The sequence below is a fragment of the Oryza glaberrima genome, chromosome 2 (genome assembly GCF_000147395.1).
Source record: "Oryza glaberrima chromosome 2, OglaRS2, whole genome shotgun sequence".
Taxonomy (NCBI): Eukaryota; Viridiplantae; Streptophyta; class Magnoliopsida; order Poales; family Poaceae; genus Oryza; species Oryza glaberrima.
The window spans coordinates 27,652,630-27,925,344 of NC_068327.1; the positions used below are offsets into that span (position 1 = coordinate 27,652,630).

General features: G+C 44.1%; 30 protein-coding genes and 2 pseudogenes across 45 annotated transcripts in view; 21 read left to right on the plus strand and 11 right to left on the minus strand.

Moving 5' to 3' along the window:
- Window positions 1-13,739, plus strand: part of LOC127762133 (lysine-specific demethylase JMJ706-like) — a 14,427-nt gene extending 688 nt beyond the window's left edge. Inside the window, exons 2-13 of one of the 3 annotated variants that reach the window (XR_008015385.1) lie at window positions 1-62; window positions 965-1,323; window positions 1,688-1,844; window positions 1,928-2,147; window positions 2,950-3,003; window positions 3,072-3,151; window positions 3,672-3,949; window positions 4,070-4,474; window positions 4,554-4,906; window positions 4,992-5,237; window positions 5,556-7,769; window positions 13,326-13,739. The exon at window positions 1-62 is cut by the window's left edge and continues 115 nt beyond it. Coding sequence is in view for 1 of the 3 variants with exons in the window: in XM_052286509.1 (XP_052142469.1) it covers window positions 1,068-1,323; window positions 1,688-1,844; window positions 1,928-2,147; window positions 2,950-3,003; window positions 3,072-3,151; window positions 3,672-3,949; window positions 4,070-4,474; window positions 4,554-4,906; window positions 4,992-5,237; window positions 5,556-5,930 (2,424 nt within the window). In the remaining 2 variants the exon portion in view is untranslated. Of the gene's footprint in view, window positions 63-964; window positions 1,324-1,687; window positions 1,845-1,927; window positions 2,148-2,949; window positions 3,004-3,071; window positions 3,152-3,671; window positions 3,950-4,069; window positions 4,475-4,553; window positions 4,907-4,991; window positions 5,238-5,555; window positions 10,747-13,325 lie in introns of those variants that run through there. The other 2 variants (XR_008015384.1, XM_052286509.1) reach the window with 2 other exon arrangements.
- Window positions 13,740-16,280: 2,541 nt separating this feature from the next.
- On the plus strand, window positions 16,281-22,360 carry LOC127761078 (probable transcription factor KAN2). Its single transcript, XM_052285297.1, has 6 exons — window positions 16,281-17,295; window positions 17,441-17,517; window positions 18,817-18,868; window positions 18,989-19,142; window positions 20,860-20,923; window positions 21,268-22,360. Exons 1-6 carry the CDS (start codon window positions 16,638-16,640, stop codon window positions 21,391-21,393), a joined length of 1,131 nt encoding a protein of 376 aa, XP_052141257.1. The 5' UTR covers window positions 16,281-16,637; the 3' UTR covers window positions 21,394-22,360.
- A 14,056-nt stretch (window positions 22,361-36,416) lies between these two features.
- Window positions 36,417-39,752, plus strand: LOC127762053 (uncharacterized). The gene is made up of 6 exons (XM_052286403.1): window positions 36,417-36,559; window positions 37,011-37,123; window positions 37,814-38,319; window positions 38,431-38,604; window positions 38,840-38,969; window positions 39,368-39,752. Exons 1-6 carry the CDS (start codon window positions 36,485-36,487, stop codon window positions 39,408-39,410), a joined length of 1,041 nt encoding a protein of 346 aa, XP_052142363.1. The 5' UTR covers window positions 36,417-36,484; the 3' UTR covers window positions 39,411-39,752.
- A 578-nt stretch (window positions 39,753-40,330) lies between these two features.
- LOC127762052 (TOM1-like protein 1) lies at window positions 40,331-44,138 on the plus strand. Its single transcript, XM_052286402.1, has 5 exons — window positions 40,331-40,582; window positions 40,668-40,757; window positions 41,129-41,660; window positions 42,467-42,712; window positions 43,535-44,138. The coding sequence occupies exons 3-5, from the start codon at window positions 41,142-41,144 to the stop codon at window positions 43,946-43,948; spliced, it is 1,179 nt and encodes a 392-aa protein (XP_052142362.1). The 5' UTR covers window positions 40,331-40,582; window positions 40,668-40,757; window positions 41,129-41,141; the 3' UTR covers window positions 43,949-44,138.
- A 117-nt stretch (window positions 44,139-44,255) lies between these two features.
- On the minus strand, window positions 44,256-48,195 carry LOC127762635 (4-coumarate--CoA ligase 2). Its single transcript, XM_052287113.1, has 7 exons — window positions 48,139-48,195; window positions 46,966-48,066; window positions 45,984-46,182; window positions 45,469-45,614; window positions 45,330-45,397; window positions 45,132-45,234; window positions 44,256-45,040 (listed from the first exon to the last, which is right to left on the minus strand). Exons 1-7 carry the CDS (start codon window positions 48,193-48,195, stop codon window positions 44,930-44,932), a joined length of 1,785 nt encoding a protein of 594 aa, XP_052143073.1. The 3' UTR covers window positions 44,256-44,929.
- An 897-nt stretch (window positions 48,196-49,092) lies between these two features.
- LOC127761102 (pentatricopeptide repeat-containing protein At1g31920) lies at window positions 49,093-51,342 on the minus strand. The gene is made up of 2 exons (XM_052285324.1): window positions 50,763-51,342; window positions 49,093-50,662 (listed from the first exon to the last, which is right to left on the minus strand). Exons 1-2 carry the CDS (start codon window positions 51,237-51,239, stop codon window positions 49,298-49,300), a joined length of 1,842 nt encoding a protein of 613 aa, XP_052141284.1. The 5' UTR covers window positions 51,240-51,342; the 3' UTR covers window positions 49,093-49,297.
- Window positions 51,343-56,876: 5,534 nt separating this feature from the next.
- Window positions 56,877-61,452, plus strand: LOC127763002 (uncharacterized). The gene is made up of 7 exons (XM_052287558.1): window positions 56,877-57,266; window positions 57,353-57,448; window positions 57,906-58,326; window positions 58,927-59,017; window positions 59,359-59,695; window positions 59,781-59,929; window positions 60,658-61,452. The coding sequence occupies exons 1-7, from the start codon at window positions 56,952-56,954 to the stop codon at window positions 61,169-61,171; spliced, it is 1,923 nt and encodes a 640-aa protein (XP_052143518.1). The 5' UTR covers window positions 56,877-56,951; the 3' UTR covers window positions 61,172-61,452.
- A 622-nt stretch (window positions 61,453-62,074) lies between these two features.
- On the minus strand, window positions 62,075-63,812 carry LOC127763006 (uncharacterized). The gene is made up of 3 exons (XM_052287562.1): window positions 63,639-63,812; window positions 62,814-62,996; window positions 62,075-62,553 (listed from the first exon to the last, which is right to left on the minus strand). The coding sequence occupies exons 1-3, from the start codon at window positions 63,696-63,698 to the stop codon at window positions 62,326-62,328; spliced, it is 471 nt and encodes a 156-aa protein (XP_052143522.1). The 5' UTR covers window positions 63,699-63,812; the 3' UTR covers window positions 62,075-62,325.
- Window positions 63,813-64,025: 213 nt separating this feature from the next.
- LOC127763005 (secretory carrier-associated membrane protein 5) lies at window positions 64,026-67,750 on the plus strand. Its single transcript, XM_052287561.1, has 12 exons — window positions 64,026-64,249; window positions 64,402-64,569; window positions 64,699-64,761; window positions 64,880-64,913; window positions 65,049-65,171; window positions 65,292-65,354; window positions 65,547-65,640; window positions 65,941-65,986; window positions 66,072-66,139; window positions 66,252-66,300; window positions 66,485-66,550; window positions 67,471-67,750. Exons 1-12 carry the CDS (start codon window positions 64,196-64,198, stop codon window positions 67,501-67,503), a joined length of 861 nt encoding a protein of 286 aa, XP_052143521.1. The 5' UTR covers window positions 64,026-64,195; the 3' UTR covers window positions 67,504-67,750.
- A 1,446-nt stretch (window positions 67,751-69,196) lies between these two features.
- On the plus strand, window positions 69,197-71,636 carry LOC127763003 (phosphoribulokinase, chloroplastic). The gene is made up of 5 exons (XM_052287559.1): window positions 69,197-69,907; window positions 70,201-70,285; window positions 70,375-70,459; window positions 70,626-70,870; window positions 71,101-71,636. Exons 1-5 carry the CDS (start codon window positions 69,363-69,365, stop codon window positions 71,350-71,352), a joined length of 1,212 nt encoding a protein of 403 aa, XP_052143519.1. The 5' UTR covers window positions 69,197-69,362; the 3' UTR covers window positions 71,353-71,636.
- On the minus strand, window positions 71,275-73,710 carry LOC127763004 (uncharacterized). Its single transcript, XM_052287560.1, has 2 exons — window positions 72,373-73,710; window positions 71,275-71,794 (listed from the first exon to the last, which is right to left on the minus strand). Exon 1 carries the CDS (start codon window positions 73,528-73,530, stop codon window positions 72,382-72,384), a length of 1,149 nt encoding a protein of 382 aa, XP_052143520.1. The 5' UTR covers window positions 73,531-73,710; the 3' UTR covers window positions 71,275-71,794; window positions 72,373-72,381.
- A 471-nt stretch (window positions 73,711-74,181) lies between these two features.
- LOC127762636 (benzyl alcohol O-benzoyltransferase-like) lies at window positions 74,182-76,390 on the plus strand. Its single transcript, XM_052287114.1, is given in 6 exon segments — window positions 74,182-74,457; window positions 74,593-74,711; window positions 74,713-74,923; window positions 75,089-75,256; window positions 76,139-76,172; window positions 76,308-76,390. Coding segments are annotated over 6 exon segments (891 nt in total).
- A 9,777-nt stretch (window positions 76,391-86,167) lies between these two features.
- Window positions 86,168-90,830, plus strand: LOC127761123 (probable WRKY transcription factor 14). The gene is made up of 3 exons (XM_052285347.1): window positions 86,168-87,069; window positions 87,701-87,841; window positions 89,723-90,830. The coding sequence occupies exons 1-3, from the start codon at window positions 86,426-86,428 to the stop codon at window positions 90,474-90,476; spliced, it is 1,539 nt and encodes a 512-aa protein (XP_052141307.1). The 5' UTR covers window positions 86,168-86,425; the 3' UTR covers window positions 90,477-90,830.
- Window positions 90,831-108,989: 18,159 nt separating this feature from the next.
- LOC127761728 (protein NRT1/ PTR FAMILY 8.3-like) lies at window positions 108,990-112,508 on the plus strand. Its single transcript, XM_052286058.1, has 3 exons — window positions 108,990-109,174; window positions 110,319-110,412; window positions 110,533-112,508. Exons 1-3 carry the CDS (start codon window positions 109,121-109,123, stop codon window positions 112,107-112,109), a joined length of 1,725 nt encoding a protein of 574 aa, XP_052142018.1. The 5' UTR covers window positions 108,990-109,120; the 3' UTR covers window positions 112,110-112,508.
- A 5,658-nt stretch (window positions 112,509-118,166) lies between these two features.
- LOC127761253 (uncharacterized) lies at window positions 118,167-118,761 on the plus strand (annotated as a pseudogene).
- Window positions 118,762-119,521: 760 nt separating this feature from the next.
- LOC127762143 (uncharacterized) lies at window positions 119,522-122,903 on the plus strand. 3 transcript variants are annotated; one of them, XM_052286526.1, is made up of 7 exons: window positions 119,522-119,762; window positions 119,882-119,972; window positions 120,352-120,467; window positions 121,464-121,523; window positions 121,604-121,669; window positions 122,332-122,541; window positions 122,648-122,903. In XM_052286526.1, exons 1-6 carry the CDS (start codon window positions 119,706-119,708, stop codon window positions 122,524-122,526), a joined length of 585 nt encoding a protein of 194 aa, XP_052142486.1. In that variant the 5' UTR covers window positions 119,522-119,705; the 3' UTR covers window positions 122,527-122,541; window positions 122,648-122,903. The 3 variants fall into 3 exon arrangements, with proteins under 3 accessions (XP_052142486.1, XP_052142488.1, XP_052142485.1); XM_052286528.1 differs by having other exon boundaries at window positions 122,332-122,533; XM_052286525.1 differs by having other exon boundaries at window positions 119,523-119,762; window positions 122,332-122,903.
- A 1,220-nt stretch (window positions 122,904-124,123) lies between these two features.
- Window positions 124,124-131,671, plus strand: LOC127762142 (uncharacterized). The gene is made up of 18 exons (XM_052286524.1): window positions 124,124-124,576; window positions 125,015-125,073; window positions 125,166-125,297; window positions 125,387-125,527; window positions 125,988-126,044; window positions 126,234-126,328; window positions 126,624-126,756; window positions 127,397-127,576; window positions 127,808-128,001; window positions 128,118-128,184; window positions 128,364-128,497; window positions 128,794-128,860; window positions 129,152-129,214; window positions 129,621-129,859; window positions 129,949-130,078; window positions 130,157-130,249; window positions 130,499-130,702; window positions 130,889-131,671. Exons 1-18 carry the CDS (start codon window positions 124,219-124,221, stop codon window positions 131,171-131,173), a joined length of 2,631 nt encoding a protein of 876 aa, XP_052142484.1. The 5' UTR covers window positions 124,124-124,218; the 3' UTR covers window positions 131,174-131,671.
- A 1,360-nt stretch (window positions 131,672-133,031) lies between these two features.
- LOC127764806 (uncharacterized) lies at window positions 133,032-136,375 on the plus strand. The gene is made up of 6 exons (XM_052289727.1): window positions 133,032-133,273; window positions 133,435-133,981; window positions 134,074-134,169; window positions 134,309-134,422; window positions 134,745-135,838; window positions 135,929-136,375. The coding sequence occupies exons 1-6, from the start codon at window positions 133,130-133,132 to the stop codon at window positions 135,998-136,000; spliced, it is 2,067 nt and encodes a 688-aa protein (XP_052145687.1). The 5' UTR covers window positions 133,032-133,129; the 3' UTR covers window positions 136,001-136,375.
- Window positions 136,376-137,229: 854 nt separating this feature from the next.
- On the plus strand, window positions 137,230-138,425 carry LOC127764656 (60S ribosomal protein L12-1). Its single transcript, XM_052289560.1, has 2 exons — window positions 137,230-137,838; window positions 138,183-138,425. The coding sequence occupies exon 1, from the start codon at window positions 137,334-137,336 to the stop codon at window positions 137,832-137,834; it is 501 nt and encodes a 166-aa protein (XP_052145520.1). The 5' UTR covers window positions 137,230-137,333; the 3' UTR covers window positions 137,835-137,838; window positions 138,183-138,425.
- A 3,235-nt stretch (window positions 138,426-141,660) lies between these two features.
- Window positions 141,661-148,865, minus strand: LOC127762459 (DNA topoisomerase 2). The gene is made up of 22 exons (XM_052286984.1): window positions 148,212-148,865; window positions 147,431-147,729; window positions 147,267-147,333; window positions 146,921-147,191; window positions 146,636-146,835; window positions 146,339-146,548; window positions 146,149-146,262; window positions 145,860-145,976; window positions 145,584-145,748; window positions 145,320-145,505; window positions 145,077-145,232; window positions 144,830-144,963; window positions 144,571-144,739; window positions 144,212-144,466; window positions 143,949-144,135; window positions 143,827-143,876; window positions 143,328-143,747; window positions 143,103-143,244; window positions 142,960-143,021; window positions 142,797-142,880; window positions 142,616-142,712; window positions 141,661-142,529 (listed from the first exon to the last, which is right to left on the minus strand). Exons 1-22 carry the CDS (start codon window positions 148,776-148,778, stop codon window positions 141,907-141,909), a joined length of 4,575 nt encoding a protein of 1,524 aa, XP_052142944.1. The 5' UTR covers window positions 148,779-148,865; the 3' UTR covers window positions 141,661-141,906.
- Window positions 148,866-153,215: 4,350 nt separating this feature from the next.
- On the plus strand, window positions 153,216-156,797 carry LOC127762637 (wall-associated receptor kinase-like 1; annotated as a pseudogene).
- A 1,563-nt stretch (window positions 156,798-158,360) lies between these two features.
- On the plus strand, window positions 158,361-159,587 carry LOC127761799 (transcription initiation factor TFIID subunit 8-like). Its single transcript, XM_052286130.1, has one exon. It carries the CDS (start codon window positions 158,454-158,456, stop codon window positions 159,336-159,338), a length of 885 nt encoding a protein of 294 aa, XP_052142090.1. The 5' UTR covers window positions 158,361-158,453; the 3' UTR covers window positions 159,339-159,587.
- A 251-nt stretch (window positions 159,588-159,838) lies between these two features.
- On the minus strand, window positions 159,839-164,985 carry LOC127761798 (uncharacterized protein At1g51745-like). The gene is made up of 4 exons (XM_052286129.1): window positions 164,292-164,985; window positions 163,308-163,528; window positions 162,503-163,189; window positions 159,839-161,869 (listed from the first exon to the last, which is right to left on the minus strand). Exons 1-4 carry the CDS (start codon window positions 164,504-164,506, stop codon window positions 160,509-160,511), a joined length of 2,484 nt encoding a protein of 827 aa, XP_052142089.1. The 5' UTR covers window positions 164,507-164,985; the 3' UTR covers window positions 159,839-160,508.
- Window positions 164,986-167,024: 2,039 nt separating this feature from the next.
- Window positions 167,025-169,962, plus strand: LOC127764246 (cell division cycle 20.2, cofactor of APC complex-like). 2 transcript variants are annotated; one of them, XM_052289100.1, is made up of 7 exons: window positions 167,025-167,544; window positions 167,634-167,900; window positions 167,989-168,258; window positions 168,346-168,936; window positions 169,026-169,238; window positions 169,349-169,426; window positions 169,509-169,962. In XM_052289100.1, exons 1-5 carry the CDS (start codon window positions 167,407-167,409, stop codon window positions 169,167-169,169), a joined length of 1,410 nt encoding a protein of 469 aa, XP_052145060.1. In that variant the 5' UTR covers window positions 167,025-167,406; the 3' UTR covers window positions 169,170-169,238; window positions 169,349-169,426; window positions 169,509-169,962. The 2 variants fall into 2 exon arrangements, with proteins under 2 accessions (XP_052145060.1, XP_052145059.1); XM_052289099.1 differs by having other exon boundaries at window positions 167,026-167,544; window positions 169,026-169,180.
- A 3,192-nt stretch (window positions 169,963-173,154) lies between these two features.
- On the plus strand, window positions 173,155-176,206 carry LOC127761854 (myb family transcription factor PHL11-like). Its single transcript, XM_052286185.1, has 6 exons — window positions 173,155-173,702; window positions 174,146-174,222; window positions 174,335-174,392; window positions 174,527-174,602; window positions 175,361-175,430; window positions 175,530-176,206. The coding sequence occupies exons 1-6, from the start codon at window positions 173,537-173,539 to the stop codon at window positions 175,947-175,949; spliced, it is 867 nt and encodes a 288-aa protein (XP_052142145.1). The 5' UTR covers window positions 173,155-173,536; the 3' UTR covers window positions 175,950-176,206.
- Window positions 176,207-176,528: 322 nt separating this feature from the next.
- Window positions 176,529-178,353, minus strand: LOC127761759 (ubiquinol oxidase 1c, mitochondrial). Its single transcript, XM_052286086.1, has 4 exons — window positions 177,881-178,353; window positions 177,626-177,754; window positions 177,047-177,535; window positions 176,529-176,956 (listed from the first exon to the last, which is right to left on the minus strand). Exons 1-4 carry the CDS (start codon window positions 178,238-178,240, stop codon window positions 176,897-176,899), a joined length of 1,038 nt encoding a protein of 345 aa, XP_052142046.1. The 5' UTR covers window positions 178,241-178,353; the 3' UTR covers window positions 176,529-176,896.
- Window positions 178,354-179,722: 1,369 nt separating this feature from the next.
- LOC127761168 (polyamine transporter PUT1) lies at window positions 179,723-182,941 on the minus strand. 4 transcript variants are annotated; one of them, XM_052285410.1, is made up of 2 exons: window positions 182,655-182,941; window positions 179,723-181,539 (listed from the first exon to the last, which is right to left on the minus strand). In XM_052285410.1, exons 1-2 carry the CDS (start codon window positions 182,874-182,876, stop codon window positions 180,067-180,069), a joined length of 1,695 nt encoding a protein of 564 aa, XP_052141370.1. In that variant the 5' UTR covers window positions 182,877-182,941; the 3' UTR covers window positions 179,723-180,066. The 4 variants fall into 4 exon arrangements, with proteins under 4 accessions (XP_052141370.1, XP_052141373.1, XP_052141371.1 ...); XM_052285413.1 differs by having other exon boundaries at window positions 179,723-182,323; window positions 182,655-182,764; XM_052285411.1 differs by having other exon boundaries at window positions 179,723-182,369; window positions 182,655-182,745.
- A 2,031-nt stretch (window positions 182,942-184,972) lies between these two features.
- Window positions 184,973-190,733, plus strand: LOC127761626 (cyclin-dependent kinase F-4). Of its 3 annotated transcripts, none has more exons than XM_052285942.1 (18): window positions 184,973-185,307; window positions 186,414-186,673; window positions 186,761-186,816; window positions 186,923-187,240; window positions 187,307-187,385; window positions 187,497-187,565; window positions 187,636-187,725; window positions 187,803-187,941; window positions 188,194-188,296; window positions 188,379-188,431; window positions 188,520-188,586; window positions 188,758-188,866; window positions 189,259-189,324; window positions 189,411-189,479; window positions 189,563-189,629; window positions 189,708-189,824; window positions 189,906-190,016; window positions 190,103-190,733. In XM_052285942.1, exons 4-18 carry the CDS (start codon window positions 187,233-187,235, stop codon window positions 190,333-190,335), a joined length of 1,380 nt encoding a protein of 459 aa, XP_052141902.1. In that variant the 5' UTR covers window positions 184,973-185,307; window positions 186,414-186,673; window positions 186,761-186,816; window positions 186,923-187,232; the 3' UTR covers window positions 190,336-190,733. The 3 variants fall into 3 exon arrangements, with proteins under 3 accessions (XP_052141902.1, XP_052141904.1, XP_052141903.1); XM_052285944.1 differs by having other exon boundaries at window positions 184,973-185,302; XM_052285943.1 differs by lacking the exon at window positions 184,973-185,307 and adding an exon at window positions 185,339-185,497.
- A 208-nt stretch (window positions 190,734-190,941) lies between these two features.
- Window positions 190,942-198,026, minus strand: LOC127761627 (protein Brevis radix-like 2). Of its 2 annotated transcripts, XM_052285945.1 has the most exons (8): window positions 197,646-198,026; window positions 197,037-197,164; window positions 195,662-195,733; window positions 195,323-195,466; window positions 192,167-192,648; window positions 191,933-192,074; window positions 191,421-191,860; window positions 190,942-191,290 (listed from the first exon to the last, which is right to left on the minus strand). In XM_052285945.1, the coding sequence occupies exons 4-8, from the start codon at window positions 195,419-195,421 to the stop codon at window positions 191,212-191,214; spliced, it is 1,242 nt and encodes a 413-aa protein (XP_052141905.1). In that variant the 5' UTR covers window positions 195,422-195,466; window positions 195,662-195,733; window positions 197,037-197,164; window positions 197,646-198,026; the 3' UTR covers window positions 190,942-191,211. The 2 variants fall into 2 exon arrangements, with proteins under 2 accessions (XP_052141905.1, XP_052141906.1); XM_052285946.1 differs by lacking the exon at window positions 195,662-195,733.
- A 28,778-nt stretch (window positions 198,027-226,804) lies between these two features.
- Window positions 226,805-230,600, minus strand: LOC127761061 (growth-regulating factor 4). The gene is made up of 5 exons (XM_052285271.1): window positions 230,335-230,600; window positions 230,008-230,237; window positions 228,995-229,406; window positions 227,171-227,595; window positions 226,805-227,066 (listed from the first exon to the last, which is right to left on the minus strand). The coding sequence occupies exons 1-5, from the start codon at window positions 230,442-230,444 to the stop codon at window positions 227,059-227,061; spliced, it is 1,185 nt and encodes a 394-aa protein (XP_052141231.1). The 5' UTR covers window positions 230,445-230,600; the 3' UTR covers window positions 226,805-227,058.
- Window positions 230,601-256,609: 26,009 nt separating this feature from the next.
- Window positions 256,610-260,050, plus strand: LOC127764584 (probable tocopherol O-methyltransferase, chloroplastic). Its single transcript, XM_052289477.1, has 6 exons — window positions 256,610-257,095; window positions 258,254-258,423; window positions 258,584-258,688; window positions 259,180-259,383; window positions 259,525-259,627; window positions 259,728-260,050. Exons 1-6 carry the CDS (start codon window positions 256,702-256,704, stop codon window positions 259,838-259,840), a joined length of 1,089 nt encoding a protein of 362 aa, XP_052145437.1. The 5' UTR covers window positions 256,610-256,701; the 3' UTR covers window positions 259,841-260,050.
- Window positions 260,051-261,176: 1,126 nt separating this feature from the next.
- Window positions 261,177-263,578, minus strand: LOC127764509 (V-type proton ATPase subunit G1-like). 5 transcript variants are annotated; one of them, XM_052289391.1, is made up of 4 exons: window positions 263,428-263,578; window positions 262,403-262,497; window positions 261,605-261,705; window positions 261,177-261,529 (listed from the first exon to the last, which is right to left on the minus strand). In XM_052289391.1, the coding sequence occupies exons 2-4, from the start codon at window positions 262,488-262,490 to the stop codon at window positions 261,386-261,388; spliced, it is 333 nt and encodes a 110-aa protein (XP_052145351.1). In that variant the 5' UTR covers window positions 262,491-262,497; window positions 263,428-263,578; the 3' UTR covers window positions 261,177-261,385. The 5 variants fall into 5 exon arrangements, with proteins under 5 accessions (XP_052145351.1, XP_052145352.1, XP_052145353.1 ...); XM_052289392.1 differs by having other exon boundaries at window positions 262,403-262,500; window positions 263,428-263,561; XM_052289393.1 differs by having other exon boundaries at window positions 262,403-262,517; window positions 263,428-263,549.
- Between the last annotated feature and the right edge of the window lie 9,137 nt (window positions 263,579-272,715).

Below are 272,715 nucleotides of genomic sequence, written 5' to 3' on the forward strand. Positions count from 1 at the left end.
CCGAATTGTGGCTATTCTAACTGTTTGATTAACTGAGATGGAGTTGCTGGTGGTTCTAGAAGGTAATTTCGCAATTCTCCGCGCGCTCTGAGTTCAGGTGTTTTTTGACCAGTTCAATTCAGGGTATTAATTTGGTTTTCGCGTGATTCTCCTGGTGCCTGTATTTTTAACTTTTGGGGAGAATAGTGTCTTAATTTGAGTACAGTGGGTTAATTCGACTGACATGTCTTTTTTGGGGAATTTGGGCTGTATTTAGTGTCTGAACTGTGCTTAATATGGTAGAAATTTCATGCTAGCTCTCGAGCCTGAGATATTTCTAAATTCAACTGTTTGGTAGATTTGACCGAAATTTTTCTGGAGGGAAATAGATTTGGCCACCTGTGCATGCTATATTTGCTCATGTCTTTGTTGTGGTTTCCTGCTATACTACGTGAATTTGTGGGTTCCTGCTATACTATGTACGTGAATTTGTGGGGTATAACTCTAGGTGCTAAATTTGGCCTCCTTACATGAACTGATCCGGAGGGAGTTGGAAAGGAATTTTGACCTGTATGAATTGATTTGACCCAATTATGGTGTTTTGTGATTGAGATGGTACGTAGCTGTTGGGTTCCCCCGAATAGGATCAACAGGAGGGTGTGACTTGTTAGCATCCTACTCCATGTATTTAGGGGGATTGGTACCTTACTGGCTACAGTGGTTTTCATGGTGTGAACAATCCCAGTAATTGCTCACCTTTTGTAGAATTCGGTGTGGCATTTATGTATATAGACCGCCGTGGAAAAGGAGCAGTGCAATATTCCATTTACACGAGTTCACATGAGATGAACCTTTTAACCCTGTCCATTTCACTTTAGTTAGGCATATTCATTTCAGTAGGCCACCTCTAGCTATATTTTAGTAATATGAATATAAGTGCATTACTCAGGAGGATAATCACTTAGTTATTTTTCTTTGTATGCAGTTCGAGTGGATGCCCATTTTGTTGAGGTGGAGATACAAAGCATGGGTACCTTCAGCTAGTGAGCTCAGGTGGTGTAGATCAAGGTACTGATGTCTGCAGGAGAATGGCGGGGAATGATGAAGTTGCCCTGAAACCTGTTTCATGCGGGGCAAGATTACGGAGGAGTTGTGATGCATCATTGAGGTTTGGAGGGTCCATGAGAGACCCTTTTTTGAAGCACAAAGTGAAGAAGTTTGATCTATCTAGCCTAGATTGGATTGATGAGATTCCGGAATGTCCTGTGTTTTCTCCATCAATAGAGGAGTTTGAGGATCCACTTGTTTATCTCAATAAAATTGCCCCTATCGCTGCAAAATATGGTACAGTTTCTTCTTTTTGTTCTTTCGCGATATTTTTCTCAGTTGCAAGGTCAAGGGTGTAGCAGTGATTTTAGTCAGGGCATTGATAATTTGGCAAAGGTGGTATTATGATTTTTTGAAATCAAGGTATTGGCAAACGCAAAAGCCTCTTCAATTGCAAGTCACAAGTGCAATATAGTACAGTTAATTACTGAGTTTTGTGTGACCTCCTGGAAATAGATGAGCCACGCATGGAAAACTGCATTGCCTAAGAAAATCTTTTTGTCAGTGGTGGAAGTCTCTAGCCTAGATTTTTTCACTTATTTATTGTCTTCACTCAGGTTTCTGTGGTTATTATATTGCTGAGACTATTTAAATTTACCAGGTATATGTAAGATTGTTTCACCTCTCTGCGCTTCTGTACCTATTGGGCCTGTACTTATGAAGGAACAAGGTGGACTTAAATTTACTACCAGGGTGCAACCTCTCCGCCTTGCTGAATGGTCCAAGGATGACAAGTTTGCTTTCTTCATGAGTGGAAAGTCTGTTAGTCTATTATTACTGCATTGCTGTTTAATAAGTGTTTTTATTTATATTTGGATGTCATGTGAATATGTATCATCAGAAAGTATACATTTCGAGATTTCGAGAAGATGGCGAATAAAGAATTTGTTCGAAGATACTCAAGTACTGCTTGTCTTCCACCAAGATATATGGAAGAAGAATTCTGGCATGAAATAGCCTTTGGCAAGATGCAGTCTGTTGAGTATGCATGTGATATTGATGGTAGTGCATTCTCTTCTTCTCCTAATGATCAACTGGGCACAAGCAAATGGAACTTGAAGGTATTTCCATGTTTCTTTTCACAAGGCCTATATTTTTTTTCTCTATTTGCAAAATACAAGAGTTGCAAGTGAATATATTGACTCTTTTGCCTGTTTTCCCACAATTATTACATAATCTCTCCTGCATTTATAAGAAGAATCTCACTAACCATCTCCTTGCCTATTTCCAAGGTGCTCCCTCCTTCCCAAAACATAGGAGTGTTTTTGATGAATTAAGGATTTTGGTGAAAGGTTTAAATGGCTCACTAATACATGGTGGGGTGATGGCCATTAATAATAGTATTGGGTTGGGTGTGGGATGGTGGGGTCCACTATGGGTAAAATTCACCTTTTACATGTCCTAGGTAGCTATATTTGGGACAATATTTGAACTAAAGGTAATATTTTTGGACGGAGGGGGTATTTAAGTATGGGTAGCATGGTCATTTTAACAATTTAACTCATGTACTCTTAGGTTTGAACCTTCCTTAATCATTGTGCCCACTCAAAATAAGCCTTATATTTTGAAATGGAGGGAGTAGTTCTTTTGTTTACCAGTTTGGGAGACATATTTGAGTAATGAAACGACTGCACTCTGTGCTTCCCAAGTTCTGTGCTATTTTTCTGCGTGGCAGCATTTGGCATGAGCGTTCACATAACCAACTGCACACTTGCAATATCCTCACTCTTGCAATTAAATCTTACCCAAGTATAAGTGTCCATATCCTGCTATGGTAATTTGCATCATTAGAGGATCCTATCTATCACATTTGCTATATTGAACTATTGGCATGTTAAAAAGTTAATTCTTGCTTTGATCCAGAGACTTTCTCGGTTGCCGAAATCAACACTGCGTCTCCTCAGAGCAGCAATTCCAGTAAGTGGACTGTATTGATGATTTCCCATTACTTTTTATACCTTTATTTATCTTCTGTGTTTTTTTAGGGAATAACGGATCCAATGCTGTATATTGGGATGCTCTTTAGTATGTTTGCATGGCACGTGGAAGATCATTACTTATACAGGTGCATGATTAATATTTGCATCATATTTCTGCGGGAATGGATTTTAATCCCTTGAGGGGATGTTCCCTCGTACACCTTTTTCTCTCAAATTCAATGCAAATGGTTGTGAAAAAAATCTAGAAAAATTTGACAAATGTAGAGCATAGTGACATCTATCATTCCACCAAAAAATCAAGTTAAAACTCGATCTACACATTGAGAAACAAAAAGGACAAATTCAGGTGTGAATAGTGCCAATACTGTTCATACGCTGGATTTTCTTTTTAAATATCGATGTGTGAGTTGCGTTTAGACCTAAGATTTTGTGGAATAGTGTATATAGATATATATTGTATGAATGTTGTCATTTTTTTTTTTTGAGATTTTTCCATAACTATTTGGATGGTGTTTGAACAAATGAGGGACATACCCTTGAGGGGCTAAAAGAGTTTCCCATATTTCTGCTACCTATTCTTTTCGCAGTGCTGCACATTAAATTGAAATTTTCTATTTGTTATAATGTGAGTAAATGTTTTGCCAGCATTAACTATCATCACTGTGGGGCTTCAAAAACGTGGTATGGCATTCCAGGCAAAGCTGCTCCGGATTTTGAGAAAGTGGTATGTGAGCATGTGTACGATCATGAAATTTTATCAGGTGAAGGGGAAAATGCAGCATTTGATGTCATTTTGGGAAAGACTACAATGTTTCCTCCAAATATTCTGTTGCGTCATCATGTTCCTGTCTACAGAGCTATACAGAAACCTGGAGAGTTTGTTATTACGTTTCCCCGAGCTTATCATTCAGGTTTCAGCCATGGTGAGGTTTCGTTACATCTACAATTCTAAATGCTGTCAGTGATATCTTTATTTAACTGTTGGATATCTCAATATTATATTTCATTTAATGAACATTGTAAAATGCAAAAACAACTACCAGGTTTTAATTGTGGCGAGGCAGTGAATTTCGCTATTGGAGAATGGTTTCCTCTGGGAGCACTTGCTAGTCAACGTTATGCACTTTTAAAGAGGACACCATTACTACCTTACGAGGAACTTCTTTGTAAAGAGGCGGCACTTCTTGATCATGAATTTTCTACCTGTGATTATAAAGATACAACAACATTAGCTGGAGAAACACACAGTCAACGCTGTATGAAAGTTCCTTTTGTTCAGTTGATGAGAGTCCAACATCGTATCCGTTGGTCCCTTATGAAAATGGGTGCTCGCACGCATTATAAAGCAGATATTGATGCCACAGTTCTGTGTGGAATATGTAGACGCGACTGCTACGTAGCCCACATTATGTGTAACTGCAGAATTGATGCGATTTGCCTTTGCCATGGTAAGATTGTAGTAACACCAAGTGTTGATATTGGCTTTATTTGAGTTCATCATTTTTACTTGTTTACCTTGTTTTGAAGAGGAAGAGATTAGGAGATGCCCTTGCAGTTGTGATCGTGTTGTATTTGTGAGGAAAGACATATTTGAACTGGAGACATTATCAAAGAAGTTCGAGGAGGAAAGTGGAATACTGGATGCAGTCAAAAAGCAAATGGCTCGACGTGATGGCGCTAGTCAGCATTCTAACTTTTTCGATTGTACTGATCATGAAGCTGAGTACTACCCATACTGCAATATTCACATAGATCCATCCCCAGAAATATATAGCATTTCAGAGACAAATTTTGTTGGGTATGACTTGAACAATCCACATCCTGCTGCATCAACAGTAACATTTTCTTTTGTACCCCATGAGTATTCTACACAAAGTGATGTAAGTCTCATTCCTGTGCTTATTCTAATGTTTATTTACTGTTTTTAGCAACTAAAAAGAAACTGATATTATTTTATATGTGCAGGAGTGTACAAGTTCTAACAGAAGAGCCTTGTCTAGCTCTTGTCTCGAGAATACAATTACCCCTGAAAATGCAATTAGTAATGCTTGCCAGTTATCTACTCCTGATCAAACATGTCTGTCTGACAAATTGGCTGCACATGATACTGATGATTCTGACTGTGAGATATTTAGAGTAAAGAGAAGATCTGGCCTAACTCCTGAGAAAAGACACATGGAAGATGGAACAACAAATTTCACTGGGAATCAGGTACAGATATTTCTGTGGGTGCTTCTCATAAGATGATTAAAAATGCTTACTCTCCTAAAAGTAGATGTGGTATAGTATGTTTGCAGTTAGTGTGTACTTGCGAAAATTCAACAGTCTATACTAACGTTTCATGTCTCTTTACCTTCTCCAAAGAAATACAAATGTGACTGAAGTGCTGAACTTCATTCCAGAAAGTGCTTAGAAATTGGTTACTTAATCTTACAAACTAGATCAAGGTGAATTCGCAGGGGCATGATTGAGGTGAACTGAAAAGTGCTTACAAGATGCTTCTGATAGACACCTTGTTCCTTGTGGCAGGTATTGAAACGGCTGAAGAAAATTAATGCACATGACAGACAAGAACATAAGTTACCTGAACTATCCTGTGGTGCAAGGAGTGAACCTGTCCATACTGATGATTGTATACATTGTGTTGACTTCATTTCTGAAAATGGAGACGACTTCATAGCTCCAACCAAATTGAAGATGATACATCAACTAGATGCAAATATTGTTGAGGATGAAGTTGCTTCCAGCCAGAAATATAATAGTTGCAACTACCAATCTCCATCTATAGAGCTTGGGCCAAAACGCTTGAAAATTCGTGGCCCATCTTTTCCCAGCAGGATTTCTGAGCTGGAGGTATCTTGTAGATTCCAGGACAATGACTTGGGCAGCCAGCATGCTCGATGACGACTGCTAGGCCATTGGTTCTAACACTACGTAAGTTAACAAACAGCATCCCTAACTTCTGGAAGCTGAAAGCTCCTACCAGCCAAGGTTTCCAAATTGTTGGTTGGTCAGCTGGTAACAGATGGCTCAGATTTAATTCTTCTGCGGGCCTCCAATAGAGGCATTGACATGGGTTCATGGCTGGATTCTTGATTTTATTGCTGGGCCACATTTGTGGTAGGGGGCTGAAAGCAGTAGGCAGACAATTCTGATGTTTTTCTACTGTACATCTTCACATACATCTCCTTTCACCTTTCTCGTAGGTTTTTCACTGTGAAGAGGTTAGTCTACTACCTTACCAATTTCTTTCATTCTTTTTGCACACATACACATGTACCTAGAATGCTTAATCAGATGCAAATATGAAATTGATACTGTAGATCCCATATTGAGTCAGTTATTCAACTTTCTACTGGTCTTTGATCTCTTCATGTAATCTCAAATGATCAAATTTTCTTGTCATTATTGGTACCGGTACATTTGTCTCCAGATGTGTTGATAACTTGATTTGTTAATAAATCGATTGATGCTGACAGGAAATCACTAGCACTGATTGTCATGTTGCATATGCAACAAAGTAGATGCTTTGTGATAATGTATAATGAAGAAGCCCATGTAAATGCTCGAATCAATCATATTCTATTGAAAGTGGGTGTAACAGAAGGAATAAAGGAGCTAATTCAGTGAGGAAATCAAAATCTGCACCTAATTGCATATGCCCATATGTTGGTCACGTTCATTACTTCATTTTTCCAACTAGAAAAAAATTCAGCTCCTAGTTGTTTGATCTTGATATACTAAAAATCTACAGTTAGCTGGAGATTAACCAAAAGGTTGAGATGAACAGGTCGAAAATTTACTTATAAATAATACAAATCTGAATTATCCATTGTTTGTAGTGACATATTATACGTTACGATATGTATGAAAGGCCATCTTTAAGGTGGTAACCAACAACTATTTATTCCGTAAATAGCTTCGATTTGTGGAATGAATCTAATGCTAATTCCCAGCAAGACTTCAGGTACTCCAGGGAGAACGACTTGCATGTCTTTTCTATATGATGCTTTGACAAAATTCTGCAAATTAGGCATAGGCCCTGTTTAGATTCCAACTTTTTTTCTTTAGACTTTTAACTTTTCCGTCACATCGATCTTTCCTACACACATAAACTTTCAATTTTTCCGTCACATCATTCCAATTTATTCAAACTTCCAATTTTAACGTGGAACTAAATACAGCCATAGTAATAAATTACTATGTTGTCATGATAGGACAAGCACACTAGCCCGTCGCACGATTATTTGCTTTCACTTACCCATCTCACCATCATGTTGCTCCACCTGCTGAGTTACTAAAGCCACGAGGACTTATAGGAGCCATTAACTTGACAGTTTGGTATGATTTTGCACGACTATTATGGCTTTACGTCGGTAAAGCGGCTATTCCTTCATGGAAAGCTCATGATGGGTTCATGAGGAAAGATTTGATATCTTTTCTAACTTTGCCTATTCTCTTTTCATTCTTTTGTTGGATGTTCTCAAAAATACATGTCATCAAATCATCTCATGTCTTTAAAGAAGTTAAAAAAGAAGGATTCTCTTTGCTGCCACTCTTTGGTGTCCCTGATGATTAACTGCTGAGTGCTGACTGAAGCTTTGTCAAGACCAAAGAAACACTTGTGCCTGCCCGTCCTCTTTTCTATTCGGCCATTATGTCAACGTCATCCCAGTGATAAAGATCCAATTTCTTGATTTGCAAGGGCTCGGCATTAAGGCGAAGATATGCATCATATAAAATGTAAGTGCGCCCAAAATGCCTTCAGATTCATTTTACCTAGCTTCTTGTTTATGAATATTGTTCAAAGATAAATGTTCCTTGTCTTAATTAGGAAAAGACTGTGGGTTCCAATGTGTATTCTAATTGAAGAATGATCTTAAAAGAATCCTGCAATTACATAATATTTGCATACCTTTAAAAAAAATAATGTTTGTTTATCGGAAATTGCTGTATCCAACTAACTTGGTTGAAAATCCGTTCCAAATGATTCTTTTCCGCAGTTCATTACTTGATTCCATGGTCATTGTCTAAAATGTCTCGAGACTTTAAGGACAGAGCATACAACCCACACTTCTATCATTTTCTTATTGTCCAACATGCTAGTAACTAGTACTCCTTCCGTCCATAAAAAAAATCTAATCCTAACAACGAATTTGGATACATACGTGTTCAGATTTGTAGCTATAGAATTTGCCTCTTTTTGTTAGATTAGTAGTACTCCTCCGTCTAAAAAAAATAACCTATGAGGGGATGTGACCCCTCTAAGTATAAGGAATATCTCACATCTCCTTTGAGGTTTTTTTTTTTTGATGGAGGGAGTAACTGATTAGGCATGCCTACACGGTTTTCTTCAGGTATTAGCCTACTCCCTCCGTCCTAAAAAAAGGCAAACCCTGTGTTTCTGTGTCCAACTTTGACTGTTCGTCTTATATGAAATTTTTTATAATTCTTATTTTCATTGTTGTTAGATGATAAAACATGATTAATATTTTATGCGTGACTTGTCTTTTTAATTTCTTTCATAATTTTTTCAAATAAGATAAACGGTTAAACGTTGGACACGGAAACTAGCGTTTGTCTTTTTTTTTTGACGGAGGGAGTACGTCTGATCAAGTGACTAGCATGCTGCTATGATTAAATTGGGCGAGCCTGTCGAGTCAAATCTTGTTCCTGCAGCTTCCACCTTCCCCTTGCATCTTGCATATGTACATCAGCTCATATGAAGTGCATGGCAGAATAGCTGGACTGCCAACATGGGGTCACCATAGGCCCATGGCTGTGCCATGCAAGTAATGGACACTGGTGCGTACCTTTGCGAATAATTGCATGCCCTCTGCCTCTGCCTGGCCATGAATGGCTATCAAAATCCTCAACAAGATGTGACCACACTCTGAACGGGGACAAACCATTAAAGTCCACAAAGTTCAAGGACTTATATCTTGAACTACATGCTCACAACTCGGAAGTACTATGGATCAAATCCATATGTGCAGTTGTGCACTTGACGCTTCAAGTAATACATCCCCCTTTTTTATTATAGATATTCCAAGTTGGACTATCAGTATGTTTGAAACTACTATCATCATTCAATTTTGACTATCTACTTTTCTATAATGTTGATTTCAATCTGTAAAAGTCGCCATGGATATAACTGAGACCATAAAGACGACTATGGAAAATCAATCCTGCTTTATCAATAGACAAGGCAAATTTCTTGTCTTTTCCAAAAAAAAAAAGACTATGGAAATTAAATAACATAGACACAGAAAATATTAATAAACTCTTTGGTCGCAAAGTGTTTGTAGTTAGTCTTCGACTATAAATATCTTTCTAAATATTTAGATTAGATGCATGAAAACCATACAGATACTTCCATAATATGATCTTATAAATATCACAGCTAATTAAAATTAACGTTGAAGGTTGCATTTAATCAGAAAGACCATTTTATGCCAAAAAGGCATTGCTTGTTGTATCACAGATTAATACTCTCGTATGATGAGGACATATCTGGTGAAAACGAGCTAAGTGTTGGAAACTCGTGAAAATCATACCTAAAAGTTTTTAAAATTTATGAAAAAAAAACTAGAGATATGCAATACATTCTCACCAAATCTCAACTCCAAACTCAACTTCGTTTAAGAGAAACAAAAAAGACAAATTTCAGGTGAATAGTTTGTCTTTTTTTAACTCCTAAATGAAGTTGAGTTTGAACTTGAGATTTGGTGAGAATATATTTCATATCTACACATATCTCTAGTATCTATCTATTATATTATTAAAACAGCTTTGAAAGGAGGCACCACGTTCGCTGTGGGGGCTAGAAATTCCCACATTAATCGGAGAAAAAGAAAAAAAAAAGGAGAGTTCAAGTAGAAATACAATCTAAAAATAGCTGAAACTAGAAATTCCCACATTAATCGGAGAAAAAGAAAAAAAAAATAAAAGGAGAGTTCAAGTAGAAATACAATCTAAAAATAGCTGAAATTTGGAATTAAAAATAAGCAATATTGAAAGAAGTTTCCATATAAGAACCAATACGAGATTAATCAAATTTCGAAATAAAAATAAAATAAAATCCAAAATTAGAAAAAAAGTCCAAGTAGAAATACAATTTTAAAAAATCTGAAATTCGGAATTAAAAATAAGCAATATTGAAAGAAATTTCCATATAAGAACCCAATACGAGATTAATCAAAATTAAAAACAAAAATAAAATAAAATCCAAAATTAGAAAAGAAAAGGATAGTCCAAGTAGGAATACAATTGTAAAATAGCTGAAATTCGAAATTAAAAATAAGGAATATTAAAAGAAGAGTCCATATAAGAACCCAATATGAGATTAACTAAAATTGGGAATAAAAATAAAAATAAAATCCGAAATTGGAAAAAAAAGAATAGTTCAAGTAGGAATATAATTTAAAAATAGCTGAAATTTGGAATTAAAAATAAGTAATATTGAAAGAAGTTTCCATATAATAACCAAATACGAGATTAATCAAAATTTGAAATAAAAATAAAATAAAATCCAAAATTAGAAAAGAAAAGGATAGTCCAACGAGAGTCCAAGTAGAAATACAATCTAAAAATAGCTGAAATTCGGAATTAAAAATAAGCAATATTGAAAGAAGTTTCCATATAAGAATCCAATTCGAGATTAATCAAAATTTGAAATAAAAATAAAATAAAATCCAAAATTAGAAAAAAAAAAGAGTCCAAGTAGAAATACAATTATAAAAAAGCTGAAATTCGAAATTAAAAATAAGCAATATTGAAAGAAATTTCCATATAAGAACCCAATACGAGATTAATCAAAATTAAAAATAAAAATAAAATAAAATCCAAAATTAGAAAAGAAAAGGTTAGTCCAAGTAGGAATACAATTGTAAAATAGCTGAAATTCGGAATTAAAAATAAGGAATATTAAAAGAAGAGTCCATATAAGAACCTAATATGAGATTAATTAAAATTGGAATAAAAATAAAAATAAAATCCAAAATTAGCAAAAAAAAAGAAGAGTTCAAATAGGAATACAATTTAAAATTAGCTGAAATTAGGAATTAAAAATAAGCAATATTGAAAGAAGAATCCATAGAAGAACCCAATACGAGATTAATTAAAAATCAAAATAAAAAAATAATATCCAAAATTAGAAAAATTAAAAGAGAGTTCAAGTAGGAATACAAGTTTGAAACAACTAAAATTAAAAATAAAAAATAAAAATATTAAATAACACAATACGATATTAATTAAAATTTGAAAAAAATTCTGAAATTAGAAAAAGAAAAATAAGATTTCAATTAGGAATACAATTTATAAATAACTAAAATTTGTGATAAAAATAAAGACTATTGAAAGAAAAGACCATCTAAAACACATGACGAGATAAATTAAGTAATAGGCCTGTAAAAGAGTAGAGTGGTGGCGGTTGATACGACATATAAAAACTGTTAATAAAACACCAAATAGAATCGTAATGACGATTAAAAGGAGGGACGACAGGTAGGCCGTGAAGCAAACGAGCAAGTCGATTGCCGGGACTTCTAGGAAGTAAAAATATTCGATGTTTAAAATCTCAATGACAATAAAAAGGAAAAGCAGCGGGCGGGGTGTATAGGAGTATAGTTGCATAGCAGCCGACGGTTGACGGGACTTCTAGAAAATAAAAAATGAATTCCAACGATATTTATGTTCGATTTTTAGAATCACAATGACAATAAAGAGTAGGCGGCGGATGGGCCGTAGAGGAGCATAGTGGCATTGTTTGACGAGACTTCTAAAAATATAAAAAATAAAACCCAACAAGACAATAAACTCTAAAAACTATAAAGTTCAATTTTTAAAGGTTCGGAACTTCTAGAAAGTAAAAAAAAAATAATAATAATCATGTTCGTTTTTAAAATCTCAATGACAATAAAGAAGGGAGGCAACGGGCGAGCCGTAGAGAAGTATAGTGGCAAAGCCGCTTACAGTTTGGTGGGACTTCTAGAAAGTAAAAAATGAACCCAAATGATACTTATGTTCGATTTTTAAAATCTCAATGACAATAAAGAGAAAAGACAGTGGATGGGCCATAAATATAATGGCAACGTTTGACGGGACGTCTAGAAATTATAAAAACGAATCCCAACATGACAATAAATTCTAAAACTAAAAGATCCAATTTTTAAAGGTTCCAAAGTGAATGAATAGAAATAGTGGTAAATCGAACAAGCAAATAAAGAAGGAGATGACATAGAGGGTAGCAACTGGTGTGACTTTTAAAACTATATAATTAGAAACACGGGGATGATAAGGTTTGGTCTTTCAAACTCTTAAGACAATGAGATAGCTATTTAATAAATTTTAAGTAAAATCATACTAAAAAAATATATGATTTTGTTTGGGTGCTAGCCGCGCAATTGCGCGGGCCACCCAGCTAGTTTTTTTATAAATTTATAAAACTTTTAGGTATGACTTTAAGAAGTTTTTAATACTTAACTCGTTTTCACCGGATATGTCCCCTCGTATGATTCCTGGACTTTGAAGTTTTAACCTGTTACTGTTAGTCTGCTACTGTAGGTACTGCTGAACTAGGGGAGGATCCTTCTAAATAGTAGAAGTTCACATGGCTTGTGTCTGGAGTAGTCTGAAACTGCAAAGTCGAGTAGCATGAAAAAACCTTCTCTTTGAACTGATATAATTTACTGCATGCAGCTTTGTTGACTGTGGCATCTCTATTAGCCAGTCCATATGAAAAAGCAACGATTAGTTCTTTGATCTTCTCCGGGCTATTAACACCAACAATATATGCATTGCTTAATCATCCATATCCTCATTAAACTAAGCCTCTAGTACTGACCTAAGTAAATCAGGCCTGATAATATAATCATTATACAATCATATTCCTTGTCGGCATCATGATATCTTATTCCTGCTTATAACTAGCTATAGATCAAATCAAATTTGTTCTGTAGTGGCTTCTATTGTCAGTCTTGTCAATTGCTCAATCCAGTAATTTATACCCTGAGCATTATTTTTGATCCTTTGACCTGTCAGTCATTTCTCTATGTCCACATCATTTATTAAGAAATCATCCTGTCTGTACATGGAATCTGGTGTTCAGATTATCAAACCCACGATACTGATATACTAGATGCCCTAGGTATGAGAGTGTGCTACAGTCAGCACAAGATAAGAACAGGCAGGCTACCACAGTGCTGTACTGTACTGCCATTAGTGTATCACTCCTCTACTCTTACCACTAAGAAATTCAAGGAGGATTGGTTGCTAATATGATGGTCAATTTGTGAGCAGGTTGCAATTTTGACTGTCGGTAGTTGGACCATGGCACGGTTTAGTGGGGGCCACGCAGCGGGGAGCCGTATGATAGGTGGGTCCAAGCGGCCATGACCGGATGGCCCCCATCGATCCATGCTCAGGGTGGTGGGCACTTGGTACAATCCATGCAGATAACCCGCTCCTTGGGCATTATGTGCCTCCACTTCTCATTTACAACTCCGTCCGAGGCCGGCCGGGTCGGTCTCGCTGATGTCCCCGTCCGCGCACATGGAGTGATGTTGGAGATTGTTCCTCTAGGTTTAGTAAACACAGGTTTACTAGCTTTATGCTGCTCTCCCTTTCTTCTCCTCTGGAACTCAACAGGTATACACTCTATGCTTCGGTGAGACAACGGCAATTGATGCTTTGCACGCATGTATGTCTCCTACACTTCGGTGATTCAATGCATGTGTGCGTGTCCTATTCTTTTCTCTTCCTGTAAAGCTTATTAATTTTCAGATGTGTCACACGAAAAGCATCTAGTTGATGATTTGATAGGATTATTACCACTAGTTGAATGTCCTGAAAGGGGTGAGCATTTTTGGTTTCGGAGGGAGATGTGTGCCTGCAACGTCAATTTTTGGTCGAGCAAGGCAACAATCCCCCTGTATATATGCTCAAAACCCAGGGACCATGCATGCATGTCTGTTTCCTGTCCAAATATAACAAGCTCACAGGAATAATAGTCTTACAGAAAGTCAGAAATAAACGGACACCCCACCTTATTATTTGTCCATGTCTGGATCCTATCGATCTGACTATAGGTGTGTGTGCAAGGCGCGAGCGCGCGCTGCAGTTTCTTCCACATCTGCCAGATATATACCGGCATAAACAAAAGGGGCGATGGGCCGCCTGACCGATCGGGTTATTAATTAGGTGACTGTTCTCCCTATTATGAGATCGATCTGGTCGTCATCGCATCCCACCACTGCTGCGTCTGCAGTCTTTGCGCGTGTGCAATCGCCTTCATGTGCATAGTACGCGTACCCCCTCCTCCCTTCTCACGTTACTGCTTCCGCGACGCCAGCCGCCAGGTCGATCCATCGATTCATCCTGTCATGCGCGCGGTCACGCGCCAATTACGCGGAGAGAATGTTGTCGCGCTCGCCGTCCCATGCACACGCTCGATCGGTCTCACGCGCCGGCCTGGTATCTATCTGGAGTCATCGATCGGGCATGCAGTTTGCGGAGGGCCTTCTGATCAGTGGATCGCCGTGCGCTGCGCGCGCGGCATGTGGGGACGCGCGACGACGACGCGAGGCGCGCGGGGACGACCACACCGACAGGCCGGCGACAGCAAGCTGCTACGTACGCCGCGGCCGCGCGCGCGCGTATCGCGTCGTACCGTACGTGCAGAAATCCCGGGGGGGAGCGAGGGGGGCGCGAGATCTTCGATCGATCCGTTCCTTCCTCCCCTCGCGCGCGCGGCAGCGGCCGTGACCGCGAGCTAAGCGAACTGATCTGACACACGCGCGGTCGCTCGCTTCCGCCGCGCCTGCCATGCCGGCCGCCTGCCGTGCTCAGCCATGATTCCACGACAATTAATCTCGTGTTCAGCGTGAGTTCGAGGCAGGAGGAGCAGCTACCGACTTTAATTAATTGGAGAGAAAGTACTAGTACCAGTACCACCACCGATTTTTGGGACGCAGCTCATTCCATCTAAGCTATAGCTACCTACACGAGGGCTATTAACTGATTCCAAAAAGCTCGTTCTCTGTACACGAGCAAAGGAGGTAGTAGTAGTGGGAGTGCACTGATCAGCAGCACCAGCTAACGGGTAGTATGGGTGCTTAATTAATCTCGCGCGTACAGCTACAGCTAACGGCTTCGATTTTGTCGTGCCTGCCGCGTAAGTATATTTCAGCGGCTGGTGGGTAATTTGGTGTTTAAGCCAGGCCCGGCGTACTTGGCGTTTGGGAGAACATGCTGCATATCTCACCTATATATCGCAGGTAGATGCCATGGAGGTTCGCACGGAATCATGGAGTACATCAAAAACAAATACTATCTCCGTTCTTTAATCTAATGCTGTTGACTTTTTATCGACGTTTGACTATTCGTCTTTTCTCAATATAAAAATATTTAAATCTTGCTTAAAAATATTTGATAATAAATCAAATCATAATAAAAAATAAATAATTATTATATTATTTTTTAAATAAAACGAATAATTAAACATATCTCAGAGAGTTAATGACCGACATACATTAAAAAAACGGAGGGAGGGAGTAGTATGTGTGTACGGGTATTGCATAAAGGCTAAATATAGTTTATTAAAATGTCAAACGCATGGAGCTGTACTGCTAGGTTTCATCAAAGAGGGACAGATAGAAGTGAACAGCTTTGGTCGATCGTGGGGGGCTTCAAAACCACAAGAGAGATTATTGCGCTGTAGTGTACTGTATGATATATACTCCATATATAGACTGAACCAACATTTATTAGGTAGCTAGGGAGATCATCAGTTTCAAACGTCTCGGTAGATCTTGTTTTTCATAAAGATCTTGACAACAGCCTTCTTAAAATTCACACACTGTTAGTACAGGTAGTTAGCATGAACGCTACATGACTATAATAAGATCAAGCTCTGCATGGATTGTATAGCACTTGGTCACCAACAAATGAACAAGAAAAGCATATATGCATATATAGCCTGAAAAGGGAATGATACCACCACACACCTATAACATTCCCTTCCCTTCCCTTCCTTCCCACACACAGCATATATCCATCCATCCTAATCAAGTGTCATTTTCTCCCACAGCTATCTGTCCCCAAACACATCTAATTAAAAGAGTACTATGTGTGAGAGAGAAGGGATTGATAGAGAGAAAAGAAGAGAGCAGGGGCAACCCCCCCCCCCCCCCCCCCCCACAAAAAAAAAAGAAAGTTGGAAAAGAAAGTAAAAGGAGGTGCATGGTGTGGAAGAAAAGACCAATCTATATCTTCCATCCTAGGCCACCTCCAAGCAACAAGTTACACCCCCTCTTTTTCACACAAACACACTGCGCATACAAACACACACTCCTGTCCTTTCCATTCCATCTCTCTCTCTCTCTCTCTCCTCCCTCTCAGCTCGTCTCCTACCTTTCATCCCCCTCTCTCCTCCATCTTCCAAGCAAGAACTCCTCTCTCTTCTCTTCTCTTCTTTTTCCTCATCAATCTCAATTCCCAACAAGATCAAGAGCAAGTACTTGTTCAGCCAGCTGCGCATAAATATATATTTTTTGTGACCTCTCTCAAGAAGTGGAGTTCTTGAGTCATCGCAAGGACAAGAAGAGATCATCAATGGAGCTGTTCCCGGCACACCCTGACCTGCAGCTCCAGATCAGCCCTCCTCCTGCCACCAAGTCAATGGACTTAGGGTTTTGGAAACGAGCTCTTGAAACCTCCACGACCACCACCACGGCGGCGGCGGCGGCAAGTACAGGTCCTTCCGTCGCTACTTCCTCCTCGCCGCCGGTAGCGAGTGGCGGGGTTGGCGGCGGTGCCGGCGGCTTCTACCAGCAGGCGGCCGTCGCGCCTGCAGCTAACGGCCACGGCCATGGCCATGGCCATCACCACCACCACCACCAACATCACCAGCTCGGCGGCGCACTCCAGTTCTTGCACCGCACCCAGCCCATCCCGCCGCAGGACGCGGCCGCCGCCGGCGGCCTGCAGGACCTGGCGTTCGCGCGGCCCATCCGGGGAATCCCCGTGTACAACACCTCGCGGCCGCTGCCCTTCCTCCAGAGCCACCACCTCCAGCACCACCAGCATTGCTACGCCGACGCGATCGGCGTCGCGCCGGGGGCCGGGCCGAGGTCCCCCAGCAAGCAGGCGGCGGCGCTGCGGCTCGCCGCGGCGCCCGCCAAGCGTGGCGCCCGCGCGCCGCGGATGCGGTGGACGACGTCGCTGCACGCGCGGTTCGTCCATGCCGTCGAGCTTCTCGGAGGCCACGAGAGTACGGAAACCTGCTTGCTGTTTTTTTTTCTTTTTTTTGCATCTTCCAAACTTCTTCATGTTAGCTAAACAAGAATTGAACCACATATGCTACGCAGTGTTCCTGAATTTTTTTTCACTAATTTTCTCCAATTTTGGTTTTGCAGGAGCTACACCCAAGTCAGTTCTTGAGCTAATGGACGTGAAGGACCTGACCTTAGCTCATGTCAAGTCTCACTTGCAGGTGAGTATATCATCTAATCCTTCAAGACCGGTTAATTGGTTAATCTGATATATATCCGGCTGAATTAAGCTTTCTATCCCTCTCTCAGAAATTAAACCATTCGAGTACTTCCTTTTCTAATAAAAAGTCGTACCAGCGTAGATGTACATCTACTCCTAATTAACAATTTATATCCACACCAAGGAGTACTGTACAAAATACAAATACGTGACTGGTATATATGTGGAAGACATTCATATTATACACTATTCCTTTCCTTTATCTGAGGACAAAAAGTTAATTACGTTCGATCCTTTCTCACACACAGTAGCTCATGCATGGAATAGTCATTTCTCAGTTCACTTGCCGGCTGGGCAGTAAAAACCTCTCTCTCTCTACAAGTTTCACTCCCCACATGCATGTCCTTGGCTAGATAGATAGAGAGAGAGAGAGAGAGAGACAGAGAGAAGAGAGAAAAGAGGTGTAAGCTTAGCTTTTGCAACACGGGGGGAGCAGCTTTTCAATAAAAACTCCGAGATGAGCAGTTGGGGCACAAAGCTATAGCAGCAGCACATATGCAAACGCAGCGTCAGTGCAGCGTGTTGTTTGGCCATTAAAAGCTAGCCACGGCCCGGAGACGAGACGACATGCATGCACGCACCGCGCGGAGGATGGATGGATAGATGCGTTTCTCTCGCTCGCTCGATCGATCGATCGATCTCGCACGCACGAAGAGGGGATCGAAAGGGCATTGATATGCATGCTGCCCAAGAGCAGATCATGGGCAAGTACAACCACGGCATCATTTCTCAATAATTAAGCTTCAACGCACACACACCCCGGCCTCTGCCTGCTTTGAGCTGCATGCTGCACGCTGCACAGTCGTAGTGGTAGCAGCAGCAGCAGCAGCTGCTGATCGAGCCATCAATGCCTCCGTTTGTGCTGTGTGCATGCAGGCGAAAAATTTATGGTCACTTCTCTCTCTCCTTGTACTACTCCTACCACTACTGCTCCTTTAGTTTTTTTTTTTTGTTTTTCTTTTCTTTTTTGAAGATTGTTACGGAGTAGTAGTCCTTAGGAGTACTAATTTGACTTCATTTATACCAGCTCTCCATCCATGAAATGCATGTTATGCATTTGGAAAAAAGAAACGTACTATATTCCTCATATAAAAAAAATCCTATGTATTCCTGAAGAATATTGGTTACCCCAACTTCATGTAAGTACATATATATATATATATATATATATATATATATATATATATATATATATATATATATATATATATATCAATGATATAGCTAATTCTCCTTGCAGATGTACCGGACCATCAAGACCACTGACCACAAACAACCTGCTCCACCATATGGTATGTGTGTATATATAACACTAATCACACACACACAAAAAAAAAGGGAAGAAGCATCATACCGATCGATGGTGTATTTGATCAATACTGAAACGTTGCAAAAATATGTTGGATTTGTAGGGCAAACTAAGACTATCATAGAGATCCCAGACGACAATCTGTTTGACATCAACAACACTAGTGGGTCAGAGTCTTCTGTTCAGCAACAATCCAATCTTGACGGCAATGAACAAGGATCCAGCATGTGTGCTCTACGGAGCAACAACTCCTCAAGGTGACATACATGCAAACAGAAATTTTAAAGCCATTATTTCTTATAAAACTAATTGCTAAACTTTAGTAGTTCCTATGTTTGCTTCCTAATGCTACTCCTATATCATATGAGAGCCTGCTCCTATTCCATTTGATCTCATCACTCTGGTGACATTGGTCTTAATATCAAGCTCTAGTAGTAGTAGCTAGTGTACTGAACCTGAAGCTAGTGCTTCTTGGGCCCTAGTATTCGATGACAAACTAAATGTTCCTAATTAATGTAGCTATTACTGGAGTAGTTAACAGCAGCTAGCACTGTAGAAGTACTCCAAGCCGAAGGCGAATTAACACAGAAAGCAGCTATATATAGTCAGCTAGCTACTTATGTCTGGAGGTCAAGGCTGCTTCTGGTTACATGTAGCTAGAGACTGCTATATTATGTACATGTAGCCAATAAGTACCACGCATAGATACACAGAAATTAAATACATGTACAGTACATTAGTACTCCTTTGGCGCTTTCACTAGCTATATATATTTGCCTTTGCATCTTTTTTTTTCTTTAAAAAAAACAATGTTCAGAATTCATGTATCCATGAAAAAATTACTAGCAGTTTACTCACAGCGCAATATTTCCACTGTATATATATCTTGATTTGGTTGGTCTTTCATGCATGGGAGTCGTGCTGGCTAGCTTGGCATTACCTGCATCAAACGTTTGGTTGGACTTCAAACTAAATATTCCTCAAAATCAACTGTTACATTAAGAATACATTAAGAACCAGCTAATGCAAGGCTTCAGATATTCTTTTGGACTGATTAAACCAGTCGTATGCTCCTACTTTAGGCGAAACAATATATTCCTGTCTCATTTTCTTTGTGACTACTGCACTACCATATCATCAACCACCTCCGAGTGCTCACAAAAAGCACCAGGGCTCATACCTTTGTTCCATCTGCTCCCCATGATGGTGCAATCATCTCCCAAATTATAATATTAAGCTAGCTCCGAGATTGATTAGTATATATGCTAATTAAGCTATAGCAAAGGGGACATATTCCCCCCCCCCCCCCCCCCCACTACAAGAGACAATAGAGTTCTCCACTAGCAGAATCTTGAGAAACTACATGAGAAACAGCATCCATATCTATAGCCTCTCCTGATTATATTTTTTGTTCTCTCTCTTTTTTTACATGATGTGCGATGGAATCTTTTAGACCGTGGAATATAATCTCAATAAGAAATGAAAAACCGTACCAAACTAAGAATGCACTCGGGCATGCATTCATATAGGCACACTATACATATAGCTAGATCAGTACTTGTGGTGTCTTGTGGACTGTGTGCTCAGTACTGTATGTGGTCAGTACATGAACCTTCCTGGCAGCTACATGTGTGAGCAATATATATGCACAGATATGAAGGCATTGTTCACCGTGCCAGATCACATGGGAGGAGCACGTAGTCTAAGCATGCATGCACAGCTTTTACCTTGGATTAGCCACCCTCTTATAAAGTTAGCTTGTCATTTACAGCATCTTATAACGGTGAAATTAAAGTAGGGTGTTAGCTTTGTTCCCTGCCTTTTGTTTTCTCTCATCTCTAGCAATGGACTCCCACTGAGATGAAAAAGAGATATACATAGATATATAGGCATTTGATTCTCTCAGTCCATGATACGCTTTTTCTCTCCAGGGTAATTTAATTAATTCATTCATTTCTCTCTTTGCTTAAGCAGTAGAGGGGCCTGGTTCCATGACAAATCAAGAGATGCTACCCCTGGAGACATCAAATCCTTCGAGGTACCCACTTTGCAAGCCAAGTTTCATCATTGTCTCCAATACCTCTAGCTCACTAATGGCCATGATGCTACATGCTAGAGTTAGTGCAATGGCGATCATTCCTTTGTTTGATCACCCCTCTCGATTGATTCATTCTTTCTTTCATGCATCTTTCGACACAGCTTCCTTGCTGAGCTTTGATCAATGCATATTGTCGGCAGGCTCTAACTTTAGCTTATATGGGGGGCCATCATATCATCAGTTTCTGCACAGTTATCACATCTCATCATCGTCATCGCAATCTTTTGTTCTTTTTATCCCTGCATGCACTCATCAAACCGAGATCGTACTACATTATATTGCAGGACGTGCAGTCACAGAGCCCTGAAGACGACGACGCCTCCGACCTGAACTCGCCGCCGTTCCAAATACCGGAGACGACTGTCAGCGCCATGAAACCCAACCTCGACTTCACCTTGGGAAGAATGTAATTTAACCATCCATCGATCGTCGACGACATTTCGATCGATCGATCGATCGAGATCGCATCGGAGATTGGATGAAGAGGGCTAGCTAGATAGCTAGTACATACATGATACATCATGTGTCAAAACTAAGTAGGGCAGAATATGAGAATGAAGTGAAGATCAGATGCACAAACACACACACGCATGTGTGCCCCATTTGCACTACGAAGCTGAGGATCAGAGAGGAGATCGACCAAAGCTAGCTAGAGAGAAGAAATTAAAGCAAAAAAGATAACTGAGGCTGAGGAATAAGATAACACTGCAACCGTTGATCCAGGAACAAAGTGCAAAAGGGGGGGGGGGGGGGGGGGGGGGGATATCGATCTAGGGACATGGGCTCGTGCGTGCGTGTGTGTGTATGTTCTTTGTGCGTGCGTGCATGGTAGATATAGAGAGAGATATATACACCGCTAGATCATAGGCTTTATCAAAGGCAGGGCAAGAGCAAGAAGATGGGTGCCTTGCTTGCCTGCCTGCTGCTTGCTTGCTTAAAAGCTAGGGCACATATGCGCATTGCTTTGTTGCTTCTGGTTTACTACTACTACTACTAAACACATGAAGAGAGCTAAGCTAGCTAGCTAGCTATATATATACACTGGTGGAGAAATGCTTTTTAGTCACGGTTCACAACCCCCTGTAGTCCCGGTTTTCAAACCAGGACTACCAATCCGGGACTAAAGATCGCTATCTTTAGTCCCGGTTCAAATACCTGGGACTAAAAATAGATCTTTAGTCCCGGTTAGTAACACCAACCGGGACTAAAGAGAGGGGATACCAACCGGGACTAAAGAGAGGGTTGCGGCAGTGAGATGATCCCCTTTTTCTTTTTTTTTCTTTTTTATTTTCTCCCAAATCACATGGGATACATATCCCAAATCAAACCCCCAATCCATAAATCGAAGTAACATCTCAAATCTACATCACAAATCAAATCAAAGTTACTTATACACACAAATAAATACATCACAATATCCTAAGAAATTACTCAAATACATCACAGATCTAAACAATGAATCACAAATTTGTAACTTCTCAGTCAAATACATCTCACTGAATCATCACAAATGAAAAAAAAAAAGAATGCCGCTGCCGTCGCCGGTCGCCACGAACGACGGGCGCGGCCCCACCGGCCGCCGGGCGCCGGCCGCCGGGCGCGGCCCCGCTGCCCGCCACGCCCGCCGGCGCGCGCGGCGCCACCGCCCGCCGCCCTCCGCCGAGCGCAACCCTGCCGGGCGCTGCCCCGCCGCCCGCCGCCGGCCGGCCTGCCGGATGGGAAGGGGAGGCCGGCCGGGAAGGGGAGGAGGAAGGGGATAGAAGGGGGAGGAGAGGAGGAAGGGGAGGAGTTGGAGAAGAGAGTTAGAGAGGATAGATCTGAGGAGAGGGGGTGAGATTCGATCTGTTAAGTTGTAACTGTGGAGGAGAGGATAAGGGATAGGGATTATATACTACGTGTTTAATTTTAGTCCCGGTTGGTACTATCAACCGGGACTTAAAGATCATCTTGATCTTTAGTCCCGGTTGGTAGTACCAACCGTGATTAAAGTGGTGATCTTTAGTCCCGGTTGGTGTTACCAATCGGGACTAAAGATCCTCGGCCCCCTGACATACATCTGACAGGGGATGAACCGGGAGTAAAGATCATCTTTAGTCCCGGTTGGTGTTACCAACCGGGACTAAAGATCAAAATTTTTACAACCGGGACTATTGTGGATTTTGCCGGACCGATCAAAAATGGTTTCACCACCAGTGATATATATATATATATATATATATATATATATATATATATATATATATATATATATATATATATATATATATATATATATATATATATATATATATATATATATATATGGAGAGAGAGAGAGAGGACGAAATGGATATGATGCATGGTTTGTACGTTGTGTATGAGATGTATACCTAGCTGGGGGCCAAGCGTTAAGAGAAAGATTTCATCTTTTGTTATGCCAAAAAAAAAAAAGTGTAAAGAGAGCGCATATATGTGTTGTGTATATGTGGGTGTGGACCATGCATGTATATGGAGTCTGATTGCTCTGCTCGGTCTGTCTCTTTAGCTAGAAATAGATTCCTAGCTTCACTGTAGTATTTACTATGCATGTCATATATAGGTACGAGTGTACGACCCTGATTGGATTTGTAGTTCATGAGCGACAAAAAAAGTGATGAATAAAGAAAAGGTCGAGAATATGGTTCGATCTCTTGAAAGTAACTAATTAATAAGTCATTCGTTTCGGATTGACTGAGCTCATTTAAGAAAATTTTAGTATATTGCAAGGTTTCCATTTGATTTGGTATGTATGGATATATGTCGCGAGATAAATCAAGCCAAATCTCTATGAGAAAGGGAAAGACGAATCAATATCGAATCATAACCGATCGTACCCCTCTATCTCTAGCTATATACTCCCTCCGTTTCGAAATGGTTGACGCCGTTGACTTTTTAGCACATGTTTAACCATTCGTCTTATTCAAAAAATTTATGTAATTATTAATTCTTTTTCTATCATTTGATTCATCGTTAAATATATTTTTATGTAGGCATATAATTTTACATATTTCACAAAAGTTTTTGAATAAGACGAACGGTCAAACATGTGCTAAAAAGTCAACGGTGTCAAATATTTCGAAACTGAGGGAGTATATGTCCATATATGACAGTACAAGGTAGTGACAGCGAGCGAATGTCGCCCTCCATCCTCTAGCTATCAGAATTTCAACTTGAGAATGCAAACATTTAGCCATGTCGAAATTGTGCCCACTTGCGCAAACCGACACCTGAGAATTTTCCAATACACGAATTGTAATGCTCTGGATCGCGACCGTGAATCCCATACTACCCCCTTGAAATTATTTTTGTTGAAAATCTAGGCCAAAGTCCGAACTTGATCTCGGGAACCATATAACTTTGGTCTTAGGCACCGAGTAAGATATGTCAGCGCGTTGTGAGTATATATGTTTATTAAAAAAAAAAGCCTGAATGAGACCGAAGGAGTTCGATCACCAAGATCATCGGTACTACAGTAGTACATTTTTATGGTCCTCACTTGGTTAATTCCGATCCTCAACCCTGTCATACCAACCTCAACTCCAAAATTAACTGTTACTACTACATCAATCTGAATATATGATCGAATAGTAGTAATTCAGAGGCCCGTTCATTCATACTCCGTCCAAAAAAACCAAATTCTGAGAATGTACTTGGACACATGCTTGTCCAGATTTATCTCCAGAAATTGATTTTTTATGGGATGAATGGTATAGGCCCGACAGTGAAATCAATTTACTACAGACGCCGGCCGGCCGATATACCAAGAACATGCATGTATATGAATGCATTACGGCTGTAACTTGCAACAGCAGATTTGTCAATTTGGGGAACAACCCTAGCTATGGCTATGGCCGCCGTGCATGTGTACGCATGCATGCAATTGTCTGCGTCAATCACTCACTCACTCAGCCCCATGCACGCACAAAGAAGAGGTTGAAAAAAATAGGCCGCGTTTAGATTCCATTTTTTTAAAAAAAAACTTCTAACTTTTCTGTCACATTAAATATTTGGACACATGTATGGAGCACTAAATGTAGAAAAAAAATAATTACACAGTATGTCCGACTGTAAATTGTAAGACGAATCTTTTGAGTCTAATTATGTCATGATTTAACAATGTGATGCTACAGTAAACATTTACTAATGATGGATTAATTAGGCTTAATAAATCCGTCTCGCGGTTTACAGGCGAAATCTGTAATTTATTTTATTATTAGTCTACGTTTAATACTTTAAATGTGTGTCTGTATACTTAAAAAAATTTTGGCACACGAACTAAACTTACAACCATAGTAAGAAGAAGGATTAAGAAGAGGACGAGGACACGGACCAGGAAGAAGAAGGAATTGAAGTCAAATCTTTTCAGGAATGACCGTGTGTGCGTCGGGTTGGGTGGACGGTAAGATCGACGACGTCCAGCATGTGATGGACGGACGATGTGAGGCTTGAGGTGACCTCTCTTGGAAAGCCTTGATCCAACAACCATGCAAGCTGCTATAGCTAGTACTACTAGCGTTTACCTCTCTCCTCTCTAATCGATCCATCACTAGACCTGCCGATTTTTGTTTTGGGGCGTTTTCTGCCCCCGGGAACGCATGCATGCATGCATGCAATGCAGTGCAATGCATATGCATACGGAAGTGGCTCTGTGCATATCGTTTAAATATTTTTTAAAAAATTAAATTAAAAGAATATTAAGACAGATCAATATATGATATAAATCCTTCCACAAATATGTAAGTTGAAATTGACTTATACAATTCGAAACAAAAATACTTCCTCCGTTTTATAATTTAAGTCATTTTAGCATTTCCCACGTTTATATTGATGCTAATGAATCTAGACATATATATCTATCTAGATTCACTAACATCAATATGAATATAGAAAATGCTAAAATAACTTATATTATAAAACGGATGAAAGTAACAAATTTGATCGCAAGTTACATGTTATATTCATCTTCAAGTTTATTATTTTTGTTGTTGAATTTGAATATGCATGCTTGTGGAGTGGCTTAAATATAACATATCGATATATTTTACTATTTTTTTAAAAAATGATGATATTTTAAGTGATATGCAGAAATAAGGGGACACCCCTTAATGTATGAATAGAGAGTTTGACATGCATATGCGTGGATATCCGAGCAAAAAGCTCATCTAGCTTGTACAGCTTTCCAAAAACTTCTGCGAGCCTGAACAGGCTACTGATCGACCTGACCCCTCTTGGATTGGATTGGTGCTCTTGGCTAGCTCCCCCTCACACCAATTTCCAGGGCTTGTTTGGATTTTACAGGAAAAGTGGCACAGCTAGCAACTCCTATCCCAAAATAAATTTCAAACATCTCTCAAGAAAAATTTAATATATAGAGAGAAAAGACCATAGCGCCACACGTTAACAACAAAGTAATATTGATAGATGAGTATGTAAGTGTTATTAAAAGATAAACTTCTTGATTTGTGAAGCAAAGAGATACAAAGTGATCGAGGTAAAGAGAGAGAGATGGGAGAACTGACGTGTGGACGTGTGGCACTAGGGGTATTTCTAAAACTTCATAATTTTTTCTCTTATTTAATTGACAGTAAATGAATATTCTAATTGATGTGGTGTCTAGCACTCCATCTATTTCAGGTTATAAGACGTTTTGACTTTGGTTAAAGTTAAACTGCTTTAAATTTGACCAAGTTTATAGAAAAAATAGTAACATTTTTAACCCAAAATAAATTTATTATGAAAATATCTTCAATTATTGATTTGATGACACTAATTTAGTATTACAAATATCACTAATTTATCTATAAACTTAGTTAAACTTGAAACAGTTTGACTTTGACTAAAGTCAAAAATGTCTTATAACCTAAAACGGAGAGAGTAACAAATAGCCACATTTTGAGATTTTCTTCTCCAAAAGATTTACTTTTGCCATAACCAGTAGCTAAAACCATGTAGCGCCCGTTCCGTCGTGGCGCCTAGCGGGAAAACTAACTCTTAAAAATCCTAATTGCGAAATCTGTTTCTTTGCTTGTTGTCTAGTGCCCGTGCCATCCCAGATCTCAAATCCCTGATCTATCGTCGAGTTCAATCCCGAATCCAAATCCTTCCCAAATCAAATCCCTCCGCAAAAGTCTATTTTGCCTCCCTCGGGTTCGATGGGCCGAATCCCTCTTGGCCCATCTCCCCCTCCCTCCCCGGCTCTCTCTCTCTCTCTCTCTCTCTCCCCGCTCTGCCGTGAGCCGCGCCGAGCCCTCCCTCCCGCTCTCGCTGCCATTCCTGCCGATGCCGCCCAAATCGCCGCGCCGCCCGCGCGCGCGCGCGCGCCGTGGTGGCCGACCGGCCAGTCGCCGCCGCCGTCAACGCTTGCCGCGCCTGCCCCGCGTCTGCCGCCCGTGTCGCCGCTCCACTCCAAACCGGTCCGCCGTCATCGCCGTCGTCATCAACCCGGCCCCGCCACCGCCGCGCGCTGGCTTCCAAGGGACGGAGGCTGAGCTCCCCGCCTCTGCCGCGTCGCCCTCTCTCCCTCCTCCTTTTCCCGAAATGGCAAGGAGGCAAGCCCCCTTTCCCTCTTCTTTTCTTCTTTTTCCTCTCATCGCCGGCGTCACCTCCTGTCACCGTTTTGGCCGCGAGCGCCGAGCGCCAGCTCGCTCCCTGGACCGCCCAAGGTCGGTTCCAAACCAACATCGCCGCCCTATAAACCTAAGCGCCTCCCTTCCTCTTTCCCCTCCCAAATCTTCCCCGTTTTCGCCCGCGCCATTGCCGTCCCTCTGTCTCTCTCGCTGACCGCCGCCGTCGCGTGTGCCGGAGGAGCCGGTGCGTGCTAGGACGCGGAAGGGGACTCCGGGCGCTCGTCTTCTTCCTCTTCCCCGGCCCGAGGCCGGAGAGATCACTCCCGTGCCATCGGTTTCTCGTCACTGCGCCCCTTCCCCGCACGGTAGTGCCTCCCCCCGTTCTCCCTCCTCGATCCATCCCTTCCCCTTAGTTTTCGGTAGTAGCATGTGTAGCCTCCCCGTAGCTAGCCGGCGGCGCCCCGACTGCTGCCGTCGCTCGCCGTGTGCTCGCCGCCGTCGCCGCCCGAGCTCGGAAGCGCCTCTCGTCGCCGGCCTCCCTCGATGCGATCCCGCCCAATCCGACGCTAGCAACGAATTCCTGTAGCCGCGTAGATGCTCTCACCGCCGGGAATCGACCCCTCGTGACCTCATCGCCGTTTCCCCCTTCCCTCGCCGCTAGTTGCCGCCGCCGCAATCCGCCGCCGTCGAGCATCCCCGGGCGAATCCGAGCCGTTGGCTCGTCTCCCCTCGTCCTGTGCAACATCCCGGTGTGCTCGCCTTCGCCTGTATCGCCATGGTTCGCTCCGCCGCTCGCCGCTGTCGTCCGCCGTCCATTCCGGCCGGCGTCGTCGTCTACCTCCCGTCGGCCCGCGTGGCAGCCACGTAGGCACCATGTCGGCGCCACCTCGGCCGCGACCGGGTCAAGCAGACCCTGGTCCGCCGCTTCCCTCCGCCCCCTCGCGCGCGCGGTCCACCGCGAGCCGTGAGGCTGCGCGTGGGCCCGCCGCACCGCGTCCTCCGCGAACCGCGCGCATGCGCCGCGCCTCCCTCCCCAAACCCTAGCACGCCCCGCGTGCACGTCGCTCACGGTGAGCCGAGTCACCGACAAGCGGGTCCCACTCGGGACCACGCGGGATGGACCCGGCCCACCGGCTCTCTCTCTCTCCCCTCCCCGTCCGTGCGCGCCTTGGGCCGCCTTCTTGGGCCGGCCGGCCCATTAAGCTCGGCCGAGCCGCCCCTTTCTCTCGGGCCGCGCCCTAGCCGCCCGAGGGAAGTCTAATTCCCTCCCTCCTTCTTTTCTTTTCTTTTCTTTTTCAAAAAGGATTTAAATAAATCCTTTTCCTTTAGACCAAAAATCCAATAATCTTAGAAATTCAATATCTTCCCAACCGTAAGTCCGTTTGACTCTGTTCAACTTCCAAAATTCCTCAAGTCTCGAGATCTATCTAATGGCAAGCTTAGAGGTCAATAATAGGGCTTTATTTTCGCCGTTTTCTGAGTTGTCCCGTTTCGCGTGTAGTTTCGGAGCCCGAAGACCCGCAGTGCGAGGTTTTCGAGGATCAAGCTCAAGATCTCGAGCAAGGCAAGCCACCTTTGAACATCTTGAGCCTATATTTGAACTTAATTAAGTTGCTTGAAAAATATTATGCATTGATAGGATTGCACTTAATCTGTTTGCACCGTCTGCAAGGCAGACCGATGTGCCTACCTAACTTGTTGCATCTGATCCTTCCATTGTTAATTGTTATACCATGTTCCCTTGTAACCATTTAGTTGCGTCTCGGTAATCGTGCACTCTGCACGAGTATCGACGGTCGCCTTCAAACTTAAAATCCGAGAAACATCTTGGGTAAAACATGGGTTTTACAAAAGACTTGGAAAACCCGACACTTGGGTCGGTGCTTGCGAACCTAAATGAATTTCCAAAATCGCGGACCGGGGAACGTGCCGGGTGTACGATTTCCCGCTCTTGCACTTAAGGACCGTTTCCTTGGAATTTCATCCGAACATAAGACAAGTACGACCACATGGGTGGAATGGGACACCCCTGGCTGAGTAATTAGCTAATCAGGGGAGCCTTGATGGCAAGAGACATGTGGATTCGCCGGGGTGGTGTCGGGGAGGACCCCTGGGCTTCCTGGCACAGTATGGTCTGGGACCTAATCTGGTGTTGGTCTGGAACCCCTCTCGTTGGCATATGGTGAACCTGTGTCAGCTTTCGAAATGCCTTGTCATGAAAGCCTTAAGGTCTCTAGTCGTGGCCGTTCTGCACGGGCTGGATGATCCGGGTTAGTAATATCGTGTGGGTAAAGTGTACCCCCTCTACAGAGGTTATTAAACTGTTCGAACAGCCGTGCCCACGGTCATGGGCGGATGTGAGGTGATTCCTAGCGTAGTTTTGTTTGACTACTGCCTTGTGAAATTTGCTGTTGTGGAATGGGTTTGATGTTTGGAAAATCTGCGGCTGATGGGATCAGCCAGGCCCGGGTGGCCGTTTGAAAGCTGTTGGCCAGGTGCCAATCTTGATCAATTCAAAAGACTGATACATTGCACATACTCCGACCGGATGAGACGCAGTGTCTCATCCGTGTCGTTTGAGAAGCACTCACTTAGTTGTTTCAGAAAAGAGTTCAAATAAAATCAATTGCAAAAACAACAGCCTTTCCTTGAAGCCTGCATTAAACACTTCTTTCCCATGGCTTGCTGAGTACTCCCGTACTCACCCTTGCTCTATATAAATAATCCCCCCCCAGTTGCTGAAGAAGATGAAGCGGATCCCGCTGACAAGGAGTTCTTCCAGGAGCAAGCCGGCAACGATGAGTTTTAGGGTTTTGGCCTAGTTCCCAAGTTGCGCCTGTGATGTTTGGTCCAAGTCTTGGCTTCCGCTTCCTTTTTGTAATGCAGTTGTGAGCTCGGGATCTGTCCGCAGCCTAACATGACTGTACTCCTACTCTATAATAAAGAGACCTCTGTTGCTGTGATATTCTGTCTTCCTGTGATACCAGCACTGTTTCCTGGGACTGGTATCGATTAACAGGTTAATTTGGAGCGTCACGGGCTAGTTCCGCTCGGGACTAGTTCGGGGCGTGATAAACCACCAGTTTGCGACGCCTACGGTAAAATTTGCCTAAAATTTATTGCTATAACATATAGGTCAAAAGCTGACATATCACTTGAGCTAATGAGAAGAGAGGGAAGACTTAGGTTGCATTTGGAGGTATCGGTTGAGAACTTCATCTCCCAGCACCTAAAACGGAATGATCCATTAGCGCATGATTGATCATGAACAAAATAAACATGAAAAATTGATTAATTTAATATTTTAAAACAAATTTTCTTAGAATCTTTTCTCCAAAACACATCGTTTAACAGTTTCAAAAGCATAAGCGTGCGCAAAAAAAAACAAAGAAGTAGAAGTTAGGAAGATGTGGTAAAGAATACACAGTTAGGGTGCGTCCATTTGAGGCATGGGAGGGAGAAAAGTCCCTCGTTTTTCTCACGCATGTTCTCCCAAACTGCCAAACGGTTTCTTTTTGAAGAAGTTTATATAGAAAAGATACTATAAAAATCATATTGATCTATTTTTTAATTTTAGAATAATTAATATTCAATTAATCATACGTTAATGACTTATCTCGTTTATGTATGTTCTTGATATTCTCCTTTTTCTCCTCTCAAACACATCCTTAGGTCAGATGCAGGAGTTAGCTCATGTGCAAAAAGTCCAGGATTGTTAATTGGACCCAACCAAAAAATACAATAACTCGATCAATGCAATAAGGTATATATGCTAACAGTGTCCTTGTCATAAACTCAAGTGCAAAAATATTGTGGTCCGTGTACAGATATTTATCGCTCTTCTTCCTTTAATTATGCACCTGTATATATGCTTATTATATTGTGGAGATTGATGGATACTCTGTCCATTTGAATCAAAGGAGATTTTCAGTTTTTCTCTCTTCTAACTACGCTACCTGAAGACTCTGTCCATTCGAATCAATAAGGATTTTTTTTTTTGCAGCGTTCTCGGAAAAGGGAATCAATAAGGATTTAACTGGTGGCACTACACTGCATCATGTCATCTGCGACGGGCGCAAACCCTCACCTTTGATGGATGTGGCCCTGGTCAGTTAGTGGTCACTCATGACTCTGAGTCACCTGAGACGGTTAAAGACCCGTCAGAGGTAAGAGTTACCTTTGACGGACTGCAATTAAAATCCATCACAGGTAACCTTCATCTGTGATAGGTAAATAGTTTAACTCGTTAGTGGCGATCTTTATTTGTGATGGATCCTAATTGAGAGCCATCACATACCTGAAAAATAGGGCAAAAAAATATATATAATGATGTGAGCCTAGCTAACAGACCTTCATTAGGCATTCACAAATCACAGAAGTACTCAACATTCACAATCACAATCATTTGGGCACAAAACAGAATCACAAAAACCATCACAATCACATTCATCTGGCCAAAGAGCAAAATGACATTAACATTCACAACTACACAAAACAGAATCACAAAAATCAAATTCACAAGCATAATGGATCAACTCCCATGTCGTTGGACTTCACAGAATTGCTATATATGTCACTGCCGCCGCCCTCATAGTCGCTGTAGCCATAACCATACTCGCTATAGACATCACCGTGGGCACTGACGTTGTCGTCTCCATCGTAGCCTCTGACCTCGAAGAGGCCAGATCTGGCGGCCCTGAGAGGTGGCGGTGATGGATCTGAAGGGGAAGGGGGGGTAAAGATCCAGCGATTGGGGCCCAGATCCACTCTCCAGGCAGTCGAGGGCATTCAGATCTGGAGGCCGACGCCCGCGAGCTCCAGAATGGCTCGACCCGACAAAGGTCAGCCCTCGTGGTGGAGAAGCCAACCTCTGGCTTGCTTGGGCCGACGGAGGTGGAGGCGGTGGCGGAGGCGGCAGATAGCCCATGGGCAAAGGCGGAGGCGGAGGTGGCGACTAGACCATGGGCGGAGGCGGTTCCCAACGCGCTAGAGCCAATAGAGGTGGAGGCGATCAGATCCGACCGCAGCGAGGTCAGGTGTGGTCAGATCCAGTGAACCCGACCTTAGGTAGGCCAGACCTAGAGGCGGAGGACGGACGACGTTGGGACCTCAAGAGGCGGCCTCCACTGCCGAGCTCCTACTGGCGTCCACGCGGCCTCCTTTCCCGATCTCCCACCTCCTCCACCTTTGCCTCCAACCAGCGTCGACACCGGTGCCGCGCCTCCACCTTTGGTACCCGCAGCCGCTGGTGACGCCTCCACCTCCGGGCCACGCACCCGCATTCGCCGCCTCCACCTCCGGTCCCCACACCAGCTGATGAACTGAGAGGAAGAGAGAAAGGGTTGAGAGGGAGAGAGAGAGGGAGATTGAGAGAGATAAGTTGGAGAAAGAGATTAAAAACGATTTGGCTGTCGGTGGCCTGCAGTAGTGACGGCATAAAAAAAAAACCCGTTAGAGATGCCTTTTCGTCTTTAACGGGCTATGCTGTTGCACCCGTCACATGTAAGGGATCACCTTTGATGGGCCTCTATGTGGGTCCGTCAAAGGTGTGGTCTGTCGGGTTCATATATAGGCCCGTCACAGATAACTATTTACTCATGAAGGACCGCCGTCTCATATCCTCATATTGAACGGACTCTAGTTAAACTTATCACAGATGAGGTCATCGATCTGTGACGAAGCACTTTGGCTCGTCACTGATAGGCCGTTGCAGATGGGCAGATCTGGTGTATTGTGGAAACCAACAGCAAAACAAATTATATTATTGCATAAACAGCACTAGATAAAAAAAAATGTCTGTGTCATTTCCCCCTTCATGTTGGCTGCCAAAAACTGGAAGAGCCAAACACTAGGCAACACATCCAGCTACAGTAAATCAATAAGGACAAGCAACACCACACAGCGCGCAAAATGAGAGATATATCGTTTGATTGAACGTATGGGGACGAAGACCAAAATTCTTGCTTTGCGCGATTCGCGCGGGTTCCATGCAATATTATTGCGTATATATAGATGGCCCACCTGCATACAGACATGCATACTATACAGTGCATGCATAGCTAAGCTAGCTAGGATGCATCTATCTCTGCAACTCTCTCTGCTGACTTCTCTGATGAGCTCTCTCGGTCGACATGCATGCATGCATGCCGCGGCTGACTGAGCCACACCACACCACTTGCTTGCTTTGGTCGATTGCATGCCTTGTTTTACTTGCATTCGAATTTGCACTCACTTTGAAGCAGCAACACATGTTACATTATTTTTTTTCTTCACTATTTTCAGTTTGGAGCATGCTAGAACGTACGGGTGATTTTTTTTTCCTGCTCTTGATGAGATATTGGTAGGTAGTACAAATTTTCGTATTAATTTGTGATACTTTCTGGTATCTCATGAATATATAAGATATCATAAGATATTAAGTTTTACATGAAAAGTATTACCCCCATTTGAAAATCCAAAAAAAAAGTTTGTATGTTCTTTAAAATGTACCATGATATCCCTGTATCGGGGTAGTACATTTTAGAAAATACACAAAAACAATTATACTACTATTTTAGAATGGAGGTAATAGTCTATAGATCGATGCATTAGATTTTTTTTTCAATATTTAGCCTCCACACTCTCCAAAACTGTTATGTTGGTTGGATGATGCATGGATCCAGTGGTGAGGTCAAGGTAGGGCTCATGCATGGATACAGCAGGAGTACTACATGCACGCACTCCTCTCTTTTCCCCCTCAAAATACCACTCACATATGCTCCCTCCACCTCATAAAAAAATCAACATAATATTAGATGTGATATATCATAATATTATGAATTTGAACCGACCTCTCTTCAGATTCTTATCACATCCAGTATTAGGTTGATGTTTTATGGAACTAGATGAGTAAGGTCGTGTTTAGTTGTTTTGGCAAAAAAAATGACGTATACGGATACATATTTGAAGTATTAAACGTAGATTAATAACAAAACAAATTACAGATTCCACATGTAAACTGCGAGACAAATCTATTAAGCTTAATTAATCCGTTATTAGCAAATGTTTACTGTAGCACCATATTGTCAAATCATGGCGTAATTAGGCTCAAAAGATTCGTCTCGCAATTTACATGCAAACTGTATAATTGTTTTTTCGTCCACATTTAATACTCCATGTATGTGTCCAAACATTTGATGTGACGAAAAAACTAGAAGTTTCAAGGGAACTAAACACAGCCTAAGTGCAAAATGGATGAAGCTGACATACATGATTGGACAAATTATTCAGGCAGAGCGGCACATGATCAATAGTAACCCAACAAGCAAAATAGTAATCGCATGGAGCATGACATATCAGTAGTAGTAGCATGGATAGAACAAGCGGCAGGCTAGCACACGAGTCTGAGATGAAGACTGAAACGCTCAGGCCAGAGCTCGAGCTGAGAAGAAAGAATCTCTGATCGATGAAGACTGCACTCGTCCCAATGCAACAAGAAGAAGAAGAAGAAGAAGAAGAAGAAGAGAAAAAAGAAAGAAAAAATGAAAACGGGGCATGAATCTACGCACCGGGAATATGAGAAATGAATGAATGAATGAATGATGAGGCACTCCATTACGCTATGATTGGGGGGCGCCCCCATGAGAAACAACAAGCGACCGAGTAGCTGGCACACTGCCAATGCTGCTGCCAGCAGCATACAGTAGCGTCGCTAGCTTGCCAAAGCCACGCGCTGTGCAGCAGCATCAGCAGCAGCAGCAGCAGAGACGACGACGCAGGCGCACGCAGAGATGCAACAGTGGATGTGGCTGGGCGCGCGCGAGAAGAAAGAGATCAGGTCTTATCATGTCACACACTAACGCCCGGTGCAGACGGAGAGAAAGAGTGCAGGGCAGAGGCCGGCAGAGAGAAGCTATACTACAGTGATATATATGTTCTTTTTTTTAACGAAGCTAAAAATAAAGAAATATTAGTGTATGATTAATTAAGTTTCAATTATTATAATTTTTTTAAAATAAATATATTTGATATTTTACATTAATTTATATATATATAAGTTGCATGAAACGTAAAAAACGTGATACTACCTGAGTACAGGGTGGGGTGCTGTTGCTGCGTGCCTGCGTGTACGTCGTTTGGTGGATCTGGTGGTGGCCGGCCTCGATTGCAGCAAAACGAGAGCGGCAGCGTTGGCGTTGGCGCCCAATGCATGGCTCGTACGGTGGCCGCGATCCATCCGTCGTCGTTGTCTTCGCGTCGGTCCTGACCGCGACCCGACATGCTCGCCCGCCCGGCATTCATGGCCCCTCTCTCCTATACCCCACCCACACTGGTGATCAGTGGTCACTGACCCCAGGTCGATCTCTCTCGTCTTCGTTTTAAACTTTTTCTTATTACACGTGAAGTAGTGAATTATGCTGATCTTTTGTGAGAAAATGCTGTAAAAACAAAAAGGGAATAATTCTTGGGCGGTTGAGGCGATCTGCCGAAAGCCGTAGCACAGGACGTGCAATAATTATATACTTTCAGTCTTTCACCAGTAAAAAGCGTCGTTGCTCCACACCCCTTTGGTAAAAGAGCGGTTGCCCATTTCCGGTGCAGTACGGAACCAAAGGGGGCTCACACACAGCGCACGAAGAAGAAAGAAAGGGGCAAACGGAAAAAAAAAAAAGAAGAAGAAAAAGAAAAGGAGAAATCCCAACCAGCGGATGAACGTGACGCGACCTCCAACCACAAGCCTCTCGCCTAATTGCGCCTGATTGGGCCATTAATGGGCCCACAGGACACAGCCCACCACGAGGTTTGTTGGGCCGGTTTTGATGGGCCTGATGGGCCTTCGGGAGGAGGCGGTTTTTTTCCGATCACCCAACTTCGTCGAGGAGGGAAAGGGTCGAGAGAGAGGTCAGTAGTAGCGTAGTGAGCGGCGGCGGCGGCGGAGATGGGGAAGGGCGGCGAGCTGTGGGACGATTCGGCGCTGGTAGACGCGTTCGACCACGCCGTCGCCACCTTCAAGGTAACGCGCGCTCGTATCTGACCTCCATGGCTTCGATCCCTGTCCCGCTCCAACCTGATTGCGACCTGTTTGCGCCAGTTGCGTGCGTAGCTAGGGTTTAGGGTTTTGGTGGGGAGTTTCGCGTTGCGAGTTGGGGGCCGCATGAGGCTGCTATATTTGGTGCGTGGCGTGGGTGGGTGGGTGGGTGCGGCTTTGATTTTGATTCGGTTTGGGAGTGTTGTTGTGGTGACTCGAATTTTGATGCCTGGTAGCAGAAATCCTTGGAACGTAGTATACATGTTTGGAATAGATAGGGTTTTTGTGTATTGTTCATTGCTGGTATCATGAACCATTACTAAGATGTCACCATGGTTATGGGAGAATGCTGGGATTTTTGCTTCCCCATTTGCACAGTTAGCTGGAAATTTGGTTCGCATTTGGTTAACTAATCCTGATGGTTGGCACTTGTCAGGCTATGCATAGCAAAAACACCCAAGCAACTACATCGGAGAATGAGGAACCAGGAGATCCTGCTGTTGCTGCCCCTGCTGGAGAAGAGAACATTTCGGCTGAGGTGGCCGATGAGTAAGTATTGAGTATACTGGTTTCTTGGCAATATCAGTTTGAAGCAATAGATTGTTCTTCTGTTGCGCTAGCAATAGTTGTCGTGTGAAGAAAAGAGTAATGTAGTTGTGAGTTGTATTGGTACTTAGGGAGTGGCTTTATTCAATTACTTCTGTTATAGCTCCACTTTTTATATTGAAGTTTAAGACTTGAATGAGCTCTATACATGTGGTTTGAAAGGTACTCCCCCATCCCATAATATAAGGGATTATGCCTTTTTTTTGGCAAAAATTAAGTAGGAAAAGGGCATGTCATGGTAGTTATTATGATAACTTCACCTGTTTCCTGGAGGATTGTGCTGCTAGCTTCCTAGATATATTCCTAGCCAGTTCCTGGTAACATTTTTACCCAGGTTCATCCCTGATTAAATCTTTACCACGTACTATACGTTCAACAACTGACTTAATTTAATGATGATAACAGGAGGCACTTGTAACTTTAATTTTCTAGTTTTATTTCTTTAAAACATAGAGAGCTGCAACCGTGCAATGGCTTATCCATGCGCCCCATTTCCCCCTGATCTTGCCGTGCACTTTAATTCACATTTTTCATTTATTTGCACAATTTAAGTTCTTGCATTATTGTCTTGGGGCTTCATTCTTCCAAGAAATAAAGAGTTATTAAGTATCGCTTTGTTTATGCATTTTTAAGGCTCATAGAGAAGGATGGTAGCCAGACAGAACCTTGTGAAGCATCGGAGACACCATGTCAGACCCATGAGGAAAGAAAGTCCACTGAGCAGGCTCCTCTTCAGGAAAAGGATCTGGATAAAGAGGCACATTTTTCAGAACCTAAGATCCATGCCTCAGATGTTGCTGATGCTGAGCAAAAAGATACCTCAAACCAGCAGACCTGGGACTACAATGAATTGGTAAAAAAGTACTATGAACTTGAGGAGCAAAGCCGGAAAGTTCTTGAGCAACTCCATCAAACAAACTACTGGAATTACCAAGTCCCTGGTCAATCTTCAGTGTACCAACAACCGCAAGTTCCTGCCTATAGTGCCACAGCACCAGATCCGCATTCCTCAACCATTCAATCCCCATGCTGTTGTGCGAATGTACCCCTGGTATCAGTCTCCTGCTGTTCAACTGGCCAGACGAGTGGGGTTTCTTCTTTTATGCAACCAAGTGGTGGTTGTAGCATATCATTGACTTGTAAGTGTCCTGTTGGTTAAGCTACCGTTCTTGTTTTATTCATCTGTTACAGAACTTTTCAATCATGCTCCGTTAACTGCTTATGGAGTACATGATGTAACTCACTTTCAGGTGATCAATGCCCTGGCACAAGTGCAACAGATTCTACTGGAGCAACCTGCGTGCAGCAGGCAGAAAAGGTGTCTACTGACAGTGATCAAGTTGCTAAGGCTGCAATGATGACTGCTGAAGGTGCCATGAATTTCATGAGAAGTACGATATCTGGAGACTTGGGCTCCTTTCCAAGTAAGCATTTTCTTGTTTGGTGTGATCAAAATTCATCTACTATGTTTCTGTGCACATCTTAAATTTTTATTGCAAGAGTAGTGCAATAGCTTGTTTTGTACCTTTTTTCCTAATCCTTGTATCAGGTTATCATGATTTGATGAGCTTCCTTTCTAGTTTTGAACTGTGGTTAGGATTAGTAGGATATGTTGTGCTTGTTTTTTCTACAATCCTTCATTTGTATATTTGTATGTAGGAACAGACGCTGCATCTGGAAAGGAGAGCATGCCTATGGGCATGAATCCAAATTTTGACACCATGGGAGCAGATAGTGATCTTGCTGTTGTCTTAAATGCATGGTACGCAGCGGGGTTTTACACTGGCAGGTAATTCTCGAACTTTGACCTTGGATTGCAAAGTTGCTTTTCCCACCTCTCCGTCCATATTTACCATCCAAATCTTTGTTAACACATATTCTCTTTTTATAGTTGAGAAAAAACATGTGGATCGCTTTGATGTCACTCTGATTGTTTGGCAACTATTTTCATATTTTGGATAACAAGAGCTCATGAAGAGTCATCTTTTCTTTTCCTTGGGCAGTACCTCCTAACAAGATTGATCTGTTTAGATAGGTCCATGATGGCCTTTTTATTGATTTTGACAACATAGATATAATATATGGATTACCTTCTTATGTGCACCTATTCTGTCATTTCTGTGGTAAGTCGTGCCATCTTGCTATAGAATTTTGCATTCATCTGAATTCTCTGATTATTATTGACAGGTACCTCATGCAGCAGTCCATGAAAAATACCAGACAAGGCTGACTTCTATTAAAAAGCCATTTGGAGTATCGCCAAAGATGTCCTCTCCACTCCAGAAAAATCAAGAGATCTATTGACAACTCGTGGAACTGAACATTTCATTAGCATATGTAATGCTATCAGTGCTTTTCTAGCAAGAGTTATGGTACAATTATACATGAATTTGCTATAAGGCTCTGATTAGACATTAAGGAGAAACGATGGTACTGATCATTTTGCTATCCAAATCTATCAGATGATCTGTAGAAACAAGCGATCCCTGTGTGATGGTTTTGCTATTTGCCGCCCAAATCTGCGTTGAAAATGAAATGTACAGTTTTTAGACTACTTTCTCCAGGGAGGCACTTGTGCATGTCGATGTCTTACATCTGCCTCTCTTCTGGGCAGCTTCCAATCTTTACAGGTGGGTCGTGGCCTCGTGGGTGCAGGTTTAAGCGGTGTGCTAAAACTTTTGTGCTTATGTTTTTGTCTACTTATGGCGTCTTTTAGCACATAGTTGCTGTGATATTATGCTTGCAGACCTGCCTCTGCCTGGCCACGAATTGTTATGTGGCGGTGGAGGTTGGCCGGTCACCGCGCTGCACCTTTCAAGTGTGATCTGTCCATCACTTCAGCATACACGTTGACCCAGCTGCTGCATCAAGCCGAACTCCATTCGATTGTCCAATAGTACTCCTTTGCAATAAGCTCGGCTTGTGTCATTTTAACGGTCAATCACGCTCACAATATGCCGTTCATGTCATTGTCATCATCACAGAGTGTGCCGTCTGCCTAATGTATCCGTACATAAAAATAACATATCCATGCATACTTGCCGTTGTTAATTTAGTACTAATGTACACGGAGAAAACTATGTTAAGACACCAGATAAAAAAAATTATAATAACGTGTTAAAAGAGGGATTAGGAACGCGAACAACAGAGAGAGAGGAAAGGGAAGTCTTTGAAAGTCTGAGAAGGAAGCAACAACTGACCAACACAGTAGGTGGCACCAAAGAAAACCGCAACTCCAAGGCACCGTCGACACGAACTTCACAAGAACTCCACCGAGAGGAGAGGAGAGGAAACGACACCTCCTCCGGCGCGGCGAGACGAATCTACGCGTACCGAGTACCGACGCGGCGACCGCCTCGCTCCGTCCCTATCCTCGCCGCTCCGGCTGATTCCGTCGCGGAGGTATATCCACCATCTCTCGCCCCTCGCCTGCGCGTCTCAACCCTCTCTCACATCCCGCGCTCCCTCCTCCGTTTCCGATCTGCAGCGCCCGCGGCCGACGAGGAGTCCTGGGAGGGCGACCGACGCAGTCGGCCTCCTTCCATCTCGGTTCGAATCGAATCGAATCGAATTGAAGGTATTCCTGATTGTTACTATCTTTTGTAACCCTCACTCCCCCGCGCCGCTTGATGAGGAGTTGTGGCGTAGATTGGAAATCCATCCGAAGTTGGATTGGTTTTTTTTTTCTCCAATTAACCCCATCTAGTTTTTCGTCAGATTTTTTTTTTTTTTGACGCGTGGTGTAGTACTAATAAATTATAGTAGCGGTGTTTTCATAGGGAAAGAAAAAATTGGGGGTTCACCCATGCCCCACGTTAGTTCTGCCCTTGGCGCTTACTGTTCAATTTTGACCTTCAGAGGGTAGCTTTTGTACTTTTTACGTCGACTTGTGTCGTAATCTAAGACTAACTTCTCAATTGTTTTTTTTTTTTGTGATGATTTTGTTAGCCTGCCAGTGAAAATGAGTGACAATCTGATGGACAAGGTTAGCGCCTTTGGCGAGCGTCTGAAGATCACTGGGTCAGAGGTTAGCAAGAAGATGACGGCTGGCATGTCCTCCATGAGCTTCAAGATGAAGGAGATCTTCCAGGGGCAGACTCCCGCGGACAAGATTGTGGAGGAGGCCACCTCAGAGAATTTGGACGGGCCTGATTGGTCGGCAAACCTGGAAATCTGTGACTTGATCAACACGGAGAAAGTTAACAGTGTCGAGCTGATCCGTGGGATCAAGAAGCGGATCATGCTGAAGGATGCTAGGGTCCAGTACCTCTCCTTGGTTCTTCTTGAGACCATTGTGAAGAACTGTGAGAAGGCCTTCTCAGAGGTTGCTGCTGAGAGGGTTCTTGATGAGATGGTCAGGTTGATTGATGATCCTCAGACAGTGGTAAATAACAGGAACAAAGCCCTTATGCTTATTGAGGCATGGGGAGAGTCTGGTGATGAGCTTCGGTACTTGCCTGTCTATGAGGAAACCTACAAGGTATATGAATACAATAGACCCTTTCTTTGGCTCCAGCCTGTTAACTAAGTCAGCAATATAGTTTATTGTATTATGCTCCAGTTTCGCTATTCTAACTTGCAGCAGTGAGTTTCATTTCCAGTCTGTGCCTGTTCAATAAAATATTGTTCAAAATTATATATGCTGATCCATGATGTGAGCTAGTCATTGGACCAAGCAATTAAAATTTCGCAACAAATTTCTCAAGAAAGGCTGCTTTAGCAGTTAGCACAATACATTGATCTAACTATTGATATTTCTCTTTTTGCTTCACAACTACTCCCTCCATCTCTAAATGTTTGACGCCGTTGACTTTTTTAAACATGTTTGACCATTCATCTTATTTAAAATATTTAAGTAATTATTAATTCTTTTTCTATCATTTGATTCGTTGTTAAATATACTTTTATGTATACATATAGTTTTACATATTTCACAAAAGTTTTTGAATAAGACGAATGGTCAAACATATTTAAAAAAGTCATCGGCGTCAAACATTTAGGGAAGGAGGGAGTAATAATTATGGGTTGGTGATAATAATTTGTACTTGTCAAACTTTGGTGCTTGCGAGTCAGTGATAATTTGTGATGTTCATAATTGTTTTACCATAAGCCCTTAGTTTGATAATTTCGTGCTTTTAAGTACACACTGAACAGAGCTTGGTCAGCAGTTCCTTAAAATAATGTGTTGAATATTTAATAATAATTTAATGGTCATTTGAGTGTCGAGTTTGACAGTTGTGTTAAATAACTAATACAGTAGATGTGGTGCTCTCCTGATTTTTGTAGAGCCTGAAATCAAGAGGAGTGCGGTTCCCTGGGCGTGACAATGAGAGCTTGGCCCCCATATTTACTCCTGCGCGTTCAGTAGCTGAAGCTGAAGTTGATGCAAACTTTTCCCAGCAGACCTTCGAAGATGTGCAAGTGCATACATATACTGCTGAAGAAACGAAGGAAGCTTTTGATGTGGCTCGTAACAGCATAGAACTTCTTTCAACTGTTCTTTCATCCTCTCCTCAGCAGGATGCTTTGCAGGTAACTGGATTTTATGTAACCTTTTGCCAAAATCAAATACTAGGATTCTGTATAACTTATCATTCTATTTGGATGGAGGAAATTTTGATTATGTTGCACACAGATATTATTGTTTAGATGGTCTGCATATTATGGCTGCATGAAATCTGTTTTCTCATGGAAGTTTTGCAATTGAAAATACCTATGTATTTATCTATGGGAAATTATATATCTCATTCTTAAAAAATCAATTTTGCTGCACCCTAGAAATTTACTGGTCATTTTATATTATTTATGCTTCTGTTGTTTTGGCTGAGACTATACGGTTCAATTATATAGTTCAGTTCTGCAACAGATGGCTTTTTTTAATCTAAGGTATAATGTATGGGGTCTTTAACACCTTAAGAAAACTGATTTGCTTGTTTGCTTAGTATCATTTAGCTGTACATATCAAGACAACAAAAAGAAAATGTTCAAAAGATAGCCTGTATTGCTTTATTAAGCATGATATGCTATTTCTGATAATGATGACATTTGTTGCACGACGACATGTTATCAGAGCAAACAATACATTCAGAAAGTTTGTACCTTTTATGTTGCTCAACAACTTGTATTACGTGTTGTTTAAAAGTTTCAAATATATATACTTGAAAAAAATTTAGGCTGACAGAAAGTTAATGGTGGACTTGTTTAATTTTATTACTGGTTGATACTCTTTCTCGCACCCAGGCATAGGACACCAACCGATAATGCAGGGAAGTGAATTACAGAGTATTTGCATCCAAAATGTACTCTTTAATGCTACCTCTCATTATGTGTTGACTTGCTCTGTTATTATCACAGGATGACTTGACATCCACTCTTGTGCAACAATGCTACCAATCTCAGCACACTATCCAGAGAATGATTGAGACTGCTGGAGACAATGAGGCCATGCTTTTTGAGGCCTTGAGTGTGAATGATGAGATCCAAAAGGTGCTGTCCAAATATGAAGAGATGAAGAAACCCGCAGCGTCTGAGAACGCAGAACAACGGCCGGTAGTCATACCAATTGCCACAGAACATGAAGATTCTGCTACGGTCGGCAATGAAGATGCCCTGGTCAGAAAACCAGCTGGTTCTCGAGCAAGGTCAGGTGGAGATGATGATATCCTTGATGATCTCGATGAGATGATATTTGGCAAGAAGGGAGGAAGCAGTTCCCAAGAAGGGCCCAAAAAGCAGGATCCGAAGAAAGATGACCTAATCAGCTTCTAAATACCGTTCTGGCCAGTTCCTCGTGGAATCAGAAGATGTTTGCTGTTTCATAGTGCCGAACGATATCTGTATTCATCCCCGTAGAAGATTTCACATTCGCCAGGATTTGGATCGCTTGTTTATTTGCATACGATCTATCATACTTGTCTGTCACAGTTTGTTCGGTTGATTTAAGTTGCTTCACCCTTCACATCCTCTGGTTGCATGATTGCATCTGCATTGGATGGCTAATTATCTCTTGATGGAAAAACACGTCCAGTATAATGAATGAGCCTCAGCTCCTATTCATTGCTCTTTGCTTTTATGGTTCTACCTTTACAAGTTTCCTATTCATTGATCTGTAGTTCTGGCTGCAGGATTCATATTATCGTTTTTCTATTTTACTGAAGGGCCGTGAGAGACAGAGAGAGCCGGTAACCGATTTGGGGTTTCTCGTCCAAAGATTTTACGATTTCAAAATATTAATTTTGGTGAAAGCCTGTTCACTTGTTTGTGAAAATTCTACCAATAATGGGAGAGATTCATCCCAATGCCTTTTCAGGGTGGTAACTGGTAGCCGCTACCTTTATCACTCAAAAGTCTCATCGGCCTTTCCGCTACTTTGGAGTAGTTTTTTTAGAACAAAAAATAGAGGTTGTTGACAAATGATGAACCAATACTGATATATGTAAATCATGAATCCAATACACGGTAGTCGTATTCCCCAACTGGCAACAACACGTACAAATGCTACATTGTACACGTTTGTTTTGATCATATACTAAAAAGTTGCCAAGTTTGCCGCAGTTTCTTTCGCAAATGTGCGCCTGGCATCAAATTCAGCAGTATACTGGCTAGCAAAAAGAATAAACTTTTTTTTCTCAGAAAATAAATCTCGTCACAAATACGACCACAAATCAACCAGAACTTCACTGCATTTTCTGAGTAATACATAGTAGAACGCATGTATAGCCTAGCCATCATTATCCATCATTGACATGGTCAGCACGCCGCGAGCTTGGCTCTGAGCTCTCTCCTCAGTATCTTCCCAGACGCCGACTTGGGGATCGCATGGATGAAGTGCACCTTGTGTAGCCTCTTGTAGAACACCACCTGCAGAGAAACAAGAAACGACAAGCTCTCGTACGTGAGGTCTCCAGCAATTTTGCTGCTGTTGCGTCGTCAATCTCATCCCAATCAATACCTGCTTGGATATGAATTCCTTGATGGACTCCTCCGTGATGTCGGAGTCGGCGGCGCGGACCACGAAGGCGACCGGGACCTCGCCGGCGACGTCATCCTTTTGCCTGACATTTTAACATGCAGTTATTTTTTTTACCTCGGCGAGTAAATTCTGGTGGTGTGTGTTACGCTGTTGATGGTGAAATAATGGAGGTCTTACGGGACGACGGCGGCGTCAGCGATGGACGGGTGAGCGATGAGCAGCGACTCCAGCTCGGCCGGCGGCACCTGCATGAATAGACAATAGTTACAGTGCGAATTATCAGAAAACTGATGCTAAGTGTCCTGCTGTTAATTACCTGGAACCCCTTGAATTTGATGAGCTCCTTGACACGGTCGACGATGAAGACCTCGTCGTCGTCGTCGACGTAGCCGATGTCGCCGGTGTGCAGCCACCCCTCGACGTCGATCGTCGCGGCGGTCGCCTCGGGATCGTTCAGGTAACCTGCACGTGTTATTAATTATTACCGAGACACCTCTTGTCATCACATGCTTGCCGGCGAGCTATTAACACTTTGCTGGGGGTGGTCCAGTAGATACATAGTCTGTCGGTTCGTTTTACTGTAGGCAGATACTCTCTCCGTTTCATCGGATTAATGTTTTGATTTTAGTTAAAATCAAACTGTTTTTAAGTTTGACTAAGTTTATTAAAAAAATTAGTAATATTTTTATCCTAAAATAAATTTATTATAAAATATATTTAATTATTGATTTGATGAAACTAATTTAGTATTATAAATATTACTATATTTGTATATAAACTTAGTCAAAATAGTTAAAACGTCTTTCGACCTGAAGCGGAGGAAGTGCTAACCTTTCATGATCTGTGGGCCGCGGATGCAGATCTCGCCGGGGAGGTTGCGGCCGAGGGAGAAGCCCGTGTCCGGGTCGACCACCTTGAGCTCCGCGTTCCGCACCACCGTCCCGCACGACCCGGACTTCGCCGGCGTTGGCTCCTTGGCGAACGCCGGGCACATCGACAGCACCGGCCCCGCCTCCGTCATCCCGTATCCCTGCATCACATCGCATCGCATCAGCCCGCGTCACGTCTTGACTCCCCCGTGAGAAGGTCGCGAGATTATGGTGATTTCTTCCGCCCTGATCGCGACGCGCGCGCGGCACGCGCGGCCATGTCATGGTACTACTACGAGAGTTAGGTGCAGCGAACGGCTCGGATGTTGTCTCCGTACTATTACGACGTTTTGCCACGTGATGGAGAAACTAATGGTAATAACTTATTGTCCCTTCCCAAAATATGCTCTCTCCGTGTTTTCGCTTTGATTTTTTTCCCAGTTAAATTTAAATTTAATTAAGTTTGTAGATAAATTTAACAACATCTAAAACATCAAATTAATTTCATTAAATATAATATTGAATATATTTTGATAATATGTTTGTTTTGTGTTAGAAATTTTTCTATAAAAAGTTTAACAAGGAAAAAAAACAAAAACAACTTATAATACGATGAAACGGAGTCAATCTAGGTTTGGATGTAACACATCCTTTTTTTAGATATATAGTACGTCATTCGATTTTATGTTGTACTCCCTCCATCCATTTAAGCACAAGTATAAGTTTCCGTGTTAAATTTTGATTGTTTGTTTTATTTAAACTTTTTTAAGAAAAAATTAAAAACATAAGTTATACATAAAGTATTTTTCATGTTCTATCATCTAATAATAATAAAAAATTAATCATAAAAATATCAAATAAAACGGAGGATCAAAATTCGATACGGAAACTTTGACTTAAAATGGTAAGAAGGGAGTAATATTTTGAGACCGATCGATACCGACCTGTCCGAAGATGGCCTGAGGCAGGCGGGCGCGGAGGGCGTCCTCGAGCTCCTTGCCGAGCGGGGCGGCGCCGGAGAGCACGATGCGGATGGAGCTGAGGTCGTGGCGCTCCACGAACGGGTTCTTGGCGAGCGCGAGCACGAGCGGCGGCACGACGGCCGCCACCGTCACGCGCCACCGCTCGATGGCCCCCAGCATGGCGCCCATCTCGAACCTGGGCATCAGTGCCACCGCCGCGCCGGCGCGCACCGCGCACAGCAGCACGGAGTTGAGCGAGAAGATGTGGAACAGCGGCAGCACGCACAGCGCCACGTCGCCGGCACCCATGTGCAGGTTCGGGTTCTCGCCGTCCACCTGCTGCGCCACGCCCGACACGACGCTCCTGTGCGTCAGCACCACGCCCTTGGGCAAGCCCGTCGTGCCCGACGAGAACGGCAGCGCCACGGGGTCGTCCGGCGAGATGGCCACCTCCGGGACGGACCCCTCGTCGGCGTCCGCGATCAGGTCCCAGAACGGCAGGCAGCCTTCCGGCGTCGCCTCGTCGTCGTCGATGGTGATCACGGTGAGCGTGTCGTCGCCGACGGTGCAGGCGTCGATCCTTGGGAACGCCTCGTGCTGCCGGAGCTTGTCGACGTAGACGGACTGGGTGAGGATGAGCTTCGCGCCGGAGGCCTTGAACTGCTTGTGGATCTCCTGCGGCGTGCAGAACGGGTTGGCGGCGGTGGTGACCGCGCCAAGGAACGACGCGGCGAAGAACGCCACGGCGAACTCCACGCAGTTCTGGAGCAGCACCATGACGCGGTCGCCGTGGCCGACGCCCAGCCGGTGCAGCGCCGCGGCGGCCCTGCGGCACAGCAGGCGCGTCTCGGCGAACGTGTACGTCCTCCCCGTGGCCGCCGCGATGAGGCACGGCGCGTCGGGGAGCTCGGCCGCCCTGGCGAAGCAGTACTCGTGCAGGGGCAGGTGGCTGGGGATGTCGATGTCCGGAAGCTTGGACCGGAACACCGTCACCGCCTCCGGCGGCGCCTCCTCGACCGCCGCCGCCACCTGCGGCTGCGCCTCCGGTGCCGCCACCGTGATCGTGGCCGGAACAAAGCTAACCTAGCTTCCTCCGGTGCATGCACACTCTCGGATTAATGCCGACTTGCTAGCGAACCAACAGCGCACTGGTACTGCTTGCTCCGGCGAGGCACGAAGAGTGGGAGGAGGTGGTGGGAATAAATACAGCATTAGCTAGCAGCAGGAGCGAGATGAGGGAGAGAGAGGGGGTTAGGTAGGGGAGCAACGCAGCAGCAGGAGGAGGAAGACGAGACGAGAGGCGCACACGCGGTCACGTACGTAACACTCGCTAGCTCTTGCAGCCCCTAGCTACCTAAAAAAAATATGTGCCCACGTATTAATCCAAGATCGCTACCATGCCGTTATTGCACGGATTGTTCTGCATTAGTTTCTCCCCCTGTTTGAGGACTGAAAGAAAATCAAGTTCTCCTTTTGGCGTTAATTCTTCTCAATTTGCCAAAAATCAAGTAGAGTATAATAACATCTACTTTTGGCGTTAACATCAAATTCTAGTTTTTTTATATATAATTTACACTGGCAAAATATTACACAATTTTGGCGTTAATTCTTCTCTTTTTGGGAATATTAGGTGTCGATGAATGCTGATTTGTTAAAGGAATGGAATTCTAATCAGGGATGTCCCCTCGTGATCGTTCTCTTGAATATTATGCAAATGGTTATAATGAAAATATGAGAAAAAAAGAAAATGTATATTATAATGACATAAATCACTCCACCCACCACAAATCATGTTCAAAATCGATCTACACATTAAAAAAATTCGAGCATAAATAGTATCAATATTTTATGAAAAATTGATTTTTCTTTTTTAATTTTGGATATATGAGTTGAATTTATAGTTGAGAATTTGTAAAATGATATATGTACGTTTTGCATGAGTGTTGTCATTTTTTTTTTTACTTTCTTTCATGATTATTTGGATTGTATTTGAGCAAGGAAACATGCATCTTCTGGGAGATTATACAACTTGATAGTACTTGTTAACCACAAATAATTACTAAATCATGAAAAATCTCTTTCAAATATCAATAACAATAGTTGCACTAGTTACTCGAAATGCATATTTACCATCATTTATATAACTCATCAGTCTTGTTTTCATTGCACAACAGTATAATACTATAATTGATCTAACATTGTGGATCATACACAACAAAGGAATTAATCTTACACTTGCATGAAACACAAGGAAAATGTCCATATTTACATCAATCACAGAGAGATGCCATGCCACTATGCCAGCCCAGCCGTCTCACCAGTAGTTTCTGCAGCTGCATGCGCCGCGCTTGAAGCGGTGGAACCGGTTCCGGTCCCTGACGACGATCTCCCTCCCGAAGATCTCCGAGATGAGCGCGCTGTACGCGTGGCACTCCTTGCTCATCCGGAGGTTGGTGACGACCCTCACCGGCGCCCCCTCCGGCGTGCTGAGCAGGCCGAACGCCATGGCCAGCTTCTGGCTGTGCGCCGCGACCACGCGCCGCTTCTCCTCCTCGCCTGCGTCCAGCGCCAGCTCCGACGTGTCGGGCGTGTACCCCTCGAACCGGAGCTGCCACTCCATCTGGTGCAGCATCTCGTAGATGTCGTCCGCCCGCGGGTGCGACCTGTCCTGCGACACGAACCGGTGCGTCGCGCCGTGCACCTCGACGGCGCTGTACCCGGGGGCCTGCGCGAGGCCCCTGTCCACCGCCTCCGTCCGGCGCGCCGCGGCGGCGTCCCGGTTGTGGGCCCTGGCGTGCATGTCGGAGAGGATTATGTAGTCGCCGGCGTTGGTGGCGCCGAGGCGCTCCAGCTCCTGCAGCGCGCGCTCGGCGAGCTCCAGGTTGCCGTGGATGCGGCACGCGTTGAGCAGGCTCCGCCACGCCGTGTCCGTCGGCCCCGTGGGCATGCTCCCGATGAGCGCGCGCGCGTCGTCCAGCCTCCCCGCTCGCGCCATGAGGTCCACCATGCAGCCGTAGTGCTGCGCGTTGGGTGTCAGCTTGTGCTCCAGCCGCATCCGGTCGAAGCAGCGGAGCCCTTCCTCGAGGAGGCCGGCGCGGCTGCAGGCGTTCAGCACGCCGACGTACACGGCGTCGTCGGGCCTGTGGCCCTCCCTGACCATCGCGTCGAACACCTCCAGCGCCTTACGCCCGTCGCCGTGCAATGCCAAGCCGGACACCATGGCGCTGTACGTCCACGCGTTCTTGTCGTCCATCGCGTCGAACACCGCCGCCGCGTTCTCGATGCAGCCGCACTTGGCGTACATGTCCACCAGGGACGTGCTCATGAACGTGTTCAGCCTCGCGGTGTTCCTCAGCAGAGCGCAATGGATGCTCCGGCCGACGTCGTGGGCGCCCAGGTGCGCGCACGCCGAGAGCGCGCTGACCATGGAGCTCTCGTCGGGCCTCCATCCCGCGCGCACCATGGCGCCGAACGACTCGACGCACTCCGCCCAGCGTCCGGCCCTCGTGTACGCCGCGAGCAGCGCGCTCCAGGAAGCCGTCGTCTGCTCATCGTCCTCCATCTGCTCGAACGCGCGGCGAGCCAGGTCAGCCTCCCCGCACTTGCCGTAGAAGCTGATGAGGCTGTTCTGCGAGTGCTCGTCACGCTGAAACCCGAGCTTCACGAGGTGTCCCTGCAACTGCAATCGCAAAAAAAAGGAGAAAAAAATTGAAGCCCCAATTCACCGGATTTCAGATCACTCGCACGGTGCTCAGGTCAGTGTGAGCTGAAACTGTCACCTGTCTCCCTTCTTGCAAGGCGCCGAGCTGGGCGCACGCCTTGAAGACGAACGGGAACGTGTAGCTGTCGGGCTCGACGCCGTCATCCACCATGTCCACGAACAGCCGCAGCGCGGCCGCGGGGTCGCGGCCGCCGCCGCCGCCGCCGGCGACGTAGCCGCGCATCAGGGTGTTGTAGTCGAACGCCTCGGGGTCGTCGAGCGCCGCGAAGATGGAGGCCGCGTAGGCCATGCTCCCGGGCCAGTCGGCGGCGAGCGCGCACGCCGCGAGGAGCGGCCGCGCGTGTCGCGGCGAGCGGTCGAGGCCGAGCTTGACGTGCCGCGCGTGCGCCTTCCTCGCCTCGTCCAGGCTCGCGCATGGCGCCCGGTGATCCCTCCCCCTGAAGGCCGCCTGCTCCGCCGCCTGCGCCTGCGCCGGCGACGTCGCGGCGATCCCGACCTGGTGCTGCGCCTGGGAGAGCACTAAACCCCCCACCATGCTACATGGAGCGCCGGCGTTCACAAGAATCGTTTACCGTGAGGAGTAAAAATCGCACGTCTCGTCGTCTCGAGCAGTCAGCTAGCTAGGTAAGCTCGTCGTACGTGCTCGTTGGCGGACTATGCAGACGTGGACAGTGGCGCGGAGTGGGGTGGTCTACGTGGAAGGATTCTGTGGCTGGGAGGGCGCGCGGGGATTTCCATGGGCGGTTGGATGCCATCCACATCCTGGAGTTGGAGCGGGCAAATGGCAGCACGCCAGCATGGGCCGTGACAAAAATGGTTGGGCTCAGGATAAGGTACATACATGTCCCACCTGGGCAGGCACCGGGTCGGCGGTTGGCAGTTGGCACTGCTCTCGGTGAAGTGGAGGCGGCGGTCATCGTCGGCGGATCCAAATACTACGCCACTGCTTCCGCCATGGGCTGACCAGTGGCAGTGACCATCGGCGGTGGTTGATGGGGAAACCGTTGATGGGATCATGGGAGTTTGTTTACCCGAGAGGAGTTGATTTCAGACGAATTTGCTATACATCCTTCGAATTGGCCCTGATTATCTCCTTCAGTAGAGCTGACTGGGCTAAACGTAAGGACTGCGGCCGCTCACACACAACACAAGGCCTCCAGTCCACTGGTCTGGCTTGAGAAGCATCAGAAATCACAATTTAAGAGAAAGTCCACTTTAACATCCCTAAACTATTGGCCAAGTTTTAGTTGCGTCATTCAACCGCAAAACCGAATACAGAGCATCCCCTAACTTTTGTAAAACCAGTGAACATCAAGTCCCTGGCAGTATTGACAGTGATTTCTACTGTCATGGCTTGTTGACTTAAAATCTTTGTCCCATGCGATGTCTACGTGCTGTTTATGTGGCCCTAGAATCAAAAATAAAAAAATAAAAAAAAATAAAAAATAGAAACACCAATGGTGCCTCCACTGCCGCCTATTCCCAGGTGCCCCCGTATCTTCCGTGTCGACTCCAACACCAGCGATCCCATTGTAATATGCTCAAGAGGCTGGAGAGAAGGTTGGAGAGAAGATGGGAGGAGCGAGGGAGAGAGATGGTGACAACACGTTTGTCTCACTGTATTTTTTTTATTTTCCAATGAAAAACACATAATGACATATGGGTCACATTGGTGATTTTCTTTTTATTTCTGGTGCCACGTAGACACCACATGGATGTCACATGGACCAATACCAAGTCAATAAGCTACATACGCACTTAATTTGCACTGATTTTAGATATTAGTAATGCTCTATGTCCATTTTTACGGGTAAGAGATGTGGCTGGAACTCGACTGTTGATAATTTACACACACCACTTGTAGGCATATCACTCCCTCCTGTGTTTTAGTTTTGAAGTAAGTTAAACTTTCATAATTTGATTAAAATTGTAAAATTATTCACTGTCTGGATCATCAAATTAGCTTAATTAAAATCCATCATAAAATACATGTTGGTAATGTATTTATTGGCATGGTAGATGTTAATTGTTTTTAATAAACTTGATTTAGGACAAACATACTGACTAGGCTGCCTTGACGTAGGCCCAACAGGCAAACGATGCAACTAAAATAGCTTAGGGTAATACAAAGATAGAATTTGATATAGACTCTTAGTTCAATGACAGAGATATACATTACTGAAGACTAGAGCTAAGATAAGCTCAACTAATAAGATTAGATTTCTACAAAATTTACATGGTGACTTAAAAAAAATTAAGCATGACTTTAGAGGAAGGCGTAGGCAAGCCTTAGCAGTCCTAGGCCAGACTCCACCCTGTCTTAGTTAATACATACGGAGTATCACTCAGGGATTATCCTCATATCCTATAATAATTGAGACAATGAAGTCTCTCAACCATTAATGCACAAAAACAACTTTGTTATCTTTCTTTCCTTTTCTTCACATAATATAACAAAAATTTTCTCTAATAAATGCTAAGGGTCTATTGATAGGGGTTCAACTCCTAAATTTAACTCCAGTAATTAAGTCCGTAGTGAAGTTTGTAAGTTCAAGTGCCTTAATTTGGTTTCGGTGATTAATGACAAATCTAATTATATGAGACTGACGTTTTTATGAGCCTTTCTTTGACTAGTCTCATTTGGATATGGAAGTAAAAATGATGAGAGGTATGTATTAAACTTCACATATTCTAATTTGGTCTCTCTTGTGGATCCAAAATATAGTGTGAGCTTCCTATTTAATCTTTATTGATTATGTGCATATGCGTTCCTTCATATCCATATGTATGCACATCTTGAGGGGGAGCTTATTCTATATTTTGTTTATTATAAGATTTCTATCTTGATTTGAAATCATTTTTCATCTCATCTCTCTATATTGTTTATATCGGGTTATTATCCATCACCAAAGAGAGAAAAGATTGAAAGATCTTGGATTAAACAATTTGTGTAATTGTTACTTTGGTGATAGATGATAAACCGATGTTTATGGGATTAACCTCTCTTTTGCATAAGTTGTCTACTAGGTTATTTCCCGATAATGAGATGTGGAAGACATGCATTCTTTTGTGATGGACCTTAATCATGACAAGGATGAAATGCATGGAGATAAAATGATATGTACCACTTCTTATCTCCTACTTTTTGATAGGTTCATATATATGATTTCCATGTTATTGATATATAAATGTGAGACTAATGTTTACTCGAATGTTATCTTATTTAGTCTCATTTACATTGAGAACATGGAGATCATGAAGGTATATGTTTTATGTTGGTCTACATCATTACTACATATGCCTTCTCTATATGTATAGGATAAACCCCCATTGGTCATTCTCTAATTATGCATACACTTGCATCTCTTGTATATTTATTTGTATGCATATATTTAGGGGGAGCAAATCCTATACATTTATTGTGCATGTTCTAGATCCATGTTGTTCACCTATTATTTATATCGGATCTTTGCATTTGAGCTTGCATACGAGTATATGACACTTGTGATGTTAATGAATACTCAACAAACATATCCATATCTTTCATATGCAACCGGTTGGTCATCAAGTGAAGGATGACAACCGATTTGTTGAGACTAATGTTCTCCTTTGAGGTGTGAAAAGGAATAGGTCCCACTACGATGAGGCTAATGAATGACACCATGGGTTAGTGGTCACCAAGCCAAGGACATCGTCATGTTGGCAAGAATGAAGTCAAGCTTGTGATGAGAATAAAGTCTTGACAAAGGATGGACAAGATCTCGGCATAAACATGGTTTAACCGGATGGTCACAAGTGTTGATCTCGGCTCAAGCTTGACCCCAAGATAGATGGCGCAAGGCAAAGGTATAATGTAGCTAAGAATGTTTTCTTAGTCTTTTCCCGGTCTTGGTGTTTGGTGTAGACCGGATTTGCTAGATAGGCGCCGTACTATCAAGAGGGGTCTATGAAGCGAGCTTGTGGATGATCTTGTGCCATATTAGTTCATATGCATGTAGGTGCATTTTGTGGGCTTGTCTAACCAAGTGTGATGAGTTTTCTCAAGTCCTAAACCAAGAGAGAAGTGGGCATGTCCAATAGGAGTGAGTGACATCTTGTGGGTATGTCCGGTGGATATCCTTTGGAGTGTGAGCCCTTTATCCTTGACTTAAGTTGTGTTTCTTGGATGGATTTTTCATGGGTTGGATGGCCCTTTGAATAAGCTTTCCATAGAGTCGAAGAACGCCAAATTCCGAGACCCGAGTCAAGAGATATCGCCGTTTTACTAACGGTCGGTTGAGCTGAAAAGTGACCTGCGGTCTGACCGGGTCTGTTAGCCGGTCTGACCGGCGTGGTAAGACCGGTCTGACCGGCCCCACTGGTCTGTTGCACTGGTCTGGTTTTTGGTGACGATACAGAGCCGCCAGAGCCGCAACCGGTCAGACCGAGCCGACGGCGGTCTGACCGAGTCGTGGACGGTCTGATCGGCCACTACACTGCGGTCAGACCGACCAGGTTGAGTGGGCTCAATGATTGCCCTGTTACAAAGTAGTCCGGTCTGACCGGCCTCACAATGGCGGTCTGACCGGCAGAGCACAAAGTTGGGGATTTCGGTTCCAACGGCTAGTTTTGGTGGTTGGGGGTATATATACCCACTCCCCAGCAGCAAAGGGAAAGGTTTTGGCACTCCATTGCATTATCTTGAACCCTTGCAAGAGCTCTCACACCCTTGTGCACTTAGTTTATCTAGTGAGGTGTTAGAGAGTGAGTTAAGCCAATCCAAGTGCATTGCTTCATTTTTATAGCTAGTGTGGCACTTGATCATCCTCGGCAAGCATCCTAGACTTGTTACTCTTGGAGGTTGCCGCCTCCTAGACGGCTTGTGGAGGTGTTGCCCGGTGACCTCTCCGAGGAGATTGTGGAGGAGGTCCGGCACCGTTTGTGAGTGGTTTAGAGTTCACCATCTTCGGAGTGAAGGAAGAACTACCCCGAGTGATCGAGGCTTGGGTAGTCCTCTCCGTGGGCCGGCTCCCGCCTTGCCCACCCCTTGACGAAGGGGGCGTGCGGTGGCTTCGTGGTTGAGCGGTGGAGTTGGGCTCGCCTCAACGGGGATTAGGAAACCGGCGAGTTTCCGAACCTCGGTGAAAAATTCCTTGTCTCTTGTCTCATTTATTTGTTGCATTTACAATTATGCTATTTACATTCATAGAGACATATTTGAGCCCATATCACTTAGGTTTGCAAAACTTAACTTAGTTGCTTAGTTAACCTTGCACCTCACCTTACCTAGCAACTTAGGTTAGTTTTGTTTAAGTGCCATTAAGTTTTAAAACCGCCTATTCACCCCCTCTAGTCGACCTCCTTGATCCTACAAAGTTGTAGAGAAGCATAAACCCAGATCCACCTCTCTAGTTTATTTTGTGAGAACACTTCAGCCTACCCCCACTCCCTTGTTTGAGTAGAGCTGAAATCATTTGGTTGAGCTCTAACTCCACATAAGAGGTGGAGCTGAAGGTTGGAATTAGAGTTATGCCCTAATAGGGCCTAAGAGTCAACTATGAGTTGTTTTACATAGTAACTATGTTTTCTTTCCACCTACCCCTCTCTTTCACGTCGCTAAATTTACTTGCATTGTATATGTCCTTATGATATGGAATGTAGCAGTATAAATGAAGATACCACGAGGATTCATTATCCAAATAGCGACGCTCCAATTCCTCTGCAAGAAATTTTCTTAAGAAACTTTGCAAAATATACTAAGGGCTTGTTTGGGGAGTTTAAGATTATGAGAAACTACTGATTGGTAGTTAGTTTCTGACTTTTAGTTTATTTTATAGACTATATAACTATAACTTATTAGGACTTGTAAAAAAACTAAACTGTTTGAGATAGTTTCTGATAGCTTTCTAAACATGCCCTAGAATGAGGAGCTAAATCTGAGATTCGTTATCTAAACAGTGATGCTCTAGTTTATTTGCAAAAAGATATTTTTTTTGAGAAACTTTGCAACAAATAATAATAAAAAAACCAGAGCGAAATCTCTAGAGAGGCCACGTCTTCCGTGGCAAGAAAAAGCGAGTAATAATAACGCAAGCAAGTTCATCTTGGGCCGCAAGGCGAACTGCATAGCCGCCGTCCGTCCGTCCGATAACCGGTTCCCCACACAAATACGCTCGTTTCCCCCACCCACCGCTTCTCCTGGTCGATGCGCCGGCCGCCTTAAGCCTTAAACCCTACTCTCCCACAAACCCCCCCACCCAAAGCCGCCATGGCTGCCGCCGCCGCGAAGGCCGCGGCCGCCGCCCTCTCCGCCGCCGGTGTCGTCGCCTTCTCCTCCGAGCGGGCGTACGCCGATGGGGGCGCCCCCGCGTTCCGATTCCCCGGCTTCTCCGCCCCCCCGACCCCTCCCCCCGCCGCGCAGCCGCCGCCGCCGACGCCGCCGGCTCCCCCGCCGGCCGCGGAGGAGAAGCGCAAGGTCCGGAACGATCACCCCCGCACCAGCGCCGCCGGGTTCGACCCCGAGGCGCTGGAGCGCGGGGCCGCTATGCTGAAGCAGATCGAGAACTCGCCGCATGGCAAAAAGGTAGGGGGATTCCGGGCTCCACCGCTCTGGTTGGGTGTTTCTTGGCCTGCATTCTTACGGGGGGTTCTCGACCCGTGGCCGCGCAGGTCTTCGAGATATTGAAGCAGCAGGAGGATGTGCGGAGGGCGGAGAACCTGACGAAGAAGGTGGAGTTTCAGAAGGAGCTTGCGGCGATCGAACTGGTGAGATATTTCTCGGCCTATCTTTTTTTTTTCTGTGTTCTTACTTTCTTAGTCATGGTGAGCTGATGATTTGAACGAATTGGAATTGGTTCCAGTCATAAACCATTGCAACAAGTAAAAGAGAAGAAAGCGGAACGTTTTGAGACATTTAGGATTATGAAGGAACACTTTGTAGGATCAGTAATATTTTTGCGATTGAACGTCACAGCTATAATATTTTGTGTTCTTATGGTAATAATTTTTTATTCAGTTCTGACCGACATTCAGTTTGACTTATATGACTTCCATATGGTGTTTATTGGTGATATTTATGTCTAGCTAATCTAATTAGCTGCCAAAGCCATTTCCTTGATCATTTAGCCCTGTACACATTCAGGGTGTCATCACCAGGGCAATTCTGTATGCGAATTCACAAGTTAGGACATACTTTTGTTATTTACCATAAGGAATTTTGCAGGAGAAGACACGCGTTGATTATGATGAGAGGAAAAAACTTGAGCAACAGCGAGCTCAGGTAAAATCACAGATGTCTCGATACGAAGATGAGCTAGCAAGGAAGAGAATGCAGGCAGATCATGAGGCCCAGAGAGTGAGAAACCAGGAGCTCGTGAAGATGCAAGAGGAATCAGCGATTAGGCAAGAGCAGATGAGACGTGCGATCGAGGAGCAAATACAGGAAGAACGAAGAAAGACTGATAGAGCAAAGGCAATTGTGGAGAAGGAAATTGAGCAAGAGAAAATTTTAGCTGAGGCAAATGCGAGAATAAAGTTAAAAAAACAAACTGAAGATGTTGAAAGGCGATTGCTTATTGAGGGGGCAAAGGCTGAGAAGGAGAAGTGGGTTCAATTAATAAATACAACCTTTGAGCATATAGGAGGTATGCCAGATAAATAGCTACAATATTGTGAATTTATTGGACTTCTTTTCTGTAGTATTATAAGATATTTTCATAAGTTTTGTATAATAAATATATTTTTAAGAATTTGGGAACACTCTTAGAAGAGATGGCTTTTCATTTTGTATGCCTCTACTAGGAAACTAGTTCCTAGTTTAATATTTTTTTCCTTTATATTTTGGGATGGAGGGAGTACTAAACTAGACTATTTTAATTTTATTTAGTACTCCATCTTTCCCACGTAAGGCGAGCATGCATTTTAAAATTCAACTCTTGAAATATTTGATCAACAATTAATCTAATATAAATTCAATTTTATTTGATGAAGATAATATCATTGGACTGACATTTGAATTTTACTTTCCCATGGTTATGATTTTGTTTCTACAAACATTATAGTATATAAGAAATTAAAAGTTAAAGGTTGGATACACGTGCCAAGTTTGACCGCGTGTCCACGCCTTATACTGTGGGACAGAGGGTGCTGAGTGGAACGGTCTTTGTGTGCTCTTGTTATGACACAACTGTTTTAATATATAAAAGTTTGAGTGTCCTGTAATACTTTTCTTCTACATGTTTCAGGTGGTCTACAGACAATATTAACTGATCAAAATAAGCTAGTTGTAGCAGTTGGAGGTGTCACAGCACTTGCAGCTGGGATATACACAACAAGGTAAATTTCATAAGCCATACCGCTGTATATGTCTCAGATTCAAGAACACTTCTTTCATAAGTACCCATGAAAAGAGTGGCACAAATTAATTGTCCTTGGCAAGCTTATTGTACCTTCTTTATTTCTTTTGCACCCACTTTCAACTTTCAAGATTAATTTCCATGAAACTTATTCTAAAGATTGCACAAAGCAACCAATTGCTCTACCTATCATTCATTCACTGCCCATTATTTCATCTACCTTGAGATTGTTGCTTTCCTTCGGAATGCATCTGAATTTATGTTTTTGCCATTCATTTGCTCACTTTATATTCTTATATAGATTGGTGTATTTTATTCCAGGGAGGGTGCAAGAGTGGTCTGGGGCTATGTTGATCGTATTCTAGGTCAGCCATCACTTATTAGAGAGTCATCACGAGGGAAATATCCCTGGTCTGGTGTCTTCTCACGTGCTATGAGTACAATGACTAGTAAACTGAATAAAGGAAGCAACTTGGGGAACAACGGGAATGGGTTTGGTGATGTTATTCTAAATCCTTCTCTTCAGAAGAGAGTGAAGCAGCTTGCTAATGCCACTGCCAACACAAAACTTCATCAAGCTCCTTTTAGAAACATGCTTTTCTATGGTCCACCTGGCACAGGAAAAACGATGGCAGCAAGAGAACTAGCTCGGAAATCTGTACGTTATACTTGACAAGTCTCTGTGAACACTAATGACAATGTTTCGAATATTATTAGCTCACTAACATTATGGACATCTGCAGGGATTAGATTATGCACTAATGACTGGTGGAGATGTTGCACCATTGGGATCGCAAGCAGTCACTAAGATTCATCAGTTGTTTGACTGGGCAAAGAAATCAAATAGAGGTTTACTCCTCTTCATTGATGAAGCTGATGCTTTCTTGTGCGAGTAAGTGATAATCTAATCTTCAGTCTGCTCTTGTTTGAAAATATGGATTTGCAGCATCTGAAAATTTCAGAAAGGATTTGAATCTCTATTTAGATACTAAAGTAGTAAAGTTTAATGAATGATATAAATGATTTGCAATCAATCAATCACTGAACTTGATGTAAGGACTTGCCATTCCATTTGTTACATGCTTTAGAATTTGCCACTTGATGCCTCAGTGACACATGGTACTTGTGAGCGAGGTAATAGGTTGACTGAGTGGCAAATCCTCAGTTTCCACATTCATCTATTTCAGTTTCTTTTGCCTGTATGGTGCTTGCTTTTGTCAGTACGAAATTTTCATGCCATTGTTAAGCTGAAAATGGCCAGTAAAGTTGGGGCCCAAAATTGACCAGTTGTGCAGAAGTAACTGTATATTCTGAGCAAAAAAGTAGCTCTTTCTCTTGCATATGTTTATCCTAATTTTCACAAGTTCACCTGGAAAACGTTGGGTTAGCAAAGGAATGTGAATATGTGATCACCTTTGGATAAGAGTACTCATCTTCGCAATTAGGTAATGCTGTGCAGAGTTCCGCTTTCTAGCTCTTTAAAATTGTAACTCTAATTTCTTCCCACGTTGACATTACAGGGTGTGTATTCGTATATTTTCAATTGGTTTCCTTAAATGGGAATTTGTTATAGTCAAAGAATAGTATTAACATTTCAGAGTAATATCTTCTATCTTGCAGACGGAACAAGACATATATGAGTGAAGCTCAAAGGAGTGCCCTGAATGCTCTCCTTTTCCGCACAGGCGACCAATCTAAGGACATCGTCCTTGCACTTGCGACCAACAGGCCCGGTGACCTTGACTCTGCTGTCGCCGACCGAATCGATGAGGTCCTTGAGTTTCCCTTGCCTGGGGAAGATGAGCGGTCCAAGCTTCTCAAACTATATCTGGACAAGTACATAATGAAAGCTGGTGAAAAACACGAAAAGAGCTGGCTCAGGTTCTTCCGCGGTCAGCCTCAGAAGATAGAGGTGAAGGGTGTCACAGATGACTTGATACGGGAGGCGGCTGCCAAGACCGAGGGTTTCTCAGGAAGAGAGATCGCGAAGCTGATGGCAAGTGTTCAGGCTGCCGTGTACGGAAGCAAGGAGTGCGTGCTGACTCCAGACCTGTTCCGTGAGGTTGTAGACTACAAGGTCGCCGAGCACCAGCAGAGGAGACGACTTGCTGGCTATGAGCAGAAGAATGCTTAGGAAGTCTCTTTTCGCGCAACCCCCCCTTTTGCTGTAGGCTCACAATGTTTATTTCTTGCGAGGTTGCCTGAACGACCAGGTGATTTATCTGCTTCGTTGTCTTTAGCTTTATTATTCTTTTGCTGCAATCCTTACCCTTACATGGGGAGTTTTTGGCAATGGTGGATGATCAACAGAAGAAGAGGATTACATGTATGAACGATAACCTAACGCAGTGTCACTTGCGACAAGATGGGAAATTTACTGGACAATATCATTGATCAGCTCTAATTTCGCATACATATTCCCCTCTGTTGATCTTTATTTTTTAAAAATAAATAAATAAATAAACGTCATAGACTCGAAGTCATTGATCGCCGCTGTGGTCTTCTGAATGATCCAAAAGCTTTCAGTGATATGTGGTGTTGATATTGATCTGCTGGTCTACGTCGAAATGATACTGATCTGTTAGTCTACGTCGAAACACCGTATATACCGTGATGTGTGACTGGATGAAGTGTTGTGTACTCGTTTGGTCGTTACCATTGCCCCGGCATAGCGTGCACGGCGCCCAGCTCCACCGCATTTTTCTTCCGCGTTCTTCATTGCAGCGAGCTCGACTGCTCGAGCTTTCAACCATGAGTGTTAGAGTGGGGCCCTGCATTCTGCGAGGAATTTATTCGATTCTATCCTCCCACAAACAGCATGAATTCCTCTCTTAACACCATAGGCTATTCAGCCATTGCATCGATTTATTCAACTAATAACATGAGCACGAATTGCAAGCTCAGAAGGATCCAGCTGCAATTTCTGCCCAGTATGATGACTGTACTTTGGAGTAGAAATTTTGAAGAGTAGCATAAACAGACAGGGAAAGCAAGATTACCACCAATGAGTAGCAGTTACACAAAACCAAATCCAGCATATCAGTGATTCTGTGATAAATTTATTGTATTCAACAAATGCGACGGATGTAGTACACATTGCCTTTACCCGTATTTGTAGAAACATTTCACACCAACATCTGTTGTTACAGTTCCAAATTCAGACCTAACATTGCTGTATTCATCTCGTGGCATTTGACGAAGTGGAGTAATACATGTAAGCAGTAATGCACAAGCACAACAACATGAGGCAAAATAGAGTTGTACTAGCAACATCTAATTTACTGAAGCTCATTCGGCAGGACGCAGGCTCTCAGGCACGTCACATTCATCAAGCAGAGCTAGGATGTTATTCTCAGGGGCACTTACAGAGGGTAATATGGCGCGCTTCGGTACTGCGGATCGCGACCTTGCTCCGCTGCTGTCGGACTCAAGCTGCGATCCTTCCTTCACGACTGGCAGGTCTGTCATCACCCTCACACCCGCTGTAGCGATCCTTTCTTTCCATATCCTCCCATCCTAGTATCCATCAATCGATGCATCAAGTAAGGGAATATAGCTAGGTAAGTAGACACTGAAGGAAACAGGGAACCTGTAAGAGAAGGCATGTTGTTGCAATTGTAGCACTGGATTTTCCTCTACATAAGTTGAATAAAATGCATGGTTCTCTTGTGTGTAGGTGAAATGAATTTTCTCTTGTGTGTCTTGCTCCTTATAGTGGATTACATAACACAAACCAACAACACAATTCTTCCACAAACAGCGACTGAATGGCTTACATGAAGTATAGATGGTTCAGGAAGTGGACATTTCACAGGTTGATCAAGGTTGACAGGCTCCACTGGGTGCTCCACCGGCTTGAACTCGACGCCGACCTCAATGCCATGCGGACTATCTGCAGGAACAGCTTGTGAATCAGGCTCTCCGCTGTTCATGTTGGGTGCCAACGTCTCCACAACCTCCTGTATCACCAAAATGGAAACCCCAAATCAGTAACTATTTATCTTTTCCTTTGATAACTAAAGTCGGTAACTATTTCGGTTCCCACAATTGCTGGTTGATTGCAGGGGTGGGCCACGTAATATTGTTAGCTCTGTGCAAATTTGTCAGGAACTGCATCTAATTCAAAGAATTGTCAAATCGAGAGAATTTCTCATAAACAACAAAAGCTCCCAACTTTCTCCAATTTTCTGGCAGCAACCAAGCTGTCTGTTCTTGGTTGACTAATCCAAAGAAAGCACCCAACAGTTATTAGTACATACTATACTATTTCACTTGAATCCAACCAAACAAAGATCATCTAAAAGCAACCATCCTCGCTGAAACAATCCTAATTCGAGACATCATAAGAGTAAAAGAAAGCAACTACCCTGCGCTGGAGAAAGCACAATCTACCCATGATAAGCGAATAAGAGATCAAATCGAATCAGCCCCAATCGAAGGGACCTCGCTGAGCTACCAATAACCTAGTCTTCAGCTATAGCCATCGACATCTAGATCCCTCCTTGGGGAATTAAAACTACCCAAAAAAAACACACACACACAAATGGGCCTAATATAATAGGAAGACCCAAGTGGCGCAGACGGGGAGAGAGAGAGCTCACGACGGCGCTCTTGGCGCGGCGGTGTGCGCCGGCGGAGAACCTGGAGAAGATTCCAACCATCGTCCCCCGCTCTTGCTCCGTACCTCGCCGGAGCTCAAGCTGGGAGCTCCCTTTTCTCTCGCTATGGGGGGCAGGCAGCTAATGATGATCGAGAAGAAGAGGAAGGAGACGAAGAAAAGAAAAGAAAACCGTCGAAAGTTAATGAGAAAAAAGACGCAAGGGTGTCCGGTCCCACCCTCCAGTGAATAAAAGTGTGGACCCCACATGTCAGTGACTCATTAACCAGAATATTAGTATTTGTGTTTTTTTCTTTTTTAAAAAAACTTGAACTAGACGCGACCTGGGTTGAGTGAGATTAGTACTACTAGTACTAGTCGGTTGGTCGGTCAGTCCACCCCGCGACACCAACCGATTTCGCAGCGCCAGCCCACTGATTCCTCACCGAATTTTTTCATTTTTTTTCTCTCTCTTTCCATTCTCCCCGGCGATCGAGTAGCCGGCTTCTGCTCGCCGCCCGCGCGCCGGAGGGAGGCGAGGTCCAAAGCCGGCGAGGCGCCATGCACCACGACCCCAACCCCTTCGACGAGGGCGCCGACGAGAACCCCTTCTCCGTAAGCAGCTACTACTACCTAACCAGCTCTCTCTCTCTCTCTCTCTCTCTCTCCTTTGGTGCTCTCTGAGATCTCGGGCCGGATCTCTCCGCTTGGTTGGTGTGGTGTGGTGTTTTTGTGGCGGATGCTAATGGGGTGTGGGTGTGGTGTAGAATGGAGGAGGTGGTGGAGCACGTCGTGGTGGTGGTGGTGGCGGCGGTGGTGGTGGCGGTGGCGGAGGCAAGTCTCAGTTCTCGTTCGGGTTCGGCGGCCTCGGCGGCGGCGGCGGCGGCGGCAGCAAGGGCGGTGCCACTGTCGACATCCCCCTCGACAACATGAGCGTAAGAGAGGCTAACCCAAGTGTCTCGTGATGTCGTCTGCTTTTAGGATCACCCACTACTTCTGCAGTGGTGCTTAGCGAGTGGCTGATCTGGAACTTCTTTTTAAATTATTTTTGTTCTTCAATGAAGGATTCGAAGGGCAAGGGGAAGGAGCTGTTGCAATGGGAGGCAGATCTCAAGAGACGAGAGGCGGTACGTGGATCATGCTGTTGCCTTTGATCCTTGGTGTTGGTTTAGTATTAAATGACGATGCTAAATTGTTAGCTGTGTTTCTGTTTTCTTGGATTTTTTTTTTTTTGTGTTGGTGTAGGATATCAGGAGAAGGGAGGAAGCTCTCAAGAGTGGTAAGCTTCTAAGTGCATTGGATTTGGTCCTGTGATTTTCTTCTATTCTGTTATTGCTGAACCTTTCAACTGAATGTTGTGCGTTCACGAAAAACTGAATGTTGCACACTGTACCGCGTTGATGACTTGATGTAGCCGGGGTGCCCATGGAGGAGAAGAACTGGCCACCATTCTTCCCAATTATCCACCACGACATTGCCAACGAGATACCTGCCAATGCACAGAAGTTGCAGTACCTTGCATTTGCAAGCTGGCTTGGTACAGCAAATCATCTTTTGATGCTAACTATCCCTAATGCAGGGTGTTCCTATATACTGTTTTCAAGAGGACCGCGCTATTCATACTTATGGAGAATGTTTGTGTCATTGTAATTTACAGGGATTGTACTTTGTCTCTTCTGGAATTTTATTGCTGTCATTGTCTGTTGGATCAGAGGAGGAGGTGAGCTAAGCACTTCTTTCTCGCTAGTTTTGCATTCCCTGTACAATGCCCATGCAGGCATGCACCTGCACATGTGTATTGTACAATTTACTTGAATAGCTGTTTAGATACCTAAAACGTGCTTTTATTGCACTTTTATGGTTTTTACTGCAGTCTGCTCCAGGTCACTAAATTTTGTACTTTCTTGTGCAGATTCCAAGCTCTTTTTCCTGGCTACTATCTACGGTATGCTTGGAATGCCTCTGTCATACTTGATGTGGTATAGGCCTCTGTACCGCGCAATGAGGTATGCCTCCAACAGTTAATGTTTCATACTATCAACACAGAACAATCTACTGTCATTTGCTTCTCGCAATTTGTTAACGAAGGGATTCCAGTGTTCCACTTCCTGTCAGCCTAACTATACTGAAAACACTAACATGCACATCATTGTTAATAAACCGCAGAAAATATTCATATGGTCATAAAGATGTAAAATAGGCAATCATGAATTCAATGGTGTTTAACATCAACTGAACTGCAAGTACCTATATGTTTACTACTAGCATTGCTTTTATTTTTAATATTCTATCAATATGTTGAACAGAACTGATAGCGCATTCAGCTTTGGATGGTTTTTCCTTTGCTACATGGTATGGCCTTGATCAACTTGCATGTAAATGCTTTTTTGGGTTGCAAATCCTGAATGAATTATTTCATGTCTTTGTTTTGGTGTAGCTTCACATTGCCTTCTGTGTATTTGCTGCCATCGCTCCACCAGTTATATTTCGTGGAAAATCATTAACGTAAGCTACTATTGAGAGCTTTCAATATGATGAACCTCTGCTATTTCAACAAGATTTGTGCTTTAGTTTATCTGATCCGATGCTAATATAAATATGTTTTGTTTGACACCAGTGGTATATTGGCTGCAATTGACACCTTCTCTGATCATGCAATAGTCGGGGTGAGTAGTTTTGTAGATTCTGTTTTGGATCTTCTGTACCTGGCATATATTGAATAAGCAACTAGGCATGTTTTATGCTAACACTTCTCTACTCACATAGTCTACAAATATTTCATTGCGACTTTGCAAAGGTCCGCTATTGAGTATATGTATGTGATTTTGATATAAACTTCTGTTATTTCAGATCTTTTACTTTGTCGGATTTGCCTTGTTTTGCTTGGAGACACTTGTGAGCATTTGGGTTCTTCAGGTTTGTGACTCAGTCTGCTTTATCATGATGTCCCTTCCCTCCTACGGAGTATTAGTTTGCATTTTGTTTGTCAAGCCTCTTGGTGTTAGCACAACCCTTTCAGGCATGTCTGGATATTATATCTGAATGGATGATGAGTACTCCCTCGGTCCCCTAATATAAGGGATTTTGACATTTTGCTTGTACTGTTTGACCACTCGTCTTATTCAAAAAATTTGTGCAAATATAAAAAACGAAAAGTTGTGCTTAAAGTACTTTGAATAATAAAGTAAGTCACAAATAAAATAAATAATAATTTCAAATTTTTTTGAATAAGACGAATGGTCAAACAGTGCAAGCAAAATGTCAAAATCCCTTATATTAAGGGACGGAGGGAGTAAATAGTTATTTTTGACTCATGGAGTACATTCATTATGGATTAAATATTTTGAGTTTGGACATGCGTATATCGAGATAAATACAGTTAGTTATGGAACAATGATTATATTTATTCACATAATTTTGTTAATTTCTTATATATGTTAGTGCACTTCTCTAATTAGAAGCTTTTTGTACTTACTATTATTTTCATTGGTTTGGCTTTCTATCTGTTCATTTCTATGCATGACTTTCAACAAAAGTGAAGTTTCTTGCATTTAATAAAGTAGGATTTTTTTTATTTACTTGTGATTGTAGCTTTATGGATAAAAGCACATGATGTAGATCAGCTAGCCAATCTTTTGTGGCTGCGATGTCCATTTGTCTCACAGTAAAAAAAAAACAAAAAAACAAAAGATTGAAGGCGCATATCACATTCTCACATTAATATCAATCCCTTGTAATTGGTGTTATACACCTTTACCTTTTTAACGTTATGTATCATTTCTCATCATGCATTATGCCAATGCCAACTTTTGATCCTCTGATTTTGGTGCATGCAGAAAGTATACATGTATTTCAGAGGGCACAAGTGAAGTGGGCCGTGGAAGAAATATTACAAAAGCCCACCAACTACTATCTGATTGAGCTGCAGTTCTGTGCATACATATATGTACATGTCGATCTTGTATGTTATGTAGTGATGGAGATGTTCTAAGTACATGTCAATCTATAGTGTTATTTTTTTTAACAGGAATACTATTTTATAGTGTTGTTTTCTGGGCTGATCGGTCTGTTGTGTTGAACCTCAATTCTTTACCTATACAAATTGCACTTTGTTCACTCTTTTGTTTGATAGTTCAATTTTACGGTTGATTGGTCTGTTGGTCTACGACAAGAGCCATGCTCGTTGGAACCAGAAGACAGCAACCCATCTGTCTGGGGATCTCATTTGTGCTTTGAGACTTGGAAGGAATCTTGCACTCCTTGGAGATTCAGCTTCCGCCGAACTTGGGATCAGGTGCAGTCCCAACTACAACTGCACGTTAGGGACTGCACAAGATCTTGTCCATTCAATTTTTCAGTGGAAGATCTAGATTAAATGCTACAGTAACCTTGTTATAATAATTTTGTGCTAGATTGTTTGAATGAACAGTGTCCATTAAATTTGGGCCTTTGGATTTGCATCCCACAGCCGTAGCATGACTGTCTAAGTTGCAGTCATACTGGACTGCACAGGAACCAAATTCGTACTCTTGTGCTCACCAATGTTTATGTATTTTTTTAACAGCAAATACAGAACCAAATGAGGCTGTTTATCATATTTTTCCCAGGTAATAATGTTCTGGTTTGGCACGGTTTGTATTATAAGCATTGATACAACTTGAGTTGAGAATACATGCCAGAAAATCGGCAAACAAATAATATACGGCACAAACCTGACATTATATATCATCAATGCATAATTGATTATATCATACGGCTGACCATTAACTTGCAAGATAAAATTGCACTGGAAAGTGGAAACAAATCGAATTTCTTCAGTTTCGTGGCCGTGGGATGTTGGGCGTTGGCAGCCCCCCAGCATATGCTTTGGAGATGTCCTGCGAGTCTCGGCCATCTAGACATCTAGTGACATGGATGCTGACTTGTCTTGGCCACACAGTGACGCGGCTGCTGATGAAGTGATGAGATGCTCACCTGCTGCCACGAGATTACGCGTGGACTGCGTTGGTGGGCTAGATGTACATATATGGTGCACAGCAAACAGCAAGGTTGAAGGGAGCAGCATCAGCGATATCCAGCCTCCAGTTTCCAGCCTCCATTCCCTCATCCTCAGCCAGCCATCCCTGCGCTGCCACGTGGCATAACCATATCTAAATTCATGAAACCACCACCAAGCTTTCTCCCGAGCATCCCTGGCCATCACAAATTCAAGCATCGATTAATCGGCAGCACAGGAACAAGTGCATGTATTCTCCGGGACATAAAAATGCAGGATGTGTAAAATAAATCTCAAAATACGTCCTTCTCTTCGTATCTTGGCAGCTAGCAGACAAGCAAAAAAGCACTGCAACTTTCAGCACATAATACTTATATAAATTCAGAAATTAAGTGAGAAATGTTAGAAACATCACCAGAAAGGATGATTGTAAGAGAGCCAAAAAGCTTTTCTTAACAATAAAATTCAGTGTCCATAGGGAGAATGCTGACAAAATATGATTATTTGAAATTGAAGAACTCATTTTCAGTTCACTATAAGCTGCCCTTGATATCATCAGAAAAGAAAGGAAAATAAGGGGTACCACATCATCATCATCCTCTCTCCTCCTTATGTTCTCCTAGCTCTATCCCCACAATTCTTTCAACCTCCTCTCTCTTCTCATCAAGCCTCAATCAAAAGGCTTGAAGGGAAGAAGAGCAACTCCAGCAGGTAGAAAGGCCAGAAGCAAAGATGGCGATCTCCAGCCTACATGCCACCACCTCCCTGCACTCCCCATGCACCACCAACACAAGCTTCAGGCAGAACCAGGTCATCTTCTTCACCACCAGAAGCAACAGGAGGGGTAGCACAAGGTACGGAGGAGCAAGAACCTTTCAGGTTTCATGCTCAGTCGACAAGCCAGTGGTGATTGGCCTTGCAGCAGACTCAGGATGCGGGAAGAGCACCTTCATGCGCCGGCTCACCAGTGTGTTTGGTGGTGCTGCAGAGCCACCCAAGGGTGGCAACCCAGACTCAAACACACTCATCAGTGACACGACAACGGTGATATGCCTCGATGACTACCATTCCTTGGACAGGACTGGCAGGAAGGAGAAAGGTGTGACTGCCCTGGACCCTAGGGCAAACGATTTTGATCTCATGTATGAGCAGGTGAAGGCAATCAAAGAAGGCAAGGCAATTGAGAAGCCAATCTACAACCATGTTACTGGTCTCCTAGACCCACCGGAGCTTATCCAGCCCCCCAAGATTTTTGTCATTGAGGGCTTACATCCCATGTGAGTTTACATTTTATCCCATGCTCCACATGATTCTTCCTTCTGCTGTAGTATTTGGTGTTTATTCTTTTGTTTCTTCATCACATTTGATTACATTCTGGGTAAATCGCTCTCATAATCTCAGTCCAAATTATGTTATATATCTTAAAAAATATTTCAAGTACCTGATTTTTCAGGAGGTAAAAATACTTCCCGAGTAAAACTAACATGATCATTTTGCAAGTCTAACACAAGCAGATTGTTTTTCCAATTTCTTGTCATTACTTATTAGTTTACTTATACTTTTAAACCAGGTTTGATGAACGTGTGAGGGACCTCCTAGATTTCAGCATCTACCTGGACATCAGTGACGAGGTTAAATTTGCATGGAAAATTCAGGTCTGTCCAACAGTAAGGTTAATGTATTTCTTCTTCCACATGAGCCATGGAACAGCAGATTTTGCTAAAATAAACTTGCACTTATGCAGAGGGATATGGCAGAGCGCGGTCACAGCCTTGAAAGCATCAAGGCTAGTATCGAAGCCAGGAAACCAGATTTTGATGCCTTCATTGGTACTGCTTTTTACTAACTAAAATTTCAAAGCTATAATTATAATTCAGTAAAAAAAGAAGCTATATTTGAATAGATAAAAGATATGCAAGGCATACCACATCAAATCACCAACAATTGAAACTCAATAAAACAAGACATGTCAATGCTTACCATTTGTTATGACAGATCCCCAGAAGCAATATGCTGATGCAGTGATTGAAGTTCTGCCAACCCAGCTTATTCCTGATGACAATGAAGGAAAGGTGCTACGTGTTAAATTGATCATGAAAGAAGGTGTAAAGAACTTCAACCCAGTTTACCTCTTCGACGAAGGATCAAGCATCACCTGGGTCCCTTGTGGAAGAAAACTCACATGTTCTTATCCTGGCATCAAATTTGCCTATGGCCCAGACACTTACTTTGGGCATGAGGTAATTTACATGGTTTATTTGTCCCTTTTTGCCATGTCCGCAGCAAACCAACCACTGTCACTTGGATATTAGAATGACAGCAAGATAGCGAGCAGTCTGAACTCCGAAGTATGAACAAATACTCCAAAACAACTATAGATCAACAATTCACTTCGTACACAAATCATAATTGTCAATCAGCTTTCCTCTCCCAGAGCTGTATATGCTTACTGGTTTGTTGATGTCTTCAGGTATCAGTGCTGGAGATGGATGGCCAATTTGACAGACTAGATGAGCTTATCTATGTTGAGAGCCATTTAAGCAACCTCTCAACCAAATTTTATGGAGAGGTGACACAGCAAATGCTAAAGCATGCAGACTTCCCCGGCAGCAACAATGGAACAGGTCTCTTCCAAACTATCGTAGGACTGAAGATTAGAGATCTCTATGAGCAGATTATTGCTGAGAGGGCCGGTGCACCTACTGAAGCGGCAAAAGTTTAATGAGCTCCACATTCATATTTCGTGAATCTCTTCATCACCATACCATATCAATGACAATGGGCATCCTCGCATTTCTTGTAACTAGTTTTGGAAATATTACAGCTAGAAGAAAGTAGGATGGTCATTGCATAACTTGTGAAACCATGCAATGGAACTTCTAAAAATCCCTCTCCATGAGGGTGCTCCTACATCTCTTCTTGACACATTTCAATGTACATCTTCTATATTTCAATGTAGAAAGAAATATGGTTGCTTTCTACTATAAAAAATAGGTCCTTCCTTTAGTGCCTCTCTTGTTGGCTATTGCTTCTGGTCATAAGTCAACAACATATGATCGACAAGGGAAGAAAATACAGACGGAATATTTATAGATGAATTGGGAGTAAAATTTATGAGTGGTAGTCCAATGAGTGCCTAACCAATCTCACTCTATTGTGTGGATCTGCAGTGAGAATAATGCAATTCAGTGAATCATATTCGTTCACCAATTAATGGAGTCATGGGATCATCATGGTTATATGCAGCTATACTTTAAACAGAAGTTATATACGGTGCACATGATAGTTTCAGATAAATAACAAACAGACAACCATGAAAGGAACTCCAGATTTCAGAACAGAAACTCATAGGCTTGCATATGTGAATTTCAAAAGCACATTGCATAAACATGGAGTCTAAGAATTGCATAAATAATATGATGCTGAGCATGAATATGAGACAGTGCATGTTATGCAAGCCTAAAAGAGAAGCCTACAAACTCATACAAAACATTGGTGATCAGCATGTACCGGCCTACCAGGTGGTACCACCGGAAGTCATGACGACAATTACAATCTGTACTTGGTGTTTCCATATGATACAAAAATGTGACTTACTATGACAAGTGTTGGCTGAAAGGGAATTGCTAGAAAAACACTCATTATGTTGGCACATGCTACGGAAGTAAAATATCCACAGTAATAGATTTACAGCAAAACAACTGATCATAGATAAGGTTTCTTCACTTGTCTCACTAGTTACCATGCATCATCAAAAGAGAAGACGTGGATAAATCCATATCTGTGAAGGCCATGGCAAGTGGTTCATTGCTTGAATGGACAATGGTCCAAGCCCTTGACCACCGAGAGGCACCTCACGCCCAGGCCGCCATGCATACCAGTCACGGCACCCAGGAGCAGCAATGTAAATTCGGTTCGCCTCCACGCCACAGTTCTCCACGTCTACACAAGCAGCTGTACTCCTCCCGGCGCAGTCCACAAACAAGCTGTAAGCCCCAATGTTGTCCACCTCTTCCCACCTCATCTTCACCATGTCAAGTGCATAGACGCCAACCTTCTTCACACTCACCAATGTCTCAAACATATGGCCCAATTTCGGCCCCATCATGAAGAGCACCAGGAGCAATCGATCACCGGCGGCGACCAGATGCGGGCCGAAGTGCCACCGGTCGAACGTGCTGACCTCAGGGAGGCCGGCGGCGTGCAACATTTGGGCGGATTTGTTCGGAGGGTTGGCATCGAGGTGGAACTCCAGCAGCTGCGCGCGATCGGTCAAGCCGAGGACGCGCCCGCGGAATTCGAGGATGGATCGAACGAAGGAGGCGGCACGGGGGAGGCTGTGCTTGGTCCAATCGAGGCGAGGGTTGTGGCCCGCGTCGCCCACGGGGAGGGAGAAGAAGGCGTGCTTGGAATGGAAGAGGAGGAGGCGGCGGGATGGCGCGAGGGCGGCGTAGTGGTAGGCGAAGTGCGGGGAAGGGAGCGGCAGCGCGTGGCGCGTGGCGCCGGTGAGCGCGTCGACGAGGTGGAGGCCGTGGAAGGGGTCGCGGCGGCGGAGGAGGACGAGGTGGCCGCGGGAGGCGGAGAGGAGGGTGGCGTCGCCCGGGACGGGGTAGGAGGAGAGGAGCGCCGCGACGACGAGCTGGGAGAAAGGGACGACGCGATAGGTGGGGCAGAGGAGGAGGAGCGGCGGGATGCGGGGGCGGACGAGGTCGGCGGCGGAGTCCTGGAGCAGGCGGCGCCAGGGCTGGCACGCGGCGGCGAAGGCGTAGACGGAGCGGAGGCAGGGGAGGAGGCCCCGTAGCACCTCCGAGAGCGGCAGCTCCGGCAGGTTGGCCCAGTCGCGGAACTCCGGCGAAGGATCCATCACCGCACCGCCGCCGGTGGGGGAGGCGCAAATCATCGGAGTTCTCGTGGGGCGCGCCGCCGGCGAGGCCTTTTCTCCCCTTCCTGCAGACGAGGACCGTGGCCGGTAAATGGGCCGGGCCGTTGACGCCGCCACTTTAGGAATAAGGTCACCCGAGGTCCCTCAACTTAACAGCGAGATTTTTTTTAGATCCCTTAACTACAAAACCAGAAATGTGTACCCCTAAACTCTCTCAAACCGTTCACCGAAGGTCCCTCAGCAGTATTTTTGCCCGGTTTTGCTGACGTGGCATCCTAGTCAGCAAAAAAAATTTAAAAAATTGCGTGGGGCCCACATGTCAGCTGCACATCTTTTTTTTCTCTTTTGTTCTTCTCCTCTTCTCTCTTCTCTCTTCAGCGAGCGCGGCAGCCACAGGCGGAGCGGTGTGATGGGGTTCTCCTCCGTGGAGGCGACGAGCACGGCCGCGGCTGTGACGGCAGGTTCCCAGACCCGAAGCCAGTGCGTTCAGCCGGAGCAGCGGCTGCTACACCAACACCGCATTCTCCGCCGCGCGCTCCTCGCCGCCGCCCAGATGCTGCTGCTGCGCCTGCGTCGCCGCTAGGCTCACCGTCAGCTTCTCCTTGATCGCACCCATCAATAAAAATGTGGACATCATTATTGATTGCTAGGAGCACTATGTGCTTGCAGATGGCGAATGACACGACGGCACCGGCGAAGCCTGCCGAGGCCGGGCCGCAGCTGAAGCTGCTGGTGGACAAGCGCTCGCGTAGGCGCGCAAGGACGCGGTGGACTTCCTCATCGGCCTCCTCCGCGTTCGTCTCGTTTGTCGAGGCCGACGCCGACGTCTCGCTGGAGGAGTTCGGTGACTCGTTGTGCCCGCCGATCCCTTGCACCGGCGAACTCTTGACCCTGCCGGATAGCAACTTCGCCGTCGTCACCGACCGGCCACTACTCTACGTGCAGGTACGTACGTCGTCATAAAACTTGAATAAACTTTGCAAATTTTGCACCATTTGTATTGTACGTGATTTACGTATACATGATGCCATGCATGTAAGTGACAAGGCTGAGGTGTGGCGGCTTCATGTTGCATCATAGGTGACGAGACTGAGGTGTGGCGGCTTCGTGTTCAGCACCCAGATTTGCCACAACCTCGTCGACGCGGCGGGGATCACGCAGTTCTTGCAGGCCGTCGGTGAGCTCGCGGAAGGCGCGGAGCGTCCGGCCGGTGTGAGCGAGGGAGCCCCTCGACGCGCGCCACCCGCCGCGTCCGGCGTACGACCACCCCGAGTACGAGCTGACGTCCGACGAGGCCAGCGACAAGCTCCATCCAGGCGACGAGCTCGTGCACTGCAGGTTCCTCTTCGGCCCTGATGATGTCGCCACGTTGCGCGACCAGCTCCCCACGCGCCTCGGCCCCGGTGCTCATGTTTCCTTCTCCTCGAGTCCCCGGGCCCAGACCGCCGCTTTCCGCCGCCTACAGCCGCCGACGCCGCCCTTCCGCCTGCTCCGGCCGCGCGTCGCCGCCCGCTGCCGCTCGCCCGCCGCTGCAGCCGCGCTCTCCCACTGACCGCCGCCCCTCTACCTGCTCCAGCCGCGCTCGCCTGCTACTTGCTGCGGCGGCGTCGGCAACCGCTGGCTCCGGGTCTGGGAACCTGCCGTCGCCACCGCGGCCGTGCTCGTCGCCTCCACGGAGGAGAACCCCATCACGCCGCTCCGCCTGTGTCTGCCGCGCTTGCTGAAGAGAGAATCAAAGAAGAGAGTACAGAAGGAGAAGAAAAGAAAAGGGAAAAAAAGTGCAGCTGACATGTGGGCCCCACGTAATTTTTTATATTTTTTTCTGACTAGGATGCCACGTCAGCAAAACCAGACAAAAATACTGCCAAGGGACCTTCGGTGAATGGTTTGAGAGAGTTTAGGAGTACACATTTATGGTTTTCTAGTTAAGGGACCTTAGAAAATCTCGCTGTTCAGTTGAGGGACCTCCGGTGACCTTATTCCGCCACTTTTGGATGCCCGTATGTGGGCCTCACAACCTCAGCTCAAAGGCCCAAGAGCCATTTAGTTTACCTCCGATTGGGCTGAATCTGTAAGCCTAACCAAACAAAATCAATCGTACTAAAACTTCCGAGGTTCTGTTTACGGAGAAACACAGCTGACTGGTAATCAGTTTCTGGAAATTTAGAAAATTTGGGTTTTAAATTTTTAGCTTTAGTTTATTTTCTGTATTCTATAACTACATATTTTTAGACTCTGAAGAAAATATAGACTGTTTGAAAAATGAGAGATTTTAGCAGATACAGCAGCTAAAAGTTTAGCTCCCTGAAGCTTCATCGGCCACTGCAATCTTGAGAACTGAAAGCATCGGCGATTGCATCCGCGTGGAGGTTTTGACTTGTGCTTTCCCTTCCCGAGTCAACAATTTTATAAGATCAGTCACTGGCATCAAGGAGCTGGGATTAAGGGGAGTTAAACACAAGCAAAGGTGATCTACGCTGTCCTGTTCCTGATTAAAACCACGGTGATGATCTGTTTCATGCTTCCTTCACGTGTACTCGCACGCCTCCCCAAGCTCTCGCTCCATCGATCGGCCATCACGAGGCACTGGCTTTCAATTGATCATGTCTTGATCACTCGCGATCAGTACAAGTACGAGTTCTTGCAAATTATACAAGGACGTATGCGTCGGATTCCTTGGGTTTCCCACAGCAAAAACAACTAGTTTCGGACTTTGTAGAACACCTGCAAGGGCTAGTGTGATGAAGCATATATATGAAGTTGTAAAAAAGTTCAGCACGAGTTATGTACTGCAGCAGTGCAGCTGATGGTGTTTCAGTACATTATTGGAGATTCAGATATCAGCATGGTGTACTGGAGTACTACAAGGACCAAATGAGTCGTGTATTCCCAAATCCCAACTCATGACTGTCAGTGTAGATAATTTCATACTTCCTACCTACTAACAAGATAATCTAGATATTATTCAATACATGTATAATACTACGAGAGTTCAATTAAATTATGCCTGATGCTTAGCTAGCTAACTAGCTAGATATATCTAATAGGACTAAACTAAATAAACTACAGTTGCGCCTAATCTAGCTATAGCTACCTATTGCATATTAACGCTGAAGATCTGAACTAGTACTATAAAGTTCAGAAAATATGGGGGTGATGGATCGACCATATTCTTACAGTCCTCTAGGAGTCTACTAGCAGGTAAGACTTTTCATAGTTAGTTAACTATGCATAACAAATTAAATTGCAACTGCATGTCTTTAAATATTAGCTAACTTGGATTGGGGCTAATCAGATTCAAAGTTTGGATCCAGCTCCTCAAGTATTATCTCCGAATGAAGGCAGATATATTTATTTGTATTTTTAACTCCCTCGATCAGTGTCATGATCAGAGGGCGCGGGAGCATCTTAGTGTGAGCTCACTAATTAATCTTGTTTTGGTGAAGTGATTAATTAACAAATCTATGGACGATGATATAAGCATATTTGGACGGACCTGTAACTAACCCTAAGATAATCCCGTGATTAGCTGCTATGGCGTCTTGTTGGAAGGATAAGCATGCAGGTCAGGTGGCAGTGTGAAAATAGTTTCAGTTTGCATTCATATCCTTCTGCGCCAATAGCTGCCGGAAATAGCAATGGTTGTCTCTGTATTTTTTTGTACGCTAGCACAAAGAAACATTACTATTCTACTAATTAAAAAATTAAGATGCTTGCATGTGAAGGCTTGATCAGCTTAAAGCAACTATCAGCTACACGTATGCTGAAATTTCAAGATCAGATTAAGGTCTCAATTAACTCTGATCACGTGATGCAAGCACTGGAGCAAATCCAGTTCTCTGGCCTAGCTTGTACATATATGGCATTACTTTGATGACTCTGACGACATCCCTGAAGTCATTAGTGTGTCATCCAAAAGGCCAAAACTTTTGAAGTAGCAACTGGTCTTGGTTATTGATCCCAAATTTAACCTTTGCAACATGGTCAAAACGTAAATCTCACTGGTTAATATCGTATAGTTAAGTGCACTGTTCTAGCTTAGGGCAGCAGTTTCAGGCAGGGAAAGGGATCGATCGAGTGCGTGCACATGCAAAGGAACAGATCAGCAGTGTCTGTACACATAATTAAGTTCTCTAATTAAATTGACAGTTGTTTTAGAATAATAGCATAAGAACAACAAGTGACACTTTTTCGAGATTATAATATGATATACATTCATATGCATGCATGCTAGCTTGATGTCACATGCATTGTAGTCGATGCTTCTTATTCCATCTTGCCCTAGCTAGCTAGCTTGTCCTTAATCTGCATATGCAAGCCTGACCATGGATCAGAGAATCCCACTGATGCGATGGGAGAGAGATATTGCTTCCGTGCAACAAGCTCATTAGCTAGCTATCTTTAGGCAGGCAGCGAGATAGTGTATTTAATATTTATTATGTGAGGTGCTAGATTTTTAAACACATGGACGAACGTGGGAGTTGGACAAGACAAATCTCGAATCAATTATTGTAACGAACTTGAAAAGAGGCTCCATGGCCAAGTGGTAATGGTTCTTCCAATTTCATTAAGTGTACTAGCTAATTAATTAATGGCTGTAAACAAGACGGCTAAGCGTTGTCTTAATCTAGGCCTTGGGTTTAATTCGTTGTCATGTGGCATCCTTAATGACGCCTTTTGTCTTCTCTGTCTAGTGATCTAGTCTCGCTAGCTCTCTAGCTGTATCACCGCAAGCACTCCACATAGACGACGTTCTTACACACTTAATCTCACTAGCTCTGTCTAATTAGTTTTGCCATACATGCAAACCCTTTGGCATCCAAATTAATAGAAGCATGCCAGGAAACTAAACATAGACATTCTTACACATTGTAGATGAAATTAAGTTCTTGTTGACGTAATATAAGTAATGATTAATAAAAAAAACATGTACGTGCAACAGAGGCAGGGAAAGAGCTGAAGAGGGTGGAAAAGGTATATGCATGCTACTACATGAAGGGGAAAAAAAGCACTACCATGTGAGTAGCTTGGACTGAAGTACATATACAACATGGAGTCAAGAAATCTGAGCTAATCTGGTTAGTACAATTATGATATACCCTCTCCGTTAAAAAAATCAACCTAAAAAATGTGATGTCTAAATTTATTTTACTAAAAAAAATATTTCTAGGTTGAGTTTTTTTTAGGGGGGGACGGAGGGAATATATACATATGAGTAGGTAGGGCGGTAGGGCTTTGCCTGACACTTGTAATGCAAAGCAATGCAAGGAACCAATCAATCGCTGCCTGTGCAACCTACTTCGGTCAAAAAATAAATTACAATAAATCTAAACACATATATCTTAGGTTGATTTATTTTAGAATAGAGGGAGTTTCTCAGCAGGGTTTGTAACGTACATGCTCGTACAAACATCACAATGGCATGGCACGTCCTGTGCTTCTGGCACGAATATTAAGTACCAGGTGCAGTAATGTGCTACTATTACATCCATATATGTGTATGCATGATTTCCTTTTATTTGTGTTTAGTGTGATTACTTTCTTCTTGCTAATGAGAGTAAATAAACTTATGTGAGCTCTCTAATCTGTTTAATTTAGCTAGCTATACATGCATGCTGAAATGACCACATCAATATATAATAGTAGTGTTACAATAGTGAGTAAAGTGCACGACCGGTCTCTATAACTTATATACTCATGTCATCTAGATTTTTAAACTGTTAAGATGCAGATTTAGACAAAAAAAAAAGATTAACAGGTTCTAGAATTTGGATGCACATTTTTAAGAGTTTAAGGACATAAGCTAGCGCATAAGTTTAGAGACCACCGATGCACTTTACTCTCCAATAACACCGTGAACAAATCAAACTATATATCTCTACTATTATAAAAATTGAAGATGTTTTTCCTAGTATTTTGGTACGCTATCCGTGTTTGAGTCATCGTTCACTTTTGGAAATACAGATCCATGCTTGACTTGGATCTTAGCTCGTTTACTTTTGGAAATAAAAAAGAGTCGTATAAAAAATCCCTTTTAAAAAACTCCATATACTAACTTTGAGATGAAAGTTGGACTCTTAATTGCAACTCATGATTATCTAAAGAAATCCAAACGAATTCTCACAGTAAATTTTAATCTAGTTAAACTATCTAATAATAATAAGATTAAAATACTCGTTGCAAGTTGCAACGCACAGGTATTTTTTTCTAGTGTATATATACTATGGCTGAGATCGATCTGGCCTGCCCCCAATTCCTCACGTCTCGCCTGCTATCTTGCCTGTAAATTAATGCATGAGTAGAAAACATGTTCGTTTGGTCCGTCTCTCTTGCAATACAAAAGAGGAAACAGGCAGAACTTTTGCAGTACTAGCTACAGCAACAAGTCAAGAGACAGTTGAGCAGTGAGACCAAATGGCTTTGTATTTGGAAATTGGAATCTTACTGGGAGAAGAGAGATTTAATTAGCTCAGGGAGGGATGGAACGGTGGCCTCCGGGAAAAATATAATACATCGGCTGTCAGCAGAAAATTAATTAGAAACAGTAACACAGGCTTCAAAAGATACGTTCACTAGCTACTAGTTTTGTCCATTTAAATTGAATGATGATGAGAATCTTGCAGAGAGGCCTTGACTCCAAGTCTATACTGGCATATGTATATATACGATACGTACTGCAGTTTACACGTACCGACGTACGTGCTTGGGAGTCAAACTTCACAAATCATATATACATTCCTCCATGAAGACTTGGAGGCTTGAATTCACAGCAGAGATGCATTGGCCGTACAGACTGGAATGTAGTGAAATTTATTGATGTTTGTTCACACGAGGTCAAAGTCTTTTTTGAATTAACTCTGAACTTGCATCAACTAATTAAAAGGGTTCAACTTTGGTGATACTAATCTAGCTAGCTGCGACTTAACAAAATCCACTCAAAAATATAATCCACAGAGATTAATTATGACACTAATTAAGATGAGCTCTATGGTGCATCTATCTCATTTTGTCATTACTAGCTAGATGAGGAGCATCATATTTATGGCAATATATCCTATACACACAGGCCCTCACGTGTACACACGTGCACACCAACTAAAAGATGTCACCAAAAAATCTAGAAAAAATCATACACATACTTTCAATTGTATTACACCTAGGGTTAAAATCTTAATGTCAAATTCATTATATTTTAGCCGTAACAAAAAAACAAAAAATCTGACAGTTTTAAGATTGCAATTTTGTCAGAATTTTATCTTTTTTGTTATTCTCTATGTAGAATGAATCTGAAGATGCGACTTTGCACGTAGATGTAATACTATTGAAAGTACATGTATGAATTTTCCTATAATTTTTTGTGATAATTTTTAGTTGGTGTACACGGAGTGTACATGCGAGGGCATGTGTGCATAGGATACGCTCCCCGTATTTATATATATGAACAAATAAAACTGAAAAGGTTGTGAACACTAATATTACCTCCGTTTTAAATTTTAGATTTGTTCTAATTCAAATATTTTTAACTTTAACCATCAAATTACATAAATTCATATAATTTTAATAACATGTAAATTATATATTATGAAAGTATATATTTATCATGATAAATCTAAAACATAAATTTTATCTTGATCAACTATACATATTTTCAAAAACTGAGAGTCAAAGTTAGCAATGTTTGACTAATAAGCCATTGTTTAGTTCCCAACTTTTTCTTCAAACTTTCAACTTTTCCATCACATCACAACTTTTCGCTTCTAACTTTTTCTTCAAACTTTTCAATTTTAGTCAAACTTTCAATTTTAGCGTGGAACTAAACACACCCTAATTATTAGGATAAAGCTAAAACAATATAAGTATTTTTGAAACGGATCGGAGGGGGTATTAAGGTAGGTCATCCTAGATACTAGCAAGCAGAAATGTTATCTCTACTTAATTTCTAACTTGATCAATTCTGAACTAATAACCATTCTTACACTAGATGCACTCTCCCACACACTAGTATTAATTAACTCTGCACACACATATATAATCCGGCATCATATATATGTTATATATTTTTTTTATGCGAGAATAAAATTAACTAATTTTCCATTTGCCACTTGGGCATTAATACTGCCAGAGTAATTAAGTACGCAGCTGGTAGGAGTGGCCGGGTACTGCTCATGGCCCTTCTCATGATTAATTTATATACGCATATATATATATATATATATATATATATATATATATATATATATATATATATATGTATATATATATATGTATGTATGTATGTATGTATGTATGTATGTATGTATGTATGCTCAGTTTGTAAGGCTTAAGTCTTTGCTTCTTAAAGAAGACGAAGGTATTGAAATAATTACGAAGTGCAAGCTTTTAGAGAAGTGTATATGATGGAGCTTTTCTCTATTTTTGGGTGGAACTTTACAAGAAGAAATGAAGCTTAGCTTGTTGTCTGTCTTTAAAACTTATTTATGCTTTACCCATGTAACGGGAGAGTCTTATGTACTCGTGTTTGTGACTTTTAGGCTGCGTGCACCCTCACAAGGTGTAGACCCGGGTTTAATATAATCTATTATTAAAAAATATATATATCTTGATCCAATAATTAATTTAATCACTAGGTAGATGCATGATAACGATCAATCAATTAAGCTGCAGTCTCAAAGAAGATCTCAGAAGTAAGAGACAGAGAAATTATAAATAATTTATTGCATCTTGATTTTTTTGGGGTTGTAAGCTGTGTCGCGCGTCGAGCCGTGGTACACGAAGCCAGCTGACGTGAGGGAGACGAAGGCGCGCACGTTAATTAGCGCGAGAGCAGAGTGGCAATTAAGTAGCTAGGGTTCCGAGTTTAATATCACAGAGAAAGAGGTAAGAGCAAGTTTAATGGTATAGTCTACTACTAGCTCCACTTTATTTATAACTAATCTAATAGCTAATTCATATAATAGTTACTTACTATACTATTAATATATGGTCTCATCTGTCATATTTACATTGCGTCTTGTAGCCCGTGCTGCAGCTAACTACATATCTGTAGTCCGCTGCTATTCTCTCTCATCTTTTATCTTATTTAAATATGTTTACAGCTGGTTAATAGTCTGCTATTGTACCTGCTCTAAGAGCGATCTTAGTTAATTATTAATCCACATGCTTAATTAAGCATGTCCTTTGCGCCAAAGTCGCCTTCTAAACTGGTCTTCGGATCGATTTGTTACGCGCAGGAACTTTTGGTCATTTAGAAATTAGGATGTGCAGTGGCAGGGATTAATAGCCGGCCAAGCATTAATATTAGTAGGATGTACTTTCTCCGTCCCAAATTATAAGGACTATATTTTTTATACACAGTCTTTAATGGTATATTTTGACCATTAATTTACTTCATACTATGTTTTTAACAAATATAAAATTAGCTTTACATAAAAATAATTTAAAAGAGTAAATTGCACCCACGATACAACAATTTGGCAGATGGGTGCAATATAATTCAAGAACTTGAGAATTGAACATACGAGTGTAACAACTTGACAAGTAGGTGCGTTCTAGTATAAGTACTTGACAATTTAGTATTTTGGTGAATCAATTTAGCTAAGTATATGCTAGGTGAGTTTTTTCACATTGTCAATATGCTAATACACAGTAATCCTACGGATATTACCTTATAATATTGAATTTAAACTTTAAGAATTATATTTCACATACAATTTACATCCAATTACCTTTAAGATTTTTTTTTGTTTTTTTCACCTTCTCAAATATCAACGGAAATATAATAATTTCTACATGCGGTTTAATTGACTTTTAGTTATTGGTTATTAGGATAAAAATATAAATATGTTTATACAGATCCACGCTAGTATATTGTCAAAATAAGTACTTAAAAATTTGAACTTATATAAAAAAATGCTCCAAATAATTAAGTTGTCACATAACTGCTTATTTGTTGTATTAAAATTATACCTACCTTACAAGTTGTTACATTTATACGATCGATTATAAAGTTCTTATACTAAATTAGACCTTTCTGCCAAGTTATTGTACTAGAATGCTTATTTTTCAAGTTATTGCACCAATTTACACTCACCTGTCAAGTTGTTGCACCTTGGGTGCAATTTACTCAATTTAAAATATAAATATAGTGATATAACCTATAATTTAAAATATAAATCTAGTGATATAACCTATATAGCATATGGAGTATATGGTTAATATAATTATTAGTAAAAAATAGCAACTTTAATTTTTATTAAAAAGAGAGTGTTCTATAATTTAGGACGGAGGGTGTAATTAATCTGCATCGTATCCTTCAATTCTTCTTTTATATATATATACACTCTATATGACATCCACAACCGCATGCAGTATATATCCTCCTCTCATACTACCCAATTTCGAGAATAGATCAGCAGTAATTTAGGTAGCAGTTCGTGTGATAAACTGATAATAATGACAGCTAGTATGGACCAGTTGTTACTTGTTTTATGGTACTGATTAACTAGTACTCATGGTTAAATCATGACGCATAGTATATGCGTAGTAGTATTTTTTTTTCTCCGTCTGAACGCGGTCAATATTAATGTATAACATATGTATTGAAGTACGCATACTGATGCAGTATAAGAAACAAAATATTGATTAAAGCAAGTGTTTGTATAACGCACGGAATTAGCTAGTAATTAGTAGCAATCGCGCTTATGCAAATCAAACAGGTTCGTACAAATAAAAAGGACACGTACATCTCTTTTTATTTTTTAGAACATCTCTTAATTTGGAGCTCATATAAGAAGTGCGACATATTGTATATTATTATAGTGTGTTTAATGTAGTGATGGCGTCAGTGACGAAGTCAAAAATTACTATAGACTATGGCTATAAGATGAAACTCAACCGATAAAGTGTTGGATTTTTTATATGGTGATTAACAAAAATTAAACATAATTTTGGAGGCAGTCCTAGTTAGGGCTAATGCCCTAGCTTATGCCTCCACCCCTGTGTGGCGTCGTGCATCTTATAATTTCTTTTTCATTGTAAATCCGTGTTTATTTAATGTGAAAACGACGACGTCAGATAGCTAAGGGAATATTAGCTAGGTACTAGTCGTACATCGACACGAACCAACTGTGAAATTAAAATACATGTATAGTAGGTAAGATGTTGACATGCATAAGTGCATGATATATACTCTCTTCAGTTATAAATATTTAACGTCTAAGGTAAACACATGTATAGTGCCTAAGATGTGTCGACAGAAATGCACACATGCTTACTCCTCCGGTTATAAATATTTAATGCTTAAGATAAATACATGTATAGTAGGAGTTAGGGCGTTAACATGCAGGTACTCCAGTGGTCATAATTACTTAATAATTTATTAATATTTTAATTAAATTTTGAAACATTGATAATTAATTTTGTATTAGCATAAGTTTATAAAACCCAATAAACATATGCTATATATTATGGTACTTTTGACAGACCTATGCATAAGATCTCTATAAACCCTCAATAGGATTTTAGGGATGCTTGGAATTAACCTCTATTCTCCTCTTTAAGTTTGTTTAGGGGTTTGCAAAGTGGGTTAATGTGCAGTGTGCATGTGTACTAGTGTGTCCTTGTATTTTCTGTGTAATAAAAACAAAATCCGACATTTTTACGTAATACTCCATTCCTTTCATATTACAAGTCGTTTGACTTTTTTCCTATTCATTTTTTTAGTTTGACCATATTTATAGAAAAAATAGTAAAATCTATAACACTAAATTAGTTTTAAATTAATATTTGAATATATTTTGATAATATGTTTGTTGTATATTGAAAATACTACTATATTTTTCTATAAATCTAGTTAAACTTAAAAGAGTTAACTAGGAAAAAGATTTCAAATGTCCTGTAATATAAAACGGAACAAGTAATTTAAATCGTACAAGAATCAAAAGATCCGAGCGGGCCGGCACCGCTTCGATATTCCGTCTTTGCACCCTTTGGTCATGCATGCAGCTAGCTAGCAGGGCAGTACCTCCCCACTCCCCCAGTAGCGTCGCCAGAGATGGCATCAGAAGACCAGTCAGTCCCTGACTCCCCTGCCCCAGAGATTTTACCATGCATGCAGCCCCGTTAAATTCGTTCCCCTTTTTACCGCCATGCATGCGCGCACGCCTCTGCCTTTCTGCCCTCTGCCGCTGCCCCTTGCCGCTGCGCCTCAGCTAAGCTAAAGCTAAACTCCTCACACGGCCTGTTTGGTAAGAGAAGGGAAAAGGAATAGGAGTTTTAAGGAGGGAGTTGATGGTGGGATTAGTCATGGGAGTTACATTTTTAGTCCTCATCCCTTGTTTGGTTTCACGTCAAATTCCCTCCAAGTCTCACGAATTAACAGGTCTCTCCCAGGTAAGATATTGGTGAGAATTCGACCTTTTAATTCCCCATCCCAAATCCCCTCGAATTCCCAAGTCTTCCAACCAAACTACAGACTTAAACTCCCAGATATCATAAAGTTCCATTCCCCATCACCAACTCCCTCCAACCAAACAGTCCGTGTATGTTCGCTACTTTGCTTGCGTCTCGACAACACTTTGCATCTCGCGAAACAAAGTCAGCGACCACCACATCCACACCCCCCATCATATATCTCTCTCGCCATGATACATCCTCTCATCTCTTCTCTCCCTCCTCTCCATCTTTCTTTTCTCCTTTTCTTTCTTTCTTTTCGCACTTACAAAACAGCACTGTCACTTCTCTCTCTCTCTCTCTCTCGTCTCGCAACAATTTTGTCCGCTTCCATTGGGAGCGCGGCTACTGGCTGGGTTTACCCAACACTATACCACCACCAGTATCATTGTACTACTACCCTCGCGAGCGTCAGAGAGAGAGAGAGAGAGGAGGAGGAGGAGGTGGTGGTGGTCAGATCATCATGTGTGATTACTTCTTGCAACGGATGGAGGGGGAGCAGGCCGCCGGAGACCTCGCCGACATCGTCCTCCGCGCCGGCGGGGCTGCTGCTGCTGCTGCTGCTGTTGCGGGCGGCGGCATCCCGTCGACGGAGTGGCAGCTACCACCGGCGGAGGAGGAGGAGGAAGAGCCGGGTCTCTTCCCGCTGCCGCCGTCGTCGTCGGATGGCTCCGGCATGAGCGGCGCGGATGCGTTCGGCGACCCGTTCGCTGGCCTCCCCGACCCCTTCGGTGGCGACTACCCCTCCTCCTCTGGCGGAGCGGCGGCGGCCGCCGACTTCTTTGACGCCGTCGTGGCCAAGGCCGGGTTCGTCGACGTCGGTGTCCTCGGTGGCGGCGGCGGCGGTGGCTGCGATGGAGGTGGCGTTGATGGTGGTGGAGGAGGGTCGTCGCTTCTGGGCATGAGCAAGCCTATCTTGCCTAGGGCCGCCATGCAGTTGCCGTCGGTGTCGCCGAGGGCGATACGGCCGTACCCCGTGATGGCCGGTGACACGGTGAAGCTCGGCGCGCCGATGGCCGGCGGGCCGTGCGCGTTCGACGGCGCCGCCGCGGCAGGGCTGCACATGTCGTCGTCGCCGCGTGGCGCCGTCGGCGGGATCAAGCGCAGGTTCGCCGCACCGATATATGATCGCTCGCTAGCTATAGCTCGCTGTTTCGCTCAGATCTACGCAAACTAATAATTCTTGACGAGCGCCATGAAACCGAGTCCTTTGATTTCTTGCTGTGCTGGAGGAACAGTTAAAAAGATTCCCAATTTAGGGAAAGTTTGCGCTTCCTTTTCTTGCTGCCCAGCCTGCATACCCTACAATTTCCCCATCTTGCACCTCCCAACAAGGCAGTAAGGATCAAGATAAAGGAAAGAAATTGTGAGCCAGTTTTTGATCTGTTCAGACAAAAACAGCAAACATCAAGGTTTCATACATTCAGGAATCATCTAGCTGATGAAATGAATGTTGCGACTTCGTCAAAGCCAGCAAAAGTGGTATATACACAGATAGGAACATATATATTATAGCATCGCATTGAAGGCTAATTTAGTAGCTCTTCAAATCAATTTGTTCTTCAAACCCTAAGTTTCAGTTTCCACATCATGTTCAGAGAAGGCTATATATCCGTACATCTGTTGAAAACGATTAATTAAGCTAGAAAGTGTTGATCTGATGATTGAGTAGTCGAGTACTTTACTGTGCATGCATATGGGTTGCTTGATGTGGTGGATTTTGCATCTGTTGATGCAGGAAGAACCAGGCTAGGAAGGTGGTGTGCATCCCAGCGCCTGCAGCAGCAGGAGGGAGGACCAGTGGGGAGGTTGTTCCTTCCGATCTCTGGGCTTGGAGGAAGTATGGCCAGAAGCCTATCAAAGGCTCTCCTTACCCAAGGTATGATGTGACTGCATCTGAACTATTCTCTCACACTAATCTCTGCCTTTCACTTGCATAATATACAATGGCTACCATCTCTCTTCTTCTGCTACTCTAATCCTTGTATACATCTGGATATCTGTGTGCTGTCAAAATTGTGGTGATCATCATCTAATCTCATAACACATGCTCAAACTCCAATAGATTCCTCACCCCAACCAGGAGAGGGGAAGACACATGGATTCCTGTCTTTTCTATTGTTAGTGTACTATAGTTGTTGATAGAAGCACATGATACAATATAAACTGCAATGGGCACAAGTGGAGGAAGTAATAGAACTAATTTCAGTTTTCCCCTTTTTTTCTGAGCTTGGTAGTACATTAATTACTTTGTCCTTTCAACTGGACTGTGGAATTTTCATATATAGTTGTGTATATCCTTGATATGTAGATGCTGGATGGTGTAAAAAAAAAATTGGTTATCTCAAGAAACTAAGGAATTTTCTCCTACTTACAAAAAATATGTAGAGTACATACGTCTAATCATGATCCCTCTCACATACTTTCAATCTCCTAACAGAAATGTATACTCAATTCAACTTCAATTTGATGCATAAAGAGATATGATGAGCTACCTTTTTTAAAAGGGACTATGATGAGCTATTATAATAAACCAAAAGAAATTTAGTATATAATATGGAGTTGCCTTGCTATCCACAATGCCAGTTTAGAAGTTTTGTTTTTTTAGAATTATTATGTGATAAGTTTTCTACCAAAAACAAGTTCTCTTTCTCATTAATCAGGAAGAAGTTAAAGCGCACATATTGGAATATACTGTTTCCAACTTGCAAATTAACTAGTTATCTCCCCATTGTTGAGTAAGAAATCCATGTAGTGATATATGTGGATTGTGTTTAAGTTAGACTTAATTAATAAAAACCTTTTTTTGCACCAATCTTTTTTATTAAGAAATTATATTTAATGTATTTATATATGTGCATGTTTTCATACTCTTTGTATTAGTCTATGTAGTTTGTTCTTTCGCAAACAGATATATGTGAAGGTTCTTTTTTACTTCCATATAAAATTATAAAAGTTAATGTCAGGTGCTACTTACCTAGTTTTGGTTATTGTATATTATATTTGTACGAGATCAATTACTTTGATTGATTCCCTGTGGTCAAAACTTGATCTTTATTGAGTGTGATTTAATTTTGTTTGTTATTTTAATTTTAGTACTAAAGTTATAGTAACATTATTTTTAAAACGTCAAATAAGCATCATTATTGTGACAATATTGAATTTAATATAGTAACTATACTTTATTTTTGTATTGGTTTCAAAATATGATTTCCATATATATGAGCAACCTAAATACTTAACATGGTTTTATATGGTTTGCTGAAGATAATGAATAAAAAATCACATGCACACCAGATTTATATTACTCCTATTTTTTGTTTCACACAAAGAAGCATGCAACTGTCCTAATTTACATTAAATGAAAAATCATGATGATTACATATGTTAACATGTTTTCACTAGAAACTAGTAAATGTGTGATGATCAGTCCTAGAGGTGAATGAAACACAATATGCAGATGTAGTATATGCATATCATGACTTTATTTATTTCCATTGATTGCCCGCCAAGATATATATATAAAATTTAAGGTTTATTATTATTATATACTTCCTTTGTTTTAAAATATAAGCAACTCTGGTTATGCACATGAAAATACGTTCAGTTGCATAGACAGAAATGCTTATATTTTGGAAGGGTATATAGAGGAGTACCTGTTTTAACATGAATAGATGCAGTTTCCTCCTAAATATATGTAGCTACACGTTGGCGTACCACATCCTGAAATTTGATTGTGTGCAAATGTTCATTTCTTCAGAGGGTACTACAGATGCAGCAGCTCGAAAGGATGCTCGGCGCGCAAGCAGGTGGAGCGCAGCCGGACCGACCCCAACATGCTCGTCATCACCTACACGTCGGAGCACAACCACCCGTGGCCGACGCAGCGCAACGCGCTCGCCGGCTCCACGCGGTCTCATCACGCCAAGAACAGCAGCAGCAACAGCAGCAGCAGCGGCGCCTCCTCAGCCTCCAAGAACAACTCCTCCCACAGCGGTTACCACCACCACCACCACCAGAAGCCACTCGTCAAGGCGGAACCCAACGATCAATCCGCCGCCGCCGCCGCCGCCACGACCGCCGCCACGGTGCCGGTGAAAGAGGAGGCCGCCATGGTAGGGACGTCGTCGGAAGCATTGGCGAAGACGACGCAGAAATCCATGGAGGATGCTGCTGCTGCTGCTTCAGCCACGGCGGCGGCGGTGGAGCACAGTGATCTCATGCAGCAGATGTTCAGCCAGAGCTACCGGCCGATGATACCGGAGGCAGCGGCCGGCGGCCACCACGACGACTTCTTCGCCGACCTCGCCGAGTTGGAGTCAGATCCCATGAGCCTGATCTTCTCCAAGGAGTACATGGCGACCAATTACAAGCCAGCAGGTGACCCAGCAGGCAAGGAGATGAATGCAGTAGACAAGGGCTTGGATCCAGCGTACATGCTGGATTGGTCTTCTACCACTGTTGTTACTAGAGCTGGTGGGAGCTCATTTATGCAAGGGGAGGGAGGTTTATGACATTATAATCACTTTGAAACAAAAGGCAAAAGCTAGTATATGCGAATGCAAACATCATGATATGTGTCTTAATTAGAGTCTAGATAGTAACCAACTTAAAGATGACAAGAGCTAGCAACAAAATTAAGCAAAAATGTGAGAGAGGGCCTTTTCTCCTCTTATACCCTGGTATGTGTTGAGTTTGCTCTCCCTTTTCCATTTCTTCTTTCTACATGTGTTAGAGGTTTCCATTTTGTTCCACACAATTTATGCATGCCTCCTTTGGAAGTGGGAATTTTATAGGTTTTTTTAAAAAAATAAACTAGATCATGTAAAAATACTGTAAAATTTCTACATTCCAAAAGGATGCCACTAGATGTAAGTGTCACTTGCTTTTCTTTGCCAACAATGTCTTAGGTAGGAAGGTTGGTGATGAGTCCATCAATGGCGCTTTCTCTCTCTATATATCTATCTCTATCTCCCATGCATTGTTTTTTTCTCTTTTGCAGTGTTCCTTGTTATAGCAGAACATTATATTCTATGCTGTTGGAGACCGAAACAAATGCTCCTACTCGATGAAAAGAGCATTATAAAGACATGTACTTCAAGATGTGACAGAAAGCTGGAGGCCGCAGTGATGAAAGCTTATGTTGCAACTGTTTTAGGGGAAGTGCACTAGATGTGACCTGAGTAAACATCTCTCTCTCCTCAGTGGGCAGAACAGTGCAGCACTGGCTGTTCTCTGAGAATCTGAAGAGAAAAGTTTGAGAACAAATGCTTCTCTCGCATCGCTTGCATGAGAAGGGGATATGTTGGATCTGCCCGTGGTACATAGTTTTGTCTCCTGTGAGGAAAATACATTTAATCCACTGCCCCTCTGCTACTGGCCGGAGCACACATCTGATCGGCCTCATGGCCCATGCATATGCATGCATCATACTCCTAGCTGCCTAGTACTACTACTCCCGATACTGTACTGCTGCACATGCTACGCATTGAGTCTACATATGTACGTACATGTATGTACAAGTTGCACAACAACTATATGGACCCTTCTGATTCAAAGGAAATTCATAGAAATTCTAAAGGATTTTATTTCTCTAGGATTTTTTTCTATATAGCCCTTTGAATCAAAGGAATTAATCCTATATAATCTTATGAAATTTCTATGGAATGTCTAATGCCATGTAAGTTTTGGAGGAAATCTAGCATGAGGTTCTACCTCATGGAAACTTTCCTATGAGTCTTCATCTCTCCTCTAATTCCTATGTTTTTTCTGCGGTCCAATCAAACGACCATTCCTATGTTTTTCTTGTGTTTTGCAATCCTCTGTTTTGCACTTGCATTCCTGTCAGAATCCTATATTTTTTCTATTCCTCCGTTTTTCCATTCCTACGATTCAAAGGGGCCCTACATGTATATATACATGCACAGATCAGATCACTGACAGACGTACAGGCAACCATGCATACGTACCACATACTCCATCCGTCCAAAAAAAAAAAGACAAACCCTGTGTTTCCGTGTCCAAGTTTGATCATCCGTCTTATTTGAAAAAATTATGAAAAAAATTAAAAAGACAAGTCACGCATAAAGTATTAATCATGTTTTATCATCTAACAACAATAAAAATACTAATTATAAAAAAATTTCATATAAGACGAACAATCAAATGTTGGATACGGAAACTCAGGGTTTGTTTTTTTTTTCGGGACAGAGGGAGTACGTACATTCATGCATGCTATGCTACGTGCGTACAGTACATGTCTATTAGTACACTACTGGTAGTAGTAGGCTGTTAACTCCGTTGATCGATCTGGCCGGTCACACATCGTCACATGCACTAGTAGTAGCTAGTATCGCTTATGTGTACCTACGTTTGACGTGTCGTCCAACTATACATGTTTTGGCTTCAGTCCAAACTTCAACCTGTACGAATTAGGAGGAGTGGAGTACTCCCATGATCAATGCAATGCATGGCTTTTAGGCATAGAACTTGTTCTGCCAGGCCGACACGAGTTAATACCTTTTCCCATCAGACCATAGTGCGTGCGCGAGTACGTGGGGCCACCCGTTTTGAATACATACCCCGCCAAAGGAGCTAACCTTGACCGTAAACGTACAGCAGTAGAACCGTGTGTGGGGGGAGATGTGATATTGCAAATTTGCAGTTATATGTAGCAGCCTAAGCATGCGATAAACGGCAGCATACACAGGTAGGGATGGAAAAAAAAGACCGAGCTCAATCGAAGTAACCGGGACCGAAAAATTCGGTCATAGTGTTTAACCGACCGAGCTTTTATTCATTCAGTAGGCTCGGTTAATCGAAATATCCGAGAAATACCCAAATTCTACGTGAGACCCAATAACAGCCACCAGCCCAAAGAAGAGTACACACGAGCCATCCTGTCACATCGTCCCCCTGTGTAGCCTCATCATCCTACAGCGCGTTGTTGCTTGTTGGTGCCTAGTGACGACACCTACTACGTTGGAGATCTAGTGCCCAGTGGTGGTCATGCTGGCAATGAGCGGAGGAGGGCGAATAGAGAGACATTTGTCGACTTTTCACGTCGGCCGATGCTGGCCAAGGTACCAACCTTTGGCCTCGACGGCTCTTCAGGAGCTAAAAATTGTAGAAGTTATGATGGTTTCTGTTATTTTTTTCACTGTATAATTTCGATTATGATCGAGACCGAGCTTGCTCAGTCTTCAAATTTGTTTAGGACTAATTGGTCTTGAGTTGTTGATGCCTGAAATTTCAATCAAGACTGAAGGCCGATACACACTGCACACAACAGGTGTGTGCCTTTAACACATGCTAAAAAGGAGTCCATGATAAACAACCAAGAGCTTACTATTACTCATTTCTTTTTTATTTGGACTAGGAGAGCCAAGCTCCCCCCCCCCACCCTCCCCACACAAAAAAAAAACCTTTTCCATTAATAGAAATTAGCATTTCCAATTTTTTACTACATTTCTATTTGAAAGCGTGTAAGGGTGTGTTTAATTGTGCAAACCTGATTGTAAAAAAGTGGATGGAGTCATGGTTGGATCTACTTTCCCATACAACTCCATCACCACACTAAAGATGCTTTCCTAGCTTGCACCATGCAAGTATATATACATTGGCTTTGCTAAAATTCATGACATCAAGCAGGCTTTGTTCTTTTCAGCTTACATGGGCTTATGGATTATGCAGACCACGGTTTCTCAAACCACGATTTCTTCACAAAACTTTATACATCAGTATTTGCTTAATTAGATAATATATCTGATCATCCATAAAGAATAGGGTACTGGCGGAATGAGAATTTTTTTTTTGCTAGTAATAATATCTGTGAGGTGGTATTGTTAGATTTATAATAATCAAAATAATTCACTAATCACTACAAGAATCCGTAATTTATATATGTGAGAGTGAAAACTAAAAAGAATTCGTGAACGAAGGGAGGTATATATAATGTATAAATACTTGGTGGACTTTGATTATTATAAATCAAGCCAAATTTAAAGGAGCGTCTTAAATAGGTAAAATTAGGCACGCATAATGTTGCTCCTTTTTTTTTCAAAACACTCATTAAATACTCCCTCCATTCCAAATTGATCTACATATAGTTTTTTTGAGGTTATTCCTAAATGATCTACATATTTGTGTTCATTCATTAAGTCTATTCGTTATTTGTGCATTGGAGTAAATGGACATTGAAGCATGTATCAATGCACACAAGTATTTATAACCCATATGCAATATCTTGATTCTCTATTGGCTAGGAAATAATGGGGATGGTGCATGCATTGAGTTTGTTGCTAGAGTAAATATAGTATGTGACAGTTATTATATTTTTTTAGTCTTGGTGTATCTATGAAATATATAGATCAATTTAGAATGGAGGAAGAATGAAGGAGAAAAGAAAAAAAAAACGACCGTGCACACGCGGGTGCATATATGATCTTGTCTCCCCAGTTACTATCAGGCCCGGCCGGCCGACCAGGCAGGGCCAGAAAATCGTGGCCGTTCCCTCCCTCATCACAGTAGCTCTGATACGTCCCTTTCGCTTTACACGCCCAGCAGTCTAGTCAAAGAAAAGCCAGTGGACACTAAAGACCACTCATGCTTTTTGCAATTTTTTTCCCTAGCTTTGGCTGGCCTGGTGCTTGCATTGCAGCTAGCTAGCAATCCCCCTCAAATTTACTTGGGACATGGACGCTATGTGTGGTGGAGTGTCATAATCGAGCTAAAGATGAACAGCGTCTTCAATTAAACAAAGTTTAGGAACATCATGCTGTTTGTTTTTTTTTAAAAAATAATATATACTATATAGTACAGTTTACCAGAAATACAGGATTGTTCATATGAGTCGTATCGTTGTGACCCTATATCTTCATTTAGATTTTAACATCGTAGGCCATGTTTAAAAAAAACTCATCTAATTTGCACATTGTAGACTTTGAGACATCAAATTTAATATTTCCTCCATCCCAAAATATAAAACTTCTATCATTTAGATTTTTTTCCCAAAATTTAATAACTTTTCACCAACATTTTTTTTCCAACCAATCACAATCATTCAACATTTATTTTCCACCTACCTCTACTTCTTAACCAATTACAACCTTCTCCATTTAATTTTATTTACTTTATTAATAACCGTGTTTAACTCTAAAACTTATTATATTCTGAAACAAAGGTAGTACAACTCATTTTTTTATCGATTTTAAATTTTGGACTTAATTATCAAAACATGAGAAGGCTACAAGCCTACAACTAAGACTCTAAGTCAAGTAAATTAAACTTGATATTTCTTGATTAGTCCTACTCCCTCCGTCCAAATCAAGTAACTGGACAGTATTTGTTTTTGCTCATTCATATATAGCAAAGAATTGTTTTTTTTTTCACCGGAGGGAGTACGTTTTATAAAGGAGACCTGAGCTATTCCTTTTTCTTCTTTTGTAGTTCAATATACTACACCATCCATTCTATAATAATCCAAATATACCAACACTTTCACCTGCATTATGATCTTCTCAACTAAAAATCACAATCTTTCATTAGTCGGTTTCTCCATGTAATTTATTTTCTCAACCAATCATAACATATTCTCCTATTTAATTCCATCCTTATTTTTTTTAGAAACGCACATGTTCATAATACACGTACACTCGTCGCTATGAAAACACACGCTCATCCTACCTCTACTAGCACCTTCGAAAGACTGGATCGATATATCTTGAGATTGATAAAGTCACCACGAGCGTCTCGTTGTCGATAGATATCCTGATACTTTTTTATAATTTGTAACAGATGTACGTACTCATGTACTCCTCCAGAAGAGAGGAAAACGGAGCCGGAAGTTTGCATGGAATTAATTAACGGGATTGATACGACGTATACCAGTGTCGTCCATGTTGGATCACCAAACCCTCGAATCACGCGCAGGAGTTGACAGAGGTGGATGGAGGTACGTGCAGGAGCTCCACCGTGGGCCGTGTGATGAGCCGCCCGGTGGACGCTTGCAAGTTGCAATCCGGCGGATGCTGCAGGCAGTCCGGTATAGTGCACTGGTGAGAGGCAGTGACGACTGACAAAGCCTGGATTTGTGCAACTATTCAAGACAACTGAACAGAACTGCGAGTGTGGCAAATCCAACCAATGGAACAGGCGCGCGCGATTGGCTCCGGCCTCCGGGGCCTCGACTGGCCACAAACGTACGGACACGCAAAGAAAAACGTACTGTATGCAAATAAAATACTACTAGTACTGCTCCACTTTTTCCATTCTAAATTACTAGTATTGCTCCACTTTTTCCATTCAATAATATAGCAACATAATATAACCAATAAGATATAGTACATTCTAATACTACGAATTCAAATGACAATATATTTTTCTAGATTTGTAGTTCATCTAGATTTATAGAATTAGAATTTGTTCCATCTGATACTAAGTTGCTATGTTTTGAGATAGAGATATTAACTAATACATCCGTCCTAAAATATAATACTTCCTCCATCTCATAATAAAATAACCTAGAATCGAATGTGATGTATCATAGTACCACGAAAATCTCGACGGACACGTCACATCCAGTCCAAAGTTATTATATTCTGAAACAAAGTGAGTGACTTTTAGCTACGAAGATTTATAGCCAAAAAATATTACTCCCTCCATACTTATAAAGGAAGTCGTTTAGAACAGCGATACGGTCTCCAAAACACAACTTTGACTTATTGTTTCTATAAAAATATTTATTGAAAAGTGATATATGTATACTTTTATGAAAGTATTTTTCAAGACAAATCTATTCATATAATTTTTACATTTTCAAACTCAACAACTTGAGAGATATTCATGATTTATATTTCCAATGTTTGACTTAAACATTGTCCTAAACGACTTCTTTTACTAGTACGGAGGGAGTATATTTTAAAACAGATGTAGTACTCCCTCCATCCACAAAAGTTACGCCTATTTTACATTTGAGTTTTTCCAAATAAGTTGTTCCTATTTGTAGTATTTATGCATTCAAGAATTAAATGAATAGATAAATTAAATGTTTTATTAGAACCCAAGGAGTCATCTAAATACTCATTGGTTGCATGCTTGCATTTACTCCTTGATTTTGTAACATCCAAAGTGATTTAATTTCTCCTTGGTTTTGGTGTTCAAAGTAATATGTGTAACTTTTGTGGATGGAGTGAGTAATTTATTACTCCATCCGTCCTATTTTAAGTGTATTTGTGGATTTTCGTATCAAACATTTTACCATCCATCTTATTTGATTTTTTTATTAGTATTTTTGTTGCTATTAGATGATAAAACATAAATAATACTTTATACGTGACTTTTTTTAACTTTTTATATTTTTTAAATAAAATAGAACGTTGGACATAGAAACCCACGGCTAAAAAGCTATAGAGGGAGTAGTAGTGGACAGTGTCAGAGAGTCCCACGTACTCGGAGTAGTCATTGTTTGATGTGTGGCCTTTTATCTAACCAAGTGATGTGATTGTTCGATCTAGTAGTACGCACAACCAAGTGCCAAGGGCGCATCGATGCAATATTGCAATTACTGCACATGTGACATGTCTCACATATTAATTACTCCTCCGTCAATAAATTAATATAATATAAGTATTTTATATATTTAATTTTTGTAATTTACAAATATAAAGTTCCTACTGAAGTTTTAAGGTAAAGAGAGATACGATGAAAAGTTGATTTTATATATTTATATATATATATATGTATGTATGTATGTATATATATATGTATGTACATATATAGATATATGTATATACATATATACATACATGTATATGTATATACATACGTGTATATGTAGTGTATATGTATATATATACATGTATATGTGTGTATATATATATATATACATACATATATACATATATATGTATGTATGTATGTATGTATGTATGTATGTATGTATGTATGTATAATATATAAGTAATAATTCCTACAGGAACACATATCTATCCATTCCCGCGAACACGTTACCACATGTATTTCTGCCATCGTCGCTTCCCATGATGATCTGGACAGGTGATTCTTTAGAGCATCCCCAGCAGCTCCTCTATTTGGTCCTCTATCCCCTTTTTGGCGCATGGAGGTGAAAAACAACGCTCTAGCAGACCTTCCATCACACACGTCATTTTTGGAGGACCTCCAAACCGAGCCCTTCCCAAGCCAAATATGGAGGTTCTCTCTCCTCATACCATCCTCAACTGCTGACCTCGCGACTGCATACCGTGGGAGAGAGGAGGTGCATACCGGATTTGGAGGTGGAGATCGCCGGAGTAGAGGCGGAGAAGCAGCGATCTGGCAGTGAGGTCGCCGCCATCCCCACCGCTTGAGGTCTCCGCCCGCGCCGCCGTTCCTCTGACCCCGCCGCCCCTCTGTCCCGCCGCCCCTCCGCCGCTCGCGCCGCCCCTTCGCAGAGACTGGGTGGTGGTGGCGGCGGGCCATCGGCGGGAGGAGGAGGGAGATGGACTCGCTGGGAGGAGGAGGGAGATGGACCCACCGGCCGCCTCCCGCCGTCCGTCCCTTGCGCCGCTCCTCCGCCCCTCCGCCCCTTGCGCCGCCCGCACCGCTCCTCTGACCGCGCTGCCCCTCCGCCCAACCGCTCCTCCGACTGCGCTGCCCCTCCAGTCGGCCTTCGTCATCCCCGTCCTCTCGGTGCTGGCGGTAGAGAAGAGAGAAAGGCGGGAAGATCGGCGGTATATAAGAGAGAAAGGTGGGGAGTGAAGAGATAAAGGTGGGGAGTTTTTTTAGAGTGGTGATAAATATGTGGTAGTTGTAAAATATATGATGTTGGTATATGGAGGATGTAATATGGATGATCTGTTGGAGTGAAAAGTAATATGGAGTAGGAATTTTTTTGGATGACTATCTAAATGGGAGTATGGAGGATGAAATTTAGATGAGCTGCTGGGGATGATCTTATAGTACTCTTGCTGCAAACCCAGCATTATCAATCTCTAGGATTACTGGCATATATATGCATCACTAGATCGTTGCTTCAATATTCCCTCTAGACACACAAGAGCTTACTATTATGTCCCCAAAAAGTAAACTCTAGCTACGCATGTCTCCAGATTCATAGCTAGAATTGAACTTTTTTTTAATGGAGGGGGTATGTCTAAACTATAATTCTTCTCTAAATATTCCATTGACATTGATTTTTGCATATGCCTCTCAATTAGTGCTAGCCATTTCTTTTTACTCCAGCAACACCCACTCAAGCTTTTCCCACCTTGCCCCCAATCACTTTTGTATTCTTAACCACCCATCATTTAAGGGGTTGTCTAGTTAACTATAACTCGCTAGTCAATTGCTACTCACCCTTAGATATTAAGCGATGGTTTCTAATATCTTCTCCAACTGAACAAACTACCTTTTTTTATATTTACTCTCTCTCCTCCAAGCTATAGGTGTACTCTTGAGCTCTTCCCCTACACACCATCTTCCCCACATCCCCTCTCGTATCCTACCCCTCACGTCGTCAGATCTATTGCCTCCTCTCCCTCTCATGCCTTAACACAACTCTATTTTTTGTTTCCCCTATTGCCGCCATTACCGCTCACCACGCTCTTCCGTCCCCACGACTTCTGTGACACCGTTGCCTCCCATGCCTCATTCTCTCTGTAAACCCTGAAACCCTAACCTGATGGACTATAGTAACCATACCGTTGCTATCGCTGCCGGAGAGGAAGATGAGTGTAGTTGGGACGCTAGCTGCTTGTCGCATTTTGTCGGTGAGTTTACCAACGTGCTCCAGGGATTGAAGAAGAAAGGTGAATAATTGAATCTTGATCCAACTATTCAGATAGGTGATTGATTTTTTTTTTTGGAAAAAAATCAGGTGGTTGGTAAATATCTAATAAATCGTTCAATTAATGAGGGACATTATGCGAAGTGAGTGTAACTTAACTGGTTAGGTTCCTTGTGGTGGAACCTTCCCAGGCTTAACACGGATGTTCGCATTTACGGTTAATTATTTTTTAGTGGTAGGTGACGTACCTATCATTAATATTAAGATATACCGTTTTAGTCTTTTAGAAGTGTTCATAAGGGTAAGGTGTGTGCGCGTTCATAGGGATAAATGTATGTATTGTGAGCACTATGTTTGTATCATGTTTCTAAAAAAATAATGAGCAACATTATAGTATTTTCTTTCTTCATTCTTAATCTTGTAGAAACGGGAGAATGCTGATATCAGGGAAATGAGGGAGTAGTATCACATTGTTTTCTTTTCTAGGAAAGGATGGCAAGGACACTGTATATATTCGATTGCGACGTTGCAAGAGATAGTTAGCAGAGAGCGGTACGTTTACAAGCAGACAAGCAGCACGTGTTCGCTTTTAGGAAGTACTCCCCTACGTTGTCTCTTGGTGACGAGCGCGATTGCGTCCAGCTGTCCTGCCTGCATGTTTGCACGTAGTCCCGTCACTGAAACGGCACGCTGTCCCCTCCCCCCCTCGTCTCGTCCGAATCAGCGGGATCCGCGCCCCTCCAACCCTTTGCCACACAGTTTTCTGCTACAGCCCACACCCGCCGGCCGGCGACGCGAAGCACCGCGCGCACGCGCGCGCGGCCCGCGACAACCCGGCCGGCATAGCTCACCAACATCACACGCGGTTGGCATGGCATCTCATCTCATCGCGCGTCCCGTCCCGTCGCGTCGCATCGCGCCGCGCCCGGCCGGCCGGCCGGTATACGTACGAAGCAGAAGCCGTACGTTGTAGCTAGCCTCCGGCGGCTTTGGCGCCTCTTCCCCGGCCCCGCGATTCGTCGCGGCCGGCCTCTGCCCGGGCCGACGCGACGTGCGATCGATCGGCTCGCCATGAACCGCCCGATTGGCCCAAATATCAGGCTTTGATTGATGAATCGCGTGGGGGGCAATGGCTATACGTGTCGTCCGCCACGCCGTGCGTCCACCACCCAGATGCAATCATGCACGCAAGTACGTACGTACTATATATCGACCACTACACGTTGCGGCGATCGAGGATCCAGATCAGGGGGGGAGAGCAACAGTGCGGACTAGCAGTAGCATGCATGCACACAAACACGGCTACACTGTATTGCTGCTGCTGTTGTTGGGACGGCCCATCAGTTTCACTTCAGCCAGCCAGTTGGTGACAGAATTGAATGGTCCCGATCGATCGATCGATCGATTGAATCGATCCATACAGACATACTTCCTCCGTCCTTAAAAAAAAAAAAGCAAGCTATGGGTTTTCGTGTCCAATTTTGACTATCTGTCTTATATGAAATTTTTTATAATTCATATTATTCATTATTGTTAGATGATAAAATATGATTAATATTTTATGTGTGACTTGTCTTATTAATTTTTTTTATATTCAAATAAGACGGACGGTTAAATATTGGACACGGAAATCAGGTTTGTCTTTTTTTTAGACGGAGGGAGTATAGAGTATATAGGGTAGAGCGTCGCCCTCGATCTAATCATTGTGTACCGCGAAATTGGCAAGCGATGATCTTCTGTAGAGGGGAGAGGGTGAACAGCGTCGCGAGGCACCAGAGAGGAAAGATGGGCTTTGCTACTGTGTGGAATTAATGCTGTGATGAATTTGGCATGTGCAACTCAAGTTCTCCAAGAAAATAGTACTAGTAAAACAAACTGTTCCTTACAAAAGTGGGCCTAAGAGTGCGTACCATTTAAAGCCCAGAGTTTTTATGGCCTGGTATAGGATGCTACAGGGTCATCCAGTTCGGCCCGAATTGAACTAGAGCCCATCTCGGTCGATTTGGTTATTACTCCCCCCATCCAAAAATGCATATTTCTTTGATCATCACCATCAAAAAGAAATTAACTCATATATTATGTGACAGAACTAGGAAACTATATATATACATATACAACCAATAAGCATTAAGATAGTTTTTTCGATTCCGATAAATAATTTAATTTAGCACATACTCCCTCTGTCCCTAATAAAATCAAACTCTAGTATCCCAAGAAGCTACTCCCTCCGTCTCATAATATAAGGGATTTTGAGTTTTTGTTTGTACTGTTTGACCACTCGACTTATTCAAAAAAAATTAGAATTATTTTTTTACTTACTTTATTATCCAAAGTACTTTAAGCACAACTTTTCGTTTTATTTGCACAAATATTTTTAATAAGACGAGTGGTCAATGGGACGGGGGGAGTATTAAGAAAAGAAACAAAAGACCGAAATACTCTTAATTAATGTAAAAATTGTATTGATTGATGGGTAGGTGAGGGGTATTGGAGTAATAAAATTTCTCGATTTGCGGATTGGTGGTAGGTAAGAATGTAAGAGATGGTTTATTTTTGGACAAACTTCAAACTCTAGGAGAGACTACAAATCTACAATATGTCTTAGACTTTTGAAAAAAAAAACAAGAAATGAAATACCTTAGACACTTTTGGATAGAGAAAGTAACAGAATAGTTGTCCAAACATATATGTTTGCAGTTACTCTTCGTCGTTCGTACTACCGAATTGATTTTTTTTAAAAAATAAATAATATATCTGAAGTAATTTGGTCAAAGCAAAGTACAGTAGTACTGTTTCTCTTAGGATCATTTCAAGTCAAATAAATAATTAACGAGCTTATTAATACGTGAGGTTTTAGGTAGGTCTGAACAAAATCGTGAACACAAGAATATGCCAAGGAAAGTTATTAGTTGTACCAACTTACTCAAATAGATATAGCTAATTCTTCAGCGTCCTTATGATCTTCTGGCTACTTTCAATTTCTTCAAGAAATAAAGCATGGAAGATTTCTACATAGAGAACATGACACATGTAATATGCTGATGAATGCATTACCAGCAGAATAGAAAATGGAATGAGAGAAGAAGGGGAGTGAATCTGTCAGCGCTTGCATCATTTTGACTGAGCAGGATATTTATCCGTCGTCTATATATATATATATATATATATATATGGAGCTTGATCTTCTCAACAACCACGTAATTAATCAGCGTGCTATGTCATCGAATGGGAAGTTGGTAAGGGTCTCAAATATCAACAAAACCTCAACTTATTTCTGATATATTCATTACATAACTTTTTTAGCAGTACCACGTGTTATTATTTGCTTTCATGTACGCGCGATTATATTTTGCATATGAAAGGTACGTATCGTATCAGGTCAATTATAGGCTCGAGAACATGAAGAATTTTCAACTAGCTGGTTCCAATTAGGTGAATTTTTGTCAACTATATAACTATATATATTGAGTTATTTAATAGATGACACATTGACTTTTAGGCACATATTTGACCATTCGTCTCATTAAAAATTTTTATACAAATTCACAAGATATATAAATCATGCTTAAGTGCATATTTGAACAAGACGAATTAATGATTAAATATGTGTTCAAAAGTTAACACCGTTATTTATTACTCCCTTTGTCGCTAATTATTTGACACCATTGATCTTTTTTAAACATGTTTGACCATTCGTCTTATTCAAAAAATTTAAGTAATTACTTTTTTTCCTATCATTTGATTCATTGTTAAATATACTACTACTACTCAAGTTTTTGAATAATATTCACAAAAGTTTCTGAATAAGACAAACGGTCAAAAATGTTTAAAAAAATCAACGGCGTCAAATATTTAGAGACGGATGGAGTACAAGCAAAAGGAGTTTGTATTTGCTTCAACTCCTTTCCTTAGTTCACTTCCTGGAAGAACTGTAAATTGTTTTCACCATTCATGTAATAACGCTGCATGAATCAAAATTTACATCTCTTTTAGGTGAATTCAACATCGACCATTTTGATTCCCCGCAAAAGGGAAAACCATTGACCATTTCAAGGTCTTGTTTGGAATATGCTACATGATCTTCACATGTTCACATAATAATCTTAGAAAATGAATTCAACTGAACAATCTATATATAGTCCTCGTAGGGGCATGATAATGTTTTTTTATTTATTGAACCTTTTTTAACCTTTTATTTTACGAATATACTCTCTCAAAACTTATTTTCAAATCTAAACTTTTTTTAGTATGCTAACCAAACAGCCGTGACGAAATAATGCTACCATGCTGATGATGTAGTAAACTAATAGTGTTATTTGGCCTTGCTGGTCTTACTACCGTGGCATTGTGGCAACATAAAACTATCACATCCGCTACGAGTATTATGATAGTGTTATCATGCTAGGTAGGTTAGTGTGATCAAAAGGTTCAAATTTTAGAAATAATTCTTGCCATAATTTATTTTTGAAATTTAAAACTTAAAAAGGTCCAAAACATATAATAAAAAAAATGTTGACGCGCATTGACTGACAAAAGCCCAAACGATTCATCTGTTTCAGCCCAGTCCTCTGTCGGTTAGCTGGTCTCCGGCGACCGGCGTAGCTCCGACGGCGCGGCGCAGCCTCCACTTCACCTGACTACACTGCCCTCTCGGCCATACCTCTCCGGCCATCTCGAGCCGCCATGTGAAAAACGCCGCCGCATCTTCGCGCTGCGCCACTCGCGGCGGGTCGGGTTCGTTCGTCGTCTGAGTTTTTTTCTGGGCTGTGCCACCATGCAGTGGGTTTCCGCCGTTGGTTACTTGGTTTAATATCTCTTTAGCACTATATATGCAGCTTTATCTAAGGAGAATTAATTCAGCTGCGTAGAGCCGCGGATTCGTGCCAGGGTCTTTGGTTTGTTATTGTTTACTGCAACTTCTGTATTATCTGCTATTTTATTAAACCTGTTTGATCTTTTGCTTTTTGATATCAGAAGCAATGGATCAAATCGAATATTAGTACAGGACACATGTTCACATGTCACAGTCTGCCAAATTGATATCTGAACTCTGGAGCTACTGCTAATCTACTCACATGTCACAGTCTGCCAAGTTGATATCTGAACTTACTGCTAATCTACTACCCCAACCAGGGAAGAAGATTTGCTTTCGGCAATTTGTGTCCTTGTGACATAGACATGCAATTCAAGTACTCAGGAGTATTCAATTTCATTGCTGTAACTCAGGAGCTTTTTTCCTTTATGGAAAGGTGAAACTGTTTGTACCTTGATTTCTGGTACAGTAAAGCGTATATTTCCTTTTTCATATTCTATTATACAGCTCGGATTCGAAGTTCAGCAGAATCAATTAGTTTCTCTAGTTCCTTGCTTTGATCCAATATTGTGGCGTGGCTTTGATAGCTCAGGAGTAACATGTAAATACATCTACAATCATTTTCACTGGCATGATAAATTTCATGCCATGTATTTTGTTTAGAACCACTGCTTAAACTGATAAGGAGGTAATTTATGAAACACTATCAAAATAGACAGGACTGCATATCTAGTAATCTAGCAGCAAATTGAACACTTTCAGAAACATTCCTTGTTTGGTATCTGAATCAACTTTAGCTGCTTATATTACACCATGTAGCATTTATTTTACTTGCCATATACTACTACCTTCATTTCAAAATAAGTTCATTTTACACCCATCTCACACATACCAATATAAAACCAAAAAAGACTGGATGCTCCGACCTCATCAAATCCTAGTGTAACTATTTTTCACTTTATCTACTCCTAATATAATTATTTCTACTTTTACTCCGATGTAATGATTACTCTAAACATAAACTTATTTAATTTGGGACAAACTGAATGAGCTATAAATGATCTTATTACGGGACAGAGAGGAAGTACAAGCTACAGAATACGGACCAAAGAGGGTTTGATGGCAATGTTCGGACCTTTACGTTTCTTAAGTTTTGATGCCAGTATAAATGCCCTGGTGGCAGTATTCATACGTATATATGCTACTAATATATGTTCCCTTGATGGCAATGTTCGTACCTTTATGTTTCTTAAGTTTTGAAGCTAGCTAGTATACTGTTTTGTTTCATATCTCCGTCGAAACTATAAAAGATATTTGTGCAGTGCTCAACAGCAAGAAATTCATGCATGCAGTAGGTGATTGTACGTTGTCGTAAATTGTGAAGTGGCTGAAAAGTGAAAACTACTACCAGGTTAATGTCATTTTCTCATTTCCCCATAATTTTTCGCTTCTTGATATTCTCTGACTGCATGCCTGATTATGTTTAGCACTTATTCACCTACTTATCCACCAACCTTTTCAAGGATGATATCTTTGGTCAAATTTCAAGATTTGATCTGATCAGTTTTGGAAGGTTTTAGCTGTAGTTGGATTGTGGTAAGAGAAACTTCAGGTATTAGTTGTACCAACCTATTGGCAGGATTAAGTCTAGTTTATCAAGATAAAAAGATAAAACACATATCTGTCGGCAAGTTCTGCATTTTCTTCAAGCAAGCTTCAAAACTCAGAAGATTTTTTCTTGATGTAAGATGTTGATGACTGAGAACAGGGCAACTAAAGGGGGGAAATTGTCAAAAACCTGATATGGTTTACGTCTGACTGCATAGCTGTAGTCCTCTTATCAATTTTATATAGTTACATTATGGAGATGGAATCTCACAACCACCACAAAATTGGAACGGTCCTGTGATCAAAATAAGAAGGTTCTCCTTAATTTGCATGTGCTTATCTGTTCATCACTCCAGAAGAGAAGACCAGGAATATTGCGTTGACACAACGAATTTTAACCCTTGTTCTGTTTTACACAATTCGTTATATAATTCATTGTGGCACGTGTTGTTTGTTCACATGGAGAACATTCGAAGCACATCGTGTTGTTTGTTCACATGGAGAACATTCTAAGCACATGAACAAGATTGGTAAACTTCATATGACCAAAGTTTTCCATCACTTTCTGTTTTCATTCAATTTTTCACTTTGTACATATGGGAGTCCACTATACCATTTGTACATGAACTCTTGACTTTTGTTTCCCTATACCTACTTCATCATCGTAATCACAATATCTTGATACTTTGTTAATACTTTAACAGAGTTGAAAAAATCGACGCAATCTTGGATCAGCTATCCAACTGTTGCAGAAATTACTTTTTTATAGGTCAGTCAGTATTTCTTGAAGTTGAAGAAAAACAATCAACTGTTTCCTTCAGTGACATCTAGCCAATGTTTGGTGAAACATCTTCAGAAAGATCGCGTTACAATTAGTACGTTATCAATGTATGCTAATCTGCAGGGGCGGAGCTAGAGCGAGATGGAGGGGGGTGCCACTTGTTTAATTTACTCTACTTTATATCAAGTTTAAGCTAATACAGGTGTCTAAATTTGTATCGAGGGGGGTGCACACATGGTGAAAATAGGTCAAGTATAGCTACAAAATTTTCTTGACCGGGTTCCTGGGCACCCCCCTCAAACACTCTAGCTCTGCCCCTGCTAATCTGAGAAGACAGTCAGCATTACCTAGAGGGCAAGAACAGGCAGTTTGTTAAAGGATTGACCAGGCATTTTATCTCCTTAAGTTCCTTGTGTGAAAGAACAATATACGTATCGCAGAACAGACTACCACGTGTCTCCAACCACCCCAAATTGTGACTGTTTAAAAATTTTAATTAGTGACTAATAATAGGCAGTCTCAAAATCCAAAATACCTGTATGCATCAGATTTAAGAGTGCACTGGAAATTTGGAATAGCTACCTTTCCTAAGGTCCAGAACTTCACTGCAGGGTTGAATTCCACGAGACATTATGACTTTTGCGAACCTAAAAACTTTCTCCATCCTCATTTGGCTTGACAGCGAGAGGGTTCTCCTAATTTTACACGTGCTGGTTAATTTTTATTTCGAGATTTCCTTCAAAAAAAATTATTTCGAGATGAAATCAACAAGTGTGAGCTTCTTGTGTCTTTTGCCCTTGGATTTCCACGCTTCATCGAGCAGTAGGTGCTCTGGCAGGTAAATCCATATATATGCATGACTTCTGAAGTTCAGAGTTTTGGGGCATTTTTTGTGCAAACACAGTTCAGAGTTGGGACTAAGTTTGAGATGAGACTAGTATATTCAGTTAAATTAATACAGTTTTATCTACCATAACGGGACTGTCAAACCTTGCAAATACGTCGTGTCACATTTTCTTTAGCATTTCTACCATCTATCTCCAGTTAATGCCTTCGTTAACTGTTACCCTGGCAGAACAATTCTAATTCCACTCCACGCATGAAACTGCATCCAATTCTCGGAAGAACGCAAAAAAAAAAAAACGATCGTAAAACTCGGCCGAAATGGCAAAACTCATTGGTGCAGTACAGGTATATCCAAATACAGATAAAGGGAGAAAAAAAAAGGATAGGGCTTCGAACGGGATCACATCCCTGTCGTAATGATCACAATCGACGAGTAAAGTTTGACCCCAAAATTTCCTGCCAATCCATCCACGGCCCATCTACGCATCTTCATCTCCCTCTCTTCACTGCCACCTACCCACACGGACAGCGACATGGCCAAGCCCAAGCCGCGGGTTCTGAACTCCGGCATGATATCGCCATTCTCCAATCTCCACCCACCCAGTTCAGTCCACTTCCCTATGCCAACTGCCAAAGTAGTAAACCACCCACGTTTCTGCCCAGAGGAGAGGAGTACAACACAAATCCGACATGGCGACATGGGTGGGTAGGGCCAGTGGCGACCGGAGACCGCGCGCGCACGAGCTTTTGCACTGCACACGCCGAGAGCCGAGCGCGACGGCGACGACGACGATTCTTCGGAAGATCCAACACAATCCTCGCGCCCCTCCGTCTACCGCTCTGCGCATGGAAACTTCCGTCTGTTTTGTTGTGCATGGCTACATGCAGTGCGGGTGTTGGTTGAAGAAGTGTTGGCCTTGGGTGTGAATGTGATTAAGAATTTTTTTTAGGTGATATGGCCGCGGGATCTTGTACGGGGTAAACCAACCGGGGGGGGGCCGCTGCTTTGAAGCGTTCGTACGCGCGCCCAGTACGCATGCCCGTGACAAAGTACGACTAGTAATTAATCTTGCGCGCGCGACGGCGACGCTTAACTAATCCCGCACTTCACCTGTACACCAACATCACCTTGTCGCGCGCGCGCTATATATATATATAAGCTGTTGTCGCAGCTTCTTCCATCATTAGCAGGAGAGCCGAGCGAGAGAGTGCGAGCAGAGCAAAGCCTGGGAAGGGAAGCACAGAAGAAGAGGGGCTAGCCTGCTCAACTTAAAGCTCTCATTTGCTGACAAGACACTGAACTCTTCGGCGAATTTCGTATATCGTCATGGACGCCGGAGACGCCATGGAGAGCGGACAGCGCGCGGCGCTCCTGCCCGAGGTAATGGCCGCCGTCTCTCGAATCTCGATCTCTCTTCCCATCTCTCTTCAGGCCACAGTGAAACCATCGACCTTGCAACACGTCTCAGCATTGGTGCAGTTTGTCAGTTTAGTTTTTCAACAGTGCGTTCACTTCATTTCCTCCTCGCGTACGGGGTGCCCAAAATGGCAGTGCAGCGCGTCAGGACTCGCGTCAGGAGACGAGGGAAAAAAAATTGAGATCAGAAGTATGCGCCGGTACATCTATCTTTGAAGAAAACACAATCTTGGCTGAGCAATGACGACAGCAAGAATGCAGATTTTTTTTATGGAAGGGAGCAGGTGGCTTAGCTCGCAGCAACAATATTTGACCAAAGATAAGAGGATACTATGTTTCTCAAAAGACAATAAAATACACAGATAATCATAATACACACAGATAATCATAATACACTTGATAGATACATCAAACATGTTGTCACTATCAGACACGCGGTGCCCAGAGAAGGTTCCAAGAACCGGCTAAAATTATGAAACGCAAGCACACACACCACAACTACTGTTTCGTCTACCCTTCACCAAATCCCTACGAGGAGTTTAGGGCTGTTTAGTTTCTAGGGACTTATTTTAAGTCCCTGTTATATCGAATGTTTGGACACTAATTTGAAGTATTAAACATACACTAATTACAAAACTCATTCTATAAACTTGGACTAATTCGCGAGACGAATCTTTTGAGTCTAATTACGCCATGACTTTGACAATGTGATGCTACAGTAAACTTTTGATAATTATGGATTAACTAGGCTTTAAAAAATCGTCTCGCGGATTAGCTCTCATTTATAAAATTAGTTTTTTTATTAGTCTATGTTTAATACTCTAAATTAGCGTCCAAACATCCGATGTGACATGGGCTACAAAGTTTTAGCCCCATCTAAACACCCCCTTAGGACCCTTTCTCTTTCTTCCTCACCCAACAATCACAAGCACTGATGTTTGCATTACGTCATACCATCCACTACTTTTCAAACACACAAATTAATATGTGTCGATTCGTTTTTCTCCCCTTTTCTCTTCTGATACGAAGATGTGCGTGCAAATTCAGATATTCTCTCCTTGCTTCTGAATTCTGATAATATTTTGTGCTATTTTGTCTCAAATTGCAGAGTCACGGACCAAAGACTGAAGATGATAGCCTGCAAGTGCCACTCCTCAAGGATAAGAAACGCAGCGGCAGCAAGGCACCTGCAATAGTTCTAGGTAAGCATTGGCGCATAGTAAAATCTCGTTTATTTGCAGCAGCTGCAATGCAATATGCATGGAACAATGTGTGAGTTTGAGCTAGTGCTCACTGGATCGAGGCCGGTGCAAATGGTGCAGGGTTCGAATGCCTGGAGAGCACGGCGTTCAATGGCATCTCGACGAACCTGGTGGTGTACCTGGAGACCGTCCTCCATGGCAGCAACCTGGCCAGCGCGTCCAACGTCACGACGTGGTACGGCACGAGTTACCTCACCCCGATCTTCGGCGCCATCGTCGCCGACACGTTCCTCGGCAACTACAACACCATCCTCATCTCCCTCGCCGTCTACCTCCTCGGGATGATGCTGGTCACGTTCTCGGCGTTCCTGCCGGCCACGGCGGCGCTGTGCGCGGCGGGCGCGACGTGCGGCACCGGCGCGGCCGCGGCGCAGACCGTCGCGTTCGTCGGGCTGTACCTCGTGGCGGTCGGGAGCGGCGGGGTGCGGTCGTCGCTGCTGCCGTTCGGCGCCGAGCAGTGCGACGACGACAGCGCGGCGGATAGGGAGCGCAAGGCGGCCTTCTTCAGCTGGTTCTACCTCTGCGTCGACTTCGGCCTGATCGTCTCCGGCGTGCTCCTCGTCTGGATCCAGCAGAACGTCAGCTGGGGCCTCGGCTTCGGCATCGCCACCGCGTGCATCGCGGTCGCGTTCGCCGCGTTCGTGCTCGCCACGCCCATGTACAAGCGCCGGTTGCCGACGGGCACGCCGCTCAAGAGCCTCGCCCAGGTCGTCGTCGCCGCCTTCAGGAAGGTCGGCATGAAGCTCCCCGCCGACGCCGAGCTCCTGTACGAGGTCAGCGACAAGGTCGACTCCCAGCCCAAGATCGCGCACACCAGCGAGTTCACGTTTCTTGACAAAGCGGCCGTCGTCTCGGAGTCGGACCTGGAGGAGAGGCCGGAGGCGGCGAGCTCGTGGAAGCTCTGCACCGTGACGCAGGTGGAGGAGCTCAAGATCCTTCTGCGTCTGCTCCCCATCTGGGCGACCAGCATCATCGTGTCCGCGGCATACTCGCAGATGAGCACCACCTTCATCCAGCAAGGCAGCGCCATGGACATGCACATCTTCTCGGTGCCGGTGCCGGCGGCGTCGTTAAGCTCCTTCCAGGTGCTCTGCGTCCTGACATGGGTGATCCTCTACAGCAAGGTGATCGTGCCGGCGCTGAGGGGCTTCTCCTCCTCCGGAGCCGCCGGCGAGCCGTCGCAGCTGCAGCGCATGGGTGCCGGGCGCCTCCTCATGGCGCTCGCCATGGCGGTGGCCGCGCTCGTGGAGACGAAGCGGCTCAACGCCGCGGCGAGCGGCGAGGCGATCAACATCGCGTGGCAGATGCCGCAGTACTTCTTCCTCGCCGGCGCGGAGGTGTTCTGCTACATCGCGCAGCTGGAGTTCTTCTTCGGCGAGGCGCCGGACACCATGAAGAGCACGTGCACGTCGCTGGCGCTGCTCACCATCGCGCTCGGGAGCTACCTGAGCTCGCTCATCTACGCCGTCGTGGAGGCGTTCACGGCGACGGCGGGCGGCCACGGGTGGATCTCCGACGACCTCAACCAGGGCCACCTCGACTACTTCTTCTGGATGCTGGCGGCCATGTGCACGCTCAACTTCGTCGTGTACAGCGGGTTCGCCAAGAACTACAAGCTCAAGACCGTGCTCTCGTGAGACGTCATTGTTAGCTTTGCAGCTGCTTGTCGAACACAAGAAAGATTCGATTACATTTTTGCACAATTGCCAAGTTGCGATTGGTGAAAGGTAGTAGTACAGTACAGATTATTACAGAGTACAGACACAATTGCCAATTGGCGATTGGTGAAAGGTAGTACAGGAAGAAAATTAGTGCAGAATTTTTTTCCCCTCTCTCTCTCTCTCTCTCTCTCTCTCTCTCTCTCTCTCTCTCTCTCTCTCTCTCTCTTTTAAAAAAAAGTGCTGCACAGATCCTATGGCATGTCAGCAACACTTTTTTTAGATGATCACTTTTTGTTGAAAGATTACAGGATATGATTGCCAATGTACCTTTTTCATATGCAATTCGATCTAAGGAAAGAAGTACTTCATTCAAAAATGAAGTGTTAGAGAATCGTTTTTTTTGAACGATAGACAAATTGCATCCGTATTGTCAAAATACAACTTGTGTGACATTTGAACAGGGGGAAACAATGGAAGAATTTTTGTGTGACATTTGAAAAGGAAAAAGTACACCGAAGGTCCCTCAATTTGTCATCGAGTTACAAAATCATCCTTCAACCGCAAAACCAGATATTCGACGTCCCTTAACTAATCAAAACCGGTCACAATAGGTCATTCGGTGGTCTTGACACCGGTTTTGTCCTACGTGGCTCACGAGTCAGCGTGGAACCTACGTATACCCCACATGTCAGGATGCCACGCCATCATCATCTCTTTACCCTCTTCTCTCCCTTCCTCCTCTCTCTCTTTCTCAATCCACGTCAAGGTGGACCGCGTCCGTGTCGCCGCGCCAGGAGCCGCTTGTGCTCGTCATCTCGGCGCACGCAGCAAGCGGTCTAGGTGTCGACGCATTGCCGAGTCCAACCCGCACACGCCGCCGATGAAGAAGAAGAAGAAGGCCAAGAAGCCGGCCGCCTCTGACGCCGAGGCCGACGCGGACGCGGACGCCAACTACGAGGAAGGCTCACGACTCTGGTGCTGCTGCCGCCACCGCCATTTCTATCCCTTTCCCCTCCCCTCCAAGACTCCGCTGCCGCCGCCGCCGACGAAACCTACACAGAGCCACACGGCGGCGCGCTCGAAGCAATCAAACCAACAAGCAGCCGTCCCCGCCGAATCGAATAGGGGGAAGAGAGAAGTTGAGGGGAAGCAGCAGCGCGCCGATCTCCATCGCCACCGGCGAAGCAGCAGCGCCGGCGGCGTCCTGCTGCTGCTTCCGCCGCGTGCTCTGAGCCTCCTCTGACTCCCCTTAGCCCCTCGATTCCCGTCTCCTCGCGAGCTCGTTTGCCCACCGCCTGCGCCGATCTCCATCCATCCCGCGAGCAGCTGTGTGTTAGGGACATAGTTGGGCTGCATATGGGCGAGGTTGGCCATGCTTCAATCCAGGCCCAAGCAAGCACAACTAGCAACATAAATGTGCAGCAACAGCAAAGCACTGGAGGCATTGAACAGAATAGAACCCGGCACGGCGGCAGCCACGGCGGCTCGGCAACGGCGGCGACTTGGTTCGGGCTTGAACCTTGTCGATCTCCTTCTTCCTCCCTACTTTTGCTAGTAACTTGTATATCCTATTCACTCCCATTTCCACCACAAAGCTTGAGTTGTAGTAATACAATTGCAGCTCAAAACCACCTCGACCTCCATTGCTTGTACTGGATATTGGTTCATTGAGATTTGGGTATTGGGTTGCTAACAATCTGGTATCAGAGCCGTTCGGTTCACTGGGATTCTTGTCATGGAGGTGTTGGGGAGGCAGCCATGCAAGAGGGGGCAGGAATTGGGTTGGGGAAGTTTTCATCCAAGCAGCACCCACCAACTGTTCGATGGAATGCCAAGCCAACCTGAGATGTCCAAGAAAGATCAGAGCATATCTGAGCCCGTTCTCATCAATTCCACCATGAAAAAAGAGGAGAAATGGCTAGATGAAGCTTTGGATCGGATATTGGAGAAGTTTGAACAAATGGAGGCCAAGCGTAGGTGTGATGAGAAGATTGATCGAATTTTGAAGAAGTTGGACGAGATAGATGCTAATAGGAACAAGTTCTTCAAGGAGATGGGTGCCTCTATCAAGGCAACCACTGCCGTACTCAATGCTGCATCATCTCTACCACCCATGGCACCGTCTCCTCTAGCGCCTACCAAGTGTTTGACGGAATGCTCCAACAACAACATCACTTGGGTGGCTGCGAATTCAAGTCACATTGGTGAGGTGCTTGCTCCAACAGCTGCCTGGGAGCTAGGAGACAGAAAGGACATGGACCAAGCTCCCTACATTGTCACCAAGGACCTCCTCAAGGTCACGCCCACCAAGTGTTCGACGATATGCTCTAGCTCTGACACCAAGCCCGATCTCACTGTAGTTGCTCCGGTTACTTGCACCACCCTTGCTGTGTCATCAATGGTGTTGGTAGCTACTGACGGCACCACTGGCAACACTAACATTGACACCCCTGTTTGTTTCAAGGAGATGCATGCCATGTGCTCGACGGTCGGCCTCGACGTTAATGGTGGCAATGACCAAGCTGTGGTTGCATTCCAAACCAAGACATGTGTGCTAAGGGGTGATCAAGCACTTGATGTATCAGTTGAAGTCTTTATGCCAAGCTCTTATATGTTAACACCCATAAATGGTTGCAGTATTATTCCATTGATATCATTGGCTATCACAAATATTCTACTTGACATCAACTCTGAGACTGCTGATTGGCAAGGGCCACCATCACAAGTGTTACTCAATACTACCAGTGATGTAGCTATAAGGAAGTTGGTCATGGGAAGGATAAATCTTTGGTTGCCACCTACTTCAAATGAATTAGTGGACACCGTATGTGAGTTATGGTCAGAACAATGGCCAACATTCAACTTCTATTGGGCAAGGTTACATTGGATGCCACCATGGCCTCCACCAACTCAAGTAAGTTCCTGGGCATGGTTGCATTTTGATACTGGACTTTCAATCTCTAGAATAGTGGTTTTAACATGTGAGATGATTCAGTTGAGTCCATGGCCACCACCTATTTCTCAAATAATCAGCAAGTGCCATGATATTGTTGTCACATATATCATGGCTTTGATATCACTATGGCCACCATCAGATCTATCATTGTCTAAATGCTTGTCAATTTATGGTAATATCAGTCCTGGAGGTCTTATTTTGCTGAACATAGTGAACTTGCAAGAGGTAGGGAATAGCATAAAAGTAAAGGTTCCATGGCTGCTATCTGACCAGCCAAGGTTTGAAGGAGTGCCAATGGATTATCTTATGGTTGGTCAGATCTTGGGTATCCAGGAAAGAAAGGGTAGCAATCAGTTGGTTCACTTGCTTTATGGGGCTGCTGCAATACAACATGTAGCGGTCAATTGCTGTGTTGGAGTTGGTGTTACCACAGGGAACACATCCCATGCCATGGCAAAATTTGAAGATCAAATTATTGAGCACACATATTGTCCAAAGTGGTATGTTTCTTGCATGTTAGCACTGTATGCAGAGAAAAGAAGGGCTTTGCATGTCCTGAACTGTTCAGGAAGTATGAAACATGTCATTCCAGTTGTACCTATGCTCAGATTGATTAGGAATGCAGTGGAAAAGGTGGTTGCTGAGTTGTCTATCAATTCTGTGATTTATCCCAGGATGACAAGGTTGTCGTATTCATCAGAGAAGAAAAATGAGATGGTACTAATGGTTTGGTGGAATACAGATGGTTCTAAACTTCTGAAATTACCTAGGGTTTGTGTACATGTATTGGATCTAGAGGATTTTTAGTAATGATCTGCAAACTGCCATTTAGAGATAGCATACAAGTTGCAATCCTGAATGAATTTGGTGACTACAAGAAGAAGAGCAATGCAGTCAGTCCTTTTCATTTCAAGATGATCCAAGCTATAATTCCCGTTAATGATGAAAGACTTGCTAATTGTATCCAAGAACTTTAGACACCCTGGGATCCCAGTGGCAGTGGTAATAATTTGCATCGGCTTGAGGACAAGCCGAACGCTAAGGAGATGAGATTGTTAGGGACATAATTGGGCTGCATATGGGCGAGGTTGGCCATGCTTCAATCCAGGCCCAAGCAAGCACAACTAGCAACATAAATGTGCAGCAACAGCAAAGCACTGGAGGCATCGAACAGAATAGAACCCGGCACGGCGGCAGCCACGGCGGCTCGGCAACGGCGGCGACTTGGTTCGGGCTTGAACCTTGTCGATCTCCTTCTTCCTCCCTACTTTTGCTAGTAACTTGTATATCCTATTCACTCCCATTTCCACCACAAAGCTTGAGTTGTAGTAATACAATTGCAGCTCAAAACCACCTCGACCTCCATTGCTTGTACTGGATATTGGTTCATTGAGATTTGGGTATTGGGTTGCTAACACTGTGTCACCGTCATCATGGTGAGCACCCCGTATAGACGCTCGTGCGAAGCCATCCCTCACCGCCGCGCTCGTCGCCGACTCCATCCCCACCACTGCCTTCGCTGCCGGAGCGACCATCGCGCAGGTGAGAAGGAGCTCGCTGCCGCCGCATCGCCACGCCACCCCGCCGCACGAGGGGGGCGCGGAGGCCGGCGAGCTCGTGCCGCCCCCTGGGGAACCACGGCGGCAGCCCGGCGGAGCTCCACAGCGCGGGCATGCACCGGCCGTGCGCAGGCGTCGAAGGGGAGCGCGGTGGTGGCAGACGAACGCGGCGGAGGCCAAGCTCCTAGCCCTCAACCGAGTGCGGTGGTGGCAGGCGAGCGCGGCGGCGGCTGCTGCTGGCGCCTCGTCGCCGCCCAACTCCGACGGCTCCCGCCCCCTGCTCCGCTTCGCGTGGAGAGCGCCGACTTGCTCCGCTTCGGCCACCACCCGTCTCGGCCCCGTTGCCTCCCCGCTGAAGAATACAGAAGAGAAGAAAATAAAAGAGAAAAGAGAAGAAATAAGAGATAATGTGACATCCTGACATGTGGAGCCCACGTGGGTCTCACGCTGACTCGTGTGCCACGTAGGACAAAATCAGGGTTAAAACCACCGAATGACCTATTGTGATCGGTTTTGATTAGTTAAGGGACGCCGAATATCTGGTTTTATGGTTGGAGGACGACTTTGTATCTCGATGACAAGTTGAGGGACCTTCGGTGTACTTTTTCCCATTTGAAAAAGGACTGGGAATAAGTTCATCTAAGGTCCCTTAACTTGTCAACGAATCTGATTTTCGTCCCTCAACCGAAAACTAGATACAACGGGTCCCTCAACTATCAAAACCGGTGCAGATAAGGTCCCTTGGCGGTTTTGAGGGCGGTTTTGGTGGACGTGGCGCCTACGTGGCTAATTTGACTCGGTCTTCATTTGATGTGGCACTAACGTGGCAATTTAATCCAGAAAAAATAATAAAACCCATGGGACCCACATGTCAGTTCCACACACAAAATAATAAAAAAGTGGGCCCACCTGTCATTCTCATCCCTCTTCTTCCTCCTCTCTCTCTCCCCATCTCCCTTCATCTCTCTCTCGGATTGGGATCCTCTCTCCAAGCGCAACGGAGAGGCAGTGGCGCATGGCGGCCGGCGGGAGAGGAGGGAGCGGCGCGACAGCGGAGGCATGGCCCGGCGGCTGTGGGCGGAAGAGGAAGGGGCGGCGGAGCTTCTTTTCTCCCTCTCGGTCTCTCCCCTCTCCACGCCATAGATCTCTCCCTCTCCCACTTACCCGCAGCCATGGCGGAGGATGCCCCCAGAGCCGCCGCCGCCGCCGAGGGGAGCCAGCATGCGTCGGCCGCGGAGGGAGGCTCCGCCGCCGGCCCGCCGCTCCCGCGGCACCAGTCGCCAAGGCCGCGGAGGTGCTGCTCCCGTCGCTCAGCATCTGGCTGCTGTCGCAGCGCACGCCGGCGAGGAGCAGACATTGATTTGATTCCAAGATTTTTTTTAGCAAGGGTCAAGAACCTCATTTCTTAATTAACCCTTTCTTTTACTAAAAATGATCGTACCAGTACAGGTTCAGCCAAAGCGGCAAGCGATTTGATTCCAAGATAGTATCAGCTTAGCTAGCAGTGGCTAGCTAGCCATGAGTAATAGTGGCAAGGAGCAGCGGCGGATGGACCGGTTCATCGTGATCCCCTTCTCCACCTGCCGCAATGGATCCAGCATGGACGTCGTCGATGGAGGCGGCAAGAGCGGCAAGAAGCCCCAAGGTTCGTTGTTTGGAGTCTTGGATGCTTATTCTTCACTTCTGCTCTATCTTGTCGATTGTTTTTTGCGGGGTGATTTAGGAGTTTGGTATTAGTGATGTTGTGTACGTGTCTAGGCGGCGGCGGCGAGGGTGGCGGCGCGGCGGACCACCACCGCCAGCACGTGGCGCACATCGGCTGGAACGGCAGCACAAACACCACCACCAGCCTCCGCTCATGGAACCGCGCCGCGCCGCCGTCCTCCTCCTCTTCCACCACCACCGCGTCCACCTCGTCAGCCTTGGCCTCGGTTGTGCAGCTCATGTCCTACCGTCTGCCGCAGCCAGGGCCAACTCCCACCGCCCCTTCCTCTTCCGCCCACAGTTGCCGGAGCCATGCCTCCGCCGCCGCGCCGCTCCCTTCTCTCCCGCCGGCCGCCGTGCGCCGCTGCCTCTCCGTCGCACCTGGAGAGAGGATAGGGGAGAGAGATGAAGAGAGGGAGATGGAGGGAGAGGAGGAGGAAGAAGAAGAGGGGTGAGAATGACATGTGGGGCCCACATGGGCCCCACCATTTTTTATTAATTTATGTGTGAAACTGACATGTGGGTCCCACGAGTTTTATTATTTTTTCGGGTCGAATTACCACGTAAGCGCCACGTCAGATGAAGACCAAGTCAAATTAGCCACGTAGGCACCACGTTATCCAAAATTGCCCTCAAAACCGCCGAGGGACCTCATCTGCACCGGTTTTGATACTTGAGGTACTCGTTGTGTCTGGTTTTCCGGTTGAGGGACGAAATCGGATTCGTTGACAAGTTAAGGGACCTTAGATGAACTTATTCCAAAAGGACTGTGTTAATTGTTACCTGGTAACTGGGCCTACTTGGGCCTCATTGACTGTTCGAGTAATTTACGGTCCATGACAGGCAGGCAAAGTTAGTTGGTCCATGGAACGCTGGGCTCGCAGCCTGCGCCGTGCACCGGCCTTATCAAGCCCATAAAGAGAGAGACGAAAAAAGAATAAACCGTGTGCCCGTACGCGCTCTGTGCTCATGGTTTGACGGAGTCGCCAACGGAGTCGCCGGCCCGCAGCCGCAGGTGGCCGAGAGACCAGCTAGGTAGGAGAGCCCGCGTGCTGCCTACGCGATGCCATCTCACCGATCCCCACCGCTCGCATCCAAACGGACGGCCCAGATTCTACGCATATCCTCTCGAACTTTCTGGGCTGCTGGCTTGCCTCAAGTCCCTCAACAAACGAACGCTGCTTTTCGACGAAGAAAAGGAGGGTTCCTCGCTCTGACGCCTTGCGCAGTTGTACCGTACATTCGTACTACCACACAGCTTGAAGAAGAAGAGGGAATTCGACGAGAAATAGTAGAAGCTTGGCGTTCGTGCGAGGAATTCTCGGTGGTTGATCGATCCGTGTTTCGCGGCGGATGGGGCAGGCGTTCCGCAAGCTGTTCGATGCCTTCTTCGGCACCAGCGAGATGAGGGTATGGGTGTTTTTTCTTCTTTTTGTTTGTCAAAAGTAAGAAGAATATTCTCTTTTTTTTTGGGTGTGTTCTTCGAGAACTTCTTGATTGATTTTTGCTCTGTGACGCTTGCTCTTTAGGTCGTGATGCTTGGGCTGGATGCCGCGGGCAAAACCACCATCCTGTACAAGCTGCACATCGGGGAGGTCCTTTCGACTGTTCCTACGATTGGTATGTTGCTGATTACTTTGTCGCAATATTTTTTTTTTCGCTCATGTCCTCTGTGCGAAATTCGAAGTTAAATCAAGGCTTTACGGTTAAACTAGTCAAGAAGTTAACTCCGTCGGCAGCAGAGGGGCAAAAAGAATTATGAACTCCACATGGATTAGCAAGATGGGGGAAGAATCTGATATTTCTGATTAGCAAGCATCGATTTGCTCTTAAGATAGCAATTATCCTATGAGAGACAACCAGTTAGTTTGCTCATCAGACTGGCCTTAACGCTTAACAGATATTATCATCATGGCTTTTATGGGGTTATTTGAAAAATCTGACATCTCACTTTGCTGGGACACTGATTGATGCTTCTGCCTTTGTGCTGTACCACCAGGGTTCAATGTTGAGAAAGTACAGTACAAGAACGTGATGTTTACAGTATGGGATGTCGGTGGCCAAGAGAAGTTGAGGCCTCTGTGGAGGCATTACTTCAATAATACGGATGGTTTGGTATGTTTTGTTTCCTTTGTGGTTATCTTTTTGGGAATACGTGAAAGATTTGTGCATCGTTGCATTAAAGAAGGAAAGAAGTGGTTATTTGATTTTGACAGACTTGTGTAATGATATAGTATTATATAGCCATTCTGCATAGGTTATTGTGGTTGACTTTGAGACAAATATTTCTTAGTTTGACTTATTGGTTAAAGTTGTATGGCATGTATGCAATTGTTTTATCCAAAGTATCCATAAGGCTGGTGAGGTTGCTAGATGATCCTTTGACCATTTTTAATTAAAAAATTAAATGCATACCAATATTGATACCGCAAATATGTGTGTTTAAAATCTATGGTAATTCGATTTGAATTTATGTGGAGTTATAGAACTCATTTATTTAAACAATTATGATAGTGAGATAACCCAAATGAGTGGTATAGAATTTCCCAGTTCTCTTTTAATTAACATGAAAACTTATGGATCTAGAAGTACCCTGTGCTTGGCATACTATCTATTTTCATGTAATGGTATTGTAATATAATATAATCATGCTTAATTATCCAGTTAATGGATAATGTTGTCGAGTTTGTCAGATCTTTCACTGTATGAGATTATAGCAATGTTTCTACTAATTCAACACTTAATGAATTGCTCTTCTGTTGATACTGTAAATGATATCTTTGCTTGATTTGATTTGGTTTGATTTATTACAGCTGAACAGAGCCATCTTTCCAGATATAAGCTCATTCTGGATTATTTTGTGCTATATTACCTAATGAAGTTACTAATTAGCTAATGTTATGTCTATAATGTAAACCATACTACTCTTCAGTTACTAATTAGATGATGCTCGTCAGTAAAACTTTATTCTATTTTCTTGTTGATTTGTTTTCCTTGAGAGATCGGCGTGATACTGAAATTCGGATGTATTCATGAGCATACCCAACTACATTTATAAATTGTAATAGCAACTTATTCCTATATGTTATTTTTGCACGTTCTGATTTGCAGATCTATGTAGTTGATTCATTGGATAGAGAGAGAATCGGAAAAGCGAAAGCGGAGTTTCAGGTTTAATAAGCTATTTTAAGTTATGCTCATCAGATAGCTTGCCTTGTTAGTGAAGCTAAGGTTTGGTGGCTTTGTTGCAGGCAATCGTTAATGATCCTTTGATGCTTAACAGTGTAATATTGGTATTTGCCAATAAACAAGATATGGTAAGTCAACAGCACTTGAGAACTCCTTTTGTGTTTTAACATGAACGTGCTCTTTTTTTTTTTTTGCGGGGCAACACGTGCTTGAATGCACATGTGTTTGAAACCTGTGAACATGTTCCGTATTGCCATCCATAAATGTATTTCCCAGCATTCATTCATATAACAAAGAGGATTGTTTTACTTCTCTAGACTGTTGTGAACGTTGTATGAAGGTAAACAGGTAGTGTTACTCGTGAGCTGTTTGCATCATGTAATCTTTTACATTCGTGGAAAGATATGATGTCCCACAATTTTTCATCTATAATAGTGTTGTAAAGTTGCACCTTATTTGGTTTTGTGTTGGGTTGCTATTGATTCCAGTAATTTAGTTCAATACACGAATGGATGAGATTGTGCTTCTGTGGCATGTCTGAATCTGATGTCACTGCACCAGTAATGCTAGTTGCCATCAAACATACCATAATAGGATGCAGGTTGCCATATTTTTTAAGGATGATATCTGAACAAATAGATGATGACAGAATCTGAATATGCGGTGAAGCCTTTGAAACTTTTTCATAGGATGGCATGTTTGCCCTCTAGTATTTACTACTACTAGTAATTAGAACGATCTATGCCGAATTGCTGATCCTGTCTAATGCAGCATTCCTTTGTTTTGTCAGAAAGGGGCAATGACGCCGTTGGAGGTGTGCGAAGGCCTTGGCCTCTATGATTTAAAGAATCGCATCTGGCATATCCAAGGCTCTTGTGCCCTCAAAGGTGATGGTCTTTATGAGGGCTTGGACTGGTTGGCAAGTACTCTGAAGGGACTGGAAGCCTCAGGTCGCCTCCCCTCAGGAGGGACCTCATTGTTCTAAGTAGCAGGTCTGCCTGTAAGATTCTTCCGTTGACACTAACAATCTTTGCATCAAAGATGATCATGGGAACAAATTATCTTGGTGTGGAAGGCCTTACATGGTCACACCTTACATTGCTCAGGCGATATGCTTCGCGGTGTCGATTCTACTGAAGGCAAAAGATGCATGAGAGCCTGACTACTTGAAACATCACCACTGCAGTTTTGTCATGGGTAGTAGTGTAGTAGTACCCATCGAGTCTTGTGAATTTCCTTGAATGTTACAGCTAACTATCGGATGCATTTGTTCACATGTGATGAGTGAAACGCATGTTGATGTAAAAAGTTTGTGTAAAGTTATGTTTGGCAAATGCAATTTGTATCAACAAAATCTGATCCCATGACACATTTCTCTGACGGTCCTACATCAGAACCGGAGACAAGAAAGAAGGCCTATACTTGCGTCGATGTTGGTTGGAGCGAGCCTGGATTCCTGGAGCCCTCGACTGGTTGGTTGGTCGCCTGCAATCTGTTACACCAAACAGTGCGCACGGCAATAATCTGAAAGCCATTATATTCTGGGACTGACGTGCAGGGATATACATTTTGAACTAAATACACACTGGTTTCTGATGAACTCAAGTACTCAACTGATTGCACATACTGAATTATAGTAATCTTTTTGGCGAAACAGATTGTCAAGTTTTTTGTTTATTCGGAGCAAATTGTTGATGCTGACAAGCAAATTGTTGATGCTGACAAATCGTGAATGAATATCTATCTGTATGGTCTACTCCCTACGTCAAAAAAAAGACAAATCCTGTTTTCCGTGCCCAACGTTTGACCGTCCGTCTTATTTAAAAAAATTATAAAAAAAACTAAAAAGACGAGTCACTTTCAAAGTATTAATCATGTTTTATCATCTAACAACAATAAAAATACGAATTATAAAAAAATTTCATATAAGACAGACAGTCAAAATTGGACACGAAAACCTAGAGTTTGCCTTTTTTTTTTGACAGAGAGAGTATTGGGCAAACAATTGATGTTGACAAATCCTGAATATATGAATATATTACTAGGTACTTCCTTTGTCCCAAAATATAACAACTTTTAGCTCTCAATATTTGTCCCAAAATATAACAACTTCTTCACAACATTTTCTTCCCAACCAATCACAACTCTCCACCATTCACTTTTCTCACCTATCTTCACTACTTAACCAATCATAAACTCTCCACGTTCACTTCTACCTATTTTCTTAATAACCGTATCCAACTCTTAAAAAATGCTTATATTTCGAGACGGATGGAGTATCTATAACATGGTCTAAGGTTAGAAACTTTAATTAGTTTTGAAAAAATTAGTAGCAGCAAATTAAAAAAAAGTGAAAAATCTCCTATCATTTCGCAGTTTGAACACGACCAGTACAAAAAGAATCAGAACTGATAAAAAAAATCGAGCTAAGCGACAATAACCGGAAAAGAAAGATGAGAGAAGCGTGACAACCCGTGAGGCCGTGACAGAACAACACACGACGGCAGCCAGAGCCAGCCGAGGAGAAGCAAGAGGCGACGCCGCTGGCCAAGTCGGCCCGTCACCAGCCACATCCACAGAAAAACGGGGCGAACGCCTCCTCGCGACCTCACCTCACCCCACCCCCCACCCCTCCCACCTCCCCGCGTGAGGGATGAGATAGAAACCGCGCCGTCGCATGACGCCATCGCCGGCGGCGTCCACGTCCGCCTCTGACGCCGGGATGCTCGGCCGGCGCGTGGTGATGCTCCCGTCGGCGGCGGCGGCGCTGGGGCTGCGCCGGGGCCGGGCGCGGATGCGGCTGGGGTGCGTGCTCGAGCACGTGGCCCCGCGGCTCGCGGTGGCGTCGGCCGCGCTCCTGGGGGCCGGGGAGGTCATCGCCGCGGCCGCCGCGGCGGGGAAAAGCGGCGGGGCCGGGCACGCCGCCGTGGCGTCGACGCTCGCGCAGCTTACGGTCACGGCCGTGGCGATCGCCTCGGGGGCGTGCCTGTCGACCAAGGTCGACTTCCTCTGGCCTCGCATCGAGCAACTGCCCGGTAGCTCCCTCCCTCTCCCTCTCCCCGTGGTCGCTTGTTTGTGCATTTGGGTATTTCATTGGAGGGTTAACTGCTGAAACAATTGTTTATGTAATTATCTTCTAAATATGATTAAGTGTCATGTGAGCATAGCTATGTGCTTGAGTGCTTCTATCTCATAAATGTTATAGTCGATAAGCTCTTAATCTCCTTTTAAAGTGTATAAATTTGTTATGTCTTTATTTTTCTTAGTAGGAAGTATTATGTTCACATGTAAGATTAATTGTGGTTAGCAAACAAGAGAAATATAGAATGTAGAAGAATAACCTGGTTTTTTTTATTACTGCTTAGTTAATTTTTTTTTCTGGCTTTCTGGAGTAAGCCAACTATGCTCCCATTTAAGTAAGATTAACATCCATTTCTTCCCTCCCTCATATTTGTTATCTTGTATCCACGCAGACACTCTTATATTTGAAGGAGTAGAGGTGACTGGATATCCAATATTTGAGGACCCAAAGGTGTTAAACAAATGATACATTTTCAATAAGCATTTCTTCAGCTGAATGTTTTCATTTTCGCTCTCCAGTTTGATTTTCTCAATGTTATACAGGTGCAGAAAGCAATTGTTTTTGCAAGTACTGCCCACATTGGGCAATTTAGGAAAACAGGAGATCCATATGTCACACACTGTATACATACTGGGAAAATCTTAGCTGCCTTGGTCCCGTCAACTGGAGAAAGGGTATTACTTTCCTTGCGTTCTGTTTATTCTTTCTAGTTGATTATTGCTTTTGTTCTGGCTTCCCCAACCCACCATTGCGTCTCATGTAGGCAATCAATACAGTTGTTGCTGGTATTCTTCATGATGTTATTGATGATACAGCTGAGAACTTGAAGAGCATAGAAGAGCAGTTTGGAGATGATGTTGCTAGTTTGGTATCTGGTGTTTCAAAGCTAAGCTACATAAATCAGGTGATGCATATGTTAGAAAAAACCCTGTTGAGTGCTGAGTGCGGACATTGATTTAGAAGGGCTAGCTGACTTGGCACTATAGTTTTAGGATGCAATATATTATGGTTGAGAGATGTGCTGCTCAAGTTCAACATGAATACATGATGTTGCAACAACTTGACAGTCATTGCAAACAGCCAAACATACTCTATTAGGTTAAAGCAACGATTTTGCATATTGCCACCACTTTGATAGTTCAAATTGCAATTAATTTTCTCTGTATATGCTGAATCATGCCAATTTTCAATCTATTGCCTTCAGATGTCTGAATGCAGATCTGTGTATACTTCTGGGATAATTTAGCTCATGATATCCTGTTGTCGTATCAATCATTAATGAATTGTAGATGCTCTCATGGCAGTTATACTTTCTTACACTCAACATTGTCATTCTGTTTAGTGTTATTGTCTGTGCATTGCAGCTACTGCGCAGGCATCGACAAAAAAACACCGGTGGAAGCACTCTTACTTCAGAAGAAGTATGTTCTCTTCTATGCTAGCAAGGTCATATTGTGCTAAAGATGTCATGTCTTCACTCTTTTCCGATTATTTGCAAATGAGTTCCAAACATTTATTGGCATGTATTTGATAATTTCAGATTCCATAGAAGGCATATACTAATGTTTTCAGAAAACCATGGAATTGATTATCCTCCTGTTGTCAGTCAGGCAAACAATCTGCGTGGCATGTTATTGGGGATGGTTGACGATCCGCGTGTGGTGCTCATCAAGCTGGCTGATCGCTTGCACAATATGCGAACCATGTATGTCATTCTAGGCTTCTCAATACTGTGTAGTTTGCTCTGCTGATTTTATTCTTTGCAGCCCCAGTCACTTATAAACTATCCTACTCTGGTTTATGCCATTTTCATTGACTGTGTTTTCCCTTCAATTTGGCAACAGCCATTTGAATCATCTAGGTGCATTGACATCATAAGACAGTCCACCTCAATATGAACCAACATGTTCTATTATTGGAATGCTCCTTTAACTTCATGGTGATTTCAAATAGTTGCTATACTATGTATATTTTGTATCTTACTGAAAGCAGTATTTCAGCTATGCTCTTCCCATTCGCAAAGCTGAAGCTGTTGCTCAAGAGACATTGGCTGTCTGGTGCTCACTTGCTTCTCGATTGGGTGTCTGGGCTTTGAAAGCTGAGCTAGAAGATTTATGCTTTGCTGTCCTTCAGGTTTTTATTCTGGAATTTATTGTCTATGAAAGTGTTATTCCTTGCTCAATACAACACTACTCATGTATTCTTCTTTGTCGACAGCAAGATGAACATTATAAATTGTCCTCATACTTTGATATTTTTGTTGAATATGGCGCTTGTATATCTTTGTTTTTATTGGATTAGCGATTACCTGATGGCTTTATGTCTCGTCATTGTTATTATACCTTTTTTCTGATTCCAGGGAAACTCTGTAATTTATTATGGTTAATAATATGACATTTCCTAATCTAAAATTATCATGTATGTTTTTTTTTTTCAAACATATTGATTTGATTTGAGTAGTAATTCTGCGGTGCACAAGTTGGTCTGAGTAACCAGATCTTTTGCATGGTTGGGTAATTTATGTATTATATAACTTTAATAAGGAGTTGGGTTGACATCTCAATGTTTTAGAAGGTTTACATTTTCTCATCCAATATAATCTTTAGTTGTTCATTAATTGAATTGATTTTTTATGATAGGCATACAGATATGCAATATTGTTTTGTTCCTCTTCATCTTGTTGGCTGTGTGTCAATTTTGTGGCCCCAACCATTTTATCTTTTGGTTTTATAAGTTTCCTTCCTGATTCGGTCTCACTGTCAAATGCACACAGCCCCACGTTTTCAAGAAAATGCGATCTGAACTTACTACAATGTGGAATTCAACCAACAAAACTAAAAGCACAAGAAGGTCATCAATAAGAAGTGGACTACCTGCCTCAACAAAGGATGTGCATACAACTTCCGTCCATGATTTTTTCAGTCTGAGTAACCAAGAAAAACCAAACATGAAGGTGAGTATTGTAAGATGCACATGTTTGGGTCTTAGTGAATCACACATATTGAATTGATGTGAGTTGACTTACATGGAATTTTGCAATGTTTTTTCATTTATTCTGCACTTGTGCTTCCCACATGCGTCTGCCTCTTTCATAAACATACATGAACAAAGGCAATCAAGCCTACCTGGGAGCCAGGTGATCACTTGTGATAAATATCTTATTATTTTGGTTTTTTACCTGCAGGACTTATTGCAAGCTGTATTGCCATTTGACCTCCTTTTGGATCGGAAAAGACGATCCTACTTCCTAAATAATCTCCATGGCAGTTCTGAAACATCTGTACCAAAGCCTAAGATTGTTGATGACGCTGCTGTTGCATTAGCATCTTTAGCAGCTTGTGAGGAAGAACTTGAACAAGAATTACTTATATCGACATCGTAAGTTCAGACCAATCTTAGTACTTTTCAGAAGGAATTTGTCTCTTGTTGTGTACATATGTCAAATCTACTAGTAGCATTGAGATTCTCATCCTCGAATTATGTGATTTCTTCAGGTATATACCTGGGATGGAAGTAACTTTGTCAAGTAGACTCAAGAGCTTGTATAGCATGTACTGTAAGGTAATAATACCACACTACCATATGCACATTGGTGTATGATTTGTTTTTTTAAGTTCACGTGCCATCTATTATGATCGTACAATCGAGAACTTATGCTGGCCTAATCATAAGGAATTTTCTTATGTAACTGCATTCCAAATGTTGGTTTGCTTATTTGCTTACATGTTCTATACCAACAGATGAAAAGGAAACATGTAGGCATTAAACAAATCTATGATGCTCGTGCATTGAGGGTGATCATTGGAGACAAAAACGGTGCATTGCATGGACCTGCTGTCAAGAATTGCTACAGCGTCCTTGATATAGTAAACAGGTTTGTAGCGAATCAAGTATTTAACAAGAAGTATTTATGTCAGCAAGGACCAGGCGCATAGGCATTCTAAGAATTTACTACTTTTGCAAATAAATGCTTCATTTTATGTATCAATTAGGACCAGTTTATATCCGTATTTTTACATGAAAAAAATTCTTCTTGGCATTTTTTCCCACTTTTTTCTAAGATCCATGTTTGAGTCTAGAATTTGCTGAATAGCACTTGTTCCAATCAAGAACTTTTAGCTATATCTGATTATAACCTTTGCAAACTGTCTGCTTTATCCATATATGCAGGCTATGGACTCCAATTGATGGGGAGTTTGATGACTACATTATCAACCCTAAGGGTAGTGGTTACCAAGTAAGAATCATCTGGCACCAAATAAAATATAACACGAATTGATAATTTGAGGCAGTATTCCCAGCAACCTATTGCCAGTATAAATATATTAGGACGAAATTGTCCAACACTTCCTGCATTCCCAAGTTTGTTCTTCCTTGTTATAGATGCCCAAGCAAATATGACTAGCTGTGCACCTGTACCGTCAACTATCTAGATTTGAATCTTGATTTTCTTATCCATTACTAGATGTTGCACAGACTTATTTTGTCTCTCTTCGCTTGCTTATCTGCTGGTTGTTTTCCTTTCTAGTCACTCCATACGGCAGTTCAGGCATCGGATAACTCACCACTGGAGGTCCAAATAAGGACCCAGGTAGATTTTTTGTTCCCGTTCTTCCCTTTTTTTTTTTTTGAATAGATCTTTAATACTCCCTCCATTCCAAATTGATCTACATATTTGATAGGTACACCAAGACCAAGAAAGCTAATAACTCTTTCATACTATATTTACTCTAGCAACAAACTCAATGTATGCACCATCCCCAATATTTCCTAGCCAATAACAAATCAAGATATTGCATGTGGGTTATAAATACTTGTGTGCATAGATGCATGCATCAATATCCATTTACTCCAATGCACAAATAACGAATAGACTCTAATAAATGAACACAAATATGTAGATCATTTAGGAATAACCTCAAAAAAAATTATATGTAGATCAATTTGGAATGGAGGGAGTAGTTTGACTTGATCCTGATGGAGATGTTTGTTCGCAGCGAATGCATGAATATGCAGAATATGGACTCGCTGCTCACTGGCTGTATAAGGAGAGCAAAGTTGACTACAGAAGTGGCACGAGTAACAAGATAGGACAAAGTACATCGTACCCATCAAGTTCTTCGGAAGATGAAAACTACATACAAGATGTTATGCCCCCAAAGTACAGTTCTATGAAAATGGGGCATCCAGTCCTAAGAATTGAGGGCAGCCAGTTACTGGCAGCTGTCATTGTCAGGTATAGCATGAATCAAAAAATGAACTTTGTTGTTTACCCAGAAAGCTTGCTATTGCAATTGACACCTGATTATGTTAGTTGATTTGCAGTATAGATAAAGGGGGAAAAGAGTTGCTTGTTGCTGTCAGTTTTGGCCTTGAAGCTTCTGAAGCTGTAGCTGAACGAAGATCTTGCTTCCAGTTGAAACGCTGGGAAACTTATGCTAGAGTTTACAAAAAGGTCAAGCTGATAATTCTTTTTGGTGATGGGCACTCCTTATGAGAAAATGCTTCTATCTAATATTCAAGCTTATTTCAGGTTTCAGAGAAATGGTGGTGTGCACCAGGACATGGTGACTGGTCAACAAACCTGGAGAAGTATACATTGTGCCAGGATGGGATATTCCATAAGGTTTGCAAGTGCTGAAACATTATTATCTTTTGTTCATTACCTCACTTTGTTTGTTTGCTTCCCTTTGTGTGTTTTCTTCTGGTCTTGGTTTGAGTTTCTTGTGTTTGAATAGCATTGAACTTTTGTATGGGGAACTGGTTGTGCATGTGGATGTGTATGAATTGAACTGAAAGTTGGAGTGGTGTAGGATCAATAAGTTCTGTTCATGGGGTTTGATTATGTCCTGTATTTGAATAATGTGTTTTGCAGCAAGACCAATTTGGGAGGCTTTTGCCTACTTTTATTCAACTTATTGATTTGACGGAAGAGGAAGAGGAAGAATATTGGATGGTTGTATCAGCCATATTTGAGGGTAAAGAGGCCTCATCTCTGACTCCCGATTCAAGCAACACTGAACGATCGACATCTGAACCTCCAAGCTCTACTCCATTGAGTGATCCCATCAACAATAAGGTGGACATATTCTGGCTATATCTCATGTTTATTCTGTTTTGTATAGTCCATTAAGAAGATGTTATAGTTCTCTTGTTAGTTTGTTACTGCACAATACGGATAAGAACATACACCCGGATTCTCGAGATCAGATAGAAAGCAACATAATATGCTCAATCCTCACCGTTTATTCATTATGCCCTGTAGGTTCATTTGCTCAGGACAATGCTTCAATGGGAGGAGCAAGTTCGACGCGGAGCATCACTTGCGGAGAAAAGCCTCAGTGTAGGCACATGTACTGAACCAATCCTTCGTGAGGTGGCCATCATCTGCTGGCCGTACGGGAAGATAATGAGGATGAGCCTAGGCAGCACAGCCGCTGATGCTGCTAGAAGAATGGGCGTTGAAGGGAAGCTGCTTTGGGTTAATGGCCAACTTGTGTTGCCCCAGACCGAGCTCAAGGATGGGGATATAGTTGAAGTGAGGATGTAGCTGATGCGCCATATCTCCTCTGCCCAGGGTTATTGATAAAATTGGTTTGAGGTTCAATCAACTATGTAGGGTACATTACCTGAAAATCAACGACCCTAGGGTCGTAACAGACTGAAGATTAAGAAAACGTAGAAAACCAACAGCCCAATACCTCAATTGTACAGTCCATTTGTCGATAAGAATCCAAGGATGCGGGATTTATGTACAGGAAGTGCTATATCTGTACATAAAGCTACCAACTGTATGTATCCTTGTTTATGGTTAAAATGTAAATTTCTGTAAGTAAAGCTGTAGTAATATTAGTCAGTAGTTGACAGTTTTCTAGGAGCTGCAATTGTTCTGTACATAATGGTGAACCGTTCTATGGCTTGATCACCTGAACAACTGAGCTAGTGATTGATGAACATGGAGTGAGATATGCGCTTGGTCTGTAAATTACAAATCAGTATGAATATTTGGACTTCCGATGATAATATTTTTGCATATTAAAAAACTAAATTTTTAGCACTATGGGAGATGATGTCTAAAACTGACTTTTTTTTCCCCAAACACTAGCCTAGAGCCCGTGCGTTGCAACGGAAAAAAACAAATTGAGTTTCTACCTTATTAAATCAATTAATAAACATTTATATTAGTTTAACCAGTGTTATGATTTTTCTTATTAATTAAATAGGTGATTTTGGAATTTGGAAAAACCAATAGTTAAATAGGGGAAGACTTGTCAAAAGTTGGTGTAATAGTATAGATTGTGAGGTCTAAGTAAGGTGGAAATAGATACCACCATTACTAATATTTTAAATAGTACTTTTTTTTTTCAAAATATAAGTATTTTTAGCTATAAATCTGGACAACAGTGTGTCCAGATTTATAGTTTAAAGTTGCTATATTTTTGAAACGGAGGTGGTAGCAGTATTTAGTATAGATAAGTACTATTGGTGGTAGTAGGGAAAAAAAAAGAAAACAAAATGTTACCGCTAGTAGTTTTTTTTGTTGCCCGCCAATCAATTCTCAGTTCACAGATGGACCAATTTCACAACTGCTAAGATCGATGTGGTTCTAATAATTATCCAATTTACCAAATCATCAACTACTAGTACTCCATCCGTTTTACACTATACTCCCTCCATCCCATAATATAAGGTATTTTGAGTTTTTTTTACGTTTGACCACTCGTTTTATTTAAAATTTTTTGAAATTATTATTTATTTTATTTGTGACTTACTTTATTATCTATATTATTTTAAGCACAACTTTCCGTTTTTTATATTTGAAAAAAATTAAATAAGATGAGTGATCAAACGTTAAAAGCAAAAACCTAAAATCCCTTATATTGTGGGACGGAGAGAGTAAGTCATTTTAGCATTTTTCACATTTATACTCATGTTATGTCTAAATTTATTAACATGAGTATGAATGTGGGAAATACTTATATTATGAAACGGAGGAAGTAATAATAAAGATGAAAGCGATTATTCACGATGTTCTAGGAGGAAAAACTTCAAAACATGCATCCGCTCGCCTCTCCAAAAATTAATCGCCTTTCCAAATTTCCATGGGAGAGCCGAGACCGTCGTATTCAACTCCTTTGCTAAGCGTCTCCGGGCCCCACATGCAGTGACACCGCGAGCGCCGCAAGTAGTAACAAAACACAAGCACAGCTAATCCAGATTGGCGAATTGAACGGCTTGCATGACACGCCCCGCGTTTCCTTCCACTCCTGCGACGCCGCCACGTCTCCCCCCTTTCACAGGCAGCGTTCAAACTTTCGAAAATGAGAAAAAACCCTAGGCGAGCCCCGCTCCCAACGGTCACATCTCTCGAATCCCCTCCTATATAAACCCCTCCGCCGCCCACCCCACCTCCGCATCTCAGCTCAGTACTTGATCCACCACCCACAAATCCGCCGCGCCCAAATCAGGAGGAGGAGGTAAGAGGAGAGGTAGGTGCCGAGAAGAGATGGAGGTGGAGGCGGCGACGGCGGCGGCCATGGACTTCCACGCGCTCTCCCGCCGCGAGCTGCAGGCGCTGTGCAAGCGCAACGGCGTCCGCGCCAACATGACCAACGCCGCCATGGCCGATGCCCTCCAGTCGCTCCCCACGGTAAGAATCCCCCTTGATTGATTGATTGATTGGTTTGTTTGATCTGTCCATTTCGAGGGTTTGGGTGATTTTGGTGTGGGGGGTTCTCGTGTGTATGTTCGTTGCGCGATTTGGCGTGGTGCTGGTGGTGATTGATGAGTTGTGTGTCGGTTGCGGATTAGGTGGATGGGGTCGACGAGATCGGCACGGCGGCGCTCTGCCTCCCGACGCCGAGCAGGTCGACGATGAAGTCGGCTTTTAAGGCCGCCGCGGCGATCGGCGAGGAGCAGCAGCACGGGAGCCCGCTCCCCCGCGGCCGCCGCGTGTCGGTGATGTCGCCGGAGGCCATCCGGATGGACGTCGAGGAGGGCGAGGACGAGATGAAGCGGGATCTCGTCAAGGAGATCGTGAGGACCCCGGGCGTGGCGCTGCGCAGCACCAGCCGCCGCGCGAGGGCCACGCCAGCGCCGATCCCGACCCCTGCGACCACTAGGCGGACCGCCGCTGCGCGCAAGGTGGAGGAGGCTGCGCCTACCCCAGCTACTCTGCGGAGGAGCCAGAGGACGGCTGCTCGGAAGGCCGCTGCTCCGGTGGTGGAGGAGGTCACGGCAACTAAGACAACAACTTGGAGGTCTGCGAGATCGAAGGTGATGGTTGATTTGGAGCAGGAGGTGGAGGACATGGCGGTGGCGTTGCAGGAGGTGAAGGTTCAGGAAGAGGATCCGAAAGGTGAGGGAGACTGTTATGCTTTCTCTGATCAGATTATTTGTTTCGTTCGATTGCTTGGATGAGATTTTTATGCGAGTTTCGTCATCATGCAGATGTTGCTTCCGATGAGAAATGTGATGAGGAAGAGGAAGCTACGAAAATTCTGGGAGGAAACAGTAAAGAGGAGGAATCAGAGGAGGGTGAGGAAGGTGAGATTATTCATGGATTCTCATTAACTTTCAAAAAAGAGTACTGAATTCGAATGCTACGTGTGATTAGCTATTTCAATTTGGTTGAATTTGCTGTTATCCTTGTGCAAATTGATGATGAAAATTCGTGTCTATGCAGTTGTTTCTTCTGCTGCACCAACTGAACTTGCAGTAATTTCAGTTATGAGCTGTGATGACCCTAAGGAGGAGGAAATAGTTGCAACTGGGGAGGAACCAGCTAAAACCCAAGAAGGTGAGATGCTTCACTCTGTTCTTGCGTATTCCATAATCTATCCATCTATCTTTGCTTTATCTGTACCAATGAAGACTGAATTGTGGAGTTCGAAAATCAAAGCAGCTCTGTTTTTTTTTTCTTTACATGTAGCGATCTATATGAGGTTATGACTAAGAATTGTAGTATTCCAAATCCATTCATCTACTAGTTGATTCATATGTAGAGATTTTAGATTCTGAATTTGTTTCATTGCAAAACTAATCCATTCGAAGTCACAAGTTTGTGAATTGTGTGCTCTTTTCTGTTACCGTTTTGCTAATTTTGAATCTTGGTGCATCAGTGGAAGGAGTTGGGAAAGAACAGGAGCCCGTTAGTCTTGAGAATTCTGCTCCCTTGCCAGTCATGGAGGATTCACCAATCCTAGGAGTCCTGTCAAAGCCAGAACCTGTGGAACCACTCAGCGAGAAGATAGAAGATGCCTCTGTTGGTGATGGTCTGGGCTTTGGTAAACTGTCCGCATTGAAGGAGATAACTGGTGAGATGAATGATAAGGAAGTTGATGCCGATGAGGTGCCAGAAGAGAAGCTTCCAGCTGATGTGACCGATGACAAGACCAGCGAGGAAGATGACCTCAACGAAGTTGAGAAATTATCTGCCGTTGAGATACCACAGGCTGATCTAACAGGTGATAAAACCAGTGAGGAAGAGGATCTGAATGAAGTGAAGGAAGGGTCGGCCTATGAGAATCCGCAGGCTGATCGGATAGACGCTGAGAGCAGTGAGGAAGATGATCTTGATGGGGAGTACAGTGAAGAATCTGATATTGATGAGGAGTCCAATGAGGAAGGTATGCTTGATGAGGAATCCGCCGCTGAGGAATATGCCTCCAGTGAGGAGACTGATGATGAGAGTGACCCCTCTGAAGTGGCCACTGATTCTGATGAAGTGGAAGTAGAAAAGCTGCAGGTCGCAATGGAGGATGGATTGACTGCCGAGGCCAATCAGGTTGATGATGAAGAGGATGATTTCAGCGGTGACCTACCATCCGATTTTGACAATGCCGACAACTTCAGTGATGATGAAACTGAGAGCGACGCCACTGTTGTGATCTCATCTGCTTCCAAGGCCGCTGTTGTGAAGACCCTGGATGACTCCTCCGTCACTGAAGCATCCAGTGAGGAGGAGGTTTCTCAACAGGAGGTGGAAGCCTCAGTTAACTCCATCGTGAAGTCCCTGGATGAGTTTACTTTCACGGTGGAGGGCACCCAGAAGGATGAGCTGACTGAAGAGATGAAGAGCACAGATGATGCTGAGGATGTGGGAGCAAAGGAGTTGAAGAAAGAGAAGAAGAAAAAGAAGCCGACTGTCCAGGAACTTAACGCCACGAGCATGAGGAAGCTCAAAACCATGCTCAAGGAAGAGCTAATTGCCAAGGTAATGCCATATTTAAGATCTCTTTCGATAACCATTTCGTAATCTCATATCATTCCATCCCCCTGACACGTTGTTTTGCTCCAATTGAAGGCTGCCGCTGGGGAAGGGAAGAGGCTGGCGCTTGCAGAGCTGGACGACAACGCCGGTGGCGTCGACTGCTGATCGACGATGCGGATGGGGGGCGTGAGGAGCTGCAAAACCCAATGCCATATGAGACTGAATAAAATGAGGAGAGCTATAGTTGTGAAGTGATAACTAAGGCTTCGTCTTGCTGGCGTGAGTGCCCAAGTTTTCGTGTGTGGGGAGAGGCGCATCAGGTTGTGAAACCATGGTTTCTCTGAACAACCTGCAGTTTGCGTTGGTTCTCTCTGTTTCCTTTTTTCTCGTGGTCGTTTTGTGTCTTGTATCCGTTCCGTGCTGAGACTCTGGCTTGGTTAAGCCCTAAATGTATTTTACTGCTATTTACAAGTAATCGAGTTCTCTGTTACTGCTCATGAATGATAAATATGTTTCGATTGTTAGAATTGTTATACGGCAGTATATGCCATTCCAACTGCCACTACTTGTCTACATACATCTGCACCTGCAAGGAGCTGAACGTCTTGCAGTATATGGCCTTGTTGCCGATGCATCGAATCAAACAGCACATGAATTGCCCCTGTTTCTCAGTTGATCATGTACTTGTTTCTCTGTTGATCATGATTGAGAAACCTAACCAGGCAACTTTAGAATTTCTACTATTGATCTCACAAAGCTTTGGCTGAAAAATCAACTACTCCCTCCGTCCCATAATATAAGGGATTTTGAGTTTTTGCTTGCAACGTTTGACTACTCGTCTTATTTAAACTTTTCGTTTTTTATATTTGCAAGAAAAAATTGAATAAAACGAGTGATCAAACGTTACAAGCAAAAACTCAATCCCCTGTATTGGAGGATGGAGGGAGTATTTATCTGATATTATAATTAAAAACTCAATCCCCTGTATTGGGGGATGGAGGGAGTATTTATCTGATATTATAATTAAGCACATGGAATCGTAATTCATTACTTATCTGAAAATTCTTCGACATTATAATCTGAAATATCTTGCACTTTTTTGCGATGCTATACATTTTTGTAAGTAATGAAATACTCGATCGAACTAAGGCAAACTGTCTGGAATTTTTGTCCTTTTATTTTGGAGACGAAGGCCAACGTCTAAACACTTCCCATTATTGGCCAACTCTCATGTTTTCGGATGATGGGCCAACTCGTTAGTCGGCCCATCTCATCTCAACTCAATCCAAGGCCCACACGACGGCGTTACTCGACGGCCCAGATTTACCCATCGCAACCGAATCAACGACCAAACCCTAACACACGACTCGCCCACCAGTATATAACCTCCTCGCAAGCGCAAACTCGAAACCCTACCTTCCCAAACCCCAGCCACCGCCGCCGCCGCTGCCACCACCGTTGCCGTTGCCGCCTCCACCACCCGCCCTCGACCACAGCCATGCCGCCGAAGCTCGACCCGACCCAGGTGGTGGATGTGTTCGTCCGCGTGACCGGCGGTGAGGTCGGCGCGGCGTCGTCGCTCGCCCCCAAGATCGGGCCGCTCGGTCTCTCCCCGAAGAAGATCGGAGAGGACATCGCCAAGGAGACCGCCAAGGACTGGAAGGGCCTCCGCGTCACCGTGAAGCTCACCGTCCAGAACCGGCAGGCCAAGGTCTCCGTCGTCCCCTCCGCCGCGGCGCTCGTCATCAAGGCGCTCAAGGAGCCCGAGAGGGACCGCAAGAAGGTGAAGAACATCAAGCACAGCGGCAACATCAGCCTCGACGACGTCATCGAGATCGCGAGGGTCATGAGGCCCAGGTCCATGGCCAAGGAGATGGCCGGCACCGTCAAGGAGATCCTCGGCACCTGCGTCAGCGTCGGCTGCACCGTGGACGGCAAGGACCCCAAGGACCTGCAGCAGGAGATCTCCGACGGCGAGGTCGAGATCCCCTCAGCTTAAGCAGGTAGAAACAAATCATCTTTTCTTCTCTGGTTAATCGTGTATCGCATTGCTATTTTGGATTTACACACAAGTAAAGTTGCTAGTAATTGATATGAAACCTTGCAGTATGTGTAGGTCACTACCATGTGTCCATGTTTACTTGTGTAATTTAGGATTTCAGTTGTGTTCTGTAAGTTTTCTGATTGATGAATAAAGGTAATGTAGGCAGTGGCTGTTTGCCTTCTGAAATTCAAGGATTGAGATTGCTAAGCTAACTTAATTTGTTATGTATTGCGCACATGTTGTTTCTTGATTGCTGCACTTTATTATCCTGTGCTGATTGTGACACACATAATTCATGTGCAGGTTTGGCATTGGGGTGGTTGTTATGTGAGGCTGCTGAAGTAGTTTTTCTACCTAGATGGTTCCTGGTGCAGTGCAGAGAATGGAAGCTTGTTCTGTTCTTGTTCTGCTCTTGCTCAAGAAGTAAACTTTTGTCATGCTTAAAGTGGTACCATGTGAGACTTTTTTTGCCATGCTATATTGTTTACCTTGCGAAATCAATGTTGTTAATGCAGCTAGATTTATAATATTGAGTTTTCTTTGCGATGTTCTGAGTTTTTCGTTATATTGTTGCTACTGCGTGCATGACAACAATGTTCTGAGTTTTCGCTCTCTAGTCTTGGTAGCCAAAAGCACTTCTTGAACTCCAGCCTAAATTAAAGTGCCTTGTTATGTTATGTTGCTGCATCCAACACTGATAGATCAACCCTAATCATGTGCTCGCTATCTGTCACTCCTTGGTAACCAGATACGAACTAAACTGGAATACTTTCAGATTTTGCATGCGATGCTTGAAATTCTGTTCCTTGGTAACCTGATATTGAACTTGAAAACTCAGATTTTTCGTGAGATGCTGGAAATTTGTTCCTTGGTAAAACTTTCAGATTATGTCTCCCAAACCTACTATAGTATTTGGCCAAAATAAAATGTTTAGACGGTATTGAGTTGCAAAATGTTACCAAAATAAAATGTTTAGACGGTATTGAGATGCAAAATGTTCAGAGATGGCATCTGCCTAGAACTTGCTATGTTTTACTCACCGGGAAACAAGTATCTCGGATATGCGCCCCTTGTCTACACAGTAAACTTCCAAGAGAATATCCAATATGTGGTCTATTCATCAATCAATCTGGCACATTTGTGCCAAATCAATAGCCATAGAGCTTTGGCTTACCCTGAGAAAACTTCGGCTTCACCAGGCTCCTGCACAAACAACCAGCTCCTGCAACAATGTCGGGTCAGCTAGATGTTAAACCCGAATTTAATTGATTTGCTAAATGTCATTCTATAGAAAACTTCGAGCAAAATCTTACGAATTTTTTACACTTCAATCCGTTCCACAATATTGCGCTACATGACCTCCTCTGAGATATTTAACTACTTATCACTTTTAGACGTGACAATTAACCATTTGTCCCCTGAATTCTCATAGATAGTGATGTGATAATTAACCATTTGTCCCCTGATAAATGGCTAAACGTCAAATCTAAAAGTGACAAATAGTTAACTATTAGCATGTGTTCTTACACTTAAATCCGTTCCACAAATTTGTGTACATGACCTTCTCTAGCCACTTTGAACGGTTAAGCATTTTGATTTGGGGTATGGGTGGAGGGTGACAAATAGTTAACTATTAGCGTGTGTTCTTACACTTCAATCTGTTCCACAAATTTGTGTACATGATCTTCTCTAGCTGCTTTGAACAGTTGGCATTTTGATGGGTATGGGTGGAGGGATAGGAAGAGAGAAGGGGGAAGATTTGGAGTATGGGGGAAAAAATTCTCTGCGGCAGTGTGGCACGACACCACTCTTGTGACACCGAGCAAACTAGTGACGCGTGTCCAATATTCCTAGTGCAGCCGAGTCCAGCTTTGGAAGACAATATCGGCTTGTTGTGCGTGCAAAGAGATAGCGGGGGACTAGGTGAGACGGGGGTGGGAAAGATGGGGGAGACTAGGTGGGGTTCACATCCCCTGCCTTTGGGCATAACGGCAAACTTTGCCGTTCCTCCATCCCAAACGTCCATTTCATATTTACGGCTGGATTTTGCTGGCCCAACATACATCACCTCAAAAATTGCTTTCTTCTCAAACGAAAGACATCGTCATGGTTGTGGCCCACTATAGTTTCATTTTGTTGCATGACCATCACGAATAGCTAATAGTAGCAATCTAGCACCTACAACTTCAAGATTTTGCAACTTCAAGATTTATTATCCACAATACAGATCATTAGGGATTCTTTTTCCCAGTGGACATGGAACAAATGAACAGCATGAGTATGATATCAAAAGGAAACAGCAAGCGTTTAATCAAACGATGTATTGCATTGGAGAAGAAAAGCAGTTTCTTAATTGGAAAGGCATTACGTTACGTTACGTTGGAGAAAAGCAATTTCTTAATTGGGAAGTCTAGCAAAATCCGATCGTAAATATGGAATGGTCGCTTGTGATTTGAGGAACGGCAAAGTTTGCCGTTGTGCCCAAAGGCAGGGGATGCGAACCCGACTAGGTGAGATGGGGGAACAAAAGAGATATTGTGGAGGAGGCAAAGGCTAATTGCCTAATTGGGTGACAGCGGTGTTAGACTAGTCTGTAGGCCTTACAAGCATTAGCCGACAAGGTGAGACGACGACACAAGAGTTGGGGGGAGGTGGGAGGCAAACGACCTAGAAGTGCGTCTGGCACTCCGGCTTGGCTATCGATAACAAAGAGAACATGGGTGGGAGGGTTATCGAGTGTAGTACTTTATTCTGAGTTTAATCATCAAGAGTTAGGCAATTTGGTTTGAGTGTATACCGGAAACTTGGTAAGAAGCTACAACCACGTAACCCCTCCATCTCTCAATACTTGTATTTCTATGAGAAATGATTGATGTGACTAAGTACTTTAGAATGAATTATTTTGGGACAAACTTTAAACTCTAGAAGATAACTATTTTGTAGGACGGTCGGAGGGAGTACGTATGTTATCACACTCCTACAAGGTAAAACCAGTGTTGGAAGTATAGTGTATTATGATACCTATCAGCGTGGTGTGGCATGCGAAACTGATCGACAAAAATGGTCGAGTTAAATAAAAAAAACTTTTTTGGAAGACTTTGTTCAAATTTCACCTGTTTTCATCAGTTACTGATCTTACTGACAAAAGTGGGTTTGGAGGCAGCACATTTGAACACCCTTGGGAGAATTTCCATAGGGTTTGAGCTGGGGGAACGAGGGGACCCATTCTGTAGAAGCCAAGCGATAGGTAATTTGTAATTTGTCGATAGGGGAATAGCTCTTTTCACTTCCTTTTACATTCAGCTAAAAATACTACTCCCTCAATGAATTTAAACAGTGTAGGATATGTCCCATCCTAGTACGAGGTTCGCTTTTTTGAGACTGAGGGAGTAAGTCTGAGAATGCATTCTAGAATGTGCTTAAAGAACATAAATATAGACAACAACACGTAACACACCAGTCACACACCGGCACCTACGCCCTGTTTATATTATAAAGGCATAATTATACTATTTTTAAAAAGATACCTAGATGTACTATATGTTCTAGTGTAAAATTTGATAGGTATCTAAAATTTAGATACATCACCATACTTTACTTGACCTGTTTCCGCCGTGCTCGCTGGTCACCAACTCACCGTGACTGCTTCAGCTTGTGGGAAGCGCAGCGCGCAGCCGCTCGGTGTAGCTCCCAGCCGGCCAGCCCTCAAACACAAGTATACAGAAGAAAATCCTTGCTGAAACAAGGATCGGTGATCACTGGAAGCACATGTACACAAGTATACACACAGCTGAAAAACCCATGCTGATCACACAAAGCACAAGTGTCAAGTAAGTTACACGGATCAATGTCTCAGCAACTGATGAACTGAATAGAGCACACGACGCACAAGAGATGCATCTCAGCAAGCATCACCAATGTAACAGACAGGTCAATCAATCTAACGACTCAGCAAACAGGCAGACAGTCACACCGCTCGCTACGGAGTTGATCCTACATTGTTCCAGTAGTTAAATTCAGGGGACATTCAGTCGTCGTCCTCGCCAAAGTCAGAGCCGGCGAAGTCGGAATCATCGCTGATATCCTGCACTTCGTCCTCAGTGTCATCATCGCTCAGCTCCTGCACCTCCTGGTAACTCTTCTTGTTCCCCCGTGTTTGCCGTTTCGGCCTCGCTGCGACTGGCTCGGCAGAGCTACCTGATGGGGAGGATGACTCGGTTTCTTCAGTGCTCGTGGAAGCTGTTGAGGCCCTCTGCAAGACAGAACCGCTCTTCTTGTGGAAGGGAGAGGCCCTCATCTTGCGCACCTTCTTCTCAGGAGATGGAGCGCTGGTGCTGCTGTCCTCTGTAGGCTTGAACATTTCTTCCATCACTTTCTGCCTCATGGACTTCCCCTGAGCTGGCGCCCTCTTCCTGGTTGCAGCCTTCGGCTTCTCAGCGGCGAGCTTCTTTCCTCTACCTTTCTTGACCGGCACTTCTTCCATGGCGAAATCATCCTCGTCGTTCTCATCGATGGGCACTGTTTCGTCTTCCTCGTCATCAGATATCACAGCTAGGGATGATATGGCCTTCTTTGCTGCTCCTCTTTTGCTTGGTTCCTTCCTCCCTTTCTTCCCTTTTGCCTGTTCTTCTGTAGTCTCAGTTTCCATAGCTGCAAGTGTTGCACCATCAGCTTAAAGTTTTGAAAGTAACAGAGAAAGAGTTGATTTTTTTTTCCACAAACACGAGATGCATTACCAGTATCTTCGGAATGGTCATCAAGATTGTAAGCAGCCAATCGGTCTTTTAGAGCAAGAACTTCGTCGTCCTCGTCATCACTCAACTGGGTGCTTGCCTATGAAATTGTCAAATTGAATTGTAAGAGCGATAAACAAATTATCACACACAAAAAAGGTAGAGGTTTGCCGGAGGGGCCAACCTTCTTAGCTGGCTGCTTCTTCTGTGCGGCAGGTTTCGGGATTGCTGCTACATAATCTTCATCCTCGCTATCAGCCAAACTTGCCTGTATGGGTTCAATTCCTATATCGTTAAAGATCATCATATAATACGTGATGCATCTTAATAATCATCACCATTCTCACCTTTCCAGCTGGTTTCTTACGTGGTGCCGCAGGTTTTGGAACCGCCGGAGCAGCGGCATTCCCTGCAATGGATGAGCAGACAATTTAGTACTAGAAGAATCCATCTGGGCCATGCGAATAGAAGGAAAAATAGATAACAGTACCGTCAGAGCTTTCTGCCGCCTGAGTATTAGTCGCTGTCTTTCTAGGTCGTCTCTTGGGCGCTGCTTTAGGTGCAGCGCCACCTCCAGCATTCCTCGTAGCTCTTCTCTCCTCAGCATCCATGCTGTCCTTCTCATCAAGCGCCTGAAAAAAAAAAATCAATGGGTGAAAGGTGAAACATAAAACAATAAACGGTACGTCCCACACCCAAGAGTATCACAGCTTACATCCAGTTCCTTCTCGAATGCATCAAGGTCTCTCATCCAAAGTGATTTTGGCCTTGTTCTCTTCAGTTCAGCTACTTCATTCTCCATTCTGCCCTTCTCTGCAATGAGCTGTTGTACCCTCTCCAGAGTCAATGTACCAATTGCCATTGAGAGGAGATATTCATAATCACTTGAACCAACATTTGCAGCTTCAGGGCTCTCCTCATTCTCTTCATCCTCTTCAATAGCTCCAACAGCGGATGGCCCAGCCCTCTGTTTTTTCCTTGGGAAAGGATCAAATCCCTTCTGCTTAAGCTCCACAAACAGCTCTGCCCTCTTCCTGTTATTCACTATGATATCTCCTTCGACAACAGCAAGAATAAATCTAACTTTGTTAGAAAGCTTCTTTAACTCCAGTTCAATATTTTCCAATAATGCTCGCTGCACAACAAAAGTTAGTTAGTGTGGTATTATGTTGCTAAAACAAGATGGAAAATGAACAGACTATAAAGACATGTACCTTTCTTTTCTCGTAGAACTCGAGCCTCAGTCCAAAGAACTCTTTAAGTACTGGAAAGACATAATTTCAGTGAGAAACTGAAAAATGGAGCACAACAACATAATTAGTATAGTTATACTTACTGTCCTCTGGAGTATCGTACTTCCGAATTTTTCCATTAGAGTCAAATAAGTGCATATTTGTTGTACCAATCGTAGTTGTCAACTTGAACTTCTTCTCCAGCCCTTCTTGCAGAGCTATAGCCATGTTTTCTTTACTCAGGGTAATCAGAAATTCCACATTCTTATCATCACTATAAGTATCGAATGCCTGTAAATTGAAGAACACAACTTAAGAGGAGATCGCTGGTAATCGGAGCAAAAAAAAATTTGTGCAAAAAAACTACCTCGATAAAAGGTTCTATGTCCTTCTCCTTCTTTTCCTTCTCCTTGACCTTACCCTTGCCCTTGCCCTTATCCTTGTCTTTGTCCTTGCTCTTGTCGGTTCCACCAATAGATATTAAAAACTCTTTGTAATCCTGAGACCAGCGACGGATTGGTAGCTCAGTAATTCTCAGCGTAGTGTCATCAACAACCTCAATAATACCAGTGACAGTATAGCTGACACCACCCGCTTTTGTGCCTGTCTTCTGAATAGAGCCCTGTTGTTCATGAAAACAGAAGTTGCCCAAATGCAATCATTAGTTTAAAATGGGGATATACGCTGCTAGTGTAACAGTACTCTCAGTCAACGCATATTACTGACCTTGAACCCCCTATACCATGGGTCCATTGGTTCAACAGGCTCATCATTTAGCAACCGTCTTAGATTAGCAACAATATCTCTTGGATTATAGTTTGGGATAAAGGTGCTCCATCCAGTGCCAATGCCTTCACTTCCATTTACCAAAACCATGGGCAGGATTGGCACATACCTGAAGGAAAGTAGGCATGTGTTATGTACTTATATCAAACTATCTGTAAATAGTATTCTGGAGAAAGAAGGCTCCAACAGCTGATATTACCAGGTGGGTTCAATTGACTGTCCATCTTCATCCAAGTAGTTAAGAAGAATATCGTCATCCTTAGGGAAAATTGAACGAGTGATAGGCGACAACAGGGTGAAGATGTACCTAGCACTAGCAGCATCTTTGCCTCCCTGAAATGAATACAAACAAGCACAGTCATGAGAAGATTAGTTTACAAGCTAACAAAATAGCGACCCCACAAAACAGCACCGTAAAGTAAAATCCCTTTACACCGTTGTCACACCTGATCTCTGGTGCCAAATTGACCATTGGGCTGCAAGAGGTTTATGTTATTGCTGCCAACAAAATCTTGAGCCATTCCAGTAATGGTACTAGCTAAACTCTGCTCACCATGGTGGTACGCAGAGTGTTCTGATACATAACCGGAAAACTGTGCCACCTGTGGTGAATAGAATTAACAGTGTCAGTTTAAGTATATTTTATCATCTCAAATAAAAAAGTTTCAAAAAACTTCCAATGGCACAACCTTAATTTCCTTAACTAAGTTCCTCTTGAACGAGCAAAACAAAATCTTCCTCTGGCCTGGTTTAAGGCCATCGACCATTGAAGGTATTGAGCGCAGCAGATCCGCCATCGAGAATTGTATCAGTTCCTTGTTGATGAAGTCACTGTACTTGATGTACTTACCTTCGGTATCAAGATGGGTTCCAGACTGAAATTTTGATTATATATTAGTTGCTACAGAATAGTAATTAGGTTTTGTAATATGGAAAAGGATGCAAGAGCAAACCTGAAAGTTAGTAAGCCACTCTTTCCTATCAGTAATTCTTTTCTTGCTGAATGCCAATTCAATATCGTTGTCATCTTGGTCATTCTTCCAGACAAAATCCTTCTTGTGCTTGGCAATATCCTGGAAATACTGCCGACCCTCAGAGGAAGTGCTTGTTCCAAGTCCCTGCAGGCACCAGTGATATCCTTAGCTGATGACATCTAACACAAGAAAAATATACAATCATGTGCAGAAAGCCGAACAAACAACATGTGATTCATCAAAGGGAGAACAGACCTTGTAGTACTTTATAGACCAACCACTTGCATTTCCTCCAAGGCTCTCTTTCCATTGTTCGTACTCAGGCATTGAGTAAAATGGCAGGACAATCTTTTTGTCCCTTTTGTTGGTGGCCTGTGCAAATATGTTCAAGAATTATTATTCCGTCCAACCAAGCATGCTTTAAATATATGTAACCCACAGAAGGATATGACTCCTTCAAATGACAATTTTAAGTACGATACTTTGACAAGCTGTAAACACAGAAAATAAGCATGAAATATACAAACCCCTAGGAGCTGCCTACCTTGATAATAGGAGTAATAAACTCAACCAAGAAAGAAGGAATTTTAATAAGAGAAGGCCAGAAGGAGTGAATGAAGTTGATCAACAGGCCTTTGATGTGGGAACCATCATGGTCCTGAAATTTTCTATTAGATGAGCAAAAAAGCGAGTTGAGTTAGACTAGTTGAAATAGATTTTAGCATGAGAAAAACCTGATCTGTCATTATCATGAGATGGCCATATCTCAAGCCTTTTGTGCTATCATACTGCTTCCCGTGTTGCAACCCAAGGATTTGCTTTATATTCTGGATCTCTGCATTCTCCATGATCTGCTTATGACTTGCTTCTCTCACATTTAATAATTTTCCCCTGAGAGGAAACACACCATAGTAATCTCTTCCTACCACAGAAATACCAGCCATCTGCAGAAGGAAAAAAAAGGAAACTCTTCACTGATACTGAAATTATAAACTACCTTTGTTGGCATTATGCGGGATTTTACTACTCACAGCTAGAGCCTTAGCCGAATCTCCTTCAGTCAGGATTAATGTGCAGTTATTAGAATCCTTCCCACCAGCACCGTTTGCATCCTCAAGCTTGGGGATGCCGGTAAGTCTTGATCGCTTGCTTCCATCAGTCTTCTGTAGCTCCTTGCTTAGTTTGAACTCAGCCCAAGAAAGGAGATTGAGGACAATAGCTGAGCTACCAACTGCAATTGTAACAAGTGAACATCGCCATTAATGGTGGAACTACATTTGAAAAACCATGTTAAGAACAGTAAATTGATCGCATACCCTTCTTAAGGAAATCATCAGAAAGTTCACACTTTGATCCAAAGCTTGCCTGACGAGTAGTCAAGGTCTCTTTGGTTTGTGAATCAAAAGCTGGGTTGTCAATGAGTGCATTAACAAAGACCCATAAATGGCTCTTGACATTATGTGCTTTCATGTGAGCATTCTTGTTCCTCTTATTAACAATGTTCATCACATGGGTGGCAATTTGGTTAGTGACATAGTCCACATGAGTGCCGCCTTTTATGGTCGCAATTCTATTTACAAAGCTAACCTGTATCACAAAAAAAAAGTGTAAGGTGCAAGTGTGAAAACATATCCTGCAAGGGACTCTAGGAGCATAACGCACCTGCTGAAACTGCCCTTCGCTAAGACTCACACACACCTCCCACCGATCATTTACTTTCTGTGAAATACTGAAATGGAAGACATGCGAAAGAGGAAAAAAAATAAACAATATAAGAGCATGGACATCCAAAAATAATTTTGCGTTGCAAGAAACTACTGTCAAACCTTGGGAGTTCATTGACATCGTCTCTGTCCTTGGAAGCAGACTTGATATACAGTTTCACATAATCAGAGAAGCTATGTACAGGCACTTTTTGATGATCCAACTCAACCTTCACAGTTTTGCCAAGAGTGCCTGCCATATCAACCACTCTCTTCCTCATGAGGGCTACAACATCATTTTCAAGATGGGTCATGTTGAATTTGGCAAGGTCAGGCTTGAACGTGACTCTGGTCCAGTTCTCTCCTTGTTTGCACTTGGTAATCTGGGGTTCAGACTTCTTTCCCATGTTTTCAGAGAAAACCTGCACCAACAATCCAATGGTACGATTTAAATTATCTATGAATATTGCATTTATAGTGTGCTGTGATGTTATTATTACATGATCTAGAAATGGTGTTTATCATGTTCATCATAAACCTAAACAATGGTAGAAAAAATAACCCAAAAACTCTGATTCAACTCTAGATGTTCAGATAACTGCTGGAGTAAAAAAAAACTCTGAACAACATGGTGATATACAGAAGAAACTAGGAATGCCCCTAAAAACTATAAATTATTTTTGTTCAACCAAACATTACATGGATGCTGAACTACAAATCTGCTAACATTCTAGTCTCAAATTCCAATACGAAAAGCAATTAACTGGGTCACCGTTCCAGTATCTCATTCATCTCACAGATCCGGTAAGAGAAGTTCATTTCTAAGCTAATCCATCCCCCAGATGTCAGTACTAACTAAAATACGCAAGGGGAAAAAAACTCTGGAGGAACAAATGAATTTAACCTGCTTGTACTTCTTCTGCCGACGTCCATCGGCGGTCTCAATCACGAACTCCGTCGAGAAGATGTTGGTGAGCTTGGCGCCATAACCATTCCTTCCGCCGGTGGTCTTCTTCACGTTGTCGTCGTAATTGCTGCTGGTGAGGAGGTGGCCGAATATCATCTCCGGCACGTAAACGCCCTCCTCCTGGTGGATCTCGACGGGGATGCCGTCGCCGTTGTTGTAGACGGAGATGCGGCCCTCGTCGGCGTCGATCTCGACGCGGAGGGAGTCCATGGAGGGGTCGCGCTGCTTGTTGTCGGCGGCGTTGACGAGTATCTCGTCGAAGATCTTGTAGAGGCCGGGGACGTAGGTGACGCTGCGGCTCACCATGGCGCCGTCCTCGTACACCCAGAGCTGCGCGGTGTGCTTCTCCACCGAGCCGATGTAGGTGTCCGGCCGCAGGAGGATGTGCTCCAGCTGCGTCTTCTTCTGGTACATCTCCTCGATGGTCTTGCCGCCGCCCCCACCCGCGGCGGCGTTGTGGCCGGAGCTCGACTGGAGCGGGAGCCTCGCGGCGGCGGCCGCCATGGCGACACACAGAGGTTGTGTGCGCCGCTAGGGTTTGGGTGGTGGAAATGGCGGATTGGGGAATTGGGGATCTGGATGGATTTGGAATGGGGATACGGGGGGGTTTAAGTTGAAGCGCCGAGGCCGACGAGTTCGAAATTTGAATTTTGGGTGGGGGTCACGTGGCGGACTGGGGGAACCAAGGGTGGAGATTGCGGGGCGCGTTGATCTGGCGGTGGAAATTGAACTCGTGCGTCGAGAGAGGTTTCTGGATTCCGAGGGGCAGGGGCAGCCGGGCAGGGCAGGGCAGTGTGGACCGTGGTCAGCTACTTTGCCCCTTTTTTTTCACTCCGCTTGGATAAGGGAAATTTAGTTTGTGGGCCCTCCCTGTAAGAAAACCAAATCGAATCGTTCAAAGAATCAAGAACATACTCCCTTATTACAATAAATCTGAACATACCTCTATCCAGATTTATTGTACTAGAATATACCACATATAGTCCTATATTCGTTTTTTTCGAACGGAGGGAGTATATACTGGTATAAACATTCCAGTAAATATTGTAAATCGATGCCTGTGTGAAAAAACTTAGGGGGTGTTGAGATCCACCAGTAATTTTTTTTGCCCCGTCACATCGAACGTTTGAACACATGTACGGAGTATTAAATATAGACGAAAAAACTAATTTCACAGTTTACATGTAAATTGCGAGACGAATCTTTTAAGCCTAATTGCGCCATGATCTGACAATATGGTGCTACGGTAAACATTTGCTAATGATAGATTAATTAGGCTTAATAAATTCATCTCGCAGTTTAAATGCGGATTATGTAATTTGTTTTGTTATTAGTCTATGTTTAATACTTCAAATGTGTGTTCGTATATCCGATGTGACGCCAAAAAATTTCACCCCTAAATCTAAACACAGCCTTAGTGTGTGTTTAGTTCACGCCAAAATTGAAAATTTGATTGAAATTGAAACGATGTGATGAAAAAGTTGGAAGTTTATATGTGTAGGAAAGTTTTGATGTGATGAAAAAGTTGGAAGTTTGAAGAAAAAGTTTGGAACTAAACAAGGCCTTAGAATAAAACAACTATACATAAAATAAGTAGTCACAGCTACTATCCATGTCTAGAACTAAGGGTTTATTCACTTTGATGTTAAAATTAACCCTTCTAAATTTTGACAACACCAAAATTTGACAAAGTTTGATAAAAACAACTTTTTAAGTAGGGTAGAGGTATGTGGGTGTTTGTTTGGTTTGCTATCATGCCAAATATTCTTGTATGGTGTTATGTGGAAAAGTTTCTAGAAAATCACCAAAAAAAATGGTAGAGTAAAGTATGGTGGAGTACTAGAGTATTTGGAATGTGTTTAAATTGTTACCTTTTGCCAAAATTTGGCAATACCAAAGTTTGGTGTGGTTGAAAATGATAGCAAAAACTAAACAACTTCTAGATTATCACAGCTGAAAAGCACATAATCAAAGGAATGCAATTTTGCATTTTCCTTTATTTCTATCATAGTATTAGGTTGTGATTGAATGGTTGTTTGGTTGGCTGATTTACAACAACCAAGGTTCAATTTGTAACGGATTATTAACCAAATTAGTGTACTGGATTATCTATATGTTTTATAGATATGAACTAGATATTTTGATCAATAAACTTAACAAATATCAAAGAATGAGGTATCAAAGCAATACTGTAGCATGCAGCTTCTATGAGAACGTATTTTTAAGAAAATGTGGAAGAAATAACCAGCGACAATAAACATATGAGGCACTAACAAGTGGTGTAGCTAGCTGGTAGTACATGTGGGCGCGGGACTACCCTAGATTTTAGCCTAGAGACCTTAATCCCTACTATCAAAATAATTTTCTTAGGCCACAAAGTCTGCTAAAGCACACTTTGATATTTATACTCTTAAATTGATTTGCTCTTATTTAATCTTTAAAATTCATGGATCATTTGCAAAACGAACTATACATACTGATATATCATGCTTCTAAAACTAGTTAGTCAGCCTGACAACTGTAGAGTGTTATATATTTATTATTGCATTTTTGTCAAGTTTTGTCTTTTTTATCATGGTGTATCTTGCGATGGTTTATTTGAATTAGGTGGTCTTTAACAAATTTTGTAAATGCATACTATTAGATAGTATGGTGATATTGAAATTGTAGTATAAGCAGGCACAACCATGGACAAATTTTGTAATATTCATAGTATAACTTGTTTTTCATCATTAGATTTGCTATCTACCAGGTACTTGGCCACTCCTAATCTTTTTCATCATCCGTCACAGGAAATATAACCAGCTAAAAAGGGCTAGATGGTTGTTTGGTTGGTTGCGTTGAGAGTAGCATCGCTAGGCTAGTTCTCGAACGAAGGCATATGAAGCCTAATTATAGCATTTGATTTTAGTTGGGCATCCAATAAAATCTTGCACTTTTCATGCTTGAACTCAAGTGATGCTCCAAGGAAAAAGAAGGTGAGCTGCAACTGGCCAGCTGGCCAAAGGTCAGCCTACCCATCCAATTACAACAACCTTAATCACTGAGCGTTGTTATCCTTTTAGTAAATCATAAGAGCAGGTACAATAGTATGCTATAAGCCAGCTATAAACATATTTTAATGAGATAAAGAAAGAGAGAGAAGAGCAGCGGGCTACAGATCTAGTGCTGTCAAAAAAGCTCGAGGCTCACGAGCAGCTCGAGCTTGGCTAGTCTTAGGCTCGATTCAAGGTCGGCTCGAGCTCCAAACGAGCTGAACCCAAGCCTGAACAAAAGCTCGCAAGCTTTACCGAGCCGAGCTCGAACTTATACTGAGCTAACCGAGCTTGACTGTGTATAGTTTATATTGCATGTTCACCTTATTGATATAATAAACTAATAGATAAATATATATATTAGTATCTATTTACACAATAAATTAGCATGGGTTAGCACAATATATTTATTTTAGTCATTTTCTACTCTTTTATTAGTGTGATTAACTTAAAAAATAATAATACTTATCAAGAGATTATCATTAAAATATATATTATACTCCCTCCATCTACTTTTGATAGTCATTTTTCTAAATCTGAAAAATTTATTTTTGATAGGCATATTTCAATCCAACAACCTATCATCTTAATGACTTTTTCGGATTTAACGTATGACTCTCCATTCTTCCACACATGATTGGTTACATGGGTATTGAGAAATGTAAATATTAATGAATTGCTTGTTTACGAGGAATGACTAGTAGCATGTTTAAATGGATGATAAGTAGAATTACTTATCCTTGATCTATGTACCAAGATAAAATATGACTATCAAAAGTAGATGGAGGGAGTACTACTTATGGCCGAGCTCGAGCTCGAAGCGAGCTTTGCCTAAAAGCTCGAAGGTGCAATAGGCTCGGCTCGAGCTCGAGCTTAGACAGACAAGCTCGCTTGAGCTCGGCTCGTTGACAGCCCTATACAGATCTGTAGCCAGCTGCAGCACGGACTCCAAGACGTAATGTGTGTATGACAGATGTGACCAGGTATTAATAGTATAGTAGACAACTATTGTATAAATTGGCTATTACATTAACTATAAATGATTTGGAGCTAGTAATGGGCTATACTATTAAACTTGCTCTAACATGCACAAATAGCACATAAGCAAATTCTTAGCATCGTGACATACTTCACAATGATTGGTAAATCTGAAGCACAAGCTGGTTTCATATTGTAAGACTTTCTAGCATTACCCATATTTATATAGATGTTAATGAATCTAGACACATATATATGCATAGATTCATTAGCATCTATATAAATGTGGACAATGCTAGAAAGTATTACATTGTGAAACGAAGGAAGTACTAACTAGTATCGAGACACGAAAATGTTCCAAGTAGAGTTGGCTATTAAACGTATGAGCATTGCTTATAACTTATAAGCTCTTCGACGATGTAACTCAACTGGATCTCAGAGTAAATAAGTCTCGATGAGTTCAAAGCCAGGCTAGAATAACTTACAGAAAAGCAAATTTGAACAAAACATGCAACATGCTTCAATATCCGCACATGGTAAAACCAGCCCCTGTTGGCGCCTCGTGGAGACCTTGGAGACCAGGACAACCTCGCAGGCCAAAGACTTCCACATTCCCCAGTCATCTCGTCAAGGCCCCTAATTTGGACGTCAGTGAACGGCCGCATCACAACTCACACGCACGGTGTTGCACGCTTCACTAGTTACCCTACACGAGACGGACCCAACCATTGTCCGGCCATGCACGCACGGCCTTTCTTGTTCGTCGTCCAAGCTTGCCTCCGTCGATCATCGATAGAGCAACGTGTCGACGCCTGCAGCAGCGTCGGCGGCGGTCGACACCCTGCCTCTGCCGCTAAACCCGAACGTTAGCTGCCTGAATGCTCCCCTCCCCTTCGGCAACCGCACAGAGGCCAACGGAACCGGACTCATGGACCTTGCCGGGACGCCGTTCGCCTTCTCCGGGAGGAACACGCTGATGGCCGTCGGCTGCAGCAAGCATAACCACCTGCGCCACCGCGTGCCAGGGCAGCTCAGACGCCATCGCCAGCCACTCCTGCAGCTCACGACCTGAGCTTAGACTAGGCAATCGGTAACAACAGCAGCGAGGAAGCAACAAGAGGCAGCAGCAAGCTTGCTCCACCGGATAAATGCAAGGCGAATGCTTCGACTCGCTCGGGGAGAGGGCTGTCTCTGCAATTGCCGTCAGGGCTTTGAGGGAATCCTTACCTGGATGTCGGGTGCCAAGGTAAGCGCCTTCTTTTCAGACATTTGCATTGCACCTTCAGATATATAGATACTCCTACTTGTTTCCGGAGCTGGAAGAGGAAGATCATGCATGGAAAGAACCTGCAAACTCAATAGTATTATATATAAGATGTCAACGAGATGTACTTTCGTAGTAGAAATCTGGGAAGGCTAAACATGAAAAGGAATCTATTTCAGGGGAATCACATGTAAATCAATTTTAAGGTGTGCAGTAAATCCTAGATTTTGTTTAGCTTGTGCTATATCTTTTCTACTACCTACTACCTAGGCGAATAAGCAATGGAAAATCCAGGATTCAGATTAATGCTGTTCTATGCTACCAGTTATGCTATGATAATTCAACTGATTGCCCTTCACTGTCTTTACAGTGGCAACTTGTCCCAGCTGGACTAAAGGACCTCATGTAGTTACTAAATATCTCCAGTTTTTTCAGCATAACTCTTCTGAAGTTTTGATCTTTCATGAAACTAATGTTAAATTATCCATGTTATTACTACACATCAATTAGTACCAACTTCCGCCACAAAACAAGGATTACCCTTGCACCTTCACACAGTACTGCAACAACACTCCAGGAGGATTTCAGTGCTCTTGCCCATCGAGCATGATTGATAATGGTTACAGGTCAGGGACGGGATGCACTCCCTTGGTTTTAGTTCCACCTCCACCTAGTCCTGGTACTTCCTGTATATCCTGTTTGCAACTTTGTTCAACTACATTTGTCAAAGTCAAGTCATTTACAGATAATAGGGTATATCATACTTACTAAGAACTTATTAACCTAGTCCTGGTGTTTACTGTACATCATACACAGTAAGCACTTATGATGCACTTCTACAAATAATAGTGTCGAGTCTAAGTGATATTGCATTTCTGTTTACAGTAAGCACTTCTACAAAAAATAGTGTCGAGTCTTGTGATATTGTATTCCTGTTTACGCTTACACATTTGTTATGTTATTTAAACAAAGAAAAAAAAACTCCACAACACTTCAGAGATAGAAATTATTTTCAATGCATGACATCAAGGCTATCAGTATTAACAACGAGGATCAATTATATATCTATTAGGCTTGTCAAAGTTGCATAAAAAAAGGAATTGTAGTATCTAGAAATAAAATTGTCAGTGAAATTCAGCTAGTTCTAACGAAAAGATCGATGACATGCCTATCAACATTCAACAGACACATCCTGTCCTTATCCTTATTCCAAGTTACTGGCATTATTTTGATTACACTTGCGTCTAGATTATCGCCAGTTCTGACTGTCTGCACATATATATTCTCAAAAAGATATCTCAATTAAAAACAGTTAGGCTTAGATATAGTACTCTCCACATGATTATTTAAATAGCTTTGATTAGGCATGACCTACAGCATCAGGAAGCTAAAATATGTTGATTGGTTCCTCTTGATGCAGGTTCCCCCTTGCAACGACAACCCCAAGGTTTGACATATCCTCCAAATCTAGTAATTGTGCATACAATTTAGCATTTGATGGCAGCCTTCAGGTCGAAGTTTTCTTTTGGCAACTATTTTTCTAGGACCTAAAGCATGCCACAGGGCATAAGTGGAGATGGCATGACTAAGGGGAATGGCTGCCAAACGGGTCGAAAGAACTTCCCCATCACTATGGTAACTCATCAGCTTCTGGAGTGCTACCTTTATTTTTAACCTAAAAAAACTACAGATTCTGAACAAACAATTGAAAAAAACATAATATCTACATAAGCTATTGAATGCAAATCGTTTTGTGATGTTCATAGCAGAGTAACTGATGCATAACATTTAGCTCATGGCATATGTTGAATATTACAGTCCAACAGGTCGCCATGCCAAATCTAAACCACTGAATCGTGCTAAATGAACATGAATCTGAAATTGAAGAAAAATAAAATAAGTCAAAAAAATCAACATATGCACTTGATAGTCAAAATGCAGAGGAGTTTTACCTGTAGCAAACTCATGCACCTCGATCTGCCGCAAAGCAATCACAAGTTGCAGCATAGCCTGCAATTATTCATTGTTGTCAAATCTCATTAGCATCACTATAGTCTGTGTGGCACATTCCAATGAGAAAAAAAAAACTTGTTATCTGTTCCAACCTGTGCAGGTGCTATTATCGCACTGCCAGTTACAATAACCACGACAGCATCATGTATCTACTGGAGTTTTAAGAAAAGAGAGAGAAATAGAAAAAGAGCTGAATTGTTCAAGAAGAATGGTGGCTTGCTGCTGCAGCAAAGATTTGCTGCATTCACTTCCCAAGGCATGATGGACTTGTCAGCAAGGCTATTTGGTGCAGAAGAACTCAAGGTTGCTACCAACAACTACAGTGAAAATCGAATTCTTGGCCGAGGTGGCTGAGGTATACAAAGGCATTCTCCGCAATAAGAATTCCACAGTGTTCACAGTGTTCAATGAGAGCCAGGTGGAACAATTCGTCAATGAAATTTCTATCCTGTCACAAATTGACCACCCGAATGTGGTCAAGCTCTTAGGTTGCTGCCTAGAGACACAAGTGCCACCGTTTGGTATACGAATTTGTTCCTAATGGGACTTTATTACAGCATATTCACAGCCGGAATGCTCATTGCTCTTGCCCATTTGCAATTTGTGCCTTCTATACCAATTGTTCACAGAGAAAAACATACTATTAGATGGGAATTATGTGGCCAAGGTATCTGACTTTGGTGCATCAAGATCAGTCCCATTTGATCAGACTCATATGACAATTGTTCAAGGAACAATTGGATACCTTACAGCCAGCTCACAGAGAAGAGTGATGTTTATAGCTTTGGAGTTGTTCTTGCAGAGTTACTGACTACAGAGAAGCCAGTATCATTTGCCAGGCCAGAGGATTTGCGCAAGCTAGCCATGTACTATTTGGTAATGTTGGTCAACAAAGGTTGCATACTTCAAGCAGTAAAACCAATCATTTTGGCAGAAGCCAGAGAAGAGCAACTATATGATGTTGCACACCTCTCAATTATGTGCTTGAGTCTGAAGGGAGAACAATCAACAATGAAGGAGGTGGCATCAGTTCTTAATGGGCTGAGAAGGTCACTGGCCAAGGACAAAGCTATCAAAGGAAAAGAAGTGTACCCACAAAATAAGAATGAAGAAGAGGAATACCTGCTTCCTGGATCAGGGGTAGGATCATCCTCCACTCTCCACTCTTCAGAAGGAAGTAGGCAATGTAGCATGGAAGTTGAAATGATAGCTTCTTGCCATCTTACAAGATAATGTACTTAATGTAATCTTCTAAGCAAATGTATATATGTTGATTGAAAACTCATACATATGTAAGTGAACATATAGAAGGTCTCATAAATGCAGTAAAAATGATTTGCAGATCAGTAGTTTTGGGTAAAAGAGAAGAAGAAAATCCAACTAATCCAAAAAGTCAAAACCATAAAAAATATTGTGGACTCAGCATATGCAGCATTTTCCTTTCAAGGAAATGAGAGGAAGATCACCACTTCTCTTTGTGCCTGTGATTACACCCCCCCCCCCCCCCAAAAAAAAAAAAATCCTTATGTGCTATCCTATACATCTTAAGTTAAGGTGTATTGATTCTCAACTTAAAAATGCATATCTAGGATAATGATATTTCAATCAGTGATAATCATCATAAAAACAAGTAATCAACACACAAGTGAAGGTTTTACTTATTGTTGGTTTATTGCTCCAGAAGAGACATAAACATCGTGAGATATTGGAGTGAACAACAAATGGAAAAAAGATTAGCTGAAACGGGGCCAGTCATTTACCATGGGATGTCCATGGACAGCATTATAGTTTTATCCATGTCAATATCATTATGGCCTAAATTTGACTTCTAATCCGCAAAAATTTGCTCCTGATAGTTCTCCTTGCTAAGAAATTGGCTATCATTGCCATCCAGGACCAATTGCTGTCTCCTCAGCTTTCTCAACTCCTTTTCACACATCAAGTTCAATTGCAACTTCTACATCCTCGGCTGTCTTCCCCTTTAGCCTCGAGCATTTCAAAACCAACTGAATGTCAGCATTAACATGCCTAATTCCAGCTTCCTTAACCACTGCACTATCGATAATATCCAATATTGATTCTACTGGGCAAGTGAAGTAAAACGTGAGCACATATTTCCCCCTTCTGGCCTGTGATAAGTTATAGGCTTTTCCCTTGTATTTGTAAGCAGCTCAACAAGGACCACACGAAAGCTGTACGATTCACTCTTATCCGTTTAACAGGCTTGTTTCAAAGCGCTCAGGATCTAAGTGTCCTAATGTCCCTTGGCCCTTGCACTAGGGTTGTCAGTTGTTGGCCAACTTGACACCCCGTTGGAGGACTGGTACATTTGTAGCTAGATGAAGACAAGAGAGTGCTGATGCAGTTTCAGTTGCTATCCATAAACGATGCTCCCATGAAATCAGTGTCAACTTGTTATTGTGACGGGTACGGGATACCATAGAAGGTGCTGGTACTTCTAGTTTTTTGGATGGAGCTTTCAGCTTTGGTTCAGTTTTTTGACCAAGCAACCCTTCTTCTTATCCTACAGCATGTGACGTCAATTTATCATCTATTTCATGGAGCAAACTTGCATAGTTGCATAGAGTACCATAGAAACTGACCGACGGCACAGGCACAGTTCTGAACGAGACGAACTACTACTCATTATTAAAAGGGTTAAGACGACAACTGGTGGACTCATGGGCCTCGAGTGCAGATGGCCGGCCCAATACCCATCAATACTTTCCATTTAAAAAAAACCAAAAGTGCAGCAGAAAAATAAATAAAACATAAACTGGACATTCCCTCAAAAAAAAAAAAAGACATAAACTGGACATGGCATAAAACCACCGGTTGGAACGATCTGACCTCTAGGGTTTTTGAAGATCCTCGCCGTCGCCGCCATGTATGGGAACTCCGGCGAGGGCCCCCCGTGAGGCGGCCGGACACCTTCCCTGCATCCTCCAGGACGCGGTTAGCAGAGTCTCCACCGCCCAGATCCTCCACTCGTCCGGCTACACCGCGGCGGAGCCAGCCGCCCTCCGCGCCCTCTCCGACATCGCCGGGCGCTACGTTGCCTCCCTGGGCCGCGCGGCCTCGGCCATCGCCGAGGCCCGCGGCCGCACGGAGCCCAACCTCGCGGACCTCACCCTCGCGCTCGAGGACCACGCGCTCGGCGGGTTCCCCGGCGCGTCCGACCCCGCCCGCCCCGTCCTCCGCTCCGGCGCGCTCTCGGAGCTCGCCGGCTTCGTCCGCGTGGTGCGGGAGGTGCCGTTCCCGAAGCCCGTGCCGCGGAGGGGAGGGGCCCCACGCGGCAAGGCGTGGGAGAGCTTCGCGGCGGCGGGGAAGGAGCCCCCGCCGAAGCACGTGCCGCGGTGGCTCCCGCGCTTTCCCGACAAGCCGGAGCCGGAGCCCGAACCAAAGGCGGCGTACGACGAGGCGACGGCGAGGTGGGAGGCGCGCGTTCGCCACGAGGAGGAGGCGAATGCAGAAGAAGCGGTGGTATTGAAGCCGAGCGTTGATGGCGGCGGGGAGCGCAGGGGAGTAGTACCGGAGAAGAGGGGGAAAGTGAGCTTCCGCGTGCGGGCGGAGAGGAAGAAGCGGCGGGTGGGATTGGACCAGCAGTGCGGCGGTGGCTTCGAACGGTTCGCGGAGAATCGAGAAGAATCCGCGGCAATAGTGCGGGCGGCGAGCAACCACCGCTCGGCCGTGGCCGTGGAGAATGGAGATGGACGACACGCCGCGGCGTTGCCCGGTGACCCCTGTCCAGTCGAGGGGTTGAAGAAGACTTGACGAGTTTTGGGCTCTGCCTGGGCCACACGTGGCGCCTATAGGCTACTAGCCCACGAGCCACCTGCCGTCGTGGCTGAACTGGCCGAAAAGGTCAAGTGTGTGGGTGATTGTACAAGTTATAATTGAGTTGCCACAGTTTATCACAAATTTTGGCTTTAGTTTGTTCACGCGGTGAATTTGTGGCGTAGAGCTGGTGGTTTCAAATTTCACAGTACTCTGCTTGATATACTAAAAGATCAATTTCTTGTTTTTTGAGGACGTCTGAGATCAAATCCACATGTATCCCTGAAGACTCCCTCGGCGATTCATTCGATCATCCCTCCTGAGTCCTGCCTTGGATTCGTGATTTCTCGTGGGTTCCTCACCGTGAGATTCATCATTTTCATCTTCAGATCTTGACTTGTGGAGACGATGAACTGGGTAACCGAGATTCCCATCCATTAAACAAGAAGAATCCCTTGTTGAAATTAAAGCAGGAACTGAGACAAAGATGCAAGGAGGAAAGGCAACAGTTCAGAGTGCTTTTTGACATCAACGGGATACAGAGAAAAACTACATTGTTAACATCAACTGGTGTAATAGTTATGATATATTACATCGAATTGCTACACATGCTTATAAACAGAACATACAGTCGAAGAAACTATTAATTCTTTGGACAGTAAATAACAGGCAAATCTGAATATAACTGAGGGGATTATACATGACATCAGAGAAACTATGAACTATTGACTATGAGATGAATGCATAAGATTAGCTAAATAGACATCCTAAAATGCTGAAGTTAGTACTTTACAGGAGACAGCTATGCCAAAAGCCATTTTTATAGTCACCAACACTGTTGCTCTGCAAAGAATTTCCCCTCCATGGAGTCATTGGCTCAACTACTGTGTGAGAACCAAGAAGCACTCGTGATGAGAGCCTAAAGGGTCTCAACCTCCAGTTAGAAATATACAGGTGCTGTTGATCTTTACATGTCATGTCACCACTGCTAATTAGTTATCAGCTGTTCCCAAGTTATATTGAAGTAACCATGCCATTTGCTCTTTACTGACTGTAGCCCAAATGACTGAAAAGCCCGCATCTTCGATTAGCTGGGAATGTACACGAAACTTGCAGGTCCAAGGCTAGCAAATCAACACCAGATACATTTAACATCACAGTTGACGCCTATGAAGGATCTCGCAAGGCAGGACTAGCCATTCTAACACGGTGAGCAACAGCCAGGGGCGGCCTGCCAACAGCTTCCAGTATCCTAGTAAAGGCAACCTTCGCAGGGACACATGTTACAAGTGGAACTCCCCCTGGTTTGATCAAGCCGCCAAAAATGCCACTCTGCTTATGTGCTTTTGCTTGACCACCTACTCCATGATGCTTTTTTCCAGTGGAAATGGAAGAGAGGGTTCGGACCTTCTGACTTGACAGGCTTGCTTTTTTGGATTGCTTCTTTTGAGATTTAGAGGCTGACGGCCTCCTAACATTTGAGATGCTTTTCTTATCAACCTTAACCTGATGATTTGAATTTGAGTACTTTCTAAAATCTGAATTTGAGTACTTTCTAAAATCTGGTTTCATCTCCCAGTCTGGATATGCAAGGGTACCTTCATCATCACAATCCAATGCCCCTGAGGGGTTAGATCGGGGAATTCTTTGCATGGCAGTCCTCCTGCCTGTACACCAAGCAGGTTGCCCTCCAGTTCTCCCTTCCAAACTAACATCACCACAAAAAACCAGGTGGTCAGTGGAACCATCTTCAAGTATTTCAATTTGAACAGGATGCCCAACAATTGCTTTGCCATTCAGTCTGCTCATTAAGGAAACAAGAGGAACATGCTCTCCCTGGTAGCTAGCCTGGACCTTCAAGTCAACATCAAACAACATTGGGCCCCTGCCACCAAGACGTGAACTGTACTTTTGGTAGAATGAGGGTCCGCTCCAATATGCATTCCGATCAAAATGAAATATCTTATCTGAATCCCTGTTTAGGGGAGAAACCTTGGAAGAATCATTTCCATAGTCGTTAAAATAGCTGTAGCTTCGGCTAAAATCTCTTGTAGCCTTCAAACATGAAGAATATGTTCTACCATGGTACAAGTTAACCTCTGAATGACCTGTGTCCTCAAAAAAATCTGTTTCTTCGGAATCGTAATTGACCTCTTCGTTTTGGTAAAAATTTTGCCCCAGCAATTGCTGATTGGGAATTTGCATACTCCCTTCTCTGGGATTTCTACCATTTATTTTATACGGAGATCCTTCCATGAAACCATCTGATTTGTCTAACCAGGGATTTCCATCTGCCATATCCGATCTCTTAGGTGCATTACGGCTATTACGTTTACCTTTCATATGCCATTGGGAGACGCCCAACTCAGAAGAGCCATCCTCTTCTGATTCATTCACTTGACACATATAAGAAGAATAGGTCAGCTCATCAGCATCAGCATCAATATTCGCATGCCTGAACTTGACAGAAGCTGGTAAGAAATAAGGATCATGGGCATGTGATGCTGGATGCAGAATCAAATCCGAACCTGCCCAAAAGATCGCCACAGTGATCAAACAAGCCAAAATCCCAAACTCAAAATAAAACAAGAGCATAGCCATGAAACCATAGACAGAACTGATGAAAGCTTAGCTAGAGCTAAACAGAAACAAAAACAAAGGTACACTTAAGATAATTTGAGGGATTATCTAAATCATTTGGCTATCTCCTTTTTCTTGGACCAGGTCACACCTCGATTCCAAATTTGGCAGGATTCATTGTACATAACCAACATAAGCTCAGATAAGTCCTTATTGTCATATAAGTTCAGAATAATAGAATGGCTGCTAATCTGTCTTATAATATACTGTACACAACTAAAACTTCACAACAAAGTAAGTTTGGTTAAACCCAAACGGTGTCGTTTTGTTGTCTCACAACCTACATATTGTTTGAGTCATTGTCGGTTCAAAACTTTTTTTAAAAAAAGGGTCCAGAAATGTTTGGGCACATAAAAACAAATAAAGAGTGAGCATATTTGATTACTTTGATGCTATACTGTAAGATATAAATTGTTTGAACCTTATGCAACAACAATAATATGGTAACATTTTTCGCAATGTGAACCCACGTGTGTACAAGTAAAAATTGAAAGAAGTATTAGCATGGTGTGAACACATACATTGTAAAAGTTCAGCGTCATCTTCTGTCTCACTCTCAGAGCATTCCCTCTCTGAAGACTCATATATGTGCTTCTCAACAAGATCAGAAGATGTCTGCTCCTCAGAAAAAGCAGGATGATGAAGATAACTTTCAGTCTCAAAATCACCTCCTGTAGAAGCCACTTGTACGGAAGGTAAATCACTATGACTATGAGTTTCACCAGAATCAGTAGGTAGGAATACATATCTACTTCTTTTAGCTCGGTAATTGGCAGGTGATCGATCCATTTCTCCCTGAGTTAGGACATCCCCATAGCCATCATTGTGCTGTGACTGATGAGGCAATTTTGGACTGCTGTGCAAAATCTGAACCAGAGGTTGGCGTCTGTCACATTTTTCAATAGATTCATCAAAATCACTTCCATCTGATCTAATCTTTTCCGCAGTTGTGATTTTCTCCTTGCTATCCAAATTTTCTCCGGCCTGTATATGCCTCACATGCGAGATGTCTCCCAAGTGATTGCCAAAAAGATTATCAGAAATGCCCCAAGTAGGAGAATCTTGAAAGTTTCTCTTTGAGCCAGCATGGAGGACATATTGCTCAGCTTCCTTTTTTATATCAGAAGAAGCAGTTATGCCCTTCCGTTTCTTACTCTTTTTGCTCTTGTAGCGGGTACTTCCAAGATCTTTGTTATGTTTAGAGCAAACTGCATTTCACAAAGATAATTGAGGTTTTATATCCAACATACTCCCTTGAAGATCATGCAAACAATTTAGTCAACAATGAAGGAAGCTAAATCAAACTTTGCCAATAAATGGGCTTACCAGAAACGTTAGCAGGTCTGGAACCTTGAGTCTGATGCTTTGATGCAAGCAGCTTCTTCTCCAATTCAAGAGCATGAAGAATAGCATCTTCTCTACGTGCATACTTCTCTCTTTTCTTAACAGAAGTCCCTTCAGTAGCCTCTGCCTTCTCAATACATGCATCAAACTCCCCACACCTAAATGCTTTGACGCGCTTTGATTTTTCAATGTTGTACCAGTCGCTATGGATAAGAAAAGACAAGTACATAAGTTTCAGAATTCAAAATATACATAGGCAATCATGTAACCAAACAAACAATATAAATGCATAGTGTGACTATTAATTCATGAGAAAATAGTGCAGGTAAAATAGAATCAGAATGATTTCTAAAAAGCAAGGCAAACATTTCACCAATTTACATAAAGTCAAAGTTATTTCCCAAAGAACCACCATCTGTTTGGTTTCCACATAGCAAACATGCAAATTTCTCTACAGAACCAAAATGCTGAACATAGCAACTGTATAGCAACCTCAGGAATAAGGAAGCAATCTTATAATCCTCCTAGTTTATTTTCAGTTCTTCAAGACCAAACATGGTCACACTGAATACCATGAAAACACATGTTTAGCTTACTGTTTTTTTTTACAAGGAACAGTTTGCAGGTTATCAGTTGCAGAAATTTCACTACACATTTTATATTATTATACATTACAGATAGAAGTTCTTTTTCTTTTTTCTCAGAATTTAAACATCGAGGCACATTAAAAAAAAAAACTGACATGGAGCTAAACTACAAAAATAGACCATTTTATGCACACAGCTATACACAGATTGCCTCTCGCCTTCTTCCGTCCAAGTTTCAAACAACTAAATTACTGAACAGGAAAATTGCATAGCATCTCAAATGCACTAGAGGCAGCAACTAACCAAAAAAATTACCTAGCCATCAGCAACAGAAGTAGAAACTTGGAAACAGATGGAAAATAAGGGAATCAGAACTCACACACTGGCATCCTCACGGCCGAGAAGCTTGACCGGCGTGCCGGACCTTGGCGACATGATCTGCGACGGCGGCAGCTCGTCGGGCCCCAGAATCCTGCCGGGCCACCATGACCCGTTCCTCCGCCGCACCCACACAATGGTCCCCGGCGAGGTATCCCCAACGCCGCAGCAGGCCACCTCCCCGTCTCCTCCTCCCCCCTCCGAGCACCCCGCCATCCCTCCCCCGGCCACCAAACCAAGCCCTAACCGCCGCCTCGCCTCGCCTCGCCTCGCCTCGCCTCACCCCGCTTCTAGAAGCTTCCCTCCCTCTCGAGATCTACCCTCCATTCAAATCCCGGAGGGCGCCTGCATCTAGAAGCCCTCTCCTCCGCGCTCGCTAGATCGTCCTGCCCCTCGCGCTCGCTCAGCCCCCCCCCCCCCCCCCGGCAGCTTCTAGAAGCTTCTCAGCGAGGATCCCAAGGAGAGCCGCCGCCGCCGCCTCCTCACCCCCCTTCCCCCTCCTTCTCCTCCTCCTCCTCCACCTCCGCGAGGCAGGGCCCCTCCGGCGGCGCCGCTGGTTCGCTGCCGCCGAGGCGGTCGCCGGAATATTTTTTTTCCCTCCTCTTTCTACGACAGAAAAGGGTGGGAAATTAAAGGGCAAATAAAAGGATTATTTTCTTTTTTCCTTTCGGGTAGTAGTTTTGTTCTTGGTTCCCGGTGGTCCGTTCTGCGAGAGAGAGGCAACGGAACGGAAGGTAACCGACGGGTCGAACCACCGAAGCCCGGAAGGAGGAGGAGGACTGCGTGGCGTAAAACATGAGCCGGAATCGAATCCAAGGGGCGCGGACGGCGCACGTTACGGGAGCGCGGGGGGGAGTCCATGGCTTCCATGTGACGGAGTCGCGTCTCGCCTGCGGGTTTTCCGTTCTCGGGCTTGATTGGCACATGTACGCGAACACCGTGCGGCTGTACGCCTGTACGTAAGCACGCTTAATGGGTATGAGTTTCGAGGGACATATAGCTCTCATATGTCTATGACATGTAGGTCCAGTGATAAATAATTTATTCCGAGTTTTTGATGATGGCATATGGGCATGTCTACCAAATGTTCCGGAAATATTCGAATGTGTGTCGATGGATTTTAATCTAGCGTGTATAGTACGTTAAATATTGTACAATTATAAAAAAAAATTATTTGAAGTTAATATCGCCAATTAAATTTTAGGGGTAGAGTAGTAGATGTACACTGAAATTAAATTAAACAACAACACACAGAGTAGATTCTAAGTCTATAGTAGTTATAGCTGGATAGAAACACTGGATTGTTGTTTTTAAAAAAAAAAATAGTTACATTGGATGGGCAAGGGAAGAGGAAAATGAAAAAAATATGATATGTGAAGGATAAGGGTAACATTGATATTGTAAGTAAAATTGGTTACGATATGGTTTTACATAACATTAACAATCAGATTCCCATAAAAATATGTTAGAGACAATAGATAAAAAGCCACATGTCGTTTCGGAAGAAAAAAAAAAGATAAAAAGTGACATGTATTTTTTTATGTAGGGAAAGATGTCTGTCAACTATCATGGATCCTAATACCTAGTGTGCCTTATGAGTTATGGTGGTCATTACACTCTAAAATTCTAAGGATAAATGGGGATCAAGAAGGTGCAATCGCGAACGATGATGTACTAATCAAGTAGCTACACCACTTTCGCACTGCAAACTCAACTTGAGCGTTATGGTTGTGGAATGAACACAAAGTTGTCCCGCTTAATGGAATTTGGAATGCTGATAGATTGGTCATCGTTGGAGCTCTAATCCAGAAGCTGCAATAATTCTTAGTTATGCAAATTGGCGATGGAAAAATAACATTATTTTGCCATGATATCTGGTTGACTGCATCTTTATTGGCGGAACACTACCTTGCACTATACTTGCATGCAACATCTAAACACATCATAGCAGGTACGCCCATGAGACAATGACTTTGCTCATATATAATCTCCATGTTATCATCTATGGCAATTGACTAAATAGTCGTAGGCTCGTAGCTCTAACTAGAAACTGTAGATGTGCGCATGAGTCGTAACAAAGGATGATGATGAGACACAATGTGCCACATGATGCTCCCATCCCTCTAAATTCATTTACTACAAATGTAGGGTGACAATAGAGGAGTGACCTAACTAGTTAGCGATTTATATGGGAGAATAAGGCGGTGCCAAAAATAACCTTCTTGTATGGTTAATGTCAAAGGAGCATCTCCCTATACAATAAATCTATCTATTCCACAACAAAAATGACAAATACAAACAAGTTGGATGGTAAATAAGAGTCTTAGCATGAGATAAATCTTATCTCTACTCAATTCAGATTTGTCCAATAAAATGAATTTATCTATTCTTAAAAAAAATGACAAATGCAAACAAGTCAGATGGCACATAGTCATTTTTCACTGTAAAACATTTTCCCTGTAAAACACCGGCCCATGGGACGATTTAATTGGAATGGCCCATATAAATGGCCCATAAGTTGCAGAATAAATTCCATTAGGCCCATATGGCAAATACTCAGACGCTTGGTCGTCGAGCCAGCCTGCTCCCAACTTTTGGGCTGCTTCCTGCACATTCCTCACATGCGCAAGCCCTAAAGCCCATAAAGCCCAGCGCAAGCCCTAAAGCCAGCAACGGCTAATTTCTCCCCTCCTCATCGCTGCGCACTAGCCGTTGCGACTTGCGAGTTGCGATCGCCGCCGCCGCCCACCTCCCATGTCCCATCGGCCATCGCTTCCTACAAATACGCTCCCCTGTCGAGACCCTAAACCCCACAAAGCAAGCATCGCATCTCTCTTCTTCTCCCCCCTCCTCTCCCCTCTCGTCGATCCGACGCGCTTGGGGGAGTCGACGCTTTCTCTTCTCGCTTGCTAATCAAAGCTCTCGCATAATTCCCGTCTCTGTTTCGTTAATTTCCGCTTGTTTCATTTAATTACATAGTCTTCTTAGCGTGTTGATTTTTCTGTTTGATCCTGTGATTGATCTAGTTTACTTCTAGTGATCTTTATTGCTGCTGGTATTACTGCTGTTTGTTTCCTTGTTATTTGCGTGCTTGTGCTCTTCTGTTTCTGCTAACCATGGACGCAGGCTCCCACTCGATCTCGTCGGAGAAGAGCCACGGACTCGCGCCGCGGCCGCCGCTCCAGGAGGCCGGCTCCCGCCCGTACATGCCGTCGCTGAGCACTGCCTCGCGCAACCCGTCGGCCAAGTGCTACGTGAGTCCTTGGTTTCCCCCCGTCCATGCGTGCGTATAGACTGTTCGACGAAATGCCTGACCGGGTATTGTGCTGCGCGTGCTCTGCAGGGGGATAGGTTCATACCGGACAGGTCGGCGATGGACATGGACATGGCGCACTACCTGCTCACGGAGCCCAAGAAGGACAAGGAGAACGCGGCGGCGTCCCCGTCCAAGGAGGCGTACCGGAGGCTGCTCGCCGAGAAGCTGCTCAACAACCGGACACGGATCCTCGCCTTCCGGAACAAGCCACCGGAGCCCGAGAACGTCTCTGCCGCGGATACTGCTTCTACCCACCAGGCCAAGCCGGCCAAGCAGCGGCGCTACATTCCCCAGGTAACGCACGAGCTTTGATGTTCCTTCCTTTACATTGATGCAACGATGTGGGATTGTGATTACTGATGCGGCTTTGAAACCGATGTAGTCTGCCGAGAGGACTCTGGATGCACCGGACCTCGTCGACGATTACTATCTCAACCTGCTGGACTGGGGAAGCAAGAACGTGCTGTCCATTGCGCTGGGCGACACGGTGTACCTGTGGGACGCCTCGAGCGGATCCACATCTGAGCTCGTGACCGTGGACGAGGACAGCGGCCCGATCACCAGCGTCAGCTGGGCTCCTGACGGCCAGCATGTCGCCGTTGGCCTCAACTCTTCCGACATCCAGCTCTGGGACACCAGCTCCAACCGACTGGTTAGTACATTGTTCGGTATCCTTTAATATTTCGTGTCCTAATTCTTGCTTGATCAGTACATGAATCAGATTGTTCTTTCTCTGCAGCTTAGAACTCTGAGAGGTGTGCACGAATCAAGAGTCGGTTCACTCGCATGGAACAACAACATCCTGACCACTGGCGGTATGGACGGCAACATCGTGAACAATGACGTAAGAATCAGGAACCATGTCGTGCAGACATACCAGGGGCACAGCCAGGAGGTGTGCGGGCTCAAGTGGTCTGGTTCAGGGCAGCAGCTGGCCAGTGGTGGCAACGACAACCTTCTTCACATTTGGGATGTGTCCATGGCATCGTCCGTCCCATCTGCAGGCCGCAACCAGTGGCTGCACAGGCTCGAGGATCACACGGCCGCTGTGAAAGCGCTTGCATGGTGCCCATTCCAGAGCAACCTGCTTGCAACTGGAGGTGGTGGTAGCGACCGGTGCATCAAGTTCTGGAACACACACACCGGTGCATGCTTGAACTCTGTCGATACCGGATCGCAGGTGTGCGCTCTTCTATGGAACAAAAATGAGAGAGAGCTTCTGAGTTCACACGGATTCACGCAGAACCAGCTGACATTGTGGAAGTACCCGTCGATGGTTAAGATGGCTGAACTCACTGGCCATACCTCCCGTGTCCTTTTCATGGCTCAGGTGAGTTTCTTCCTGATTAGTAGTTTTGCAGTCACTGCCTATAAGTTAATCTGTTATTTGCTGATCGTCTTACTGTGATTGAACTACAGAGTCCTGATGGTTGCACAGTAGCATCGGCTGCTGCAGATGAGACCCTGCGGTTCTGGAATGTGTTTGGTAGTCCTGAAGCCCCCAAGCCTGCAGCCAAGGCTTCCCACACTGGGATGTTCAACAGCTTCAACCATCTCAGATAAGGATGAACCAGGTGAACAAATTCGTCTATTTGATCTGGTCCTTTGGACAGCTTAAAAATGATCGTGCTGGTATATTTCTAGAACTCGTATTTATTCCTCGATTGTTTAACCATGTTGAGCCTCAGGCTTTGGTTATTGATCTTTTGCTCACTGATTTTTCTTCTGCAATGCTCTTGCAGATTGAGATGGCCTTGGCACAATAGGCTGTGCAAGAAGAGCATTGCAGTGCTTCTCATGATAATGATCCAATCGTTTCGGTTAGTGTCATTGCTCCCTAGTTAGCACTTAACACAAATGCATAGTACGGTGTAAATGATCTTTGTTTGTTTCGTTTGCTAGCTTTCAAACGGAAGATCGCAAGTGAGATTTGGCTTCATCGATATCTTCATCTTTGATTGGTAGATACTATCTTCGACTTCAAGTTCACAAAGAGCACCAAAAAGAACCTGGAAATGTGCAAAACCTTATCACTTATCGGGGAATGAAATGCTGAGTTGGTGACTTGAGATAGGAATATATACTTCTGGCAATTTAGTTAGTTATTCTGTACATTATCTAAAAAAAAGTTAGTTCTTCTGTAGAGCATATGTAAAGCACACACATAGTATCTAAAAAAATTGATCTTGTTTTAATTGCGCCAAAAGATCAATTTTTGAAGAATCTTTTGGTGGAAACATCAAATGATCGGTTTGATGTAACAAAACAAGAGGTGTAGTTCAAATATTTATGTACGTTCTTCCTCCGTTTCATATCATACTATTCAAAACTAGTCGTTTGACTTTTTTTAGTCAAATTTTATCTAGTTTGATCAATTTTTCAATACAAAACAAGCATATTTGTATTAGTAGTATTTTTGTTAGTTCATCCAGAGTACGGACACATTTGACCAAGGTTCTAACTTCTCTTAACAGATAGTAGCACTTGCATTTTTTTGTTCATCTGAAGCAGTAGTAGGGCTGAGGTGCCATAGTAGGGTATACCAATATTGGAAATTTGATTGAAATTGGAACGATGTAACGGAAAAGTTGAAAGTTTTGATGTGTAAGAAAGTTTTTATGTGATGTAAAAATTGAAAGTTTGAAAAAAAAATTAAAAGTTTAAAGAAAAAGTTGGTAACTATCAGACCACAGTAGAAGGGAACCATGAGGACAAACAAAGGAACAGTGATTCCCACCCATGTGGCCCGCGAAATCGGAGCGGGCAGGATTAGGATTCGAATTCCACCCCTCCCTTGTCGCGTTATGCCTCTCCCTCACAGCCTCACTCCGGTCTCCGCCTTCTCCGCCCCGCGCGCGGTGCCAGGCTCGCCGGTTCGCCACTACCGCACGGCGCGGCGCGGCGTATGGTGGTAAAAAACAATACGATGACACAGTAGTGGAGAGCACGAGAGATTCCGTGTGCCCCCGCGGCCGCGTGCACCAGCTCACCGTCTGACTTGCTGCTTCGCCGCCACCCAACAGCCAGACCCGGCCGGCCGGGCTAATTCTCGGATCCCCTTCCGCGCCAACGACACGCGCGCGCCCGGATGCATGTGACCACCGCCATCAACGCTCCGCCGCGCGGACGCACGTACGTTAGCTCATCTGCTCATGTGGAGTGGGGTTTGGCTACGACGACGACGACGGCCTCCTCGGTTAATCTGCTGTGATGCTGCTCCATATGTACGTGTACGCTTCACGATCCTGTGTTCGCTTGCGGTGATTTGGTTTGAGGCTAATTGCCAACGAACGCAGGCTCTGGCTAACTACTAACCTAGGAACATGGAATGATGCTTGCTGGACTAGAGATAGTACTAGCATATATATACAGGTACTGGTGGTTGCGGATGTTGTCTGTTGGCGTCCACACAGAACATTACAAGAGATGAGGGTAGTAGCTTAGCTAGGTGCTTGATGAGACGATGATCAGAGCTGTGGCATCTACAGTTAGTAAGTGCTATTTATGTGCACACAAGTACACTGTTCCGGGGAATATGGAGAAATTGAGCCTTCGATAATTGGTGTCACAAGCTCCGATCAGAAGTGATAATTTGTTCGATGGCATCAGCTCCCTCGCTTCAAGCATACGATTCTATCTCCAAAACTGAAACCTAAGTATGCGATTCTCTTGGATGGGGAAGAAGTTTACTTGCTTAAAGGGGGGATAATTAAAGTGGGAACCGGAACAAAGACAAACGAAACGTGGGCTCCTCGAATCTACATGCAAGGAAGAGAGAATCTTATGCTGACCAAAGTACCAAACCATCTCTCTCTCCCTGGCTAGCTGTAGTAGAGTAGTACCGAGTACCGTCACTTGAACCACCTAACACCTACCGCCGTTTACTGTCGCAGGCATCGGATTCCAGCAGGATTACTTTGGCTATGCATACACAATTTCATGTCTTATCATCAGCTATTCACCGTGGGAATTTTATTCCAGGTTCCCAATTTTGGCTTACACACCGATCGGGCCAAACGTGTGCACTGATCCTCACAGCGATGGACTCGCAAATTGCAACCGTGCCGTCACCGTCGTCACAGTTTAGACAGCGGCTCCATCGACCACAAGATAATCCATCCACTTACGCAGGCACCTTTCTCTGACGACCAACACAAATTGCGTCTCGTCTGCATATCTGTCGCGGCAGCGGCTGCCATAGTGCCATCACTCGCGGGCGTCACGACTCCACACTTTACAAAAGCAGCACGGTTATCGCGGTTATCACGTGCGATAAACTTCTCAGCTTTTAAAACCACGATATATCTCATGGTAACAGTGTAATTACAGTGATAGCCGTTAAACTGTGAGGTGGTGGTAACCCCAATCCAAAACGATTTAGAGAAACCGACGACTCACGCCGACGCATGCCATGCCTGCATGAACGGCGGCGATCGATCGGGCCGGGGAGGAATTGAAGGCGAAGGGAGAAAAGAAAAAGGAGTATTGGAGGGGTGGGGCGGCGGTCACAACCAAGTTGGCGCGAATATTCCTCCCGGGCGAGGCCAAGGCAAAGCCACGCGACATCTCCCCGCGTCTCTCTCGCCGGCCGCCGGCCGGCCCCACCGCATCGCCCCGGCTAGCTAGCTTAGCTATGGCTCTCGATCTCACCACCACCCTTTCGCTCTCCGCCCCCCGGCTGCTACTTGCCTGCCGCCGGAATATTCTTATATTCTCCCCCGGCAAAACGGAAGGCTAAGTGCAACCGCAGCTCGCTGTCGAATAAACGACCAAAGAGCGCATCGCGTATTCGCGTGCGAATTCCATCGGCACGAACGCGCGATACGCATGGAGAGATGGGGTTGATCAGGCCGCTGTTGCTTTCATCGATCGAGGAAAAAAGTAACGGGATTCTCTCTCGTCCTTTGGGTTGAGTTTTTTTCACCTGGCAATGCCACGGCGCATATGCGGTTGAATTGTTCTTGGCATCATCGGGTGTAACCGTGTAACAACCGATCGATGGTCGTCGATAGAGCGCCCGGCCGGCGATGCTGCGGCATCGTGATCATTGACCGGTGAGGTGACACCTAATCACCGGTAGTAGTACTACTATTCTTTATGCAAAATCTATACGTACTCCTCCTAGTAATGATCAGAGTATCAGACCGGACAGACCAGACAGCTTCTCTGGCCGACGACCGAAACGCAGCGGCACACATGAACACATGGCAGGGGCCGCTCTTGTCGGGGCGCGAGGCGTCCACGTGGCGCCCCCTCCCACATGCCCTTCGTTGTCCTGTTCCCCCCCGCTCGAAGGACGCTAGTACGTGCACACCGCTCGATCCGACGGCAGCGGCGCCGGCGGCCCGTCCACGCGGCGCGCCGCGGTTGGCCCGCGTTGCCTCTCGGCACAAGGCTCCCCTGAGATTCCGGCCGCGCGCGCGGGCGCGCACACATGAGCTCATGATGTGAACGTGATGATGGTGCGCGGTGCGGCGCGACACGCGACGCGATATGCTTTCTCTCTCCTCCTCTTCTTTTGGCTCCGCCTCGCGCGCCACTCTCCCGCCCAGGCGCCTCTCTCTCTCTCTCTAGTTTCTCGCACCACCTGCCTACATATCGCCACAGCCACAGCCGCTGTCGTCGTCTCGTCTCTGTGTGTGTGTCTCCATCAGACGCCGGCCATATAGCTAGCGAGACTGGCACATTCCCATCGGGAATCCGCCTCGGGCTTCGCCGCAATCCCACGCTAACTCACGCCGCACCAGATTCACGCTCCCAGCTACAAACTCCCAGCCGCGCGCCGGCCGCACGCGCGTGCGCACAGCTAGCGATCGATCGTGATCGTGACCGCGGCCGGGTTGACTGCCGCTCGACGAGCGCACACATCGATCAGCCGGCCGGACGAGGAGATTGTCAGATCGTCTCGGCTCGTCGACGGATTGGCCATCATGTTCGAGGGGATGGAGAGGGCGGGCTACGGCGTCGGCGTCGGCGGCGCGGGGGCGGTGGGAGCCGGGGTGGTGCTGTCGCGGGACCCCAAGCCGCGGCTGCGGTGGACGCCCGACCTGCACGAGCGCTTCGTCGAGGCCGTCACCAAGCTCGGCGGGCCTGACAGTAAGTACCAATTCCATGACTCCATCTCCGAACACCTTGCACCATGTCAGTATATGTCACCATGCCCATGCTTCGATCTTTCTCTGTGCTACATGCGTTCAAACTCCAAACACAATCGAGCTGCTGGAGCTGTAGGCCAGCAGAATTTATTAGCTGTGATGAATGGAACAGTGAAGGAAATTAAATCCTGTTCTTGTTTGCTTGCTTGTTTAATTGGAGCCTTTAATTGTCTAACAGCGAAAAAGAAGCATGTCCATGAACCATCATGAGAGATGCCACAGTGATCCGTATATATGATCATGCTGATCATCACTCATCATCCTCATCTCATACCATTTTGGGGCCATGCATAGTTACATCTGCATAGTCCTGTACTGCTTTGTGACAGCAACTTTATGCTTTGGGGTTATAATTTCGTTTTCCATTTGACTGTGTTTGGACAGAGGCAACCCCCAAGTCGGTGTTGAGACTGATGGGCATGAAAGGTCTCACCTTGTACCACCTCAAGAGCCATCTTCAGGTCTGATCATCTTTTTTTTACTGGTTTTTCTTTTGCTTTATTTGCTTCTTTTGATCTACCACCCACGATGCTAATATGTGCTTCTTGGCGACATCTTTTTATTGATCCACAGAAATATAGGCTTGGAAAGCAGAACAAGAAAGATACAGGCCTAGAAGCCAGCAGAGGAGGTACATGCTTTTGTAAATACTAAATACTTCTCACTAAGTACTAGTAACAAAGATGTTTTTAAAAATGATAAACCCATCACGCATGATTCATTTCTGTTTCTTCTAAACCTTACATTTTTCATGCTCTTTGACAGCATTTGCTGCACATGGCATCAGTTTTGCCTCTGCTGCACCTCCTACCATCCCATCGGCTGAAAATAACAATGCAGGGTAAGTTAGCAGTCATCATGATGCTTAATTCCAGCTTATGCCAAGCTGATTGTAGTAAGGGCAATCTAATTTTGACTCTGTCGCGTCGAAAGCAACGCCTTCAAGATCATGAAGAGGTGTATCCGTGTAGGACTAACAGCATCTTTTTAGTTGGCAGGGGGGGGGGGGGGGGTACGAGATAGGCTTTGTATATAGAGCGATTGGTCGTACTATTTGCGATTTGTAAATACGGTACAAGTCATCTACTCTTACAGAAGTAAATGCGGTGCTTAATTTATAGAGGAAAACGGTATAGGCTGCTAATGATTTGGAAGATTAGGTTGTGTGAAAGGGACACTGTGTGCTAACCGTCTGCAGATCAGGTCAGGTGTTAACTGGTCTGTTGCGAAAATGGAATTTTGTAGTCATGTTACATGGTACTAGTTCCACAAAATAACATAAAAAAACAGCTAATAAGCAGCACAAATTGAGTATTCAGGAATCGGTCTGTCTCTATACTCTGTCGAAGCATTATTATACAGTATACTATAAAAAATTTGCCGACAGAATTGCATTAATTCACTTGAAACAAAAAGAAAACAATTGATCGCAATCTTGCATCTAATGCAATCACTTTCTGAAGTACTAATCCATTTTAGAAAAAACAATAAGTATTGTTTGTTTTATGCTTTGGATGAGACGAGCAATTATTCAGTTTGGTTTTCAATGTCGCATTCGGATTGGCTTATAATTTCTTGAACAATTTTGTCATGATTCAGAGAAACGCCACTGGCTGATGCGCTGCGGTATCAAATTGAAGTCCAACGGAAACTGCACGAACAGCTTGAGGTTAGATTGCCAATGCATCACCCATTAGCTTCCCTGCTTGAATCGTAGTGTAGCTCAGAACACAAAAACTAACAGGTCAATGTGTTGCTCCACGTACAGGTTCAGAAGAAGCTTCAAATGCGAATTGAGGCCCAAGGGAAATACCTGCAGACGATACTGGAGAAAGCCCAGAACAACCTCTCCTATGATGCAACTGGAACTGCAAACCTCGAAGCAACCAGAACGCAGCTTACAGATTTCAACCTGGCTCTTTCAGGATTCATGAACAATGTTTCACAAGTGTGTGAACAGAACAATGGAGAGCTAGCGAAAGCGATATCTGAAGACAATCTCAGAACTACCAATCTAGGCTTTCAGCTCTACCATGGAATTCAGGATTCCGACGATGTCAAGTGTTCTCAAGATGAGGGCTTACTGCTGCTAGATTTGAATATCAAAGGAGGAGGATATGACCATCTGTCCTCCAATGCCATGCGAGGCGGCGAATCCGGTCTGAAGATTAGTCAGCACAGGAGGTAAAGATTCAGTAGAATGGCGACCATCTGTAGTTTAAATTAAGAGTTACCTTTGTCCTATGAGAAATTCTTTTGTGGCGATATTGAGGGTGCTTAAGTACAGTGTTGGTCCAGAGTGTACTAATGTAAAATTTGTGGGGTAAAGGCTCTGAATAATCGTAGCTAATCAATCATGTCTAGATCTGAATATCAGAATATATATACTGTATGAGTATTCGTACCTGCACTCTAAACGACTAAAGCAAAAGCATTATCAAGTCTTGCAACAGTCCAACCACGTTGAACTTCTGGTCATTTTGTAGTAGAAAAGAATCCTTCGTGGTATCATTTTGGAGTAAGCACACCACATCAGATGATCAGAGCAATCAACGGCAAGCATTTTGCCATTTTACTACAGGGGAAGGTCTGACTGAACATTGGTGTAGTGCAGCTACAACCAAGATGTGCAGCAGAAAACTACATCTGAAACTGAAAGGATGGAACTGGAGCTTCTGAATTCTGAAACAGAGCTCCAGCATTACTGAGGTAATTTATATCATTTGGGTGCTAAAACCAGCAGTTAGTGCAGGGTTCAAATGGATAGTAGCACATGTGAAATTGACCAAACAGATAACAGGACGCAAAATGATTGGTTTCCAACTTTCCAGCGAACAGAACAAAATGCACCAAGAATGATGCAGTCTACGCTAAACTGAATAATCAATGTATTAACCCACAAACAGTGGCTATCTTATGGTAGGGAGTTCAATAGCATAATTCCATGCACACATGAATCCGGATCACGAGAAATCATGTCAACTCGTGAACATAAGAACATTGTTATTTGATACTATTTCTCATGTATGTTCCTAACTTCCTATCTACTACTGCGGTAGCACAGATCAACAGCAACTCGTGTTTCTTGGTAACAACTGCAGAGCTGAGCAGGACACAAGCCGCCGTAAGATTTCTTCAGTGATAATCGAGCGGGGCAGGGATATCCTTGAGATCCATCCCCTGAAAATGAACATCCTGCATGCACATCACAAGCAAAAGAACAATTCAGTCATCACAAGCCGTACACAAAGCCCACAGCAAACTTAGGAATTCACACGCACGTACCGACGCGAAGTGGTTGACGTCGCGGTGGTGTGCCTCGTCGGCGCGGACGACGACGACGACGTCCTTGAGCGTGGCGCCGGCGGGGAGGCGCCAGTAGTCGATGGCGATCGGCGGCGCGGGGACGTTCTCGATCTTGCCGGCCTCGATGTCCTTGAGGTACTCGGTGTAGGAGTGGATGGCCTCCTCCTCGAGGTAGCCGACGACGCGGTGCGCGAGCTTGGGGGACAGGAGGTAGCCGAGGAAGTAGGCGTTGAAGAAGACGCCCTGGACGGCGAGCACGAGCGCGCGCTCGTACCACCTCGGCTTGGCCACCTCCATGAAGGTCATGAGGTGCATCCGCTCGTTCTCGGCCTCCTCCAGCAGCGCGCGGATCCAGCCGCCGCTGTGCTCGAAGCGGCGGAGCGACCGGAGGTGCAGCAGCATGCCGCCCACCATCCCCGGCACCGCCGCCACCGTCTCCAGCATCATCGCGCGGCACCCATACCTCCTCTGCAAAATCGTTCCATTGATTCCCATCCATTTCGATCAGCAAAATAGATTGGCATGATCTTTGATGGAAAATTAGTTGTGGTTGGTTACCTGGAAGAAGATGTCAGTGGGCACGCGCAGCGCCTTGACGGTCCAGTAGGCGACCTTGTCGAGCAGCACCTTCGGCTCGTGGTGCTTCTTCAGGTCGATCGTCGTGTCCGGCGAGTACGTCTCCCATGGCTGCAAATTAGCAAACACATTAATTCATCGACGCAGTTACACAAATTGAATTCAGATTAGTTAAATTAACAGCAAAAAAGAGAGGAAGCGATCTTTAAGCAGGATCATGGATAAATCGATTCTTACTCTGAAGCAAGACCACTTCCACTCGACGCCGTCCTTGCTCGCGAGCTTCGACGCCTCGATGCCCCAGTAGCTGCTCGCCACGGGACTCGCAGTCGCACTGGCCGGCCCTTCCTTGGCGGCCTTCGTCGCCTCCGCCTTCGCGGCGGCGGTACTCCCGGTGTTCTCCTTGGACGCGGCCGCCTCCTCCTTCGCCGCGGCGGCGGAGGTGGACAGAAGTCGCGCCCACAAGGCCACGCCCCCTCCGCCGGCGCCGGCTAACGGAGGCCGCTGCGCATGCGCATGCGCAGCCGCAGAGGTCGAGCTGGAGACTCGGGGGCAGAGGTGGCGGAGGAGGACTGATCCAGCAGCGCGGGAGCCCATCGCCGGAGATCGTGGAGACGCTGCTCTGCTCTTCGCTGAGGTGTGCGTGTTGATGCTCTGTTCGTGGCTGCAGACGTGCCGGTTTCTGGAGGGGGCTAGCTTCAGCGTGCAGATCCACGTGTCGGCGATTTCGTTCGTTGCTGCTGCTTCTTCGGATATACGAGGCTGTTCATTTTTTTTAAAATATATTTAACCGTTTATTTTATTAAAAAATTTTAAGTAATTATTATTCTTTTCCAATCAGTTGATTCATTGTTAAATATACTTTTATTTATACATATAGTTTTACATATTTTGTAAAAGTTTTTAAATAAAACGGACGTTAAATATATTTAAAAAAATCGATGACATCAAACATTTAGACCCGAAGAGAGTATTATACTGGGAAAAGGAGTTCATGGTGGCTGCTAAGCGGCAATCTGATAGCATCATAGCAGTGGACTGATCTTTCGTCCACCTCTTTCTTCGTATTTTCTGTGGACTATATAGTTGCTTTCTGTGTAGAAATAAAAAACGTGTGGCTGCGCACAATGATCAGGTGACATCGATCAGTTATGTACGCGGAGATGATTAAAGCGTATAACATGCGACATCTAGGAGTAGCTACGAAAATATTAGAAAAAAAAATATGGGGACCAAGTTTTTTTTCTTTTGGCATAAGGTTCAATTCTTTCTCATTTTTTAGCAAAATGGCATCCTAATTACATATATAAAGCATATCCACTAATCAGTCTATTTTTTTAAGAAATCCAATAAAATTCTAACAACCACGGTAACCTTTTGACATCCACAATATACCATAAGAATGAGTCATAAGATATTATGACTAGTCATATATATTATGGGCACTAGCCATAAGACATTAAATGTTAAAACTAGCCATAAGCTTACGTCTCAACCTTAAGAAATAAAATAATAAGATAAAACACACTAAAGAGTATGAAAATAGATTATAGTATGGTGGGGCCTACCTTAAAATATAATTTGTTTACATAGATGTGAGACACATCTTAACATCTATTCTTGTCTTCAATATTGTGGTCATGGATATATGGTATGATGGGACCTATCTTATTTTCACCAAGACCTTATAAGACCTTAAGTATTGCTGTTGCCCTTAGTATGGGAGGAGATATCCTGTTTTTTCATATTAAATAATTATAGAAAAAAAATAGTTTAACATGTAACATATTACAACACAAGCACATAAATTAAAATACGATATGCAACAAAATGAACAATTTAAACTACAATTAGTTAACGTATATTCATAATTATTTTTTAATTTATATAAGTTAAATTTAACTTTACATGTTTATCAAGTGATCCAGCACAAATAATATATATTTTTAATTTTTCATAACTATTTGGATAACATATAAACAATGAGGGAAATAGTTTTGTTTCCAATTGAATATTAATATTAGTGCACCACCTTTTTAAATCCTAAATGAAAAAGGTAAAAAAACACAAATTGCAAGTTTACAACACATGTAACTAAGGTGCCATGATTCCTGTAAAAAAAATGCCTTAATGCAATACATGACAAGCACGGGATTGCATGAGCAGCAATAAGATGTAAAGACGAGGTTTGAACTCACAGTCTTCATTCAAAACAAAGAAAGAGCTTTGAACTCATGGAAAAATTTCTCCAAAATTCCAACAGAATAGTGCTTCCGTTGATTTTCAGTGGATTTCGTTGGATTAAATTCTTTTTGTTGCAACGTATACATGATTCTGCAGGACTTCTTTTTTCTCCCTATAGTTGGACTGCAATCCAAATTGTCCATTTTCCAGTTCCAGGGCCTAACTGATTTCTGGGCGTCCTACGGAACCAACGGCTCGTCCGGCGCGGCGGGCGGGCGAATCACGCCGATCTCCGGGAGATCCGGGTTAACGGAGAACCTCAGCCACCGCTTCTTCTCCACGAACCTCAGCGCCGGCTGCAGCACGAGCCCCATGGCCACCGCGCCGAGGCTCACCACCGCCACCTTCAGCGTGGACAGCGCGAGCACCACGGTGATCAGCGCCGTCGGCGGCACCAGCATCGCCACGCACCCGGCTGTGCCCAGCGGCACCCTGTATGGGCGCGCCGCGTCGGGGCGCCTCACCCGGTGCAGGATGAAGGCGACGAACTCGAGGAGCATGCCGAAGCAGTAGAGGAAGTTCTCGGCCGCCACGATCTCCTGGAAGCTCATCATCGAGAGCAGCAGCACGCCGGAGGCCGAGAAGAGGATGCCCGCCAGCGGCGTGCCGTACCGCGACCGCGCCGCGAAGAAGGACGGGAGCATGCCCCGCTCCGCCATGCCCAGCAGCTGGTACGAGTCGCTGCTCATCTCCGCCACGAACATGCCCATGTTCGACAGCGCCGCCGCCGACTGCACCCACCACATCAGCCACGCGCCGCCGAGCAGCTTCGCGATGTGCGCGAAGTAGCCGTCTGTCCACTGCCCCCTGTCCAGCGGCACGGCTCCCGTCCCGGCGAGGAGAGGGTACAGGTAGGCGACCACCACGAAGATGACCGCGTAGAACAGCGCCTTGGGCAGCGTCTTGCCGGGATTCTTCACCTCGCCGGCCAACGTGCTGATCGAATCCCAGTAGTTGAGGTTCCAGAACAGAGTGTTCAGGTACAGATTCCAATCGACGTTGTGGAGGTCGATCACGAGCCACCTCGCCGGCCGGAGCTTGGGGAGCGCGATGAGCCCCATGACGAAAAAAGGGAGGAGGGAGAAGACGCCAAGGCAGATCGCCACCCATCCGACGACGGTGAGCCCCCGGTAATTCAGCAATGTCAGCACGGCCGTCAGGCCGACGACGGCGAACGCCCTCGGCGCGCCTCCGCCGAGCGCCGGGACGCCGGACTTGAGGTAGTCCAAGAAGAGGACGGGGTAGAGCGCGTTGTCGATGACGCCGCTCAGCCACTTCATCCACCCTTGCTGGAACCCCCAGTACGGGCCGAGCGCCGACGCCACCCACACGACGTACCCGCCGTTCTCCGGGAACATGGCGCCCAGCTCCGCCGTGATCAGCGCCTCCGGGATGCTCCAGATGACGGGGAGGACCAAGAAGCCGATGATGGCGAGCAGCGGCCCGGCCGCGCCCACGCTGTCCTCGATCCCGAACGGCCCGCCGGACACCTCGTAGAAGATGAGGAAGATGAGCGGGATCATCGAAACCGTGCGTGCCGACGACGGCATTGGCCCGCCGGCGTCGCCGTCGGGGAGGCCCCTGTACTCCGTGCCGCACTCGCCCATCGGAGCGGCACCGTTCGCCGGTTGGGCGCTCTCGACGGTGGGCTTCTGCATGTCGGAGAAGAGAAGAATAATTGGTTATCTATACGAAAGCATTAGCAGAAGAGATGTATTGTTGAGTTGTAGTAGGCAACTACTCGAGTTCAACAAGGAGACCCGCCTGCAAAAAACACAAGAAAAACACAATGACAAGAACAAACCATGTGCATGTAGCCACATAGTATGTTTAGATAAAAATTCTTGACGAAACCAGGCGTTTTGTCAGTACGAACGAAGATGTAATACCGAATCAAACACCAACCATTGGCGCACCGTGTAATCTTGATTGTGAAGAAGGGCAAGAACTCACCACCAGAAGAAGCTGCTTAATCCTTCAATATTCTAATTTGGTAGTCTCACCGGAGGGTTCCCATCTCAAGATCGTGATGGACCCGAAAGAACAGCTAGAACCTGAAGAGGGATTGGCTCCTTTGCTCCGCTCTCTTCAGCATCTTTCAGAAATAAGGTACTTGCTGCATCTTCGACGAAGACATCCTGCATTCCTACTCCTACGTATCATCAAGCTATCAACCAAGCCCGCAAGTGGATTTGTTTGGTGAAGCAGCGGCGGCTCACAGAGAGCTGAGAGAGGTGGTGCCATGCGGCGTTCGGCCGGTGACACCTGTTGCGCAGAGACGGCCACGCAGTCCGCTCCGGCTACACTTGTAAACTGCAGGGCTAGGTGGCTGCTTCTCTCCCGCCTCTCCGCTGCTTCACGGCCCAAAAGCCTTCTAGCACAAAAGCTAAGGCCCACGTCTAGCAAATTGGGCCGAATCGGCGAATCTCGTCAGCCCTGACAGACCAAGACATCGATGCTTCAGTTCCTTCCTGGTCCATGGCTGCACCGTACAGGTTAAAAAGTCGTACGAGATGGGCCGAATCAATGCGGAAAACTTAAAAGATCTTATCCCAAACAGGGGTCAGATTGGGATAATGGTAGCGATGCGACGAGAGAGGGGAACCGATTAGCCGACGAAGCGATCCCGGTGCACGGCTGGCTGGCGAACATGGCCGCGGCTCTCACTCGCACACAAGTAGACGTAGGAGTATACACGAGCAGCTACCGGCGGCAAAACCACGAGAAATAGGATTGAGATGGAGACGGGGATCGAGCGAGCTCTCACCTCTTGCCCGGTGTCAGCGTGGCCGGGATCCGCCGCCGCCGCTGCCGTCGTAGAAGCTGCCGGGTGGCCCGGCGACCGGACCGTGGCCAGCGACACCTCCGGGCGTCCGCCGGTGTCCGCCATGGATCCCCCGATCCCTCCTTCCTCCTCCCCGTGCCCCGGATGCTGGAGCTCAACCTGATTATTATTACGCCTCCGGCCGTGCGGAGTGGAAGCGCGCATCCAGCATAAATAGTGGCAGTACGTCGCTTTCCAGTTTACAAATTATCACCAGCGTGAGCATAAAGCGCGCAGCACATTTGGACTGAAGTTGAACCAAACGAATAGAAAAACACACACGCGGGGAAAAAAAAGAAAAAAAAATCCTCACAAAGCGATTGCCTTTCTCGAGAGCAAATCTTGCACTGTAGCGTGTGCACATGGCCAGTGCCCATCTCTACCGTTTTTGCTCCTACACGAGACGAGAATGTCAGAGTACGCGGCATATGCCAAGCAAGGCCGTGCGGGAACACTTGGCTTTAGGTTGAGTTCGAGTTTCCCAACTCACTCCCTTCATTTTTTGCGTGCACGTTTTTAAACTGCTAAATAATGTATTTTCAGAAAAATTTATATAAAGCGCTTTAAAAAATCATGTTAATTTGTTCTTAAAAAATAGATAATACTTAATTGATTATGTGCTAATGGCCATTTCGTTTTCCGTAGGGGAGTATCCGTGCATTGAATAAAAATTGGTCTCGAGCAGGGGGCGCCGCTAATGCTAGCCCCGTGGTAGTACAATACTACAACGCAGCAGGGCGATTCAATCCGGAAACGATGGAAAATCAGGCATCTTCCCATGTGCACATGGCAAAGCAAGGGGCCTCTCGTTCTCATCTGCTGTTATGACTATCTGTGCGAGCCGTTCCGGCGGCTGTGATAACCAGATCTAGCACGTGATCAAGCAGTGCGATTTATGGACGGATCCCCGCGACGGTCGCTGCGACGCTGCCTCTTGACGGGTCATAAGTTAATCAGCAATCAGGAGTATTCAGCTGAGAAAAAAGTTCCTAATTGACTGTCAACAAAGTGACAAGACTTCAGTCGACTGGCTGAGTTAGTTCGGCAGGGTTAGAACAACTGTCACCAGAATTAGAAAGGAGAGAATATAAGTTGAAAAAGTGTTAAAATGAGCATATCCGAATAATTGCACATTGAGCGGTATGCCTAGAAAGTAAAGTCCAATGCAACTAGAACTGGTTTATCTTTGGATCTGATTCTGACGGATTACTACAACAATAGTATCGTTTCTTTTTACAGCGAATCCTGCCTACTCTTGTAGTCTTGTGATGATCAGCATCAACGGACATAAAAAAAATGACAGGGTTACAGCGACCAACATTATCTGAAAAAAGAAATACTGACAGGGAATGCCGCTTGCAGTTTCACTGCGTGGAGTATATTCCCAAACGTTGGATTCAACAGAAAACAGGTAGTAAATCATATTACCATCTCACCAATTCCGCCACCCTAATAATCGAAGATATCATGGTCCATACCTGTTCCCGAAAAAATACAAATCCAAACGGAAGCAACCCGGCCCAAAATCCCAATCATAGAACAAACCACACACATTTGTTGGCATCCTGAAATTCATAAGCAGGTCGGCTTCTCTCTCTCAAAAAAAAATAGCAGGTCGGTTTGTCCGTCAGAGCTTAAAGATCACATCAAGCTGACAGCGCGACCAGCCACCAACCGGGGAGAGGGAGAGCGAGAAAGAATGGACAGGCCCGCTGCCTGCGCGCACCACCACCTGCTGCTCTCTCTCTCTCGCGTCGGGGGCCAGCCAATACACTTCTCCGCTCCGCATCACCGTCGCTGGTGGGGACCGCGGCGAGGCGATGCTGTCGATGGCAAGGAATGTAGAGAACATCGGCCCCGTGGCTCGTGAATGGGAGGGGAGATCATCTTCGTGCTTTGGCAGGTCTAACCTAACGGCTGGCAGGTTGCGCCCCCACTGCATTTGCCCTTTTTCTTGTTAGCGAAATCACTGCACTTGATGTGGTAACCCCCCAGTAGGAGTAATAATTATCACGATCCAACAACACCATCGCACAAAAAAAGTCCGCCCGATTTAAAACGAGCTTTTGCCGTATCGGCTCGCCTGAAAGCGTGTCATTAGCATGAGCCAAAGGAAGGAGAGGGGGTGAAAAAAAAGGGGGCAGAAAGGAATACTTTCCCTTCCGTTGGAGCAAAGCGGGTTAAAAAAGGGTTGGGAGGCAGATAAGAGGGGAGAGTCCCGGACGGAGCGCGATGCCGGAGACGGGACGGGTTTGAGGTTGGGGAGTATGGTTATAAAAAGTAACGGGGCGCGACGCGGGTAGAAACCGTGGTGGAGGCAAAGGCGCCGCGGGCTTGGCTTGGCTGGCACCCTCTCCTCCTCGTCTTCGGCTTCGTCTTCCCCCCGTCAAACCCACCCACGCCGGCCGCCGACGCCGCCGCCGTTGCGGCGGGTGCTTCCCCCGCTCGCGCCGGTGCCGGGGGGCTGAGGGGAAGAGGGGGAGGGGGAGGGAAGGCACGCGGCTGACCTCGTGGGGGAGGGGAGGGGAGGGGAGGGGGGGAACGGGGCGACACCACCCACCCACCGCCACCATATGCTCGTTGCCCGCCTGGTAAGGTATGGTATCTGTTTCATTCCATTGCCCCCCATCTTTCTCGTGCTTGCGCCCCTGCCCCCGCCGCTGTACTTTCGCGTGCCCTGGATTAGCTGGTTGGTTCATCTGCTTGTTGCGGCGCGCGGCGGATCTGTGCCTCCAGCCGCCGGATCTGGGTGGTTCGCGGGCGTTCGGTGCAATGCGAGTCTGCGCGTAAGTTTTTTTTTGTGTGTTGTGGTGAACAGTGGTGATAATTATTGCAGGGTGTTTTTTTTATCTTGTGGGGGTCGTGCCCCTGTTGGGACCTCGGATCTGTTCTTGTTTCGTGGCTAATTTGGATTTTATGGCAGAAGGAAGACGTTTTGTCACAATAGATTGAGAACGCTCTCTTTTTCCTTCCCATGGATGGTCATAATCTGTGCCTTTTGGTGCTTAGCGTTGTAATTTGTGATTAGGGTAGCAATGCAGATTGTTTCACATCATGTTCCAACCCAAGGCAATGCTTCTGAGTTACGAAATGTTTGTAATATTTATGACCTTGCTGTCTTGCCATGCTTGATCGATCATTGTTGTTAAATTGGATACCCGCATTACTTCCAATTTTTTGCACTTCTTAGGTAGTTAGGGGTATAGGATGATCATTCCATGTCGACGCCTTATTGCAACTGATTGAATAGTAGCATCGGTGTCAATATTTTGTCAATGCAGCAGCAACACTCTACCTTATCAGGCAATGTTACCTATAGTGCATTTTTTTTTATTCTAGGAGGAAGTGTATTTGATTGCTGCCAAGAAGGCAGTGCTTCATTTTGCACACATCAGTTTTGGTACTTGCATCATGTGGCCTGTACATCATTGTTCGCAAAGAAGAGAAAACTGAAGCGCTATAAATCCTTCGAGCAGTTTTTTCGGTCTAAACCCAGCCATATCTGAGTATGTTAGAATGATTATTATGTGCAAGGTTTCTGTCGGTTTTGATTGTGATCCTCAGACATACCTTGTGACGCAGATATTCATGCTGAGTTGATTCCTTCTAGTCACTTTGCATGTACCTATAGTTTGAACATGTGCACGGAAGTAATGATCTTTGACTGTGTTATATGTTTCTGACTTAAATCTGTTATATTAGATTGGACCAGCTGTGATTTGGGGAGCTTAAAGTGTTGATCAGAGACATGGAAAAAGTGATCTTCTGGGCACATCTCCTTAAATGCAAGCTTTTTCTTTCAAAAGAAACTCTTGATTGGTGTGTTTTAGCTCGTGGGAACACCCACCACTTCTCTCTGGTGAACTACACATAGTGGTTTTATGCTCCTTTATGCTCAAGAACATTTGGCTGATTCAATCTTTTTCCTGAAGCCATATTTCAAGTCTGCCAAACATCTACATGTAATGCACCTACTTCATAGCTTGTTCTTCCTTCATTTTGTGTCATATGGACTAATTTAGCTAACCACCATCTTTTTATTCTACTAGCACGTCATCTCTAAAGAAGCTTCCTTTAAGTTGTAGATGCTGATCATATAAGCTGGGTATGCCTCTTTTTACTGTTCATTGATGCATTTATTGGCATTTAGAGAAATAAATTCTTGCAACTTGAAATATTCTAAACAACTTACTCCTTCCCTTATTTTGTAGGGTTAACACCTTTGCTCATTTGTTTGTCATCTGTTGCTCCCTAGTTAATTACCACTAGTGTTGCATAGAGGTCAGGGTTCATCCTTGCTATAGTATGCAACTATATACTATGGTTGCTGCTTGATCTTCTGAGTGAACCAAGATCCAAGAAAACATAAGGTGCTGGGGATACTGTTCAATTGACTGGTTGCATATATTTGTTCGTGCTAATCGATAGACTAGTCAATTGGAAGTGGTGGCAAACACCTGTCTTTGTGACTTGGCTGTCCAACAGGAAAAGGCTAGCACAAGGCTGACATTGACCGGCATAATGGACAGGTAACTTTCATATTGACTTACTATTTTTAGGTCACCTTTTTCTTATCAAGTATGTTGTCTTTGCAGATTCAAAATGATTAAGGAAGTTGGTGACGGGACTTTCGGGAGTGTATGGCGTGCTATAAATAAACAAAATGGTGAAGTTGTATGTATCTGAAGATAAATCCATAGGAGGAAATATGCATTTCATACTTTTGCAAAATATTCCCAGTGAAATAAATAACTGATTGTAAGCAAAATGTGCACTGATCTATAGGTGGCAGTTAAGAAAATGAAGAGGAAATATTATTCTTTTGAGGAATGCATGAGTCTACGTGAAGTAAAGGTATTTTAACTGAAAGATGTACCCTCTTTCCTGCTATGAACCTTCAACTGATATTTCTCCTATATTGAAGTCTTTGCGGCGCATGAATCACCCTAACATCGTGAAGCTCAAGGAGGTTATAAGGGAAAATGACATATTATACTTCATAATGGAATACATGGTACTTAAGGATGTCATATACCGCAAAAGTTTAATTAGCTCTGTATCGCTTTTGTTAAGTCTCCCATGTTCTTCCAGGAGTGCAATCTCTACCAACTTATGAAGGATAGAGTCAAGCCTTTCTCAGAGGCAGAAGTCCGGAATTGGTGCTTTCAGATTTTTCAGGCTCTTGCATACATGCACCAGAGGGGTTACTTTCATCGTGACCTGAAACCTGGTAGGTTCTCTTGTTTAGTCAACATCTTCACCTATATTTCTGTGGCAATCAAATTATGAAACTACGGATGAGTATCAGATGTAGGTATGCAGAATCAGGGTATTATCGTATTGAGAATATGAGACATTTAGCCTTTATTTTTACCACATCTACTTTGCAAACTGACCGAGATATACTTTCTAATAAATATATACTTTCATGTGGGATTGTATTGTGCTTATAGCTATGGCACTAATCACTGTACTAATGCAGAGAATCTGTTGGTTAGCAAAGATGTCATAAAGCTGGCGGACTTTGGTCTTGCAAGGGAAGTTACATCCGTGCCACCATACACAGAATATGTGTCAACTCGCTGGTTAGTAGCACTCTACTCGCACACGTGGACACAAATCCCTTTTCTTTGTTAATGTTGATCCACATGTGTTTGAACATCTCAGGTACCGAGCACCTGAAGTATTGCTCCAGTCATCTATCTATGATTCTGCAGTTGGTAAAGTTTCTACTATCTACTTTGTATTTTGGCACATATAGTACATACTAAGTCATGATTGGATGATCCCCTTTTTGCCAACTTGCAGATATGTGGGCTATGGGTGCCATAATGGCCGAGCTGTTGACACTTCATCCTCTTTTTCCTGGCACAAGGTATAATATGCATATATCATATGTATATGCATTGTTGTTATGATTTGTAGTCACGTATCTCTCTGTGTTTGCCATGTATTTTGGGCATCTGTTATTCTGTCTCTCTTATTATATTTCTTCTTTGTGGTGGTCATATTTGCTCATTGCTGTTCTCTTTATCCAACTGTTTAGTGAGGCTGATGAGATTCTGAAGATTTGCAATGTTATCGGTAGCCCAGATGAACAATCATGGCCACAAGGATTGTCTCTTGCAGAGACCATGAAGTTTCAGTTCCCTCAGGTCAGTATTCATCTTCCCCTTTTCCCTTTGCCTATATATGTTTTCTTTTGGGGGTAAGCTCTTTGTTGTGATTATACTTGTTTCTGAATGTGTCATGAATCTTTGATATGTGTTGAGCCCATTCTGCAACTGTTTATTTTAACCCCTTGGTCATTCTCTGATGAATTTTGTCCTTGTGCCTCCCTATCTCTCTAGACAATGGTGGAATTATATCACTTCGCATGCCTTACAATCTTTCATCTCCATTAGTCCATTGCCTCCTTTTCCTCGCATATTATCATAGGTTTAAAAGCGTAGTGTCTTGTTCTAACTTGATTCATGAGTTTGACATAGATTGTCCATAAATAGTGGCTTAACACTTAACTAATCTCATGTGGATCTTATCAATGCAGGTCAGTGGCAATCAACTGGCAGAGGTAATGACATCAGTCAGTAGTGAGGCAGTCGACCTGATTTCAGTAAGTTCTACAATTCTGTTGCCCCAGATGGCGTACTTAAAATCTTTAGATTATTTTATTATATTTGTTTCTTTCTACATCTGCAGTCACTGTGCTCATGGGACCCTTGCAAGAGACCAAAGGCTGCAGAAGTTCTCCAGCATACTTTCTTTCAGGTAAAATTACTATTCGAACTCCGTTGCTGTTGTCTGTACCTCTGTTGCATAAGATAATCAAATTTATTTTTGCCATCCACTAGGGCTGTACATTTGTTCCACCTACTGTCCGGTCAAAAGCTGGAGTGCTCCCTAAAACGCCTCCATGTGGTTAGTTTCCACACTGTTTTGCCTCACAACCTTGGTGTTCCTGGTACTCTTGTTATATCTATGATCTATTTGTTTCAGTTGGAGTAAAAGGAGTTTCGGAGCACGGCATGCCTCGAAGATACTCTACAGGAACTCTATCAACAACCAAACCTCATAGTAATGCATCTCTGAAATCAAGTGGCTTATCTAAGACTGGTAATATGTTTAATCTTTTTTCTCAATTGCTTGTTAGCTTGCATTGTAGGCTATATTTTTATTTCCCTTTCCACCTTCCAGGTGTACAAAGAAAACTTCAAATGGATCGTCAGGCGCCACAGAAGATTAAAAAACCTACTGAGAGTAATAATAAACTAACCACTAATCGAGTACCTGCAAGGAATAGCCCAGGCAAGTTTCCATAGTTGCTTTATTTGAATTCTACATCAATTTGTGGTTGACTTTGAAGATTTACATTCCCTTTGTGGCAATTATAGGTCACCCTGTATTAAGGCATTCACGCAGTTTACCTGAAACTGGCCGGGCAACAATGCACAAGGTTTCAACCCTTACCGAGAGATTATCTCATATGTCTGTTACCTCTCGAACGCGTACTACTCCCAAGCCTGCTGCCCCGTTACTGAAGGCTGGGCTCGGCAAGTCTGACTTACTGGGAAAAACAGACGAAATACCTCCTGCAAAGAGGTTGACAAGAAAATTAGTAAGCTAACGTAGCAGCATCCATACAGTGGAAGCTGGTTAGCTGGTGCAGAGAGGTGTTATAAGCTACAGAGCAAAATCCCGGTCTGCTGAAAATGATGGCACTGCCGGAGTGTTTGCCAAATTTGCTGCATCCAAGTGCCATAGTAGAATAAGTCGAGCCTGCCGATCCACGTGGATCTGCTTTTGCCCCAAGTTTGTTCCATGTTTGAATAGAACATGAGTGTGCTATATCGATTTGAATTGTTGTCGACCAGTGTTCACTCGCATATGCGGTCTGACAAATGATAGACCCGCGAGCAGGAGGATGTTTGGCTTTTGCTTGTACAGTTTATGAGCTTTTGGGTGGCGGTCAAGTCTTTGTCGGGTCCTTGGCAAATGATACAATGCATAGTCTGGTTTTGACTTCGTCTGTGGCTCTATTCAGGTCCTTGTTTGAAGATGATGTCTCATTTCTCATGAACCTTCGAATGTTGGAAATGACCCTGATTGTATCGCTATCGTCTGCTCTACTTTGGACGAACCTGCTAGTTGTGCATGACCGGTGCACTTAACAAGCAATATATACACCATTCTACCGTCGAGGATCACATGAAACCATGCTAAAACAAACGAATTAAACGAACACCCTGTCCATAAAGGTTACAAACGGAAGACCAAAGTGGTCAGTTAACAAGAGTAGCAGCTTGACTGAGCCTGCTGCTTCTCAGACCACAGCATCCTTCCCCCTCATCCTATATTCACCCTGTAAAAAAAACCTAGTAGCACTAACCGTAGCAGCGGCAAAGTAGTAGTATCATCACACTCTTAACTATTCTTCCCGGCGACGCGTTAGCTTCTGTCACAGTATCACTTCACTCTCATCAACGATGGGTCTCGCGTTAGCTCACAGATACTGCGCGTGTATCCGGTCCCGGTTCTGCTCCCACCACACCTTGGCCCGCTCCTCGCCAAATCTCTCGCGGCTGCAACGTTGCGCACAGAGAGAAGTGTTAAAAATTCCACGCGAACACGAGGAAAATCCAGCGTGATCTGCCGGTATTGGTGACGTGTTAGCGTTTTCGGGATGTGTGTGTGGACTGTGGAGTGGCTTGCCTGAACCGGACGCGGCGGAGCTCGCGGGTGCCGTCGCCGAACTCGCGGATGGTGATGGACACCCCAGGCTCGTCCTGCTCCACCCACTCCGTGGCCTCCAGGTCGCTCGCGTTGCTGATGGACACGGACGCCTCGTCCCGGGACGACGTCGTGCCGCGCGACGGGTCGTACGGCGCCGCTGGTCCGGCGGCCGCGGAGTTGAGGAGGTTGAAGTGGTGCGCCCACACGTGGTCGGACGGGTCCGGCACGGCCGTGGACGGGTAGAACGGCGGCCGAGCCGCCGCCACCGACGACGACGACGACAGCTGCGCCTTGCTCGACGCTGTCCGGCTGATCGGGTGCTCCCTGCCAGCACCCGACGACGGCAGCGGCGGCGGCGGCGGCATCATCATCGCCGGGCTCTCCCTCGTCGAGCCGACGCGGGAGTAGAACGAATCTCTCTGCAAACATCAACCATCATCAGCAACGGAATGTGCAGAGCTTTTGCTAACCAGTGATGAAACGGAAGTGACCTGCATGGCTTCGTCGACGGAGGACGTCGGCGTCGAGAGGCCCTGCTGCCGGCTGAACGTCTGCACGTTGTAGAGCTCCACCACGCGGTCGTAGTTCTCCCCCCACCACCGCTGCGCCTCCCACTTGTTAAACATCTCCCGGCTGCAAATGCATCGCCACAATCCGTTAGCTCATGCTCATCACTCGAGCACCACGTGCTCGACGAAATGTCATGTCGCTTGATCGACACGAACCTGAACCGGATGCGCTTCAGATCGTTGCCAGCGCCGCCGGGGATGGAGACGAAGGTGATCTGCACGCCGGGCTCCACCTGCGCCGTCCACTCCCGCGGCACGCGGTCCTCCTCCAGGACGACTGTCTCCTCATCATCGTCGTCGTCGTCGTCGTCGTCGTCGTAGTCTTCCTCCCCGATGCTCGGTACCCCGCTCGCGCTCGGGCTCCTGATCACGCGCGGCTGGAAGCTGCGGTGGTTCACCTTGGGCGGCAAGTCCCACGTCGACGGCGCGGCCCGGGCGCCGGCGCTCGCCGTCGTCGTCCTCATGTAAGTGTAGGCCTCGCCGGCCCCGTCCGACGTGAAGCCCGACTCGTCGATGATGCCCGGGTACGCAGCGAGGCGGCTGGAGCGGTGGAAGCGGCTGCTCCTCAACGACGGGCTCCCGCCGGACTTGTATTGGTGCCTGCCGCTGCCGGAGAACTTGAGTACCATGTCCTTCAACTGAAACCACATTAAATTTGTGCAGATTAATTAATTATCCTCCTGAATAAGGGATCAATTGATTTTCCATTGTAAAAATATTTATTAAATATCCATTAGTCAAGTTAACATCATCCTTTTTTTTTTTTGAACGAATGCCAAGTTGACATCATCATACAACAGATGATATTATATATCTGAGGTAACATTTTTGCCTTGCATATTCAGTAAATATAATTTCTTGCAATTGGCAACAGAGTGGCTGCATATAACTTTTAACATGCCATTGCCTTTCCAGTATATAAAACTGCGGGAGTTTCGTTCGGGGCATCAACATTCACCACTAACGCACACGCCTCAGCAATCAAATCCTACGCGACAGCTCGGTCTCTCAAGTAAAGCGCCAATCATAACCACAGCAGGGTTAATGATCACCGATCGATTCCATCTCCATCCCGATGATTAGGGCTAACAAAAGCAGGACAGGGCGCACTTCCGACCCCCAGATTAGTCGCGTAGACGCCTAGCAGAAGGGCTCACACATCACCGAAAAGCACCAACAAAACCATCACAATGTCCTAAAACCCAGGACATCTTTTGCCTGAACTCTCAAGCAAGGAACAAAGCAAAGACAAAGCACACCCACACCACACCACTCAAGTTTCTCAAAGCAACATCGTGGACAGCGCCCCCCCGGATCATAATAACACCAGAGAGGGAAGGGAATCGATCCGGTCCATCCACACACACACACACATAGCCACACAGGTGCATGTCATGTGGTGCGTGCTTATGCTCCAAATATGTGTAGTACTAGTACTGCTACTTTAAAAGACGGCAAAGGCGAAAGCGTGCAGGAAGCAAAGGACGAGAGTACTCGAGTCCCAGTGACGAGGCGTGTCATCATGGAGTAGTTCAGAGATGGGTCGCAGCGAGAGCCCATCTTAAGAAACAAACCAGCCCATCGCAAGGACCACAAGTGTGTGTTTCTGTGCATGGCCTACGGGCTGGCTACGGCCCAGCTTTATTCTTCTCTGAGTGTCCAGGACCGTCTTGGGGGGAGGGGGGGGGGGGGGGTCCTCTTAAGAAAAGAAAAGGGAAAGGAACATCTTGGACTGAAGAGAGTAGCTGCTTGTTTGGTAACTCGAGGGAAGGGGATTGGGAGTTTACACGGGGGAGTTGATGATGAGATTAAGATGGGAATTTGATTTTTAATCCCAATATCTTGTTTGGTAGAGGTGATAGAAATTGATAGGGAATTTAGTTGGAGATTAGGTCATTAATAAAAACGGATGGCTGAGATTTGGTTAAACAAAGTAAAGGATGAATTCCCTCCTAATTACCTGCCCCTACCCAGGTATTGAAAAGGAGTGAGTTCCTTCCTCAATTCCCCATCCTCATCCCACCAAAATTCTCATGTCTCCTAACAAAACAAGACTCTTAATAGCCTCATCCCTCTAAACTCCCAATCCCTCCTAAAAACTCCCTCCAAACAAACGGGCCGTAGGAGTAAGACCCAGGGGTTAAGATCAATCAACCAGATAGTGTCTTTCCAGGAGGGAAAGATCACATTAGCAGCTACTCCCTCCATCCCGAAAAAAGGCAAACCCTGGGTTTCCGTGTCCAACTTTGACTGCCCGTCTTATATGAAATTTTTTTATAATTCGTATTTTCATTGTTGTTAGATGATAAAACATGATTAATATTTTATGTGTGACTAGTCTTTTTAATTTTTTTCATAATTTTTTCAAATAAGACGGACGATCAAACATTGTACACGGAAACCAGGGTTTGTCTTTTTTTTTTTTTAGGACGGAAAGAGTAGGATAGGACAGTCTTTTGTTGGGAGCAAGCAAAGTGAATGGATGGATGGAGCAAGTGAAAAGGGCAGGGGAATGGTAGTATGGGGGAACAGAAGTGACCATATCAAATCAGTCCAAAACCCAAAGCTTGAGGGGATCCATGCAAGAAAAAAGCAAGAGCCTTCTCTCCCCCACCAAACTCTAGTCATATTCCCCTGGGCCTTGAGTCCTTGACCAACTTTATCAAGGAATGTTTTAAAATGTAGTTAGAGCACTGTCATTCACCTTGTACTTGTGATTCCATGCAGGATATTGCCTGATTAGACACCCGGTGAGGAAGGGAAAAGAAAAGAGAAACGGTGTATATGACCACAAGTGTACTAGTATTGGTTGTCCTCCTGTACGTAGTGGTACTCTGTTCCCTTTCAAAGGCCAAGAACAAGGTGACGACAAGCAGGCTATGACAAAAGAACAACTACAGTGTAATACTTCCTCCGTCCCAAATGTAAGCATTTTTGAAGCTGGTACGGGTATTAAGAAAGTATATGAGAATGATTGAAGAAGGTGTGTGATTAGTTGAAAAAAGAAAGTAGGTGAAAAAGAATGGTTGTGATTGGTTGAGAGGAGAAGGTAGGTAAAAAAATAGCTTTATTTTGGAACAAAGTACTGTGCTAGAAATAGCTACATTTTAGGATGGATGTAGTACTAGAAGTACTAGCACCCCACTGCTAAGGAGCAGCAGAGGGCATTCAATTGACTGGTTAATGCAACAGAAGAAAATGTGGCATCAGGTCTCCGCCCATGCGCTAGTGCACAACATGTACGAGTACTACGGATTTTTACTCGTGTACGGAGTACTGGAGTAGTATAAGAATGCACATCAGCACATGTACCTGTGAAGTCAGAGACTTGCCGGAGTTGGGCGTGGCGGTGGCGGACCGGTGCCCGCCCTCCCCGCCGTCCTTGGTCGAACACGCGATGCACGCAAGCATTTCCTAGCCTCTCGAGTAGTCCAGAACCGCGCAAATCCTCCTTCCCTGCTCAGTCACAAACAAAGTCCATCGAAGAGCCAAGGGAAGATTGTCACTCGTTTTCCGCGCTTTTTAAACTACTAAACGGTGCATTTTTTGTAAAAAAATTTCTATAGAAACGTAGCTTTAAAAAAATCATATTAATGCATTTTTAAAATTTAAAATAGTTAATACTTAATTAATCCTGAGCTAATAACTCACCTCGTTTTATGTATCTTCCCAATCTTCCCAATCCTCTCTCCCTCAAACACACCCTAAGATAAGAATCTGGTCCTGGTATATCAAAAGAGGAACTGAGCCGTCACGCACTCACACGGCTAAAATCCAACATGTACTAGCAACGTAGCAGTGCCATTGACCCAGTGTGTGCGAGGAGTAAATACACGGAACATTTCTAGTAGCAGCAGGTACATCAGATTACACTGCAGCCACTGCCATGGCTGCAGTGCCAGCCGGCCGGCCGGCCGGCATAACTCCGAGCTGAGTAGCCATAGCCAGTGAGTAAACGCCGCTCTAGCTAATGCATGCCATGCCATGGCCTGCGCCGCAGGCTTTTGCCTTCCTTAAAATCGATACACCGACAGCAACCACTCGCCAGCCGAGTACGCTGCCACCATGGGGCGCACACGCCCGCGCGTGTGTATATCCATGCCCTTGGGCCTTGGCGCGGCCGGCCTGGGCCCGAACGCATGTTTGCACGCGCCGGCTCACTGCAGGCCACTGCCATGTTTGAGCTCTGGCTTAGCTAGGGGTAGGCGAGGCATCGAGCAAGAAACGGAGTCAATGCCCCCCAAGCTTTGGCTGCTTTATGGAGTAGTAGTACGTAGTATGAGAGGTACAGGGAGGTAGCTTCGGCAAAGTATAGCCCGGGTTGTGGATTGATTGATTGATGCATGCACGGATTGATGTTACTGCTTAATGCTGCTGCACCGGTGGGCTCAGTGTGCAGGCGTGCAGCTAGTACGTCGTCGTAGGTAGAGCATTCATTCACTCAACAAGCATAGGCTTAATTATGCTTGCTACTGCAGCAACAGGCAACAGGCAACAGGCAACCAAGGCATGCATGCCGATAATACACGAGGGAGCAGAGAAGGTTCTGAGAAAAACTGTACTAGCAGGAGCTCTTTTATCTACTCCTAAGTGAGGACACTGCCACTCCGAATCCAAGTGCATCGTCCAGTTCCAAGCGAAAGGCTGGAAGCTTGGAGAGCAGCCGATCGAGCTGAGCAGGAGGCAGATAGATAGACGGATGATGCACATATTGCACATTTGCATGGATAGAGAGAAGCCCTTTTAGGACCAGGGCCCTCATGGAAATTTTATCAGTGGTTGGGAGTGGATTGGAGGACCCACTGAAGGAAATGGAAAGGCAAACAGAAGCCTTCTTGCAGTGTAACATCCCAACTAAAAAACAGTCCTACTTGCACCTACAAAATTCGCGTGTATTGTACTATTGTAATACTACCGTTTTTAGTTTAAGCTTGTTATACTACAAAGGGTACTAGGAGTAATTACCAATGGATAAGATTGATTATATAGTTAAGTGTGGATGACGACAAGTGAGAATACTGCTTACCAGTTAGCAAGCCACCATCAAGCTATTGCTCATCCAAAGCAACTCCCGCCAATCACAGTCTCGCAGCAATGCTTGTGACCACGCGGACAGTGGTATCTCGTCACTGCTCCTTCTGACGCAAAGATGATCTGAACAACAGCGACAGGGAAGAGAAGGTGATAAAGATTACGCAATGTACATGTGGCCGACTAGAAAAGCATAATGCTCACTTTTATCTGCAAAAATACTGCTAGGACAGATATTTAGCCGATTGTTCGCTGTCCAAATCGACAAGCCTGACTCTATAAAGAAACAGGCCAGTACTCATTGCTGCAAGAGGCTGTCGACGCTACGGAAAAAAAAGGCAACAGTGGGAAGCAATGGGATTGCCTCCCCAAATGGACCCAATGGAAGGCTGGAGATCTCAATGATCGACAACGCAAACGGACCCAGAGATGAACCCCCCTCCGAAAACGAAAGCGCAGCAAATGGACACTAGAGCAGAGCACAGGACACACGTAGCTACTCCAAATATGCACACCATAAAAAAAGAAACAGAGAAAGAGATGGCAAAGATCTCGTTCTCCGATTCAAGGGGAAAGGAAACAGCAGTAGTCACTGGTCAGTTACCTTCTTCCTCCTCTTCTTGGACAGCGGGTGGCTCCTCTCTCGGTCGACAGATCCTCGCCGGCGCGCGGCGGCACAAGAGCTCGGAAGCGACAGAGGAGAGCGGCTGAGCTATCAGGCGATCGACTGCCGCCTTTTGGGTGGTAGCTAGCGAACGAGCTGCCGAGCAGCGATGCCAACAGAAACAGGACGAAGAGGAGATCTTTTCCACTCCCCCTTTTCCTTTTCTTTTCTTTTTTTTTTCCGCGAGGGAGAGAAGCAGGGAGAAGGAAGGATTGAGAGGAAACGGCGGGGAGCAGAGGCAGGAACAGAGCGGGAGGGAGAGGGGAGATCCCCGGATTCGCTCGCGGCCGTCTGATCCGCCCCCGAAATCGAGCGAAAGCACTCGCCGACCGAGCCGTCGACGGCTATTTATACAAGGGAGAAAAGCGCTCGCGATCACGGCCGTCGGTATGTTTCGCTAGGCTGCGACGGCCAGGATGCGTGGCGCTTGGTTGGGGGCGGGGGGGGGGGGGGGGGGGGGGGGGGGGGGGGGGGAGGTGCTTTGGCCAACGTCCCAGGCTTACCACGCGCACCGTACCACACCTGCTCTGCGTACGCATTTTTAACGTGGCGCAGCCGTTGGCAGTTGGCTTGTGGCTAGCGGCCGGCTTCGCCACCCTCGCGGTCGCGGTGGCATTTGGCAACCCGCCAACTTGTGTTGTCGGGCTCGGGCCATGCGCGTGCGCGCGGGCGACGCCAACGTCGCGCCTGGGAAGAAGGTCGCGGCAGCGTGGGTGTCGGGGACGTGTGTTTCCGCCGAGACTGGCAGCGAGGACGGTGGCGGTTTTGGTGTTGGAAGGCGACATCCCGGCAATGTCGGCTGTTCCAAAATTAGTACTACAACGCTTGTTTATGGAACTTGTCGACGGGTATCACCGGATATAGAGGGTATTAGGGTACATTCGTACAAGGATCTACGTAATACGACATCAAGTAGACAAAAGACGAGGATTATACTGGTTCAGGCCCCTTGGTAGGTAATAGCCCTAATACAGTTGATGTGGGATTATATGGTGGAAAACACAGGTTACAAAGGGAACAATGGAACTTGAGGGATCCGCGAGATCGTGGTCTAGTTGGTTCGACTAGATCCTCAGCGATTTGGCTCCTTGCAGGCTCCAACTTCGTAGGCTGTGAGGGTTATGTTGGCTCCGAGATTCGATGCCCCAGGTCCTCCCCGGGGGGTCCCTTTTATATCGCAGGTCAGGCGGTTTCCAAGTAGAACTCGGAGATAACAGACCCTATACAATACATTGACGACCCAGTCTTGTCCGAGTAGGACTCTTTCCATCTGTAGACTCCGTGAAGTATTTCCTTAGTATGCAGGAAGTATCCGTATGCGCGTGGGTATACCCTACCAATATGTAACATATATCGAAGGGTAAAGGGTATACCTAACCCGGAACCCTAACAGTAGCCCCCGACTTCTTCTTAAATGAACTCGTGTAACCATTCGCGACTTCTTGTGTTGAGACTGTTGTCGCTCCCGGTGTGAGGACCATAGAGTCAGGACGTAGTCGAGAACACCGTGTGAAGCCCAACGGTCACGAGAGAATTTAAACTGAAGTCCAAAAAACTGTCGCGCGTAACGGACCCAGAAATCTCCAGCAGGCATCTCTCCCCTTTCCTTGAAATTCGCACCATCGGAAGTGCGTCTATTTAAGGGAATTTTGGGGATCCATTTTGAAGTTCGCCTAGTGTGAAGAAAACATCCCGCCTATAAGCGCTCTTCGTCTTCTCCGCTGCCACAAGAAACCCTAGTTCATCGACCTGAGCCCTCTCTTCGGCAATCTCCGATCAGCGATGGATCTCGGCAAATCATCCTCCACCAGTGCGTCGCTGAAGAAGCTTCAGGAAGACGGCGCCCTTCCCGGTCGCGGAACCATGGAAAGAGAAGCAGGAGGTACTAATCCCCAGCCCGTCTTAGGTCGCATGGTTGCGATCGAAGACTATATTCTCTGCGGTTTTCTCCCTCTGCCTTCCGAGTTTCATCTCTTGGTTTTGAACTTCTACGGTCTTTCTCTTCTCCATTTGAACCCCAATTATATCGCCTTTCTTAGCATCTTTTCTCATCTTTGTGAGGCCTACATTGGGGTAGAGCCCTTTCTTGACCTCTTTCGCTTCTACTACGAGCTGCGTTGGATGGAGTCCAACAGGGTGTTTGGTTGCGTCGGGTTCCGACTTCGGGATGGCCTGAAGTCGCGTTTTATCCCCTTCCAGTGCCCTTCTTCTCGTAGCAAATGGAGGACGAGGTGGTTCTACCTTCAGATCAAAGATTCGGACCCTGTCTTCGTTGTTCCCGAGGAACAACCGGACAAGATTTCGTCTTGGACCGCAAAGCCCCCTTTGACCCCCTCTCTCCAGTCGTTTATCGACATTATCGACGATCTCTGAGTACGAGGCTTGTCGGGGTATGAAGTCGCTGCAGACTTCATTGGTAGGCGGATCCAGCCGCTCCAGGCTCGAGCCCATCCAGTCTTTGATTATTCCGGACCGGGGTTTCTCCTCGGGGTATCTTTCTCGCATTTATCCTGACATGCTCATGTTCGTGTTCGTCTTGATTTATCGAAATTTGGTTCTCGATTCTCAGGTCTGAACAGCGAAGCCGTGGAACGTCGTGTTGGCCAGGTGATGATCAGTGGTCCGACAACGGCGAGTGCCATCCCCGTTACCCTTTGTGAGAAAGGGGTGGCCGAACGTGATGTTGCCATCAATGTAAATGTGCTCGATAAGCATTCTACGTTTTCCTTCCGAGATCACATTGTGACTTGATTACGCATAGGCTCTTCCTCTGACTAACATCATCGGGCTGCTCGCGGACCATCAGGTGGTGGCGTCTCTGAAAGAGAAGGTCGCCAAGGAGGCGTCTGATGCTGCTGCTGCTACTACAAGTGGTGGCAATGTTCCGACAAAGGGGAGGAAGTTCTCCTCTGTAAGCGGACATCGTCGCAAGGCATCGACCCCCTTGGTAAGCTATCATGTCGTCAGATCGTACAGCTAGAAGAATTTTGCCTTACTTCGCATCGACCGTTTTTCAGGCCTCGGACGCGTCTCCCCCGCCTCCACGACGACAACGCCTTGTGACGGTTGGCGAGAAGTAAGTAGACGAACTTAACTTTCCGTGATTTTATTCGAGTGTTGTCTGAACCATGGCCGTCTCACAGGGCGGCGCGGGCGAAGGCTGCGCAAGACAAGTCCGGAGGGACCTCCGGCGCGTCGCCCGCTGCGGCCTCGACGGATGTCGTGCTCTGGGAGCCGCGAGGCGACACCAAGCGGCCCAGTCAGCGATCCCGTGGCTAGTCGTGGTCCACCGGCTACCGTCCTCACCTGGGAGAAGCTCCAGGTCGAGATGGGGCGCCTCCTTGAGGGTGGTGCTCGCGGCATCGGTCGCGAGATTGCGGAGGCGAGGTCGGCGGCGTCGTCGGCAAACGAGCGGGCTGATCGGCTGGCACACGAGTTGTCGGAGGCTCGTTAGGACCTCAAGAAGATGAGGGAGTTGGTGGCCGGCAACGAGCGACAACGGCAGGGGCTCGAGCACCGCATGTCGGAGCTCGGGAACAATCTGTTAGAAATCCGTGGCTCGTTGCGGGTCACCTATACTGGTCAGCACCAGCTCGCCGGGGAGTGCAGTATTAAGTCTACTATCCCGGCGAATCCCGACGAGTTCTCGCTGACATCTTGTCTTGCGGAGCTGGCGGCGGCGATGGAGGAAATCCCCTCCAAGCATGCGGCCAGGATCGGGGAGGAGACATCGAACGGGATCTACACCGGGGCGTGCCACGTCCTTGCGTGTAAAGCTGGCGCATCCTGAACTCGATCTGCGCGAGATCTTGGATCAGGGGGCGGCTAGCAACACGCGTAAGGAGGTGATGGAAGAAGTTGGTGAACTGGGGGAATCTGTTCTCCCCCTTTTTGAAGAGTAGGGCCTCTTGTACTCGCTAGATATGCTGTATAAAACTGGATCTTAACCGCCTTTGTGCGAGCAGTTATTGTTCCAGCTTACTCTTGTATGTTGATCTTGAAAGCTTTTTTTGTCCCTTGTAGAGATGTTGATGACGAGGATGTCCAGCAGCGCGGGCAACCCGAGTCACCGGTGATTATTCCGACCCTCACGTTTGAATCACATGCGTCGCCCGACAATGTAGACTAGACCCTTGCTACGGGGACGGAGATGGCGACCACTTCCTTAGGTTAGTGGTCCATTCATCCCTTTTGCTCCTCCGATTAGATCACCTATGTTCTCAGAAGAGGCGTGTAGCCTGACTTAGTCGTTCCCACACTGAGCAGATCTCGAGAGTGCTCTCGCTGGCCAAGATCATCGTATCCAATACTGGAAGATAAAATTTGAAGTAGCAGAACTCGAGAGGACTATGCTTGCAGTGAAGAAAGGGCAGGCTGTGGAAACGCTCCGAGGTCGTGAGGTGTGGTTCAACTCGTACTTGAAGAGTTGCTGCACATCCATGGCCAAGGTTTGTAGAGAGCTCCGAGTACCTCGTGGGGATTCCGAGGAGTCCGCGGCCGGGTATATCTCATGGCTGAATGGGGCCTGTGCTCAACTCGATGACGTCGGCAAACGTATCGACGAGGCCTTGAAGCAGGAGTGTTGTCGATCGAGCCGATATGCCGGGGGGCACGTATTGGCTTGCCTACGGGATCATCACCCGCGCCTGGACCTCGATTTTCTCTGTGAGGGTTTTGCTCGTTCTCGGAGGACTCCAGCGGAGATAGACCACCTGGCGAGGTTGATGGCACCGTTGGCGGAGAAGATCCTTCGGTCTATGGATTGGCGTTGGCCTTCTTGGTAGTCTTCGTATCATGTGATAGATATCTCAGGAAAAAGGTGTAATATAGCTTTGGATTTGTGTAAAAACTATAAGAAGTATTTTGTGAAATAGAAAAGAAATCTATCTTTAACAAATCTTTCTTACTCCGGATGTCGTGTGTAAGAGTGTGTTCTCAGTTCGCGACTTTAGTCAGTCGTTTGAGTCGTACACTCTCCCTAGCCCCTAGCCTTGTCGTCGGAGGAATTTTCTCGGAGGATAAGGCTCTTAGACCTTTGACCTGCCTTGGTTGAATAAGCTCTGATCCTAGCCCCCAGCCGTGAAATTGGAAAGTTAATTTCCGATTTCGCGGCTTGGTTAATGTCACATCCCAAAGTTCTTTCCCAAGTCTAAATTGAAATTTATAAATGGTCTCAAGAAAATACTTGTGTAAATCAAGAGAAAACCCTAAGAAAGTAATACAAATAATAATCGAATTTGACATGTGGAATTTTTCTTGAGTTCTACATGTCGAAATTCACTAACAGGACTTTTAGTGGAATTTCCAGAGCCCTAGAAATAATTTTAATCAATTAAAATTGAGCACAAGCAATATTTTAATTCCAGGAAAAATCCTTTTCTTCCTTTTTCTTTTTCTTTTTCCCCTTTTTCTTTTCGGATGGGCCGTCGGCCCATTCTCCTTCTTCCTCTCCCTTCCGCTGGGCCGGCCGAAGACCAAGGCCCAGCTAGGCAGGCCGCCCCGCCTCCCTCCTTTCCCGAGGTCGCCGACAGGTGGGGCCCACCTGTCGGGTCCTCCCCCAACCTCCCGCCGCCCGCGCCGGTTACCACCCCGCCGCAACCGCCGCCGCGCCCACGCCTCCGCCTCCTCCGGGCCACGTCGACCACGCCGCGCATGCGCCGCACCTCCCGCGCCCACTCCCCTCTCTCTCCCGCCCGCGCCCGCGCTCGAGATGGCCGGGATTCGATTTTCGAATCCTGCCTCTCTCTCTCTCCTCTCCCACTCCCCCGCGTTGGCCGGCGATTCCCGCCTCTCTCGGCCACGTCCGGCTCCCTCTCTCCCTATTTAAGCTCCGCCGTCGCCCCCTCTCGCTTTTTCCCCATTTTGCCGAACTCTCCCGAGCTCTCCATCGCTCCCGCACCGTGCATCCACCCGCCGCCGCCTTTCCCGCCGCTCCGGCAGCCGCTCGCCACCGCTAGGTTCACCGCCGCACCGCGCCGTTGCCGCCGTCGGGTTCGCGTGGCCGAGATCCACCCCGTCCACCCCTCCTTCGTCGAGGTTTGCCGCCGGAGCGCCGTTCCCACCGTGCGACGGTGAGAGCCACCATGTCCGCCGCCTTCGGCCATGGTTTCCGATCGCCGTGGTTCATCTCTCTCCCTCTAACCTCTCTCTTTTCTTTCCTTAGGGCATTCCGGACCTCGTCCGCCCGTCGCCGCCGTTTGCCCGTGGTCGCCGTCGCCGTTCGCCGTCGTCTTCGTCCCCGCCGGCCACTCTCAGTGAGGCATCCCTCTTCCCTCTATTCCCCTCCCTCTCCTTCCTAGCCGCCGCTTAGCGCCGCCGCCTTCGCGTCGCCTTCGCGCCGCCGCCTCCGCCGCCGTTTGCCATCGCCGGCAACGCGTGCGCGCGCGCGCCGTCGCCATCGCCGTGGCCGGTCGGCCGGCCTTGAGCCGAGCCGAGCCGGGTCGCCGCCGTCCGTCCGATCAGCCCCGGGGGCGATCTGAGCCGTCGGTCCCGTGGACCGGCGGTGGACCACCCGCGTGGTCCCGGTCCACGGTGGACCGCCCCCCCTTTGAGCCGCTGCCGAGTGGGGCCCGCATGCCGGCGCCCCTTTTCCCTCTCTCTCGAGCCGCTGACCGGTGGGCCCCGCATGTCGGCGCCGCCCCCCCCTTGATGACGTCAGCCCTGGGAATTATTGCGCAATAAATGATTTAAGGACTTTTTGTTATAGTAATAAACACAGTGAATTTTCTAAAATTCATAACTAATTCATCCGTGCTCCGTTTAAGCCCATTCAAGTCTCAGTAAATCAAGAAAAATGTGTAGAATCCATTAAAAATGGTTTTGTTCTCTGTTTCAGTAGTCTTATAGCCTGTTTGCAATGTTTGCCTTGTATGTCGCTAGATTCCGGTTCTTCCGACGCTCCGGTGTACTTCGAGATAGTCGCCGAGGTTTCTCCAGCAGCAGAGCAAGGCAAGTCATGCTTGTCACTTGAACATGTTGATCCTATATTGTAAATGCTCTATTGTTTTTCTTCAAATATTGCATTGTTTTATAATGTTACTATGGGGTGTTTACCTATTGTTACAGCCATGCCATTTTGATACCATGCTCCTTTGTTAGCTTGGGTTATAACATGAATAGATTCTGGACTAGGAATTGCTTAGCCATGCTTAGTTCCACTAGCACACAATGGGGAAAGCTCACTAAAATATAGACTTTAGGTTCAATTGGTAAGGTTGGTTTAGTACCACCGTTTTGGTGTTGGTTAATTAAAATGAATCACATGGTGGGCTGTGGGTGCATGGTTTTGCTAGTCGCACCCGTGGCAGTTAAGGACCGGTTCGCGGGATGCCCTGGAAGAACTTATCGTACTTACCACAAGCCAGCGTGGGCAACGGCTGGGCTTGTAGTGTAGCTTTCCTCTAGTCGACGCATCCAGGCAAGGGTGGGCGTGATGGAGCGGGGCGGGCCCTGCGACGGCCTCTGTCGCTTCCGGATTCACCTACGCACGAGAGGGGACTGCCCGTTGCCCGCTGGGGACGGGGGTGAAACCTGAGGTGTGGTGTGCTTGGCTAGAGGGGGTTATGCGAAGGGTCCTGTCACGGCCTCTTTCCGGTATGTCGTGGTGGCATGTCGGCACACGGAAACGTGTCGTGGGGCTGTGTCTTGTGGGTACAATTGTACACCTCTGATCAGAGTAAAACTATTCGAATAGCCGTGCCCGCGGTTATGGGCGGTCAACCAGATTCACCGTGATTAGTCTCACCCTTGTTTAGTCTAATGAAATTGGATAGTATAGGTGGATGGTTGGGCCTGTTGCAATGTGGGATAGCGTTGGACAGCGGATGATCAATATTACTTAATTATTGCAACTGTTTAAATCTTCCAACTTCTGTTTATAAATGCTCGCTTTATGCAAATGAACCACTCTAGCTCTCCTTTGATAATTCCTTGCATCATACCCCTATTCCGGTATGACTTGCTAAGTACAGTGGGTAGTACTCAGTCTTGCTCTATTTTTCCCAACCCCAGAGTATGGGTATGTGTCAGATGGAGGTTTCTCCGAGGAGTAGGCTTCGTCTGTGCCGTCGAGGATGCCTGTGGAGTGGTGTTCCCGCTGCAGTTCTAGTCAAGGCTTAGCTCCTGTTGTTTTTTCGTTTTTCCGCTGCATCTATGTAAGACTTTTATGATGTTTGTAAGACGTGGATCTGAATGTCAACATTGTCGTTTGTGTACCCCGGCCGGTCCTGGATGGGGATTTTAATGCACATTCTGCTTGGAATTCTATTCGGGAATTTCCGGGCGTGACAGTTAATACGCACGGCGAGAACTCTTATACGACCAGGTCTTACATGGTCTTTCGTCTCTACAGGATCTGACAAGGCCTTGTCGACTCTGGGCGTCCCCAGCCGAAGATCCCTTAGGTTCCTCGGAGGCCTTGTCGAGACGGCGTAAAGGGACATGAGGATAGGTTTCAACGCTAGATGTCATCAGGGTAAGGGATCATCGGGCGGAAACACTTTGATTGTAATATGGGCCTAAGAATAGGCTTTATTGATACTGTAAGGTGCCTTACAGGTACGGATGGTATTGACTCATACATAGAATTTACGTAGTTGGTCAATATTTCAAGAATTTGCTATCTCGCGACCCTCGCCGTCTGCAATTTTGAATGCGCCTGGCCGCAAGACTTGTGTGATCGTGTATGGTCCTTCCCATTTGGATGAGAGCTTGTTTCGCCCTGCTTGGCTTTGAACCCGTCGGAGGACGTAGTCGCCGATCGAAAGTATGCGTGCTCGGATGCGCTTCTCATGGTAACGGCGGAGGGCCTGTTGATAGCTTGTTGCTCGGACGGCAACTCGTTCACGATGTTCCTCGAGTAGATTTACATCGATGTCTCGCTGCTCCACCTGGTCCTCGTCAGAGTGCTTCTGTACTCGTGTACTCTGATGTCGTAGCTCGCTGGGGAGCATGGCCTCGGAGCCGTACACGAGGAAGAAGGGTGTTTCCTTATTAGACGTTGTCGGTGTGGTGCGTACGGCCCATAGTACTAATGGGAGTTCTTCGTCCCATTTTTTGTCATGTGACATGAGCCTGTCGTAGACGCGGGTTTTGATCCCTTGTAGTACTATGCCATTCGCCCTTTTGACTTGTCCGTTGCTTTGAGGATGAGAGACCGAGGCGAAGCATATCTTGACTCCCAGCCCGATGCAATAATCCTGGAAATCGGCGCTGATGAACTGGGAGCCGTTGTCGGTTATGATGCGGTGCGGTAGTCCGTATCTACAGAATATCCCCTTGATGAATTTGATGGCGTTGTCGGCCTGGATTTCCCCCGTGGGTACTGCTTCGATCCACTTAGTGAATTTGTCGATCGCCAAGAATAGGAACCTGTAGCCACCCTGTCCTCGTGGGAATGGCCCGAGTATGTCTAGCCCACAGCACGAGAAAGGCCAAGTAAGAGGGATAGTCTGAAGCGCTTGCGCGGGTAGCTTTGTGTGTTTACTGTGGAATTGACAGGCTTCACATCGCTGGACCATGCCGCATGCATCTTTGAGGGCGGTTGGCCAGAAAAACCCTTGTCGAAAAGCTTTTCCGACCAATGTCCGACCGGCGGCGTGTGACCCACAAATGCCTTCATGTATATCAAGGAGGAGGTTTCTGCCGTCGTCGGACGAGACGCATTTGAGAAGTACCCCGTTTGAAGCTTTCTTGTATAGATCGTTGCCGACCATACAATAGATTTTTGCTTTACGGGTTATTTTCTCAGCCTCTGTATCATCCTCGGGCAACTCCTCGCTTGTGATGAGTTTGATTAGTGGGATGCGCCAGTCGTCTGTGGTCTCGATATCGGCAACAGCGCGTTCTGCCTTTGTGGCCTCTGAGCTAATGTCGGGGGCGTTCGGGCTAACTTTGCCGCTAACCTCTTTTACTGATGGCTTTATCAGGATGTCCAATCGGGTTCAAGTGGTTCTTGTCGGGCTCGAGTGGTTCTTGTCTGGACGCACGTCGTGCTAGGTCATCTGGCTCGATGTTGTCTTTGCGGTTGACATGTCGGATCTCGATCCCATCGAACCTTTTCTCTAGCTTCCTGACTTCTGCGAGATACTTGGATAACTCGGGGTTAGAACATTTATAATCTTTGTGCACCTAGTTTGCAACAAGCTCGGAGTCCCTTTTCACGATTAGTCGCTTGACCCCAAGTGCGGCTGCAGCTCTTATCCCGGCGAGTAGTCCCTCGTATTCGGCTGTGTTATTGGTCGCCCTGAAGTTGAGGTGGATTGCGTGCTTGAATTGATCTCCGGAGGGAGACGTCAAGATAAATCCTGCCCCTGCTCCTTGGCTGTTGAGTGCGCCATCGAACGCCATTGTCCATGTTTCGTTGTCGACTTGGTTGTCTGATTTGTTATCAGGCATAGTCCAATCGGGTACGAAATCGGCGAGTACCTGGGACTTGATGGCTGTTCGTGGCACAAAGTGGACATCAAATTGGCTCAGCTCGACTACCCATTTCGCAATGCGGCCGACAACGTCTTTGTTTCTCACAACTTCACCGAGAGAAAAAGAGGAGACAACTGTGACTCTGTGGGCTTGAAAGTAGTGGCGTAGCTTCCTTGATGTCATGATAACCGCGTAAAGCAGCTTTTGGATATGTGGATATCTTGTCTTTGCGTCGTGGAGAGCTTCGCTGACGTAATAGACTGGTCGTTGTACTTTCTCCCTCTCGACAACAATGACGGTGCTAACGGAATATGGTGTGGCGGCAATATAGAGGAATAATTCTTCATTAAGTTGGGGAGCAACAAGTACAGGGGGGTTTGATAGGTAGCGCTTGAGTGCAACGAATGCCTCTTCGGCTTCCTGTGTCCATACAAATTTGTCTTGTTTCTTCAGCAGAGCGAAGAAAGGTTGTCCTCGTTCTCCCATCCTAGCGACGAACCTGCTCAGTGCTGCCATGCATCCGGTTAGCCTTTGTACTTCCTTGAGTCTTGCGGGCGACTTCATGTTTTCGATTGTCTTGATCTTCTCGGGATTTGCTTCTATTCCTCTGCCAGAGACGAGGAAACCAAGCAGCTTGCCCGACGGTACTCCGAACGTGCACTTCTCTGGATTGAGCATGAGGCGATATCGTCGGAGATTATCGAACGTTTCCCGCAGATCGTCGATCAATGAGTCGCCTGCCTTGGTCTTGACAACGATGTCGTCGACGTATGCCTCGACATTGTTGCCGAGCTGGTTGCTAAGTGCGCCCTGGACCGTGCGCTGGAAGGTATTCCCTACGGTTATCAGTCCGAACGGCATCTTAACATAGCAAAATACCCCGAACGGCGTGATGAATGTTGTCTTCTCTTCGTCCTCTTTTGCCATGCTGATTTGGTGGTAGCCAGAGTAAGCGTCGAGAAAACTCAACAGCTCACAGCTGGCTGTTGAGTCCACCAGTTGATCTATTCGAGGAAGAGGGAAGTGATCCTTGGCGCATGCCTTGTTGAGGTCGGTGAAGTCGACGCACATTCTCCATTTTCCGTTGGCCTTCCGCACCATGACTGGATTGGCTGGCCACTCTGGATGAAGTACTTCTCTGATGAAGCCAGCTTTGAGAAGTTTGTCGAGCTCTTCTCGTTCGGTCTGGTGCAAATCTCCGCAGTCTTTGCTTTACTGGCTTGGCATCGGGTCGCACCATGAGTTTGTGCTCAATCACCTCCCTGGGGACCCCCGGCATGTCGGACGGCTACCAAGCGAACACGTCAGCATTGTCGCAGAGGAAGGTGATGAGCGCGAGTTCCTATTTCTCGCTTAGTGTCGCCCCGATCTTGACGGTCTTGTCGGGGTTGGCACTGGAGAGTGGAACGATCTTGATTGCGCCGTCCGGTTTCGGCGTCTTGATCGTCTTGCTCACTTTCTTGGGTGGCTCAGTCGTTGCGGGTGGGCTGGGTGTTTGCTCGACCATGTCGAGGCTCCGTTTGTCGCACTGCACCGCCAACTTTGCGTTCCCTTGAATAGTGATTGTGCCCTTTGGTCCCGGCATCTTGAGCACTTGATACGCGTAGTGAGATGCGGCCATAAACTTCGCAAGTGCAGTTCTCCCGATGATGGCGTTGTAAGCTGTATCGAATTCAGCGACATCAAAGGTGATCTGCTCCGTTCGGAAGTTGTTGGCTTAGCCGAAAGTCACAGGCAACGTAATCTTGCCCAACGGTCTGGACGAGGATTGGGGAGTAATTCTATGAAAAGGTTGATCGGTTGGTGTCAACTCGCTTTGCGGAATTCCCATCGCGTTCAGGGTGCTAGCGAAAAGAAGGTTGATTGAGCTGCCACCGTCGATGAGGACTCGTGCGACCTTGATGTTCCGAATAGTGGGTTCAACCACGATCGGATATCGTCCTGGGATGATGGCGGTCTTGGGGTGGTCTTCTTCCGAGAACTCTATTTTCTATTCAGACCACTTCATCTTGGGTGTAGCCCCCTGCCATATCGAACAGACTTCGCGTTCCACTTTCTTGTACTCTCGTTTCGAGGAGTATGTTGTGGAACCCCCGAAGATGTGTGAAACGTGGAGGTCAGAGTCTGGATATGCTGAGTCTAATTCCTGGGGAGCCGCCTCCGCGTCCTTTTCGACCACGCGTACTCGTTTGCCTTTTTCAAATGCAATGTGCTTCTCGAGCGATTTTTTGAAAACAAGGCAATCTTCCAAGGAATGTTTGTCCGTCTTGTGTATGGGGCACCATGCTTTCTTTGTGTCGCTACTTTGTGGGTCTGGGCGCTTGGGAGGATTCGCGTATTCTGCTGCGAGGACTTCCGCTTGAGCTTTCCTTTTCCCATTTTTGCGATTTTTCTTCTTGCTTGACTCAGGTGCGTCCGTGGCCGATTTCTTCTCTCCCCCGGTCTTCGGCTTATCGTTCTTGCGTCTTAGCGCATCATCTGCGTGGGCGCATCGCTCAACAATCTCGAACAATCTCCGAGTGGTTGTGATGCGTCTTGTTGCTAACTCCTGGGTAGTATAGCGATCTCTGACACCGGATTTGAAGGCGCGAATTACAGAAGCGTCGGTGATTTCGGAGATTGTATTTCTGCACTCGCTGAAGCGCCGAACATATTCCCTCAAGGATTCACCCGAGTTCTGTGTCAACGCGTGTAGGTCGTCTTCGATCGCGTGGCGCTTGTAGGTTCCTTGGAAGTTGGCGACGAGCTGTTGCCACAGGTCTGCCCACAATGAGATTGAGTAGGGCGGAAGATGCATCAGCCACGAACATGCAGAGCCGTTTAATGCAGTTGACAAATAATTCGCCAACGCGTTGTCGTCTGCTCCGGCGGCGTAGAGTTCTGTGGAGTAGACTTGAAGGAACTCCTCTGGGTCGGTGCTCCCATCGTACTTTTCTATTGCTCCAGGTCGGAATCTTTCAGGCCATCGGACATCACGCAGGGAACGACTGAAAGTCCTACACCCAGCGCGGGGGGCGGTGGGTTGTCGGCGATCGTGTGTCCTTCGTGGATGTTTGTCTGATGATGACGAAGACGAGGATGATGACGATGATGATGGGTCGCTTGGTTCCGGCGTCCGATTACGAGGATATCGGCCTGGATCTCGAGAATCCTATCGTCGTCCCCCGCTGTTGTCTCGGCGCCGGTCTCCATCATCGTCGTCGTTATGGCGACGTCCTCGACCAGTATCGTCTGGCACCCGCCGTTCACGATCGTTGTGAACGTGGTGGTTGTGGCGGTTATCACGGCCTCGGTCTTCGTTTAAACGGTCCCCTCGATCTTTGTTATCATGGCGCCGTGAAGAGACATGACGTCGGAAACGATTCTCGTTGTCTCGTGTGCGTCGTGCCTCTCGGCGGTCGTTGATGTGATCTCGGAGATCGCTAGTGCCGCGAGGTGGAGGGGTAGCTCGCTGAGGCGATTCCCTCCGTTCAGGGTTTTTACCATTGGCATCGCCAGTTGGTGGCTGCTCTGGGTGCGCTACGGCAGCGGCCTCTTTGAACACGTTGCTGAGGTTGGTCACTGATTCCCGTAGTCGTTCTGTCCAACGCGCGAGATCGTCGTTCAGAATGAGATCGTAGGGGGTTTCCCTCAGTATAGCGTTGACGGCTCTGATGTGCTGGGCTGGAGTGGTCAATTGATTCTCCGCTTCTGCATTGGTGCGTGCTGATGTGCCGACATCATCGATAGCCAATACCTCCCGCGGCGCGCTCATTGTCGATGATCCATAGTCTTCGAGAAGGTGCAAGACTGATGGTTCGTGAGGATCGATATCGATTACCCCAACAAGTCGATCTGAAGTTGGCGTCGCTCCTCGTTCCTTGTCCTTATCCCTGATGGGGATGTGTGACTGTTGGACCTTAGGGGATGGCGCTTTCATGGCGCTGAGAAAGACCTTGCAGCCTGAGAGGTCATGATTCTTTGTCTTGTGAATAGGACAATAGACATCACGAGTTGGAGAAATACGCTGAATTCCACGCACTTTGCAGGCGCAAATTTCAGCGCGGACGTTGAGGAAAACCCAGCAGGCTTGCAAAGTGTGTTTCCTGGTTTTGTGGATAGGACACCAAGACCTTGTTGCTTCGGAAGTCATCTTCGTCGGCTCACGGTTCATGTCGGAACGACAAGGTTTGGCCGCATCAGAACCCTTCTCGAGCTCGGATGTCGTCGATGCTCCGTTCTCCGCCTCGGCGGGAGGATCTTTCGACATGGAGTCGCTTTGGTTTGTAGCCACTGCGTTCTCGTTTCCAGTCATTGGCGGACCGGTTGAGATCGGCATCGTAGTGTAAACCGGGAAGACGATTTCGCCGACTTGAGTCCACACCAGCATCGTTGAAGCAGGGAATACTTGGCTGAGGTTGGCGTTGACGCTGTTATCGACTAGGCTGGATGACATAGTAGTAGAACCTTGAGTACCAAGTCCCCCTACCTGGCGCGCCACTGTCGACGGGTGATACCCGTAGACCGGATATAGAGGGTATTGGGGTACGTTGGTACAAGGATCTACGTAATACGACATCAAGCAGACAAAAGACGAGGATTATACTGGTTCAGGCCCCTTGGTAGGTAATAGCCCTAATCCAGTTGATGTGGGATTATATGGTGGAAAACACAGGTTACAAAGGGAACAATGGAACTTTAGGGATCCTGCGAGATCGTGGTCGAGTTGGTTTGACTAGATCCTCGGCGATTTGGCTCCTTGCAGGCTCCAACTTCGTAGGCTGTGAGGGTTGTGTTGGCTCCAAGATTCGATGCCCCAGGTCCTCCCCGGGAGGTCCCTTTTATATCGCAGGTCAGGCAGTTTCCAAGTAGAACTCGGAGATAACAGACCCTATACAATACATTGACGACCCAGTCTTGTCCGAGTAGGACTCTTTCCATCCGTAGACTCCGTGAAGGGTTTCCTTAGTGTACACAGGAAGTATCCGTATGCGCGTGCGTATACCCTACCAATATGTAACATATATCGAAGGGTAAAGGGTATGCCTAACCCGGAACCCTGACAGAACTCAAGTTACTTCTGTACTCCCTCCGTCCCACAATATAAGAGATTTTGAGTTTTTGATTGTAATGTTTGATCACTCGTCTTATTCAATTTTTTTTTTGCAAATATAAAAAACGAAAAGTTGTGCTTAAAGTACTGTAGATAATAAAGTAAGTCACAAATAAAATAAATAATAATTTTAAAAAAATTTGAAGAAGACGAGTGGTCAAACGTTACATGTAAAAACTCAAAATCTCTTATATTATGGGACGGATGGAGTATTTTCTTTTGGTTTTTTCCGAGTGAATTTGTGGGACTGTGGAGTACTGTACTGAGCACTTGTATTTTTGTTGGTTTTAAATTAGTCTTTTGCCCTTCGGTCCGATTGACCAAAGCTGACTTGATCCAGCGGTCGTCTCCTCTTCGACCTCTCTCTCATTCTAGAGTCATTGCATAGTGACGAAACTGCGATTCCCCTGATTCTTTTTCATTAACAGTTCAAGCACACTAGTAAAAAGCCGTTCCTTTGGCAATACGGCACACTCGAATGAGTTTGATCTTGCGGTGTTTCTTCGGAGTTGAAAAAAAAAGGTACTCCTACCTCGCTAACGTTAGGCCCGAGCACGAAAGCTAAAGATAAAAGCGGCACATTGGTGGTGCTTGAATTATAGTTTCTTGATATAAGATGCTCCTACAAAGAAAAGAGGTTGCCATGGGGTCTGTGCAATGGGCCAAAACACAAGCAACACATGAGCAGCATTTGTAACTGCTGCTGAGTTATGCAGGCACGGTGTGACAAATCAGCTTTGCATGCTTATTAGTCTTGGTCATTAGCAAAAGTTTGATTTGATGCTTACTTACCAGGCTACCAGCTAGTAGATTGATATATCTAGTGATGGCGCTGGCGCACCACGGTTGGCATGCATGACGTAGTCATGATACCACTCTCCGTTTCCCTCTCCACATGTTCCCCTTTGGCGGTAATCACCATTGTAAAGGCAATCATTAGGAGGCAACCCCGCTGTCTTTGCTTGGTGACCGAGGTGATTAAAAGGAAGCAAAGGCGCCACAGCGAAGCAAGAATCTATTCCAAACAATACACTTGTAGTAGCAGCAGCAGTAGCAGTACTGTTGGATCAAGCCATGCAGGTATATCGAGCAAGTGGCACCATTGTTCTGTGTGGCAACCGCCTGGCAGCGAACCCCCAACTGCTAGGTTTCTGATCCCGAGACGAATCACATCCTCATCTCTCTCTCTCTCTCTCTCTCATTTTCTGGCGCGCGAATTTTAATGCAGGGGCCAGAAGGGGCGCAACGGCACACAGGAACACAGTAAGAGCAAGTTTAATAGTATAGCCAACTACTAGCTCTAATTCATTTATAGCCAATCTAATAGCTCATCTATACAATAGTTACATACTATACTATTAATACCTGGTCCCACCTGTCATACACACACTATGTCTTGGAGTCCGTGTTACAGCTGGCTATAAATCTATAGCCTGCTACTCTTTTCTCTCTTTATTTATCTTCTTAAAATATGTTTGTAGCGGTCTTATAGCATAATATTGTACATGCTCTAATCACGTCGTTTTAAACCCGTGTGCCTCTGTTGTTGCCACACGCATCCCCACGGAGCGCGGTCAAAGTGGCACATCGAACGCGTCAGTGTGTTGTACGGCGCGTGCAGCCTTAAACCGCTTGGTCTCTTGGCTGGCTGCTTTTGGTTGCCTTGATCGAGCAGTGCTTGCAGTAGTACAGCAAGTTCACTTGTACACTACGGAGTACGCTTGGGTTGCTCGAGCAGCAACGCGCCGCTGGGCTGGAGCCGGCGAAAGCGACCGGGCGAACCACAGGCTCTTGCAGCGGACAGATCGATGTGTTCCTGAGAAAGCAGCAGCAAATCTTTCACGAAAGGAGGAGAAAGGCAAAGCGCGGCCGGCTAGGTCGGCACAGTTTAAAGCCGCGCGCGCCACCTAAAGCCATCCCCAGTTGGCATGGGATGGCACGGCAGCGTGTCTGGAGTGGGAATATGGTTCAGACGAAGAATTTGTTTTCAGTTTTTGGTATTTAGGTTATCCAAAACTGAAGATCAAATCATGCTATGAAACTATTAATATTTTTTTTTGGGGCCAGCGGCAGATGCCTCAAGTAGATTTTATGTCAAGATAGAAGAAGTTCAGTACATAGAACTAACAATCATTATCTGTTGTGATTCAAACGCGTCCCAATCGATACCAACCCATTAGAGTGAATTACTACATCTCTCTAAAAGTTATTTTTAGTGAACATCAAGTGACATCTTAGATAGCGGACTAGCCAACCTAGCCGCAGACCATGCCCACCATTCTCCATGAATTCCCCGGGCTATTTTCCACACCCGAAAAGTTGCCAATACTAATTAATTTGGTTTTGTAGCTTGGCTTGGTATTTTGGTTGTCATGTAAATGTTTGATAGCTTTAGGCAGGGCGAGGAGGGCGTAGACATTGGGGGTACGACGGGTGGCAGCTTGGCTCGGCCTGTGGCAGGCGACACCATGGGTGATTCATGTGGGTGTGGGTGGTCAGTGGGATATATGGGAGGACTAGTCGACTATGAATTTAGGTTTATTGTATAGGGTCTATTGGGCTAAAGGCTTGTTTAGATTATTGCCAAAATCAACCATACCAATATTTGGGGGAAAATATGTAGTGCAAACCACATATGTAGTGGAGACTTGGAAACTACTGTTGGATTGAGAAATAGACGTCCGAGATTCATCCACGTCACCATAAGTTAAAATTTAACTCTTAGTAAAATTTTAACTCATGAGTGAATCTGCGAGTTAAATTTTAACTCATGGTGACGTGGACGAATCTCGGACGTTCATTTCTCGATCCAACAGTAGTTTCCAAGTTTTCACTATATATATGGTTTGCACCGTATATTTTTCCAATATTTGGCAATGCCAAATTTTAATGTATTTGGACCTACCAAAATTCATAGGAGTTAGATGTATTTTGTTTGAAGCCTTACCAAAACTTGGTTGTATTTTTAGTAGTGGAAGTAATATTGATAGGGTAATATTAGCTAAAGTATGATAGGGCTTGCAGTAGCAACATTGTAAACATGCCATAAATTTTGGTCAATTCAGTTAATCTAGTTAACTGGGGTTTTTTTTTTCAATGCGGAGAGGTATATAATCAAGTTGATCGACCTAATTTGGTTAGCCGAGGATACAACTGAATTTATGACCAAGTTCTTCATCTTGGTCTCAGTGTTTCGGTTTGGTCAATCAGTTGGCTAGCGGCACTGGCTTGCACATAGCTTTTGTCCACCTAATGTGTGAGCAAGCCAGTGCCGCTAGTGAATCGCGCATAGATTTCCGGTGAAAATGTCCTTCCGGCCAAGTTCTCGCCAATGTTGTGTGAGGAGAGTATTTCTAATTTATCTTGAGCGAGTTGAGCTTGAGACTAGGGTTTGCAATTTCAGTAACCATCGAAATTTTGAGAATATCATGAATTTTGGTGTTTTTCCATGAAATTATTTGAAAATTTAACATAGTTTGGCTGAATTCAAACAAATTTTGATAAACTGAAAAGTATTTGAAAAAAAATCTGAAACTTTTGGACGTGACATGTGCTTGCTGGTGGGGTAAAACTTTTTAAAAATTTCGAACCGAAATTTCAAGGGAAAATTGTAACCATGCCATTATAATTTTGTAAAATTTGAGATATGACATCCTGACCCACGTGTCATTGACTCATGTGGGTCCTATATGTCATTAAGATACCGATGGTATATCTCAAACTTTACAAAATTATAATTGCATTATTCCAAATTACCCAAATTTGAAACCCTGCTCGAGATCAGTAAGGCAGTAAAGCACCACTGGCAATGGGGCCGTGCTGTCCGACGGAAAGCCTAGCCCATCTCAAGCCCATGAAAGCATAACAAAGCCCCAAATGATTTGACAAACGACAATCCCGTCGACAAACGATAAGAAGTCGAGCCGAAAGCAATACAACTCTGCTTCAGCCTCGTCTTTACCATACCAGTTTCCTATACACAATTAACTCTGCAACCGCGACAGGTTGACTGCCTCTGTAGCTGTCCTCGGCTGTCTTTGGGTGACCAGAAGTCTAGTTTGCTTTCGCGTGTCAAATCGGCATTTCTGAGGGATTAGCACGCGGCCATGCATTGCCTTTGATCGGTCGCCTAGAATGCAGGTGCACATACGCGTACATGGACGAGGATCCACTAATGTCTAATGATCCAGCAACGGGCAGAGGCATTTGGTGTTTTTTGCTTTATCTCTCGCTCCGAATCAGAGCCTTCGCACGCGTCCATGCATCAAAAGAAAAGACTGCGACGCCTACTCTTAGCACTGCACAAGTGTGGACCTTAGTCGGTCGCCAACGTACCAGGCTGCCAGCTAGTCACTGTTACAAGGTTTTGATCACGCACAAAGTAATGGAAACGGTATTCAAATGTAGACACGGACTTTGTCATCTCGCCAAACAACATTCCCTGTGCATTTTTATTGTTGTTGCTGCTGCTAAAGGATTGACCACATTCAAAAATAAATAAACAGCCAGATTCTGACAAATGATAACCGTTAACACTGGTCAGGAGTATAGTATGCGGCGACGTGGCGTGCGCTCTCAGGTCATTCACAGGTCATTCACAGTGCATCTAGGTGGCATTCAGCTCCAACCTCCCACATCCAAGATTCCATACCACACATACATCTCCCGTGACCAAATGAAAAATGGGAAGCTAAAATGGGTCACTCGTTCCTCGTGAGTTTTTATCAGGAGGGGAGAAGAAATCTTCGCTCGGAGGGGAGAGACAGCGACCGAGTTGGGAGGGGCATACCGGGATCGTCGTCGCCGACCTCCGCCGCTGTCGCTCAGACCCCCGCCAACCATCGCTGTCGGCATATTCGTTGGGGAGAGGGAGGGGGAGAGGCACCGCTGCCATCGACCTGCAGCCGCCTCCCGTCTTCTCCCACCAGATCCATGCCGGTGAGTTCCATGCCGCCAAGCTTTGCGCCGTTCCGCTCCACGCCGGCCGAAGGTTGGGGGAGGCGCGGTGGTCGGAGGAGAAGGGGGAGACTCGATCCGCAGTCGGATCCGTTGCTGCCCGGGCCACCCAGCGCCGTCGCTTATCGGGCAGGTGTGGTGGCCGGAGGAGGAAGGGGGAGGTGCGGTGGCAGCCGGAGGAAGGGGGAGGCTCAGCGGTTGGAGGAGGAAGGGGGTGGCGTGGCAATCGGAGGAGGGGGAGGCGTGGCAGCGAAGATGAGGAGGGGAGGCGCGCAGAGCGAGTAGTGAGGGGGAGGCGCGGCACTGAGAGGAGAGGGAGAGAGAGTTTTTTTTTGTGTGGACCCCACTCAAGACTACATAGCACTGTGAAACTTGTGGCAAATATTATTCTTAGGTGTTCTTGGGGCTACGTGGCAGATGAGGTTCGGCAAAATGTGTTGCCGCATTGCTAATGCCCTCACCATCTTTGAGCTTGAATGATGGGAGCTTGAATAAAGTAGACACACCTGAGAGTATGTCACGTCTGCTAGTGTTTTCAGGAGAAGTACATCTACCCTAAAAAAAACGAGAAGTACTCCTACATCTACACGGCTGACGTGGTAACAAAGTGGTGCCGATCTGACAGTAATATTGTAACGAGGCCGAAACAGAAAACACCTGCTATAAAAGGGACTTCTATGTGACTTCTGGCCTGGTGTATTGGCGTTACTGGGCTGTAATGCCGTTTGCTGGGTTTCTAATTCATACAAGTACTTAAGTCCAAGAGGGCATGGTCTGTATATGGGCTGAGCAATTCCTTTCCAAAGGAATAAGTTCACTATAGATGTCTCAATTTGTCACCTAGCGTGAGGCTAGCATGAAATTCGTTCGTAAACCAAAATACAAGATATAACGAGTTCCTCAATTTACAAAACTAGCATCCGAAGTCCTAGATAATATTATGCCTAGTTTTAACTGACATGGTATGCTAAGCCAGCGTGGGATCCACGTGGGCAGCGTGGGATCCACGTGAGCCACACATGTCAGTGCCTAGCACTTTCTTTCTCCTCCTCTCCCCTCCTTGGAGCAAGAACATGCCCAACCCAAGACCTAGAACTCATCTCCTGCCTATGCCCATGCCCACTATTCTCATTGGGTATAAAAAAAAAACCATACCCGTTGAGTATCGGGTACCCATGGATTTTAAACCACATAATGTAATATATTAATTTATACATATGGATAATCGGAAAAAGATCCTCTGACTTAATTGTTTTTTTAGGGAATCTGACTTAATTGTTGTACAGTTGAGCCACTGACATGTGAACCATAACAAAGTGGGACCCATATGTCAGTGACTCAACTGCATGTGTAGTTAAGTCAGAGGATCTGCTTCCATTTACAATCACATTTAGACATGTATGTTTAGCCAATAAGTATAAAACCACAAACAATCAATACCACAAGTCATAATATTCACATAGTATTAAATGCGGGTAAAAATCCATAAATTCCACAATTACAAATTATTTCATCACATAGAAAGAAAGCAGTTGATTAAGCCATTAATAGTATTGGTCATGTCTTGATATATAAGAAGTACATCATTTGACACAAACTCCTACAAATAACAAAAATTAATAACATATACTATCATGTCATCACAAATAATTTCACGTATTCCCTCCTTGCTCACTTTGGCCTCCTTATTTTCTAGCTAGCAAACAATAAATATCCATTAAACATAGTGTATATTAGTATATTATGCATTAAACATTTTTTACCGTGCTCCTAACCCACAGCATGATACATCTAATAAACTTGAAAATTGTACCAGGAATCTATTATATTATTAAAACAACCTTGAAAGGTGGCACCACGTTCGCTGTGGGGGCTAGAAATTCCCACATTAATCGGAGAAAAAGAAAAGAAGAGTCCAAATAAAAATACAATCTAAAAAAAAGCTGAAATTCGGAATTAAAAGTAAGCAATATTGAAAGAGGAGTCCGTATAGGAACCCAATACGAGATTAATCAAATTCGGAATAAAAATAAAATAAAATCCGAAATTAGCAAAAAAAAAAGGAGAAGAGTTCGAGTAGGAATACAATTTTAAAATAACTGAAATTCGGAATTAAAAATAAGGAATATTGAAAGAAGAGTACATACAGGAATCCAATACGAGATTAATTAAAATTCAGGATAAAAAATAAAAAAAATCAAAATTAGAAAAAGGAAAAGAAAAGAAGAGTTCAAGTAGGAATACAATTTAAAATTAATTAAAACTAGGAATTAAATATAAGCAATATTGAAATAAGAGTAAATATAAGAACCAATAGTAGATTAATTAAATTCGGAATAAAAAATAAAATAAAATCTGAAATTAGAAAAAGAAAAGTAAAATTTCAACTAGGAATATAATCTATAAATAACTAAAATTGTTGATAAAAATAAAGACTATTGAAAGAAAATACCATCTAAAACACATGACGAGATTAACTAAGTAACAGGTCTATATAGGAGCAGAGTGGTGGCGGTTCATAGGACATCTAAAAACTATTAATAAAACGCCAAACAAAATACTAATGACGATTAAAACGAAGGACGACGGGCAGGTCGTGAATCATCGGTCAAGGCGGTTGGCGGGGCTTCTAGAAAGTAAAAAAATAAAACCCAATGATAATCATATTTGATTTTTAAAATCTCAATTATAATAAAAATAAGAGGCAGCTGGCGGGTCGTATAGGAGTACAATGGCATAGCCACCGTTGGTTGTGGGTCTTCTAGAAAGTAAAAAATGAATTCCAACGATAGTTATGTTTGAGTTTACAATCCCAATGGCAATAAAGAGTATGCGGCGGATGGGTCGTAGAGGAGTATATTGGCAGCGTTTGATAGGATTTCTATTATGAAAAAAAATGAAACCCAACGGGACAATATACTCTAAAAACTATAAGGTCCAATTTTTAAAGGTTCGGGCTTCTAAACATAAAAAATAAACCCCAATGATAATCATGTTTGATTTTAAAATCTCAATGACAATAAAGAAGGGCGGCAGCGGGCGAGCCGTAGAGGAGTACAGTGACAAAGTCGCTGATGTTTTGGCGGAACTTCTATAAAATAAAAAAATTGATCCTAAACAATAAATATGATATATTTTTAAATAATAATGACGATAAAAAGAAGATGCAATGGACGGTCGTAGAGGAGTATAACAACAGCGTTTGACGGGACTTCTAGAAATTATAAAAAAGAAGTCCAACAGGACAATAAAGTCCAAAAAGTTTTTAGATCCAATTTTTAAAGTTTATAAGGAGAATGAATAGAAACAGTGGTAGATTGAGCTATATAATAACAAATAATATGATAGAAGTAAAGGGTGCTGATGTGATTTTCAAAAACTATGAAATTTGAAACACAAGGATAATAAGGTTTGGCCTTTCAAAATCTTAAGACATCGAGATAACTATTTAATAAATTTTAAGTAAAATCATATTAAAACATATATAATTTTATATGGGTGCTAGCCGCGTAATTGCGCGGGCCACCCAGCTAGTTCTGAGAACAACGACGAAAAACAACTTACCATACTGTCACCTAAATCGATGGACTCATTACTTTTAATCATTAGAACTATATGTAGAAAACTTAAAAAATGAAAAACCACTTACTACCCCTGCCCACTCGCATGCTCATGAGGTGCACATTGCCCTGCTCCTCCCCTCTCTAGCTCATGCTCTCCCCTCCTTCCTTAGGCAGAGTTCTTTCCCCAACTTTTCCAACATACCTCCGTCGTTTTCCATGTGCATGCTTTTCAAACTGATAAACAGTGCGTTTTTTTGCAAAAACAAATTTCTATACGAAAGTTGCTTTAAAAATCATATTAATCCATTTTCAAAAAAAGTAAATACTTAATTAATCATGAGAAAATACGTCACTCTATTTTGTATGCGCGGCAGGTGAGTTCCCAACCTCACCTCCCGAACACAACCTTAATTTAGATACTAAATTAATAGAGAACAATTTCCGAGCAACATATCTCATTCTGTCAGGGTTATGGATACCACATACCCAATAGTAACCGACTAAGCTTGGCGGGACCCATCATATACCAAGTCTTATACGGAATCATACCTCGTATATAGAAGGAGTTTTGGATAAGAAAGGACAAGAAGAGTGCTATATGAAAACTATAAGAGCTACTCGGATTGTATCCATATTGGTTTCCCTAGTTCTACTTAGACAAGGGGATATCTATGTGTATAAATATAAGACCCCCTAGGAGGAGGGGGGCAGACCAACAAGACACATCAACATCAGAGATAAGCCTAGACAGACCCTATCCAGTGCCTGCAGAGGCCGACAACAGGGATCTAGCGCCATCTCTAATCTCGACGAGTTCATATTCGAGGAGGAAGACTGCCCTGTCGTCAACTATGTGTTGGTGATCCATGCCGCCAAGTCGACGGCAACTAGATAGGTTATCCCAATTATTATACTTGTGTGATTCTAATGAATATAGAGCAACACCGGCTTCGGCCAACAGGAGTAGGGTTGTTACCTTCCTATGAAGGGGTCCGAACCTGTTTAAAATCCTTGTATCCATCCTTTTTATCTCAATCTCGCATATATCCTGGTACCGACAATCTCCATACCTTGCAAATACCGTAGTCGATACCTAAAACGTCGACACATCCCTAATCTATCGATAAAATAATGTGAAATTTTGACAGCATATATTGAGTCATATATCATTCTACAAACATACACATCTAAATTAACTAGCATGGCGGCCCGCGCAGATTGCGCGGCTAGCATCATTATATTTTCTCTCATATAATAGCATATATGTTTTCTCATTATATTATTAAAATATATTACAATGACAACATAGTTTTAAATTTTGCAATAACCTTACGAAACTACTAATGTGTAATATTCATATTGTATTTTATATACGTGTTAGTTATTAATTTTTTTTAATATCAAATTTTAGTTATTTGTGAATTATATATATTCCTATATGGACTCTAGACTTGTCTTTTAATATTTTTTAATTCTGATTTTTTATTATTTTTAATTGTATTTTTATGTGGACTCTAAACTTATGTTTCAATATTCTTTAATTTTTAATTTCAAATTTCAGTTACTTCTAAATTGTATTTCTATATTGACTTTAAACTCTTCTTCCCATGTTTTTCTTAATTTCGAATTTTAGTTACTTTTTCTCCGATTAATGTGAGAATTTCTAGGTCATGAGAGCGAACGTAGATGCACCTTTTTATTCCGAATTTTAGTTAGTTTTAAATTCCTATACGGATTATGGACTCTATACTCTACTTCTAATATTCCTTATTTTTAGATTCCGAATTTCTATTTTTTTTCTTAATTGTATTTCTATATGGACTCTATACTGTACTTCTAATATTCCTTATTTTTAATTTTGAATTTCTATTATTTCCTAATTTTATTTCTATATGGACTGTATACTCTACTTCTAATATTCCTTATTTTTAATTCCGAATTTCAATTATTTCCTAATTGTATTTATATATGGACTCTAGTCTTCTCTTCTAATATTCCTTATTTTTTTAATTTCGAATTTCAACAATTTCTGAATTGTATTTCTATATAGACTCTAGTCTCCTCTTCTAATATTCTTTATTTTTTAATTCCAAATTTCAGCTATTTCTAAATTGTATTTCTATATGGACTCTGCCTTTTCTTTTTCTCTAATTAATGTGAGAATTTCTAGGTCATGAGAGCGAACATGGAGGTTCCTTTTTTTTGAATTTTAGTTAGTTTTAAATTCCTATATAGACTCTATACTCTACTTCTAATATTCCTTATTTTTTAAATTCGAATTTCTATTTTTTTTCTTAATTGTATTTCTATATGGACTATATACTCTACTTCTAATATTCCTTATTTTTAATTCCGAATTTCTATTATTTCCTAATTGTATTTCTATATGGACTCTTTACTCTACTTATAATATTCCTTATTTTTAATTCCGAATTTCAGTTATTTCCTAATTTTATTTCTATATGGACTCTAGTCTCCTCTTCTAATATTCCTTATTTTTAATTCCGAATTTCAGCTATTTCTAAATTGTATTTCTATATAGACTCTGCATTTTTTTTCTCCGATTAATGTGAGAATTTCTAGGCCATGAGAGCGAACGTGGAGGCTCCTTTTTCTATTCCTTTAATTATATAATAGATTCTACAATATCCAAACAAAAATTATAAATTCAAATATGAAATAATATTTTATCGAAGGACAACATCCCTACCCTTTCATATGATGTGAATCAACATAAAAGTATGAAACAATTCAATAACGCAGGTTACCGCATCATACATAGTTTTTCAAACATTTACAGCTAATTAGATATAGAATTAATTCAAGCATGATTAGTCCAAGTCACGACATAGAAAATTTGGTGCCTTTAGTTCAAGGAAAGATCCAATCACTCTATGAATTTTTTGAAATTTGCTAGAGTAATCAAGCAAGCCTAATAGTCCTTATGTCCCAAAATAAGACCAATACAGAACACGAAAAGACTAAAATACCTTACTACATCAAATCCTAATGCAATTATGCCTCTATTTTTATCTATCCCTAACATATTTATCCTCTAGTTCACCAACTTCGATGTAATGATTACTAAAAATAAACTTATTTGAAAACAAACCGAATGGCCCAAAATAAAGTTATTATAGAACAGAGGGAGTAATCTTTTACGTAAGTCCTATAAAACATATTCTATGTTCCTATCTTTTTTTTTAGAATTACACAGTACAACACAGATACTCACAACGTAGACACACTCACCTCAATGAACGCACGCACGCACGCAAACCCTACCCATATAAGCATCTTCGAAGACTGGGCCGGTAAATCCTTGAGATTGACGAAGTCATCATAGGCGCTTCGCTGTCGACGAGTACGTCTCCTACTACTAAAAGCACAACTCCGTTAAATCCTGAAAAATTCGCTCGCTTCTAAATAATTATCTAAACAATGTTGTTGAGCATTATTTAAAAAAAATCATACTTTTTAATAATGGCATAAATAATTCGGTTGATTTTCTACCCTTATAAACGCAGGTAAAATACATGCCCGCGTATTTATACGGGTTACCTTTCTAGTTAATTTTAAAAAGTAACTATCATTACAGACACATGATTATATATTATAGGATTTTTACATAAAACTGTGTATTTCCTTAAGAAAACGTACAATCTAAAATCCGTTTATTCCGGAAGTGGCCTAAACATATCAGGTGCCCACCTGGAAGCCACCGACGTGACAAAAGTATAGGAGGCAGCGGCACTTCCCGTCTTCCCTTTACCTTGCACCTTAAGTACCAGCCAGATCGAACTCCAATGCTTGATCCATGAAATGGTAAAGGCAAGCACACCACCACTAACACATGACATGATACGGATTAGCTTGCAAGCTACCCATCGCGCACGTTGCCCAGACACGACGGATTCGTTCTATCCACCACACTCCAAAACCCCAGACACGGACCGAGAACTCAAAGGCCAACCCAATCCAAACCAACCGCGGTGCCCCCACTCCACCCCCGCACACTGAACACGGTACAGCTGTTGCCGCAACACGCACGGACGCTCGGTCATGCTCACCATCAAATTTTGCCGGAAGATGCGAAACCACCGAGCCGACGCCGAGCCCTTTCCGCTTAAAAGCGGCCTCGTCCTTCCGCCCCGAAACAATCGCGGTCACATGCACCGCCCAACTCCCCACCCCACATGCCCCGCGCCCGCGCCCGCCCGCGCATCGCCACGGACGCGCAAAGCGGCCGCATGCGCAAGCCTCACCTCGCCGGCAGGTACGCCGGCAGGAAATTTACAGAAATTTTAAAGGATTTTATTTTTATGGGAATTTTTCTATATAGCCCTTTGAATCAAAGGAATAAATCCCATATAATCTTATGAAATTCTTATGGAATGCCTCTTCCTATGTAAGAATCCTTTGAGTTTTATCTCTCCTCAAATTCCTGTGTTTTTCATGCGGCTCAATCAAACGGTTATTTCTATGTTTTTCATGTGTTTTGCATTCATCTGTTGTACACTTATATTTCTGTCAGAATCCTATATTTTTCTTATTCCTCTGGGTTTTTTTTCATTCCTACTATTCAAAGGCACCCTTAATGTGCATCATGGCCATGTCGCCGTCGTCGGTTAGTAGTACTACGTACCATCAACACTACTACTATCTCGCAATGATAAAAAGGGAGGGCGGGTGTGCGAGGGGGTGGAGCCCATGTCATGCAGGGGCCGTGGGGAGCTGGGGCAACGAACATTACTTGTCACGGGCTCCAGTTGACAAAAGGCAAACGGATCCTGCTGCCCGATCGTGTTTTTGGCGAAAAGGAGCCATGGGGGCCATCTCGTCCGTTTTGCGCGCTGCTCGCTCGTCGGCTCGTTCAAGAGATGAAACCTGTCTATCTATCGGCCATCGCAAGCAAAGCCTCTCCACTTGCAAAAGGAACTGGTTAGTAGGACACTGTCATCATCGGGAAAATGACCTTAAAAAGCATGAGCCTCACGTTGCTGCACTGATGTTGACGGCACTGTTGAGTCGACAAACAGGAGAGCATAGCAAGCAGAGGCTGATCAGCATTTGGGAAGTAATAAGATGTTACTAGCAGTAAACATCAAGGAAAACGTTGACATCTCCCTTCGTCCAAAGGAGACCACGGAGTTTGATCGATTTCACACGCAAATCTGACAGGGGAACACTGGTAAATTACAGAAGCATAGAATGTTTTGCTACTATCGTACGGTGGGCGCGAGCAGGCAGAAAATCGCAGAGCAAGACAGCAACAAGGCCAGTATGAGTTCACTGGGCAGCAGGATCATCATCCACGCAGCATTCAGTCACCTGCACACAGACCAGATGACGTTTTCAGTAAGAAATCTTCAGACATTGCAGGATACCGACATAAACACGCACGAAGTAATTGGGGGGAGATCAAGTAGTCGTACCATTAGTTGATCGAGAACTGGCCGCCGAGAAGTCAGAGGATGCCATTGGTATGGAGATCGACAGTTGGGTGCCTGAGAATGACGAAAGATTAGCATTCTCATCAGCGAGGTCTGACCATGAATCCCTTCCCTTTGGCCACTCATCAAAGAAGGGACGCAGCGTCTGGTTCTCTTGCTTCACAGAATCGACAGCCGCATAGTCGTTCCCAAAGAACGAAAGTGGCTGCCTCTGAACCTTTGAAAGTGAGCTGGGGGTGTTCTGACCAAGGTCACTTAGTGCCCCAAGCTGAGAATAGCTTGAAAGGGGAAATGGCGAGTTCTGAGATGGCAGCAGCCGCCATGGATTTTCAATGGATGTGTTGATAGCTTCAGTAATGAGTTGACTCTGCTCATCCGCCAAAGATCTTGTGCCATAAGCAGTATACCTGAATTTGAGAAGATACAGTGATTGGGAATTAGTAGGAAACACGAATGCAAGTGCTAGGCATGTACCTATCGAAAATATGTCAATTCTAACTTTTTAGAACAGAATTAGGAAGAAAATATTCATAAGGGCTCAATTGTAAGAATGAAATAAATCCATGTACCGGAGGAAATGATGTAGTTAACCTAAGTCCGACAGATAAACTAGAAAGAATCCAAAGCATTATTATCATACAAAAAAAATAAAATTACCTTTTCCAAAAGTTAGTATTCTTGTCATGAATTCATATAAGCAAACATAGAACCATGGTTTAACTAATCATATATAGCAGCAGATCATGGCCCAAGAAACATTCTATTTTGCAGTAAAACCAGAAGACAGTTTAGTTGCAGCAGCAAGTCAGCTGAACCCTAAACAGTTGATGACAAGAGCAGAAAGAAAAAAACAATCAAAGACTAAGGTGACCGAATAATTCAATAACTAAACTAAACCAAATCAACACAAACAAGCACTGTAGAGTTATACATTTGGTGAAGTAAATAATGAGGCTAGGTACTAAGGTCAGACTGAGATTCACCGAAGATAAATCAAAGAGTTCCTTTTTTTTTTGTAGGGAAGATAAATCAAAGAGTTGCATTGTTAAAATCTAATCATCAACATTGGATGAGTATAGAGTTGACTTGGAGCATCATGCAGCTCACGCTGGCCACTGGAAAATGTTTCAGGTATAGTGGTGATCGGTGAGACATCTTCAGAGAGTATTTTGCAAGGGCCAAATAATTGACTGCCCCTGAAGAGCAGAGACAGAAACAACTGGATTCTGTGGAGGAATAAAGAAGTGGAGTAAATGCCAAGGGAAGCCATGATCAGCCACCAGCAGGCACAAGCACTGCGAGGGCAGACACAAATATGTAGTAGTATCATCTTTATGGACAGTACATGTTTCAAACTACTGGGCCAAAGCCATGTTAAGACCCTGCACCCCAGTTTCACTGGAGCAGAAATCTCTTATGGAGACTGTCCCCGGCTTCTGGGGCTGAAAACTGATACCAGAAAGTATGGGAAGGGCAAAGAGGCAGCACTCTGGAGACCTAAACATAACACAAATTTTTGCAGTGCAGAGAGTAAAGTTTCAGACTTTCAGTGATTGCAGCACCAAATCGAAGTAGTACTACTGAGCATGGACAGCTGGTTCGATTGCCACCAATGCAAACAAATGGGACACAGTTATTAACCGATCACAAAGAAAAATACAGATTCATAACTGCATCCACCTGACACCAATCAGTTAGAGCATGGCACCTTTTTTTTAGACAACGGAAGGATACATATCATGATTCAAGACAGTGCTAAACAAGTAAATATGGCGTTTGATTAAAAAAAAAGAAATGAACAATCACCTGAGATCTTTGCCTGTTCCACCACCAACAGCTGCATAAGGGGCAGCATTATCCATGTGCAGCTGAGAACCCAACGCCGAGCCAAATGAGCTGGGCATGTTCCTCCCCCCGCCCCCGCCATTGCTGCCGGCAATAGCAGGGTAAAGAGAGTGGTTTTGGAAGCTGCTGCCATTGGAGGCAGCCGCAAGGGGCGCCGCCGCAGAACCGACAACAGCTGAGGGCGGTTGGGACTGGGCGACCAGCTGCGTTTCCACAGGCTTTCTTGAACGGTTGCGGCCGCGGTGCATGTGGCGCTCGCAGTACTTGGAATCCGGCGCGGCCTCCTTCGAGCACCGCCATTTCTTGCCGTCCGTACGCCGGCACCGCCCTGGCTCTGGGTCCAGCTTCTTGCCGAAGTACGGACCATATCCAACTGTACAAAAACAGGCACATCGTAGCAACCGTGTTACACACAAGAATACATTTGTTGGTAATGCATTTTGAGTTCCTAATAGAATGGCATTTGAATATTTGAGAAGTCCATATCCGATCCATATGCAGGGCATAGTTATCTGTTCTTAGCAATCGCTCAAAAATGGTGAGCAAAAAAACAGTTTGCCAGGGTGTTGGTTCACAGAGAAAATGGCTTATCCCATGGGCATACTGATAAACAAAAGATTTTATTTCAGACAAGAGCGTGTGCACGTCCTCTATCAGATCAAACAGAGACAGAATGATGGGCAAACTCCCCCCCCCCCCCCCCCAAAAAAAAAATGATGCGCTAATCGTGAAGCGAGCATGAGTTTTGGATTAAAAAACAAGCCTTTTTAGTACCAAATCCGGAGGATAGCATAAAAACACACACGCATGTTTCTTGAATCGCGTAACCCGGATTAACAAATGACCCGGAGCCAATTAACAAATGGAAGCAAAGTACGCCTGATCGGAATAAACAAAGAAGCCGACACTAAACAAGCATCCAAAAGCAATGCAGCGATGGTAGAGGAGAGGCAAGAAATAGGAACACGACGTACGGGCGGGATGGTTGTAGAAGCGGGCGGCGAGGGAGTCGAGTCCGCGGCGGATGGGGAGCACGAGATCCGGCGGGACGGGCACGCCTGCCACCAGGTACTTGTATATGAGCGCCTGCTGCTCCAGCTCCTCGTACTGCGCCGCGGTGAACGGCGGCAGCCTCGCCGCCGCCACCGGCGGCCACCTCGCGGTCATCGGCGCGTCCTCCCCCATCGCGACGCCACCACCGCCCCTGCACCCACCCACCCACACACAACGTCTCACCGTGTTGTCACATGCACCACTGGAGCCAAGAAAATGGGTTGTAGCCGCGGGTTCGCGTTGCTTACGCGGAGAGCGGGGTGGAGCGGCAGAAGGGGAGGAGGGAGGCGGTCGCGGCTGCCGGGGACGAGCGGTGGTCGGCCACCGCCGGAGACAGGGAGGCATACGGCATCGCCATCCCTTCCCTCTCTCTCTCTCAATCTCTCTCTCGCTCTTGCTCGCTCGCAACGCAAGCACACGCCGCGGTCTTTAGTAATGGTGCTTTGCTTCACTCGCTCGCGCGCGCGCCTTTATTGCGCGGCTTGTCTCTCTCTCTCTCTCTCTCTCTCTCTCTCTCTCCCGCTGCGCCTGCGAGCTCTCGACCAGGGGCGAGGAGTCGCGGACGTCGAGCCCGACACGAGAAGGCGCGCTCCGACCCGAGCTAGACGACAAACACCTGCCTCCCCCCGGGCCTGTCGACCTAGCGGACGTAGCGGCGTGGTACGAGCAGTAGCATTTCCATTTTCTCCTTTCACTCTCTCTCTCTCTCTCTCTCGTTATCTCGTGGCGTAGTACGTACAGCACCGATTTTTCTTCGAGTACAGTGCGTGGCTGCGTTTGTGTTTGGTTTGCTGTATTTTTATTTGGAAAATGGGGGAATGGATGGATAGATGGATATACATGCAGAGACGCTGTAGTGGGTAGCGCGAGTAGTGACAAGTATTGCGTGGGGAGAGAGAGGATGGGGGTGGGGGGAGGGGGGGGGGGGGGGGGAGGGGACTGTCGATTTGGGCTGTTCCATTGTTGCGGTTCCCAACGCCGGAGCAATAAAAAGGCGATGAGAGGATGACGGAGCAACCGTCGCAGTTGCTTTTCGACCTGCCATTTTTTTGCTACTGTTAGTCTGCTGCTCCAACATCTTCTTGCGTCTACATAGAGCGTGTGCATCGGACATCTTGAAGGAAAATAAAAAGAGTTTTGAATTCAGGATGTGTTTAGTACACGTTAAAATTAAAAGTTTAGCTAAAATTGGAATGGTGTGATGAAAAAGTTGAAAGTTTATATGTAGAAAAGTTTTAATGTGATGAAAAAGCTATAAGTTTGAAGGAAAAGTTTAAAACTAAACTTGGCCTCGGTACTACTCCATAGAGATCGAAGACATGCAACCGTAGGTCAATGAAATAAATATATGCTCATGCACTGTTGCCATCGATAATTTTAGTCGTATGCATAGAAATTACATTTTATCCATGGCAATTTTGGAACAAAGTATTTTTAACTAAAATTTTATATGATCGAAATTCTATAGGATTTTTTTTCTGTTGAGTCCTTTCCTCCACTTTTTAGAGAATTCAAACCTAACCTCAAACCTCATGATTTAATTTCCTTTGAAGGGCTTATTTGGTTTATAGGATTTTCAAATTATAAGAATAAAAATTGCAAGGAGTTAGGTGGTCACATGCACTCTAGTTCTTAGAATTTTTTTCAAGTATGTCTTACCTCGTACTAAAAATCCTACAAAATAAGAAACTTAGAATGCTAAAAAAAGTGCTTAACCATCTCAAATGCTTGAATATACGTATACAGACTCAATTTATATGTAGTATTGTATGTCAAACGATGCAGTCATGATTACAAGATATAATTTGGAAATTCTGATTTTGGGTTATACGATGAACAATATAAAACGGGAGAGCAGTAGTAATAGTAGTTTGTTTCAGTTTGCTTGCCATGAGGCAATTAATCACTACCAGGTTTCGAGTTCACAATAATGGTGTGGTACTTCTCTGTTTTATTCGACGTTGGAATACCTCAAAACAGTGTACTAATATACTACTATTAGTACTACAGTACCACAAGATCAGTAACATGTGGAGCTGGATTGACGTACTATAATGCAGATGCAGATTTTTTATTAATATTATTTGGTGTGGGTTATCTGGGTTTTAGTTCTTCCAGTAACATTTTCCAAAGACTAATCGGATAAACTGCGGTTGATAAATCGTAAAAAATAAATTGCAAATAAAAAAATTATATCTATAATACTAGTGGTTTGAAAACCGGCCGCAAGAAAAACTACGATGAAAAGAAAACTTAGAATAAACACTTTAAGTTCTAAAACTTAAATTAGGCCTTGCGTAGTTCCCAATTTTTTTTTCTCAAAAACGTCACATCGCATCTTTGGACACATGCATGGAGCACTAAATATAGATAAAATGAAAAACTAATTGCACAGTTTGTATAAAAATCGCGAGACGAACCTTTCGAGCCTAATTAGTCGATGATTAGCCATAAGTGCTACAGTAACCCACATGTGCTAATGTCGGATTTATTAGGCTTAATAAATTCGTCTCGCGGTTTCCAGCCGAGTTATGAAATTAGTTTTTTCATTCATGTCCGAAAACCCCTTCCGACATCCAGTCAAACGTCTGATGTGACACCCAAAATTTTCTTTTTCGCGAACTAAACAAGGCCTTATAAGCCAATAAGTAAATTGTTAGACCTATGTTCAACGAATTGACTAGTTTATTAGTGGTCGAACTGTATGGAGACTCATGTCCATTAATGCATTTACCATTTTGGTCGATTTGTTTTACCTTCAATCAGCGTATAAACTGATAAAAAAGGCGAGGCACCTGATTTTTTTTCAAAAATCAGGCGCTGTTCCATCAAGTAGACCGGAATTATTTCATTAAATAGATTGAAAACGTTTCAATTGTTTAAAAAGCTTAAACTCAACCAAACCACCTCATGAAACATTTTACTTCAAAGTATGAAACAAAACGGTTTCCAAAAAATCAGGTGTTGTTTTACCATATATAAAATAATGTTTCAGCAAATAGCAAAAGGATATTTTAATTCACTGCAACATTTGATCTATACATAGTGAAACATCACGAGTACACTTGATGAAATATTGTTGGTGAAATAAAAGTTGAAACGGATTCCCTTAATAGAGCATTTCCATAATACGTGGGTGATTTGTTGCAACGACGCATGTGGTGGGGCGTGTGGTGGGGATGGCACGGAGGTGTAGGAAGCAGCGGGAGCCCGATTTTTCTGGCGTTGATCGGGAACCCGATTACTAGCATTTTCCTAGAAAAGGCAGCGGATAGTTCTCTTGCCCCTAAAGTAACCAATATAAATACTACCTAGTATAGGTGTGACGTACTGACCTATCCTAAGAATATGAATCTGGACATCCTAGAATATATCACATATGTATTAGGTTGCAGTTATATTAGGACGAAGGGAATAAGAGGAATATCGTAGGGTATGTCTGATTTCGTACTCTATCGAAATATTGGTAGTGCCAAAATTTAGGTAAGTTTTGGCAGTGGCACTGCCAACTCTTTCGTTGGGTAAAGTTTATTTAGTTTGCTACTAGTTAAAAACCGAAACTTTGATTAAAATCTAGAAAGTTTCAAATTGTATGTTAGCAATGGTAATGATGTGTCTTCAAACCAAAACAACATACTCCCTCCATTCTATAATATAAGGCACAATAACTTTTATTAGATGTTCCATAATATAAGACATACATGCAAGTATGCAATTAACTATGACATCTTCTCTATTAAATTATTTCTTTTTTAAATCCTCCACTTTCATGTTATCTAATCCTATTGAATGTATGCATTAGTATTTATTAGGATGGTCCAAACTACCAGATGATAATAATTATTTCTTGGTCTTTGGATTAAGGGTGGTTGTGCCTTATATTTTGGAATGGAGGGAGTATCTACTAAGTACTACTCACTCTGTCCCATAATATAAGGGATTTTGAGTTTTTGCTTGTAACGTTTGACCACTCGTCTTATTCAAAACTTTTTGAAATTATTATTTATTTTATTTGTGACTTACTTTATTATCTACAGTAATTTAAGCATAACTTTTCGTTTTTTATATTTGCAAAAAAAATTTGAATAAAACGAATGGTCAAACGTTGCAATCAAAAAGTCAAAATCCCTTATATTATGGGACGGAGGGAGTAACACATAGTTGCTGAGATTATAATCGAAGAAGAGCAAATCTTAAGTTTAGATAGCAAACGTTTACACGTTTTTCGATAATCTAGGCTATCCAAAATCTTTTTTTTTTTGGGACAATACCCACGGCAGTCCCTCAAATTTATTCCAAGGCCAATTTATTAGTCCTTTAGTTCCATTTTGTTCAGACATACCCTTTAGGTTTGTCATACAGTTCAATATGGTTCTTAGTCCCAACAAAAGTGCCATGTGGACATAAGCCCATACCCTAAATCTTATGTAAGATATATAGTGAAAAGTGTCTAGCTTTACGGTTATACCACATAAAAAACAACAAATTTTCCATGCTTTTTGGCCTGATCAAAGGAATCGATATGTACATAAATTTGAATCTATTATTTACATTTGATGACTAAAGAAGTAATAGATTTTGAGTATATATATGCAAGCGAAGTGTGTAGATAATTTTGTATGGTATTAGTAAGGATAAATTACACATTCAGATATAGATTTTGTATAAGATGATATTGTTGAGATATCGTTTTAAATGCAGGGTTGAAAGACTGTATTAGACCTTAAGACATGTTTTTATTAAAAAATTTTACTGAACGAAACTTTTGAGACCAAACATTCATTCCGCCATTAAATTTTGGACAACTACTTCAATGTATTAATTAAGTCTTAGAGCTGATTCGAAAATTTGTCACTTATTTTAGCACTATCAAAATTTAGAGATGTGATCGTCAACTATGGTATCCTCCTCTTTAATTTAAGGCTCCACCTGTCATACACACATGTATCTTGGAGTCCATGCTGCAGCTGTCTACAAATCTGTAGCCCGCTGTTTTTCTCTCTCCTCTTTTATCTCCTTAAAATATGTTTATAGCTGGCTTATAGTCTGCTGGTGTACCTGCTCTTATTGTGCTGGTAAGCTAGTAAACTAACTTTTGATGACACGCTGAAAATTGCAGCCGACCGTAGACGTTACTATTGATCTTGCTTTAATAACCCAATGCTAATAAGGGGGTGGGGCTTATAGCCCCTCTCTCCCAAACACCCCCTAACACAACCGGCTGGGCCTCGCGTCACAATTTGTTTGGAGGCTGTATTAGAGCAAGTCTAATACCGTCCACTACTAGCTCCAATTCATCTGTAGCCAATCTAATAGCCAATTTATACAATAGTTGCTTACTATACTATTTATATATGGTCCCACCTGTCATACATACAGTGTGTCTTAGAGTCCGTGCTGCAGCTGGCTACAGATCTATAGTCCGCTGCTTTTCTCTCTTATTATTTATCTCATTAAAATATGTTTATAGCTCGCTAATAACCTGCTATTATAACTGCTCTTACGTTCCAACCGTTACAGGTATCATCAATGCGCATTGCGTTTTTCCTCACCTGCCCAAGATCGCATCCTGCAAAGAGCAAGAGCAACTGCCCAACTGGCAAGAGCTCAGTGTAGCCAGTAGTACTACCAGGTGCTCCTGGAAAAAATGTTGAATTTGGGTTCATTAATTAGCGAAAAGACTAGCCAGACAACCTGCTGCTCTGCTCTCAAGTTTCTATATGGGCAGTTAATGGCCTTTCAAAAAGCGTACTACCACTATTTCAAATAAGTGTAGTAGTAAGAATTAATATCCAACATTTAACCGTCCATTTTATTTAAAAAACTTATAAAAAATTTAAACATTAATCGCACATAAAATACTAGTCATATCTTATAATAATAATAATAATAATAATAATAATAATAATAATAATAATAAATTTTAAATAAGAGTACACTTGGTTAGTTTTTCTCCCCAGGCGCCAGCTTGAGTGACAGGCACAGCGGCACTGTTACAATATTGCCGCGACAGTGCCAACTCAGACTGTGTTTACGTCAAAATTAAAAATTTAATTAAAATTAAAAGTTTTAAAAAAAGTTAAAAGTTTATATGTGTAGAAAAGTTTTGATGTGATAGAAAAATTGAAAGTTTGAAGAAAAAGTTAGGAACTAAACGAGCACTCACATGACAAAATGCTTAGCCCCGGAGGACGTTTAACGTGCTTCCACCGTAGAGATGCCGGGCCACGGAGACGAGCACGACGACGACGTCACGCGGAACCGCGAGCGGCGCGACTTTTTCTGGCCGAATCCATGTGGGAGTCGCCGTGACGACGACCCGCGCCGCGCGAGCCCTTGCCAGAGTCGCCGCGCCACCGCATCGAGTAATTCGTTTTCTTTCTCTTGGAAACGTGCGTTTCCCTGAACACGAAGCTGGATTTGTTTTTGCTCCCCATGCTGTACTCCGGGGTGATCACAGAATCGCAAGAACGGACGTCAGCACGCTGGTGCAGCGCCGGACTGCATGAAGATGAAGGACTAGTAAAAAAACATCAACTCCCAGATTATTTTGGGTTGAATTTGCATGCCTGTGTTGCCCGTGTACTCCTAATATGTTCCTACCAGGACCTCGCCGGTGTCAGCTTTGACGAGGAAACGGAAAAAGAAAAACAAAAAGAAACAGGTAGGAACAGTGCATGCATGCGACCCAGCTGGATCGCTCGGCACCACCCAGATATCTTTTGTGCAGAGGGGAGGAAGGGAAAAGTACCCCACGCACGAAAAGAAAAAAAAAAATCTAAGTACTGTACCACTGTGATGCACAGACGGCCAAAAGCTTTCTCTCGCAGCCTCGCCTCGCGCCGTTTCACCGAGCAGGCAAGGTATCAAACCAATCGACGGAGCAGGCCAGCAGGGGCCAGGGGGAGCAGCACAGTAGCGGAAGCTAGCGGATCGGAGCAGCAGTAACGGTGTAGGGGCACAGTAGCGAAGCGTTGCAACCGTGTCGCATGCATGCGCCGCTGCTGCAGCGAGCCGCGCGACGGCGAGGTCGCCGTTGACGCCGCATGCATCTATTGCTGCTCGTCGAGTTGGCAATGGCATATGGCATCGGTTGGGGCTTTGCAGGACAGGTGGTGCACGTGATGGGGAGGGAGGAGGCATGCTTCCCTATATTAGCCCAGCTACGGGGGCGCAGGCGCTAGAGTAGGATGCCAATGTCACGTCACGCCCGCTAGCTATAGCTGCAACTGCGTCTGCGTCTGCGTCTGCATGCCTACGCTTTTCTCTGCTCCATCCATCGTGACACTGTGTTTCCTCAGGGGGAGAGTAGTACCTCTACCTGCAACTGCTAGATGCGTGATGGGCCGATGCGCCGCAGAGATATAAAGGAGCACTTGGCTTTTCTTCCCCCTGGCCAAGACGGGTCCCGTCCGTCGATCGATCCATTTCTTACGGTCCAAGCTCGTTCACATGAAGTACTAGCCTGGATTTATTATATTTACTTAAAAAAAAAACTAGCAAAAGTGTCCGTATGTTGCACCGGACGATTACGAAGTGTGTACAGTGAACAATTTAGACATTTAATATGGTAAAAAAGAATTGTTTGTTTTTAGATAAATAATATGCTTTATATTTGCGGAATATACATGATGTTTAGTTTGGATGACTTTTAGCATGGGAGAAAATGGATGGACGAACAATGCACATGCAGATTAAAAATAGATTATTTAGTTGGAGTTAGTACATTTTTTTAAGAAAAAATTCCCGTGCGTTGCAACAGGAAAGATTTAGAAAAACAAATGAAATTTGGAATTAAAAATATAAGAAATATTGAAAGATGGGTTTAGAGTTCATATAGAAATAAAATTTAGAAATAATAGAAATTATAAATTATACTGGATGAGAAGTCTAGAATATTCTCCAAAAGAGGGTAGAGTGCATATAGGAATACAATTTAGAAAAAGAATTGAAATTCAAAATAAAAAAGAATATTTTTTGAAAATAAACAGTCATAAACAATTAAAATGGTATTAATGCTATTTCTGAAAATTACAAAAATACTTAAAATCAATAAGAGAGAAAAAACTGATTTAAGCCCGACCCAATAGAGCGGCCTTATGTGCTTCGCACGTGCGGTCGGCCCCATAGGTTGGCCCAATAGCGCGGCGACCTAAAACGTCGCCCGGCCCGACGTGGGAGAAGCATGGACCGTCCGATCTAATGAACAGTCTCGATTGATCCTAACCTAGATAAATACCCGTAACCCTAACCTTAACCCTAAAATCTCTCTCTCTCTCTCTCTCTCTCGATCCCCTAACACGCTCTCTTTCTTTCTTTCTCGTAAAGCAACGGCGCCGGCGGCGACTATTCCAACAGGCGATGATGGCAGCGGCCTTCCCTACCGAGCAGCGGCGACGAAGCTTCTCGGTGACGCGTTGGCACATCGGATCCCCACCGTAGCATCGGTCATCGGTTCAGAATCTAGCCCCCCCGAGTTCGCAACCTCCATTGCAGCGAGGTGGCGAGAAGCAGCACGTGATGGCCTCATCTTGTGGTAATATTTTTGATGTTCTTTGATTTCGATTTATATTTGGATTGTGATTTTGTTTTTAATTGGATTGTGATGATTTCAATTTTTAGATAATATTTAACTATTCATTTTATTCAATTGTGTAAATAAGCAAAAGTATAAGTCATACTAAAAATATCTTTAATGATAAAACCCTAACAATCGAGGCGAGTCGGTCGAGCTGGCGGGCCCACGCGAGTAGATAAGGATCTATCTAGATCCATCCAGTCGCCGTCCCTCCCCATTCTTGCCCAGCCCTCCACCCCTCCGCCCCCTCCCCCCACTTCCCTCCTCCTCCGCCTCCTCTCTCAGTCGGCCGCCCGGCTACTTCCCTCCCCATCCATCCCCCCTCTCCTAGCCGGCCGGCCGTTTCCCTCCGGCGAGCAGACCACTTCTCCTCCCACTCTCTCTCCACTTCTACCCCCTCTCTCTCTGCGGCGGCGGCGGGAGGGGCGGCATGGAGGCGGCTGTGGCTCAGCGGGGGCAAGAGGGGCGGGCCGGACCTCGCTTCCGCCAGATCCAGTGGCATGGAGGCGCGGCTGCGGTTCGGCGGGGCGGGAGAGGCGACGTCGTCGTCGTCTCTCTCTCTCTCTCTCTCTGTTCATGGTGGGGAGGTGCGGCGGCGGTGGCGGCGGACGTCGGCCGCCACCTCGCCTCCGCCAGATCCGGCGGCATGGAGGCTGCTGCGGTCCGGCGGGGCAGGAGAGGCGGCGGCGACGTCTCTCTCTCTCTCTCTCTGTTCATGGTGGAGAGGTGCGGCGGTGGTGGCGGCGGACGTCGGCCGGACCTCGCCTCCGCCAGATCCGGCGGCATGGAGGCGGCTGCGGTCTGGCGGGGCGGGAGAGGCGGCGGCGTCGTCTCCCTCTCTCTGTGTTCATGGTGGAGAGGTGCGGCGGCGGTGGCGGCAGACGTCATGGAGGTAGTAAGACGGACGGTGTGGAGGCAGGCGGCCGGACCTCGCCTCCACCAGACCCGGCGGCTGCGGCCGGGCGGTGGCGGGATGGGCGGCGGGCCGGACCTCGCCTCCGCCAGATCCGGTGGCATGGAGGCGGCTGTGGTCCGACAGGGGTGGGAGAGGCCGCGGCATCGTCTCTCTCTGTGTGTGCATGGTGGCGGTGGAGGTTGATGTGTTCTTGGTTGAATGTTTTGTGCTGTGTGTTATTGATGGAATGTTTCATGTGTGTTTTGGATGAATTTCGACTGGGATTTTTCTTGGGGGCAGGGGGCGGACGAAAAATCCCTGCATTTGGTTGTGATTTTGGGAATTGATTCCCTTGTATCCGGGATTTGATTTGATTTTGGGAGTTTTTTCCCTTGTATCCGATTCTGAGAGGGATTGGAGGGATGGGGATTCGGGGGCTGCAGGCGTAGGCGCACCGCGAGGGACGAAGGCGGCCTTCGTCCGACTTGTGACGACTGGAAAAATCCAAATACTTATATTAGTTATAGATATACTCCCACATACTAGTATAACAACTTGTAAGGGGGTGTTTAGATTCAGGGTGTAAAGTTTTAGTGTGTCACATCGAATATTATATATGGTGTCGCATGAGGTGTTCGGGCAATAATAAAAAAAAAACTAATTACAGAATCTGTCCATAAACTATGAGACGAATTTATTAAGCCTAAGTAATCCGTCATTAACAAATGTTTACTGCATCACCACATTGTCAAATCAAGGAGCAAATAGACTTAAAAGATTCGTCTCGCAAATTAGTCGCAATCTGTACAATTTGTTTTTTAACCTATATTTAATACTTCATATATGTGTTCCAACGTCCGAGGTGACATAGCGTAAAATTTTTGGCAGGGATCTAAACATGCCTTAAGTTCTACCATTTAAAATTTATACCAAAATATAACATTTTTTTAGCCTACAACTCTTCTCAACCAAGCCATTCACCATTTAAAATTTTCACTTAAATCCTTTTCTCAAGCAATCATAATCTTTCCCAATTCAATTCCACCAACTTTCTTAATACCCTTGTCTAAACTAAAACTTTTTACATCTCGGGACAGAGATGGTATTTCACAAATATATTGCTAAAAAACTTATTCTAGACGCCAGTAACCTAGTGTCAACATTCATCGCCACAACACCAACGATGCTAGCAACGATAACCTAATCTCTCTAGCAACAAAGATGCAGAGGGGTCAGTCCTAGCACAGAGGATGTATTTATAAAATATTTTTTTTTGAAAAGGGTTAAATGTAATTTATTTTTTACAAATATATCCTCGGTGCCAAAGAAGTTGGCACTGAGGACTATTTGTAAGAAAAACATTACTATCCGTTTCAAGATAAGTTTATTTTTCATCTATCCTGGACATACTAATACAAAACTAAAAAGACTAGAATACCTCCTTTTATCGAATTCCAATATAACTATTCCTTACTTTACATACTATCAATACGTCCTAGTTTTCACAAACTCTAATTCAATAATTACTCTAATAATGATTTTGAAACAAGTGAGATGTGCTAAAAATGAACTTATTGCAGTACGGAGGAAGTACATTTTAAGCCTTTTTTGTTTTTTTACAAATAGGCCCCTGACATCAGTGTCTTTAGCACCGACCCCTTTCACATCAGCAATTAGCTACCATGGGAGAGGGTCGCAACGACGTCATTAGCTCTTAGACATTTAACCTTCACACCAATGATCCTATCACCAAGAAAAAGATTTATTTCTGAATTAAGTATTTTCATAAATCCACTTATATAAGAAGTTTTTAAAAAGACCAAAATATTTTTTTAAAAAAAGTTCTAGAAGTAATACTATTTTATCCCCATCCAAACTCCCCCTTAACTTGAGAGTGACATATGCCATACTGACCCATCATTCAGTAACTCGGATGAGAATTGTGTTCTCTATAAGGATGACTAACTATTAAAAAAAATCACTGGCTTCGCCACTCTCATGTTAAGGGGGAGTTTAGATGGGGCTAAAAAAACTTAGTCCCTGTCACATCAGATGTTTGACACTAATTAGAAGTATTAAATGTAAACTAATGACAAAACCCATTTCATAACCCTGGACTAATTCGCGAGACGAATCTATTGAGCCTAATTAATCCATGATTAGCCTATGTGATGCTACAATATACGTTCTCTAATTATAGATTAATTAGGCTTAAAAAATTATCTAGTAGATTAGCTCTTATTTATGCAATTAATTTTATAAGTAGTCTATATTTAATACTAGTGTCCAAATATGACATGAACACGCATAAAATCAAATGTCCCGAATGCACTAGTGGACCAGGAAAAAAAATCATGACTGCATAACGTAATTTCACAAGCATAAAAACTCTTTTTATATTTATGCCCTATTCCATAGGTGATCTTTAAAGCCTTTTTTTTTTACAGATTTTGGGTATACCGATGCATATCTGGAACCACTCCTTGGGTCCATTGATCCTTGGGTGAAGGTTTGCAATATTACACGGTAATCTCTCAGTTACCATGGTAAATAATGTTGTCAGGATCGGGAGATTAAATATGATTTTTTTTAATCTAATACACTATAGAATGGTTGATGAGGAAACTATATTACGATCTTTCGATATGTATTGATAACTCTCGATTTGATGGAAACTTGACATACACGATCTGGCTTCTGATCAACATGATCTGAACCCTACAATCGCAAAACCACATCTCCTCAGGGTATCAACCATGTCGAAACCCGATTGACCTCACTGAAAATACTAATTCCTGCATGCAAATCGAAGAACACAAGCAAGAACAATATAGAATGCAACACAATTGCATATGAATGATTAAACACTTGAATTTGGGGTTCCACAAACCGAACCAGCGGCAAAACTGCAATGACAGAAATAATCTAAGCAAAACCCGACTCTAAACGATGACGACTACTGAATAAATATGATTAGGGATGTCCTAGGGTTACCCTAGGGCGCACACCCCCTTGGGTTTAGCCCACGACACAATTATAAGGCCCACAACCCAAATCATATTCAGACTGGATGAGATACGTGGCTTGCTTAGCAGATTGCTGACAGCTCGATGGAAATTTTGATGTGAGACCAAAACTATATGAAAGTAGACTCTACAAATTTTCCAACAAGTACTTATGAGCCCCGAGATTCCTTCTACATTAGCGGCTAGGTCCATTTGAAGTTGATGCTGTCAGGAGGTCCGAATCCAAATCCAGAACGTGTAGAACTTTATCTCTTGCTTTCTATGAACCAATAGTGACGTGGTGAGGTAGCAGTGGACTTGGAGAGGTTTTGGTTTGGTCCCCAATCAACTTCTTTGATCATCCATGCATTCCTTACGCTCGGTCTCTTTTCCTTCATCCATGCAAGTACCTTTGCAAACAAAAATACACGAAACTTATGGTGTAGCAACTTTTGTTCAAATATATAACTAGTAAATCTAATATAAAATATATGCACCTTTAGTTGATAAATACATAAGGTACTCATAGTCATATCTAAGCTAGTGGTGTCCTTATCGATAGTACAGTTGGAAAGATCGAGATCTTATCATGTTTATAAAGATGAAGATAAAGTCAGTGCATACAAAATGAGAAAGCCATTAGTGCATGATTAATGAAGTTTCAAGTATTACAAGATTGAAAAGTAAATTTATTTGTTATTTTAAGTTAACTTATATATAAAAAGTTTTATAAGAAACATACCGTTTAGTAGTTTGAAAAATTGTGCAAACGAAAACCGAGGTAAAATCCACATCTTAAAAAACTTTATATAAGATTTGTAGTACATTGTATGAATTAAAGTCTATAACATTGATTTTGATAAATTTGATCGATTTTTTAAAAAAAATAAGTAGAGGTAAAATCCACATCTTAAAAAACTTTATATAAGATTTGTAATACATTGTATGAATTAAAGTCTATAACATTGATTTTGATAAATTTGATTGAGTTTTTTAAAAAAATTAAGTAGACTTATTTACATTATTTTAAATCCACCTTAATTTAAAAAATGCTTACACATGATCAGGTTCCTATGTAAGATCCCGTCGGTCTTGCGACATCATATATGAAACTCAAGATACTATAAAAAGATATCTAGTAGGTTCAGCATTGTTTTGGTTTGATAGAATCGCAATATCATAGTCGTAGCATTTTATGATAATACTACGATCTGGATTAGGATATTTAATCATTGTATACTCACATGGCAAACCCTTTCGGTTTTCTCTCAATTATATTGCTGGATAGCTGTAACCCTTCCCCGAATGGTAAGAGATCGAACCCATCCAATTCAACTGGCATGATCAACACCGCGGTGAATTATCAACCAGCGTGGCCAGTGTTGAACTACAACGACTCCTACTATTATTACTGCATCAGTTTGAGGAATAAAACCATTATAAATGTTTACTATCCGGCAGGCTAGCTACCCAGTGTCCAGAGGAGCTCGGCTAACAGGCTAACTGCTCATATACATCAGGGTGTGTTTAGGCCCACGCCAAAATTGAATGTTCGATTGAAATTGAAATGATGAGACGGAAAAGTTGAAAGTTTATGTATGTAGAAAAGTTTTATGTGATGAAAAAATTAAAAGTTTAAAGAAAAATTTTAAAACTAAACTTGGCCTTGATCGAATTTCTTCGGGCAGCTACAGCAATGCCTAGTGGTGGCAACTCTTGTCTTTGACCCCCACAGAGCTTGGTCAAGAAAGGTGACAGCTAGCTAAGGGAGATCAAAAGGGCAAAAAGGAGAAGCGAAGTGACAAGGCTAACTAACCCAAAGGGACATGAGTTACGCGCATGATTGAAAACCAGCTAGACTGGCAGGCTGGCAAGTGTATGTTGCCATGTTGGGTTGCAACCACGATGTGGCAAAAAACCAGATAACAAACATTTATTTTAAGCATATTATCTAGTAGTAAGCATTGTGAGAAGAGGTAGTAGTTACTACCTAGTATTTATGTTATTGTCGGCAACAACCAAATAAAATATGAAGATTCTGATAGGATCCAGGTAATGGAGGGTTGGGTGATAGGATCCAGGTAATGGAGGGTTGGGATGGATGGGTTTTTTCAGGTGGACCCTAGATTGTTTACCACTACACTCATATAAGCATTGTGAGAAGAGTTGCAGCTTACTGCCTCCTGGTCATGGGGTCCATCTTATTTACTAGTTGGGTAAGATACATTGCGCATGCCCAGGGCAAAGAAAATCCGAACATCTTTTCCCCAAAGCTCTCTCTGGCCACTTCAACCTTCTTTACGAGGTGTAATAAAACACGCAGGACGGCTCTCCAGTTTGCCCGGCGTTTTGCATGCGCGCGGATGAGATGCACTGCCATCATCATGGTCCAGACGTCCTCGCAGGCTCGCACACGAACGGCGATCATACATGCTCCGCAATGGAACGAGTAGTAGTATAGAGAAGCTCTGAACTTGTCCAAGTACGGCGATCATACCTCTGTCCATGTATCAGATGTTCAGATATTAGCTCCTCTCACACTGGCGTTCACGAGCAGACGGAAAATCTAGCGCCCGGCCGTAGAGGGGAGAAACACCATGGAGGAAGAGACAAGTGTAGGTACTGTGCTAAAGCTGTGCAGCTAGCTCTGGAGTACGTCTTCTGCTACGACTGCATGGTGGCGAGACATAAATGCAGAAACATCAGCACAGCAATGATACTTTACGACTGCATGCATTGTTGAGAGACAGTACACAGACGGAGATCAGTTGTACGCTGCAACTTGTGTCCCGACAGGAAGCTCCACCATACCACTTCAAGAAGAGTATTTGCTTCTTCGTCAATTATACTCCATATATGACGACGAACCAACGATGGGGACCTACTGATTTCAGCTCTTCTCTTCAAGATTCTCACTCGAGTGTTCTTCAAAACAGACTACTCCGAACATGTAGCAGTACCTTTGTACTGATCTACCTCACCTCACAGCTTTTCTCGTAGTAGTAGAACAGATGCTGCATGCGCTGTGACTTTAGCAACCAAGATTCTTCATCCTCTCCTCCTATCCCCAAGGCATCATCTGCCTGCAGCCACCCAAATTGCTCGACACCTCTCTTGCCCCTTTCCTTCGAGCTGTGCAATAATACTGTTCATCCACTGCTCCGTTCAACATAAAGATACAATAATTCCGGTATCGTGGAAAAGGGGAAAAAAAATCTCTCGAGTGCCAGCTCGACGATGATGCTCGCCGTGGTGGGCTGGCCCGCATGACAGTGGAAGCAGGACGGGTGGGCCCCCACGGGGTCACCGTCACCGGAACGAGGCCTTGGGAGGCCCACCTGGGCCGGCCTTTGCCGGACAGCATGCGCACGTGACGGCACGGGGGAGGCATGCTCCCTCTCCAGGACCAGTCGCCGCCCGTCGCCTCGGCCGGCGGCCAGCCGGCCGGCCACCGGCTGCTGCACACGTCGACATCCCCGTCACTGTTTCCTCCTGAACAGTGGGCCCGAGGAGGAGAGCATCTCCTCGGTTTTTACCGTCCTCTCTTTCCTGTGTCACTGTATTGGCGGTCATGACGATTCTCTGCTGCTGGTTGGCTACTTTGGCTCCAATGGTAGAGCACTGTAGGGCTAAGCTTTGACTGTAGCAGGTGTAAGTTTTTTTTTTTCTTTTGCCATGTGTGAAGCCTGTAGCTGTTTGGTGGTATGTAAAAGTCGCCAATGTCTGTCACTCAGCTGGCAGGGAGGGAGGGAGTGAGGGGAGATTGTGCAGGGAGAAAAGAGAGGTGGTATTGCAATGGGCCAAGGTCAGTAGCCGATCGATCACACTGGCATCTGCTCAACTCACCAAGTTGGCGAAACTGTTTTTCACAGACGTGTCGGCCGGGGTAAGGAGCAAAGAAGGGATCTTTCGGTAGCCGGATCGTGAAATGTCGGCCGGACGGCAGGAAGAGTGACAAATGGTGCTAGACTGCATTGTCCACAACAAGGCCGTTCTGTTCACCACTGGCTCAGCACATACCGGATCGTGTGCATCAGTGCATATGGAGATCCGTTGCTACAGCTAAAACATCATCAACAGTGAGGCCATTCCGCTCACAGCTACTATTACCTGGACCTATATAGCCTGCTGGTTTTGCTGCTTTACCAGGCGGTATAGGTGCCTCTACGTCATACGTACGTCCAGTCCAGCTCGGCTTCTCTCAAGAGTGTTCTGTAAGGCCATTGACAATGCATCTATAGATGGCATTCAGCCCAAGCTGTCACGTACGTAGGAGATTCCTCTCCATGTTCGTGCAAGTCATGGCCTCCTGAAGTTCCTCGTCCCCCACAAAGACCTGCATAGGACCACTCAGCGTGGGGGCACCATCGCTCGTGCAACCGTGTTGTGAAGATCGTGTCCATCGCTGGCCCTAAAACCCAGCTTTGGTGCCTCAACGAGGGACATGGAGTAGCTCGCCGATTCCAACGGCCATCGCACTGGTCAAGCAAGGCCAGTGAGTGAAGGGCTTCGATTTGCGCCGGAGAAGAGAGGGCACAAGCGCACGAGACGCCTAGAGAGCTCGTCAGTTGCGCCTTGGAGGGTGCTCGTTCCTCCGTCTACTTGTTGTCGCAAAGCTCGTCGTTGTGCCGGGCGCCGATCACTGGTGGAGAAACCATCTTTAGTCGGTTGGCCAAATTCTACAATAGTCCCGGTTCTAATAAAAACCGGGACTAAAAAGCATCTTTAGTCCCGATTTAAAAGTTGAGGGGTACTTTTTTATCTTTAGTCCCGGTTGGTGTTACCAACCGCGACTAAAGATCATTTTAAATCCCGATTCAATAAGTCGTGGGGTTCAAGACAGACCCCAACTATTTTTACTCCCGGTTGGTATAAACAACCGGGACTATTTTTAGTCCCGGTTGTTTATACCAACCGGGAGTAAAGAGTACCCCGAACCGCGCGCCAAATATTATCCGCGTGCCACCAAAATAATTGTTTATATCAATTATTTTTACTCCCGGTTGGTATAAACAATCTTTAGTCCCGGTTGTTTATACCAACCGGGAGTAAAGAGTACCCCGAACGCGCCACCAACTCAGATATTATCGCGCACTCCTCTCGATCTCCTCCCCTCTCATTACTCCTCCATCCCTTCCTCTCCCCCTTCATCCCCTTCCTCTTCCCTTTCCCCTCCCGTTCCTCCCCTTCCCCTCTTTGAGCGGCGGCCGGGCGAGTGGTTGCGACGGCCCGGCGGGTGCGGCGGCGGACGGCCGTCTGGGTGCAGCAGGCAGGTGGGCGGGCGCGGCAGCCGGGCGGGCGGGCGGGCTGGCGCGACGGCCGGCCGGCCGAGCTCGCGCGGAGGCCGCGAGGACGGTGGCCGGGAGGCCGGCGGCGCCATCCTCTCTATTGCCGATTTTTTTTTTGAATTTGTGATTCATTGGATTTGATCTGTGATGTATGTGATCTGATCTGGATATTGGATCACATATTGGATCTGATCTGGGAGTTGTGATGTATTTATTTTAGGATTTGTGATGTATTTTTTGTTTAAGATTTTGTGATGTGATGTATTATGATCTGTGATGCATTTCTTTTCAATATGTGATGTATTTCTTTCCGGATCTATGATGCTACTTTGATTTGGGGATGATTTGGGAATATGATCGGGGATATTTAGGGAGCAAATCGATTTTTAAAAAAAATTAACCGGGACTGCTCCTACCATCTTTAGTCCCGGTTGGTAACACCAACCGGGACTAAAGATGGATGTTTAGTCCCGGTTATTTCACCCGGGACTAAAGATACCCATCTTTAGTCCCGGATTCGTAGTCTCGGTTGTATAACCTGGACTACAGGGGGTCCCCAACCGGGAGTAAAGCCCCTTTCTCCACCAGTGGATCCCTACTCAACCACCTTCCTTCCTAGCTTCTCCACCAGCGTTGGGTGGCTGGGAGGAGATGGAGTTGAGGGAGGAGGGAGGGGGGAGGGGGTGCGCGAGGGGTGGCGCTACCATCACGGTCCATGTACCCTAAGATCGGCGACCGACATGGCCACATGAGGTTGGAGGGGCTGGATCCGGAAGTTGCAGATCCTTGACCTCCAGCGCGTCAGACGAGGAGCGGCTTGCCTTGGCCTCCTCTCCGCCGTTGTGGTGTTGCCTTGATTTATTTATTTTAAAGCGGAGTAAGTATCAATATAGTGGTGCCAATTATATGAATTATACAATGTGTACTAGCTCGATACTAAAATAAGTTAATCTAGTATTGAATGCTTCACATCTTAGTATTATGGATCTGTTCAGATTTATAGTATTAGAATGTGTCATATCTGATACTAAATTAACTTATTATGAAACGGAGGAGGTATAAGGTACTTAACAAATATTCAGTAGCTAGTGACATACTCATGCTACTACTATACACATATTATAGGATGAGGATATTGTGGCGATGTGTCATGCAATTGACATAGCCAAGCCAAGAGGGCTGTGTGGCCAGCGTGTCAGCAACAACAACATCGCTTTTTGGCTGAGTAAAGGCCGTGTGTTTTCGCACAACTTGCAGCTGTTCCCTGTTCCCATCCCACAAACTCGTAGGGCCTCTGCCCACTCATTGATCAGTCAGCGAGTCAGATAACGACATGTCAACCCTCTAATTAATTACCCTATCCTGCCGGCCGTGATCAAGTAGATGGATCACCGGTTTCTCGGTTAGTAGTGTACCCCGTACTCTCTCCGTGTCGTAAAAAATAAATCTTAGTACTACGATATGTTATATCTGATACTAGTTTGATTTTTTATTGGACGGAGAGAGTAACTCGCTTCAATGGATTACGTACCCTGCCCGGGTCATGTCGACAACATGCTCAAGAATACGGTAAAAGGACAATACAGTATAGGCAAGTCGATTTCGCAGCAGTACATGCGAGTTAGGAGTATGATTAACAATGACGCACACACAAAGCAATGAGTAGTCAACGCATATCAAAATTCGCGTGAAGCTGTAGTATACGTACTCCCGAGTGAAAAAACTGAAAATGGACAGTGAGTGCAAAATACTACTACTACGTATCCTAGGAACCAACTAATCATACACGAATATCACACGCAAACAACCAAATCCAGTTGCATTAAACTGCCAATCTGAAATGGGGTAACACCAGAGATCGTCGACTAGTCGTAAGCTGAAACCGCCAGAACGAATACAGGTAGGTAACCAATCGGTTGTCCCATCAATCAAAGTATCAAACAGCTTCATCTATCGCCATGGGTGCAGCGCAACGCCATGGCCCATGGGGCAATGGGTGCAGCGCAAAGTGGCCACTTGACCAGTTCTCATGTGCCTGGAAACTCGCCAATTCGTCAATCGCCATGGGTGCCGCTGGTAGAATAGAAAGAGAGAGAACTAGGTCATGCACATCCATCAGGTGGGGTGCACGTACGTGCTGGGCTGCCCAAACCTGAAACTGCCAATGTGTTTGTTAGGCCTACCGTACTAGTTGGGTCTATTTCGTTCTTTTTTCTTCTCGGCGAGCGGTTAGGCCTATTTCTGTAGGAATAAGTTCACTTTAGACCCCTCTATATTTAATTTGTCGCCGAGTTTAAAATTCATCCATGAACCGCATGTGACACGTCCCTTAGCTTCAAAAATCAGTGCAAATAAGATATCAAAACGGTTTAAAACAGTGGTTTCGCTTGACGTGTTGTCTTCATTGCGTTGACGTGACACTTAAAAACCGTGGGACCCAAATAGCACTGAATGTTTGGTTTAAAATAAAAAAATTACAGTGGGATCCACATGTTTTGGGGCCTGCCACGATGACCTGGCGACGGGCTACCTGCTCAATGAGTTCACCGACGACTGCCATGCAAATGTTTGGATACATAGATGAAAAGTTTTAGCGTGTCATATCGGATATACAGACACATATTTAAAGCAATAAACATAGACTAATACTAAAACAAATTACAGATTCCGCTTGTAAATTGCGAGACAAATTTATTAAGATTAATTAATCCGTCATTAGCAAATGGTTACTGTAGCATCACATGTCAAATCATGGAGCAATTAGATTTAAAAGATTGATCTCGCAATTTACACATAATCTATGTAATTAGTTTTTTTGTCTATATTTAATACTTCTTGCCTATGTCCAAACATTCGATGAGACATGATGAAAAGTTTTTACGTAGTAACTAAACAGAGCCTTACCAAACACTCCACGAGGGGTTCAACTGTAATGGGGAGAAGAAGACAAGATAGCGCCATTGTGAGCATAGATGCCGTGCCATATTGCGACACTCGAGCCAATCGAGGTCACCCAAATAGTGCTATACATCTTTTTTTTTTGGTGAAACACACTACAAATGTAGTTGACCATAACACGCGCACATTTATCCTTATGAATGCATACATGCACTCTCTACTATTATGAGCACCTCCGGAAGGTGACCATAACTCATGCACACTCATCCCTATAAAAACACACAACACACACTTTATCACTATAGGCAACTCCAAAAAACTAGGCCGGCATATCTTGAGAATGATGAAGTCACCACAGATGCCACACTCGTCTACCAATAAAAGAATAATTATAAATGCGTATTACATGTCAAATCTAAGATTTGAATCGGGTGGGTTGTTTTCATCATAATAAATCTAGCTAGTTACTCACTTCTTAGATAATTATATACGTCTGCATATGTACATGAGTAGGCTGGTATATACAACAAGAGACCACTACTCCGAAAGTATCAAAAGGACTAAGAGTGAAAATTAATTCTGATTAGTTCCCGCAACCCCAGTTACCCCACCTCTAAACTTGCAACACCCTTTCTAAAAGTTACGAACACAGAACACTCTATAAGGGGTTCGGTTGTAACCTGAAGAAGACGAGATTGCGAGCATAGATGCCGTTCCGTGTTGCGGCACTCGCGCCAGTCAAGGTTACTCGGATGGTGCTATGTATCTATCTAGCTATACAATGGAGTAGAATGGTACACACCCATACTTTGTATCGTCATTTTCACGTTCCCGCAACCGAACTGATATGATGGAGGACCTCAAGCATACGACGGCAGGTTGCAGCGTTAACGCTCACCATCATGCCCATGACATGAGGCCAGGATCGACTACACCAGAATCACATCATGTCATTAGCAGCGGAGTCTTCACGTGCTAGGATGCTGCTATCTACTGGAGTCTGGAGTAGGATGGTAATATCTCCGCCCTAAAATAATTTTACTTTTAGCTATTGAGATTTAAATTGACAATTAAAAAACAATGTGATCAATTTTAATAATAAGAAAATAGTACGAGAAGGTTCGTAAAAAGTACCGAATGAATAAAACTTCTCGGTTTATATAGCAGATACTAGTTAAAGGGATAGAAGTGAACTTATTTTAAGATAACTAGCACAATATCAATGCGTTGTAACGGATATTATAAAAGAAAAAAGGTAAAATTTACAAGTTTTTAGCACAGTAAATCCATTTGGCATATAATGCCTACCTGGTGTTAAGATTTAATGACGCAATACAATCAATGTATTGATAGGCGTAAACTTCGAGTCAACTAAAAGAGTTGATTTAATGGGGTGTCAAACCTATGGGCCCATACGTCAAGAAGGGGGTAGTGCTAGCAAATTCAATGCCACTACCATTGCTCTCTTTTAAAATGGTATGGACTTATACTACCATCATCACATTCTAGTATGATGTTGGTTTATTTTGGTGTGGTGGGAGTACACGCGAGGCGTGCTCTCTAAACGCACTAGAAATTATTAAAGAAATAGAAAAAGGAGCCTCCACGTTCGCTCTCATGGCCTAAAAATTCCTACATTAATCGGAGAAAAAGAAAAAGCAGAGTCCATATAAAAATACAATTTAGAAATAGCTGAAATTCAGAATTAAAAAAAATAAGGAATATTAGAATATGAGACTAGAGTCCATATAGAAATACAATTTACAAATAGTTGAAATTCGGAATTAAAAAATAAGAAATATTAGAAGAGGAGTATAGAGTCCATATAGAAATACAATTAGGAAATAACTGAAATTCGAAATTAAAAATAAGGAATATTAGAAGTAGAGTATAGAGTACATATAGAAATACAATTAGAAAATAACTAAAATTCGGTATTAAAAATAAGCAATATTAGAAGTAGAGTATAGAGTCCATATAGAAATACAATTAGGAAATAATAAAAATATGGAATTAAAAATAAGGAATATTAGAAGTAGAGTATAGAGTTCATATATAAATACAATTAAGAAAAAAAAATAGAAATTTGGAATTAAAAAATAAGGAATATTGGAAGTAGAGTATAGAGTCCATATAGGATTTTTAAAACTAACTAAAATTTAAAATAAACATAATAAAATTAAAAGTAGAGTTTAGAGTCCATATAAAAATACAATTTACAAATAACTAATTAAGAAAAACATGGGAAGAAGAGTTTAAAGTCAATATAGGAATACAATTTAGAAGTAACTGAAATTCGAAATTTAAAATTAAAGAATATTGAAAGATGAGTTTAGAGTCCACGTAGAAATACAATTAGAAATAATAAAAATTCAGAAATAAAAATAAATAATATAGGAAGAAGAGCATAGAGTCTATATATAAATACAATTTACATAAAATTCGGAATTAAATAAAAAAGAATATTAAAAGACGAGTCTAGAGTCCATATAGGAATATATATAATTTACAAATAAATAAAATTTGATATTAAAAATAATTAATAACTAACATGTATATAAAATACAATATGAATACTACACATTAGTAGTCTTGTAAAGTTATTGCAAAATTTAAAATTGTGTTGTCATTTTAATATATTTGAATAATATAATGAGAAAACATATATGCTATTATTTGAGAAAGAATATAATGATGCTAGCCACGTAATCTGCGCGGACTATCATGCTAGTTATATTATTAAAGGAATAGAAAAAGGAGCATCCATGTTCGCTCTCATGGCCTAGAAATTCTCACATTAATCGGAGAAAAAGAAAAAGTGAGTCCATATAGAAATACAATTTAGAAATAGCTGAAATTCGAAATTAAAAAATAAGAAATATTAGAAGAGGAGACTAGTGTCCATATAGAAATACAATTTAGAAACAGTTGAAATTCGGAATTAAAAAATAAGGAATATTAGAAGAGGAGACCAGATTCCATATAGAAATACAATTAGGAAATAATAGAAATTCGGAATTAAAAATAAGGAATATCAGAAGTAGAGTATAGAGTCCATATAGAAATATAATTAAGAAAAAAATAGAAATTCAGAATTAAAAAATAAGGAATATCAGAAGTAGAGTATAGAGTCCATGTAGAAATTTAAAACTAACTAAAATTCAGAATAAACATAATAAAATTAAAAGTAGAGTTTTCAGTCCGTATAAAAATACAATTTACAAATAACTAAAATTCGAAATTAAAAAAAACATGGGAAGAAGAGTTTAAAGGCTGTGTTCTTTGCTCCATGTTCCCAACCCCTCTCCCTCATATTCCGCGCGCACGTTTTTCAAACTAAACGGTGTGTTTTTCAAACTAAACGAAAGTTGTTTAAAAAAATCAAATTAATCCTTTTTTTTAAAAAAATTGTTAATACTTAATTAATCATGCGCTAATGGACCGTTCCATTTTCCGTGCGGGGAGATGGGTTCTAAACCATGACATGCGAACACACCCAAGTCTGTCTATATAGGAATACAATTTAGAAGTAACTGAAATTCGAAATTAAAAATTAAAGAATATTGAAAGATGAGTTTAGAGTTCACATAGAAATACAATTAGAAATAATAAAAATTCAGAAATAAAAATAAATAATATTGGAAAAAGAGCCTAGAGTATATATAGAAATACAATTTACAGAAAATTCGGAATTAAAAAAAGAAATATTAAAAGACGAGTCTAGAGTCCATATAGGAATATATATAATTTACAAATAACTAAAATTTGATATTAAAAATAACTAATAACTAACACGTATATAAAATACAATATGAATATTACACATTTGTAATTTCGTAAAGTTATTGCAAAATTTAAAATTATGATGTCTGTCAGGTATATGGGCCGGGGGTATGTGAAGTGAGGGGAATTTACCTTCCCATCCTACCGTGTGGCCCTACAGATTGGCCCTACCCCCGCACCTCGCGAATCGCAGACGCGGCCGAGAGGCCTCGGGGTGCCATGTCATGCCCCTCGGGCCCTCGCTCCGCCTTGCCCCGAGGCCCCCGTCCAGCTGCCATGTGGTGGGGACAGCAAGCGGGGAGGGGACCCAGGCTGAACCGCTATCAATGCGTGCGGCGCCCCAACTGCCCCTCGCCGCATTAAATACGGTAGGGGCAGACATAAGGTGCCGCCCGACTGACGCACATCAGTCAGGAGTGACTGGTCTGTGACCGGCCTATCGCCGGTCACGTCCGACTGGACGGGCGGCCGTGCCCCCACGTCGCCTCTGTCCCCGGCGGAGTGGAGGTAGGTATGACCCGTCCCATCGGAGCGTGATTCGGAGCTCCCTCCATGAGAAGGATGTCCACCACAAGTCTTCACCCATTTATGAGGGAATGACAGGGCTGTCCCCCGTGTCAGGCGAGGGGCGGCGATGGGTCCCGCTTAAGGACGAGCGGTGGCTTGGCTTCCGGGCGAAGGCACGAATTGTGATCTGGTCAAGGTAGGGTGGGTCCCCACCCTGTAGAAGAGTAGGTAGAGGCGGTGCATGTGGCTTCCCCTTGAGCTATAAAAGGAGGACCTTACCCACCGAGAAAGACGACGACTCTCAGGAAGCCTGAGCTCTAGGAGAAAAGAAGCGAGAACGCTCTCCGGAGTTTAGGAACCCTTGTAACTCTCAACCTTAAATCCCACACACAGGAGTAGGGTATTACGCTCCATCGCGGCCCGAACATGTATAATTCTCTTGCCCATACGCGACTAGCAAGACTCAGGGCGGATACGCGATCTCTAGAGGCGAGCTCTTTCCCCTAGCCGAACTCACAAAAGGGGGATCTCACGATCTCCCGATAGAGAGGATTACTCCTCAACAATGTCATTTTAATATATTTGAATAATATAATGAGAAAACATATATGCTATTATATGAGAGAAAATATAATGATACTAGCCGCGCAATCTGCATGGGCCATCATGCTAGTTTTAATAATAAGAAAATAGTCCGAGAAGGTTCGTAAAAAGTACTGAATGGATAAAACTTCTCGATTTACATAGCAAATACTAGTTAAAGGGATAGAAGTGAACTTATTTTAAGATAACTAGCACAATATCAATGCGTTGTAATGGATATTATAAAACAAAAAAGGTAAAATTTACAAGTTTTTTGCACAGTAAATCCATTTGGCATATAATGCCTACCTGGTGTTAAGATTTAATGATACAATACGATCAATGTATTGATAGGTATAAACTTCGAGTCAACTAAAAGAGCTTATTTAAGGGGTGTCAAACCTATGGGCCCATACGTCAAGAAGGGGGTAGTGCTGGCAAATTCAATGCCCCTACCATTGCTCTCTTTTAAAATGGTATAGACTAATACTACCATCATCACATTCTAGTATGATGTTGGTTTATTTTGGTGTGGTGTCGCGTGTTCTCTAAACGCACTATGTCGTGCTTCATCCATCTTAAAATAATCTTATCTTTGACCTATTTCACACGTACCAATAAAAATCTCTAATTTATTAAATGCTAATCTCTTCGTCTCAAAGTGAACAGAAGAATATACTAGTAATGCAATTATTTCTCTTCTAATCCGCTCTCAGTAGATTTACCCCGTACTTACAGCCCTCTACAATCCTCCCTAAACACAGAGTGCTATAGCACTGTGCAGTGCAGTGCCTCATTCGTCTCAAAATAATCCTATCTTTTACCTATTTCACGTACCAATAAAAATATCTAATTTGTTAAATGTTAATATCTCCATCTCAAAATAAACAGAAAAATATACTAGTAATACAATTACTTATGTTCCAATCCGCTCTCAGTCGACTTACCCCGCACTTACAGCCCTCTGGCAGTCTGGCCTCTACCATCCTTGCGCCGTCGCGCGCTCGTGCCGGGGCTTGGCTGCGAGCGAATAAAAAGAAAAGAAAACGTCAAGGCCTCAGACGCCAGAGCGCTACAAAATGGCCCACGCCGCCGCGGCCACGGGCGCACTGGCACCGCTGCATCCACTGCTTCGCTGCACGAGCCGTCATCTCTGCGCCTCGGCTTCCCCTCGCGCCGGCCTCTGCCTCCACCACCACCGCCGCCGCCGCAGCAGCAGCCGGAGGACGAAACTCGCCGTGCGCGCGATGGCACCGACGTTGTCCTCGTCGTCGACGGCGGCGGCGGCTCCCCCGGGGCTGAAGGAGGGCATCGCGGGGCTCTACGACGAGTCGTCCGGCGTGTGGGAGAGCATCTGGGGCGAGCACATGCACCACGGCTTCTACGACGCCGGCGAGGCCGCTTCCATGTCCGACCACCGCCGCGCCCAGATCCGCATGATCGAGGAATCCCTCGCCTTCGCCGCCGTCCCCGGTACGTATTGCCCGCCCCACTCCGCCCCCCCGGAATCTACGCTTGCCTGGCTGCGCGGCTGAGCCCATCCAGCTTTTCTGTTTGGCTGCAAGCCGCTGGCCATAGAGAATCCCGGCCATTTTTCTGCTGCTTAACAGTTGTTTCTGCTTACCTAACCCCTGCTCGCCACACGGCTCCAGCACGTACGGCAAAATCATGAGATATTCAGGGGGTTTTCTTTTTCTTTTTCTTTTTGGAGACGATAAACTCACCATCTTGATTGGTGTGGGTTTAATTTTGTACAGTACCACTATTTTGTTCCATTCATTCATCCACTTGGTACTCGTACTACGAAAGGTGTGGACCTGTGACAGTTTTGGCACGCACTATTCCCAACAGGGGTTTTGCAGTCCTATCTCACACTGTAGACCGTTTGAGCATCTAGGGCCCTTTTAAATCGTAGAAATAAAAAACAGAGAAATAAAAAAAACACAGGATTCTGACAGGAATACAATTATAAAACAGAGGATTGCAAAACACAGGAAAAACACAGGAATGACCGTTTGATTGGACCACGAGAAAAATGTAGGAATCATATGAGAGAGATAGACTCAGGAAATGTTCCAAGAGGTTAAATTTCTTGCTAACTTTCCTCTAAAATGTGCATAGGATTACCCATTCCATAGGAATTTTAAAGGATTATATATGATTCAATCCTTTGTTTCAAAGACCTTCATATGATTTTTTTTCCATAGGATTGAAATCCTCCAAAATTCCTACATTTTTCCTACAAATCAAAGGGGCCCTTAAGTTCGTTAGCTTTTCTGTTTGAAACATATTTTGCACGGATTATTTAGTTGATTAACACGATAAATCAATATTTTAAGAAATAAACTTTACACATAATTTAGAGTAAGTAATCTAACAATGCAGTAGAAGTTTTTTTTTTTTTGAGAAATCGTATTTTAATAAGAGTGGAGCAAAAACCTTTGGCAAAAATTTGGAGAAAAGAAGCTCAAAAAACAAAATCCGTGGCGAACCGGCGATTGTGGTATTAGTACTGCAAAGAATACGAAAAAGACCAAAATTGTTGCCTGAATTCAGCCGTAGTTTACCCTTGGAGTACGTACATGGTTCAATTAATTTGCTCTAGCTGATAATTGTGCTTGATGCCTGCAGATGATACGGAGAAGAAACCCAAAAGTGTAGTTGATGTTGGCTGTGGCATTGGTGGTAGCTCAAGATACTTGGCGAACAAATACGGAGCGCAATGCTACGGCATCACGTTGAGTCCGGTGCAGGCTAAAAGAGGAAATGCCCTCGCGGCAGAGCAAGGGTTATCAGACAAGGTGTGTATTACTACTGTTTATTCTGTTCTAAAAAAAATTCTACTGTTTATTCGTATCGGGATTTAATCTCGCTGTAGCTAGTCATAGTTACATTTGACAATATCAGAGGGTTTAAGCTCTGATTACTCACTGCTGGTGTGACGACAATCTGTTTAAGCAGGTCTCCTTTCAAGTTGGTGATGCATTGGAGCAGCCTTTTCCTGATGGGCAGTTTGATCTTGTCTGGTCCATGGAGAGTGGCGAGCACATGCCAGACAAACGGCAGGTAAGATACTCCTCTTTTTTATCCTTACAGGAAAAAGAAAATGGGAAAATGTAATCCCTTCGTATCAGGTTATAAGATTTTCTAGCATTGCCACGTTCATATAGATGTTAATGAATCTAAGCACATATATATGTTTAGATTTATTAACATATATATGAATATGGGTAATACTAGAAATTTTTATAATATGAAACGAAGGAAATATCTTGGATCGGAGAACGTTTCAAATCTAGCCATCAGGTTACGGTGGCATGGGTTACCATGCATCGGTTGGAATCTTGGTTGAGCAATCGCATCTGTCGATTTTAATTTGCCGGGTTGCGAAAATGTAGAAAAATGAGAGGATATTAATGAAACAATTCTGCTATTTATTAAAATCAGATGTCAATCAACTCATCTTGAGAGGAGTCTGTATTGGATGTTACTGAATAGTTTTTGGATCTTTTCACTCTCTTTTTTTAGCTAAGAGTTCTTACCTGAGTCTTTTACAGTTTGTAAGCGAGCTGGCACGCGTCGCAGCTCCTGGGGCGAGAATAATCATTGTGACCTGGTGCCATAGGAACCTCGAGCCATCCGAAGAGTCCCTGAAACCTGATGAGCTGAATCTCCTGAAAAGGATATGCGATGCATATTATCTCCCAGACTGGTGCTCTCCTTCTGATTATGTCAAAATTGCCGAGTCACTGTCTCTTGAGGTAAAAAAACTTTTCATGCTCTGAACTCGTAAGTGAATTTAAGTTACAACTTGATATGGTTTGCACATCAACTTGCGTACCATGCCGATTTGCATTCTCGCAAGAGATTCTTGCATGTGTGTGACATGTGAAATGTGCCAGGATATAAGGACAGCTGATTGGTCAGAGAACGTCGCCCCATTCTGGCCTGCGGTTATAAAATCAGCATTGACATGGAAAGGTTTAACTTCTCTGCTAAGAAGTGGTATGATCTTGCCATCTTCCTTTCCTCCACTTATGATTATCGGCAAACAGATGTTGGACAAAATTGAACTAATTTGTGTTGCCTTCGTCTTAATTTGAAGGGTGGAAGACGATAAGAGGTGCAATGGTGATGCCTCTGATGATCGAAGGATACAAGAAAGGGCTCATCAAATTCACCATCATCACCTGTCGCAAGCCCGAAACAACGCGGTAGTACCCTAGTAGTGAAACTACGCTCCTGCTATCTTCTCCATCACGAATAACGCAAATTCTGACGAGTTAGCACCTACTGATGGCGATTTGTTGATTTGGGGAACAGCCAGTGCACTGTTACCACGTCATTGATTTTGTACTCGTCAGACTTAAAAAAAAAATTATCCATGAATGTGCACTCCAAATACGTCAAGAAATTCTTAGATCTTCAGACCAACTCGTCAGCTAGAGGTGGCTAAAAAGCTCTTTAGCTCCCTCGGTGCAAGATTGCTTTGATTGACCTAGTTTTCTTCTTAAAATTAAAACTATTTTACTTTGGATGGAAGTTAGTTTCACTCTGTCTGGGCTTGGCTCATTAGCTCGTTAAGAAAAACAGTTTCAAATGATAAAATAACATAATAAATCAATTTCGAAGAAAAATGGAGTAGATAAAAAGCACAGCCGGGCTCAACCGAGGACTTATTTAGATTGAAGGATTTTCATGGGAATTTTGGAGGACTCAAATCCTTGATAAAATTTCTACAAGCCCCTTTGGAACATAACAGGATCGCTATAAATCCTATGCCTCCCAATTTCATAGGAAAATAAACATGAGCTCAAACTCATGTTTTTATTTCCCTTTGAGAAATCTAATGCACTCTCTCCCTATCTCTCTCCCTTTGAGAAGTCTAATGCACTCGCTCCCTATCTCTATAGTTTATCTCCTTTGAAATTTCTGTGTTTACTTGCTACTAATCATCCAAAGGCAACTACTCTATAGTATTCATGTATTTTAAATTTCTGTAGGATTTTATAGAGCGTGGCATCTTATTTCTATGTTTTTTTTTATCACTGTGTTTTTAAAATTTTGCGCTCCAAAGGCGCACTAGCAGTGCAGCAGCGTCACTATGTCAGCTCGACGCCGAACCGCCATCCTTCTCCGATGGCGCGGCGCGCTCACCACGCCACCCGCGCCGCACGGTGAACCAAAGCTGGCACGGCACGGGCAGGCGCCAGCACAGTCGGGCAACCGACGGTCTGCCGCGCGCCGCGTGGTGCTCCGGTCACGGAGACGTCGGCAATCGGCGTCCATCGATGTTGCCGTCTCACTCTCGTCGTCCTTCAGGATGACCCACTTGCCCGCTCCATAATTCACAAAATAGCCAAGCAAAAGAACGGCTCCATCTGGTACGAAAATGACAGGGCCCTGGTTAAGAAATCAACGACGTTGCGAAGAAAGCTTGGTCTCTGACGAGAGAATGGCAGGAAACGATAAGGTAGTCAGGTAGAGCTAGAACTGTCAGTTTCACACAGGATCATTCACTTTCTCTCCACCAGCTCAACAAAGGCTCGCCAAATCACATCAACAAGAATGCTTATTGTATAATCATCCCTCGTGTTCACCAATAAATCTGCTGCGGCTTATTGGTATTGTATGACTAAGAACAGGGTTCGTGGCTATAGCTGACATCCGTAAATTTGTAATCCATCTTGGAATTAACAAAAAGGTAGCACACAATTTGAGCCCAATCTCTGCTTAATTTGTCGGCAGGACGTCCAACTTTTATCAGTTCTTCACGGTGGTTACATGCCTAAGAAGCATCTGGATCACTTCAGGGGAGACATTTGCAGCCTGCTCCTTCAGTTGCGCAATTTTCGTGTCAGTTTCTTGCTCAAGCCGTTTTACGTTTGCACCAGAATCACCGCTACTCTGGAAAGAAACAGGAAGGTTAGCGGCAATAGCTCTTCTAATTCCACGAACTATACAAGATTGAAAGATGCATACCTCCGCAACCTTCCTCTGGAACTCAGCTTCCATCTGAGCACGGTACTCAGCTATTTCTCTCTCAGCCTCCTCTTTTGCCTGACGAAGCCTTGCTGATTTTGCTGTCAAATAGGAAAGGTATTCAGTTTCAAACCCAAGTCAGATCTCTAGATGTTGAATAAAAAATGAGTAGGAGTAACATGTTTGTATTGCGTGCTTAGAAGCAAAAGATAGAACATGGTTTCTGTAAACGATCATACAAGGCCATCGCATTCTACAAAAGCTGTCAAAGGGCACAATTCAGGGTAACATACCACTTTTTTTATACATTTCCATTCAGGTGTTATTTCCAAAATATATGTGATATATTCGATGTCCAACTATATGAACAAAATACCATGATAATTACATGCTAAAAAGATATCAAAGGAATCAGACAGGTACTTTACCTTAGTTAAGGTACAGAAGAATAGTAACAAGAAAGCATGTTTTTCACTCAATTTTCGAGGAACTAACAGAAAACATGAGGCCATCTCTAATTCCCACTGTTGAACATGTTTTAAATTCCAGAAAGCATGTTTTCATTCTGCTGAACATGGAATTTTCCCACTGTTGATTTGCTTAATGTTGGTACAATGGAACTTATTCAACAAACAGGATGATTCAAAATTACCCTATAAAGACATCAACAAAGAAATATACGAGCAAAAGCTTGTTGTAGGTATATCGAAGCAATCATTGCACATATTTCGTACAACATAAGCAATTCCCCCCATCAATTTCCGCGTTAATCTTAATGAATATTTGTGGAACAATTACCGCTCCTAGCAGCATTCACAATCTGTTGAGCTTCTTGCTCTGCAGCCAATAATTGCTGAATTCCACCTTGGCGTCTGTTAGCATCCATCTTCCTTCTGCTACATGGTGTGAGGAACTATTTTATTATTAGACAAAATAACACATAGTGAAAGCCGAGTGGAATATAACAAGTCCTAAATGAACAGAACACAAATGAATGTGATTGCATAACATATGCCAGAATTCGAGCATTCACAAGATACATTTTAAGAGGTATAAATAAAAAATGGAAGATGTTATCTTCTAATAAAAGCCACTGACTTTTAGTTACAATAACAGGTGCTAATTTGGCACCGGATAACAGTTACAATAACGAGGATAACAACAAAACAAAAGGACTTTCTCTCCCATACCTAATATCCCTACTTGTGCTACTTTGCATTCAGAAGCACAATAAAGAAAATAGCAGTAGTGGGCCTCCTATTGTTTTTACTGGGAGTAAGAGGGTTCTTTCCAAGCTACCGGCTTGCCTGTAATTCAGTTATGCTTGTTTACCCATGTACAGGTTTGCTGAATGAAGAGGTCACGGAATTAGTTAACCATATCAGAGGATTTTAAAAGTGTGCGTGTACAAAATAACATCTGCTCTCTATCCCAATCTACGATCACAGAATACAATCATGCGATATTATATTTCTTCTTGCACAAAATCAAACCACAGAGTGGACCAAGAGCTTTTATGATGATACGATCAGCCGAAAAGAGTCAGAATACTAAAACTAAACAAGCATACGTCTATAGCGGCGAGCAGAAGGCAATAATCCCCCAAGATTCATCCCTGATCCGGCCCACAACGATCCCATTGCCAGTTTTCACCACCTCCCCACTTCTCCACAATAGTGTTTGAGATGCGCAAGCAAATGTGAGTGGAAATAATCAGGAAAAAAAAAACCTACTAGAGAGGCAAAGCCTCCAGATTCGCTTCAATCAACCGAAGATTGGATCGAGCGAGGGACCTGGTATGCGCAGGCGAGAGGGGATCATACCTGCGCGCACGACGATTCTCGAAGGGGTGTTGGGGTTGCAGGTTGCAGCCTTGCAGGAGCCAGGAGCGGATCTGTGGCTAGCGATAGAGGAGAGAAGTCTGAGAAGCCGTGAAGGCACAGATTGACAACGAAATCGGGTTATGATTGGACACATAAAATTGGGCCGTAAGCGGCAAGGCCCAACATGTTCAACCCAAACTGTAATGGAAAAAGTACACCGAAGGTCCCTACCACAAAACCAAAACCGGATACAACGCGTCCCTCAACCTATAAAACCAGTGCAAATCCTCGGCAGTTTCAAACCCGGTTTCGTCCGACGTGGCAGCTGACTCAGCGTGGGACCCACATGGGCCCCATGCGTCAGCCTCTTCTTCCCCACCCCTCCATCTCTCTTCCTCTCTCTCTCCTTCCCTCTCCACAGGCGGCAATCGGCAGGCTGGGCGCGGCAGGCCGGCGCAGCGGGCTCGGCAGGCTGGTGCGACGGGCCCGCGGCCGACGGTTGGCAGGGGAGGGGCTGGGCGTGGCAGGCCGGCTGGTGGGGAGGAGGTCGGCGAAGCGAGACGGCAGAGGAGGAGGCCCACGGGTGGTAGGAGCGGCAGGTGTGCTCGAACAGGTCCTGTGCCGCCTGCGCGCGGTCGTCCCCGCGGCACATGACAGAGAGAAGGGAGTTGAGGGCAACGGCGTCCAGCTCCACGCCGTACTTCCCCATGACATTGAAGGCCTCGACGGCTTTCCTGTGGTTGCCGCTGGCGCATTAGGAGGAGAAGATGGAGGCGAAGGTGGCGACGGTGACGAGGCCGCTGCCCTCCTTGTTCATGGTGCGGACGGCGGACGGCGTCCCACATGGGCTACTCCATGCCGGCCTTGCCGAGAATGTCGACGAGGAGGTTCCAGGCGTAGCCGGTGTGATTCACCGACCGCCCCGACCAGACGAAGAAGCGGACGGCGGACTTGGGACGGGAGTAGCAGACGCGGGACCTGAGCACCTGCTCCGCGACCTCCGCTTCCGCATCCCCCGACTGGACCCGGCGAGGATCTCCAGGAACGCCTCCGCGCGCGGTGAATCCTCCTCGCCGTCCAGCCGCCCCTTCTCCGTCGCCGCGCTCATCGGCGACAAGCGAAGGGATTAGGATTTAGGAACAATGAAATTGCTTTTGGGATTGAACTGCTTCCGATTCTCTGAATCTCCCCTCAAACAGCATTGACTGGAAGGTTGTTGGTGATGAGTTTCCGCGGTGTCCGTTTGCTGTGTGTAGGTGTATTTGGTGAGGCGGCGCCGCCCTCACCGACGACATGGAGATTGCGTTTCCGGAGAGCGAGACGAGTGCGGGCGGTGGCCGACGAGTGGTGTTGTCCCGCGGCAGTGACAAGGACAATGGTGGCTAGAGAGAGAGAGATGGATGCGATGGATGTGGTGACGGCGACGACGACGACATGCGGATGGATGTGGCGCTCCGTGGGCTGGTGATGAGCCGAGCACGGTAGCGTGGTCGGCATCCGGTGACGCCCGAGCTCGGTGACGCCGCCGCCGCCGCCGGTGGCAGCTCCTCCCTCGCCAGCCGCCACCCGCGCCCATCTTCTCTCTGCCAACTGCCCGTGGAGAGAGGACAGAGAGAGAAAGAGGTGAAGAGGAGAGGGGAAGAAGATGCAGACATGTGGGACCCACGTGGGTCCCACGCTGAGTCAACTGTCACGTCAGAAACTTAGTTTGCACTGGTTCTGTAAGTTGAGGAATGCGTTGTATCTGATTTGTGGTTAAGGACGATTTTGTAACTCGATGACAAGTTGAGGGACCTTCGGTGTACCTTTTCCAATTGTAATTTAGCAGGGCAATAGGCCCTCTGGAGTCTGGACGCAAACGTGCAAACTGTTGCTGGTTCCATTTGGATTTACAAAACACGGTTTCATTCTTGCAGGAAAATACTACCTCCGTTTTTTAATAGATGACGCCGTTAATTTTTGAAAACTGTATATTTTTTCTTGAATTCTAAATGGGACTTAAAGAAAACTGTATTTTTTTTCTCTACTGGTTGTTAGTGCCACTTGTAATCTTGTCACAGGGGTAGGACTAAATCCATCAGGATTGAATTATGGCATTCTTTTAAATACTAGTTTCTATCTGTCTTTAATAATTTTTAGAATTTCATGTTAGCAAAAAAATATTTTTACATGATCTATGCATTTGAACTTTAATTCAATTCATATCGTACATAAAATATATTTCATGTAAAGTGCAGTACTATGATATTGCGTGGGCACAATAAAACTTTACAAGATGAGGCCCACATGTAAGTCATAGGAGAAAAACTAAAAAGCGTAGGGCCCACTCGTCAGCCCTATTCTCCCTCTCTGTCTTTTCCCCCAAAAACAGCAGAGCAAGCGGAGGCGGCGACGATGGTGATGGTGATTGCAGTGGTGCGGGTTGTATGCTGTGGATGGCGATGGCGATGGCGATGGCGGTGGTGTGGGCTGTCTACGGTGCATTATCCATTTAAGTTGTATGGATGAACCATGATAAAAAAAAATAATCCAGAACAATTTTTTAAGCATATGTATCCCTTAATATAATACAGACCATAATTACAATCTCAAATGACAGCCTGGTGCAAACTGACGCATCTAGTGTGAGATAGTATGTAGAAGATAATCACACGACATTCCATATAAAAGGTGATGGTGTGCTGTACAAAACAAGAGGACGATGGTGAGTAACATTCGATGAGCAATTTACTATATTCAATATTTTTTTGAATTAATTTAGATCATGTGAACCTACCTTTGCTCACCAGTCAAGAACGTCTTTATACACGATATTTCTAGTGCTCTTCCCTGTTGAATCAATTTCTTTCTTTGGCTTTGCCAAAATCCTTGTTGTTAGCCTTGACACACCCCTTGACAATGCGACATATAGCTGACCATGTGAAAACACGGGCTCTAGAAGATAGATCCCAACATTTGGGATGGTTTGTCCTTGTGATTTGTTAATGGTCATTGCGAAACTGAGACGTATTGGGAATTGCTTCCTCTTGAATTTGAAAGGTAGAGATATATCGTCGGAGGGAGACAAAGGGATTCGTGGGATAAACACCCTTTTGCTGGCATGTTGTCCACCAACAATCTCAGCATCATTTGCATTATCTTGAAAAGCTCTAACCATTAGTCTAGTCCCGTTGCACAATCCATTATTTGGATCAAGGTTGCGAAGAAGAATCACGGGACAATTGATTTTTACTATTAGCTCGTGTGGTGGCAGACCATTTGGAGTGATAGAGTTAAGGTAGTCCAGAGGATAACTGTTGTGAGGGTCATCATCAACAGAGTCAAAGCTGTGATAAACCTTGGCCTGCCCTGGAAATCTGTCAATCATATTCGCATTCAGCTTGTCCACGTAATCATTTTTAGTGGATAGAATAGCACGTGTGCTCATATAAGATGCAGAGCTTGCATTCTTTTCATCATCAAGTAAGTGAAACACATGATTAATCAATTCGTGTACTGAATCCTCGCTATTCCCATAAGCAATCACAATTTCATCAGGCAAGCGAACGTAATCATCTCTGATAGTGTTTTCAGTGCCATTTCCAATTCTAAGGAGATATTCCGAAAACCATGGATCAGATTGAGCCCTCATGTTACGCGACAATCTGATCTTCCTAATATTTTCCCATAAATATGATCTCTGCAATGTTGCATCAGTTATCTGGGCCCTTGTCCCACGTGTAACCACGGGAAGTAACTGTCTGAAATCACCGCCAAAAACAATAACCTTTTCTCCAAATGGCAATGAACAACCCATAATGTCTTGAAGAGACCTATCAAGTGTCTCTACGGCTTGACGCTTCGTCATTGTAGCTTCATCCCAAATAATTAAGGATGCCATGTGAAGCAATTCCGCGGTGCCACTTTGCTTCGTGAAGTTGCACATGCTATTGTGAGCAATCTTAATAGGGATTTTGAATCTCGAGTGCGCGGTACGTCCTCCGGGCAAAATCGATGCTGCTATACCAGACGTCGCAGTTGCAATGGCTATTAATCTCTCGGACCACACTCTAGCAAGAAGCGCCTTGTACAGAAATGTTTTGCCAGTGCCACCTGGGCCATCGATAAAAAATACCTGGCTCTTCTTATTAGTTACATGATCAATGATCTCATTAAATCCTGCACGCTGCTCATCATTAAGGGATGTGTATATGTCTAAATGGTCTTGGTCCACTGGCACGTTAAGTTCGTCTATAATCTCTTGTCATTACGTCGTTGCAACGTTCACCTGATTAGTGAAAACAAATATATGCATCATGAAACTATTGGTGGGTGGTGCAAATGTAAACTAATAAGAAAAAGACGTGATAGTATAAGAAAAAAAATACATATATCAATGACCTCGGGAAGGCCATACTCCGTGATATCCTTCCCCATGGAATGAAGCAAATCACGTATGTCTCGTAGGACCATCTACTCTATTGCTGCAGGGTTAGTGTTCCCTCGGCTGTAATCTTCAGACATTGCAGCCTTGTGATTGTCCCATAGTGCACGGATATCAGTGACTTCGCAAAATACCAGTATGGTTGCAAATAACCGACGCAGAGCAGATGGCATTTGGAAAGTGAATGCCTCGTTCAAACAATCGTCATGTGACTTATCCGTCTCCACAAGCCCTCTCTTCTCGCATGCCTCTCTAAAGGTAGAGTACGTTGTACCTGACACTGTCCTCAAATCTTCAAACGAGGTTGCACCTCGCACGTGGTTGAGAAGCACTCTCAAGTAGTATCTCTCCCCCTCTGCAGGGTGAGCGTACACAACCCGTCCAACTTGGCCTCTCTTTGTTTTCCTTTTTTGCCACACATTCTGTCCGGTTATCCAACGGTAGTGTTCAGGGAACTCCTTTTATAGCAGTTTCCTTGCTTCCGGGTCTACTTGATTCATTTTGAAATACTCCGTAAGAGTTGTCCTGGTAGAAGATGGACGATTAACAACATCCTCAAGATTACCACCCTCAGTATACGTGACATACTGCATGTTAGGAATATGAAGTTGGAGCTGCAGAACAGCTGGATAGATACCAAACAGTGGAAAACCAAGCATCCTATGTATAGCCTCTGGTGGTGTCACGTATCTAGCATTTCTGTACTGTTGTATCTCATTTATTTCCCCAGATGGATCAACCGAGAAAGATGCACAGTCGTGTCCTTTATACACATACTTATAGAGGTACTTCACAGATTTGATGCTTGCACAAGCCTCAACATTGATGTGACAATTATACCGCATAAGCAGTCCTGGATTATATGGGACCACCCACCTATTGTCTAACACTGCACCTCTAATCTTGACACGCCATCCGTCATCTCTTCTCCTGTACAAAGGGTACGAGTCCTTCCCTTGTTGTGTTGCTTGATTGAACTATCGAGGAAAGTCGAAGCGATACTCTCCATCCACCATACAAGCACAATTCCTATTCAGTGTGCCGCATGGTCCATGCAACATATGCTTGATGACAAGACGATGTAGCTCAGGGTATTTGGCCTTGTCTGGTATCTCCGTGCAAATCACTTTATCGTACTCATCTGGGGTTGTCAATTTACTGCTTGACTTCATGATCAACAGGATGTGTTCATGTGATAGTCCCCTTTTCTGAAACTCAGTGACGTGCGCGTAAGCCTGAACCTCCCCAAAATATTTTTTCTTCACAATAAGATCCAACACATCTCGCAGCTTAGCCCTGAAAACTCTTGCGACAAGGTCTGGTCGATCTTGAGGTTGCTGGCCGGGTTCAAGATGTTCCGTTATCTCATCCCAGTATGGGTTGCACGTCATTGTGATGAAGTAATTTGGCCTCCCAAAACAATGGACAAGAGCCATCGCATTGAGAAACCTTCGTTGCATGTCGCGATCACCTCCCGGAAAAGATCGAGGTAGCACAATCCTCTTACCAACTGCCGAACCGCTTGTCTTTCCAGAAGAAAGCACGTCAACCACGCCCTGCAATTATTAAATAACACCATGATCAAATAACTGGTATGTTGAATCACAGATGGGAGACAATATCAATAGTTGTAGAAATATGTTATACCATTTACCTGGTATAGCTCAGCCCGAATCTTTTTTTGGTTCTCAGGTTTTGAGTACCAATCGAGTCTCATAGACTCGATTTTGATGTACATGTCAACGGCCCATTGTTGGAAAAGTCATCCTCCGAACAAATGATGTTTAGAAGTCCCCTTCTAACCTGCAGCCTGAAGCAATAGTACTCCCTCGCTGTGACAAACTTGTCCTTTTTCCCTTTGCCAGATTTACTACTATCGTCATTATCATCTTCATTGTCTAGATAATTGTCAACAACCTCATTCTTTGCGTCCAAACTTACATATTAATATACATAAACAATGCATAAGGACATAAAGTTTAGAAATTATTCGACAAAAGCCACGAGTGAACGTACCTGGAAGATCATTAAAAGTGCTTTCTTCGTTGGTATGTACATCACCAAAAGTTGATGCTTCACATGTTTCATCCATTTCCACATCACACGGAATCTGGTTGGGATCGTCGTACGACATTTTTAGGTTCCACCCAATCTCCCCATTAGGGTTAAATAAAGGATACGCCAAAGGATCATAACAACCATGGTATGCTTTGATATAACAAGGCTTATCACTTTTTGCATGTACCAAGACATGTCTATCAAAAGTTTTCATCGGATCATCCCCCTCTAACCAGATAGCGGCAACCTGCGAGGCGGTGGGTGCATTATATCTTCGTTGGTCAGGTGTTACATTCGTGTTGAGCTCAATCATGTAGTCATCTAGATTGGACATGGATCCAACTCTGCTGAAGGTTTGCACGTATGGGTTCTGCACCAAAATACGTAAAATGACCCGAACAAGGTTGATATCAAGGTCAGGAGACCTGCGAACCCTATGGGCCAGTGCATTAGCATCTTCTGTATCATAAAAGTAGAGCTGCATATGGCGCGGCCCTTGAGAACCTGGAACCAAATTATCCAAGCGATTGTACAACGCACCGTGCACACGAAATGTATACACACCAGTTCCTGCTGCAGTGCTGACTCGTTGGTCAAGGGTCACTCCAAGGCTCGTAAATGAGAAATGGGAGTTGAAATACCGTATGTGCTTTCTGAAATACTTTGCATCATTATGCACTTGACTGGTAAACAACCGTATTAATTCATCAGGCACCGTTGGAATCTTAACATTTATCTTTCCCTCCCTACAACAAAACCCAGGAGACTCAAATTGAAACCTTATCGCCTGACAGTGTTTGCAATCTGGCACTTTTTTTAAAACATGGTGTGTCTTTGGTAGCTTATGGTACACACGATCGTGTGGGTCATTAGTACTAATCCCAATCACACCAGTAACATCAACACGATATGACTCGTATCCATCATCCTCCGGAACTTGACTGACACCTTCAAAATCATTGTCCACACATTTTGCATCCTCAACCCCCCTATAGATGATGCATGAGACAATATGTTTTTAATAATGGACAAGATAATTTAACTGTTTAGGTGATTTTTTGAGAACTCACCATCGACGACACCATCTACAATTGCAGGCTCGAATAGTGCACTATCGAATTCGACGTAGTTGGTTTGTGGAATGGCATGATGAACAATTGGTTTCTGTATAGTTTGACTTTGTGTAACTCCATCTAGTTACAACGTATATGTTTGGATTAATATTGGTTAACACTATAAACAGAGAGCAATGCATATACTTGTATCTAATGTTCTCACCTATGACTAAACCGGCTCCTGTCTGTTCAAGGTTTGAAGCTTTTCTTACATTGAATCGAGGTTTGTAGACATCATTTCTGTGTAACCAATCATTTGGATCATCTGGATCATGATTCTCCTTGTCGGCCACCTGCGCATCATTTAGAATGGTGGAACATATTGTTCCATAAAGCGATCCTTCATTAATGGTGGAGAAAGCACCTTAGATATCAAAACAATATAAGAATATTGGATTAAAGACGGAGAAATTAGCGGAAGGCATTAATCTTACCAATAGCAGGGGTGCTTGATGGAGAAATTAACAATAGGCATTAACCTTCTTTCGTGCACGCCATTCACACTGATATTTCGTCTTCTGTTCCCTCTTCTTGTCTATACTCGACATCTCATTTTCACTCTTTTTGTCTATGCTCAACATTTCAGAATGATTGACCTTTTGACTTTCAGTCACTTGCGAGTGGCAAGAGGTCGGTGTATGAATTGTTCTGTATGATGTTACTTCATCTGGAACATTGTTTGACTCTGCCTTCCTCTTTGCACTTTTCTCGTGCCATTCACGTTGCTTTCTGCTCTTCTCTCTCTTTTCTTTAGCTAACAACTGAGCATGCGTCAAATTCTGCATGACAGTGGCTGATGCTCCTCCACCATCAACAGAATTAGACTGAGCCTTCCTCTTTGCTCGCCATTCACGCAGTTTTCTATTCTTTTCATCTTTCTTCTCTTTCGCTAACAATTCAGTCTGTGTCAAATTTTGCATTATAGCATCATTTGTCACACCTTCTTCACCAAATTTTGACTCGGCCTTCTGTGCGCTCCTTGCACGCCATTCACGTAGCTTTATGTTCTTTTCTTCTTTCTTTTGTTTGTCTAACATATTGGTTTGTGACACTTGATTAGGTGTGGTAAACACAAAAGGATTGACACATGTCTCATACTCAGCCTTCTTTTCATGTTGATTTGTGTGCTTTCTAGCAATTTCTCCCCTTTTATGTTCAATCGTTGTAAAAGGTGTGTTTGGAGCTGTTGTAGTTTTATTGCAAAATGGAAAAAAACAAAAGATGTGGTTCATATATGTATACAAAGAGCAGTCAAAAAGTAGAAAATATTATACATGTTACAACACCTGGAGAAACATTAGTTACATCTCTGAAGGCAATACGCCCCCCATTGGCTGAAGCATTTGGATCCATACCTAGCTGATAAAATATAAACAAACCTGAGATTCATCCAATTCATAATTGTGGTTTCATACTGTATATATAGAAATGTTATACATCAATTGAATGTATCACTACAAATAACAAAGCATAATATAACCTTTATACTTATAACAATACAAGCCCAACCAGATCCATTTCACTGTCAACTTTAAAGTTGGGACTCGGTTGCAAATAAAAAGAAGAAGTTATACAGTATACAAATCAATTATCAAGTCAATGATTAGCGGTAGAGCAATACCGATACAGTATGAAAAAAAGTGGCTCACCTGAACAGGATAATCAAAATGTTAACAATCTTATTTGCAAAAG

Coding starts and splice junctions, on each gene's coding strand:
- LOC127761078 (XM_052285297.1), top strand. CDS start 16,638: ATGGAGCTGTTCCCGGCACACCCTGACCTGCAGCTCCAGATCAGCCCT. Junction 17,296..17,440: donor GCTTCTCGGAGGCCACGAGA/GTACGGAAACCT, acceptor TTGGTTTTGCAG/GAGCTACACCCAAGTCAGTT. Junction 17,518..18,816: donor ATGTCAAGTCTCACTTGCAG/GTGAGTATATCA, acceptor TTCTCCTTGCAG/ATGTACCGGACCATCAAGAC.
- LOC127762053 (XM_052286403.1), top strand. CDS start 36,485: ATGGGGAAGGGCGGCGAGCTGTGGGACGATTCGGCGCTGGTAGACGCG. Junction 37,124..37,813: donor TCGGCTGAGGTGGCCGATGA/GTAAGTATTGAG, acceptor TGCATTTTTAAG/GCTCATAGAGAAGGATGGTA. Junction 38,605..38,839: donor AGACTTGGGCTCCTTTCCAA/GTAAGCATTTTC, acceptor ATTTGTATGTAG/GAACAGACGCTGCATCTGGA.
- LOC127762052 (XM_052286402.1), top strand. CDS start 41,142: ATGAGTGACAATCTGATGGACAAGGTTAGCGCCTTTGGCGAGCGTCTG. Junction 41,661..42,466: donor TCTATGAGGAAACCTACAAG/GTATATGAATAC, acceptor TGATTTTTGTAG/AGCCTGAAATCAAGAGGAGT. Junction 42,713..43,534: donor CTCAGCAGGATGCTTTGCAG/GTAACTGGATTT, acceptor TTATTATCACAG/GATGACTTGACATCCACTCT.
- LOC127762635 (XM_052287113.1), bottom strand. CDS start 48,195: ATGCTGTATTTATTCCCACCACCTCCTCCCACTCTTCGTGCCTCGCCG. Junction 45,615..45,983: donor CGGCCCACAGATCATGAAAG/GTTAGCACTTCC, acceptor TAACACGTGCAG/GTTACCTGAACGATCCCGAG. Junction 45,398..45,468: donor TCAAATTCAAGGGGTTCCAG/GTAATTAACAGC, acceptor CTATTCATGCAG/GTGCCGCCGGCCGAGCTGGA.
- LOC127761102 (XM_052285324.1), bottom strand. CDS start 51,239: ATGGTGGGGGGTTTAGTGCTCTCCCAGGCGCAGCACCAGGTCGGGATC. Junction 50,663..50,762: donor CCTTGCAAGAAGGGAGACAG/GTGACAGTTTCA, acceptor TTGCGATTGCAG/TTGCAGGGACACCTCGTGAA.
- LOC127763002 (XM_052287558.1), top strand. CDS start 56,952: ATGGCTGCCGCCGCCGCGAAGGCCGCGGCCGCCGCCCTCTCCGCCGCC. Junction 57,267..57,352: donor ACTCGCCGCATGGCAAAAAG/GTAGGGGGATTC, acceptor GTGGCCGCGCAG/GTCTTCGAGATATTGAAGCA. Junction 59,018..59,358: donor GCTGGGATATACACAACAAG/GTAAATTTCATA, acceptor ATTTTATTCCAG/GGAGGGTGCAAGAGTGGTCT.
- LOC127763006 (XM_052287562.1), bottom strand. CDS start 63,698: ATGGTTGGAATCTTCTCCAGGTTCTCCGCCGGCGCACACCGCCGCGCC. Junction 62,997..63,638: donor GCCGCGCCAAGAGCGCCGTC/GTGAGCTCTCTC, acceptor TTGGTGATACAG/GAGGTTGTGGAGACGTTGGC. Junction 62,554..62,813: donor CTGAACCATCTATACTTCAT/GTAAGCCATTCA, acceptor GATGGATACTAG/GATGGGAGGATATGGAAAGA.
- LOC127763005 (XM_052287561.1), top strand. CDS start 64,196: ATGCACCACGACCCCAACCCCTTCGACGAGGGCGCCGACGAGAACCCC. Junction 65,641..65,940: donor CCTCTGTACCGCGCAATGAG/GTATGCCTCCAA, acceptor TATGTTGAACAG/AACTGATAGCGCATTCAGCT. Junction 66,551..67,470: donor TGAGCATTTGGGTTCTTCAG/GTTTGTGACTCA, acceptor TGGTGCATGCAG/AAAGTATACATGTATTTCAG.
- LOC127763003 (XM_052287559.1), top strand. CDS start 69,363: ATGGCGATCTCCAGCCTACATGCCACCACCTCCCTGCACTCCCCATGC. Junction 69,908..70,200: donor ATTGAGGGCTTACATCCCAT/GTGAGTTTACAT, acceptor CTTTTAAACCAG/GTTTGATGAACGTGTGAGGG. Junction 70,871..71,100: donor ACACTTACTTTGGGCATGAG/GTAATTTACATG, acceptor TGATGTCTTCAG/GTATCAGTGCTGGAGATGGA.
- LOC127763004 (XM_052287560.1), bottom strand. CDS start 73,530: ATGATTTGCGCCTCCCCCACCGGCGGCGGTGCGGTGATGGATCCTTCG.
- LOC127761123 (XM_052285347.1), top strand. CDS start 86,426: ATGTGTGATTACTTCTTGCAACGGATGGAGGGGGAGCAGGCCGCCGGA. Junction 87,070..87,700: donor GTCGGCGGGATCAAGCGCAG/GTTCGCCGCACC, acceptor CTGTTGATGCAG/GAAGAACCAGGCTAGGAAGG. Junction 87,842..89,722: donor AAAGGCTCTCCTTACCCAAG/GTATGATGTGAC, acceptor TCATTTCTTCAG/AGGGTACTACAGATGCAGCA.
- LOC127761728 (XM_052286058.1), top strand. CDS start 109,121: ATGGACGCCGGAGACGCCATGGAGAGCGGACAGCGCGCGGCGCTCCTG. Junction 109,175..110,318: donor GCGCGGCGCTCCTGCCCGAG/GTAATGGCCGCC, acceptor CTCAAATTGCAG/AGTCACGGACCAAAGACTGA. Junction 110,413..110,532: donor GGCACCTGCAATAGTTCTAG/GTAAGCATTGGC, acceptor CAAATGGTGCAG/GGTTCGAATGCCTGGAGAGC.
- LOC127762143 (XM_052286526.1), top strand. CDS start 119,706: ATGGGGCAGGCGTTCCGCAAGCTGTTCGATGCCTTCTTCGGCACCAGC. Junction 119,763..119,881: donor TCGGCACCAGCGAGATGAGG/GTATGGGTGTTT, acceptor CTTGCTCTTTAG/GTCGTGATGCTTGGGCTGGA. Junction 121,670..122,331: donor TTGCCAATAAACAAGATATG/GTAAGTCAACAG, acceptor TTGTTTTGTCAG/AAAGGGGCAATGACGCCGTT.
- LOC127762142 (XM_052286524.1), top strand. CDS start 124,219: ATGACGCCATCGCCGGCGGCGTCCACGTCCGCCTCTGACGCCGGGATG. Junction 124,577..125,014: donor TCGCATCGAGCAACTGCCCG/GTAGCTCCCTCC, acceptor GTATCCACGCAG/ACACTCTTATATTTGAAGGA. Junction 128,185..128,363: donor TGTATAGCATGTACTGTAAG/GTAATAATACCA, acceptor CTATACCAACAG/ATGAAAAGGAAACATGTAGG.
- LOC127764806 (XM_052289727.1), top strand. CDS start 133,130: ATGGAGGTGGAGGCGGCGACGGCGGCGGCCATGGACTTCCACGCGCTC. Junction 133,274..133,434: donor CCCTCCAGTCGCTCCCCACG/GTAAGAATCCCC, acceptor GTTGCGGATTAG/GTGGATGGGGTCGACGAGAT. Junction 134,423..134,744: donor ACCAGCTAAAACCCAAGAAG/GTGAGATGCTTC, acceptor TTGGTGCATCAG/TGGAAGGAGTTGGGAAAGAA.
- LOC127764656 (XM_052289560.1), top strand. CDS start 137,334: ATGCCGCCGAAGCTCGACCCGACCCAGGTGGTGGATGTGTTCGTCCGC.
- LOC127762459 (XM_052286984.1), bottom strand. CDS start 148,778: ATGGCGGCCGCCGCCGCGAGGCTCCCGCTCCAGTCGAGCTCCGGCCAC. Junction 145,233..145,319: donor ACTTAGTTAAGGAAATTAAG/GTTGTGCCATTG, acceptor TATTCACCACAG/GTGGCACAGTTTTCCGGTTA. Junction 142,881..142,959: donor GTAAGAAACCAGCTGGAAAG/GTGAGAATGGTG, acceptor GAACCCATACAG/GCAAGTTTGGCTGATAGCGA.
- LOC127761799 (XM_052286130.1), top strand. CDS start 158,454: ATGGGAACTCCGGCGAGGGCCCCCCGTGAGGCGGCCGGACACCTTCCC.
- LOC127761798 (XM_052286129.1), bottom strand. CDS start 164,506: ATGGCGGGGTGCTCGGAGGGGGGAGGAGGAGACGGGGAGGTGGCCTGC. Junction 163,529..164,291: donor GGCCGTGAGGATGCCAGTGT/GTGAGTTCTGAT, acceptor TCTTATCCATAG/CGACTGGTACAACATTGAAA. Junction 163,190..163,307: donor CAGACCTGCTAACGTTTCTG/GTAAGCCCATTT, acceptor TGTGAAATGCAG/TTTGCTCTAAACATAACAAA.
- LOC127764246 (XM_052289100.1), top strand. CDS start 167,407: ATGGACGCAGGCTCCCACTCGATCTCGTCGGAGAAGAGCCACGGACTC. Junction 167,545..167,633: donor ACCCGTCGGCCAAGTGCTAC/GTGAGTCCTTGG, acceptor CGTGCTCTGCAG/GGGGATAGGTTCATACCGGA. Junction 167,901..167,988: donor AGCGGCGCTACATTCCCCAG/GTAACGCACGAG, acceptor AAACCGATGTAG/TCTGCCGAGAGGACTCTGGA.
- LOC127761854 (XM_052286185.1), top strand. CDS start 173,537: ATGTTCGAGGGGATGGAGAGGGCGGGCTACGGCGTCGGCGTCGGCGGC. Junction 174,393..174,526: donor CCTAGAAGCCAGCAGAGGAG/GTACATGCTTTT, acceptor GCTCTTTGACAG/CATTTGCTGCACATGGCATC. Junction 175,431..175,529: donor AACTGCACGAACAGCTTGAG/GTTAGATTGCCA, acceptor CTCCACGTACAG/GTTCAGAAGAAGCTTCAAAT.
- LOC127761759 (XM_052286086.1), bottom strand. CDS start 178,240: ATGGGCTCCCGCGCTGCTGGATCAGTCCTCCTCCGCCACCTCTGCCCC. Junction 177,536..177,625: donor CCACTGACATCTTCTTCCAG/GTAACCAACCAC, acceptor ACGATTTTGCAG/AGGAGGTATGGGTGCCGCGC. Junction 176,957..177,046: donor ACGTCAACCACTTCGCGTCG/GTACGTGCGTGT, acceptor ATGTGCATGCAG/GATGTTCATTTTCAGGGGAT.
- LOC127761168 (XM_052285410.1), bottom strand. CDS start 182,876: ATGCGCGCTTCCACTCCGCACGGCCGGAGGCGTAATAATAATCAGGTT. Junction 181,540..182,654: donor ACGCTGACACCGGGCAAGAG/GTGAGAGCTCGC, acceptor TCCGACATGCAG/AAGCCCACCGTCGAGAGCGC.
- LOC127761626 (XM_052285942.1), top strand. Junction 187,386..187,496: donor ATAAACAAAATGGTGAAGTT/GTATGTATCTGA, acceptor ACTGATCTATAG/GTGGCAGTTAAGAAAATGAA. Junction 187,942..188,193: donor TCATCGTGACCTGAAACCTG/GTAGGTTCTCTT, acceptor GTACTAATGCAG/AGAATCTGTTGGTTAGCAAA.
- LOC127761627 (XM_052285946.1), bottom strand. CDS start 195,421: ATGCTTGCGTGCATCGCGTGTTCGACCAAGGACGGCGGGGAGGGCGGG. Junction 191,861..191,932: donor CCGTCGACGAAGCCATGCAG/GTCACTTCCGTT, acceptor TGATGTTTGCAG/AGAGATTCGTTCTACTCCCG. Junction 191,291..191,420: donor CTCCGCCGCGTCCGGTTCAG/GCAAGCCACTCC, acceptor GCAACGTTGCAG/CCGCGAGAGATTTGGCGAGG.
- LOC127761061 (XM_052285271.1), bottom strand. CDS start 230,444: ATGGCGATGCCGTATGCCTCCCTGTCTCCGGCGGTGGCCGACCACCGC. Junction 230,238..230,334: donor CGCTCCACCCCGCTCTCCGC/GTAAGCAACGCG, acceptor GGGTGGGTGCAG/GGGCGGTGGTGGCGTCGCGA. Junction 227,596..228,994: donor GGAACAGGCAAAGATCTCAG/GTGATTGTTCAT, acceptor TCTCAAATTCAG/GTATACTGCTTATGGCACAA.
- LOC127764584 (XM_052289477.1), top strand. CDS start 256,702: ATGGCCCACGCCGCCGCGGCCACGGGCGCACTGGCACCGCTGCATCCA. Junction 257,096..258,253: donor CGCCTTCGCCGCCGTCCCCG/GTACGTATTGCC, acceptor TGATGCCTGCAG/ATGATACGGAGAAGAAACCC. Junction 258,689..259,179: donor ACATGCCAGACAAACGGCAG/GTAAGATACTCC, acceptor AGTCTTTTACAG/TTTGTAAGCGAGCTGGCACG.
- LOC127764509 (XM_052289391.1), bottom strand. CDS start 262,490: ATGGATGCTAACAGACGCCAAGGTGGAATTCAGCAATTATTGGCTGCA. Junction 261,706..262,402: donor TGTGAATGCTGCTAGGAGCG/GTAATTGTTCCA, acceptor CCTATTTGACAG/CAAAATCAGCAAGGCTTCGT. Junction 261,530..261,604: donor TCCAGAGGAAGGTTGCGGAG/GTATGCATCTTT, acceptor GTTTCTTTCCAG/AGTAGCGGTGATTCTGGTGC.